Source organism: Sarcophilus harrisii, chromosome 4, assembly GCF_902635505.1.
Source record: "Sarcophilus harrisii chromosome 4, mSarHar1.11, whole genome shotgun sequence".
NCBI lineage: Eukaryota > Metazoa > Chordata > Mammalia > Dasyuromorphia > Dasyuridae > Sarcophilus > Sarcophilus harrisii.
This window is the reverse complement of record NC_045429.1, coordinates 365,980,725-366,269,082: the sequence shown is the minus strand read 5'-3', so window position 1 is coordinate 366,269,082 and position 288,358 is coordinate 365,980,725. Positions and strand designations below refer to the sequence as shown.

The 288,358-nt window shown below is 35.8% G+C and overlaps 5 protein-coding genes across 5 annotated transcripts; 1 reads left to right on the top strand and 4 right to left on the bottom strand.

Annotated features, from left to right (window-relative positions):
* Positions 1 to 69,277: 69,277 nt before the first annotated feature.
* On the bottom strand, positions 69,278 to 74,266 carry ACTA1 (actin alpha 1, skeletal muscle). The gene is made up of 7 exons (XM_003767824.3): positions 74,155 to 74,266; positions 72,760 to 72,900; positions 71,582 to 71,906; positions 70,703 to 70,864; positions 70,234 to 70,425; positions 69,896 to 70,077; positions 69,278 to 69,687 (listed from the first exon to the last, which is right to left on the bottom strand). The coding sequence occupies exons 2-7, from the start codon at positions 72,886 to 72,888 to the stop codon at positions 69,544 to 69,546; spliced, it is 1,134 nt and encodes a 377-aa protein (XP_003767872.1). The 5' UTR covers positions 72,889 to 72,900; positions 74,155 to 74,266; the 3' UTR covers positions 69,278 to 69,543.
* A 10,401-nt stretch (positions 74,267 to 84,667) lies between these two features.
* Positions 84,668 to 142,153, bottom strand: NUP133 (nucleoporin 133). Its single transcript, XM_031966896.1, has 26 exons — positions 141,840 to 142,153; positions 136,841 to 136,959; positions 133,269 to 133,372; positions 131,394 to 131,498; positions 129,337 to 129,474; positions 128,507 to 128,677; positions 127,599 to 127,754; positions 126,992 to 127,062; positions 123,654 to 123,801; positions 121,412 to 121,559; positions 120,389 to 120,546; positions 117,445 to 117,536; positions 115,238 to 115,401; positions 113,199 to 113,293; positions 110,691 to 110,915; positions 106,987 to 107,109; positions 104,716 to 104,815; positions 101,849 to 102,100; positions 101,291 to 101,424; positions 96,800 to 96,958; positions 96,042 to 96,177; positions 95,381 to 95,499; positions 94,410 to 94,490; positions 88,657 to 88,721; positions 87,249 to 87,337; positions 84,668 to 84,982 (listed from the first exon to the last, which is right to left on the bottom strand). Exons 1-26 carry the CDS (start codon positions 142,022 to 142,024, stop codon positions 84,846 to 84,848), a joined length of 3,474 nt encoding a protein of 1,157 aa, XP_031822756.1. The 5' UTR covers positions 142,025 to 142,153; the 3' UTR covers positions 84,668 to 84,845.
* A 5,336-nt stretch (positions 142,154 to 147,489) lies between these two features.
* Positions 147,490 to 186,922, bottom strand: ABCB10 (ATP binding cassette subfamily B member 10). Its single transcript, XM_031966895.1, has 13 exons — positions 186,392 to 186,922; positions 172,926 to 173,126; positions 170,200 to 170,402; positions 166,907 to 167,041; positions 165,407 to 165,553; positions 163,278 to 163,413; positions 160,289 to 160,384; positions 159,953 to 160,162; positions 157,277 to 157,356; positions 154,468 to 154,648; positions 151,799 to 151,842; positions 151,097 to 151,131; positions 147,490 to 149,698 (listed from the first exon to the last, which is right to left on the bottom strand). Exons 1-13 carry the CDS (start codon positions 186,837 to 186,839, stop codon positions 149,464 to 149,466), a joined length of 2,151 nt encoding a protein of 716 aa, XP_031822755.1. The 5' UTR covers positions 186,840 to 186,922; the 3' UTR covers positions 147,490 to 149,463.
* Positions 186,923 to 211,957: 25,035 nt separating this feature from the next.
* TAF5L (TATA-box binding protein associated factor 5 like) lies at positions 211,958 to 238,794 on the bottom strand. Its single transcript, XM_031966894.1, has 5 exons — positions 238,585 to 238,794; positions 225,512 to 225,656; positions 222,324 to 222,428; positions 218,959 to 219,683; positions 211,958 to 215,011 (listed from the first exon to the last, which is right to left on the bottom strand). The coding sequence occupies exons 2-5, from the start codon at positions 225,651 to 225,653 to the stop codon at positions 214,217 to 214,219; spliced, it is 1,767 nt and encodes a 588-aa protein (XP_031822754.1). The 5' UTR covers positions 225,654 to 225,656; positions 238,585 to 238,794; the 3' UTR covers positions 211,958 to 214,216.
* Positions 238,795 to 238,906: 112 nt separating this feature from the next.
* URB2 (URB2 ribosome biogenesis homolog) lies at positions 238,907 to 282,991 on the top strand. The gene is made up of 10 exons (XM_003767827.4): positions 238,907 to 239,064; positions 239,917 to 240,059; positions 242,770 to 242,946; positions 244,677 to 248,001; positions 253,535 to 253,689; positions 256,616 to 256,726; positions 259,475 to 259,717; positions 263,798 to 263,885; positions 268,518 to 268,657; positions 282,657 to 282,991. The coding sequence occupies exons 2-10, from the start codon at positions 239,934 to 239,936 to the stop codon at positions 282,852 to 282,854; spliced, it is 4,563 nt and encodes a 1,520-aa protein (XP_003767875.1). The 5' UTR covers positions 238,907 to 239,064; positions 239,917 to 239,933; the 3' UTR covers positions 282,855 to 282,991.
* Positions 282,992 to 288,358: the final 5,367 nt, after the last annotated feature.

Sequence of the window (288,358 nt, the reverse complement as noted above, 5' to 3'; positions counted from 1 at the left end):
AATGGTTCCCTAGCACTTACAGAATCAAACATAAAATCCTCTGTCATTTAACACCCTTCATAACTTAGTCCCACCTCTTACCTTTTTCATTTTTCCAACACATTACCCACTGCCATGTACTTTGTCATCCTGTCTTGCCTCCTTTATGCTCCTCAAACAAGTCTTTAGACTCTGGGCATTTCCTCTGACTCTCTCCCATGCATGGAATGCTCTCCCTTCTCAACTGTGTCTCCTAGCTCTTCTGGCTTCCTTCCAATCCTAGATAAAATCCTATCTTCTTTAAGAAGCTGGTCTGAATCACTTTTCATGTTAGTGCCTTCCCTCTATTGAAAGCTTCTAATCTATCCTGTCCATAGCTCATTGATATGTAGTTATTTGCCTATCATCCTTCCTATCCAAGGATAAGCTCCTCATAGGCTAAGTTTGTTTTTTGCCTGTTTTTTTTTTTTCTATTCCCAGTACTTAGCACAGTATCTGATACAAAGTAGAAAATAAATGTGTTGTTGAATTGAACTGGTCGTCATACTAGCAGTTCTTGGGGGCAGGTTACTGAGAGGTGCTTGAGTGGATTTTCAAATCCCTATTGAGAAACTCCTCTAAAGATACTGGAGGAATGGTTACTTTGTGCTGCTAACACACCTCCAGGAAAATCAAAAGAAGGGATGTTTTGAGAAACTGCCAGAAGACTCCCTCTTCCAAGACCTCCTCTCCTCTATCTTCCCCTTTCACTTTTCATGTGCTCCAATTCAGTTCTATATCACAATAAATCACATTCACAGAATCACAGCTAGTTCTACATTTACAGTCACAGACCATTCTTTTTTTTATTATTATTATTAAAGCTTTTCATTTTCAAAATATATACATGGATAATTTTTGACATTCACTCCTACAAAACCCCTGTATTCTAATTTTTCCCTTCCTTTCTCCTATCCCTTCCCCCAGTTGGCAAGTGATCCAATATATGTTAAAACTGTGTAATTCCACTATATGTATTTCCACAAATATCATGCTGCACAAGAAAAGTCAGGTCAAATGGGGGAGGGGGGCGAGAAGAATGAGAAAGAAAACAAAATGCAAGCAAACAACAACAAAAACAGTGAAAATACTATATTTTGGTCCACATTCAATTCCCACTGTCCTCTCTCTGGGTGTAGATGACTTTCTTCATCACAAGACCATTGGAACAAGACCTTGTTGATGAGAGCCACATTCATCAGAATTGGTCATCATAATCTTGTTGTTGCCATGTAAAATGATCTTCTGGTTCTGCTTATTTAACTTAGCATCAGTTCTTGTAAGTCTCTCCATGTCTCTCTGAAATCATTCTGCTGGAGCTGATTCAATATTTAAGAAAACTACTAGTATAATTGACTATATCAATAACCAAACTAACAAAAATCATATGATTATCTCAATAGATGTAGAAAAAGCATTTGATAAAATCTAACACTCATTTCTATTAGAAACACTAGAGAGTATATGAATAAATGGACTTTTCCTTAAAATGATCAGTAGCATCTATTTAAAACCATCAGCAAACATCATATGTAATGGAGACAAACTAGAACCATTCCTAATAAGATCAGGAGTGAAACAAGGTTGTCCACTATCACAACTACTATTCAATATTGTGTTAAAAATGTTAGCATTGGCAATAAGAAAAGAAAAAGAGATTAAAGGAATTAGAATAGGTATGAGGAAACCAAACTATCACTCTTTGCAGATGATATGATGGTATACTTAAAAAAACTCTAGAGAATCAACTAAAAACTACTAGAAACAATTCACAACTTTAACAAAGTTGCAGGACACAAAATAAATCCATGTAAAGTATCAGCATTTTTATATATTACCAACAAAGTCCAACAGCAAGAGATACAAAAAGAAATTCCATTCAAAATAACTGTCAGTACTATAAAATATTTGGGAATCTATCTGCCAAGGAAAAGTCAGGTCTAATAAAGTCAGATCTAATCAGTTGGAAAAATATCAAGCGCTCATGGGTAGGATGAGTAAATATAATTTTGATAAAAGCCTCATTTCTAAAATATAGAGAGAATTGACTGAAATTTATAAGAATTCAAGCCATTATTTTTTAACATGTATAACATGTTGGATTGCTTGCCATCTAGGAAAGGAGATGGGGGGAAGGAGGGGAAAATCTGATACACAAGGCTATGCAAGGGTCAATATTGAAAAATTATTTGTGCATATGTTTTAAAAAAAAGCTTTAAAAGAAAAAAGAAAGAAAGAAATCATCTTGCTGATCATTTCTTATAGAACAATAATATTCCACAACATTTATATACCACAACTTAGTCATTCTCCAACTGATGGGCATCCACTCAGTTTCCAGTTTCTTGCCACCACAAAAAGAGCTGCCACAAACATTTTTGCCTTCAAGGAGCCTACGATCTATTGAGAAAATGCAACATATACACAAATTAGAATTACATAGTAAAGATCAGGGAAGGTTTCACAGTCAAAACTAGCATTTATTAACCACTTACTATGTGTATTAGCTGCTGGGTGAAAAAGAAAAACCTAGTTTCTGCTCGCAAGGAGTTTACATTTTTATAGGGAGACAATCTATAAATAACTAAGTAATCAGAGAGTTTATACAAAGTATTCAGTGTAAATGGGAGTTAATCTGAGAGCAGAAGGCATTAGCAGCTAGGAAGATTAGGAAAAGTCTTCAGAAGAAGATGTAACTTGAACTGAGTCATGAAGGAAGCAGAAAAAGATAGAGGCAAAGGTAACGGGACAGTCAATGCAAAGGCATTGACATGGAAGATGGCGGGTGTGTTCCAGGAATAGCAAATTGGCCAGTGTAAGTTAGGTCCTAGATTACATGGAGGACAGTGCAATGTAAGAAGAGTAGAAAGTGAGAAAGGGACCAATTATGAAGAGCTTTTCTTGCCAAACAGAGATGTTTATATTTGATCTTGGAAGCAATAGGGAGCCACTGGAACTCATTGAGCAGGGGAGTGTGGCCCCACCTGAACTTTTAGAAAACTCATCTTTGGCAGGTAAATGGCAGATGGATAGAGTGGGGAGAGACTTGAAGCAGAGAGACTAATGAAATAGTGGAATGCCTGGCTCATAGTAAGTCCTTGATAAATGTTTATTGAGCCATTCATTAATAATCCAAGTGAGAAGTGATGAAAGTCTGAATTAAGGCTGTGGTTTTGTGAATAGGGGAAGGATATGAGAGAGAATTAAAATGTTTCAGAATTCTGTGATTAAATTAACGGAGGCAGAAGTGAAATACCCACCTTTACATATATTTACTCAACAATCAACAAACATTAAAGAGAGCCCACCTAGGGCCAAGCACTGTGGTAGGTGGAGAGGAAAACTGACAAGCAATTAAGTTCCACGCAATTACTGCTCACAATGAGCTTTTGATTTAATCAAGGATACAAGATATGTACAGAGAAGCAGCATTGCATAATGGGGAGTGTCAAACTGTGAGTTGTGAAGATGTGGGTTCAAATCCCAACTCTGTGATCACCAAAAAATCATTTCCCTTTTCAGTGTTTTGGGTAATTTTCCCATGAATTACATGATATAGAATTTCCTTGCTGGGAATTAAGTATAACAAATTAAAGATATATATTTAAAGTACATAAAATCAATTTAATAGAAAGTAGAATGTGATAGGTGCATATGTAAAATAGAAACAGAATTAAGAGAATGCTGAAAAGAAAACAAAGCCCTCCATTTAGGGGTAAATCTTGATTGAAAATTTATCCCTCTTAGTATTACCTAAGAATGAAAGGGTCTCAGCTGAACTCTATTGATGAGAGTGTCTTAGCTGAACTTTCATGTGATCTGAAACTTGAAAGGTAAGCTTAAAAATATAATTGGAGGTGAAGTGGGACTTCAGAATTGCCAAAACTCTTTCAGATGGAAGGGTGAAGTACTGACTGATTAAAATTGGAGAACAGAAGGCAAAAGACAATATAACCAAATGTGATTTCAACTCATGGAGAATAATGCAAAATCATTCTTTAGGTGCTTTTAACTCTGATCTCTGAGTGTTTGCATGCAGAGGTCAAGCTAGAGAAGGTGTTTTTTTTTTAAATTAATAAATGCTTAAAGGTGCTTTCCTTCAATCAAAAATGATAGATTAAATTGGTTCTATGAAAAAGCCAATAAAATAGATAAGCCTTTGGTAAATCTGATTAGAAAAAGGAGGGAGGAAAATGAAATTAGTAGTCTTAAAAATGAAAAGGGAGAACTTTCCACCAATGAAGAGGAAATTAGAGAAATAATAAGGAGTTATTTTGCTCAACTTTATGCCAATAAATTTGATAACCTAAGTGAAATGGATGACTACCTCCAAAAATATAGACTTCCCAGACTAACAGAGGAGGAAGTAAATTGCTTGAATAGTCCCATTTCAGAAAAAGAAATAGAACAGGCAATTAAACAACTCCCTAAGAAAAAATCCCCAGGACCAGATGGATTTACATGTGAATTTTACCAAACATTTAAAGAACAATTGGCCCCAATGCTATATAAATTATTTGATAAAATAGGGAATGAAGGAGTCCTACCAAATTCCTTCTATGACACAGACATGGTACTGATACCTAAACCAGGTAGGCTGAAAACAGAGAAAGAAAATTATAGACCAATCTCCCTAATGAATATTGATGCTAAAATCTTAAATAAGATATTAGCAAAAAGACTACAGAAAATCATCTCCAAGATAATACACTATGATCAAGTAGGATTTATACCAGGAATGCAGGGCTGGTTCAATATTAGGAAAACTATCAATATAATTGGCCATGTTAATAACCAAATTAACAAAAACCATATGATCATCTCAATAGATGCAGAAAAAGCATTTGATAAAATCCAACATCCATTCCTATTAAAAACACTTGAGAGTATAGGAATAAATGGACTTTTCCTTAAAATAATCAGCAGCATCTATTTAAAACCATCAGTAAGCATCATATGTAATGGAGACAAACTGCAACCATTCCCAATAAGATCTGGAGTGAAACAAGGTTGCCCACTATCACCGTTACTATTTAATATTGTATTAGAAACGCTAGCTTTAGCAATAAGAGCTGAGAAAGAGATTAAAGGAATAAGAATAGGCAATGAGGAAACCAAATTATCACTCTTTGCCGATGACATGATGGTATACTTAGAGAACCCCAGAGATTCTGCTAAAAAGTTATTAGAAATAATCCACAACTTTAGCAAAGTTGCTGGTTATAAAATAAACCCACATAAGTCATCAGCATTCTTATATATCACTAACAAAATCCAACAGTCAGAGTTACAAAGAGAAATTCCATTTAAAGTAACTACTGATAATATAAAATATTTAGGAATCTATCTGCCAAGGGAAAATCAGAAACTTTATGAGCAAAATTACAGACCACTTTTCACACAAATTAAGTCTGATCTAACCAATTGGAAAAATATTAAATGCTCTTGGATAGGGCGAGCAAATATAATAAAGATGACAATATTACCTAAACTAATCTATTTATTTAGCTATACCAATCAGAGTCCCAAAAACTATTTTAATGACCTAGAAAAATAACAACAAAGTTCATATGGAAAACAAAAGGTCAAGAATTTCAAGGGAATTAATGAAAAAAAATCAAATGAAGGTAGCTTAGCTGTACCAGATCTAAAATTATATTATAGAGCAGCAGTTACCAAAACTATTTGGTATTGGCTAAGGAATAGATTAGTTGATCAGTGGAATAGATTAGGTTCAAGGGATAAAACAGTCAACAAATATAGCAACTAGTCTTTGACAAACCCAAAGATCCCAGCTTTTGGGATAAGAACTTACTGTTTGATAAAAATTGCTGGGAAAATTGGAAACTAATATGGCAGAAACTAGGCATTGATCCATACTTAACGCCGACACCAAGATAAAGTCAAAATGGGTTCATGACCTAGGCATAAAGAATGAAATTATTAATAAATTAGAGGAACACAGGATAGTTTACCTCTCAGACCTGTGGAAGGGAAGGTCTTTATGACCAAAGCAGAACTAGAGATCATTACTGATCACAAAATAGAAAATTTCGATTATACCAAACTGAAAAGTTTTTGTACAAACAAAACTAATGCAGACAAGATTAGAAGGGAAGCAATAAACTGGGAAAATATTTTTACAGTCAAAGGTTCTGATAAAGGCCTCATTTCCAAAATATATAGAGAATTAACTCTAATTTATAAAAATCAAGCCATTCTCCAATTGAAAATGGTCAAAGGATATGAACAGACAATTCTCAGATGAAGAAATTGAAACTATTTCTAGTCATATGAAAAGATGCTCCAAGTCATTATTAATCAGAGAAATGCAAATTAAGACAACTCTAAGATACCACTACACACCTGTCAGATTGGCTAAGATGACAGGAAAAATAATGATGATTGTTGAGGGATGCGGGAAAACTGGGACATTGATGCATTGTTGGTGGAGTTGTGAACGAATCCAACCATTTTGGAGAGTAGTTTGAACTATGCTCAAAAGTTATCAAACTTGATACCCTTTGATCCAGCAGTGTTACTACTGGGATTATATCCCAAAGAGATTATAAAGAAGGGAAAGGGACCTGTATGTGCACGAATGTTTGTGGCAGCCCTTTTTGTAGTGGCTAAAAACTGGAAACTGAATTGTTGTCCATCAGTTGGAGAATGGCTGAATAAATTGTGGTATATGAATATTATGGAATATTACTGTTCTGTAAGAAATGACCAACAGGATAATTTCAGAAAGGCCTGGAGAGACTTACACGAACTGATGCTGAGTGAAATGAGCAGGACCAGGAGATCATTATATACTTCAACAACAATACTATATGATGACCAGTTCTGATGGACCAGGCCATCCTCAGCAACGAGATCAACCAAATCATTTCTAATGGAGCAGTAATGAACTGAACCAGCTATGCCCAGAAAAGAACTCTGGGAGATGACTAAAAACCATTACATTGAATTCCCAATCCCTATATTTATGCACACCTACATTTTTGATTTCCTTCACAAGCTAATTGTACAATATTTCAGAGTCTGATTCTTTTTGTACAGCAAAATAACGTTTTGGTCATGTATACTTATTATGTATCTAAGTTATATTTTAATATATTTAACATCTACTGGTCATCCTGCCATTTAGGGGAGGGGGTGGGGGGTAAGAGGTGAAAAATTGGAACAAGAGGTTTGGCAATTGTTAATGCTGTGAAGTTACCCATGTATATATCCTGTAAATAAAAGGCTATTAAATTAAAAAAAAAAAAAAAAAAAAAAAGAAAAATTGGAACAAGAGGTTTGGCAATTGTTAATGCTGTAAAGTTACCCATGCATATATCCTGTAAATAAAAGGCTATTAAATAAAAAAAAAATGACAGATTACTATATATGTACTAATTGGATATTCTGCTAATGAGCCAGAACCTTATAAAATAATGGGAAGCAAATTGGATGTATGATTAAAGTTTCCTTGAGGGATAACTTCTTTATCTCTCCCATCCTCATTATAAATTGAAGAATAAGTTACTATTTAGCCATGATCTTGTTAGATCTGATGCAATGACCCCTTCCCCCACCTCCATAGTTAATGACTGATTATTCAGTGGGGTACAGTAACAAGATCCCTCAGATCATGCAGTGATCAAACAAGTGATTTACCCACAGGCAGCATGCCTGAAGAAAGATAATGTCCTTTTCCTTAAAACAATAACACCTTTGACTAGCTTGTTGAAATCTGGTCAAGTGAGGTACTTTATCTTCGAGTACAAATATTGCTAAGAGGGGACTAATTAAACCTCGGCTTCAAGCTCTGTAGCTAGCCTCAAGAAAGTGCTTAATAGGCATTAAGTTAGCCCACTTGTGCTTTACACCAGAGTAGGAACCAGTTCAATTAGCCCTCTTACCTCTGTGACAGTTGCCCGAAGTCCGAAGGAGAACAAAGGAGGTGGGTTGGGGGGAGTTAGATTCACCTTATGGGCATAATAGTTCCAGCTGCTCTATCCCAATAGGAAACTTAGATGTTCACATAAAGGCCCAAATGAGCTCAATTATAGTTTGCTGTTGTTGTTCAGTCATTTTTCAGTCATTTCTGACTTTTTGTGACCCCCATTTGGGCTTTTCTTGGCAAAGATACTGGAGTAACTGGCTATTTCTTCCTCCAATTCATTTTATAGATAAGGCAATCTAGGCCAATAGAGCTGTGACTTATTCAGAGTCACACAACTAGTAAGGTGGGAAGCCAGATTTGAGCTCACTAAGATAAGACTTCCTGACTCCAGCTCCAAACTCTATCCACTTCACCACCTACTGCCCAAGTCTGAGGGTAAAGGAAATGTAAAAAGTGGAAGTGGAATTCAGAAAGAGAATATGGGAGGGTGTCAAATGTGAAGGTGATTTGATTTCACTTAGATCAATCTCTATCACTAAAGAAGAGAAGAACCACTTTTCCCTACCCTCCCAGAGCAAAATTTTGTCAGCTCTGACAGTACTTAGTGAAGAAATAGACACCCATCATATTACACTCCCATCACCTCCTATGTTGAGCCTGCATCCAACACCATCTGCCTTATCATAAAATCACCCATCCTTGTTTCCATGCAGTGGACATCCTTCTTTGTCCTGCTAATCTATGCTTACTGTTTTCCCTTTTTTTCTAAGTGTCCTTGCAGGTACTGTGAAAGTTTGTGTGTGGTGCAAGTTGGATGAGAATGTTCCTAAAGAGTCAGTGAAATGAACAATTTCCTCCCATCACTACCCACAATTCTGTTCCGTTTCATTTAGGCGTAAACTAAAAAGGGACCCTCCATCAACTATCCTTAATAAATTGCCTAACAGAGGGTGGGACATTGTGCTATTCAGGGCATACAGACATTAAAAAAAAAATTAAACTTTAAACCTTCAGGGTGTTATAATCTACTGGAGGGCTCAACATAATAAATACAGGCAAATACAGTATAAGGTAGTTAAATGTGAGGTTCTAATAGGATTCAGATGTTTTTGTTCAGAGGTACTTTGAAGGGAAACCTTGTAGAGAGAATCCAGATTATTCTGCATTTTGATGGATGTGAAGTTCTGGATATGTGATATCACCCATTATGCGAACTCCCAATGAAGGAAGGGACTACTTTCACCTGGGTGAGTCAGAAGATTCCCTGCAATTTAAGTCCTGGAGAGTTGGCTGAGGTACTGAGAGGTCAAACAACTTGCCCCTGGGTATGACAGAGTTGGGATTTGAACTCAGGTCTTCATGATTCTGACACTAACCTCTCCATTGTGTCAAACTGACTCTGGTAAATCCAGTGTGCCAAATGTGAGTCTCGACTTCTTCAGTAACTACTATGTGTCCACTCTGGGAGATGAAAATATAAGTAAGGCATAATCTCTGCCCACAGGGTGCTTACAGTCTAACAGATAAATTCAACACAGTATACAACTAAAAGGGAACTGGGCAGTTAAGTGATACAGTAGATAGAGAGCTGACCTTTCAGTCAGGACGTCCTGCATTCAAATGCAATTTTGGACACTTACTTTGGGCAAATACTATGTTTCTTAGGTTCCGCATCTGTCAAATGACCTGGAAAAGGAAATGGAAAACCCCAAATGGGGTCACAGAAATTTAGGCACAACTGAAATGACTCAACAACAAAATAAGTAAACCTTCCCTTCATTGTCCTGTCTATCTCCTGCCTCTTTTTTTAATCTTTCTCCTCAACACCCTCTCAGCACAGATAAGCCAGGTCCACAACCAACTAGTGAATCCACATACTAAAATTTCTCCTAATGTAAATTTCTATTTCTTCAGTGCCCCAATCTTAACACCTAGCAGTCAAGAAAAACTAAGCTTATATGTTGATTCATACAAATTTGTGAATGGCTTCCAATAGCATTTCTCTCTTCCTCCAAAGATATTTGCAATTTAAAAGAAGATACAAGTCCAAAGGAATAAAATCTTTCTTGGTAGAATATTGTGCAAATGATTAGAGAAATTTTGTTGTTGGTGGTAGTAGTTAGGTAGTAGAAGAGATACTTCGTTGTTGATCCTCAAATCATATGAAGTAGGTGCTATATAAAAGGTGCTATAAAAAGATGTAAAAGTAGTATCACACTTCTGATACTACTTATGTGATCTTGAAAAAATCACAACTTTTCTGGACCAGTTTCCTCCTCTGTAAAATGAGGGAATTCAACTAGATAGCTTCTGAATGGTTCAGTTCTATGATCTGATGGTAAGATAAATATTAAAAGGTTGAGAAGAAAACATCCTACACTTTGGATGTCTTTTATGGAAATTTTATAGAAGGACATGAAGGAGAATTGCAAAGAATTGTAGAAGAGTTTTTGATCCACTGATGAGATCATTCATTTTAGCAGGAGCATAGATTTAGAGATAGAAGGAACTCTCTAGGTTAAAGGTTCTTGCCTTGGGTTCATAGACCTCCAAAGAGTCTCAAGAGTTTAGGTACTTCCCACTAGTCTCTAACTGAAATTTAGTATCTACCCAGGAGACATAATAAAAGTCCTCCCAAAAGACTACATCCTTTGACTTTATTAGGTTGACTGGGATCTCTAGTTACACTCTCTAAAGATATTATTACTCTTTATAGTACAGAAATATCATAGAAGGCACTTCAAGATCATTTAATTATGAATGTACAATAGTGTATTATGGACAGTACCTGTGATTTTGTCATCAATGGTAATCATATATATTTTCTTTCTTTTTTTCTTAATGCATTTTATTTTATTTTCAAAAACTCTGAATTTAAATACCCCAACGAACACAAAAGCAGAACACAAAAGGAGGATTGTATATAAAACTGAGTCTCCATTTTATGCTGTTTGATTTTTTAAAGTGTATAATAAATTCTACATGTTACTTTCAATATGGTACTGCTTGTTTATGCTTTCTCCTTTTTTGTATTTTAAATTCAATTTTTAATTTTTGTTAATTATAAATATTTTCACATCACATTGCAGTTACTGCATATATTTCAAAATATCATTTACATTCATCACTAACTAGAGATTGCCAATTAGCAATTTCCTTCTCTAGCAGAAAACTTGCTCCTACTTATATTACTATGTCTTAAGTTTGTCTTCAATATCTTAAGATAACTGTTTTGATATAGTTCATTTTCTTTGCAATCCTATTATTTTATTTTTTGCATTTAAAAACATTCTTATATGGAGTTATGCCAGATTGTCTAAAGGGTTCATGAGAGAGAAAAAAATAAGAACCCCTGATATAATTCATATCCCTTCTTTTATGATTAAGAAAACTGAGATCCAAAGACATTGTGATTTGTCCAATGGCCAAGTTAAGATTTGAATTCAGTACCCCTCACTCCAGATCCAGTACTCTTTCTATTGTATAATGCTTTCTAAGAATCATTATTATTTTTATAATTTTTCTCAGTCCCATAAAATTTTAGGTCTGAATTAATCTGTAGAGATTTACACGGTTCTTTCAGACAAAACTTTAATGAAAGGTAAAACCAAAGACGTTCTGGGAGGGTAGAATTTCTCATCTGTCAGGAGACAAAGTGCTTTATTTTCTAATTACACCACTTTCTAGGGTTTCTGTAACCACCATGTGTGACTATCAAGGGAACTAGACCATCTGCTCAATAATTCACCATGGTGGGGTGGGGGTGGGTTTCTACCTGGAAAATAACTTGTCATTTCATTTTCTAGCACACAGGATTAAACGTGTACGGGATTAGTCTCACAGTTGAATGTCACACTGAACACTAGGACATGAGAGCTATATTCTATATTTAGCCTTAGTTCCCTGCAGATCTAAAAGCTGTGAATCTAGAAAAGTGGTAGCAATCAGAAATGATTGAAATTAACTTGGAAAGGTCATGAAATGCATAACCAACACCTACAGAGATTTATCCTTTGGCCCACCTGACGTTTTTTTCATAGGATGAAGTTTCAAGATTCCTATCATCAGTCCTAGGATCATCAGCTAAGATCACTGCATTCTCCATCTGCTTTCTCCCAGGTGGGGTTGTTATTATTTGTCTCCTGCCAGGAATAGAGTGTGTCCTTTCTGAAATAAAACAAGGTTATGGTAAGTTACTTGACTTCTCCCCAAAGAAATTGCTAACTACAATTCACCTCCAAATGCTTCCCAGGTTCTTTTTCATTGACAATGGTCCCCAAAAGGAACCCTTTTACAAAATTTTATGTTAGGTATGGCAGCAATGCCTGTAATCCCTGCTTCAGGGAAGGCTGAGATTGGCAGATCTTTTGAGTTCTAGCATTCTTAACTGAAGTGGGCTAAGCTGTTTGAATATCTGAACTAAAGCCAGCACTAATATGGTGAACTCCTAGGAAATATTCTGTTGCCCACAGAGGAGCAAATCCTCCTGGTTAAAAAAACAACAAACAACAATAACAACAACAACAACAACAACAACAGAGAGAAAGAAGAGATCAAATTGGCTCCTTTGATGATCAGTAATGGGATCTGACTTAGGGTGACCACTGGCTTTCAACCTGAGTGAGAGAGGGAGACTGAATCTCAAAACAAACAAATAAAAACAGAAAAGCCAAGATTTGCTAAGCTAAAACAATGGAACCGATCGTCCAAGCATTTTGCTAGGAATCCTGAGACCAAATCCTGGCTGTTGAGGGGTAGGTATAGGAGCAGCGGAATCCTAAAACAATATGAAGAGCCTAGTTCTATTAGGGGCATATTCACTTATTTATTGTTATCTAAAACCCAGCTATAGAACAGCGAGTGGCAGAGGAGGAGAAGTCATGAGTTATACCTCAACGGAACCTTCAAGAAGTATGAATTCGACTAAATGGCTTCTGAAGGTTTTTCATCTCTTAGTGAGGGGATAAGGAAGAAGGAGACAAGGGAAGGTTTTTTCCACCATTCATCACGAAATATGAGTCACAGGAGAAAAAAGCTTGAGGTTTCAAGGATTAATTTGTTTTGTAGCAGTTTGTTGAATGGAAGAGATAAGGAGTGGCTTCAATGTACCATCTTAAACATGAAGACTAATTTATAGGAACTGGAACACAAAGACATACCAGGGACTCTGGTATGTCTTTGTGTTCCAGTTCCTATAAATTATATATATATATATATATTCATATATATTCAAATATATATATTCATACACACACACACACACAGAGAGAGAGAGAGAGAGAGATCTAAAAGGAACATCAACAATTCCTGTTTGATTTCGCCTTTCTTCATTTCCAAATCAGTTTATTTTTTGTAAATGCATGGCTTCTTATCACTATAGTCCAGGGCTTCTTAAACTTTTTTCCACTCACAATCCCTTTTCGCTCTTCTGGCGTCTGTTCATTTAGTTCCTTGAAGAAGTCAGTCACATGAATATCCACACTGTTACCTCCAAGAAATTGGACTTGTATATTTTCTTTCTATTTACTGTCTCCTGTATTCTCAGCTTTCCAGTCTGTCATGGGTAACTCTGTGTCCATTTTTAAAGAACAAGTTCAAGGGTATGGTCATTGTCTATGTATGAATCAGTCATCGATCATCAAGCAATCCTTACAATTATAGTAACACTAGGATAAAAGTATATAGGACAAGTCAAGGTAATATACCTCATCAAAGAGACATCATCAATACCAGAAAAAAATTAATAGTGAAATAAGGATTTTATATCTTATTGAGGTGATTTCATTAATGCCAGAAATAAGTAGACAAGAAGTATCAAGGACAATGCTTGGGTAAATCTAACAAAAGAGAACACCTCTTCTTGGGAAGTCAGCAAAAATGTCATGGAAGTAGCATTGAATAGTAATCACATGGTCCAGTGGTTAGAGCACCTGCTCTGTTATCAGAAGGAAAAAGTTCACATCCAGCCTTAGACCCTTACAATTCCTACCTACGTGATGTTGTGTGATGTCTCCAATTGCCTGACAAAAAAAAGTTTTTAATCTGAGAGTAGCCTGGAGACTTAGGTCCATGTTTCAACTTTGCCACTTACTAGTTGTGAAACCTTGACATCTAGTAGCTGTGCAGTTGAGGGGCAAGTCATCTCACCTTTTTGGGACTCAATTTCCCAATCAATAAAAGGAGGAGTTTCTTTCAGGTCTGAACTACATAGACCATGCAATGCAGATGGCTTCAAGTAAACATTTCACTTCCAAGCCCTTCTCAAATGGCCCTTGCCCACCAGAATTTGTGAGAACAATGTAAATAAGAAAATCGAAAATATTTATTGAACGGTTGCTATATGTCAAGTACTGTTATAATTGTGAGCCTGGTCAGATTTGTTCATCAGAGATTTTCTCTCTGATTCCGCTCAATAGGGGAGAAGAGAAGAGGCTATTCTGTCTCCACATATAGGGCCATTTTGCAGGAGTAGGGCTCCTTCAGCCATCTTTTTACCACTACCTACTGCACAGATTTTGTGAATAAAGTGATTTGTAAAATAAAAAAGCAATGTGAAAATGTGAATCATCAGCATGCTAATTATGGTCATTATTATTATGCCAGGAACCACTGCCTCCCGATTGAAAGCTCCTTGTTCAGTAATGCATCATGCAAAAGCAATCTTCTGTCTCCCCTCATCCAGAAATCCCATGAGGTTTCTGAAAACCAGGACTAATTGTTCTTGAAATTTCTAAGTGTTGTAGACTACAGATCTACAACTCTGCTCCTGCAATCCTTAATTATAGAAACAGCAGATGATTGTTCCCCAAGATGAATAGCTTTTAGTGGCTGTCATCTCCCTGGGACAACTTTGTGCAGATAATTAGAGTTCCCATACTCCCTGGAATTCTTGAGAAAAATACCGAGATTCTGTTTTCTCAACCAGAGAGGAGCAGGGGAGGATTGGCAAAATTTCAAGACCCTATCTTGATTGACATTCTGTTGTGCTGGGATGGCTGTGAAAAGAGCCAACTCTTGGAATGGAGAAACCAAGCTGGGAAGAGTTATTCCCTTCTTCATTTCTGGCTCCAGGGCACAGAGCTGTTTTTAGTTAATAACCAGGGAGAGAGCATCTGTTTTCCCTTCCTCCATCCCCATGCAGGATCTGAAAGTCATGGGCCCTCAATAGCAATACAGCATCGATGCATTACCAGGTGGCTATTTATAACAGTTGTGAGAGGAGCTAAACAGTGCTCCTGAAGCATGTAGTTTCTGTATTCACGAAAGGCAAATACTCAGGTGACAGAATGGGAGTGAGCTGCCATGGGACAAATTACATGAAGAAAGAACATATATGAGTATGCATTGCATAAGTCTAAATACAGGGCAAATCCTTTGGAAGTATTGTAAGCGGCCATCTATGTGCTTCCATTTGAGTGCCCATATAGAAGCAATTTCCCTGCTGGCTTCCCATTGCTCCCCATCCTCCTCCTAATGCATCTGAAATCCTCTCCACGGGAGTCCTCTCACCTGGGTAGACAACATAGAGGGAGGCTGCAATATGAATATATTTCTTTTTTTATAGCTTTTTATTTACAAGATAAATGCATGGGTAATTTTACAGCATTGGCAATTGCAAAACCTTTTGTTCCAATTTTTCTCCTCCCTCCCCCATTCCCTCCCCCCAATGGCAGGTTGACCCATACATGTTAAATATGAAAGTATAAATTAAATACAATATAAGTATACATGTCCTAATAGTTATTTTGCTGTAAAAAAAAGAATCGGACTTTGAAATAGTGTACAATTATCCTGTGAAGGAAATCAAAAATGCAGGTGGACAAAAATAGAGGGATTGGGAATTTTATGTAGTGGTTCATAGTCATCTCCCAGAGTTCTTTCACTGGGAGTAGCTGGTTCAATTCATTTCTGCTCTATTGGAACTGATTTGGTTCATCTCATTGCTGAAGATAGCCACATCCATCACAATTGATCATCATATTGTATTGTTGAAGTATATAATGATCTCCTGGTCCTGCTCATTTGACTCAACATCAGTTTGTGTAAGTCTCTCCAGTCCTTTCTGAAATCATCCTGCTGGTCATTTCTTACAGAACAATAATATTCCATAACATTCATATACCACAATTTATTCAGCCATTCTCCAACTGAGGGGCATCTACTCAGTTTCCAGTTTCTGGCCACTACAGAGACCTGCCACAAACATTTGTGCACATACAGGTCCCTTTCCCTAATATGAATATAGTTCTGAGAAAGGAGGGTATAGCTTTAGTATTTGGGAGTGGGGGAAGGGGAAACTACATAGCTTCTCAATTATCCTGAAGGTCATTCCTTGGGGCTTCAATGCTTAGCTAATTGCAAAATCTGAGATGGATTCCACCTCTATAACTCTGGTGACTTGCTTCCCTGGCCTTTCACAGATCACAAGGTTGTAGCTATTTCTAATTTCCTTTAACTAAAACAAGAAAAAATAAACACAAAAGAAGCAAAGAATAGAAACTCATATTCATAGGTCACATATTAGCCTTTGCCCTTACAGGGGAGGGCCCAAGGCCTTTTATAGAATTAAATGTCTCACCAGAATTCAAGAAGGAAAGAAAGAATCTGATCAAGAAGTTGGCTCTTTCTGCTTAGTCCTTTAGTACCCCAGGTCTGTGATATACTTGTCTAAAGATCTGCTTCCTCATCACATGGTTAACAGAATGTCTAGATATGCTCAACTTGGGGAGTATTCCATTACATATTATAGTGCCTTTCTAGAACCAGGCCCTCCAACTTCTTCTAGCTGGGGGATTGTACCAGTCCTTCTATTGTAACAGAAAGATTTGTATTCCAAATGACAAAGGAGACCTGCTTCATGCATGTTGAACTGTAAGTCATTATAAGCTGAACTATGGACTTGAAAGCTATAAGATTCTTATTATCATCCTTTTTAGGAAAATAGTAAAAAGTGGCCTCAGAGAACTTGGCAGCTTTTCTCTCTCAGAGTCACTATGGTACTGAAAAAGATTCTCATTTCAGAGGCATATCTCTCTTTTGTGGAAAAACCTATAAGAATTATTCATCTAATTCCATAACTGAAGAACAGAAATATGGAACTTCTGACTGATTCAGTCAACTTTGTTTGATCCTTGAAAAGTTTCATAAAATTATATTGAATTTAATAAATATAGTCAAGAAATACATTATATGTAGAATGTTATAGTTAGAGGAGAAAATGTAGATAAGCCAGGATTTCTGCTCTTGTAAATCTTGTAAATTTGGGAGACAAAACTAGGTAACTATAATGCATGATAATTACATTAGAGAGATGTAAAATAAAGATTCATGTGAGGTCCAAAGTGGGGGAAGGTCTGAATAGTGGAGATTTGGGAAAACCTTGTGAAAAGGATGTATTTGTGTTGGACCCTGAAAGGGTATGAGTCAATGAAGGAAAAGAAGAGAAGACTTTCTAGGCATTAGGAAACGGCAAATACAGGGCATTGGGGTTGGAATGGGGGGGGGGGTAGGTAGGGAGCAAGGAGATACGAAAGTGAAGGACATGATCAGGAACTCCCCCCAAAAACCCTCCCCCACTAGATATCTCTTATCCTTTCAAATAAAACAAAACAAAAGAGTTCTATTATCTTCTTTCTTCCTTACCTTGACATTTACCTCCTCTGACCCTCAATTTCTCTATCAGTAAACTGAAAATAATAATTGTTGTATTATCTCCCACACATGGCTGTTGTGTACATTGAATCAGATAATTATGCAAAATCCTGCAAGATTAAAAGTTATATGTATCTGTTATTATTAGATAGAAAGGCTGGACTAGTATCTTATAGGGGAAGGTTTTTTTTTTTAACAATTTTTTATTAAAGCTTTTTATTTTCAAAACATATGCATGGATAATTTTTCAACATTGACCCTTGCAAAACCTTGTGTTACAATTTCCCCCCTTAATTCCCCTTTCCCTAGATGTCAAGTAATCCAATATATGTTAAACATGGAAAATATATATTTTATACAATTTTCTTGTTTTTATTTATACAATTATCTTGTTGCACAAGAAAAATCTGATCAAAAAGGGGGAAAAAAGAAAAAAGAAAATGCAAGCAAACAACAAAAAGAGTGAAAATGCTATGTTTTGATTCACACTCAGTTCCCACAATCTTTTCTCTGAGTTCAGATGCCTCTTTTCATTACAAGATCATTGGGATTGGCCTGAATTACCTCATTGTTGAAAAAAGCCACGTCCATCAGAATTGATTGTCATGTAATCTTGTTGCCATGTACAATGATCTCCTGGTTCTGCTCATTTCATTTAGCATAAGTTCATGTAAATCTCTCCAGGCCTCTCTGAAATCATCCTCATGATTGTTTCTCATAGAAAAATAATATTCCATAACATTCATATATCATAACTTGGTCAGCCATTCTCCAACTGATGGGCAACCACTCACTTTCCAGTTTCTTGCCACTACCAGAAAGGCTGCCACAAACATTTTTGTACATGTGGGTCCCTTTCTCCTCTTTTAAGATCTCTTTGGGATATAAGCCCACTGCTGGACCAAAGAACATGCATAGTTTGATAGCCCTTTGGGCATAGTTCCAAATTAATCTCCAGAATGGTTGAATCAATTCACAACTCCACCAACAATGCACCAGTGTTCCAGTTTTCCCACATCCCCTCCAACATTTGTCATTATCTTTTCCTGTCATCTTAATCAATCTGAAAGGTGTGTGGTGGTATCTCAGAGTTGTCTTAATTTGCATTTCTCTGATCAATAGTGATTTGGAGCACCTTTTCATATGACTAGAAATGGTTTCAATTTCTTCATCTGAAAATTGTCTGTTCAGATTCTTTGACTATTTATCAACTGGAGAATAGCTTAAATTCTTATAAATTTGAGTCAATTTTCTCTATATTTTAGAAGTGAGGCCTTTATCAGAACCCTTGAATATAAAAATGTTAGTCCAGTTTATTTTTTCCCTTCTAATCTTGTCTGCATTAGTTTTGTTTGTATAAAAACTTTTTAAGTTAATATAATCAAAGTTATCTATTTGATGTTCAAGGTCACAAATTCCTTCCTTTTCCACAGATATGAGAGGCAAACTATCTTTTGCTTGAGAGGGAAAGTTTTTATAGGCCTTTGCCTTTATGGATATAAGTCAAACTCTTTCTTCCTGCCCCTAGTCTGGGCTCCCATGAATGGGACTTTCATATCTTCTTCATGATTTGAGATGTTCTTTTTCTCTAGAGGCTTATTTTTATAGTACTTTTTTCTTTTTTTTTCTTCCTTTCTTCCCTCCCTCTATTCTTTCTTTCCTTCCTTCCTTCTTCCTTCCTTCCCTCTGTCTCTGTCTCTCTGTCTCTCTCTTTTTCTCTCTCTTTTTCTAATCTTTCCTTTCACAGATGATAGAGAGTCCCTCTTCCATCTTCTTAAATGTCTTCCTAACTATGCCTAAAGGGCTATCAGACTCTTTGTATGATACTGTATCTACTGGGTCTGGATCCCAAAGAGATCATAAAAAATGGAAAAGGACCCATATGTGCAAAAATGTTTGTGGAAGCCCTTTTTCTAGCAACAAGGAACTGGAAAATGAGTGAGTGCCTCTCAATTGGGGAACGGCTGAATAAGTTTGGTAAATGAATGCTATGGAATATTATTATTCTATAAGAAATGAGCAGCAGGATAATTTCAGAGAGGCCTGAAGAAATTTTCATGAACTGATGTTAAGTGAAGTGAGAACACTGTATACAGCAACAGCAAGATTATGTGATGATCAGCTGTGATGGACTTGGCTCTTTGAGGTGATTCCAACAAATTCCAATAGACTTGTGATGGACAGAGCTATGTGAATCCAGAAAGGAAAGTGTGAGGACTGAATGTGCATAATAGCAAAGTATTTTCACCTTTTTTGGTGATGTTTGCTTGCTTTTTGTTTTCTTTCTCATTTTTTTTCTTTTTGATCTGATTTTTCTTGTGCAGCATGATAACTGTGGAAATATGTATAGAAGTATTGTACATGTTTAACATATATTGGATTGCTTGATGTCTAGGGAAGGGGATGAGGAAAGAAAGGAGAAAATTTGGATCCAGTTCCTCGATACAGAATACTGAAAACTATCTGCATATATTTTGAAAATAAAAAGCTATTTTTTAAAGTTTTCCTAAATTATTACTAAGTCATCAGTGGAGAATCTAGTTGTAGAAGCCAGAAGTAGTAGCTAAAGGTGGCACAGCACTGGAGTAAAATGTGAAACTTGGAAAAATGATCTGTACCTATATATAAGAAGAGAAATGTGCTTTCCCTATACATAGAGAATGGGTAGGTATTTTTTTATTGTAACTTTTTATTGACAGAACATATTCCTGAGTATTTTTTTACATTATCCATTGCACTCACTTCTGTTCCGACTTTTCCCTTTCTTCCCTCCATCCCCTCCCCTAAATGGCAAGCAGTCTTATACGTGTTAAATATGTTGTTGTACAGGAAGAGTTGGATTCAGAAGGGAAAAATAACCTGGGAAGAAAAACAAAAATGCAAAGTTTACACTCATTTCCCAGTGTTCTTTCTTTGGGTGTAGCTGCCTCTGTCCATCACTGATCAACTGGAACTGAATTAAATCTTCTCTTTGTCAAAAGAAATCCACTTTCATCAGAATACATCCTCATATAGTATCGTTGTTGAAGTATATGATGATCTCCTGGTTCTGTTCATTTCACTTAGCATCAGCTCATGTAAGTCTCTCCAAACCTCTTTGTATTCATCCTGCTGGTTATTTCTTACAGAATTATAATATTCCATAATATTCATATACCACAATTTACAATGGGTAGGTATTTTAAAACTCTAGCAACTAATATTTATTAAGCATCAGCTATGGCCCCAGTATTTCTCAGACTTTAGCATGATGATTGAAGCTTGGACAGGGTTGGCTCCCCAAATCATTCCAATCCTTTTCCTCACCCTTAAGCCATGGGATTCAGGTGTGCTTTGTTTAATAGGTGTTTCTTCAATTGTAAATGTTACTTTATAAAATCCAAGGCTGATCTCTTATTCATCTGATTGAAACAATTTAATAACATCATGTGGCAGAAGCTCATCAGCTGGAAGACCCACTTGATGTATTAGAAAAACTATCTCTTCAAATGGCTGTGTAGCAATTCCCAAACAATAGTGGATTTGGGAATGGTGGCTCTAGGCCCCAGTGGCTGTCATGTACCTGGATCATTTGGATTATGGTCTTTTCACCATAAGCACATGAGTGATACCTGAAAAACACAGCAAGATCTGCAGGTTGAAGAGCAAAGTCCAGAAGTGAAGAATGTTGACCAGACAGTCACATGAGCCTAATTCTCCAAAACTTTCTTGATAAAAGTAATCTTCCCCCATCCGCATGAAATTCCTACCACCAGGCACATTTTAAGGACGAAGGTCTTAGGGATTAAGTCATTGTTGACTGAGAAAAGTTGCCCATTAGGTAGCTTAGTTATATTAGTTCAACTGATTAAATCTTTATCAACTAACATTGAGATTTACAGTTTGCAGGCTTTTCCCCACCATAGCCCTATGAGAAAGGTATTACATTTTAACAAAGTTTAATAGCCACCTATGACAAAAGACCTTTCAAGATCCCACTTTGCCCCCCAGCTGTGAGTGCTGTCTCTTCCAAAGTTACCTTATTTTCCCCACAAACCCAGGCACTATATAAAGACAATTAATTACAAAATGCTTCTCACGAAAATCAAGTCAGATCTAAACAATTGGAAAAATATCAATTGTTCATGGCGAGGCCGAGCTAATATTATAAAAATGACAATTCTGCCTAAATTGCTCTACTTGTTCAGTGTTATACCAATCAAACTGTCAAAAAATTATTTTGTAGAACTAGAAAAAAATAATAACAAAATTCATCCAGAAAAACAAATGGTCAAGAATATCAAGGGAATTCATGAAAAAAGTACAGATGAAGGTGGCTTAATGGTACCAGACCTAAAACTATATTATAAAGCAACAATCATCAAAACCATTTGGAACTGGCTAAGAAATAGAGTGGTAGATCACTGAAATAGATTAGATACATATGACACAATAATCAAGGTTTATAGTAATCTAGTATTTGATAACCCCTGAGTGGATACCATCAATTGGAGAATGGCTGAATAAGTTGTGGTATATAAAGGTAATGTGTAACACATAAAACAATGTGCATTTAAAATAAATTAATTAATTAAAAAAGAACCAGAAGTACTCTTTCAAGATCGTCATGTCCAACTCCTCATTTTATAGATGATGCAACTGAATCCATAGAGGTTAAATGATTTTCCCAAAGATATACTTGGCAGAAATAGGATTCAAATTCAGTCCAGGCTTCTCTATTGAGCCATTTGGCTTTCTTTTTCTGATATGTGTATGTGTATGTGTATGTGTGTGTGTGTGTGTGTGTGTGTGTGTGTTATTAAACACATATCTAAATAGGTAGAAAAAAAGAAGGAGAGAAGATAGATAGGTAGAAGAAAGAAAGATAGAGAGATATATAGATAGGTTGTTGTCCTTCTTTCTCAAAGAAGACCAAAATGACATCACTACATTAAAGTTGAGTTACAGTATGTCCAACTGTGGCTGATCAGACAATGGGAGCTTGAAATGCTCTGCCACAGGTCAGATACAAATAGACCCCACGAACATTGGGGTGGCTTCTCTAACTTTGTGCATCTCACATTTTTTTCTGAATTAATTCAATTCTGCTTTGGTACAGAGCACAGCACCTTTTCTGATGAGGGCATGCCATACTGGGCAGTCCTGTCCCAATGTCTCCCGTGTGATACAATCAGTTCTGAAATTCTTAAGAGAAACCTTGAGAATGTTTTTGTATCACTTTTTCTGACTACCTTGTCAACACTTGTCCTATGTGAGTTCTCCATAAAATATTCTTTTTTGGCTAGTATACATTTGGCATTCAAACAATGTGGCCAACCCAAGGGAGTTGTGCTCTCTGCAATGGAGTTTGACCACTTGGCAATTTAGTTTGAGAAAGGACTTCAATATCTGGTATCTTATTCTGCCAGATTATCTTCAGAATCTTTCTAAGACAATTCAAAGGGAAATGATTCAGTTTGCTGACATGGTACTGGTATACTGTCCATTTTCATAGGATAGATAGACAGACAGAACCAATTAAGTGCTTACTATTGTTATTGTACTTATTAAATGTTTTTATTGGTTATATACAAGGTATTGGGAATAAAAAGTTAATTCATAATTCTAGGATTTACATTTGATTCCAGAAGGAGAGGTGGATTACCAATCAGAAAGATCAGGAATGACCTCATATAAGAGGAGGCACCTGAGTATGCCTTAAAAGGAAGCTAGGTATTGCTGTTTCTCTTTTCTTCACAAAGAAGACTATTGATGTCACAAGAGTGATGTTTTGACTTGCTCCTAAATTGGATTTGAGTGAGGTAGAGTAACAAAAAGTCATCAGCCTCACTGTGTCCTGCAGAGTCATCAAATCCTGGGGAAAGACAAAAGTCAACATGACAAGTGATGACCTGGAATGCAGCATGCGACCTTCACCTTTTAAAAATTAAGACCTTTCTCAAATCTCAGTTTTTCTGAGGCAACTCTCATTCAATGACTAGAAAAAAGATAGCTTAATTTGCTACCCAAAATATATCAGTCTGGGAGGAAAAAATCCTCAAAGTTTCTGGCCAGAACATAAAACAATGACTATACTCATTCTAAATTTTCGAAACCTAAACAATGAGCCACTGAGACTTAGGATGGGAGACCATTATAAAGCCAGAGTGATTTGACTTTAAAGGTATAGTCAAGTAGCTCCATTTGAAAAACAATTGGCTTTTTAAAACCCTGATTTTTTCACAGCTTTTTTTCAAGAAATCATAAATAAAGGTGCACAGGACAAAAAAAAAATTGTCCCAGCTTTTTGAAAAAAATATATAATATAAATAAATAAAAGGTATTTTTTTTTAAAAAAAAATATGTGATCAAAATTATATTCTTATGGATAGAACACTCACATTTTAGGATATGGCACTCCAAGTGGAGAGAACACAAATGGTGAAGCAGGAAGGGAGAGGAGAAGGAGGAGAAAAAGGAAGAGGAGGAGACATAAGAAAAGCAGAAAGAAAAAGAGGAAATGGTGATGATAATGATGAAGAAAAAGAAGAACAGAAGAAATAGAAGAAGAAAAGAAGAAGAAGAAGAAAGAAGAAAGAAGAAGAAGAAGAAGAAAGAAGAAGAAGGAGGAGGAGGAGGAGGAGGAGGGGGGGAGGAGGAGGAGGAGGAGGAGGAAGAGGAGGAGGAGGAGGAGAAGAAGGGAAAGAAGGAGAAGAAGGGAAAGAAGGAGAAGAAGGAGGAGGAGCAGGAGGAGGAGGAGAATAAGGAGAAGGAGAAGAAGAAGAAGAAGAAGAAGAAGAAGAAGAAGAAGAAGAAGAAGAAGAAGAAGAAGAAGAAGAAGAAGAAGAAGAAGAAGAAGAAGAAGAAGAAGAAGAAAAGAAGAAGGAAGAAGAAGAAGAAGAAGGAAGAAGAAGAAGGAAGAAGAAGAAGAAGAAGAAGAAGAAGAAGTGTTATGCGGATTAAATTTCTAAAATTTAGCATCTGAGTGGGTAAAAGATGAGAAAGAAAGTAGAAAGTAGAGTCAATAATGACTCTCACTGTGGATTTGGATGACCAGAAGGATGGCAATGTATTATTTAGTGAAAATAGGGAAGTTTAAAAAATTAAGAAAAAAGAAAATAGGGAAGTTTGGAGAAAATATGATGTACCCCATTTTGAATATGTTGAAATTTAGAAGTCTACAGAACATTTGGTAGAGAAGTCTACCTAAGAAGAAAATGTGGGACTGGAATTTTGGAGAGAGGTTAGGACTGAATATACAAATTTAAGAGTCAGGAATCAAGATGGTAACTGTATCCATGGTGCGAGGGGGGAAAAGGCATCTGCTGAAATCATAAAATAAATAAATAAAAAGAGTATGAAGAAGATGAGCCTTAAAATAGAGCCTCAGGGAATTCTCTCACTTAATGGATTGGAGAATGATAATGAATCAAAAGAGAGCCGAGAAGGAATGGTAGAAAGAGAACTTTAAAAACCATATTGTAGAAGATATATGAGAGGGTAGAAAGTGCCCAAGAAGAGAGGATGGTTGACAGTTTCAAGAACTACAGAGAGGGCAAACAGGATGAGGAATGAGAAAAGGCCATTATATTTAGCATTTAAGAGAGCATTGGTAACCTTGGAGACAGTTTCAGATGAGCAATTGCAGGAGAAGGAACACTAAGAAGTTACAATGGGAATGAAGGTGGGTGGAAAGGGAGGAAATCAATGCCATGAGAGCTTCTTAGGAAATATGAAATGATAACTTCAGAGAATCTCTGGGTCAAGGGAAGGGTTTTTTAAGGATTGGGGGAACCCATAGGCATGTTTATAGGTGGCAGAAAAAGAGCTAGTAAGTTAGGAGGATGAATATGAGAGAAAGGGAATGATTAAGAAACAAGATCCTATAGGAGATGGGGATGATGGAAATTGAGAAGAAGGAAATAATCATTTGTATTGTGGCCACTGTGTGCTAGGCACTGTATTAAGCATTAATCTGATGGCTGTTCTTGCTAAGTGGCAATGACATGGCCATAGCTATAGACTAAGAATTCATCAAGTGGGCAATTTGCCACTGCCAGTCTTCTCCAGACTTAGGTAGGTTGTTTCTCAGAAAGCAGATGCAGTATGTCATTAGAACCTTAATCAATGCACTTCAAGCATAGTAGAAACTACTTGCCCTCTGCTGGCATAACCTTTGAGAATAGGTTCCCATTTATACCCAAATGAAGCAGACTTGGGTCTCCAGTCATATAGTGGAAAGAGAATTAGACTCAACTCAAGAAAGAAGCCTGAATTTGAATCTCAGGACCTACACTCAGTTATGTGACTTTGTGGATAATTTTGTAACAACTCTGAGCTTTACTTTCTCATTTTCTCATTCCTTGATATAGTCGGGGTCAAAATGAATTATTTCTCACATAGCTCAATTCTTTATTTTACAGAGAAGCAAATTAAGTTCCAGAGAAGTTGGGTCTTACTCATGGTCATAAAACAAGGTGAAACAGTCCAGGACTAGAATCCAGGTTTGCTAAATCTCTAGCTCTTTCCAACTTACAACTACCCTGATGCTTGGAAATTTGTCCTAGAAAATATTTGTCACCACTGACTTATCAAGCAGAAGTGTTACAAGGATTATTAAATACTATAAAGCATTTTTGTTATCTTTAATGGAAGATACTATGCAACAATATCCCATAATCCCCAATGACTTTCAAACAATTGCTGCATATTGATTGGTAATGTTTTTTATTCTTTTAAATATATTTCCACATTTCTCATGATGCCCTAAAAAAAATCAGATCAAAAAGGAGAAAAATGATGGGAAATAAACAAGCAAGAAAACAACAACAAAAAAAGTGAAAATACTATGTTGTAATCCATATTCAGTCCCTATAGTCCTCTCTCTGGATGCAGATGGCTCTCTCTAGATTGATAATTTTTTAAACTTTTTTTTCCTACTGAATTTTTTCCCTTAGCTGATCAGTGTGTAAGACATTAAAAAGCCGCTAAGAATCTCGATCTTTATTCCACACAAAGAATATGAGAGAATGTGTATGCATGTCTCATATATTTCTGTATCCAAGTCAATCTAATGGGTCTCAAAGAGCACTGTTCATCACTTTTTTGGGGGATTCTCTTGAATTATGTAAAAGCTTTTATGGACAAACATATATATGTATTCATATGTATATGTATCTACATGCAAGTAAATATCTATACACAGTGAACATGGATAGTATTTCCAAGTTGGACTCAGAGATCTAATATATAGCAATGTGACCTGGGTGACAAGGCAAAGAAAGTCAAAACTAGAAGTATTCTTTAGCATCTATTCTGTGCCAGCATGGGCTAAATGCAATATATAAAAACATAAAAAATAACTAGCACTCCCTGCTCTCAAGGTGCTCACAAGCAAACCCCCTAGGACTCATCTATGTCTATATATCTAAATAGATATAGACTTTTAGATATTAAATTTAACCTATCCTGGCCCATTTCATTATTATCTTACAATTCCTAAGTGAGCTCTTTAATCAGTCATGGTAAATTGAGATATATAACCACATAGATAGGAAAGACCAAATAAATGATGAATCTCTACTGTCCAGATTTTTCAGATTATTATACATCTGAATTAATACCATATAGAACTTATCCAACAGTCTATACATCTTGACCAGACATGGGACCATGGATCTAATTTATATTTTAATATATTTAACATCTACTGGTCATCCTGCCATCTGGGGGAGGGGGTGGGGGGTAAGAGGTGAAAAATCGGAACAAGAGGTTTGGCAATTATTAATGCTGTAAAGTTACCCATACATATAACCTGTAAATAAAAGGCTATTTAAAAAAAAAAAAGATATGTAACCATGGGCAGGGCTCAGCATTGAAAAGAACCAATAAATCTAGATGGATGCTTTCAGGAAACTTAAAGATAATCCCAAGATCCCCATAATATTTTCAATATATGGACTTCACCAGCATTAATATATGACAAAAATACTTAGGACAACACTGCTTACAAGAAAAAAACCTAAGATTATAATAGGGATGAGACCTAGATTTTAGGGATCTGTGGTGGGAGATAGAACTTATTCAAGAATATGAGAGAGGAAGAACCCAGTATTGTCATAAAGTTCCATATCAGAACCAAAGATGAAGACATGAATAAAAGGAGACACTGTGTGTGTAGAAGGACCTAAGAGAGCCCAGGTTGTCCAGACTTGCTGGGAGGAAGTGAGAAAATGTCCAACAGTCTTTTAGTTTTCCCTAACTAATACAGCCATTACTATTTTTATAGAAAAGAAAAATTGATACTGGGGAAAAGATTTGTTCCTGAATTCTCACTCAGTTATTTTTTTAATGTTGGATAAAGTAGACCTCAGGAGTTATTTCTCTTAGTCAAGGGAGTATAATAACACCTGAGAACAAAGATGGATTTCTAACAGGAGCTAGTTGACATTTGAACTGGTAGGGAAGACAATAAGAACAAACTTCAGAAGGAACACCCCCATGAAAATTGAAGAATTGATCAAAAAGTTCAAAGATCAGGAGAGTTCAGAGAATAAATCTGATCTTAGCTGGGACTCCTGTAGTTTTACAGACTTATTATTGTATTTGGAATTTTTTTTTAATGTTCTATTTTGACATTTAAAACCTTCAATGAACCTCAACTTCTGGCTAGGGGATATTGAGAAAGTTTAAAACCCAAATAAAGTTTAAAGAGAGATTTGAAAGAGAATGAGCTAAGGGGTCTCATCTATTGGGTCAGGGGAATTATGTCATCCTCAACAGTCAGCGAACTGACATCCAAACCCTCCTGAGTAATCAATCAATAAGCATTTATTAGCCACTTCTATATTCCAAACACTATGTTAACACCAGAGATACAAAAATAAGACAGTTCCTACTGTCAAGGGGCACAGTGGATAGAAGATTCCAGTCCAAATACAGCCTCAGACACTTATTCACTGTGTAATACTTAGGCAAATCACTTTACCTCATCTGTAAAATGAAATAGATAAGAAAATAGCAAACCACTTTAGTATTTTTTTGCCAAGAAAACCTCAAATAGGATTATGAAGACTTGGTCACAATAGGACATCATTTTTTCCCCAAGTAGCTAGGTGATACAGTGGATAATGCATCAGGCCTGGAATAGAGAAAGACTCATCAATCTGAGTTCAAATCTGGCTTTAGATACTTACTAACATGACATTTTCAGCCATGTTTCAATGAGGAAGACTATGGCATCAAAGTCACCTTACAGTACTTATGGCAAATTCTTCACCTTGGAAAGACTACAAGACAAACTAAAATGGAGGGAGTGTTGGTACACAATTTTTATTTGTGGATGATTGTGCATTCATTGAAACTGAGATGTAGCAAAGTGTGTGGATCAACTCTCTGCTGCTTGTGATAATTTTGGCCTAAAACAACAAGAAAACACAGGTTCTCCATCAGCTAGAACCTCACCTTGCATGTATAGGATCATTGGTTACAGCAAACGGAGAAGCTTTGAATGCCGGGCATATATTCACTCTCTTGGCAGTGTACTTTCCAGGGATGTCCACCTTGGCAATGAGGTCAACACATGCATTGCCAGAGCTGGCTCAGTGTTTGGGAAACTCCAAAAGAAAGTGCGGGACAGGAGAGGTGTTAGACTGAGCTACTAAGCTGGTCTACAGAGTCATTGTACGACCTGGATACTATACCAGCACCATACCCAAACTGATTGAAATTGGCCCTTTGAGTAATATGGATCTGGAAATAGACACTTGGAGGACACATTAAGAGGGCTCAGTGCAACACATGGGTAATTTGAAACTTTGTATGTCATTTTATTTTTGCAATTTCCAAGATACTTACGTCATAGGATTTAGGAAGGCATCTAATCCAAATGCTTTATCTTACGAATGAGGAAACCGAGACCAGTAACCTGACCTGATCGTCAAGTTGAAAGTTGCAATAGGAGGAAAGAAGAGAATGATGGATCCAAGATGACTCAAATAGTCCACATAATTACAGTTCCATCCCAAGTTCACCTCTCATAAAGCTAATGACCACCTGCCCCTTGTCACTCTGACAATACTTTTAGCTGATATAAAGTGGTTCCACTCCTGCTCAGAGGTGGGCCACCTTGAAAATGGCTGTAACTTTTCAGGATGCTCCATTTGTCAAGTAATCCTGTATTGTTGGGTTTTTTTTCCCCAATTATTCTTTTTTTATTATAACTTTTTTTTCATAATTATAACTTTTTATTGAGAGAACCCATAGCTGGGTAATTTTTTACATTATCCCTTGTACTCACTTCTCTTCTGACTTTTCCCCTCCCTCTCTTCACCCCCTCCCCCAGATGGTAAGGAGTCCTATACATGTTAAATATGTCACAGTATATCCTAGATACAATATATGTGTGCAGAACCGAACAGTTCTCTTGTTACACAGGAAGAATCGGTAATCCTGTGTTTTGTAGTTGTCTGGGATTGAGTCTTATCCAACTGTTGGATTGTAAGGCTCTGCAGTGCTTTGTATCTTTAACTGACTAGCACATGACAGAGCTTGGCACAGTAGGCACTAAAGAAATGTTTTGTTTAGCAAATGAATGATGGTGAAAAGTCCTCTGAATCTTAGCTTAGTGCTCCATTCAGGAGCTAAGATGAAATAAAAATCAGAGGGCTATACTCTAAATATGATTTAATAGAAACTAATATATCTTTTATGGCAGAAGGATTAAAGTTTCTCCATGACAAATACCATTTTGATATGGTTTAATATGGTTTTTAATGTTATTTATTAGTTATTACTCACATTTGTGTAGCAGGTTAAAGTTACAAAGCACTTTTCTCACAGCAGTTCTGTGAGATAGGTAATGTATGAATTCTAGCCCTAGATCTCAGTTTTCCCATCTACAAAATGCAAGGACTGAACCAGATAATTTCTGAAAATCTTTGCATCTCTAGAGCTGTGATTTTATTATCCTATGATCCAAAGGAACAAGGAGGTGAGAGAGGATTAAAGAGGGGATAAGGATAGAGTTGGATCATAATTCCTTGAGGGACAAGGATAAAATTTGGATATGGAGGGCACTACATACATAGGTTACAGGCCTTGAGTACAATTATTTTCTTTCATTTTAAATTTATTTTTCCCAATAGCGTTTTATTTTTCCAAATACATGTAAAGATAATTTTCAACATTCATTTTTGCAAAATTTTGTGTTCAAAAAATTTTTTGTTCTAAATTTTTCTCTGTGTCCCTTATCTCCTCCCTTTCCAAGACAGCAAGAAATCTGACATAAGTTAAATATGTGTGATCCTTTTAAACATTTTTCCATATTTGTCATATTGTACAAGAAAAATCAGACCAAAAGGAAAAAAATCCATAAGAAAGAAAACAAACAAAAAGGTGAAAGTACTATGCTTTGATTCACATTCAGTCTCTATAGTTTTCTCTTTGGATGAAGATAGCATTTTCCATTTTAAGTTTATTGGAATAGTCTTGAATCACTGCATTGCTGAGAAGAGCCATCCATCTCAGTTGATCATCGCATAATATTGTTATGATGTACAGTGTTCTCCTGGTTCTGCTCACTTCACTCAGTATTACTTCATGTAGGTCTTTCCAGGCTTTTCTGAAATCAGCCTACTCATCATTTCTTGTAGAACCATAATATTCATATACTATTCCATTCATATAATATTCCATTACATTCATATACCATAATTTTTTCAGCCATTCCCCAACTGATAGGTATCCACTCAGTTTGCAGTTTCTTGCCACTACAAAAAGAGCTGCTATAAACATCTTGTACATATGGGTCCGTTCCCCTTTTTAATTATCTCTTTCGGATACAGACCCAGTAGTGAGACTGCTGGATCAAAGAGTATGCAGAGTTTGATAGCCCTATTAGATATAGTTCCAAATTGCTTTCCAGAATGGATAGATCATTTGGGTGCAACAACTTTCAAGGGGAAGAGGAATGATGATCCAGCAAGGGGCCCCCTCCATATCTGACGAACCAGACTGTCTGGGCTTATCTGACTTAACTGACTCACTCCCTGATATCAAGGAAAGCCAGGTGTTTAAGGCTAAATACCTAGGCATCTCTAATTAGTTTTCATCCTCTGGTGTCACAGGCAGATAAGTACCAATTAGCTAGGAAGTACCAATTAACTAGAAGGAAAGTATCAGCAAAAGGAAGATTCTAAGTTTATGGCTTATAGAGAAAAAGGAGAGGGAAGACAGTTGAAGGAAGAAGAGAATATATCTATAGCAGATCTTGTCACAAAACAATAAAAATAAAAATAAAACTCCCAGAAAATCAGAGGTTTTTCTGGAATACCGTAACATCTAAAAAGGAACAGTATTTTCTTTAAAAATTCAAAATTAATAGAAGTCTTTCCAAGTTATACACAGTATTGTAATTTTTTGATATTATAATTCTCTATTTAATGCTTTCTTTTATCATCCTCTGTCCAAGAAAAATCAGCCTCACTTTCACTCTTGGAATTGAATCACCCCTCACCCCCCACTCCCCTGGAATCGGTAATTGTAAATAGAATTCATAACTAGAAATCTCCCATCTCACTTTTGGCAAATGTGGAGAAGTGGATACTCTATGAACTCTTCAAGCTGGGGAGCAGGTCTACTGAACAAGTTTAGGTGCTGTCTAATAAGGACAAGATCAGGGGTCAAGAGGGATATTGTGGGCTGGGTACTGAACATAGGAGAACAAATGTCGCGGTGGTGGATGGGTAAAATCTACCAAAATCTAGCTTGGTATCAGTTTCTTCATTTGCAAGTGAGAAGGTCAATTGAGCTAAACCCTAAAGTCCCTTCCAGCTCTGAAATTCTAAATCCTAAATTATTCATACTCTCCAGTAATCTGGATTGCCCAATAAGGTATCAGAATTTTGACAGGTGGAAAAGTAAACTCTGGGGAAACTGCTTTTCTAATTAAAAACTCCTAAAAAGGGGTGTGTGTGTGTGAGGTGAGGAACTATATTTGCCATTTTCTTTTTTTTCTTTTTTTGTAAATCTCTACAAAGTCTAGTACAATGTACAGGATCCATGAATGTTTACCAGCTGATTGATATAGTGAGTTTTGGCCCTTCAGCCACTGACCCTCCTCTTCTATCCATAGCATAGGCTGCTGATTATAGGATGTGATTTCAAAAACCTGGAGAGAACCATGGCTTCCTCCAGGCTTTCATCTTCACACACATCCTCCATCTTCTCACCGACACATAATTCCAATCTTAGAATTAGTTTCTCCATATGTATAAAGACTATTGCTTGTACTACTTAACTCATAGATACCTCCCAAGGTTGCCTCAGATGCTATAGAAAAGTGAGTTACTGTCATTTATTTGTTTGGCTAAAGGCTCCTTGTCAAGGATTAAAATGAAAATAATTGGTGGGGGTGAGGGGAACATGGGAAAGTGGGAGTGGAGAGAGAGAGAGAGAGAGAGAGAGAGAGAGAGAGAGAGAGAGAGAGAGAGAGAGAGAGAGAGAGAGGTAGTAGCACAATCACATGCCTCTTAATGGGAATGATTTGTCAGAACCTTTCCTGAGAATTGGTGAAAGTGGAGAAAAAGACCATGAGGATGTTGAGAAGTTGAGAAGCAGAGGGACCCAAGAGGAGAAAATGGCTTCTGGGGAACTCCCCTAACCAATCTTCACTCATATCATAATTCTTTCCAAGAACAATCCTGTTTCTCTCTTTAAAAAATAAAATAAATTTTACACCGTCCCTCCTTTTCTCACAAGTCCTATCTCTAATTAGAAAGAAGGACTCATTATTTTGAGCTTCCTATGAGAACAGTAACTTAGCTATTGATAAAGATAGCTGTTACTTTCCTATCCTAAGGCCTGAACCAGCTGTGAAACACAGAACAATAGATTTTTAATTAATTTTAGGAAGATTCAACTGGTCTATTTCTAGAGGGAACTGTGAAATACATATAGGCACACATACACATCATAACCATTTTAGGAAAGTTGACTCTTTTTGTATATATATACATACATGCATACATTTAGAGAGGAAATGTGTGAAAATAAATCTGCTGATAAATTATCTTCAGAATATTGTTGTCCTCATGACATTCAGAAAATGAAAAGGCTTTGAAAACCAATGACATATAATTACTCCCCTTTAAAGGAAAGAAATGAACAAGAAAAAATAATAAAAGTAAAGGAAAACTAACTTGCTTCCAAATCTATATAATACACAGGATCCCAGATCTAGAACTGCATAAGGAAGTTCAGAGGTCATATAGTCTAAATCTTCCCCTCCCCATTTTATATCTGAGGAATTGGGAAGCTAAGGGACTAGTTCAAAATCCCGAAGGCATTATGTATCAGGATTTTAATACTTCTAGAAAATAGATTTACTGCTAATATTAGGTGATGATAATAGAGATAATAAACTAGAATATAGATGTACAAAGCATTTTATATACATTATTTCATTCAGAATTTTGTGAAGTAAATGCAATTATAATCATTTTATAGATGAGGAAACTGAGGCCCAAGAATGTTATATGACTTGGCAGAATCACACAATTAGTAATAACTATCAAAACATTTTGGAGATGCCCTCTTTCCTAGGCTAAGGCCCAGCAAACAAGCTGTACCCTAAGTTTGTCATTACAATAATCCTTTGTGCTGCAGAATGATCTCACCCTCTGGCAAAATGTCACTAAGGAATTTAGTTCCCCTTATTTTCCAGGGCTGTTCATCACATGCTCACAATCTCTGTTCCTTGTCATGGACACATACTGAGTTCCTGTTCCCAACACAGAATTCTGATTCTGTGTCTTGCAGAGTGGAAACCCCAAATGACTTGAGACAATGAAATAGGACCCAAGAACACCTGTATTGTCTGCCCCCCTCCCAAAAAAAATGGTAACTATGAGAACTATCTAAAAATATAAGAACGATTGTGGACAAATCCTATTCATGTATATAAGTAGTCCCAGCCTTAGCAGCTTTAAGACCTCCTTGGGGGGTGGGGGTGGAGTGAGGGTAGTTTCTATTTGCAAATGTGGAGGGGGCACATTAATATCAAATCAAAAAACTTAGTAGACAGAATTCCAGAAGAATTGCTATGAACAAGCTGCTGATGACCCTCCCTAAGTCTAGTCTGGATATCAATAGGTCTGTGCTCAAACTTTTCCCCTTTATAAGGATCTGCAAGACCTTCCCCTTATAAAGATAATTTTCAACAACTCAGAATCATCTTCACACCACAATGAAACGTAGAGGTGGACCCTAGTGGAGAGAGACGGTAACACTCTTTAAATATTATAAGAGGAAGGGGAGAGGAACTGAAGATGAATCAGGAGGATGTCAGACTACTCTTACTCTAATTCTGGAGAAGGCAGCAAGTAGAGACCATCAAGAAAACCTGGGGATTGTTTAATCTGAACAACCTAACATTAAGTTGTTTCACAGAAATTTCTCTACTTAGAGGTCTGCCTTTACCTGTCTTCTACTGAACATTTCAAATGCTAGGGAAGGATAAAAGAAAGAAACTGATAGAGACCATTTTCTCTATATTAGGAGGCAGCCTACTTTGAGACAAATCAAGTCCCAATATAAATTATGTTATAGTGTAGTAATCATCAAAAATTTGTTTTTGTTGTTATATTTGATTTTATGATCCTGTTTGAGGTTTTCTTGGCAAAGATATTGGAATGATTTCCTATTTTCTTCAGCTCATTTTCAGATGATCAACTAAAGCAAACAGGGATGAGTGACTTGCGTAGGGTCATACAACTAGTAAGTATTTTAGGAAGGATTTGAATTCAGGTCTTCTTGAGTTCCACTGTGCCAACTACCTGCCCAAAAATCTATTTGATACTGGTTAAAAATACAATAGTATATTAGACAAGGAAAAATGAAAAAATAATTGAGCTCAGTAATTTAGTTCTGATAAACTGAAAAACATCAGTTACTTAGGAGAGAGCTCTTTTTTTGACAAGAATTACTGGGAAAACTGGGAAGCAGTATAATAGAAATTAAGTTTAGACCAACTATCTTATAGCACATGTTATATGTTCAAAATTGATCCATCATAGGAATATTAGAGATTATACCACAAAAAAAATCTTTATTAATATATTCTACCTCAACAAACCTCAGCCATTGCTATGGGAGCTTTGAAATTAAGAAGTGACTATTCAAAAATGAGCAAACAATTTTTCCTAGTACAGCACATTTTATTTTTTCCCAATTACATGTGAAAACACTTTTTAACATTTATTTTTAACATTTATTAATTTTGAGTTTCAAATTTTCTCTCTCCTGCCCCTCTCTAAGATGGTAAGCCATTTGATATATTATAGATGTGTACTCATGAAAAACATATATCCTTATTAGTCATGCTATGAAAGAAGAAACAGAACAAAAGGTAAAAACTAGGAAAAAGAATAAAGTGAATATAATATGCTTTTATCTATATTCAGACTCCATCAATTCTTTCTCTGGATGTGGATAACATTTCCCATCATGAGTCTTTTGAATTTATCTTGGATTATTATATTGTTAAGAAAAGTAAAGTCACTCACAGTTGATCATATCACAATGTTGCTGATACCATGTACAATGTTCTCCTGGTTCTGTTCGCTTCACTTTGCATCAGTGTATATAAGTCTTTCCAGGTTTTTATGAAATCCAAGTGTGAGCAGACATTTTTACCCAGGGTTCCCAAATGATGGTGACATTGGAGTCGAAGACACCAGCACAGTCATGGGCCCTAGGTTAAAAAACTTGCTGGATTCTCAAACTTGAATCTGCTTTGACAGTCAATCAAGGAACATAATAAGGAAAGAAGGGATCCTAAAACAGAATATTTATAGGCCTTAAAGAGAAGGAGTAGCTAGGAAAGGGGAAACCAGAGCCAAAGAGAGTGTGTGTCAACAAGCATTTATTAAGCCTTTTCTTAATATACCAGCACTGTGACTAGGAATATAAACACTAGTAAAAAGATAGTTTCTTTCCTCAAAAAAAGTTATATTTTAATGGAAAAGATGACACACAAAAGGGAGCTAAACAGCATAGAGTGGGGGATGGATCAAGAGGGAGAAATTCAGAGAAGTCAGAGGGGAAATGAAGAAATAGCTAGACTGGTCTCCCTCCTAAAAGGGAAGTTCAGGAGGAGATAACATTTATGCTCTCTTATTTTTCATGACTGACACTTGCATAATCTTTCAGAAAATATACAATCCCATTTTTGTCCCAGACCCACAAAGCGTGGGAATTGGCTCCAAGGTTACTAAACAGTATTGAGGCTGGCAAAGAAACTGAAAGTATGAGGCTGCCCTTAGTCTTGGCAGACCTGGAGATCCTTGGCACTTCCACCCCATGGGTCCCTTCTTCCCTGGGGATACTTGACACCCACTGTATCTAAGTAGTAATATAAATTAAAGCCCTTGACAAGCTGGCTCCAGCCTATCTTTCCAGGTTTATCACGCATTAATCTCCTTTTCACACTCCATGATCCAGCCAGATTGGACTACTTGTTGCTACTTGACAAGCCACAACTCCCCTGGTCTCTTTGCACAGTCTTTTCCTAATACCTGGAACTAGGGACACCTCATCCTTACTTCTGTGTTCAAAACTCAGTTCAGGTTCCACATCTGTACATGAATATCTTTATGAACCTCCCTATGATTCTTGAAAATCCCTAATAACTCTGTATTTACTTTTTAGATCTAACCACCAGGGGGAACACATGAGTAAAGGGAGGTCCTATGGTGATAATCCCAAAACATAATTGAAACTCTCTGCCTCAGCTGCCTTAAGAAGCAACTTTTATCTTCCCACTAAGTGCTGTTTTGGGCTTGCTCTTTCCAAAGTGGAAATATCTCAGACTTGTTACTCTTACTCTAAATTCAAGCCATGCACATGTTTTTGGTAGGAGAATTCCCCCCAGGCTTAAAAAAATAAAATAAAAAAGAACAGCAGCAACAATGTGGACAATATTTTGTAGCAATTCTCATCCTTCTCAGCCTCTTTGTAGCCTTTAACAGTACTGGTTACCTTCTTCTCCTTAGTGGTGCTCTTGACAGTAAAGAAGTTCAGAAAAGGGAAAGTTTTCAGCGCAAAGATGAGGAGTTCTATTTTCCCCTCAATAGTATTTTATTTTTCCAAATACACAAATAGTTTCCAGCTTTTTTTTTTCCTGAGGCAATTGAGGTTAAGTGACTTGCCCAGGAATTGTTAAGTGTCTGAGGTCAAATTTGAACTCATGTCCTCCTGACTTGAGGGCTGGTGTTCTATCCACTGACTACCTAGTTGCCTCTCAGCATTCATTTTTGCAAGACTTTATGTTTCAGAATTTTCTCCCTTCCTTCCTTATCTCCTGTGTCTCCAAGACAGCAACCAATTTAATATAGATTATTAAACATGTACAATTCTTTAAACATATTTCCGTATTTGTCATGTTATACAAGAAAAATCAGACCAAAAGGGGAAAAATACATGACAAAGGAAAAGCAAACAAACAAAAGTGAAAATATCATATTTCGATCCACATTCAGTCTCTATAGTTCTCTCTCTGCAGGTGAATGGCATTTCCCATCCCAAGACTATTGGGATTGTCTTGAAAAAAATCTGTTTTAAACATGTTGAATCTAAGATGTCTATGGGGCATCCAGTTAAAGATGTTCAATAGTCAGTTGAAGATGTGAGAGTAGAGGTCAGAGAAATCAGAGCTTGATAAACAGAATCATCCACATAGAGATGGTAATTAAATCCATGTTAGCTAATAGGATCTCTGAGCTAGATAGTATAAAGGGAAGAGAGAAGAGGGCCTATCTTGTGGGGATACCTATAGTTATCTGGAATGAAATGGATAAAGATTCAGCAAAGGAGTTTGAGCAGGAACAGTCAAGTTTGTAGGAGGAGAACTGAGACAGAGAGAGGAGAGGAGAGGAGGGTAATCAGTGGTTTCAAAGGCTTCTCTGAAGCCTGGAAGGATGAGAATTGCTACAAAATATTCTCCACATTGTTGCTGCTGTTCTTTTTTATTTTTTATTTTTTTAAGCCTGGGGAGGATTCGCCTACCAAAAACATGTGTATAACTTGAATTTAGAGTAAGAGTAACAAGGCACACTTGGGATACATGTGTGTCAAAGGCAACTCACAAATATTGTTGTTTCAAATCCTAGAAGTTCTTTATTATTAAATTCTCATACAGCTCCCTTTGGCTACAACTCTTCTTATGAAAATGTTTACTCAGCTATTCCCAAGATCTGCCTCTCCCTTTCCCTTTCCCCTCCCTCTCTCTTTCTCAATCTCTTTCCATTCCCCTGCCATTTATAGGCATTCAAATTTCATTTATTTTTAACCCTTTATTTTTAAAAATTAATCTATACCTTTTATGCTGAACAATTTTTTAAAAATAAAAACCCCTTAAAACATAGCTGTTAAACAAATTCCTACTTTATCCATATCTGAACACTTAAATCTCTTTCTCCATTTTAAGTCCTTCATTTCTGTTAGAAGGTGAATGGGATGTTTTATCTTCATTATTTTGGATTTAGGATTTATCATTGTTTATAAAATTCTTTATAAAATCATTATCACAATGGTCAAAGGATATGAACAGACAATTCTCAGATGAAGAAATTGAAACTATTTCTAACCATATGAAAAGATGCTCCAAGTCATTATTAATCAGAGAAATGCAAATTAAGACAACTCTGAGATACCACTACACACCTGTCAGACTGGCTAGAATGACAGGGAAAGATAATGCGGAATGTTGGAAGGGATGTGGGAAAACAGGGACACTAATACATTGTTGGTGGAACTGTGAATACATCCAACCATTCTGGAGAGCAATTTGGAACTATGCTCAAAAAGTTATCAAACTGTGCATACCCTTTGATCCAGCAGTGTTTCTACTGGGCTTTTATCCCAAAGAGATCATAAAAAAGAGAAAGGGACCTGTATGTGCACGAATGTTTGTGGCAGCCTTCTTTGTAGTGGCCAGAAACTGGAAACTGAGTGGATGCCCATCAATTGGAGAATGGCTGAATAAATTGTGGTATATGAATATTATGGAATATTATTGTTCTGTAAGAAATGACCAACAGGATGATTTCAGAAAGGCCTGGAGAGACTTACACGAACTGATGCTGAGTGAAACGAGCAGGGCCAAGAGATCATTATATACTTCAACAACAATACTATATGATGACCAATTCTGATGGACTTGGCCATCCTCAGCAATGAGATCAACCAAATCATTTCCAATGGAGCAGTAATGAACTGAACTAGCTACGCCCAGCGAAAGAACTCTGGGAGATGACTATGAACCACTACATAGAATTCCCAATCCCTCTATTTTTGCCCACCTGCATTTTTGATTTCCTTCACAAGCTAATTGTACAATATTTCAGAGTCTGATTCTTTTTGTACAGCAAAATAACGGTTTGGTCATGTATACTTATTGTGTATCTAATTTATATTTTAATATATTTAACATCTACTGGTCATCTTGCCATCTGGGGGAGGGGGGGGGGTAAGAGGTGAAAAATTGGAACAAGAGGTTTGGCAATTGTCAATGCTGTAAAGTTACCCATACATATAACCTGTAAATAAAAGGCTATTAAATTAAAAATAAAATAAAATAAATAATAATAAAGTAAAATCATTATCATTATTCTTCTATTGCTTACTTCACTCTGAATCAGTTTATAAAGGTCTTCTAGCTCCTTCTGAAACTGTCTGAAACTTCTTATGGCACAATAAGTAAACCAGTAGATAGTACAATGTCTACAATTCCAAGCCGAGAGTAAGGAAGACTCATCTTCCTGAGTTAAAATCTGGCCTCAGACACTAACTAACTATGTGAACCTGGACAAGTCACTTAATCTTCTTTGCCTCAATTACTTATCTATCAAATGAGCTGGAGAAGAAAATGGCAAATAACTCCAACATCTTTGCCAAGAAAACCCCAAAATGGAGTCACAAAGAGTTGAACAAGATTGAAAAATGACTGAGCAGCAACAAAACACTAAATACATTTAGTGCTCCCTGATAAAAGAGGAAAGGTAGCTGAAGAGAGTGTCACTAACTCTCTGAGGCCATTCTCTGAACTGGACTCTCCAACTTGGGCTTATGAGATCCCTAGTAGAACAGTTACCATTTACTCTTAAGGTTCTATTGGGTAACTCCAAGGGTATGAGGCTATCATTCATGAACCCCCATCTTGCCACTTGCCACTAATAATCAACAGGTCCTATCTATTAGCTTTTAGAAGAGGCATTTATTGAGATAATTTTAAATTAAGCCACACTCCCCCTTTGTACTCAGTTCTTCTGGTTCCAAAGTCAATCAGAAAACTACTAAGCCTTTACCTTCTCTAGTGCAGCCCACATATATTTATGTGTGTGAATATATATATATATATATATATATATATATATATATATATGTATGTATATAATTTCTCCCAATAGGATGCAAACTCCTTGAAGGCAAAAACTGAGCTTTCTTTCTTTGTATTTCTGGTGTCTAAGCAGGATGCTTGGTCCATGGGTAAACAAAACAAGCATTTTATGAATGTTTATTTATTAACAAGTGTTACTTTGTCTTTTGCTTGAGATGACAAAGCAATAAAATATTCATGTGCCTGGAAGAGCTTCAGGTTTAGAAAGCTTTTTTTGATTGACTTCAAAAAACTACAGAGAATAGTGGCAGAATTCATTTATTCCTTGAGCAATTTATTCTGCTTGGTTCTAATCTCACTGACTTTTCATTTGAATTTAATTCATGGGATGATCCTCTTATGTTAGACTTACAATAGAAAATGGACAAGAATAGCATAGAATAGGCAAGCAGAGTTGAAATGCAGCTTGCATTAATGGAGGGAGTCCTCACATTGGTGCAATCATGGATCCAGTGGAAAATCTGAGAGAATTAGAATCAATTATGAACTTCAACAGTATCTATCAGATTATTTGCAAAATGACAGATTTTCTCTTATGAACCATAATATATACATGGAGTGGGACTCTGAGAGGTCCAGATCCAGGAAATTCAACCAAAAATTGTAGTGGAGCTGGGCTTTGCAGATCTTGAGCATGTAATTGCAATATATAGCTAAGAACCCTAACCTCAATCCAATTATTCCTTAATGTTTCCTTGTTAAAATTCCTTGAACTTTTACTGAAGCTTTTAGTCTCTTTACCATCAGCATGAACGAGGTACAGTAGATTAGGGGCAGGAGAGATTTAAAACATTTTTTTCTATATTACATCTTTTGGGATTCTGGGAGATAATACCAGTGTGGTAGAAAGAACATTGTTCTGGAAATCTGGAAACCTGAAATTGAAACTTATTCCATATAATGATAGGAAAATCCTAACAATTCAGTGGACAACCGTTTTCTTATCTATGAAATGAGATCAGAATAGAAAACCTCTAAAACGATTCCCTTCTGTTTCTAAAGCTCTGTGATCTATCTATCCTTGGCAAACAGAGCTTCTCTTTCCATCTGTAGCCCCTAAACAATTACCTTCAGGATCTCATATTTAAAAGAACACGATGTAAAACCTTAACCCATTTTTTATGTTACTCTGAGTTGGACCAGAAACAGATCGCAGGTCTTCAGAACTGAAGCCTACAAGCCCAAACTACTGACCACCACAACCTCCTAAAAATAGTTCCTCAGAGCTAATAGACAATCACTTCGCTTGCCCCATAAGGCAAAGGCAGAGAACAAACCATAACTTTAAAGGCACTGTAGCCTTCAAACTGGGAGGGTCACAGCAGGCAAGAAAACAAATATAGCCTGAGCTGTATTGTCTGCGGAAGGTAGTATAAATAACCAGGGATGGCATTTTCCAATGTACGGTCATGGTCAGGTTACCCATCGAGGACAGACAGAATGACTAACAGCGGTAGGCAGTGGTTCATAGTCCCCGAACAAGGGATATCACCATGAGCTCTGCGGGAGGGTTGGTGTACAGTACAATGATCCCTGTGATTTCATCTGGGCAGACAATTAGCCTCCAGAACATTCTTTTCTCCTCCCCCAACTCTGGCTGGGAAGGCTGGTATTTGGTTACAACATCTAAAGTTGCAGAGGGGGATTGCTGGTTTGGATGAAAGGGAATTTGTTACTGTGGCAAAGAGCACAAGAAAACAGGGGGTGTGATCAGAGATAGAAGGGGAGAGAGAGCACAAATGGAGACCAATGCCTGCTACTCAGTCATCCTCTTCCAACCTGAGAGGGATCTGGCTAAAGAGTCATTATGGAATATGGGCTCATTGAACAGTATCTATCAGATATGGCAGATATATACAACCAGTAGCCTCAATAATCTCTTTTTTCTCTTTCTCTCTAAATATCTTTTTTTTTCTCTCTCTTTTCCTTCTTCCCCTTCTCTCTCTCTCTCTCTCTCTCTCTCTCTCTCTCTCTCTCTCTCTCTCTCTCTCTCCCCCCCCTTTCTGTTTTTGTCTCAATGTTTCAGTTCAATCCGTTCAAGGAATGAAAGAAAGCTGATATCCTAGGAGAATCTGTATCCATTGGTTTTAATCCCAGAATTCCAGGGTACCCAAACCAAAGGACTCAGAAACTCAGGCTTTGTCTTTCTGGAATTCTGTCTCTGTCTCTATCTCTGTCTCTCTGTCTCTGGTTCTTTCTTTCTCTCTGTCTCTGTTTTTCTCTCTTTCTCTGTTTCTTTCTTTCTTTATCTCTGACTCTCTCTTACTAGCTTCCATTAACTTAACCTAGCATATCTATGAAGGTTTGTGAAATTGAATTGAATTGTTCCTCTATATGTTGCCCTCCACTGTGGCATTTAATCCAAGTACTATATATATATATATATATATATATATATATATATATATATATATATCCTGAAATTAAGTGATGTGTCCAGAGTCACAGAAATAGTATCTGAGAAAGGGGGGTTTGAAATCCAATCTAACATTCTAGCTATCTACACCTCTTAGCTGCCTCAGAGTAGGTGCTATTATTATTCTCCATTTTATAGATGAGGAAAACGAGTAACCTAAGAACCTATAATTTGCATTTTATTTGATGGGGCAATTGGGGTCCAATTACTTGCCCAAAGTCACAGGACTAGTAAATGTCAGTGTCTGAGGTCTGATTTGAATATCAGGTCCTTCTGATTCCCGGGCCATGCTCTATCTACTGCACCACCTAGCTATCCCTATAGTTATATTTAACAAAATTTTTAGTCTCAGGGGCTGGTCACATAGCCAGAGTGAAGGATACCAGATAGGCAACATTCAAGGTATTCATTGAGTTCCATGTGTTGTTAAGAGAGCTAGAAGAAGGCCATTCCAGGGAAGCCATTGGGATGACAGATGTGGTGGAACAGTGTTAGAGGAAGAGGTTCATTGTCCCACAGTTTGTCAATATGGCTTGGAGGTTGCCATATTGGAGGACACTAAGGCATATGTATTCTTTTGTTCATTCAGAGACAACTGGGTGGTGCAGTGAACAGAAATCTGGATCTGGAGTCAGGAAGACACGGATTCAAATCATGTTTCAGATAGCTGTGTGATGCTGGACAAGTCATTTAATTTCTATCTACCTCAGTTTCCTCAGTTATAAAATGAAATTAATACTAGCATGTACCTCCCAAGATTGTTATGAGGATCAAATGAGCTAACTATTCATTGTAAAACCATTACCCCTGGTGCATGATAAGCACTTAATAAATGAATTATTCCCTCTCTCCCTTTAGCTGTAGTTATTTGCTCAGAGTCCAAATCCCTTAGTCTCTAATTAGAATTAAATTACACTCCCCACCCCTTCTATCCCTATGATGAGATTCCAGGACCCTTTCCCTTCCCCATGGAAAGAATTCAAGGCCCTTTCCATTGCTACTATAGCCAGACCCTGGCATTGGGAAGCTGCAAAACCAGCAAAAGAAGTAGTAGACAGGTTATCTAAGCCACCCCCATGAGATAGGTCATATAGGGTGCTCTAGCTTGATCCCATGGCATGTTTTCTTCTGACCTTATATCTGTCTGACCAGTTAACCTCCAGTTCTAGTCCTGACCCTAATCTCAAAGGGCCAGGAAGGGGGCCAATGGCGGCTGCCCCAGGGCTGAGACAGGCAGTGGGCACAGTAACTCCAGAGGCTTGCCAGCTGGCTTGGCTGAGTGGTTAGTCCTTCTAAGGTATTCGCTTTCGTGATTGGCAGGGCTGTGTGTCTAGGGGGTAAGGGACTAAAATTTTAATTCCTTTAAAAGACTCTAGGTTCATTCCAACCTATCTATGGTTATTGGGAAAGCTGGTCCTATCTTGGTACAGTAACTCCATATGTGCCTTTGGAGTCCCAAGAACCAGGACAACCTGACTTTCTGAACAATGCTAAACAAATAAGGCCATCTACTTACGCCCTTCTGAAAAGTGAGCAAGGAAAATAAGTAATATTTTTTATTGTTGTCATTTCCAACTCTTTATGGCTCTATTTGGGATTTTCATGACAAAGACACTGGACTAGTTTGCCATTTCCTTCCTCTTACAGATGAGGAAACAGGCAAACAGGAATAAATAACTTGCCCAGGATCACACAGGTGATAAGTATCTGAGGTTGGTCTTCCTGACTCCTGGCACAGCATTCTGTCCATTAATTGTCCTGAAATAATATAGATCCCCTTCCAATCCCATTGGATATATGAAGAGAATTCTTCAGTTTCCCACATCTTTTTAAAGAATAAAGAGATATATCCTACTTATCCAACATTAAAAATGAAATAACTACTTTTACTGAAAAAAAAATGATAAGATCTAAATTGCTTAATCAATCAATTCATCATCATTGACTACAACATTCAAGGAATATCAGAAAATAATAAAGAAACATAAGACACGACTCTTCATATCTGGCAATAAGGGGCCCAAGTCACAGCTTCAATTCTTTCCAGCTCTGTGACCATATGTCAGTCATTTAATCTCAGTTTCCTCAGTTGTAAAGTGAGAAAAATAAATAGCACTTGCCACACAGGTTTGTTGTGAGGATAAATTGAAATAATATTTCTAATATGTTTAGCATCTTAGCAGACACCTGGCATTTAGTAGGTAATTAATAAAGTTTTGTTCCCTTTCCTTCCCCCTTTAGTTCCACAAGTCTTTATTAAACATATACAATGTGCTGGGAACAATGCTAAGTTGCAAGACAAAATTAAAAAATCAAAAACAAACTAATCCCTGACCTCAAAGAATTAATTTTTTTTTTCCTTTAAGGAAGCTCACAGTAACAAGATGAGAAATAGCAAATGAAATGGTAGCTACCATATAGGGCAGTATATGAGCATGTGCAGTAGCGTCTTGGCCAAGGCATATGGATTACCAATGAGAAGACCCCCTCAGACCCTTCCCATGTGGAGTTGTAGCCTGACCTTGTCTTCATTACTTTGTCTCTCAGTCATGACTTTTCCACAAACACCTGAGGAATGAGTAGCAAACAGGAACTCAGATTTTTCATCATATTTCAATCCAAGTTTCTAAACACTTTCGGGCATTTCTGCAAGACCTAGCTACCACCCAAGCAACCCTTACCGCAAAGGTGTCAAAAACACAGCCTGAAAGCCACATGCATCCTACATCACTCCTGAGTACAACCTGAACCAGATTAAAATGTAATTATGAAATATTTATGGACAGTTAGGTAGTGTAGTGGATAGAGCACTGGACCTGGAGCCAAGAAAACCCCTCTTTCTGAGTTCAAATCTAGTCCCAAACACTTCCCAGCTGTGACAAGTTACTTAACCCTATTTGCCTCAGTTTCCTCATTTATAAAATGAGCTGGAGAAGGAAATGGCAAACCACTCTAGAATCTCTGTCAAGAAAACTCCAAATAGGATCATGCACAGTCAGACAAGACAACATGAAAAATATTTAACAAAACAATAAAATATAAATAGAATTAATATATGGCTTTCTAACATATGACATGTAGTGATCTTTCTTTCTTTTTTTAATAGTATTTTTTCCCAAATGCATATAATGATAGCTTTCAACATTCATTTTTGTAATGTGTTCCAGATTTGTCTCCTTGCCTCTACTACCTCCTCCTTCCCTAAACAATAAGCAATCTGATATAGGTTAAATATGCACAGTTCTTTTAAACATATTTCCCTATTTGTCATGTTATGCAAGAAAAATCAGACCAAAAGGGGAAAAAAACACCAGAGAAAAAGAAACAAACAAACAAAAAGACTGAAAAATACTATGCTTTCGTCCACATTCAATCTCTACAATTCTCTCTCTGTGGATGCAGATGACATTTTTCATCTTGAGTCTATTGGAATTGCTTGAATCACCTCATTGTTGAGAAAAACCAAGTTCAAACTATTGTGATCTTCATGTAGTGGGCCCTTTTTTATTTGGGTGTGACAGCATTATTCTACAGTATCTGGGGGCCATAAGAAAGGAACTGTCAGGAATATGATGGACAACATTGTTTTGAAGAATAATTGGTTAGCCCACATTTACTGAGCACGTCAAGGTATATAGGATTACATATTGGAGGAAAAAGAGAGAAGACACACTAAAGAATAAACATGATCTCTGTTCTCCAGAAGCTTATAATTAGCCAGTTAGATCATGGTACTAAGAATGCTAAGGGCATAGGTTAGAGCCCATGCTGTATGGGGTACTCTTGTTCTGTGAACACAAGCTCACTCCCCGGCTTCCAGTCAGATTGTTGGATGAGTATGGCCCTCTGCAATGTCCAGTATGGCAGAACACCATTAAGGGTTCCATCTGACCAGCTCTGGAGGGTTTCTAGAGATGGAGGAGGGGAGATTTAGGCTCTGCACAATGGACAGTTATAGTTTCTGGGCCCTCCTTATCTCTAGTTTACAAGAAGTCCTCATTAAAGACCTTGAAAGGCTTTGATATATCCTCTCCCTGGAAATTATCTGATATTTCCTTTTCTGTAAATGCATTAGGTAGTCATCATGGGACAGAAGACTAAATGGAAATTCTGGAATCAGAGGATGTGCTTGGGGTGAAATCCTGTCTCTGATGTATGTTAGCAAGACACTTAACCTGGATCTTCATTTCCTTCACTGTAAAATGAGGGGATTAGCCCAGATAGTCTCTGAATTCCCTTTTCTCTCTAGGTTTATGATGCTAAAATGTCCAGACTCTGCAATTCTCTGGAACCAAGCTCAGGTTTCTCCAAGAACAGAAACTGCCTGTTAATTTCCCTCCCCTTCTTTTTTGGGGTGGACAGCATGTGAATGTGAGAACAGCTGCCCTTACCCAGAGGATTTCCCAGAAAGGAGAGCTGTTTATTTTACAACCAGGTGGCTGCTGGCTCAGCTGTGACCCCAAGGTTTGGGTGGGAGGTGGGAAGGAAGCTCAGGAATTTGATGATAGGACAGAGAATCTCAACCCTCCTATACCCACCCACCCCAAACCGTAGTGATCAGTAAGAGCCAACATTCACCAGCCCTTAGTGAAATTTGACTGTGTGTTTTGAAGTCCCCAAATCCCTGGAGCTCCTCCCAGATAGTGGTGGCAGATAAGGAAAAAACACAACTCAAATTTAGAAGCCTTGAGTTTTTATCCAGACTCCTAGACATACTAGATGTAACCTTGATCATGTCCCTTTAGCTCTGTTTTTTTATTTGTAATTTTTTTTTTCCCTTGGCTTGGTCGTCTGATACATGGGTTTAAGGAACTTTCTATATGTAAACTTCTACCAGTGCAGGCCATCAATAACTCTGAAACATAGTCTTAAAAACTTGCCTGGGGCAAAGCTTCTTAAATTATGGGTCATTTCCCCTTCAGAATGTGGGGGTCTCAAAACTGTGATTTATTATCAGTAAATGTTTGACATATATATGTGTGTGTATATATATATATATATATATATATATATATATATATATATATATAAAATTTTTGGTTTTGTTTTTTTCCTACAAGGCAATCAGGGTTAATTGACTTGCCCAAGATCAGCTAGTAAGTATCAAATGTCTGAGGCTAAATTTGAACTCAGGTTCTCCTGGCTCTAGGACTGACGCTCTATCTACTGCACCATTTAGCTGCATATATATATATATGCGTTTTATATATATATATATATATACACACACACATACACACACACTCTGAAATTCTCTGGCAAAAAGAGGTCACAAAGGGAAAAAAATTTAAAAAGCCCTGGTCTAGGGTAATAAGAAATTAAATTACTCATCTGGGGTCACATTGACATATATATTTATATATCTGTGTATACATATATACATACATACCTATATCTATATCTGTCTATGTGTATATTTCTATATCCATTTATCTAGATAGAGAGCCATCTATCCACCCATCTATCTATCTTTCTATCTATTCCCCCTCCACCCATCTATCTATCCATCTATCGATCCATCCTTCTATCTATCCAACCATCTATCTATCTATCTATCTTTCTATCTATTCATCCATCTATCCTTCCATCCATCCATCCATCCATCCATCTATCCATCCATCCTTCTATCCACCCATTCATCTATCTATCTATCTATCTTTCTATCCATTCATCCATTTATCCTTCCATCCATCCATCCTTCTATCCACCCATTCATCTATCTATCTATCTGAGACAGAACTTAAGGCCAGATCCCTCTGATTATTATTTGAGGCCTCTATCCACTAGATCACATGCATGAAACCCTGCCTGTGATCTTCCCATAACACTCCACAGTATAGCCTGAACCAGATAGGAAATATAATTGGAAAATGTTTAATAAAGCAAATAAAAATACAAGACATTTATATTAATTATATTATATATAAATATTCATGAACATTAAAACATATATGAAATATTAATATTGCATTTAAAATCTAAGTCCAGCTGCAGCCTACAGGGATCTTTTTGGTACAATCCCTGTTTTTATTTGAGTGTGGAAATCATTACACCAAGTCATGATGCTTATCTGTAAAACTGGGGCAATAATTGCATTGCTGTCTCACAGGATGGTCATGAGGAAAGCAGATGAGTCATCTCAGACTTTTAGCCTTTCACTGCAGTTGAGATATATATATATAAAGCCTGATGATGTGCTCCTACCTTAAATAGTCAAGTAGAAGTTGTGAAAAGAGTTCTGGGTGTAGAGTCAAAGGACCTGAGTTCAGATCCTGGCTCTGTTCATATTTACTCTATGGGCCTCAATTTTCTCCTCAATAAAATGAAGGAGTTCAATTAGGTGACCAGGAAAGTCTGTTCTAGCTCCAAAGTTAGGATCCTCTGATTTAATCAACAAATCAGTAAACATTTATTAAGTACCTAATGTGTGCAAGGTACTGGGATAAATGCTGGGGCTACAAAAAATAATCCTTGCCTTCAAGGATTTCATAATCTAATACAGGTGATAATAAGCAAAAAAAAAAAAATATATATATATATATATATACACATACAAGCAAGTTATATGCAAGATAAAAAAAGCAATTTTAATTAAAAAGCAAAGGAGTTGGGAAAGGCTTCCTGTGGAAAGTATAATTTTAGTTGGGACTTAAAGGATTTAGATCATTTATTTCAGGTCAAAGAAGATTAAAAAAAAATTCACTCCTTTCTGATTTACTTGTCTCAGGACTCTGAAATATATCTGTGTTCTTTATGATTCACTTAACAGAACTAATAGTTTAAAAAAAAAAAAAAAGGAGGGGGGATTGTGCTGGCTAAGCAGTTTCTTTCCATCATTCCTCATGAAAGTCCATCCCCTATTCCCTGACCTGAGGAAGCTTCTCACTTCTCAGGCCATGAGTGACACTGTTTGCTGGGGGAAGGGCACAGGGTGGGAATCACCACCCCTAGCTCCTTTCAACTTTTACTATTTTTGAGCACCCTGAGTTCTATGAGGAAAAGAATTGCTGGTCATATACCATATGATGGAAGAAACTAAACAATCTATTCAAAGTATCTTTGTCACACCTGCCATGGAAACATGTTAAACTGAGAATAGAGATTTTAAGAATAAAATTTTGTTATTAAGATAAACTTGAAATATTTAAATTATTTTTTAAGATACACAATTTTTTGGCAGCTTCACGGTGCAGTAGATAGAATACCAACCGTGGAGTCCTCAGATAATAACTAACTATTTGACATTGGGCAAGTCACTTAACCCCAATTACTTCTCAAAAAAAGATCCATAATTTCATCCATATAGAGGTACTCTCTTAACCAATGTAAATAGCAGCTCCTCTGAACCTTTATGACAAAGGTTTTCACTAGCTTTCAGGACCAAAAAAAATTATGTGGTGTCTAACTTCTGGCAATGAGCTATAGCATAATGTAGAATGTGTCTGTTGCTTCTTAGTTTGTGTGTGTATCTACAAGGAAATGTCTAAATGTGGCTTGTGGTGAAAAATAAATAGCTAGTTCTTGAATCACACCTATTCCTCTCCAATGGACACTTTGATTCTTGCCAGGAAAGGAGCAGGAGATTGAGACAACAAAGCTAGCTGGTCTGCTTTCCCCAGATAGGTGGTAATGGAAAAAAAATTTATCTATTTAAATTTTTATATAAAATTTTATATTTAAATTTTAAATAAATTTTATTTATCTATTTAAATATCGCTAATCTAGGGGAAGTGGTTTTAGATTTAAATGTCTTCTCTGGTCACTACTTCTGATAGGGAAAGAGGTATAGCTGATACCTAAAGGTTTAGTTTCTTTCCATCAAATGCTAGTTACATAAAAAACTATTACAAATAGTGAATAAATTAATTTATTCAAGCACATAGTAAATACAAATCCAAGAAGTTTTACAGATATACTAGATTTACAGAATACACTAGATGATTCATAGAGTAAATGAGCTCTCCTATTCGTGCCCTCATTTTTGGAGAGGTTGATCTTAGTTCTTCTGCCAGCACTAATCCTAATACTTTCATTTATCCCTTCGATCCCATGTGCTTTTTAGCATCCCCATTAGAATGTCAGCTCATTGAGGTCAGGGATTGTCTTTCTTTTTGTTTGTATTTATATCCTAATATTTAACACAATGCCTGGCACATGTTTCTTGTCCTTCACTTTTGAAGAGGACAGTGAATCATGGGGTGATGTCTTGACTTGAGCATGAATTGGATTTAAGTGAAGCAGAGTTGCACAAAACCATCACCCTCACTCTCTCCTCCAGAGTTACTGAAGTCCAGTGGTAAGACAAAAGTCAAGATGACTTGTGATGGTTAGGATGCAGTGGATGGCCAGAGTGTTTTTAATGTATGATCAAGTCCTAAGCAATGCATGGTGCCTGCTTCAGCTGCCCTCATGGCATTGGAACAATTTGTTCTCATCCATTCATTCTGCCAGGGAAGGTCTTCACATTCTTGGGGTAGACACTCTCCTCTAATTCACTAATGGGTTTGAGGTGCACTGGTTACCTTCAACCTGCTTCAACCCATCTCCTGCTATGGCTTACTGAGACCCTCTTCAAAAGTGAAGGACGAGCAACATGTGCCAGCATCCACTGATATACTACACTCTATTATAGTTTCTTGGAGCCACAGGTAAGAGTTGAGAGTCAGATAGACACCAAAGGTGGATGAGCAATCCTGAAAATGGTCCAATAAGCCCTCACACCAGAAGTACTAGTCCTCCTTGTACAATACTTAATAGATGTTTCCTTCCTTCTTTTCTTTCTTCCTTGCTATCTTCCTTTTCCTCTCCTTCCTAACACATTGTAAGCGCCTAATAAGTCCTTGTTTCCCTTTCCTGCCTCCCTTTTTTCCTTCCTTCTCTCTCTCCTCCTTTTCTTGCTGAATTTGTATTTCCTCTTCTTCATCTTTATCTCTTCCTCTTCTTTTTCTTTCTTTCTTCTTCCTCTTCTTCTTTCTCCTCCTCCTCTTGTTGTTGTTGTTCTCTCTGTCTTTCCTTCTCTGTGTCTGTCTCTTTTTTTGTCTCTCTCCTCTTTGTCTCTCTGTCTCTCTCCATATTTTTGCTGAAACTGGCACACAAAATTAAATCAATTTTCTCCACCAATGAGGAGAATCACTTGCAAATGATCCAGGCTTATAAACCCAATGGTCATCATGATCATGATCATAGTCTTATATTATGTAAAGTGCAATGGAAAGAACAGTGGATTTGGAATCAGAGAATCTGCCTTCAAATCTTGACTTGCCACAGTTTGACTTTGAGTGTCAACTTCCTTGGGTCTCAATTTCCTCAGTTATAAAATGAAAGCTTGGACTAAATCACCCCTAGAAATCTCTTCCTTCTTGAAATCTATGATTCTATATATACTATTATTGTGTATTTAACATATTGATACAAAATATTAAATACCATATATTTCAAATACCTGTTAATGGGAATCAGCCCCTTTGTACTTAGGACTAGAGAGCTTGTTCTGATTCATTGTTTACTCCATCCTCAGAACATGTCTCTGATAGGAATGAAAAGACAATTCTTTTTTGCTTGAATACAGTGGTGACTTCAAATGCTTCCTTATCAAAAAGGTAAAGATCCCCATAGAAGAAGGCGGGATTGTTTTTATAATTCCTATTTAGGCTTCTAATTATTCCCTCTGTCCTCAGCCTCTGCCATCAGAATCTCATCCACAATGTGGAAGGCTTATTTAACAAGTCAGATATAGCCTGGCATGAATTTAAAAATAGAGAGAGACATGATGTGGGGAGCTGTGCAACGTGACTCAGAAGCCAGACTGCCAGGAGGGAAGCCAATCAGATGTTTGCTGGGGGTGTTCATTGAGCTGTGCTGAGCTCTTCCCAGCACGGTTCCTGAGGAGCAGATACCCACGGCAGTAAATCATGGTTATTTAAGGTGGATTTCTCTTAAGCACTTGAACATTCCTTCTTGTTGGTACATAAGTCAGGAGGGGGTAAAAAAACAAAACATTATTACAGAACTATTTGTTCTATTTTGATTTTAATCCTCTAGCAGTCTCCCCCCACTAAGAATTCTCTAGCCTGACAATTTCTTACAGGTTACTTGTTTCAAATAAAAAACAGGATCTTAGCTTGTCAAGATAAAAGGTAAATGTGTGGTATTTTTAAATATACACATTTTTATCTTTTACTTTTTATCTTAATGTCTGAGAAGAAACCAGCTCTAGAGTATGAAGACCTGAATTCAAATCCTGTCTCTGCCATACACTACTTGGGTGACCTCTGGAAAAGATCTTCAGAGGCAGCATGGGGTGGTGGATAGATTGTTATATCTGGAATCAAGAGCTAAATTCCAATCTGATTCAGATATATTGTAGTTGTATGGATTCTAGGAAAGTCACATCTTAACCTTCTTTTCTGCATTTGTGAAATGATATCATCTATCTCACAGGGTGATTATGATGTTCAAATGAAATCATGTGTGTTAAAGTGAATTATAAATAGCTGAATCTCCATTTCCTCACAAAAGAGAGGTTAGGGTGGATGAGCTCTGAGGTCCTGGGAATACATTCCAATGTGGACCAAGTCAATGCTCAATTCTTGGTTATTCTGAGATAAAAGTCCCTTAGCATTAATCAATTAATCAATGAAACCCACAATTAATCCCTGACCTCATTTTTGTTTTAGAATCAATTTCGTTCCCTTACCAAGCCTTTTATTAGAGCAACTAAACGATAGCCCAAATTACCGATAACTGATACTGATAATGCTTTAATGTTTATGTAGTAGAGATTGAATTGACCTACAGGACCATCCCAGGGAAATATATTCCCAAATTTTCCTAAAAACTTCTGGAAGGCTCCTGAGACAGAGCGATTAAATCCTTTGGGGATAATGAACTACCTACCTGCTTCCTTGGATGTATTTCCATGTGGTGTCACAGAAAACTGTGGGTGATGTCTTGACCTCCCTTCTTTTGCCTCCCCTCACTCAGTAGCAGGAGGTGGGAGAAAATAGGGGACTGTGCCAATTAAAAGGAAAAACATTCTCTAGTTCCTTCTCTCTTCCTTCATATTTCTATATATCACACAACTGAGATTTCCAGTGACATGTGGGGAACGGTCTGGCTGGTCCCCATCCCACCATAATGGCAACTATTCTCACTTGGCAGATAGAGTAGGATGATTCCATTAAGAGCTCACATATGGGCTTCCATCTTTCCCAATTTCAGATCCTTTTCCCGGGTAGGTAATTGGATATTAACCTTGATGCTGATTTATCCAGGCTTGAAGATGCCTTTGTAAGACTAAGAGGTTCTGAGGTCTATCGTGTCCATGAAGTGAAACTAATTAGTGAATGAAAAAAATGACCAGTTATAAAATGATGATGGGATTGTTTGAATGGTATAAAAGTGAAGTGAAATGTACTTAGTAAATGGCTTAATATTCCCACATCCTCGTGTTCTGATGAAGTTTGTCAGCCTAAAAAGAGATTTGTTTTTTTTCAATGACAACTTTTTTATTATTATTATTAATTTTGTTTGTGTATGAGACAATTGGGGGCAAGTGACTTGCCCAGGATCACACAGCTAGGAAGTCTAATAAGAGATTTTCAACAGTCAACCAGGATTCATTTAATGTCTACTTATTTTTATCTACTACAACATCTATTGTTTTTAATTAAAGATTTTTATTTTCAGGACATATGTTCCAAATTTTTTTTTCTCTTTCCCCACTCCTTCCCCTAGATGGCAAATAATCCAATATATGTTAAACATGTGCAATTCTATCCATAATTCCACAATTATCTTGCTGCACAAGAAAAATCAGAATAAAAAAATGAAAAAGAAAACAAAATGCAAGCAAATAACAATAAAAAAAGTGAAAATACTACGTTGTGATCCACACTCAATCCCCACAGTCCTTTCTCTGGGTGCAGATGGCTCTCTCCATCAAAAGACCTTTGGAACTGGTCTGAATCACCTCTGTGTTGAAAAGAGCCACGTCCATCAGAATTGATCATCATATAATTTTGCTGTTGCTGTTCTATAACATCTAGACATCCTAAATTTATATTGGAGATACTCAAAATAGGGTAGACACTAAGATTCAAGAGGACTGAAAAAGTCTTCTTGTAGAAAGTGGGATTGTAGCTGAGACCTGAAGAAAGGTAAGAAAGTCAGGAGATGGGAGATGAGGAGGGGGGAGATTGAAGGCATGAGAAACAGTGAAAATGTATATTCACAAAATATACATTCTATACATCTATATGTATATACTTAGGAATATATATACACACATACACACAATTTGAGTGACTAATAAGAGAGATGCAAGGCAGTAGAACCCAGTCAGTAGTTTTCTCACAGAGTACTTGGTAGCCTGGGCTCTTCCAGTTTTGTGACATGTCATTCCACTCTCTTGATCCTTTGTTACACCATCAATAATAATAATAATAATAAACCAATAACACAAAAACAAATGTGTTGATTTACTCACCAAGAAGTGATTTGAAAGAAACTGAATTTTGTTTTCTTTCACATTTTTTTCCTTTTTGATCTGATTTTTCTTGTGCAGCAATTGTATAAATATGTATATGTATTATATATGTGACTTAACATATATTTTTAACATGTTTAACGTATATTGAATTACTTGCCATCTAGGGGAGAGGGTGCGAGGAAGGAAGGGAAAATTTGGAATACAAGATTTTACAAGGTCAATGTTGAAAAATTATCCATGTATATGTTTTGAAAATAAAAAAATTTTAATAAGAAAAAAGAAAGAAATTTAAAAGCTGCCCTTCCCATCCCTCACCTCCAAAAATGTTTGAATTCTTTATGTGCCTGAACTTCCCACGAATTCCTATCTGTTAAATCTTAGTCCCACAAACTCCCTAGTAAAATCCAAACATGGTACTGTTAATCTCGTAGTTCTCTAGCTGAGAACTCATCCTTGAAGGAAGATAGAAAAGATAAATAAAACAGTCTGTGGTTAGGCTTAGAAGGAGGGCTTCATTGTTCAACTGTAAGAATTCTGCCTACAATCCTAGCACAGGATACCTTGCCCTTGCCTCTAGGGCAGCCCCTTGAGCTCACCACTCACTGTTTTATGTTTGAGGGGATTACAATTAGATCCACTTTCTCTGAATAGCCAGAGTTCAAAGGTAAAATTAGCTCCAAGTACAAGTCTTTTTTCTACATAAATCCCAAGAAGCTCACAGCAAAAGCATGGAGATTTTTATTTTTAAGTATTTTAAAATACTTTAAATTATTTTAAGTATTCATCTGCTAAAATATGCAAGAAAAGTAAATAGTCACAGGAAGTGTTCGTGAAGTCTGTGACAGGTGAGCACTTCAGACATTATGGCAAGTCTGTAGGGAATTGGGATAGGGCCAAGTCAATCATTTTCTCAGAGAAGCTTTCTAAAGCCTTTGGGATAGTAGGATCACAAATTTAGAGTTAGAAGAGATTTTAGAGTGTCTAAATATGGATAGAGCATTGGGCAAGACTTATCTGAGTTCAAAACTGGCCTCAGACATTTACTAGCTGTGTAGCCCTAAGTGAGTTACTAATAATCTTTAACTGCCTCATTTTCCTCAATTGCAAAAAAGGGATAATAAGAGCACAAATCTCCCATGATTTGTCTGAGGATCCAAGGAGATAGATATTTATAAAGTGATTAGCACAGGACCTAGCATATAGTAGGTGCTTAATATATATTATAATATATTATATATATATATATATATATATAACATTAGCAAATTAATAAATACTTATACAGAGCCTAGATATGCACTTAGGTCCTTTGACTTCTCACTACACTGTATTATAAAGTCCCTTCAGATTTTGAACTTCCCTTTAATTGTCAAGAACTCCTCCATTCTTCTGGTCACTAATTTTTAGTATCTTAGAGACATCCTTGACTGTTCACACAATCTCACCCACACATCCAATTAGCTGCCCGTCACATTCCTGCCCTCAACTCGGCTCACAGGAAGGACAACCATCTTGGTCCAGGCTCTTACTATCTCTCACTTGACTATTGGTCAAATAGGGTGATTTAGGGGTGACTAGAATCATTGCAACCAGATGGTACAGTGGAAAGAGCCCTGGGCCTGAAGTCAGGAAGGCCTCAGTTCAAATCCAACTTCAGAAACTTACTAGTTATGAGACCATGGACAAGGCATTTAACCCTGTTTACCTCAGTTTCCTCATCTGGAAAGTGAGCTGGAGAAGAAAAGAGTAAACCACTTCAGGATCTTTGCCAAGAAAATCTTTTAAGAACGAGGTCACAAAGAATCAGACATAATTGAAAAACAACTCAACAAAGAATTATAACACTAACCAGAATTCATCACCCTTTATTCTATTCTTTTTCATTTAATATGTGTATGTATGTGAATGGGAATGTGTGCAGTTCATTGATCATTTACCCAGAGGGAAACATGGGATCACAGCCAAAGTTATGCTATAGCACTTATCAATCAACTATTGACCTTGTGTCAAACTATACAAGCTGGATCAGTCCCTAAGGCTGGAATAGCATCCCAGGACTCTTTTCTAGAGTACAGAGCACAGAGATGAAAGGGGTAGGCTTGTCCAAAAGTCCCTTAGCATTTCACAGCCATGTTCTGAGCTTTCTGCTGTTCCAGGGACGTTGACTATGTCCCTAATCCCCTCCAGCTGTCTTATAAATGCATGCCTTTGATCACAAGCGATAGGGGTTTGAATAAAAAGGATCAGCTTCAGAATTAGGCCACAAGCCCAAGACTGAGGAAGGGAGAAAAGAGGGAGAGACCCCTAATGCCTTCCCTTTTTATCTTACTTTTTTCCATGTACTCTGTACTAAGTACATATTTTGTATGTACTCAGTTATTTATACATTTTCCCTTTAGAATGTAAGTTCTTGGAGGGCAAGAAAAAATTTTTGCCTTTCTTTTTTCCTCTTAATACTTAGTACAGTGAATGACACTTAGTAAGTGCCTAATTAATGTTTGTTGATTGAAAACATTGGCCCTGACCCAAGATAAAATAGTGAAGAACACATATCTTGCCTTTGGTGTCCAATTTCCACTTCCTTCTCTTTCAGTGTCTCTCTCTCTCTGGGCACCTCAATGTTTCTTGCTAAAGAATTAAGGTATTACTCCTTCCCAGAATTGTTTTTATAAGTCTCCTAAAGATCAGAAGACTTACTAGATACCAAAGAATTATATTCTTCAATTGCCTGATGGATTCTTCACTTCACAGATAAAGATTGTCCTCCTCACCAATGCAGATCAAAGTCATCCATGTCATTTGAAAAGAACAACAATTTTTATATTTAATTTTAATTTTATTTTTTCCAGATTACATGTAAACAAAACTTTTTAATATTCCATTTTTAAAACTTTTAAGTTCCTACATCCAAAGGGCTATCAACTTGTGTATACACTTTGATCTAGTAGTATCTGTACTGGGCCTGTATCCCAAAGAGATCATTAAAAAGGGAAAAAGACCAACATGTGCAAAAATGTTTGTAGCAGCCTTTTTTGGGGTGGCAAGGAATTAGAAACTGAGTGGATGCCCATCAGTTGGGGAATGTCTGAATAAGTTATGTTATATGAATGTTATAGAATATTATTGTTTTATAAGAAACCATTAGCAGGCTGATTTCAGAAAAACCTAGAGAGACTTACATGAACAGAATATTGTACACAGCAAAAAGAAGATTATATGATGATCAGTTCTGATGGATGAGGTGATTCAGGCCAGTTCCAATAATCTTGTGATAGAGAAAACTATCTGTACCCAGAGAGAAGACTGTGGGACTGAGTGTGGATCACAGCATAGTATTTTCACTTTTTTGTTGTTGTTTTGTTTTCTCTCTCTTTTTTATCTTTTTTGATCTGATTTCTCTTGTGCAGCCTGATAATTGTGAAAATATGTATAGAAGATAATTGTACATGTTTAACATATATTGGATTGCTTGCTGTCTAGGAGAGGGGGTGGGAGGAAGGGAGAGAGGAAAAAATTGAAACATAAGGTTTTGCAAGAGTGAATGCTGAAAGCTATCTATGTATATGTTTTGGAAACAAAAAGCTTTGTAAAAATGCAAAAAAAAAAAACCTTTTGAGTTCCATATTCTCTCTATCTCTCCCCTTTTCCCTCCTTGAGAAGGCAAGCAATTTCATATAGATTATGTATGTGCAGTCATGCAAAACATTTTCATATTAGCCATGTTGTAAAAAAATTCAAAGTAAAATAAAATAAACCCCAACACAAATAATAAAGAAAATTAAATATATATATGCTTCAATTTGTATTCATGTGTCATCAGTTCTTTCTCTGGAAGTGAATAGCATTTTTTGTCCTTGAGTCCTCTGGAATCATCTCTAGATCATTGTATTGCTGAAAATAGCTAAGTCATTCACAGGTGATCAATGTACAATATTGCTGTTACTCTGTACAATGTTCTGGTTCTGCTCGTTTCACTTTGTATCATTTCATGTAAGTCTTTCCAGGTTTTTTCTGAAAGCATCTTGCCTGACATTTCTTATAGCACAATAATATTCTCCAGTACAATCATATACCACAACTTGTTCAGCCATTCTTTTATTGACCAGAATCCTCTTGATTTCCAATCTTTGGCCACCACAAAAAGCTGCATGTGCATTTATTTTTCATATGTATTTATGTATATGTGTGTATATGTACATGTATATGTCTATATGTATGTATGTATATGTCCTTTACCTCTTTCTTTCACCTATTTGGGGTACAGACCTAGTAGTGATATCACTGGATTAAAGGATATGCACAGTTTTATAGCACCTTGGGCATAGCTCCAAGTTGTTTTCCAGAATGTTGGATCAATTCACAACTCCATCCTCAGTGCATTAATGCTCCTACTTTCATTTTACTTTCTGTAATATTAGCCAATCTGTTGCATCCATGCTGTTCTTATGCAATTGTTAGTAAAGTTCTTCCATAAATCCTTCATAGAAAATCTACTTGTGTATTGTGGGCTTTCTTCAAAGTCTTTTAATGATTATTTTATTGAAGTACAAAACTTAGTCAATAATCCATTGTTTATATTATTTCACCAGTATATTTTTTCTAGTTCTGTGTTTGTGATAATAATTTTTTTTTTCTCTTTCTTACATGGAATTCATCCATGGCACTATACCTAGACCAGTACAATCATCATGGAGCTTTGCATTGCCTTTTATGTACTTCTGGAATTACAAAGTTCCATAATTTCCAATATAATAGAGTAGTAATGGCTCCTGGAGGAAGATCTGAAAGGCAGTAGGTGGAATGGAATCATTAACATAGATAAAAGCATCAGTCTTAGTAAGGAGTAGAAATATCTCTTCTACAACTACAGTAAAAAAAGAAGAGAGAGGATCATGAAGGTGCGAAGCTTTGAGAAATGAAAGAGAAAGGCTCAAGAATGTCAAATGGACTAAATCTTCTTGGTGAATTAGGAGGGTGAACTATTGGCTATAATGAGGGAAGAAGCAGTGGTGAGAGGATTTGAGATAAAGACCAAGCAGAAGGATACATTCCCTCAGTTGTTAGTGCCTTCTTAATTCTCAAATATATTTGCCAAAACAAAGGGACATATATATATATATATATATATTTTTCCATTCTATGCCTTGAGAATGGTCAGATATGGGAAACAGGAATAGGCAATCTCTTATGGTATAACATATTAGGAAGGCACAAGGTATATTTGTTAATATTATCATAATTTCCCACCAGAAAATTGTGCTTTCCAGAGTCTATTTATTGAGTTTTATTTTGTGTAAGGCATACAGTTATGGTAAAGATTCAGTCTGTGGTGAGAGTGAATGGACACAGTCTTCAAATATAGGAAAGTACAACTTTTCAAACATTGTCTTAAATGCAAAAATATCTATTTCTGTCTGAGAAAAGAGAACCTGCATTTTCCAAACTTTCAAATGCTTCTCTTCACCATCTACCTGAAAGTCTTCATTATTAGATGAAACCACTAGGAAACTAAAGAAAAGAAAATCTAAGTAGCTGCTAACTCGGGGATGTGAAAAAGAAAAAGTGCTTATGAATTCCATGTCCATTTTTATAGGGGAGAGTCTGTTTTGGGATTTTGAGCATCACTTTGTTAACAAATTGTTATATTTGTTGCTTTTCCACAAAGACTGATTCATTAAGAAAGCTGAGTATTGTTGGCAATGTTCAAAAGGATGGACAATGATTTAGCATATTTAGAGAGAAGAAGAAAGAAGAGTAGGAGGAATATTGGTTATTTGTGTATCCTTAGGCAAGTATCTTAAATCTTTGTAGACCTAAATTTCCTCATCTGTAAAATGAATGGGGTTGGATTAAATGTTTTCTGAGGTTTCTTCAGGTTTAAATCTCTGAGCCTATAATCATAAGGAGATTAAGAAGTAGGAAAGATAGGAAGGAAAGAGGGCTGTAGAAGGGAGCGAAAATCATTTTTCATTAACTTGGCTGAAAGGAAAGGAATAAAAGGAAATATTTGGCATTTCAGAAAGCAGTGTGATCTTGTAGAAAAATCTCTTAAGGCATAAGGAGACTTGAAAATTGAACCCAATTCTACCATTGACTAAAGATTGTTTGCCATTACCGCCAGCCCAGCCTGTCCCCCATCCCCTCTATGAGCCTCTTTTGTGCTTAGTAAGTTAGCTTTGACAAAATGAAGATCCCTGCAGTTGTGGGAGGCAGTGCCACTCTCTGGGTTACACAAAACCAGAGCATTGGCCAGCCTTCCTGTACACAATGGGGGAATGTTCTCCTCAACAAGGAACAATATCTGGAGCTCATTCATCTACATTAGAAAAACAACATTTTATAATAGGAAAATTAGCCTTGTGATTTCTGGGGTTGGATGTGAGCTTTAGCTACAGAATCCACAAGCATTCAATTCTCCTTTGGTGCATTATTCCCTCTTGCTAGCAATCTTTTCACAGTGACAGACAAGGTACCGGAAGAGCTACTTAATGAAAACAGAAATGAGGACTGTGTAGCCATATTAGTAAGATCTTAACAGTGAGTTTTTGGAAGGAAGGGATCCTGTATTACTATTTTCTATAATTCCGCTAACATCTTGTATTTAGCAAATCTCCCATAATATGTAGTGTGTGAATGAATGACATCATGTTAATCCAAACATCTATAGTCCTTAATATATATAATTTGATGAAAAGGTTATCTTCTTTAAAAACATATACTGAAATGAATAGAACCAGCTACACCCGGCAAAAGATGTCTGGGAAATGAGTGTGAACCACTACATAGCATTTCCAATCCCTCTATTTTTGTCTGCCTGCATTTTTGATTTCCTTCACAGGTTAATTGTACATTATTTCAAAGTCTGATTCTTCTTGTACAGCAAAGTAACTATGGACATGTATACATATATTGTATTTAACATATACTTTAACATATTTAACATGTATTGGTCTACCTGCCATCTGGGGGAGAAGGTGGGTAAAAGGAGGGGGAAAATTGGAATAGAAAGTTTTGCAAAGGTCAATGCTGAAAAATTACCCATGCATATATCTTGTAAATAAAAAGCTATAATAAAGTTAATTTAAAAACATATACTGAGAAATAAGGAGAAAAATAGGAATGAAGGAGAGTTAGTTGTGACAGATCTCCAACTATACTACAAAATTGTATCAACCCAAAGTGTTAATTAAAACAATAGGCTCATCAGTGTACAAAATAGATAAAGAAGATCCAGAAGCAATTAAACATAGTAGCACAATGTTTGATAAACCTAAGGAGATCAATTACTAGAATAATTACTAAGGTAATTATTGTCTATTTATTAAAGGATTCTGGGAAAACTGGACATTTGCTTCATCCCAGACTAGCATCAGAAATAACTCAAAGCTAACCAGTTGTAATAACCAAGTTTGGCTTCAGAGAAAAGTTGAAGAAATGAACTTCCCTCCCTTCATTGCAAAGCTTGGGGCTGTTGTGGAATATTGTATATCATGGCATATACCACTGATATGTTGGTAGACAAAATTGCTTTTGTCCTTCTATGTTATAAAAGATAGCTTCTTAGGAGAAGAGGAGAAGTCATGTGTTCAAGAATAGGTGCAGCTATGTGACCCAGTGATATAAGAGCATCAGCCCTCCAAAAAAAGATAATTAAAAAAAAATGAAATGAAGTTTTATCTTTAATAAAGTTAATGGAAAATAAAGATAGCCTTAATTTTGTTATAGAAGTAAGCCATGCTCTCTCTCTCTCTCTCTTTAATGGCATTTCCATGTAACTAAGTGAGCTAATATGTGTGCTACTGAGACTTATCGGGGTATATACATAGTCCTTCTTTATTATGCCAAAGTTTCTTCATCCTCTCTGGGGCTTTTTAACAAGCAGCAGCAGGATAAAAATGCTAACCAGTGTCAAAATACTTGTCAAACATATTGGTATAGTCCTTTTTCCTCCCCCAGGAATATAGATATATTTGTCCCTACATTACAGATAAGAAAACAGTAGTTAAATGGAAGTCAGAAATCTGTGCAGAAGAATCAGACAGGACTTGAGTCTCCATATCAATCATCTATATCACCAAGTGCTATTCCAGCCCATTTGACTGAATTCCTGTCAGTTTGACAATGAAAAGACCACAATTAGCTCCCCAAATTAGAAAACTATGTTTAATAATTTCTCCAGAGCTATTGCTAAATTGATACCCTGTCTTCCTTTTCCATGTCTACTAATAAAAGAAATCACCCAATGATTTCTTTTTTCAAACTTCTGAGTTGTAATTCAGCTTTTGGATAAATTAAAGAAGTATTAATAAAATCTCTATTCCAGAGATGTCTGTTTATAGTCACTGGTTTTCTTGCCTTCTTTTTCTTTTTAAAACAAATTTTTTGGCTTTTTTTTCATTGCTAAAATCTCCTCATAGTGTGCCTCCTCCAGTGCCTGCTAGAGAGCCATCCCATATAGCAAGCAATATTTTAAAGAAAGAAGAAAAAAATTAGCTAAGCTAATCAATACATTTTAAAGTTTGAATCATGTTTAAAATACTATAGTTCCAGATCTCCTAGTTCTGAAAAGTGTAAAGAAGGGAACAAACATTTATTTATTATGTTCCGGGTGCTGTGCTAAGCCCTTTACAAATATCATCTCATTTGATCCTCTGCAAAGCAGTGGACAAGTATCTTTTCATATAAATTCTTTGGAACCAAGCTTGTTCTTTGTAATTTTGTAACACTTTTTTTTATTGTTTTGACACATTTGTTCTTTCAATTTACAATGTAGTAGCCATTATATATATATATAATTTTCTTGGCTCTGTTTACTTCACTTTGCATTAGTTCATATAAATCTTTCCATGTTTCCCTGTATTCACAATAAACATTATCCCTTATAATACCAGTGATATTCCATTATATCTGTATGAGAGCACTGGACTTGGAGTCACTTAGCTAGTGTCAGAAGCAAGATTCAAACTCATGAAGATGGGTCTTCCTGATTCCAAATTCAGTTCTCTATCCACTGCACCACCAAATTACCCTATTTGTTTATAAACTTCATTATTAATTTTTCCAATATGATTGGATATCAATAAATTAGCATCCCTTATACTCATGTCTGAATGAGCTATACAACGGGACTTGCCACTATTAGAAATCTTGCACATAAATTCCAAGAGAAGCTTATTTCAGCTTAAAAAGGAAAGTATAGTATGAATCACTTCTTGATCATCCCCACAGGGGACAGAAGCATTATCTTATAATAAACTATACTTTAATCCTAATTAATTAGGTTAGTGCTTCTGGTAGAAACTTGCTTAATTTAACAGGTTAGCTACCATTTGAAAAGCCATTGTTTTCCAGGCTACAGGTTATATTAATTATTCAGGTTGTGCAGTATATAAATGTATTCACATATGTGTATGGACTCCTAAATCTGCATGTAAGTTATCATGATTGCTTACATTTTTCTTCAAATATTTTAAAACTCAAAATAAGTCTAGTTCATTTGTAGTCTTCCCCTGACCTAGATAGAATATTGATTTATACTTGGCAGACATTTCTTTTATTCAGTTCTCATATTCTACTGAAAAATTTTCATGATACTTGGATTTGGCATTCTGATTCCCCTGAAAACTCAATAACATTTATATAGCACTTTAAGATTTTAAATTTTAAATCTTAACTAATCTCTTCTTTTCTTCCTCCTGCAAGCACCCTAATCTAGGTTTTCATTATCATCTGCCTGGATTATTGCAATAAAATAATTTCCTAAAAGGTCTTTCTCCCTTTCCTCTCTCCATATCCATCATCTTGTGGTAATAATAATCTTTCCTATGGATAGATGTAGCATATCACTCCAGATCAAAAAATCCTCAATGACTTTTTGTTGTCTATTGAGTAAAGTTCAAATTACTGTAACTGTCATTCAAGGCCCTCCACAATTACCATTCCAGATATATCTCATTTTTAACAACCTCACCCACAGAAATAATATATACTGTTACTGTGTCTTTAAGAAGAAATAAAATCTTGAAGTGACCATTAAACTGTCATTCTATGAACAATCTGTTAGAAGAGGGAGAGTTTAACTTTCATTCTGGAGTCTATGACCTGTAATGGTAAAAAACAAACAAACAAACAAAAAAATCTCATTGAGATACTGACAGAAGAGAATTCATTTTCTGAGAGAATTGTTTTAACTCTTATTTGAAAAATATAAATTATCAAGAGAATTCTTGAAAAAATTCTGGCTATTATTTTGAGAGAACTGAATGGGAGTATTCTGTTTCCAGAATTGAGAAGTCAATAGTTGGGCTTTAGCTACCATCTTTCTCACAGGATGGTAAAGTTGGTAATGCACTCATATTTCTCTTCATGTACCATATAATACAAAGAAATTAAACAACTCCCTCCAGACACATTCTGCCTTCTCATATTTCTGTCTTTGCTCGGTTGTTATTTTCATCTGGCATACTCTCCTCTTTTTTGTCTACTGAAGAATTACACATTGTTTAAATCTTAATGCAAATGTCACCTTTTCTACAAAGTCTTTCTTGATACCCTTAGTTGTCAATAAGCACCCCTCTCAAACTTAATATTGCACTTTGTTTTGTAATTCTTTTATACAATTATGTGATAATGCTAATATAATATTTTACACATAGTTGTTGTATTATTTATCATAGTTTTGAGTTGTCCTTAGGGTTAACTCCTTGAATATATTTTCTTTAAACTTTTAATTTCCCTAATAAGAAATATTATGGCAATTTTTCTCTGCCCACAGTAGACACTTAGTATCCCTCACATTTTGCAGATAAAGAAATGGAAATTCAGATATTAAAATGAATTATTGTGAGCCATACAACTATTAAGCACAAGAACTGGGAATTGAGCTCAGATCTCTTGATTTTAAGCTTAATGCTCAAAGAAAAATAGAATCTAAGTCTGGCTGCTAGTCATGTGCATGATAATCAGCTTTCTGGGAATTTGGCAGAAAACCCCCTATACTATTTTTGGTAAGTTATTTTCCTAATGGGAAATCCTGAATTTTCAAAGGGGAAAAAACATGCTTTTCTAGCTGTGCTGCAATATTCTGAATTTTATTGCTCCTGCTTCCATCCTCTCTCTTCATTCTCCTTTTTCTATCTCCAGTGCTCCATTTTTCTTCTCTATTTGCCCTCCCCTTTCTTCAGAGCTCAATTTATGTTCTATCTCTTCCATGCACTTTCACCAGCCTAGACAAGTCATTCCTCATCCTATGCCTCTGTGAATTCCTGTACTGCTACCAAGCACTTAACCCAAGTTACTTTAAATTAACATGCTTATTTCTGTACACATATCATCTGTTGTCTTAAACAAGTCCCCAGCTTCTATAATAACATAGTGGGCATGAGGTCAATGTTTCATGGTAATATTCAAGGAGTTCTTTGATTTTGAATATACAATGGACATTATACTTCCAAATTAAATTTGGAATATTAAAAACAGAAAGTAACCTTTAGCACTGTCATTTAAAAAATTTTTTAATAGTATTAAATACTATTGCAAATACATGCAAAGGCAGTTTTCAACATTCACAACCTTGGGTTCCAAATTTTTCTTCCTCTCCTTCCCTCTCCCTCCTTCCCAAGACAGCAAGCAATCTGATATAGGTTAAACATGTAGCACTATCATTTAATGCATTAAACCCTTGACCAAAAAAAAATTTAATTGCTATTCCAGCTGAAAGAGGTTTACAGGAGATGCTTCGTATTTGTCTTTATATACTTGATATCTGGTACACAGTGGGTGCTTAATATATCTTTACTGGAGGAGAGAATAAGGTAAATTGTAAATAAGATAGTTGTTTTATTGAGGAGAAGAAAATGTTAGCTGAATGCTGAATAAGTCTCAGTTCTGAAGCAGGTTGTGTAAATCATCCGGATGTTCTCATCAGTTTGCAGTTTACAGCACCATGGTCAGCGCCTGCGTAGGGGAAGTGCTTTCTCCTGTCTCTTTAGAAGATAAGGCTTGTTTCTTGACACATGTGCTGCTCATAAACAAGATTTATTTCAGAAATTATTTCAGTATTAAGTAGGGATAACCTCAGACCTGTTAGGATACAAGAAAGACCTATGTAAAGAACGTGATCCAGAGAGGAACACTATGAAGGGTGTGAAGGGGGATTGTCTTTACAGGATCACAGGATTAGAAGGGATCCAAGAGATCATAATAAAAATAACAGTTGCTGTCTTTTGCATATCAGTTTGAGGATTGCAAAGCACTTTATGTATATAATTTTACTTAATCCTTAAACCAATCCCATTTGATTACTACTAAAGGAATTATTAGTCTCAACAATTTAGTTAAATAACTTGTCTATGGTCACGCACCTAGTATTATCAGAGGTGAGAATTGAGGGCAGATCGCCCTAGCTGCAGCACTCAAGCCACCATCCCAAGCTGCTTCTATCCAAGCATACTTGAGAAATGGTCATTCAGCTTCTGCCAGAAGATTTTTTTTTTGTAAGAGGGATCCCATCTCTGCGGGCAATATAGCCCATTCTCCTTTGAGGTAGCTTTAACTGTGATTGCAAGTTTTTCTTTACTCTCAAATTAGTCAAGCAATCATCAAACATTTACTAAGTATTTTCCATGTGCCATCCCTAAGATTTAAGGAAAAGGCAAAAACAGCCTCTGCCCTAAGCAGTATGTATATTCTGATTGGGTTCAGTTACACACTGAATATCAACCTGTTTCTATGCAACTCCTATCCATAGTTCTTAGAATTGCTCTCGAAGGCATTTTTTCTTCCCATATTTCAGCCCTGAGAAACATAAGATAGATGTTGTATCACCTTATCCCCAAGTCTTTTCTAAGATAAAAACTTCCAGTTTCTTCAACTGATATTTATAAGAATGGTTTTTAGTCCCCTCACCATCTTGGACAATGTTCTCAGAAGTATTCTCAAAATTGAACACAATAGGGCTGATTTGGCCCGAGTACAGGGGTACAACTATAACCTTCCTCCTCCTTTTAAACTGTTCAGTGATAGGGAAGAAAGAATATGGAACGTGGAGTTAGGAGACTTTACTATGATGATTCCATAACTGTGAAGAGGTGTTGGGGAAGGGGAGGATGGGGGAGAGAAGGGTGAATCATTTAACTAATCTGAGTTAAATTTAGTTTCCTAATTTGTGAAATGGGAATGATGATATTGATATTATCTATGTCATATTTATTTTGATAAAACTGCTGTAAAAACTTTATTGCTCTAAAATTGGACATGATTATTCATCTGTGTGAAGTTTGTTAAAGCAAACACATGAGGCTGGTGTCCTGTCTGATGAAAGTGAAAGAACCTTATTCTCTTCCTCCAACCTCCCCCATAAATAAATAAAATGGCAAGTTTTATGGGACTTGACAGAATGACTGAATTTAATGCTTCTTGAAGTTTTCCATTTCTGCAGGATTTTGTTTTAAAAATAACAAAACAAAGTAAAATAAATTAATTTATGTACACTTTACAAACGTTGTTTCAATTGGGAGTTTGCAGCAACAGGAATAGACATGTTAATGCCATAATTATTTGGCTGTTGCAAGAGCTCAACCATCTGCAACTTAACAACATCCGTCATCCTGAGAATAGTGAGCACACTGATCTTGTAAACATGTTTAGAAGCATTTGCGGTGGACAATGGAGGGTCCAGCTTCGTCGTACTCCTGTTTGGTGATCCACATTTGTTGGAAGGTGGACAGAGAGGCCAGGATGGACCCACCGATCCAGACAGAATATTTCCTCTCAGGAGGGGCAATGATCTAGAAGAGAAAGATAACATTCCTAATGATCAGAAGGGGAGGGAGAAGCCCTGAGATGGGAAGGAGAAACTAGATGGATGAGAAGTGCTGAACTAAACAGTTTTTCCTTGTCTGAGATTAGAATCATTGCTCAGTGAATTTGGAGATTTAAAAATTAACTAAGAATGATGAAGTCTCTGCTACTTTCCTGCCCCCTTTAGGATCCTACCTTGATCTTCATTGTGCTAGGGGCCAGGGCTGTGATTTCTTTCTGCATCCGGTCAGCAATACCGGGGTACATGGTGGTCCCCCCAGACATGACATTGTTGGCGTACAGGTCCTTCCTGATGTCAATATCACACTTCATGATACTGTTGTAAGTGGTCTCATGAATACCGGCAGATTCCATACCTTGGGACCAAAGGGAAGACAGGAAAAGAAGGAGAAGGAATGGAAATAGGAAGGAGAGGAGAAGGAAAGCAGAAAGGAATTAGAAAAAAAAGAAGAAGAAACATCTTCTCGTGGGTTGGATTATAGACTCTGAAAAAGCCCCAAGCAGCCCCTTACCAATGAAGGAAGGCTGGAAGAGGGTCTCCGGGCAACGGAAGCGCTCATTGCCAATGGTGATGACCTGACCATCGGGCAGCTCGTAGCTTTTTTCCAGGGAGGAGGAGGAAGCAGCAGTGGCCATCTCGTTCTCGAAGTCCAGGGCCACGTAGCACAGCTTCTCCTTGATGTCTCTCACAATCTCACGCTCAGCTGTCAAGTGGAGAAAAAAACCAAGCCTGACAGTTAGTTGGGGAAAGTAGAACGTGGAAAGGCACAAAGGCCACCCGGGGATGGAGCAAGCCCATCCCAAAGGTTCTTTGCCTAAGAACCCCGGACCACTGGAGGTCGCAGATATGCGTGGGGGAGAAGTTAAGCTTGTCCCTTCGGGTAGTCGGGGGTGGAGGGGCTCTTGGGAGGCGGCGGCGGTGAAGAACCCGCCCTGTGAGCGCCTGGCTGGCCTCGGCCTCCGCCTTCCACTGCTTCTCACCAGTGGTCACGAAGGAGTAGCCACGCTCAGTGAGGATCTTCATCAGGTAGTCAGTGAGGTCCCGACCCGCCAAGTCCAAACGCATGATGGCGTGGGGCAGTGCGTAACCTTCATAGATGGGTACGTTGTGTGTGACACCGTCGCCCGAGTCCAGCACTATACCTAAGAGAGCGGGAAGATGACAGATAGAAGAGGGTTTGACACACCTGAGTTTAAAAAAAAAAAAAGTCATGGACTGACAACGCGTGCGCGCATACGCAAAGCAGCAGCAATATGGAAAGCTGTACTAACATTTTCCTTCGCGTCAGAGCTCAGGGTTTGCCTCAGGCTCTGCGAGGGCGGGGTTTGGTGGGGAAGGTGCTGAGTAGTTGGGTAGGATGTGTCCCTAAGTAAGCCAGTGATGCCGGTCTGGAATTTGGGGTGGGTTTGACAACTTCTGTAGGGGTGAAGGTTGCATTCTGGATCTGTAAAGTCACTTTACGTACTATTTTGCCCTTCTACGGAAGGGAGGAGCAAATAGTCTGATGATTTTAAATAGCATCCTGGTTCAGCCTGGAACTGGGGAGAGGGGGAGGGAGACAGGGCGAGGGAGAACTGCAAAATTAAGCAGGGGAAGTGCAAGAGGAACAGGGCAAGTAGTGGGTAAATGAGAGGTGGCAGTGTTGAGGGTCTGGAGGGGCCGTGATGGTGGGCCAGGGGGTGTTCCTTTGTAAAAGGGTGTTCCTTTCTGGGAGGAATGCAAGTAGGAAAAGGTGGACCTATTTAGTAAGGATGGCTAGTGTTTAGAGAATGAGCCCCGGGCAGAGGGCGGGAGGCCCAGTCGGTCTTAGGGAGGAGCCAAGCCTGCCCATTTCAGGCCGGGATAACTAGACCTCTTACCGGTGGTACGGCCGGAGGCGTAGAGGGACAGCACAGCCTGGATGGCCACATACATGGCGGGGACGTTGAAAGTCTCAAACATGATCTGGGTCATCTTCTCCCGGTTAGCCTTGGGGTTGAGGGGGGCTTCAGTGAGCAGGGTGGGGTGCTCCTCGGGGGCCACTCGGAGCTCGTTGTAAAAGGTGTGATGCCAGATCTTTTCCATGTCATCCCAGTTGGTGATGATACCGTGCTCGATGGGATATTTTAGGGTCAGGATACCTCTTTTGCTCTGAGCCTCGTCGCCTACGTAGGAATCTTTCTGACCCATACCCACCATGACGCCCTGGGTGAAGGAACAGAAGAAGAGAGGAAAGAGGGACAAAAGCATTAGGCTTAAAAAAAAAAAAAAAAGGAGCTCGGAGTGACAGCTATCCCGCGTGTCAGACATACTTGGAGATAGGGAAACTCCCACTAACTTTAAGCTATTTCTATGTAGTAGTCCTACAAAAGAACCCGAGGTTGAGCTGAGGAAGGTAACGGAAAGTAACGAAATTCACATTTACATGGCACTTTAAGGCTTTACAAAGCGTTGCCCAATTCTACTCTAAGAGGCATTTGGCAAGAGCATAATTGCTTCCTTTCCTTTCCATCCTCCATTTTTTGTTGTTGACTTGTGTCACTCGTGGCCAACCTGTCTGGGGTTTTCTCGGCCAAAAAAAAAAAAAAAAATGAAGTGGTTTGCCATTTTTTCCCCCTCCAGCTCATTTGACAGATGAGGAAACTGAAGCAAACAGGGTTAAGTGATTTGCCCAGAGTCACACAGCTAATAAGTGTCTGAAATCGAATTTGAACTCAGGTCTTCTCGATTCCAGGTCTGGCCCTCTATCCACTTCGTCACCTAGCTGCCCCACCTCTAGTTTACAAACAAGGAAACTGCAGCTCAACTCTTGCTCAAATCACTTAAGCGAATCAGTGCCAGAGTCGGGATTCGAACCCGTATCTCTTAAGTTTCCTCAGTACCAGATGTCCCTCTGGCTGAATGCCTCGTTGAATACAGGGCTGGTGCTTTCAGAGACATAGCGCCTCTGACACAAGGCTTGTAAAACGGAGCTGCTTCTGTTTTCCCACATAGGCTCCGCGCGCAAGCGCAAGGTGCGTTGGGGCTGAGGATAAGGGCTTGGGGAACTACATCTCACCTGATGACGGGGGCGGCCCACGATTGAGGGGAACACTGCTCGGGGGGCATCATCTCCGGCAAAGCCGGCTTTCACCAGGCCAGAGCCATTGTCGCACACGAGGGCGGTGGTCTCGTCTTCGTCGCACATGGTGTCTGTTTTCTGCAAAAGGAGGCCCCGTGTCAGTGTGCTGTGTTGTCACCCGCCTCCCATCAGCTTCCCTGGTCCCTGGTCCCATCCATCGACGCGGAGCTGGGAGCATGGACCCGCAGCCACCCGGGGAGCACAGGGCAGTGCGATTCAAAAAGCCCACTGTGCTCCTCGCGGGCGCTCGTTCGGTTCTGGTGTTCCGCGGCTTGCCTTCCAGTTAAGTCCGCTCCAGCTGCACACCTTAGCTGAATTACTTTGTGTCTCGCCAGTGTTGGCGGCCCAGGGGTGAGTAATTCATTGACCAAACTAGGATTGGGTTGAAGGATCCAGTAAAGTGGAGATTGTGCCCCTAATCCTTCTATTTAAGGCCTACGATCCAGGGTCAATAGGAATTCAATCTTTCTCCCCATCAAACTGAACGTGTCCAATGCCCTTTTTTATACACAGGGAGAGAGAGAAGCTTAGTTGTTCCGGAACCTTTCCAAGAGACTTCTTATCTCTGGTTCATAGCTATCTCAATCCCCTCATTTGCATCTGACTCATCTGACCCCAGGTAGAGACCAGGGGGGAAATCCCCTCTCCCCCCATTCCAAATCCCAATCATTCCAGGAAGTTCTCTGCTTAACTGTGCTGCCTGAAGCATTTCCCCCACCCGCGTTCCGTGCCGGCTGTCGCTGTTCTAGCAGCTGTGACTGAGTGGAGCTCCCTGTAACATCTCAGTCTCTAAATCCAAGAGGCTTGGATGTCAAGTAATCACTGTTCCCTCAGGGGTGCCGAGTGAAGGCTGATCTCTCTTTGAGAAAGACCACGTCCTTCCTTTTCCCTAGCCCAGAAGGCTTCCTTGGTTTGGACCTGGAGCTCAGTTTAGGGGGCGGAGGGTTAAGGGTGGGAAGGGTATCTATCAATCCTCTGCTTCCTAACTCTCTGAGGGATTTCAGGAGGACAGGGCGTCCTAGTCCCTGGAAAAGCTAGATTCTTTTTCAGCTAACTCTGGGATGGAAGGGACAGTGGAAGCTGGAGATGAAGAGGCTAAATTGGGGAGCGTTCCCTCGGGGGGTGTTGAGCACCCAGAGAAGTAGGGTATGGAGGGGGTTCGACGTGAGCAACGTGGGGAACCAGAGGCTCTGTGCGCTTGTCTGTCGGGAGGGCGGTGCTGAGCCGGTCTGACTGTTGCTCTCTCCACTAGAAACTGTTCCCTCTTTCCCTACTTCACACCCTGGCTCTCCTCCCCTTTCTTCCCTTCTTCTCCCTCCTCCCCTTTCCTACCTGTGTGGGTGGCTGCTGGTGCCTCTTAGCTCCGACTCCGGCCCGGGGATATGCCGCGGGAGGCGCCTCTCTTGGAGTTGTCCGGTGAGGTGGGTTTGCAGCCCCCCGGGCAGGTTTTTATATAGTCCGAGGACTCTCGGCTCCCCGCCCCCAGAACAGACCCGCAGGAATGTCTCTACCCTTCTGTAGCCATATTTGGGTGCTGGGCACTAAGAACCCCCTCCCCTCGAGTCCCTCGGCCTTGGCCCCCAACCCCCGAGCTCTGCCCAAAGAAGGAGAACCCTGGCCCTGACCCAGGTAACACGGGCCAGGCCGTATAAGGAGTGTCTCCCCGGGCTTGCAGCTCCTCCCCAATCCGCCCCTCCAGCTGGTCTGGGAAGTTAGGGGAGAGGGGTGTGCACGTGTGTACATGGGTATGCACGTATGTGCGCGTCCGCGTGGATGTACTGGTGTGCTTGCTATCCCTGATCCCTAAATGATTAGGAACATAAAACAGAAAGATGGGTTTAGTTGGTTGGGGTTATCGGAGGAAATACAGAGTGGACCCCTGCTTCCCAGGTGTAACCCCTACTTCTGAGCAGCCCCTTCCCCTCTCACACCCCACCAAGCCCTTATGACTGCTATCTCTCGGGAGCAGGGAGGCGGCGGCGTGTTAGGCGGTGGGGCTGTGAGGAGGGGAGGAACAACAGCTGCTGTCCCGGGATGCCTCCTGCAAGTTCATTGCCTGAGAGCAAGGGAACAAGTTCACTGCACTGGGCTTCCATCACCCACCCCAAGGGGAGAGACAGGCAATAGTAACCGTCCCGAGAAGGACAACTAATCAAAGGATCTGAGGAGACGTGGAGAGAAAGCGAGGGGGATCCCAAGGCCAGGGGCCGGGCAAGGCTCATACACACTCTTAGGGCAGGGACCCAGGCCAGCAAGGAGCTGTCCCCTTCACGCGAGTTACCAGAGCGGGGGAATTCCTCTTCCCCTAGTTTTCCCGTAGTCTAACTGTTATACCAGGACTCCTGGCACTGCCCCGACCCTAGGGATTCTATGGGTGGGCCGCTGAAAGTTTATTTGGAGATGGTCTGGGGCTATTAAGTTAGGTTCATTACTCCGGGACAGGTGGACACAAAGTGTGAAGCAGGGACAGTTTACTAGCGGGAAGAGGAAGGCAAGGATAAATGATCCGGGAAATGCTTCTCAATAGAATTTCGGTTTCTCTTTCCAACCCCATAGCCCATGCCATTAAGATGGCATATAATTATGACCCAGCAGGATTTTTATTTATTTTGTTTTGTTTTGGCCATTGCAAAAGTCTCTATAAAATCAGCTTTATATATAGAGGATGATTCCCATTCCTGTACAGCCCAGGCCACTTGCCATAAGAGAGTTACCATATACCGAGAGCTTGGAGCAATCGATTCTATTTATACCTCTAATAGGTTAGAATCTATTTTTTCCCCAATTTTCTAAATGGATTTGAATTTTAAGTTAAAATGGAGGTCTAGTATTAAATTGAGGTCAGTAGGATTTACATGCACAGTTGGTGACTGTCTCACTTTTGATAATTAGAGCAACAGTGGTAACCTGACTGAAGGAGATTTGAGTGTTTTATTCTCAAATTTCAGGGGTGGCTGTCGGTGGTTTTTCAGGGGTGGGTAAAAACTTTAGAATTACTTGTTTTTTCCAAGAGTAAAGTTTCTGGTTCATTATTGAAATAGCGGCATTTCACATTTGTCGGAGATCAACTATTGGAACAGGTGTGGCTTTTCTTAGGGCAGGATAGAAAAGCAAATGCTACACTCTCTTCTATTCAACAGCATCTATTCCTTTACTTGGTCAAGGGCAAAAGAAATCAGCTTAAAATAGAGATGAAGGAGCCCAAAGGAATATTGTTCTGAGGTTTGATTTCATAGAATGCTGTTATTTCCTCCCTTTCTTCAAGGAGTTTTCCTTTAAGCTTTCCAATTAATGTTGGTTAGATGGGTCAAGAAAATGAAGAAAGCTGAATTTTATTCTTAACCTTTTCCTATTCAATTCTATGGCAGGGTGATGGAAATATTCAGAAAAGGTCATCTGCCAGAAAAGTAGAATGCACCTTTTTAAGTTTGGGTTATAGGGGAATGGCAAGCACTTGCTTGCTTTCAAACAATAGCTATTAAAGTCTTCCTAGCTGACAAGGTCCATTTAGACTCAGCTTCAAAAGCACATTAATGTTGCTTATGAATAAAATATACAAAAGCTAATGGAAACCAGCTGTTGGAGACATAGCGATATATCACGGTGCTGAAAGGGAAAGAATACCTATTTGGGGATTTCCTTCTGCCTCACAGTTATTGAAGCTGGTTTAATTGGCATCTAATGGAGCCCAGTAGGGGATATACATGATTCCATTACAGACTTGCTAAATTCCCATTGGTTTAAAGGAACAGACTTGATGGATATTTTGGGGAGTTTCTCATCCATACATGTATGATTTTGAGAACAGATGACTGTTTGCTTATGGGTGAGATGGTGCTCTTCGGATTTGAGAAGAGATACTCTTTGAGAGTTTGAGAACTATTCCTCAATAAAGGTCAACAGGGCCTTTGTGGTGCAGTGGATAGAGCAGCAGCCCTGAAGTCAGGAGGACCCCCAGTTCAAATCTGGACCTGAGACACTTAACACTTCCTAGTTGTGTGAGCTAGTCACTTAAATCCAATTACCACAGTAATAAAATTAATTTTTTTTTAAAAAAAGTCAAACATATAGGGATATGCTTGACAGAGATTCTGTTTGGCACGGTTTCAAAAATTCCACATCATGATGCTCTCCAATAGAGCCCTTCCTGCTCCAACCTAGAGATTTCCCACCCCATCCTCTCTTCCATCCTACTTTCTCTCCTCATGCCTACCGAAGCTTTGGGGTTTCTTTTCCTACTTCATATTCTTTTTCTTTTTAAGGTCTGCTCTGTTTATATTCCAGTTACTTTCCAGACTCTCCTGTTCTTCCCATTCTTCCTATATGTAACTTTTAAGATCTAGTTCATAATCTTCAAGAAACTAACTTTACTAACTTAATTCTATTTGATCAATAAAGAACTAAGTTTATGTGTGGAAAGCCTTGGACATTGTGCTGGGACTAGGGAGAGGGGAGAGAGAGAAGAGATTCACCAAAATAATAGCTCATTCACTTTGTACTCTCATAGCAGTTGCATTTGGATTAGAATTTTATGGCTCAATTCAACAAATACATGTTTGCACTGCATAAATGCTTGCTGACAGTCTCCAGTTGTTTCATGTATTTGAATAATCCAAGAAGCTCTTTTCTTCTCAAGCTGCATTTTCTGCTTCTGTGAAAGTATTAAAATTTGGTCATGCAAATAGAAGAGTATGCTTTTCTTCTAGCTCCCTTTTTCACAGTATTTTATTTCTGATTATTTTCCTTAACCAAACAAAAACTTTTTTTAAAAGAGTAATGTCAAATTACTAGGATGACTTTATAAAAAATGAAATGTCAGTGATATAAATCAGAATTGATTAGCTATGCTTGGGGATGATTGAATCTGTATGTGGCACCTAGAAATTAGAGGGATTTTTAAATACCCTTTTAAAAAGTTTATGTCAAGCACCTCAATTAAGACACTTGGTGTTTAACTGGAAGACTTTTAAAGTGATATGTAGGAAATCCTCAAGGATTAAAATATCCAGGAAAAAGCAGGTGGGCTAAACCAATATTTTCACAGTGCTCAGTCACAACATAGACAAGGGTGTTAGATTTCAATAGGATAGTGTTTGATCTCCATGGTGGGGTGGATTTTACCTTTGCTCAAATTACTGGAGAAATTAGAGGCATCTAAAGCATTCTTTCACTAATTTCAAGATCAAAACCAAGTGTGCTAGCTTAGCTCTAACAAATAGCTCCTAATATTCATGGTAGATATAAATTCTTTAAGTATACTACATTCCAGATCCCAAATGTTAAACAAACACTAGTTTAGCATGACCAAATGATGACATTAAAAATCAGAAATATTCTATATTGAGGAAATGAATTTCAAAAAAGTTCTTTTACCTTACTTCTAAAACTGTTGCCCTAATCTTTAATACATTAATTACTGAATTTGAGTTCTTCATAACTTTTTAATCATCATTCTTTTCAATCCTCAGCCTTGTTCTTTGTGCTGAATTTGTGTTATTACCACACCACATTTTTCTTACTTATTGCCAAAGAAGTTTTGAATTTCTGGAAGCACCGAAGAATTCAAATAGATTCCCCAAATGATTACCTTTGAAGCTAGCAGAGCATTTTTTGGGGTAGAAATATCCATCTGTAACTGGACATTTACTGAATAGGATTATACTAAAAATGTTTTTCATAACTTCTAGAAGTAACTCATACAACTGAAGAGAATTCCTATACAAGCATTCCTTTTTAGCAGAAACCACCTAGGGTGTTATTTTATAGAAAATCATTATGTAATAATGGGTCTCAAGTGTTTTATAACTAAATTTAAATGTTTTACCACCAATGTTTAACATTTATTAAACATTTACCATGTGTTTACATTGTACTAAATGTTGGAGAAAAGAAAAAGTAAAAACTAAAGAAGAAATAAAAAATTTCTAATGTTGAAGTTGTGGAAGAAAGAATTGGTATGCAATTTTCTAGGGATAAAATATAATCTTATTGATCCAAGCAAATAACTTTAAAACCTGATTCATAAGGTACTATCCTGGTCTAATTTTTAGAAATTGAATAAATGTAAATACCTTTCTAAATTCCTGTATTTAAATCTAACTTGATTTTTAAAATTATCATTTTAAAATTTTTTATTAGGTAAAATAGTCAAGGGATAGTTCTTAAAATAGCAACTATTATTATTAGTAACTATATGAAAGAATGCCCTAAATCACTAATGAAAGAACTATAAATCAAAACAACTCTGGCTTTTTACCTTACTGCCTGAAAATTGATAAAAGTGTTTTATCTTTGGAAGGGCTCGTGTTAAGCAAGCAAATTGATGCATTGTTGATGGATTATTAGTGGTACCATTATGGGGAAAAATTGAAATATGATGTCCATACCTTTTAACTTAAGAAATTCTGGTGCTAGACATATACTCCAAAGAGATCACTGAAAAGTCTAAATACAACAACATTATATATATATATATATATATCACCTTTTGAGGTAGTAAAGAACAAAAAACGATGCCCATCAATTGAGAAATGACTAAGTAGACTGTGGCACATGAATGTTAATAGAATATTTTTGTGCTGTTAAAAAATGGAGAACATGATAAATAAAGAGAAACATGGAAAGACATCTACAAATTGATGCAAGCGAAGGAAGCAGAACTAGGGAAAAATATACATGACAAAAAAACAACAACAATGTAACTGAAAAGAACTACCACAAAATAATAGAAGATGAATGCTGTAAAATAATCAACTAAATTTGATCAAAAAGAAAACAACTGAGAAGATGCCTCCCCTTTACACCTTGGCAGAAGTCAAGAGTCCATTAGTGTACAACAGATGTTTTTCAAAGTGTTGATTGGTTTTGCTGAATTCTGGGGTAAAGACAAAAGAAAATGTAGATGATAGAAAAACAAAAGATATCAATAAAAATCAACTTTTAAAAAGACCAGAGGGGAATATTTATAGTTTAAAAAATTATTATTGGGATAGGAGTCACCATCACAGATCTTTTATCAGCCATGAGATCTGAAATTCCTCAATCCAAGGTGGCCAATAATGTCTTGATTACTAAATTCTCTTCATTTTTGTCCTTTTTTGCTGAATTTAACAAGTTTATGGCCATAACAAGTTATGGTCCTTAGCTTCTGGGAAACCACTCTTCCTGTTTCTCCTGTATGTCCTTCCCTCGGTCTCCTTTACTGTGTTTCTTTCCACTGTCCCCCAAAAGTGGTATCCCCAAGATTCTATCCTCTTTTCTCCACATTCCCACCTGCTCTAGTATCTTCAGGAATCCTTACCTCTACGCAGATGACTCCCAGATAAAATATGACAAGATTTCCTCCCAGATTTCAAGCATCAGTTATTTTGAACTCCACACAGCCCCAAACTGAACTCAACATCTTATTCCATTATTTCTGCCTTCTAGTTTCCTTAAGTCTGATAGAACGCAATGAGACTCAACATCTTTTAAGTTATTCTTCATTCTTCCGTCGCCCTCGAGGACCCAAGTTTATTGAGCAGATCCATGCTTCAAGAATTTAGGTTCCGAATTAGAGTTGTAGTCACATGAGCAGAGAAAAAGGTACAGATATAAGAGATGTGGAAAGAGCAGAGGTCAACCTGGCAAGTGACAGGACATGTGGCATAAGAGTGAGTGAAGATTCAAGGATGACCCTAATATTTCAAATAGGGTGACTGGAAAGATGGTGGTACCCTCAACAGAAATGGGGAAGTCTTCAAGAGCAATGGAGGGGAAATGGAAAAGGAGGGAAGAAAAATTTGTTTTGGATATGTTGAATTTGAGATGGTGATGTGGGATGGGAAATCAGAAGACTAAGGTTGGATATATGCAGTGTGGTTCATTTGTGTAGAGATAGACTGAACCCATACAAGATGATGTTGTCACCATCTTGTTAAGAGAGGATAGGATAGTCTTGGGGTAGATCCACACCTAGAGGTCAGAATATGGATGAGGATTCCTTCCCTGGGAGACGGCTGGAAAAAATACTTAGAGCAGAGATGGAGGATCTTATTCATGGAACAGACAGGAGGCCGGAACCACTGGATCAAAGAGCATGTGGAGAAGAATACGGTAAAAGGAGACTGGAAAGATAGTAGGGGTTGTTATAATGGGTTTTAAAGCCATAACATTTGGAGTTTGTTCCTGATGGCAATAGGAAAGTTAATGGAATTACTGAGTCAGGAGGAGAGGTAGGAAAGACTTGGGCCTGCGCTTTAAGGAAAATCACTCTAGTGGTTGAATGGAAAATGGATTGGAGTGGGAAAGATTCTTAAAGTAGATAGTCCCACTAATAGTCCATTTTAAAAAGGTGTGACATGATAAAAAGGCTACCCTAGTGTTGCAGTACAAGGGTGGGAAGGAAGTGTAGGAGATGGTGTAAAGGCGAAATCAGCAGGCCTTGGTAACAGATTATCCAGTCTGCTGAGGGGACAAGATAGTGAGGAGCCAAGAATGACTCCCAAGGGAGCCTGAGGGACTAGAGGGATGGTATTGTCTTCTATTTTAACAGGGAAGGATTTAGGGGGAAAGTTTTGGATATCTTAAACTAAAGATGTCCAAAACTTTCCCCCTAAGATATCTACTGGAAATTTAGCTTGAAGATTTCTGAAACACAATTGGAGATTGGAGGTCAGTAGAAGGGTAGGGGTAATCAAGGTAGTTGTCAGTATAAAGATGGTGATTAAATCCATGGGAATTGCTGAGATCACCAAATGTAGTACTATTGAGGAAGAAGAGCAGAGGACATGGGGGACACCTAGTTACTGGGTATGATCTGGATGAGGATCCAGAAAAGGATCTGATCACCAAGGAATGACAAGAGAGGTAACAGAACCAGGAGAGAGCCATGTCCTGAAAGCCCAAAGCACAGTCTCAAGGAGCAGAGGGCAACCAACAATGCCAAAAGCTGCAGGGAAGTTAATGAGGATGAGGACTGCGGACTAAGACACCATTGGTAAATGCAGAGAAAGCAGTTTCAATGGAATAAGGTCAGAAGTTGGAATACAAGGAATTAACAAAAATTAGGAGACACCACCGTAGACAGCTTTTTTTTTTTTTTTAAAGGAATTTAACTACAAAGGGTAAAAGAGATAATAGAACAATAGTGAGAATGAAGCATCAAGTGGAGAAGAGAAAACCCAATTCCATATTCTGACATTTAAAACCTTCCATAATGTAGATAATACACAAGGAAGCCTTTCCATGTTACTTTCATTAACTTACTCTATAGTTCAAACTGGACCAATTACTTTTCCGCCTTGTCTTGCCCTCTTAATCATCTTCATATATATAAAAGCTCTATTTCATGCCTAGAAACACATCCTCCATAATTCTATTTTTTGAGTTCTTTCTTTCAGGTCTAATTCAGGTGTTATCTCTTCCATAAAGCTTACCTCAATTGTTTTTGCTGAAAAAAATTATTCCCCTCACATTTTCTTAACAGCATTTTATGTCTGGTCTGATCCTTTTTGCCTTCTCATATTCGACCTTGCATGCTGTTTATTTGTGTAATTCATCCCCTATTAAACTGTAGTCAACTTGAGAACAGGAACTATGCTATTTTTCATCTTTGTATCCCCATAACCTTTAACTAAGGCTGAAGTCTGCCATTCTTTTGAGAATATCTGACAGTCCTATGTTGGGAACAGCTCATATGTTTTTCCATAGAATAAATCAATAAGCATTAGCAGTTACAAAGACTGATTATAACTTTTCTTTGCCAAGTTCCAAGAGATGCTACTAATTTCTGTTAGCATAATTAATAGTGGTTTGCTATGAATTCCTTTGACCAGAGGTTTTTAATTTTTTTTGTATCTGGGACCTTTCTGGCAATCTGATGAAGTTTATGGACACCTTTTCAGAATTATATTTTCAAATAAATAAAAGATTTTAAAATTAATTAAAATTATTTTTTTTTAATTTATGGACTATGGAAATATATGTATATATTGGATTTAACATGTGTTTTATAGTGTTTAATGTATATTGGATTACTTGGCATCTAGAGGAGGGGGTGGGGAAAGGGGGGGAAAAATTGGAGCACAAGGTTTTGCAAGTTATTGTTGAAAAATTATCCATGCATATGTTTTGAAAATAAAAATATTTAATTTAAAAAAATTCATGGACCCCATACCTGCTCTATATATATATATATATATATATATATATATATATATATATTTTTTTTTTTTTGGGGGGGGGGGTGGTGGTGGAAGTGAAATGAAGTCTATGGTTGTATTTTAATAGCATAGGGATTTTGGATAATAAAATTCCCTCATCAATGCCGACAACTGTTTTACAACTTAAGTCTTTAAAAGAATCATGGGGTTGGGGGTGGTATTGAGTGACAGAATTAAGTACTAATTTATAGTACTTTTATTTATATTTTATAGACAAATTTATAGACAAAAATTCAATGTACATTTTAGTACTGAACATTTAATAAGCCACATTCTCTTTTTTATCAAGTTATTGCTATCGTTCTCTTCCCAAGGCTTAAATATGCTTAATCTGAGGAATTCTAATATATGCCAAATTTTTATTTATGAGTTATGAACATGGAATAGAAGAATTAAATTGAAGGATAACTTTCTCTAGGTTGCTGATGCATTTTTTCCTTTGTTAATAATGACATTATCAATTTATTCTTCTAAACATTCAATATTCTAGTATATAAACATCTATTAATCAAGGTGACGAGAAAGAAAGATGATTGTATTTTACAGAAGTAAGAACCGATCTGTCTTCAACTAATTTAACTTATGACCTTTTCAGCTGTTGGATCAAGTTGTTTTAGCAGGCAGCTGGCCAGGGAACCACAAAGTATGGATATGGTAACAACTCCCTATCCAATATCTAGCTGTTAAACCATCTGTTAGACAAAGATTGTTTGATGACATTAATCAGAATAAAAAGTTCTTTAACTACTAGCTTCACCTTCTTGATTAAATTAAATTTAGACAAAAAAGGAAAATCAAGATCATCATCTTGGGCATTAACCATCATTTGGGCAATTTCATATTCAGTTTATAAAGAATGAAGCTGCATTAGATCTAAGGTGGATGCCATACTAAAAATGTAGTTTTTGAGAGCAGGATGTATTTATATCTTTTGGTTTAGGTTACTTTTTTTTTTTTTTAATTTAATTAATTAATTAATTTTTGCTGAGGCAATTTGGGGTTAAGTGACTTGCCCAGGTTACAAAGCTAGGAAGTGTTAAGTGTGTGAGACCAGATTTAAACACAGGTCCTCCTGATTTCAGGGCTGGTATTCTATCGACTGCACCACTTAGCTGTCCCTAGGTTATTCTTTTATTAAATAGAATTACATTTAATTCGAATATCCATCTCAAATATAATGAAAACCTACTTAAATATTTCTTAATTTGAACTATTAAGTGAAAAAGTTTGAAACACTTTCAATTTTGCCACCAATCCTATATAAACTAGGCCTTCCTTTGCTTAAATAAAAAAAAAAAAATAACACACAAAAAGTCTGTATGGGTTTTTACATCTGTGGATATTTCATCCTTAAAAGCATATGCCAAACACCTCAGATTGTCTTTAGGATGTATTACAACAGAATTTTAGAGTGGGAAGAAGTCTAGACTAATCTCTCATTTTAGAAATAAGGAAATGCAAAGACAGGATAAGAACCCAAGTTTTCCTGACTCACAAGCTGGTGTTTTAAAAAATATTAAAAACCAAAGTCAAAAACTATGACAATCAAACAACATTAAATTATATTTATAGAATGAATAAAGATTTCTCAGAGTGAAAAAAAAAAAAAAAAAGAAAAATAATGCAGGAACTGAAGACCAAAATTCTATAAAGGCATAAAGATTTTATGTCAGTTTCCAAACACAGTAACAAAAAAACAAAATAACAAAATCAAACTATTTAGTCATAAACTTTTAAACATTTTCAATACAACAAAGATCAAAAAGCTCCAAACTTTTACAATACAATTCGCTAAAAACACTTAATATTTCTGAAAAGAAATCACATCTGCCCCTGGACATAATGTTCATAATTTGCTTTCAAAACAAATTCAAAATAAGGATTATTCTTTAAGCTTCCAAGTTCTTCTGCTTGTAATAAGTCTTTCACTTCTGGTAAATATTCACTAAGCTGAACACCTGTAAACATAAAAATATATTAATAATTCCATAAAACTGTCTACACAGGAATGTCTCATTCTAATTTTGTTTCATTTTAAAAAGCACACTAGCAATTCTAACATAATATTCTTAAACAAAAATTTTATGGAACTGAATTAGTTTTCTTGTATTAGTTTAAATATATAGTTCCGAAATATTTATTTTTTACTATCACAATTACTTTACATTTTCACTTAACACAAACCTGTTACAATTAAGAATTATTTTTAAAAGTATTTTTTTTAAAAAACTGCTTAATTTTTTGTTTTATTGTGGCAAGGTGATATTTGTCATTTCAAAATTTTGGGCATATATAGGATTGATATCATAAGGCATTACAATTTTAACCCCTGACCCCCCAGATTTAAGGAATCATTTTATGTATCATTTATGGAAAACAACAACAACAAATAGCTGAACTGTTTATCTAAGCCCTAATGAGAGTAGAAAAATGACAAAGGTCCAAGTAAAAAAAAAACTTTTAATAGATTTTATTAATGATTGTAATACAAAAATGTGTATGTGGGGACAAATCCATTTTCATAAACAATTTCAAAAATAAATATATGCACTTTCTTCACTTACTAAATAAGATATATCTGTCAAGTTCAGGAAAAAAAAACTGAAAAAATTAAGTCACTTAAGATACCAGATTATGAGCTTCTCAAAATCAGAAACTATTATTATATCTTATTATTATATGCATAATATATAATAATGTGCATATTATTGTATATTATGCTTAAGGCTTTTATATGCAGTAAATGTTTTGGCTTGATTAATATTAAGAAAATAAATTTTTAACAATTTAATAAATTAAAACTTCAATAAACACAGAATCCTTAATTTCCTATGAATAAAATCATGCTAATCTTATTTGTGAAGTTATCATATTAATTTGTAAAACAGTAGATATATAACATAATTATGGACTTTCTTATTAAAAATATATGTTAACCCTAACATAAGATCATTATCACAGATTAAGTACTGGAAGGGATCTCAGAGGTCATTACTCCAAACCCCTCATAAGCAGTTTACATGGGGTCCTTAAGTACCTGAGTAGAAAGGAGACAAATCAATTCATGATACACTTATACCTAAAGATAATAAATGTCAACCTCAAGTATCTAGGCCATAGCCATGATGATGACAGTGTGAAGCAAAAAGAAGAAAAGACTGAGAATTCCAGGCTGAATTCTGATTCTGGCTCGTTACCCACTGCGATATTTGTCAAATGACTTGTACTCCCCAGACATTGGACTTCTATGAGTGAGAAGTTTGAATCTAAAGACTTCCAAGATCCTTTCCATCTCTAAATTGACGATTCCATGATTTTAGTTCATTCATATAATAAAAGTACAACATTTGTGATGTGATCTTCCCATACTGCCAAATCTTAAAATCTATGTTTTATAAAGTAGGTTCATTCTAGTCTTTCATCTGCGAGAGTATTACACTTGGGGCTCCAGAACACTGAACAGCCAAACCAATGTGACAACTTATATGAACATGGAGCACCAACTCTTTTGCAGATACTAACAGAATAGCATTAAGGAGTTTAGCCCAAGTATTTCCTGACTGTTCTAATAAAAAGACAAATGTGGAAAGTTAACTTTTGAAACAAATCGATAAAGAACCTATTCAATTCTAGCCTCCCCAACACTATTTGTACATAAAAGGCCTATCATTTATCTTGCTCTTGATAACTCTCACATACCCCATATCTTAGTAGATAGTTTTTACATGCTCTGGAAACTATCCTCCCTCTGTTTAATTAATTCTCTGACTTTTGAGATGTATACTGTATACATCTGTATAAGCTACAGTCTAACTACTTTAATAAGGCATTAAACTTATTTCTGAGTATAGCTGCTAAAATAACTGTTTAAGGGAAATGATGTGTATACTTATTGTGTAATCTAATTTATACTTTAATATATTTAACATCTACTGGTCATCTTGCCATCTAGGGGAGGGAGTGGGGGAAAGGAGGGACAAAAGATTTGGCAATTGTCAATGCTGTAAAATTACCCATGCATATAACTTGTAAATAAAAAGCTATTAAAAAAAAATAAAGGAAATGATGGTGAAATTCTAATTCCTAATTCAACATTTATTCATTCATTCAACAAATATTTTTTAAGCACTGAAAATGTGCAGAGCACTGTGTTAAACACTGGGGGAAATACAAAGGAAAATAAGACCATTTCTGCCCTTAAAGAACTTAGAACAAATTACTTACCGTCTTTTAAAAGTTTTTCTAAGATTTTCACAAATATACTATCTTTAGACACTTCAATTGGATCATCTTTACCATCTGAACTGGACCAACTAAAAAAACAAAAACAAAAAAAAAAAAATTAAAACCTTACAGATAACTTAACAATATGGTGTCTTAGGGATGGAGCAAAGACATAGAAGATTATGTATTTAAGACTAATTAAAGATTTTGGAATGTAAGAGATGCATACACTTAACATTTTCCTTAATATATTCTGACTTTAACAGACATCTAATCAGAGATGGACATGCTACATAAATAATTAACCAATAAATAGTTTAAAAAATATCACTTAAGTAACTTTTCCAAGGAAATGCTAAAGCCAATGCCAAAATGAGTTTTGCAACCTAAACCAAGATTTCCCAAAGAAAAGACAACAGCCATAATGCATTAACACAATTTTTTTTTTTTTTTAAATGCAAGTAAAATAGGTATTGTTCCTTGAACCTAAATAGGTTACACATATGAATATGGGAAAACTTTTGTTGTTTGAAGCACCTCGACATAAACCACAGGCCAATAAATCTACATAGTCAACTGCAATCCTATAATTCATAACATAGTACATCATCAATTAAAACAATAATTTAAGGGGGAAAAATAAGCAGCCAAGATGAGTAACTCTGCATGAGTAGGGTGGGGCATAGAAATCAAGTGAGAAGACTTGCTGGATGCTTTTGAGGATGGCTTCTGAGACTAAATTAACAACAATTTTAACTATCTGGGAGTGTTCAGAAGAGGGAGGAGGTGACTAAGTAAAAATAGCTCTATTCCCTCCAATAAGGACAATGGTGAGCAGGAGAAAAGTTTTTAGCAGTCAGGCTAGAACATCTTTAAAATTCTGCTGAGAAAGAAAACCATGCCCACAATAGACTGTCTTTAATCTTTTTCACATGGTCAGTTTTAAAGGAATCATTCCCATAGATGGAAATGAAGAATACCTAGAAAGAAAGCAAATACAAAGGAGAGGCTTGAAAATTTGGGCATTACAGCCTCAAATTTAAGAATTTTTAATCAAAATGAAATTGGTTTCTCTGACCTTAGCTTTGTAAAATGGAAAACAAAAATTAATTTCTATATTCTCCTTCTGCACCAGCTAATATAGAAAAATTGCTTGGTATTCTGGATTTCTATAAATTTTAAATTTCCATTTTTGAAATGTTCCATTTTTGCCCTTAAAAAAAAAATGAAGGTTTACATTGCTCTATTCCTAAATCAGGTTTTAAAATAAAGTCCTTACAGGTTTTTGTTTTTTTTTTTTTTTTAAATGGCTAAGGAATGTTCAACTACAAATAACATGAGAAAAAACATCAATGATGTCTAAAGAGTGATCCAAATGGAGAAAATACATTGTACTCAAAGGTCTTACTTGTCTCTTTGAAGAGCTTTGCAAAGGATTTCAAGTTTGAGATCATTTATGTTTGCATCTTCTTCCTTGATATAGGGATAAAAAAAAATGATTAAATCCTGATTTTAAAAGAATTATAAAGATCACTTATTTTTCTCTAAAATTTTACACCACATTCAGATTCAAGTAATGCCACTTCATAATTATGTACTCTTATTTTATTTTGGTTACTTGGTGATAAGAGATAATTATACTTCTTGTTCAATGGTAGAGCATAATTACAGTGGAGTCCCACTGCTATGCCCAGGTAGGGGCTTATGTTAAGTGCAAAGAAGAAGAAAGAAATGAGTCACATGTGCTGAGGGTACAAAAATTATATAAGCTCTAATTTGATTTTTGAATAAAGAAAATCATTTATCATAAATCCAAAGACACTCTTTTACTTTTCTTTGTTTTATGATGAATTATTTCTTTAGTTTTTATCTTTAAAAATACATATTCACAGGGGCAGCTAGATGAAGCAGTGGATAGAGTACCAACCCTGAAGTCAGGAGAACCTGAGTTCAAATCTGGTCTCAGACACTTAACACTTCCTAGCTGTGTAAGCCTGGGCAAGTCACTTAACCCCAACTGCTTCAGCAAAAAAAAAAAAAAACAAAAAAAAAAAAACAAAAAAAAACCACCCAACTGCTTCAGCAAAAATATATATATATATATATATATATATATATATATTCACGTTGTAAATTTTTTTATGTTAAAATTTTTCATCTTCTCTCCTCAAAACATAATCATTCCCTGAAAGGAATAACAATAACATTATCACTAAGAGAATCTTATATGAACTGATTTACTAGTATATGATATGACGACATGAGAACAGTAGAAATCTTACGAAGCAAGAAGTTTAACCTAAAATTGGATCTTGAAAATCATATGTAACTAGTGATTAAAATTTGTTCAATCTACTTCATATGCACAGAGACAAGTTTCAGAAAAAATAAATATAATTAAGAATTACTACCAAAAACCTCAGAAAAAAATCTAAGGTCCAATTTCTACGGGGAACAACTGAAAAAGACTAATTGCTAAAACTGATAAAAACAAAGTTCATATATGACTAATCAAGTATAAAACTAAAGAACTAATCCATGTTAACTTAAATAAATAAGAACCAATAGCCAACAGTCTTTTGAGTCCCTACCACTTTCAAATACTGAATATACTGGTTACTTAGCTTACAGAGAGCTAATAAAAACCAAATAAATAGATTATTATTATATCATCCAAAAAAATATCTTAGAACAATCATTCAATTCAGGAGCTTCTGAATTTATTTATTTATTTGCAACATAACTGAAAGAAGTCATTTAATTTTTCTTCAAAGGAAGCTGAAGGCTGCCTTCACCATTACTGAGGGTATTTAAACAAAGCTGGAGTGACTACATAGTTCTATCCATATCTCAAATTCACTAGGTCAAAAACAGAACTCTTTCCTTTGCTCCTGAATAAACCCACTCCACTTCCAAACTTCCCCACTATTGTCAAGGATACCATTAGATTTCTAATCACCCAAATTTGCAACCTCAATATTATTTCTGACTCCTCACTTTCATTTATCTGTTTATCCAGGTAAATTGCCAAATCTTTTGCATTTCTCTTCTCCATTCACATAGCTATTTGCTTCAGATCAAGCCTTCATCACTTTTCAGTTAGTCTACTGCAACAGCTTCCAATTTGTTCTCCCTTCCTTATCCTCTTCTTTTCTCCAATCCATACAGCACAAAGTCAACTAGGTGACTATCCTAATATCTAAGTCTGGATCAGACCACCCTCTTGTTCAAATACCACTAATGCCTACTGTCCCTAAAATTAAATACTCTTCTGACATTAAAATTTTTTCACTGATCTACTCCTATACTTCCAATCTTATCTTTTATTCCTATCCTCACACTTTGTAATTTCACCATACTGACTTAATGTGCTGGACATATATATGAACCTTTCTCTCCATGACTTTGTGATGGCTGTTCCCTGCGTCTAAATGTGCTCCCTCCTTACTAGTACTTCTAGGATCCCTGGTTTCCTACAAGACAGTTCAAAAGCTACTACCTACAGAAAGCCCTTCAGTGTACTTTTTTTCTGCTCACACATCTCTCTCTCTCAAAACTATTTTGTATATCTTCTGTATGTAACAAACAATTATACATAGTTTTTCTCATTAGCCTGTAAAGTCCTTAAGGGCATAGACTGTTTTATACTTGTCTTTGTACTCTAAGAACTTAGTAAAGTGATTGGCATTTAGTAATCATTTAATAAATGCTTATTTATTAACTGATTCATACATGTCTAACAATGGCTGTTGGTTGCAAACCAAAAATGACCACCAAATGGCCTACCGAGAAAAACATTTTTTTACTTCCACATTTACTCTTACAACCTCACCTATATAGGATCCCAAATGCTTCCTAGTACTGTGATCTTTGAATAACTAGTTCTTCTAGCTGAAAAGATGAACCTTTTTGGTAACATTTTAAAAATATATTGAAAAAGACTAACTTGTCACCAACACATTCAGCTCTGAGTCTTTCTGCCACTTAGTTTAAGATGAAGGGTGAAACTAGGTCATCTTTAAAGTATCTCTCAGCTATGAGAGTTCATGTTTTATGATCTGCATCTGCACCTTCAAAAGTTCATTTATACACGATTTTCTGAAACATAATTTAAAATATTAGATTAAAGTATATTTTAAAATGGAAAAAAATTTCCAAATTAGTTTCCAAAGTTTAGGATTGGAGTTGAATCAACAGAAATAGGCTTTCAACTATTTTTACTCCTGCTTATTCCTTATCTTCTAACCTCCAATCCCTGACTCCTTTATCCTATCACCAATCATAGCTTGTCAAACCCCAAATTTGGATTACTCTCAACACAAAATATTTCCTCCACTCCTAATACATGTGCTACTAACTGAAGCTAAAAGAAATCTAAACTGCTAACCGGATCCTTATTGTTCATATAGAAATTGCATCAGTTAATATGTGTCTCTAGGTTTCTTTGAAACCATTCTCTTTATTTCTTGGAGCACAAATGTATTCTAAAACATTTATATATCATAATTTTTTCATCTATTTCCCATTAATAAATATCTCCCTTAAATTCCTATTCTTTGCCATCTCAAAAAGAACTAAGTATTTTTGCATAGTCAAGATGATTTTGTTGAAGACTAACTCCTCACTTTATCCTACGTATAATTTTCCCTTCTCCCTGCTTCCTATTGAGTAAAATGTATTTCTGTATCCGACTGTATTTTTTCCTCCTTTGACTAGTTCAGATGAGAATAAAATACATGTACCTGCTATTTCTCCAAACCCTTTCTGTATTCATAGATGTCTACTTATACATCCTGATTATATGAAACCATTTTTACAGGCCTTCTTTTCCTTTCCCTAAGTGCATTTCTTTCTTTCTTTCTTTTTCCATTCTTCTCATCTCCACTCAGAGAGTGGAGAGATCTCCAATATCTCCCTATCTACTGACTTTTCTCTTGAAACCTATAAGATGCCTAAGCCTCATATTCAATAGATACTACCACTCCAACCAGTTTGTCTTCTATACTTATTTTCCCCCTTTCAGCTAAACTCACTGAAAAAGCCATGGGTATTTATTTCCACTTTCTCTTCTCTCACACTTCTTTTGATTTTGATTTTCTCCATCCCCAGAATTTCTACTAGTATCTCTTGTCGTCCCTCATCAGAGAGCCATTTCCGTATCATAAATAATACTTTTTAAAAAGAAAAAAGACTATCAATCAACATACTGCACACACACGTGTACACACACACAGTGGACTCCCTGGCTTTACAAAGAAGTGAGATGAAGGCACTCCTGAGGGCCTCTGTCCCATCTTTTCTAAACTTTCTGCAATTTGGATCTCGGTCTCACTATTCAACTTATACTCTCCAATATTAACAATTATCTTTTAATTGATAACTCTAAGGAGTTTTAGGAGGGGGTGGGGGAGAAAGGGAGACAATACTCATCTTTCGTGACCTCTGTGCAATGTTTGACATGTCTGATCACCCTCTCTTCCTGGATACTGTTGTCTCCCTGGGTTTTCATAATTAGCTCTCTCCTGGTTTTCCTCTTACTTATCTCATTGCTCATCTTCAAAGTCTTCTACTTTCTTTCTATTACTTGGTAGCCTTGAATCCCAATTCTAATTAACACCTTTATGGAGATGACTCCCAGATCTCTATATATCCCACCCTATTCTTTCTCTTGAGCTCCAGTTCTTCAGTAATTATCTGTTGGACAGTTCTAACTGGATGCTCCACAGTATCATAAATTCTACATATTCAAAAGATAGCTTTTTTCCTTCCAATGCCATCTTTTCTTCAAACTTTCTCAAGTTAGCCAAGGGCACTGCCTTATTCCTTCCAGTCATGTAGGTTTGCAACCTTAGAAGCATTCTGGACTCCTGTCTCACATTCCAACCCTCATAGCCAAACACTTGCCAAATCTTGTCATTTTATGTTCAACACATCTCTCCATTCTATCCCCTTAGCTACCTGAATATAGGCTCTCATTTCCTCTTTCCTGACTTCTTATAATCACTGAGTAAGTGATGTGTCTGCTTCAAGCTTTCCCCCCAAGCCACTTTCTACATAGTGTACTACACCCAGGAGCTCTCCATAAACTCAAAAATCAAGAATAAACTCTGCTATCTGGCACATAAGATCACCACAGTCTATCCCTTCTTAGTTTTCCATTCTTTTTTACACATTACTCCTTTCTACACATCCTCCCATCCAGGCAAGCTGGCCTAGCTGCTGTTCTTCACACACAAGCCCCATCTGGATTTCTAGGTAACTGCGCTGACCATATCCCATGCTGAGAATGCATTCCCTCCTCAAATCTCCTTTTATGGAAGCCCCGATTTCTTTCAAATTTCAGTTCTAATATCACCTTTTAAAGGAGAAATTTTCTGGGTCCCTCCAGCTATTAATATCACCCCACCTCAAGGTTATTTTATATATGTTTTCTATCAACCTATATTGGTGAGTATTGTCTTTCCTAATAGAATCCAAGTTCCTGGAAGAGGGGGGCTGTTTTATACTTTTGTTTCTGTGTCCTCAAAGCCTAACATGCAATAAACACATAGTAAATGCATGTTGATTGAGCAAATGATCAAGAAAATGAGGAGTTACGCTTTCTTTCTTAGAAACAACACAAAACAAATCTTGGTGAAAATACAGAGAAATTTTGAAATGAATGACAGGGGAATTGAAGAAATGTACATAGACTACCATGAGTATTAAGCGGATATTCTTAGGGTCTATTCAAAAGGATATTTTAGAGACTGGGCATATACCAAAGTTTAAGTTCTTAGACTAAGTTCTAGACAAGATACCTTGGTATCAGGCAGATGATGTTTCAAATGCAAGGATTTTTTTTAGAATATAGGAAAAAAAAATGAAATCTATGTAGGATAAAATAAGCATGGCAATTGGTTCCAATGAACAATTTTCCTGAAGGGTTAATACTAAATACTATTTTTTTTTTTAAACCTATGATTTATCATAGGCGTTAACATTCTAAAGAACCACCATCTAAATATTCCAATTTAACTCCCTAATTATTAGGTTCTCTTTTTCCCCTTTACATTTGTTCCCTTTTTCATTAAGTTAAGAAGTATGACATCTGACATGGTAAGAGATTTTAAAGGGATATTCATTTAAAAGGATCTTCTCAAATGATTTTCCTCAATTTACCTCATCAATGTATTCTAGCAAGTCTAGTGCTTTCTTGAAGTCATATTCATTGGCTCTTCTGTTTTCCTCACATATGTACAGCTATGGTTTAAAAAAAAAAAAAAAAAGAGAGGTTGAGGATTAATTTTTTCTTTTTTTTCTTCTCAACAGTATATTATTATCTTTCCAAATAAATGTAAAGATAGTTTTCAACACTCATTTTTGATAAGACGTTGTGTTCCATATTTTTTACCCTCCCTTCCCTCCCCAACACAGCAAGCAATCTCATGTTACATATGTGCAATCCTTTTAAACATATTTCTATATATTTTATGTTGGGCAAGAAAAATCAGATCAAAAAGGAAGAAATTGCAAGAAAGAAAAAACAAGCAAACAAAAAAAGGTGAAAGCACTGTCCTTTAATCCATATTCAGTGTTCACAGTTCTCTCTCTGGATGCAGATGGCATTTTCCAGAGGATTATTTTTAATAAGATTTAATAAGAGGGGGCAGTGAGTTAGTGTAATGGATAGAGCACCAGTCCCAAAGTCAGGAGAATCTGAGTTCAAATATGATCTCAGAAATTTAACACTTTCTGGCTGTGTGACCCTGGGCAAGTCACTTAACCCCAATTACCTCAGCCCAAAAAAAAAAAAAAAAAAAAAAGATAAAAGCACTTATTATCCCCAGAGCTTAGCATAGTGTTTGACAGAGTAGGTACTTAATAAATATTTACTAAACTGAATTAATTGCTTTTAAGAATTAGAAAGCTCCACAAAAGGTCATTTAGTCAAATCTCTTCATTTTACAGTTGAAAAATCCAGAAAAGTTAAATGATTTGCTCAACATGATTCAGGTAGAATGTTACAAAACTGACTGGAGTCTCTGACTCCAAATCCAGCATTGTTCTTACTATATCACAGCACTTCTCCACAGAGACTTCTGAGATAAGTGGTACAAAGAAATGGCTATAAAACTGTATAAAATACATACATTGATCAGTTGTGGTGCAGTCAGTACTGGCATTGTATTGAGGTTAAACTGTTTTTCAGCTAACAGCTGTTCAGGTAGGGTCTCCTGATGTAATAGAAAGTGTTCTTGTTCAGACATTTCTAGTATGCAAAGAAAAAAAGATTATCAATATAATTTCCAGATCTATTTTGTTGTAGCAAAAATTATGAATTTTTAAAAAAAAAGTTAGCTTAAAGACTCTCAGTTACTATATGATCTTAAGTATAATCTAATTAATACAAAAAGTGGACAAGAACCTGGGGAAATGATTTATTATTTGTAAAAGGTTCTTAATTTCTTCAGTTCTTTAAACCATATGTTATTCTCGTTTTCTGAGTAAATTTATATCCTAATACCAGCAGAAGGCCTCATTATATTAGGGACAGAGACAAGAATAGGCCTGTGATTTCACTGGCAGTGGAAGTTCCCTCTGCCAATGCAAAATGCCCAAAATGTCAAAACTTTTTAAGATCTTTGCAAAAGTCCCCTAGTCATTATGTGTAAGAGACAGGACTTGAACTCAGGTCTTCCTGGTTCTGTGGTCAGCTCACTCCCCAATATTCTTCAAGGCCTCTATTAATAAATTTTGGTTGAATAGAATTTAGTTTCTTCTGTCCTTCAAAATATTCAGTTCTTTTTTTACCTTCAATTTTTTCTTGAATTAAACCTTCCGAAAAATCTGAAGCTAAGGCAGCTAATTTACTCAGTCCAAGCAGGGTTTTCTTTTTTGCAAAGTAACGATTCTCCATATTTGCCAAGCCCAGAAGTGTTGTATGAGCCTAGAATAAACCAAAATATAAGAATACATTAACAGGTAATAAATTATTACTTTTAGGAAGCTGAAATAACGTATGATGAAAATTCGAATATACAATTTCTTTTTACTTTACATAGAATCTGTTTCAGCTCTGGAAGTAAACTTAGGAATAAAGTCCAACTTCTTCAATAGACGCAGAAACTTACATAATAAAAATATTCAACTACTTGTCCAGGACAAAAACAATACCTTTCTGAGGCAGGATGTGAATTTAGGTCTTCCTGACTTAAAAGTTCAGTGACTTAGTATTTTACTAATCCTTTCTGAATATAAACTGGGATAAAAGTCTAATAATAGTCACTATAAACCTGAGCAAAAAGGTTGTTTTCTTTAGGGTTTTGTATGACAACCACTTCTTCTCTTTGACTTTTGCAGTGAAGTTGTTAGTTGCCTAAGCAAGATTAGAAGCCAGTTCTCTTGAATCTTAATAGTGAATATCTGGTAACCAACACCAATAAATCAAAAAAGATGAGACACTACAGCTTCTCTGTGAAAGAAGGTATGTGTTAAGAGTTATTTATACTGACATTTTTTTAATAAGCAAAAATTGAAATTCTGTTTAAAAAAACAACAACTTTCTTTACCTTTTCAAAGTCCTGGCTATTGATTTCATGTAACCAGCAAAGGTGCTCATGGGCCTGCAAAAAATTTGTTAGCTGTCCATGCTGAGAAATTGGTTGTGATAATAGCTTGCCACGCTTTCCCTTCTCCAAATACCAACGGAAGAGGAAATCCGAAAAATTCTAATAGGAATAAAGACCAAGAACACATTAACATATTATAATAATATAAAACATACAATATGTACACTTTGATATGTTATAATGAAGTGTCACTTATTTTCAAGTCTTATTTAGTCTCCTAAATGGAAATGTTTTAAAAATCAATTTGAGCAATCTATCTATATGAAACCATACAATATGAGAGCTGGAAGTTACTTTTGCAGTGATCCTGGTTAATGTCTTCATTTGATAGAGGAGAAAACAAGGTCTTGAGCTAAAGAACTTGCCTAAGGCCACAAAGTTGGCAGCAATGCCAAGGTTCTGGGATTTCTGATTCTTTGTGTGCAGTTCTCTCTTCTAAATATCCTCCCGACTAACCAAAAATTTAAAATAATGACCACAGAAAACAAACAGAAAGGAAAAATTTCCTAGAAACTGTAGATTATTTTCCATAGTCAATGAAAGGAGACCTGTACCTTTCAAAGTGTGTCTTCCCTGTGTTAAGGAAAATGATTTTAAAAAGCACAATTGTCTTGTTTTGTACACAAACATGTTGTGATGGAGAGAAAATCAAAAACCAGTAAAACTAGGGTTTGAGTCCCAATTCTTTGTCAACCCTTTGTCACCTTCACTATGAAGTGAGCCTATTGCACACAGTGTCCTTGTCAAGGGAATTTCAACACCCAAGGGTTCCTGAGACCAGTGAAATCTATTACTTTATCTCTATGTCTGTACATCTGTGTAGTATGTATGCATAAAACCCACAAGTTCATAGATCTAAAATGGAAGGGTTCAGAAACTATTTAGTATAGGGATTACCCTTATTTTACAGAAGAGGAGACCGGAGGCTAAGCAGGGTAAGCAGTTTGCTCAGGACTACAGAGGAAGTAGGTTCTTCAAAAGAAGCCAGCTCCTCTATTACAGAGGGGAGCTCTTACCACTGTCAAATGTTTATTCATTTACTTGCTGTCTAGGGGAGGGATAAAGGGAAAGGAGGGAGAAAAATTTGGAACACAAGATTTTGCAAGGGTGATTACTGAAAACTATCTGCATATACTGTGAAAATAAAAAGCTATTATTTAAAAAAAATATATCCATTTGTATTAACTAAAAGGCTACCTGCTATTTCAGCCATTTGGGGGCTTGAGTCAATATATTCAAGCAAAAATCATGATCTCCTTTCCCTAAAAACCAACAATCTCCTACTTTTGCTAAGGGAATAACCATCCTTCTAGTAACTTAACTTTGCATCCATGAGAACCATCTTCCAATTTTTCTTTTTCCATATTTAGAAAATTGCCAATTTTTGGCAGTTTTACCACAAAATACCCAGCATCTGTCTCCTTTTTAACGCAGACATCACCAGAAGTCAACCCTTCATTACCTACTGATAGTTCTACTGTTACAACCGCCTTTCTTTTTCTTCTCTAATTCAAACTTCACAGTTTCCAAAAAATTTTCATAAGTCACATAAGTCACACCTTGCTCAAGAAAATTTAATTGCTCCCTATTGCTCCCAAGATAAAAATACAGTCTCATGGCATTTAAAGAAATTCTACCACTTCAAAATACTTTGCCAGGCTTATTTCAGGTTAAGTTCCCATCACTGTCTAGATTCCAGACAAAGTGTCCTACCTATGTGTTCTTTTCTTAATGCACAACTTCATCCTCCCACTTGTGCCTTTGCCCCTCATTCCTAGAAAGCACTTCCTCCTCACTTTTATGTCTCAGAATACACTGATACAGTCCAACCCAATCCAAACCAACAAATATTTGTTCAGCACCTTTTATCCATGAGACAAAGCTTTTTAAACTGTGGGTCATCACCCAATTTGGGAGTCATAACAATGTGAGAGTTGCAAAATTATGATTTGTTATCAGTAAATGTTTGATTGATATACCTATTTTATATACTTATATACCTGGGGTCGCATAAAAATTTCTTAGGCAAAACAAGGTTGTATGTAAGTAGTAAACATTTAAGAAACCCTAGAATAAAACATCAGCTCAGCACTGGGGAAACAAGAGAAAACATTCTTATTCAAAGAGCTTTCATTTCAACAAAAGATAACATATTAATATGCTTACTTCAAAATTCAACTATCCCACTACTTTTCCCAGAAAGCTTTCCCTTTATTCCTTTTTTATTTTTTGCTGAGGCAATTGGGGTTAAGTGACTTGCCCAGGCTCACAAGCTAGGAAGTGTTAAGTGTCTGAGACCAGATTTGAACTCAGGTCCTCCTGACTTCAGGGCTGGTGCTCTATCCACTGCGCCACCTAGTTGCCCCTATTCCTCTATTTATAAATGTTTTCTACCCTATCATATCTTAGTGTATGTGCTATATCTCTAAAAGCAGTTAGATGGCAAGGGAGCAAGATTTGAAACTAGAAGGCCTGAATTCAAATCCTGCCTCAGACATCAGTTGTATGGCCCTGGGCAAGTCCCTTAAATGCTGCATATCTCAATTTCCTCACTTGCAAAATTGAAATAATAATAACAAATATCTACTAAATTATTGAGGACAAATAAGATATCTGTAAAATACTTTGCAAATCCTAAAGTACTATATAAATGCTAGCTATTCTTGTTGTTTTTGTTATTACCCTCCTCCCCCCAAAAAAAAACACTGTGAGGGAAGGGATTACTTCTTATTTTGTTTTTACATCCTCAGACTAGCACAGTGTCTTGCAATAAGCTCCTAATACATGAATCATTTATTTAGGATAGCTGTATTTTCAAGTTGTTTTTCTAAATTTTTGGGGAGGAAAAAGAAAGAGTTCTCCCTTGTCTTTCTGTTACATTTCATGAAAAAATGGTTTTTTTCTCTTTCTGGTGGGAATTTAAAAAAAAAAAAAAAAAAAAAAAAAGGAAACAAAAAAAGGTGTCTACCTCTCTGCTACGTCCAAAATTAGGCTAAATATCCCAAAAACCTCAACAGATTTCAGCTATAGTTCCATTACAATGAAATGACCCATTTGATATATTTGATAATTCAAGTCCCTGTTAGCAAAATGATCATTTACAGCAATACAAGTAGCTACAGAGCTGTCCAAGCTGTCAGAGCCACAAAAACCCAGCAGCATCCTGGAGAAAAAAAGAACATTAGAGTCACCAGACCTGACTAGACCTCCTGGCCCTGTAACTATGGGCAAGATACTTAGTCTCTTAGCCTTGGCTTTTTTGCCTGTAAAAGGGGATGATATTTGTATTACAGAGCTCAACCACATCACTGGCAGGAAAGCATTTTGTCGATCTATACAATGAAAACCAATTTATTCTTGGGATCAGTTTTTCTGAGAGGAAGACGGGAAAGAAAACAAGCGTTGGCATTATTTATATAGAGCCCACTCTATGGCAAGCACTCTTCTAAGAACTTCACAAATATCTCATTTGATCCTCATAACTCTGGAAGATAGGTGGCATTATTATTATTCTCATTTTACAAATAGGGAAACTGAGGCAGTGTGGTTAAGTGCATAATCTGAGACTGGAATTGAATTTTCTGACTCCAGACTCTGTGCTCTGTCCACCGTATCACCAGCTGTCTGGTGCAATAGAAAAAGAACTTACATTGGAAAGATCATTTGAAATCAAAAGACCTGGGTTCAAAATCTGGCTTTTTCATTTACCGAATGACCTTGAGCACATCCCTGAGTTTCTCTAGGTCTCACTTTCCTCCACCATAATACAAAAGAGGAAAATTCCATCTAACAATTAACCAATGATATTATAAGTATCAAATTCATGGAGTTCCAATGAGATAATACAGATCAAGTCTAAAGTATCACACAAATGTAAACTACTATTATTATTCTCCTCTTTTAAGAGTAAAGAAGGCAAACACTAAATACAGATGCTGAGGTTTCTGAAAGAAGGTATACATTTTTATTTTAATTTTTATCTTCTTTATAGAAGGTATAATTTGCTAAACAAATTAAAAGACAATTGGAAAAATAGTATGGTTTTAAAATGAATAGGGAGACCTCATTTTAGGTAGAGGCAAAAAGATTAAAAGCTATTCCCTTTTTTAAAAATGAACTATCAAACTTTGAGTTTGGTACCAAAGATTAAGATAAGGAATATGAATATTGTTATATAACTGGGAACTTTAGGTTCTATGAACCAGTTAAATATAAGTAGGAGTTACAACAGGAAGTCTTTAAAAACATGGTCATATCTGAGGCAAGCAGGATCTAAATTTTCCCTTTTAATATCTTCTTATGCATGTATAGCTTCTTATATATGAAGCACAATTACTTTTGTTATAGCCATTTCTTGTCCAAACAATTATTATATTTAAAACATTGAGCTTATACTGTAAAGTTCTTTGCCTAAATATTAAACTATGTTACCTGATCAGCAAACTGAGTCATGTAACGTTGCAATCTAGTCTGGTTATCAGTCTGCTCACACATCTGAACCAAGATATCAAAGTCACAATATTTCTCTGCTAAAGAAGCAGCCCACTGGTGCTGTCCAAGAGAAACTATAGAAAACAAGAGGAGAAGAAAACATGTATTAAAAGCAGCTATTTAAGTTAACCCAAAGACTTGTTAGGTTTTTCTCTCTATTTAGATGGAAATATTTAAGTAATTTCATTACTTTCAGTGATTTCATCTTTGCAAAAACCTTATATGTAAGTCCATTTTTAATCTATTTTAAAAATAAAATGTTAATATGTTTAAATGAATTTAATTTCATGTAATGTACAAATTTATAACTCCATTTTATATATATATATATATTATATAAATTTATAACAAATATTCAACTCCAATTACATTTGGAAAACAGATTGGTGATTAATTTTAATTACAGATATTATATTAAGTTACTGATTTAACTAAAGAAGCTTTACCAAATATGTAGCTTTCTCTTTGTACTTTCTACAAATATATATAATTACTTACGAAGAGGAGACAACATATCTGCTCTTTTCTGAATGTACTCCATTTCCAGATTGTTGTATCTTTCTTGATCACTAGGTTTGTCCACAGATTTAAGTTGAGAAACATAACTATCCAGGTAGGAGTCAATCAGTGCTACAAGCTGCTCAGTTAGGATGTTTCTCAGATTGGTATCTACTTGAGGATAAACCATCTTCAGAACAATGCCATGTTGTCGCACTATTGCAGTTCGTATGCCAGCAGGTCCACTGGTTGCTATAAAAGAAAAACAAAAACAAATTTATTGTGTTAGATACAAAAACAACTATAATTATATAAACCACATCTAATATTTAAATAATTTGATTATCAATTCAAATAATTTACTTATCATTTCTGGAAATAATATCATTTCAAATAATATAATTCAAGGCCCAGCTTCTAACTATATCTAGAGGTGATCTGCAAATTCTTCATTGGTACTTTGTTTTCTGTGTTCAAAAATTCTGGACACTTGTTTTTTCAATAATATTTTATTTTGTTTGTGGAAGCCCTCTTTGTAGTGGCCAGAAACTGGAAACTAAGTGGATGCTCATCAATAGGAGAATGGCTGAATAAATTGTGGTATATGAATATTATGGAATATTATTGTTCTGCAAGAAATGAACAGCAGGATGATTTCAGAAAGGCCTGGAGAGACCTACATGAAGTGATGCTGAGTGAAATGAGCAGGACCAGTAGATCGTTATATACTTCAACAACAATACTACATGATGACCAATTCTGGTGGACGTGGCCCTCTTCAACAATGAGATGAACCAAATCAGTTCCAATAGAGCAGTAATGAACTGAACCAGCTACACTCAGCAAAAGATCTCTGGGAGATGAGTATGAATCACTACATAAAATTCCCAATCCCTTTATTTATATCCACCTGCATTTTTGATTTCCTTCACAGGCTAATTGTACACTATTTCAAAGTCCTATTCTTTTTGTACAACAAAATAACTGTCTGGACATGTAGAAATATATTTATTTAACTTATACTTTAACATATTTAACGTGTATTGATCAACCTGCCATCTGGGGGAAGGGGTGGGAGGAAGGAGGGAAAAGTTGGAACAAAAGGTTTTGCAATTGTCAATGCTGAAAAATTACCCATGCATATGTCTTGTAAATAAAAAGCTATAATAAAAAAAAAATAAAATTTAAAAAAATAATATTTTATTTTACCAAATACATGTAAAGATAGTTTTCCAACATTCATTTTTGTAAAACTTTGTGTTCTAAATTTTTCTCTCTCTCTCCCCCTTATCACCCCCACCCAAAAACAGCAAGCAATTTGAGAGGTTAAATGTGCACAATCTGAGCAGTTGTCTTGCAATACTTCTTGCTTTACTGCATTCAGGTTATTTTTATTTTTAGTGTTTTTCTTGGAAAGCCATAATTCTTACATCGTCTATGCACCCTTTCTTTGAGATCACTATATTTTATTTGTAAAAGTAGTTATCATGATTTAATACTAACTAGGGCTTTCTCTCCCTTTTTCTACAGCATGCTTCACTTGTGCATGGCTCCATTCCCAATCAATTATTTTTTCTTAGGTTTCTCTGATGAAACTTGACACTATAGTTTCAATTTTTTCAACAAACTAATAATTTCTGCTGTGTGGACCATAAATTCTGTGCTCACAATTCTTATATCTCTTTCAAATATTTCAAGATCTTATAAGTTCCATGCTTTCTAGGGAATCTATAGGATCCTATGTCTCATCAGGTGCTAATTCTTTTTTCTCCCAAGATTTAATAAAAGATGTCTGGAATCTTTTACCCAATTTGGAGGCCATATTCCCTTTTGTTATTAATATTTTCCCTGTTACGTGGCTCTCTTCAACAATGAGATGATTTAAATCAGTTCCACTTGCTCAATGATGAAGAGAGACATCTACATCCAGAAAGAGGAACATGGCAACTGAATGTGGAACACAGCATCATATTTTCACTCTTTCTGTTGTTGTTTGCTTGTATTTTGTTTTCTTTCGCAGTTTTTTTCCTTCCTTCTTGATCTGACTTTTCTTGTGCAGCAAGGTAACTGTATAAATATGTATACATATATTGGATTTAATATATATTTTAACATATTTAATGTATTGGATTACCTGACATCTAGGAAAGGGGGCAGGGGGAAGGAAGGGAAAATTTGGAACAGAAGGTTTTGCAAGGGTCAATGTTGAAAAATTACCCATGCATATGTTTAGTAAATAAAAAGCTTTATTAATTAATTATAAATAAATGAAAATTTTAAAAAGAAAAAGAAAAATTTCCCTGTTAACTAGTTTAATTAAAATCTTTTGAGTTTTCTTCAACCTGAGCTCTTTGGTGATCTCATTCTTTTCCTCTCATTTTCTCCTATTATTCATCTTCTGACTTCTTCCCCTTTGATGATGGTTTCCCCCTGGGGTGAATATTAAAGCCACATCTGCATTTGTTCATGTTGAGCAATATATGGCTTCCCAGTTTTGAGCTTTGCTCAAAGTGAATTATGCAGGGACAGAACTGGCCCCACTTGGATGCTAGGCTCTCTTTCTTAGGTTTAGAGGATCACATGTACCTTGCCCCAATTTCTTTGCTCCTCGGTTATCTCTAGCTGAGCTCTATATTCACACTTAGTGCTAATGTGATACTGTCCCAGTCTGAGCAAACATGTCTTGGGGGAAGCAGCAGAAGAAGCAAACATGTCTTGGGGGAAGCAGCAGTAGAATTTTGAATTTTTATTTACAAAACTAGCTTGTGGAAATAATATAAACTCATGGATACAAAAAAAACATTGAAATAAAATTTTTGAACAAGCAATAATAACACTACTTATGTACTTAATTTTTGGAAGCTTACCTGTCCAAGGAACATATTCAGGTTCTTTTTCTGGGAGTTCTTCCATTCTATATACAGCATTTCTGCTTTGACGATACTGACTGGCTGCTTGTAGCATATCCTGGGAAAACAAGAAATTACCTATTTCTGAAAATGGAAATTCAAAATATTTTTTAATTTAAACAAACAATAAAATCTAACTAGCTACTAATGCCTATTAAAGATGTGTACTTAAAAAAAATTCCCTAAGCTTTACATTTCTATTACCATAAATTACCATAAAGTGAATATCTAAAAATGGAAATGCAAGAATCTTACAAAGAAACTTAATTAAAAATTAAAGACAATATTTTAGTATATATGTTAGAATATTCTCAAATTGATGTGAGCTCATCAATGTGAATGTTCTTTCCAATGATGTTGATTGCAAGTCAGCATGTCTAACAAGCCTGTGTAGCTCTTATCCAACACCTTATATAAATTCATCAAAAATGATCTGCCCAGAATGTTGGAGACCTGCTGCACTTTCTCCTGCCAGCAGGATGGCAGTGGTGCAAACTTCTCATCATGGGGCAGCCTAAGCTGGGCAGTGGATAAAGCACTGTCCTGAATGATGAGGACCTGAGTTCAAATCCAGTCTAAGATACTTAACACTTTTTAGCTGGGCAACCCTGGGCAAGTCATGTAACAGCAAAAATCCCCCAAAAACCCAAACTCCTCAAAATGAGACTACTTCATCTTTTCTTCCTGTCTTATTGATATCATTTATTCCTACTCTTCAAAGTTCTTCATTGTTTTTGTGATGTAGCACACTCAAATCCAATATGCTGCCTTCTACATAATATTTTCAATTCTTTTAAAATTAAAATTAAGATGCTGCATATGTCTCTCAGTCTTCCATCAACTTTAAAATGTAAAGGAATATTACTATGGGTCCAAGGACTCTTAAGAACTGCCCTTGGTCAAATTTCATAAACTTGTATGGCATAAAAATTTATCTCAATATAATTGCTTTTATAACATTATATATTTTACAATAAAAACAATAGTCTGAAGGGTTCAAGGGCTTCCCTAGATCACGAAATGAATTCATGATGCAAAAAAGGCTAAGAACCCTTGTTATGAAATGGTAAAAGTTTACCTGTTTTCTTCTTAAAATCTTTCATTAAGGATGCTCTTAATTCATGTATAAATGAATCTCATAAATATTTTGTAGAGATAGTTAAGTAAGTACATTGGTTGATGTTGCTCAATTGTCCTTTTTGGGGGAATAAGCAACATGAAGTTTTTTCTACACTTTTACTATTTTCCTCTCCTTCAGATACAGTAAGAATGGATTCCTCAGTACTTTCATAATTAAATCACCTTCAGCATGAATTTCTTCTATATACACCAGGTACAGTCTGATTGTTTATCTTATCTTCAATTCTACTTAATGCCATTTTATCCAGGACTGTAATATTAGAGTGCAAATGAATATTAGACTTCAAAGTATTTAAAAAAATCTAAATGTAAATATTTAATCTATATTGGCCTTAAAAAGTTTGAAAATCTAGAAATTCTTTCCAAATAAAATAATATGCCCTGAAGAAATAATGTAACTTAGTCCAAACACCATATTTGTTGGTAGTATTATGAACATAGTAGGTGTTTAATAAATGTGTTAACTGGTTCATAATTATTCTTCTAATAAAGTCTTACTATGATACTTAATCTGAGGGGAAGTACCCAGCATTCTTGAAAGCCGAGTCAAATGCAGTATATAAGGAAAATAAAAGTCCTAACAATCTAAAAAAAAAAACACCTTCCAATATTGACCTCTAAGACTGTCTTGAGGGAAAGCCTGTGAACAGGATGGCAATCTGGCTTCTTGATGTCAGAAATGTTTGTTAAGCATATTATAATATGGAAGAATTATAATCTTCATTATGGAAAAAGGACCCACATAGTAGATATATAAACAGATCTTTTGAAGTATTAATGCATGCACAGCTATAACCATTTCTTGGTTTGTTAACCCATTATAATTAAGATATAGCTAAACCCACAAATTTCTGAAGTTACTAGAATGGAATATCTGGGATCCAACCTTTCAATTTCTTTCATTTCATTCATACTCACTGAACCCCAAACCTCAAATGCTTTCTTTCCTTACTTCTGCCCTCTTCGTTTCCTTTAGGCCTCAAGTCAAATAACACATTCTACAAACAAGGGTTCCTGATATTTTACTTTATTTAAATGTAGAATTTAAATTTATTCTTTAAGTGAGTGCACTATACTACATTTCAGTACCTTCAGGATGTTGTTCACATTGACTACCACCTGAGCCCATTCAACAGATTCCATTGGAGTATCTTTCAAAATTTGTTCTTCCTGTTCCAATAAACATTCAAATATGGTGTCTACCTGCGATACCTGTAAAAAGAAACAGAAAAGACTTTACTATATTGCATATATTTATGTTAAATGTCCTAAAAAGCACAGAAATAAAAAAGGTATTTTTTTATAAAACATATGCATGGGTAACTTTTCAACATTGACCCTTGCAAAACCTTCTGTTCCAACTTTTCCCTTCAAGGTTTAGTATGATTAAAAAAAAAATAAAAATATATATACATATATAAAAACAAGAAATAGATTTGCATTGGAGAATCACTGAAAATTTTCCCAGTACAAAAAGGGGTAAAGTGAAGATAATATCTCTCCCTACTACTACTGGTTGTCATAGTTCTAAAAATGCTAACTAAAAATCAGAGAAGAAAATTTTAAAATTTAAGGGAAAACATCAGCAAATATAAAAATTTCCCAAATTTCATATTACATGATGATTCATTACAAAAAAACCCTAGAGAGAAAGGGACCCATATGTGCAAAAATGTTTGTGGCAGCCCTTTTCTTAGTGGCTAGAAACTGAAAATTAAATGGATGCCCAACAACTGGAGAATGCCTGAGTAAATTGTGGTATATGAATGTTATGCAATATTATTGTTCTGTAAGAAATGGCAAGCAGGATGAATACAGAAAGGGTTGGAGATACTTACATGAACTGACACTAAGTGAAATGAGCAGAACCAGGAGATCATTATATACTTCAACAACAATACTATATGAGGATCAATTCTGATCAAGGTGGTTATCTTCAACAATAAGGATTCAAATCAATTCCAACTGATCAATAATAAACAGAACCAGATATACCCAGCAAAAAAACACCAGGAAATGAGTGTGGACCACAACACAGCATTTCCACTCTTTCTGTTATTGTTTGATTGCATTTTTGTTTTTCTTCTCAGGTTATATTTAACCTTCTTTCTAAATCCGATTTTTCTTGTGCAGCAAGAAAACTGTATAAATATGTATACATATATTGTATTTAACATATACTTTAACATATTTAACAAGTATGGGACTACCTGCCATCTAGGGGAGGGGATGGGGGGAAAGAAGGGAAAAGTTGGAACAGAAGGTTCTGCAATGGTCAATGTGGAAAAATTACCCATGTATATGTTTTGTATATAAAAAGCTATAATAAAAAATAAAATTAAAAAAAAGAAAACTAGAGAATTAATGAAGAAACTGAGATTACTAATAGCTTTATTAAAGTAACAAGAAACAAAGGTAAATTCATAAAAATCATTAACATTTCTAACATTATATAAGTTGCAAAGAAGTTTCCAATCTATATTTTTAGAGGAAGTTTCTTATCAGAAGTTCTCTACATCAAAGAACTCACATTCTGTGGTTTAAAAAAATTAACAATAACCAAGAAGAAATTATATTAGAAATTCAACTGAAAATAACAATAGCATTTATATAGTGCTTTGCGTTTTGCAAAGCAATTTACATTTTCTTCACTTGACTTTCACAATTACCTTGTGAGATAAGTGTAATTATTACATCCATTTTACAGATCAGGAAACTAAAGCTAGGAGAACTTAATTGGCTTGCTCAAAGTCATACAGCTAGTAAGTATTTAAGGCAAAATCTGAACTCTTAATTTTTCTGATTTCAATTCCAGCAGCCTGGCAACTATGCCATTTACCTACCCTATATACTATATAAAATAGAGGAGAATTTAACATCCTAAGACACTCCAGATATTGAATAGTTCATCTTTCCCTATGCTTTTTATAAACACCTAACCCATTCTCATTCCCATTCCCTCCACCCCTCATTCTTTTCTAGACTACCATCCTTGCACAGGATATACTATCCTCTTTTCTGTATCTTGATTCCTTGGTGAACTAATTCATGTTAATTTCTACTCTTGACCCTGTGTCCCATCATAATCACACCTTCCTAAAACTCATCTTCAGATTATTTCTACCAAATGTCTACTTTGCTCCTCCTATTCATGAACTACTCAATATAGCTGGAAAAAGTCATGAAACTTTCCCAAATGGGGCCATTACAAATTGAGCTCCATCTTCAGCAAGGATGTAATCGCTCTACTGTTTCCTAATCAATTTCACTATTTCACTCTTGATAGCTAATGCTCCAAATCATTTTATCTTTCCTCAAATTTTCACAGCAATTCTTCCCTCCAAATTCTGTCATGGAATTTGCCTCATAACTCGTCACAAAAAATGAGGCTCAACATGGTGACCTTATTTTTTATTATAGCTTTTTATATACAAAATACATGCATGGCTAATTTTTCAACACTGACCCTTGCAAAACCTTCTGTTCCAGCTTTTCCCCTCCTTTCCCCCATCCCCTCCCCTAGATGGCAGGTAGTCCCAGACATATTAAATATGTTAAAGACTATATATATGTATACACACACACACACACACACTTATACAGTTGTCTTGTTGCACAGAAAAGATAGGATTTAGAATGAAGGCAAAAATAACCTGAGAAGAAAAAAACAAAAATGCAAGCAAACAGTAACTGAAAGAGTGGAAATGTTATGTTATGGTCCATACTCATTTCCCAGTGTTCTTTCTCTGAGTGTATGTAGCTGGTTCTGTTCATTAAAGATCAATTGGAACTGCTTTGGCTTCACTGTCATTTTAAATGAAGAGGAACAGAGAAGGAGAGTCTCCTTCTCCTTGCCAAAGCCAATTCCTCTACATGCACACTCCATCCTATCCCCTTCTATCTTCTCCAAAAAATTGTCATCACTATCATTTATATTCTTTTCCTAATCTTCAATTTCTATTGGATCCTTTCCTATTGTCTATAAACATCCATCTCTTTCATCCTTAAAAATTCCTCAATTCATCCATCCCTACTGGCTGTTATCTCATTCCATGCCTCCCCTTCTTTGTTATATTCTTCACCTAGATGCCTCCAATTCCTCTCCTATCACTAGCTTCTAAATCCTGTGTAATCTTGTTTCCAACTCTGTCATTCAACTGAAAGTATCTTCTCCAAAATTACCAAATCTCTCTTAAACATTAAATTGAAAAGTCTTTTCTTAATCTTTAATATTCTTGACCTCTCTGCAGTTTCTGACTGTTTATTACCTCCTGATTTTCTCTCCTCTCTAGGCTTTCTTAATACTGTTTGCTCTTGGTTCTCTCCCTATTCATCTGTCTGCTTCTTCTCAGTGTTCTTTGCTGCCATGCCCACTCGCCAAGTGTGTCCCAGGCCTCATTTCTATTCCCTCTATACTATCACATATACATCTCATAAGCTCTCTGTTAAACTATTATTATGCAGATTACTCCTAGAATTTATTTATTCATTTCCAGCAAGAGTGTCTCTCCCGAGCTCCAGTCTTGCCTCATCAACTCCCTTTTATCATCTTGATTTGGATATTCTTCAGGTATGTCCAATTCAATATGTAAAAAACAGATTTTATTAGCTTTTTCTTCAAATTCTCCTTTCTTATTTATTCAAGTCATAAGCTTAATTTTTATATTAGATGTATACATATACACAAAACAGGTAGTGTGCTATTTTTACATATTTATATATTTAACCATAGCACATATATTTACATTATAACTTCACCAAATAGATAAATATTAAGAATGATGACATCTTACCTCTCTAAAAAAGACATCTGCAGGAGTAAGACTTGGTGGAACATCACAATCTCTTTTGTTTAAAGCATTTAAGATAGCAGTATTCACCAGATCAGAAAGTCTAGAATGATGGTTTTTGAGAACAATGGCAGCTGACAACTTTTCAGCATGTTCACAGAGCAACAGCCTTGTTGCCATTGGCATCCCTCTTACTGGAAAAGTGCCCAGACGGTCAAATAAGCCAACCTTGTAAAAAAGATAGACCACATACTCTTAGAAAGGATTATAACAACATTTAAAAAATCTGGTTAAATATTCATCTAGATTGAGTTTAAGAAACTCCCTTCAATTCTTCTAGTAGCTGACTCTTTTCTAGCAAGGTCAGGAAGCTCTTGTAATTATCTCTTCCCTATTCTATCAGAAGATAGATTTGTCTAAGGGCAAATTAAATCTAAGGAGTCTTTTCAATATTTCTTTTTGGATATACTCATTCCTATAACTTGTAGAGCTTTTTGATTCAATGACTCTTTGCCTTAATTTCAAACATCACAACTTATTTACCTTGTAGCAGTATACTTGGCAGTAAATTTTCAGGTATATCCTTGATTCAACAACAATTAATTACAAACATTTATTTATATGAAAGAAATTTTTTTTAAATATTGTAGCACTAAACAATTCTTATAATTAAAACTAACTCTGGACACATTAAGAAGTTAGATTAAACTGTATTATATTAGTATATTTATTATGTTACTGTATTTCCATATCCAGTTTAGACTTAACTCAATACATCTATTTAATGAAACAAACAAAATATTTATATTTAGATACTTTAACTTATGACATAAAGAAACATGTAACACAAAAGGATTAAAACGTGATATAGATATATGTAAATCCTTATGATTTACATATTCCTGTTTAAAGGAAGGAAATTAATGAGATGACATCTACAGTAAATAGAGCACTAAAGTTTTCTTGCCAGGATTAATAGAGTAAGCTCTAAATTAAAAGAATGTAAAATTTAAGACAGAAAGTCCATACCAGATCTTTAATGATAGATTAATAAAAACTAAAACCAAAACCACCTTATCCTATGTTAATGAATGAGTGTTTTTTCCTTTATAAGGCAATTGCTATTTCTTAAGGGAAGGTAATGAATGAATGTGGGACAATTATATTGAGCAACAAATATTCTTCCTAATCCATATTAAAAAAAAAAAAAAACCTCCAACAATCTGATGAAATAAATTATTTCTTTTTTTGATGGAGCTGGAGAACTAGGTTTAAGTGCTACCTCTGCCACTTATTAGCTATGTCACCTTGGGCAAATCTCCCTGAACTTGGGTCCTTCATACATAAAATAAGAATACTAATATTCATATCAACTAGATAAAGTTATTAGAAGAACATTTGGTAAACTTTAAAGCATCACATAAATGCAACTTTTATTATCTTCCTTAAAGAACCAATTTTTCTTACTCCTCCCCTCTTAAATTCCAAATTTGTCTTTATGTTAGAAAGTTCCTTCCCAAATTTCCAGAATTTTTTCTTCTTAAATATAGAAAATATAAGATATTCATCTATGATTACAGATCCACAATGGCAGTGCTCTCAATAAAATATATTAAAGGGACTAGATTTTCCATTGTTTTCATTATAGAGAATGGAAGAAGATTATAATACCTCACGACTGTTAAAGAGGCAAAAATGGTTAAAAAGCAAAACAAACAGAACAAAACAAAACACAGGACAATATTGGAGGAATAATTATAAGATGGGCACATTAGCACTACCAGTAGGGAGAGTTTTAAACAATTTGGAACTACATGTGAAAAGTCATTAAATTGATCATATGCTTTTGATTCAATAATTTCTATACTTTTGTGTGTGTGTGTGTGTGTGTGTGTGTGTGTGTGTGTGTATGTGTGTGTGTGTATACTCTATCTAGTACATACTCACAAGGAAATCAATGATAAACACACACACATAAACACACATTATTGAGAGCAGCACTCTGGTAGGAATAAATTAGAAATAATTAGATAAATAAAACTTGGCATTTAAATATAATTCAATATTATGCATAAAAAAATAATATGAAGAACTAAGAAACTTGAGAAGACTGAGACAGTAAATAGAACCAAGAGAACAACATACACAATGACAGAAAGAAACGTTCAAGGACATTAGAACTCAGAACAATGCATTGGTCTAGGAGACCAATGATGAAATGCACCTCTCTGCTCTTAACAGAATGGAGGTGGAACATTAGAATTGAATGAGGTATATGCTGTCAAACACTGTCAATATTATTCGTTTCTTTTAACTATTTCTTTGTTGCAAAAAAGAGATCTATCATAGGCTAAGGGAAAGGAGGGAGGAAAGATATTGGGAAATGATAGTATTGTGGGGGTTTTTAAAGTATTCATAAAATATTTGTTTAAAAACATGTGGTAAACCCACAGGTCACAAGAAGTGTTTTGGTCCAGGATGCCTAAAGTTCTCAACAATTTAGACTCTTACTTGATGAATAAAATCCATAAGGAAACAATGGGCTTTCATCTTGTCTTCTAATTGATGAAGAATAATAAGTGATGTATTACTGAATCCTGGTGCTTCTGTTAAAACATAATAATAAAATCTGAATAATGAGTATTCTAGTTTTATGTCATCACTAATAAAAATAAGGACAAAGAGAAAAAAATTAAGCATTAGGCACACTGAGAGACAACTGTTGGTAACATCATCTAAGAATTGTAAAATTTAAAGGAACATTTTTAAAACACAAATAATTACCATTTGGACTACTATTCTACATTTTAAAACAATACGGTTGCTATCAAGAGAGAGATCTTCTCTTCAATATTTTTGTATGATCATCTCACTAAAAAAAGTTTCATCATCTATAGCATTTAAAGACTTACAGCTACAGAGAAAATAAGCAATCAACTGAGAAGCAAGTATACTCAATTTTCTTAATTTTAGCAATGGAAACTACTCAAAAATAAAACACAATGCAAACTGTGGTAGTCTTTTATATTAGCTAATAGGGAATAAAGAAGAAGAGTCTGATACCAAGAATTGTCACTTCTAAGGTTATACATATGAATTATGATATTGAAAGTAATAATCATGTTAAATTCATTATATACTTCTTGATCATATATGCCAGATATTTGAAAATTATAGTTTAACAATCTACTTTAAGATGAAAAAAAAAATTTGATATAAATATACCAAGATCATAAGTTAGCAGATCTGAGAGTTGACTAGGAAAAATGATACTAGGCCCACTACAGTCCAGATATTCAAAGGAAATTCTATCAAACTTTTACAGTACAAAACTCTCCTAAATTAAGCTTATTTCAAAACATAGAATGAGATAGTAAGCTACCCGATTACTTCCATGAATAAATAAGATATTGTTCCCTAAACTGAAAACAAAGCTAAAAAAAAATCATATTCAGTGGCACTAATTTGTACTGACATAAAACACTATGTCATAAATATGTAGATATGTCAAAAATATCTACAATAGAGTATGTTAACAGTATATGTTAAAAAAACAAACAACTCCATTGGAGTGAAGTAGAACTAATAAATAGAATGCAAGGATGGTTTCACATCTGGAAATATCATAAATCTTAACACAAAGGAAAAAATAAAAATATGATCATATCTAGTGACACTGGCCTCTTTATCATTCATCAAAAAAGACACCCTATCTTACAGGAAACACACCTGAAGCAGGGAGATACATGCAGAATAAAGGTAAAAGGATGGAGCAAAATCTACTATGCTTCAGGTGAAGTCAAAAAAGCAGGGGTAGCCATCCTGATCTCAGATCAAGCAAAAACAAAAATTGATCTAATTAAAAGAGATAAGGAAGGGCCCTATATCTTGCTAAAGGGTAGCATAGATAATGAAGCAATATCAATATTAAACATATATGCACCAAGTGGTGTAGCATCTAAATTCTTAAAAGAGAAATTAAGAGAGCTGCAAGAAGAAATAGATAGCAAAACTATAATAGTGGGAGATCTCAACCTTGCACTCTCAGAATTAGATAAAAAAGACACCCTATCTCTTAGCTCTGGATATTTTCACTGGGCTATCCCTCCTAGAATGCTCTCCCTCATCATTTATTCCTCATGGCTTCCATAGCTGGCTCCCTGGAAATCAGAGCTAAAATGCCATCTTCTAAATAAAGTCTTTCCCAATCTCCACTCTAATGATTTCCCTCTGTTGATTATTTTCTACCCATCCTATATATAGTTTGTATGTGCACAGTAGTTTGCGTGATGTTTTCCCAATTAGATTGAGAACTCCTCAAGGGCAAAAACCTGTCTTCTGATCTCCCCCCCCGCCCCCCTTTTTGGTATTCCCAGGGCTTTGTACATAGTAAACAGGTATTTAATAAATGCTCAGACTATTATGTCTTGTGATTTCATGTACAATAGTGGTTACTACTGTATTTTTTTGTAAAAGAAAACCAAAATACTCCTTTTCCTTCTCAGAGTAAAATAAGACCAATCTTAAGTATTTATTTTTAATTTTCTTACCCTCAGGGACAGATTCAGCCCATCGTGGATCAGAAGCTGGATAGTCATCCACCAAGTCAACACTGATTTGGGTGACAGCTTTATCTAGCTGAATGTCAGAATCCGAATCAGAATGAGATGAGAACAGTTCATCAACCATAATTTGGGCATGAACTAGATCTTTTCTGCAATAAAAATTGGAAAAGGTTTTTAATTCCATAGGTATATAAATAACCACCCATTGAATTTCTTTCACTGAAGGAACAAATGTAGAAAGTAAACAGAGGCTTAATCTGATTAAGAGAATAATTCTGAAAGAAACTGAATTGATTCTATATTATTTTTTCATTCTATTCCAGAATTAATCAAGTTCCTTATTACTGCCTCATTTTGTAATGGTTACTCAAGGCACATTTGTTTATTTAACTATGAGTTAAAAATTGCTGCTAGTCCCTCATTTCCAATTTCCAACCAATCATATTGTCTTCTATGCCTTATCTCTGTAACTAATTACACTAATGACATCAAACTTCTTTAACCAATCATAACTTATTTTCCACCTATGTTCTTTGTTCTGAACTTTCCTAAAAAATAGGAAAAGGTAGCCATTCTCCATCAAAGGGTCCTACTCAAATCTCGAGACCCTGAAGTATACTGTAAAACATAAAGGGATGGACATGTCATAAGGATTATTCATTTATTCAACAGTGACTGCCTACTACATATAAAGCATAGTATTAAGTTATGTAAGGAATGCAAAAACTATTAAGATAGAGTTTTATTATGCCAACATAGGACATACACTGCTTCTGATATTGTTGCATTCTGGGGCATATAGAATTTATTATTTTGAAGGGATTTGAAACATTATTATCAGTGTACTCCAACAGAAAAGCATTCAATTGGGAATTAGAAGACATATCTTAGTCGCAATTAGGTCACTATTTAACCTTATGTCTTTTGGTAAAATTGCACCTCAAGTTTCCTCATGTGTAGAATAAAGAGGATTAAACTAGATCTTTAAGGTCCCTTTAAACGCTGAAATTCTGGGATCTCTTTCCATTGATCTGGACAATTGAAAATCTGCCAAACTTAATCACAGTGAAGTCACAACATTTTTATAGCACATATAGATGGCCAGATAAAGGAAAAACTAGGAACTATAGCTTAATGCTGGGTCTTTTAAAACAGAAAATGCTTGTCTCATTACCCCCTCTACTGACCAGAAGACTGAACACAACTATAAAAACGAAGATAAAGGATAAATATAAAAAAGCAAGTACTTTAGAAGGGTCAGTACATTAGAATGCTAATTCAAGGATTCCAAAAGTTGGGTTGTAGAGGGGAAAGAGAACAAATTTTCATTTTCTAGAAACTTTGAAATCATGAGAGTATGCGCTCAAACAACGATACATATTAATGTGAAAATCTCTGACCATCACAAAAAACGAGACAGCATTTACTATTGTATTCCCTCCCTCTTAAAAATCCCCTCATTCACTGAAAGAGGGACATAGAGCAAGGCATGATGATAGTAATTGGCTTAAGGAATTACCAACGTTTTCAGATCTAATATATCTGTAGTTCCTAACATATGGGCAACAAACCCTTAATCTAGCCCAGTCCCCTTATTTTACAGACAAAACCTAAACTGAGAGGCAAGATTTGCCCAAGGTCTTATATCTCACTAGTGAAAAAACCAGAATTAAAATCAAGAATCTGGTTTATTCACTTAAAAAAAGATTCAAATTATACTCTGATCATCATTATTTCATATTCATCCTTAAAGAAAAGTTGTTTTTTTCAATTTCACATCAAAATATGTTAATCTGCTGTGTTCACAGGCTGATTTTAAAATATGCATAAATAAGTCACTTTCAACCTCATAAAATCGAAAAACTCAGGCACAATTAAGTGTTATCAGCAAAACCTCCAACTCCTACAGACTCATAAGATTTAGAAGTGGAATAAATCTTGGCCTTTATCTATTTTAAAATTTTCTTATTTAATAATGAGACTGAGGTACAGAAAACAAAGCAACTTTTTCAGGTTCATACAAGTGATCTCTCAAGGCAGTATGGATCTGGGATGCCAACACAGGTCCTCTGAATTCCAAATTCATTACTTTCTTCTTCATTCTATCTTACCTCTCCAAAAAAAATTTTTTTTTCTTAAGTGACATACTGAAATAAAATTTATCCTTGGACTTCATTGCAAATATTTTATACCTGCAATACTGGAGAAAAGCAGCTTTTAGCAACCTTGTCTTGTCTTCTTGTGCTATGATATCCAGTTTGGTAGTGTTTTCAAAAACTGGACTCTGGAATAACAAATGATATTTTGGTGATGGAATAACCAGAACATTTAAAGTTGTTGAATAAACAGCTACACAGAGACTCACAATAAAAGTAATGTACAAATATGTGCAGAATAGAAATGAGTTATTTATAAAAGCAAACTAAGCAATACAAATCTTAATTTGATTCAATAATCATTTATTAAGAACTTACTATATGTCACGAAATTTTGTTAGCTGACAGAAATCCAAATATAAAAATGGCATTTGCTAATCTCAAAATGCTTGAATCTACCAGTGGGGATATATCGACTAAAAGAGTACTGGGACAAACTAGTGATAGATTTGCAGTTTCATGTGCAATCACCTTTTAAAAAAAAATTATACTATGTTATGGAAATGCTTGTTTTATTCCATAAATTAAAAGGAAAATAAATTATATCAAATCTAAAAGTTACACTATTATTCTCTAGATGGAGAACATCCAGAGGAAAGTAATCAGAATGGTGCAAGTGGACCATGAGTATCCAGTGAAAATAACTGAAGGAATTGAGAATGTTTTGCCTGGAGAAGAAATGATTTAGGGAGGATATGAAAACTATTCAATTATCTGAAGGGATATTACAAAGATTATATGTATGCTCTACATCTCAAGAAGGTAGAAAAATTGAAAGGTGCTCAGAAACAATTTTAGACTTGAGGTAAGAAAAAAAAACCCTAACATTTAGGAAAAAACAAAGGTGGAACTTGCTACCTTGTGACATGCATGGTTGGTTCTCCCACCATGAAAGGTTGAGAGTGGATTTCTATTTAGGTCTGGATATAAAGATTTGGAATTATCTGTGGAGAAGAAATAATTAAACCTGTAGAAGCAAATGAGAATATCAAGAGAATTCCAGGAAAGAAGAAATGATAAGGACAAAGGGCAGAGATAATTTGGGATTATATTCACTTAGGTGTACAGCACCAATTAAATTAAAATGTAACTGGGAAATATTTAACAAAATGTAATGAAAATATATTAAAGATGGTATTTTAAAACTAAAATAAATATATGGCCAGCAGAAATCCTTAAGGAGTTACTGGCTACTATTTCTACTTGAGTTTAACACCAATACTCTGTATAATAACTTGTCTTTTTTTTTCTTTTTTTTTACTGAGGTAACTGGGGTTAAGTGACTTGCCCAGGGTCACACAACTAGGAAGTGGTAAGTGTCTGAGACCAGATTTGAACTCAGGTCCTCCTGACTAGTGCTCTATCTACTGCACTACCTTGCTGCCCCCTGTATAGTAACTTGTAATTCAAAATCAATCAACAATGTGATATAAGAACCCACACAGATGTGATCTTAGGCTAAAAAAGATCCTGGGGTTCAAATTAGAAAACTGAGTCTCATTTTACACCATCCTAGTCAAAGCACACATTAGGAGTACCCAGTTCTGGGGACCATATTTTAGGAAAGACACTGATAAGCAAGAGAATATCCAGAGGAAAGTAATCAGAATGATGAAAGATAAGAGGACCATGAATATCTAGTGAGAATAACTGAAGGCCAATAATTGAGAATGTTTTTCCTGGAGATCAAGAGAGAATATGAAAGCTATGCTCTGTAATTCACGAGGGTAGAAAATAGTAAAAGTTGCTCAGAAGCAATTTTAGACTTGAAGTAAGGAAAATTCCTAACATTTAGGAAAAAATAAAGGTGGAATTTGATGCTTTGGGAGGCAGTTGGTTCCCTCATCATGAAAGGTTTGAGAGTGGGTTTCTGTTTAGGCACAGGTTCATCTAGTGGCTCCTACAGTTCCTTCAAGTTTTGAGATTATGTAATTCTGAGCCAACTTGTGATCTGAGAAAGTCAGGCATGTGATCAGAATCCTGTACTGAGAAGATTACTTTGAAAGTTATGTGAAGGTTGTACTGGGGAAATAAAAGACTAGAGACAGGGAGATCAGGCAGGCAAATAATGTTTTATTTAGCATAGATAGATGATGCAGACTTAAATCAGGGTAGTGATAGTATGAGTACTGTGGTATCAAGAGGAAAAAAAGGAAACTGGGAAGGAAGATAGATATAGGGAAAATGATAATGAATTTGGCTTTGGATGACTTGAGGTTATCAGAGGGAAAGAACAGCTGGAAATGTAGGTCTGAATTCCGGTCTCAATTAAGGGATAAAAGCTGAATATAAAAATTTAGGATTGTCTGTGGAGAGGAAATAATTAAACCTATAGGAACAAATGAGAATGTCAGAAGAATTCTGGGGTGGAAGAAATGATAAGGACATAAGGAAGAACTTTGGGATAACAGTCACTTAGGTGGCAAAAGGATGATGAATCAGCAAAGGAGACCAAAAAGGATCAGTCTTTTCAAAAAGATAAAAATACTATAAAAGAGATTCAGGCATTTCAAGGATAAAGGTTATATCTCACACCATTAGTTATACTCTTTTGTGGCAAACCAGAATAATTTTACAAACTACTAATTCACAACATAATTTTCTTTATATGTTTATCACAAACAATATTATAAGCAAAATAATTCATCATAGTTAATGTCACCATTGTCTTAAAGTTTTCTTTTTGTTGTGTGTGTATATATATGTATGTATAATACATTGTGTTCCATTGAATATCAAAAATTTTTATAATTTCTAAATTAAAAATACTATTAGCATCTCCAAAGGGAAAAATAAAATCCAAATGGGTCTACTTTACCAAATTAACTTTTAAATTCTAAACTGCTTAGATAATTCACATTACATAGGCATAGCTTTTGCTTATTTCACTTGAAGCATAAAAAATGGCGAACCAATTCAAGCCATTCATTATTTTCTTTTCATATAATATTGATAATTAGCTTGAAAGACTGTGTAATACCTCATTGTTTGGCCCAGCAACTGAAGATGCCAAGGAATCTTCCAGGTCCTCAGGTAATACAGACACATTTTCCCTAGAAACAAGTGCCACTAGTCCACTGTTCCTAGAGAAAAAAACTGGAAGACCAGCACAAGAACCAGCTCCTAAAATACTATCTCCTAAAAGAAAGAAAGGCATAATGATAAAAGATTATATAACAGGAAGGAAATATTTTTTCACAAAATATTTTATGTTTCAGGAACTTTCCTTAATCACAAATAAAACTTCATTTCCCAACCATGATCTAATAAATCATATGTAATATTAAGGATTAAACACAACTATAAGATATTAAAGGCTTTTAAAGATAATTCTATTTCAAAACTTATTTTTTTTCCTCTTTAGTATTTCTGCAAATCAATACTCAAGACCCTTGAGGCAATGGAGTGGAAAAGGGATATGTACTGCAAATTAGGAGGGACAGCGAGCTTACTAGTGCACATCTAGAATCCCTGCTATCTGGAGAGGTTGGGGGCACTCAATCTTTTGGGGTTGAAAGTTGTGAGACAGTGTGCGAAGTCAATTGCGTGGTTATGCTGTGTTGATAATCAAATATAGAAAGTCCCTAGAAGCAGAGTCATCACGCCTAGGGAGAGGAAAATGGATCCAGATCCAGAATAAAACAGGTCAAAACTTGCAGCCCAATCAGCAGTGGTATTTCCATGATTAACATTATATTTTCAACCTAGGCAAGAGGAGACCTGATCTTTATTTATATATATATATATATATATATATATATATATATATATATATATATATATCAGTTTTTTTCCTATTTGCTTTTTTCTAGAGAAAAATATTATTTTCTTCTTAACAGCATGAAAATTTTACCACATATTTTTCCTCCAGTAAAGGAGTGATGTCCAATATGGAAATAGGGAAAAGTGTCTTTTGAGAACATTCTATATAGAGAACCATTAGACTAGGGAATGGTAGAGGATTAAGAAGTATGAGGCATGCTTGGTATAATTTCTATTTTACCATGAGCACTGAAGATAATTTTCTCCTGAGGTAAAGAACATCTTCCAGTTCCTGTACAACAGGCAAAGACAGCATTTTCACCATAGAGATAAGCAGCCTGGTTTGCAAAATCAGGGACTAACAGTCGGGACATCATTAGTTCTTCAGCCTGAATGAATTCATTTAAGATTGAAAATTACTTTTTTTTTTTTTTTTTTGCTTAACTACCTATTTCATATTATATACAAATCTATACAAGAATAAAAACATTTTAAAACTTAAACCTAACTCTCAAGGACACTTATAATAAATGCACCATAAACAACTTCAAAAATAAGTTGACATAAGTGTATAGAAAAACAAACCATTTAACATAATCAGAAAATCTAAAAACAAATTCTATGTCAATAAATAATACTTAACAATCATAAAATGCCTGAATGTATATTGTGTTTTCCAAATATTACTTCATTTGATAACAAAAATCCTCTAAGGTAGGTTGCTATTATAATTACCAATTTACAAATGAGAAAACTGAAGCCAGGTCCAGAGCCACACAAGGAGTAAATGTCTGAGGCAGAATTTGAACTCTAGTCTTCCTGACTCCAAGTCTGGTACACCATGCATTGAATCACCTTGCTGCCTAATTCTAGATAGGAATTATAACCACTAGCCTAACAGTTTTACAGGTGACAAAAATGTCCCCTGAACTTCTCACTTCAAGTACCCTCAGCCCCCATTTTTTCCTCCAATTGGCTGGTCTCTCCCAGAGTGTTTCTGACTTCTGAGACCTTCTGTCACAACTTTCCTTAAAATCTGATTCTGCTCCTACTTATTTCATCACTTCTCATTCTCATGATGCCTGTTCTGGCCTTTCTAGCAAGATTCCTTCACAGCTTGGGATCCCCTGGGCTCTCTTTCCTTGCCTTTATACTCTCTTGTTTAGTGATTTCATCAGCTCCCACAGGGTTGGGCTGTCATCTCTACATACATGACAAATCTACATATATTTAGCCCCTTGCTCTCTCACCTGAACTCTAGGCCTGTATCATCAAGTGATGCCTGAATATAGCTATCCAAATGATCAATGAACATCTTAAACTGAATATGTCCAAAATAGAAATAAGTTTTTCCCCTAAATTGTTTTTTCATCTTTTATTGTTGTTGTTAAAGAATCCTTTGGCAGTCTGTTAAAGAGTCCTTCTCAAAATAATTTATTTCAGTACGTGAAAAATACATAGAGGAAACCATTTACACTGCAATACAGTTATTGAGGTTAAAAAACAAAACAAGTTTACAAATCCCAGGTTAAGAACTCCTGCCGTAAACTCACCCGTCTTCCTAATCTTTCTACTTCTACAGAGGGTATGACCATCCCTCCAGTCAATCAAGTTTTCAACTTCAGCCATTCTGACTCTTCCCTCTCTCAATTCCCATACTAAATCCATTGTTAAGTCTTGTGTTCCACTGACACATCCCTCTCTTTTCTTTACTCATAGCCACCACCACTGTAGTTCAATTTTTTATCACCTCTCATATGGACTATTGCAATAGCCTCTTAATTCAGTGTCCCACTTTTATTCTCTTCCTTCTCTAAGCTTTTCCCACTGAAAATCTCCAGGGCTTGTTCTAAAATTGAAATGAAATATAAACTCTATTTAGCATTTAAAGCTCTCCCTATCTTTCCAGTCTTTTTGCACCACTCTTCAACATACACTCTATGACTGTGTCACACTAGCCTACTTTTTCACTACAACATTTCATTTCCCATCTCCTATTTTGTATTTGCTGCCTCCTATGTCCACAATGCTCTACTCTCACACACATTTGATTTCTTCAAGCTTGCTTCAAGACTCAGCTTAAAATCCATTTTCTACAAAAGGTTCTTTCTTCCCTACCCTGCCAGCTTCAAGCACTTTCCCTTCTCAGATGATTTTGCATATAGTTTGTACATACTTGTTTACATGTTATTTGTCTGAATGTAATGTAAAATCCTAGATAGTAAGAGCTGCTTTTTGCTTTTTTTGTTTGTTTGTTTGTTTTTTTGCATCCCCAATGTTTAGCAGTATGATAAATGCTTTACTGACTGGGTCACCTCAGAAATCCCAACAAATTCCAAGATTCTGTGATATGGAAAAATAAAGATTTAAAACAATATGAGACAGTTTAGTGCAAGAATTTTTCACCACCATACAAAACAAAATCAATGTAATTGTGTAATTGGACAATGATGATTTAAATAAAATTACATACAATTTCTTACCTGAAAAGGTGGATTATACTGAGTAACTTCTACAGTAACTTCCCCAGAGAGTTGGTAGCCATTATCCTCTACTGTTATTAAAGAATAATACGCAAGACATGGACTATCTCCTGGATGCCATGCTGATGCTAAAATCACAAGGCCATCACTATTCAATGAAACAGAAAAATATCTTCAACATGGTATGTAATCAATCTTATAAATTCATTGATTACTACTTAGGAAAGAAAACAAAATATATAGCAATGTTGGTTATTTGTTCAAGTTTTAAAAGTCTTTACTTATAACTCTTTACCTTAGAAATTCAAGGTATTTTTAAAAATCAATTACACAAATTGTAAAGCTACTGATTTTCCAGGTCCAACACTGCCTTACTTAGCAAAATAATTTTATTTCTTGTTTTTCCATACTTAAAGTCTGTTTGAATCACTAACACTTCTATTCATTATGAAAAAAAAATGAAAACAAAAAACAATTTCCTACTGCTAAGATCAAAAAGCAAAAAACAAAAGCAAAACTATATCACACGCCATATAATAAACTAAGACGAAACTAATTCCAGTTTAAATGGACTTCAAATATAAGGATGAGTCAACAATTTTAACAAATGCAAGTTTTTTTTTTTCAAAATATTTTATATCAAAAATAAACACACAAAACTGTCAAAGTTACAAAAACTATCCTAAATATTCAAACAACAAAATAATGTAGAAATGTGTATATTTTATTTATTCCACTAGAATGTTCAAAAAGCTAAAAAAATAAAAATAGAGGCCTACTGGTCAAAATGAATAACTTATTGGTTATTGCAATATAATTATATATATATATATATATATATATATATATATATATATAATAATCAAATAATGATTTGCAAATATGATTTCTATACCTAAAGGTTTGAGAAGGGATCTAAGAAATTACGGACTAGTAATCCTCACCTCAATATAGAGATAAGCTGTAAAATCTATTAAAAAGGGCAGGATCATTAAACACAAGTAAAAATAATCCACTGGAATAAAGACAAAGTGGCTCCTGCAAAGAAAAATTACATACAACCCATACTGGGGTACAGTCCAGAGAGTGAGGAATACAACATGAATTGGAATGAAGATATGGTTGACCTTGGCACCCTTTTAAAATGGAGGTTCTGGGAGAGACCAGTCAATTGGAGAAAGAAACTGAGGAGGTCAAGGGTTCTTGAAGTGAGAAGTCCAGGGCTTCCTTCTGGTTTGTCATTTTATTATTCTAATTTAGCAAAGTATTCTCTTGTCACAGAAAATTGCCATGAGAAGGCATGGATGGTCTTCCTGATGTTAACTATAAAGTTTCTTAATAGTTAACTTCATAATCATATATTAGTCAGACCTTGAAAAACAAATTTATCAAAACATATGTTGTATACTATTATATGCTAAATATTTCAAGGATTAACAACAGTGAACAAGACTCTGTTCTAAAAAAATTTTATTAAACATCCTTTTATAGTTTGTTTTTATCACTTTCTGAAGCAATTACATAAGTCCATTATTTACTAGGTGAAGGATTACTTTGTCTTAAGATCAGCTTCAAGTTTTAGAGGATGCTCCCATCATTCTAATATTTTGGATTTTGTGAACAAGTTTGTGTTCATTTTCCCAACATTTTGATAGGTCCTACCTTTCCCCTGCCCATTTCTTTCCCTTCCCCTTTTCCCTCCCTTCATTTTTCAATTTTCTTTTATGTGTTGTTGTCTAATTAGAATGTAAGTTCTTGAAAGGCAGGGACTGTCTTTTCTTCTGCTTGAATTTATATTCTCCATGGTTAGCTCAGTACTTGGCACATAATAAGAACTTACTAAATAGTTGTAGACTTGAATAGACTTGTTAGAAAAAGAAACCAAAAAAGGGGAGAGTTGAGACATGACAATAAGTGAGAGAAAAAAATTCAAAAGCATCTACAGAACTATTTTGTGAATTACAGAATATTCAATGATTTTATAATCATTTTATAAATATGTATAGCATTCTATTTATGAAGCATTAATTCATTTCAGAAAATTTTCTATCAAAGATGGTTAAATTAACTACAAATTTTACATTAAAAGTGGTAAACAATGTATGTGGAAAATTCACTTAGAGAATATATCTCAATCTTCAATGATATCTAAAAATTGAAGCATTTCTATGGAAAAAAAAAACCTAAGGAATATCTAGTAGAATACCATGGCATGAATACCATAATAGAATACTTCAAAAGGTTTCTGAACTAGAATGTAATTTCTCAATTTTTACGTGCTTCTTTTTTGTACCTTTCCACTGGGAAGAAATAGCATAAATAGAAAAGGAAGAATTTACTTTTAAAAATAGCACTGAATTTGAAATAAGTGAAATGCCTGACAAAAGTATCTGACTGTCCTGGTAAACAAGTTCTGTGAGGTTTTTTAAAGCACATATTAAGACTATGAAGTCCTATTATATAGCTTAATTATAAGTCACAATAATCTAAATAAATAATCTAATATGATATATAATAACCACAATAATAACACTCTAAATAAATAAAATAAAATTTTCTAAACTATACAAAATACAGGCATTTTCCATATAAAATATGTACATTCTAAAAAACAGATTTATAAGTGAGCTATTTGGAACTTAGGAAATGTTTCCTATAAAAATAATATTATAAATGGTGGTTACCAGCAGAAAATCATATACCAAGAGTTGGAATGGATGTTAGAGATCATATAGGTAGTCTCTTTCTTTCTAGACAAAGTTTCAAGAAAAGTAAAGAATCTGAAGTTTATGCATGAAACAAAGAATATCAAGATCTGAGCCCAGGTTCTCTGATTGTATATCCTGATATACTATTGACTACTATAAATACACCATTTACCAGAAAGTGAGCCTCAGATCTATCTACAGAAGATAGTTTGGTTGAACTTTACTACTTGAGGATTACTTCTATGTGAAATGTCATTTTGAGTTTCATCTTGGAATACAATTGTATTTAACACCCCCCTTCCTCTTCCACATTAAGGGACAAGAGTAGGAGCAGCCCCGCTAAGGCTGCCAAATATTAGGAGATGTGAACGGGAAAAAGTCTCCAAATACCCCTAATGACAGTGGACAGGAGTAATGTATTGTATGACTAGGATATTTTTACAAAGTTGAATATTTTTAAGTCAAAGATTAACATTTCATAAAATGTGGAATCAAAAAGACCATCCACAGTTAGATAAAATGGTAAATAGTGGAAAGACAAAGGTAAAGAATGCTCATCATTTTATGATTGTAACAATAATTTTTACACTACTACTAGCCTTTCTTCCTTGTGAAAAATTGATTGCTTACCAGTTCTGCTGCAAATCCAAATATTCAACGTTGACACCCCCTTTGATTTCTTCATAATTACTTTCTGACCCCTAAAGAATAATAAACACAATTAATTTTTTAAAAAATGAATAAGTTAATCAATGATCTCAGAGTTCTTGGAATTTTGATAACTGAACATTATCCTTTGATTGTTGCAAAAGTTGGGGCAGTTAGGTGGTGCAGTAGATGGAATACCAGTCCTGAATTACTGCATGTGAAGTGCTCAAAGAAGTGCTCTATTCTCTTTAAAGATAAAGAGAGTCAAAATTAATTTTGTTTCGAGAATTTTGCAGATACTCTTTAAAATAACTGGAGGCAAACTCCTCTTGGGAAAGATGAAGGACTATCGGTAGAAAATGGTGCACACAGTGGCAAACGTAAGTACTATATAGATTGTTGACCCTTTTTCTTTATTACAAGGAAAAGGTTCAATGCTTGATGGGCAAAGGGTATTGGGATATCCAGAAATAACACTATGTAAAAAACAAAAGGTATCAAAAAAAATTTTTTTTAAAGATAAATAAAAGCAATGCAAAATGTCAAAAACCAAAGCTGAAGAAATCCACTGGAGAACAATTTCTCTTACCCAAATTGCATCTGTGATGTTTTCCTTAAGGGCTTTATTTATGTCCCAACTTTGGCCTTGTCTTTCAGAAGTATTGTCTATTTCCCATTTACTTAGTGTTGAACTTGTAAGGGTGTAATAACTTGCCTTCTCTTTGTCCCAGAGGACACTGGAAAGCTGCATGGGTGAGGAAAAATCATTTTTAAGTCAAGAGTTATAAGAACTACTATTTTTATCACAACCTTCAAACATATTATGTTTTTTTGCTATTTCACTTTATAATTCTAGCACCATCTTTTCTGATATAAGATCTTATAAAACTACAGCATTCAGAACCATATAGATTTACCTTAGTAATCTGAAATTTGATAATGTTAGCTAGTAACTTTGGCTATAATGTACTTAGAACAATAAAAGAATATATATTTGTAAAATAACTATTAGAATCTGTTAAAAAGGGACAACGAGTTGGTGTAGTAGATAAACCCTCAGTCCTGAAGTCAAGATCTAAATTCAAATATAGTCTCAGTCAGTCACTTTACACTTCCTGGCTATGTATTCCTGGGCAAGTCACTTAACTCTAAATGCCTCAGAAAAAAAAAAAAAGTTAAAAAACAGATTTCATTGTCAATTTTAAATATAATTTTATTAAAAGAACTTTATTTTAAAGTATATTATAAAGTAAATACATGGTTTTAAAGTTATACAAAATACTTTGTATATAACTTTCTTATTTTGATGGCTTATACAGATGACTCTTTAATAAATATTATTTGATTGCAATTCAGAATTGCACTTCTTGAATGAGTCTATAAGAATGTACTACTATTGAAGAGAAAAATACACTAAGTTATCAGAATATTAGATTTAAAGGGAAAACTGATGAAGTCCATTTTAAAGGTTCTTTTACCTTCATTTTTCAAACTTACTGTGTGGTCACTGCTGGGAGACAAAATTCCTAAAAGAGAAGAAACTCTTCGACCAATTCCTGAAAGCATGCCTTGACCCTGTGGAAGGACATGTTGATGAATCTTGTTCAAATTCTCAGGTATCAATCGAATTAGCTGGGTCCTTGAAGAGGCCAAAATAAAGCTTCCACCCTAAGAAAAAACAACACCACAAAGTAACTTCTCACATCGAACATTTAAAGAAAATGAACAATAATAACACAAAATGCTCACTCGAAGCAAAATCATTTATATGCATCCTAAATCTAATTTTAAAATATTAAAAATAAAAGTCCTGTTGTTTTTGTTAAAATATTTTTAGATAGCAGCCCACACAAATTTTGCAGGAAAAAATTTTTTTTCTGCATAAAAATCTCCAATTTCTCAAAGAACTCTATTTCATAGATTATTTAAATATAAATTCAACAAATCAGTGATTAACTTTAACGATGTCATTGATAAATACATTAATTTAATCACGAGAAAAAGTTATTCTTCACAATTTATACTGTGACTTCAAATTACCTAATAAAAACAGCCTATTTCTCTAAAACCTTGTTTAAAGCAATCACATCCTGTCACATTATTCTCATGCATTAGAAATCTATTAAAGCACTCAGTCCCCATATTGACAGGTCAAGATGTAGGTTTGAATTGAGGCCCTTTCCCAAACTATCTTATTGCTTTTTTTCCCTTCAGGTTTCCTAGTCTTATTTGGTCTGACCATTAGTTCCATTTTTCAACCATCCAACCTCTATCTCCCAGATGCCCCACATATATTCCCAAAACAAAAAGAAAAATGTGCACTATACCAGTACAGCTGTTAGAAAACTCCACATCTTGTCTGTACTTCCAAAGTCAACCGAAGTGTCTACATAGTTGTCTTCATGTGCAAGGCTGGGCCAGTATCGAACAGATCCTTCTCTAGTGGCAGCCATTACAGCCACAGACTTGAAATTAAATTTATTAAAACATACTTAGAAATGATAATATGTAGGATAACTTCTGATGATGTGATTTCATAATGCTGACAAATGTTAATTTATAATCTGAATACTGGAAAAGGTTAAATAAAAGCTATGTAACTATTGCTGCTTTTAATTCAGACTTGTGATTTCAAATGACTTTGGAGAGAATCCCTGTGAGGAAATTCCTTCCATCAAATATAATAAGTCTTAGAGGATCATCAGAAATACTTTGTCATTTTTTAAAATAACAATTTTTAACATTCTACTTTTAAAAATTTTGAATTCCAAATGTTCTTCCTCCCCTGTCTTCTCTTCCAAGATGATGATGAACAACTTGAAATGTCATATATGTATGAAATATATAGAGAATTGACTCAAATTTATAAGAATATAAGCCATTCTCCAATTAATAAATGGTCAAAGGATATGAACAATTTTCAGACGAAGAAATTAAAACAATTTCTAATCATATGAAAAAATTATCTTAATCACTATTGATCAAAAAATGCAAATTAAGACCTCTCTGAGGTACAACTATAGACTTCTTAGATTGGCTAAGATGACAGGAAAAGATAATGATAAATGCTGGAAGAGATGTGGGAACACTGGGATACTAATACATTGTTGGTGGAGTTGTGAAGTGATCCAAACATTCTGGAGAGCAATTTGGAACTATGGAATTTGAGGGCTATCAAATTGTATTCTTTGACCCAGCAAGGTTTCTACTGGGCTTATATCCTAAAGAGATCATAAAAAAGGAAAAAGAACCCATGCTTGCAAAATTGTTTGTGGCAGCCCTTTTTGTAGTGGTGAGGAACTGGAAACTGAGTGAAGGCCCATCAACTGGAGAATGGCTTAATAAATTATGGTATATGAATGTTATGGAATATTACTGTTCCATAAGAAATGATCAGCTGGATGATTTCAGAGAGGTCTGGAGAGACTTACATGAATTGATCTAAGTGAAATGAGCAGAACCAAGAGAATATTGTATGTGGCAACAAGATTATGTGATGATCAATTCTGATGGATATGGGTCTTTTCAACAATGAGGTGATTTAGGCCAATTCCAACAGACCTGTGATAGAGAGAACCATATATACCCAGAGAGAGGATTGTGGGGACTACAACATAGTATTTTCACCTTTTTTGTTGTTGTTTGCTCGATTTCTTTTTCCTGTTTGAGCCGATATTCTTTGTGCAGCATGATAAATGTGGAAATATGTATAGAAGAATTGCGCCTATTTAGCATGTATTGGATTACTTGCTATGTAGAGGAGGGTGTGGAAGGGAAGGAAAAAAGATTTGGAACACAAGGTTTTTAAAAGGATGAATGCTGAAAACTAAAAAAAAAAAAAAAAAAAGCTTTAATATGTATTCAAACTTCATCAGTTTTTCCTCTGGAGGTCAACAGTATTTTTCATCGAGTTCTTTGGGATTGTCTTGGATCCCTGAGAATATTTAAGTCATTCACAAGTGATCATCATACAATATTGTCACTACTGTGTACAATATTCTCTTCACTTCATTTTGTATCAGTTTAAGTCTTTTCAGGTTTTTCTGAAATCAGTCTGCTCATTATTCATCATATTCTACAATTTACTTAGCCATCCCAATTGATGAGCATCCCCTTCAAGTTCTAATTCTTTGCCACTACAAAAAGAGCTGCAATAAATATTTTTGTACAAATAGGTATTATTTTCCCTTTTTAAAAAAAATCTCTTTGGGATACACAGTAGTATTGCTGGATCAAAGGGTGTACACAATTTGATTGCCCTTTTGGCATAATTCCAAATTGTTCTGCAAAACAGATGGATCAGTTCCCAGCTCTACCAACATGCATTAGAAGAACACTTTGTTATTAAAGTTTGATTGATTTAATAAATGTTTAAGTTATTTACCTGAATAGAATGGACTTTATAGGTTGCAGGGTGGGAGAGGGCTACCAAATCAGCACTCCACTGAAAATCACTGGGTGGTAGCTGAAGTTCTTTGCAAACCGATAACTGTAAGAAGTACCAAAATATAAGACTCCTCTGAGGATTAAATACAGATGTACATAAGACTTTTCTTCTTATCTTCTGTTCTGATCTCTGACCCACTGCTCAAAATTGCTATACTACATATGTGCCAAGTCAATCAAACACTGTCACCACTTCTTACATTTTAAGGAAAAGTCAAAACCCCTTTGCCCCAGGGCCAGCAGCACCACTTAAGCCATCTCCACAGAGGTAACTTCTAGAGAGAAGTAACTCCTGGCTTGTCAACTCTGACTGAAGCAGTCATATATCTCCTAAAGACCTAGAAAAAGAAAGTTTTCCCCACAGTCCTTAGCTTTGTCACATGACTTGGCCTCAGAAACTACTAGGGTTTTTATTCACGAAAATGATGCTAAGGAAAAGGCATTCCCATCTGCTTTGCCACTGCCTCTTTCTAAAGCCCACTGAGCCCTTGCATCACACTTGCAGCAGCAATTGCCTCTATTAGACCAAGAGGAGGATCCTTGAGGGCAAGGCTGTTTTATTTTTTTTATTTGTATCCCTAGCACCTAACACAGTGCTTTGCATGGAGTATTTAACAAATTTTTTTTCATTCATTCATTCATTCTTTGAAGTTTGAATTAGGAAATAAAAAAAAAAAAACAAAAACAAATCAAACTTTCTTCTCACCATTATCCTTTTAAAACAAAGTAGCTCAAGGAAATGATTAAAGTATATTACCTATTATGACACTTGCTTGGCTAATCTAATTACTTCCTTTTCCTTTAAAAATTATCTGCAGTCTTCTCAATTGGTTTGTTTGACCGTTTACACATAAAGACAATTCTTAATTATTACTTAATTTAGTGTCTATAGTTATCTTTTTCCTGTCCCCTCCTAGGCACCAGGGATTCTTCCCAACGTTTTTAGTAGGATCCTTTGCCCAATGATATTATTTCACCTACAGTAAAAAAAGTATCTAACTTTGAAAGCAATGAGCAGGAAGAAATAAGCCTCATGAGTAACATGATAGGAGCCACAATAGTAAGTCAGGAGCTAAAAATATCTTTTACACTTAGACATATTTACTATGCTCCCTCTGCTATGGAAATGGCTTTAAATTACCTTTAAAATTGTATCAAGCATTGTACAGTATGTATAAGACATGGCTTCAATCCTATGTAAGGTTCTTTCTAGTTCTTACATAAGGTTTTAAAATCCTGGCTGAAAAACAATGTAATCATTCAACCCTCTTAAACCAATCTGCTATCATCAGTCTATCCTGCCCTATTTCCTACAAACTAATTTTGATACCACCAGCACTCAAAACTTTGGCTTTGGTCATTGATATCTTGCCCCCAGAAATGGCTCTCAATCCATCTCTAATTGCCTATTGTTTCTGACTTGATATTAAGCATTCCTGACCAATACACAGGAATAATTCCTATTTTATTCTTCTAGATATGACTGCTTTTCTGTGCCGTTTTAGCCAGATTTTTTTTTTTAAATCTGAAACACATTCATTAAAAATTTCCATCTCAACATAAATCTCAAGAATATGTTTGGAAATTCTAAAAGGCAAAAAGGGAGAAATAACTCATCTTGTTCTTTCGCAACATATCTGTATACATGCACAGTATCATACAGTTACTTTACAAAACTAATGAATAAATATGTTCATAAAAAGTGATAAAAGTATTCATAAAGAATAGTTTTTCTTATTTCTAGTCAATCTTTTTAAGGAAAAAATTTTTTTTAATTATTTGATTACTTAACTCTTCTTTACAAAGCTTTTACCTTAGCAACTGGTGACTGACCAATCCTCCAAATAATGAGTCTTTCTTTGAAGACCAGCCACGCCCATCCACTTTCATCTATCTGCACAGTCAAGGGATCATCAACTAGGAGAAAAGGGAAGGTTTAAAACTAGCCTTAAAATAGACCTTCAGGAACAGAGAAGCTACCTACTCACTTTTGGGTCAAAGTAAGCCCCTTTATAGTCTAGTGTGACTTTGACCCAAAAGATATCTTAACCTAATATGAAACTAATTAAAAAGAGAAACTATTCTTGGATAATTCAGTTATCACTCATTCCCCAAAATCATATCTTTGGAATTATTTTGAAAAAAGACTTTCCAATAAAATCTCTAAAAAGCATCTATTTCCTTATATGTTTTTTTAAAAAGTGAGTGTGTGTGGATGTGGGAGATAGGAGGATAATTCTTAATATTCAATAAGCTGACTTGAAAGCCCCTACTATTCTATTCTATATGAAACAGAACCCCCCAAATTATTTCATTAAACAAAATGTTAAGCATGCTTTTGGCAAAAATTTAACTAGCATACTAATATCACTATTTATATTGTGGCATACTAATATCATTCTTCATATTGTGACAACACTGATAGCAAGAACAAGTAAAATCTTTAATAATCTAAAAATTCTTAGTTTTCATTCATTTACAATTTTTCTACCTGCTAATATTTATAGAAATTTTATTGATCTGAATTTGTCTTTTCTCCTTTACATGTGATAAAGGTTAATGATATCAGAGGACAATAAGAAAAAACATATGGCAGGGACAAATCCAACAACAGAATGATCAAATGTTATCTTTACTAAAACTAAGTAACATTTTTGTCCTGGAACTTTTTCATACTTTGAATGGATTCCAATTTTAATTAAATGAAGTACAATAAATCAAAATCTAGTCTACAGAGACTACATTCCTTAAAGTTCTTAAATATCAATGCCACTTTGGGGGGACTCTGTGAGAAGCCAAAGGTGTGCTATGTAAAAATACACAGCCCAGTGTTTGAGCACCATCTTCTTTCTGTCCCCATACTTGAAGATCAACAAGTCTAATCTTATCAGTTTCATTTATTAATTCCGAGAAGAGGTAGAGAAGCTGGAATCTATACCAGGGAAGTATGAGTATAGTGCTGATGAGGTACCCTGGTGAGGTTATGGATGCCTGTAAATGTGGGAATCATTGGTGACTACAGACCATAGTGCACTCTTTTGATGATGGACCACTGAACTAATTTTGTTTTAAACTGATGGAATGCTCTATCCACCTCTGCCATATTGGAGGTGACTAGTCTATAAATGGAGATATGTACCCCTAAGGAGCAAACCTCCTCTCCTCCACTGAAGAAGGAGCTCATCTGAGTGAACTATGTATGATATTTGGGATAAGAGAACAGGAAGTCAAATATCAGGAAATGGTTCAGCAATTCACAAAGAAAACTTGTTCCAAACCTGTGAGCTTCAAAATAGTGAAGGTCCAGGAGATAAAGATAAGAATTAGATTTTAGAGGGAGCAATTGTTTAAAATTAGTTTATGGATGCAAGAGTGAACACGAACACACAAATACACACACACACATCATATATACATATTACACCATATATAGTTGCCAAATCTAAGAACCTTTTCTCAACCCTCATGCTTCTTTATTTCTTTAAAGCCTCTGACACTGTCTATCATTCTCTTCTCCTTTACACAATTTTCTCACTAGGTTTTCATGACATTGTTCTCTCCTAATTATCTTCCCACCTATTGAATTGATCCTTTTTAGTCTCCTTGGCTGGATCTTTATCCAGGTCATGTCAATAACTGCAGGTATTTCCCCAAGATTCAATTCTGGACTCTTCACTTCTTCCTCTATATTATTTCACCTGGTGATTTCATTAGCTCCCATGAATTCAATCATCATTTCTATGAAGATGATTTTTAGATTTATTTATCCAGCCATTACTTCTCTACTGACCTTCACATCTCTAACCGCCTACTGGACTGGGATATTAGCATCCCAGCTATCAAAATTGATCTTCAAATATGAAATCCTGTTTACCTTTTAAAGTCCTTCAGAACCTGGTCCCCCCATATCTTTCCAGTCCTATTACACCTTATGCCCTTTCATGTAGTATAATCATGTATACTCAAAGTTTAGCACACTGTCTGGCACATAGCAAGTATTTAATAAATGTCTATTAACTGACTACTCCTTGTACATGACACTCCATTTCCCAACTCCAGCATTTTCACTGGCAGGTAACCTATGCATGGAATTCCCTTCCTCATTTATCTCCTGGCTTCCCTAATTTCCTTCAAGATCCACCTAAAATTGTATTTTCTGCAAAATACCTTTCCTAATCCCTCTTATTCTTAGCAACTTCCCTGAGATTATTCTCCAATTTATCCTGTATATGGGGCAGCTAGATGGTGCAGTGAATAGAGCACCAACCCTGAAGTCTGGACTATCTCAGTTCAAATCTGGCCTCAGATTTAACTTAACACTTCCTAGCTGTGTGACCTTGGGCAAGTCACTTAACCCCAAATGCGTCAAAAAAAAATTATCCTGAATAAAATTTATTTATACACAGCTGTTTGCACATTGTCTCATTAGACTGTGAGGTGTAGGACTATTTTTTTGTCCCTCTTTTGTATCTCTAGTATTTAGCACAGACTATTTAAATATTTAATTCATGTAGAACAAAGTTAGAAATTTTGATGTTTGAAAATTATTGCTGAAATCCTTTACAAAATTCTAGAAAACCCGTGGGATACTATGATAACATTTGTGAATTAAAGTATAACTATTCCATTATTTAAGAAAAAACATCCAAACAAAGTCAGCATGCATTTATTAAGTATTCTCTACATGTTAGGAACTATGCTAAATGCTGGGAATTCAAAGAGAGGCAAAAAACCCTCAAGAAGCTCACAATCTAAGGCAATATACAAACAACTATGCACAAACAAGGCAACTAGAAAGAAAAAGGCACTCAGAGAAAAGGCACTAAAGTTAAAGACTGGGAAACATTTTTTCTAGAAGGTAGGATTTTGGCAGAGGCTTGAAAGAAAAAAAGGAAACTAAGAGATGAGGAAGAAGAAAGTTCTAAAGCAAAAGGACAGCCAGTAAAAATGCTCAGAGCTGAGAATATCATGTTCAAAGAATAGCAAGAAGGCCACTGTCAGAGTGTAGAATATAGGGGAAAGAACAGTCATTATTTAGAATTGAATTCTTAAATGAACAATGTAGCTAACCTTGAATCTTTACTTTCTCCATATTCTCTCTAGTCATTATTGATTAAAATATAGAAGTGTAATTTTTCCTGTGATTTTAGAATTTCTGTTAAAGCTTTCTCATTCTGGATGCAGAACCCTCTTTTAACATGTCAAAGACCTCAGTACAAACTGGTGTGAACAGACTCCCTTCACTAAGTTCAATCTAAAGATTATAGAATTGTGAGAAGCAAAGTCAAACATATACAAGATACAAATCATAAATTCTGTTCCTTTATTCTTAGTATAAGCTCTCATTTAAAATTTCTAAAATGGAAAAATAACCAAATTACCTACCTTCAGCCAGTGCTAGAGCTTCCATAACTTTAACAGGAAGAGAAGATCCAAAAGTTTTGACATCATAGTTGATAGTCTCACTGATGGACTGGTGCTGTACCATTCTTGTGGGTGTTCCGCTAAATAAAATACAGCTCATAACTTTTTTTGTAATTTAATTTTCTCCACCAACTTATTATTGACATAATTTTAGCTTAAAGAAAATCTAGTAACAGGGGACAGGACAAGGAAAAATGAGCTATTGTGGAAAAAATTATTTCTGGTAGTTAAAAAGCCTAGATGTTAATTCTAGCTCTGCTAGTAAATCACTGGCTGGACTTGAACAAATTATTTACCCTCAAATCCTCAGTAGAATATAACTGGACTTGATCCCTTAAAATTCTAAAACTATGAATTTATGTGAGATATATACTTACTTATGCTATTAAACAAGAAAATCAACGAATCAATTATCCACTAGTACAAAAGATTTTTTATTGCCACAATATTCTTTTCAGAAAATGATAAAATGGAAATATTTTCTTCTTCATTTTTAAAATTATTCAAAATGCAGTAAAATTCCCATTTTAACATTTACAAAGCATTTATGTAATACAAGACATTCTACAAAGCAAATAACAGTTATTGCTCTTAGGAATTTTATATTTTATAGGAAATAGTATCATCTTATTTCAAGAATCTTACTATTAAGTTCAAATATCTTTTTCATGAGCATAGTGCTCTCTTATTGAAGCATGAAAAAATTTTAAGTAGTTAAATGGGACAGTGCTGGATGTGGAATTGGGGAAAAAAATCAATTCAAATTGTGCCTCAAATACTGAGTGACCTTGAGCAAATTGTTTAATCTCTTAATCCTCAATTTCCTCATCTATAAAATGAGGATAACAATAGGGTGATAGTGAGAGTCAAATGAGATTAAATAAAAGCTCTTTGTGCGAAATAAAATAACTTGTTATGGAATTTTATATTATCTGAAAGATTGTTAATTCAACTGTTATCAGGTAAGGAACAAATAAAATGAAATTCAGTTCTTGTTCACTATAGATTTTCTTTAAAGCAACTACTAACACAGCAAAAACATTTTGCAGAGCATTTTATCCAAACTGGTTGTAACTTGGTCAAAATGTTTGCTTTCCCACTTCTAGAAGAAAAGCATTATAGCAAATTCTGTTCAAAGAAAATTTCTGAAAATAAAATTTTCTAAGATAAAATCTTTTAAGATAGGTTTCCTCAACCCCCTTCGGTTATGAAAGATACATAAAAGGGAAGAAAGCTAGATCCCCCAAATATCTAGCTCTGTCCCGAGCTCTCTTTACATTTTTCTTTATATCATCTCAAACAGTAATCTCAGTTCCCAAGGGTTCAATTAACACCTCTATGAACATGATCCCCGGAACTATTTATCCAGTCCTAGTCTCCCACTAGAACTAATCATGCAATTATCAAATGCATTTTGGATTTTTCAAACTTGATGTTCAATAAATATTTGAAACTCAAGCATGTCCAAAACAGTACTTTCCATTCGTCCCCTAATTGTTCCTTTTAATATCTTTATAGTTATGGGCGTCAATCTCTTTCTCAGAGAGACCTGAAACGTCACTGTTCAAGTCAAATTCTGTCACTTTTACCTTCACAGCTTATCTTATAGTATGTCCTTTTCTCTCTCTCTCCTCACATAGTCACTACCCTAATTCCAGCCTTTATCACTTCTCACCTGGACTACTGCTATAATCTTCTGATCCGCCCAATTTATGTCTGTCCCCTTCAATTCAATTTCCACTTAGCTGTCAAAATGTATTTTCCCAATTTTTAAACATTTTTATTTAAAGTTTTGAACTCCAAATTCTATTCCTCCCTCTCTCTTCCCTCTTCACTCCTGAGATGATAAGCAATCACATACATGTGCAAGTATGCAAAACATTTCCATTGGACAAAACTCAAAAGCATGCTTCAGTTTGTATTCAGTCATATCATTTCTTTCTTTGGAGATGCTTCATCATTAGTCCTTTGGGATTGTCTTGGGTGATCATTGTATTGCCAAGAATAATTAAATCATTCACAATTCTTCAAAGAACAATATTACTATTATTATATACAATGTTCTCATAGTTCTGTTCAATTCACAATACGTTCAGTTAAAAATTTCCAAGTTTTTCTGAAATCAGCTTGCTCATCATTTTTCATATTGTAATAGTCTTCCATTACTATCATCATGTACTCTAACTTATTTAGATATCTTCAATTGATGGACATCCCTTCAATTTTCAATTCTTCACCACCACAAAAAGAGCTGCTATAAATATTTTTACACAAAACAGGTCCTTTCCTCCTTTGGAACATGTCTTTGGGATATAGAGTTATTAACATTGCTGGATCAAAGGGTATGCAGTTTTATATAGCCCTTTAGTTCCAAATTGTTTCCAGAATAGTTGGATCGTTTACAACTCCATTAATGATGCACTGGGCTCTAGTTTTCCCACATCCCCCATATTTCCTTTTCTGTCATACTAGCCATTCTGATAGGTTTAATTAAGTAGTACTTCAGAGTTGTTTTAAATTGCAATTCTCTGATCAATAGTGATTCAAAGCTTTTAATTATTTTTTTTTTTTTACAAGACTAAAGCTTTGAATTTTTTGTCTGAAAAGTGCTTGTCCATGTAAACCGAGTGTGAATATAATGGAATATTATTCTTCTATAAGAAACGGTCAGCAGGATGATTTCCTCACTGCCTATTCTAATTCCTTTAATTTATTTTTCTTTCTTCTCTTATTACTATAGCTAATATTTCGTAAACATTAAATAATAGAGGTGAAATTGGCATCCTTACTTTATCCCTGATTGTACTGAGAAGCCTTCTAGCTTATTCCTATTACAGATAGTATTTATTGATAGTTTTTGATAAATACTACTTAGGATCTTCTGTAATGAAAGCTCTGTCAATGAATTTTTCTAAAATGTAAATCTGACCACACTTGTTATGTCTCTGCTCTGTGAACAATAATGGCATCCTATTATTGCCTTTGTTAACAGAGTTTTACTGTCTCGATCTCTAAACTGTGAATAGCTGGGAAGCCACAAAGCAGGCCTAAAGACAGGTTGAATTAATCACTTTCACAGTGAGAAAAATAGTTTGCAAAGTTCTTCTGAGTAGGAGACCTCTTCCTGTTGCAAGAAAGATAAGAGATTTTAGACACTAATTATGAGTGGGAAAGAAAGAGAAAGGTGAATTACAATACAATCATTTTCAGGGACAGAGTGGTTTCCCATGACAAGGCTATAAAAGAAGAACAATATGGGTGTTCTCCAGTCCTATGGGAACACTTTGAACAAGTGATTGTGTCAAATCATGGGAGTTGTTACTTGGTGGGGAACAAAACCAGTGTTCTGTGGAAAGAACAGATTCTGCTATCTTTGATTCACTTTACTTAACACATTCAGGAAAGTACTATTAAGAATTAATTGATCATTTCAAGCTGCATTGTAAGACTCTGATTCCCAAGACAGAAAAGGCAGCTCTGAGAGATCTAAATTATTAACATATTCATTAAACATACCTTAACAATTATGAAAATCAATCAAAAATGCGGAAATATGCTTAGAAGAATTTAACTACTTAGAAGAACAATCTTTCAGATAATATAAAATTCCATAGCAAGTTATTTTATATCGCACAAAGAGCGATATAATCTTTCTGTCTAGGGGAGAGAAATGGAGGAAAGGAAGGAGAAAAATTTGGAACACAAGGTTTTACAAGGGCGAATGTTAAAAACTATCTTTGCATGTATTTTGAAAATAAAAAGCTATTATTAAAATAAAATCACAATCAAAAATTTTCCAGACCTTCAGAACCAAATATAAAAACCTGTTTGGCATTTAAAGCTCTTCATAATTTAATTCTCTGACATTTCATTCCTCTCTATGACCTCTAAAACCAACGATGCGGGTTACTCGCAGTTCTATACACACACACAAACCCCATAACACAACACTCAATTTGTTGAGTGCCTGCCTTCCTCTCAGTGCTTTTGCACCGTTTTCCCCAAGCCTGAAAAGTTTCGCTCCCTTACCACTGCTTTTCCTTCGATTCATGCATTGTTACCTACTGTCTCTATCTTATAGGTATGTAGTTATTTGCATTGTCTCCCTCCCCTCCATTTCCCAACGCATGCTCCTTAAGGATTTTGCACAATATGTAGCACATTTTAAGCTCTTAGCTAATGATAGTTAATAACTTGTGGCCGTGGGATCAAATCACCTAAACTTGAGGGATGACGAACATTTCAGCTGTCACATCAGCCAATCACAACCTGAGACTCAGTTCCAGCATCAGTAAAAAAAAAAAAAAAAAAAAAAAAAAAAAAAAAAAAAGCCTATTTACACAGTGCACTTCTCAGGGTTTTACTTAATTGTAAGCCTTCAAAACCTCTGTCAATATGGGTCGGTGATTACAAGCGCCCGATAACAGCCGACATTTTCTGCGGCTGGTGTGAGAAAGTTATGGGGTGGTGTGGTAGAGGCGGGGAGGAGCCTCCCACAGCTGTGGGCCATAGCATCTGAAGGGGTTGCCCTTGCTGACACGGGTGGTGCGGGCTGGGGAGGAGATAAACTGTAGGCAGAGGGAAGAGGAGGGAGGTCAGAGAGCACCTCGGCCCCTCAGTCTCCTTGCGTCGCCCTCTCACAGGAGGAGGGCCATTCTGCAGGGCTGGGGTGGATCTCCAGCAGCCACTGCCAGGGGGCTCCCTCGGGTTCCAACAGGGAGGGGCGCTTTTCCAAGACAAGATTAAACCCAAAGCAACAAGCATTGGTTAAGGCGGGGCCAGGCCGGGCCGAGGGCGGGGGCGGGGCTCTGGGACACGGGCCGCGTCCCAGTCGGGCTATTCCAGGAGAAAGGATGAGCGCGAGGGGAGGTGACCCGCGCTGTCCCGCGGCTGTCACGAGACAGTCCGCGCGCGGACATGTAGAAGGCACGAGGGGGGGAGGAGGGGAGAAATCACTTACCGCGCGCTCAGGGAGCTCCGGCGGCTAACCGGCGAGAACAGTCCGGGAGAGCCCACGGCTGAGCCCAGCGCCAGGCCTTTCCTGCCCGCCGTGCGGGGCGTGGAGCCCGGCGTGGTACCTCCGAGAGGACCCCTGCGGACCCCGGGCCCAGGGGTCCGCGGGGAGGCGGAGGCGGCGGAAAACATGACGGGACCTGAGGAGCCCTGCCGCTCCAAAACACAAGCGCTAAAGGAAACGCGGGCCGGTTGAATATTCGGCGCGTTGATTTGACGTCACGACACCCGCGCCCGCCGATGCTTTCCGGCCGCGTGATTGGGTCTGGCGAGCGGATCGCGTTTGACGGGATGATGGCGGAAGTGGAACCGGAAATCCCGCCTTCGTCCCGGAAGTTGTGTGCGTCCTAGTTGTCGCTAGGCTGCAGAACTCGGTGGTTTTTGGACAAAGACCCTGAAACTACCCCTGAATTCCCACGAAGGGTCCCCAGGCTTCTTTATGTTTGATGGAGGCCCGCGAACAGGCGGGGCGGGAGATTGTAGAGAAGCATCAGGAGCTGCCCATGTATATGGACTAATATACTTGCTCGCCCGAGTTGAAATTCTGGCTCTGCTCCTTAGCCGGGACTTAATCTGACTTACATCTCCGCCTCAGTTTTCCCATCTGTAAGATGGGGACAAGAACAGCACCTTCCTCACGGGGTTGTGAGGGTCAAAAGAGACAACACGGAAAACAACAGAAAGCTGTAAAGCGTTTTGCAAACTTTTTTTTTTAATAGCTTTTTATTTACAAGTTACATGCATGGGTAATTTTTCAGCATTGACAATTGCCAAACCTTTTGTTCCTTCCCCCGCCCCCTCCCCCAGATGGCAGGATGACCAATACATGTTAAATATATTAAAATATAAATTAGATACACAATAAGTATACCTGACCAAAACGTCATTTTGCTGTACAAAAAGAATCAGACTCTGAATTATTGTACAATTAGCTTGTGAAGGAAATCAAAAATGCAGGTGGGCATCAATATAGGGATTGGGAATTCAATGAAATGATTTTTAGTCATCTCCCAGAGTTCTTTCTCTGGGCGTAGCTGGTTCAGTTCATTACTGCTCCATTGGAAATGATTTGGTTCATCTCATTGCTGAGGATAGCCAGGTCCATCAGAACTGGCCATCATATAGTATTGTTGTTGAAGTATATAATGATCTCCTGGTCCTGCTCATTTCACTCAGCATCAGTTCGTGTAAGTCTCTCCAGGCCTTTCTGAAATCATCCTGTTGGTCATTTCTTACAGAACAATAATATTCCATAATATTCATATACCACAATTTATTCAGCCATTCTCCAATTGATGGGCATCCATTCAGTTTCCAGTTTCTGGCCACTACAAAGAGGGCTGCCACAAACATTCGTGCACATACAGGTCCCTTTCCCTTCTTTAAGATTTCTTTGGGATATAAGCCCAGTAGTAACCGTGCTGGGTCAAAGGGTACGCACAGTTTGATAGCTTTTTGAGCATAGTTCCAAATGTTTTGCAAACTCTTAAAGCGATGTATAAATGCTAACAATGTCTGTTCCGGACCTTCTGAGGCAGCTGCAAAGATGCTGTAGAGACAGTACCAGAGTTCAAATGCAGACTGGTGTTGGGTACTTGCTGATCCTCTCGTTTCTGCCTTGGTTTTCCTTCTGTGCCCTTTCTCTGGCTTTACGACCCTTACCCCCACTGTGCAGGTCCTCCTCTCTCTCACTGTCATGTAGTGTCAAATAATTTCCCGACTCGTTGATTCTCTCTGTAACGTATCATGTTAGAACACAGTTATTTGCATTTGTCTCCATTCTACAATACATGCTTTGAAAGCAGAGGACATCTTTTGCCTTCCTTTATAACCTCCTGGGCTCAGGACAGGTCCCGGTATATAGTAGGGACCAAATAAATGCTAGTTGCCTTGGCAAGTCACTCTCCCAGGGCTTCTGTTTCCTGGTCTGTAAAATCAGGAGGTTGGACAGATTAACCTCTGAGTCCCTTCTAGCTATGATTGCATCCGTCAAAATTTCCACTTAAATAGTTGGTTACTTCATTCATCGAGTATTTATTGGGCACTTAAAGTTCAAAGCACTGTGATGAGCCCGTATGAATGAATAAATGGATAAGCATTTATTAAGGGACTTCTTAATATATATTAGTCTTTGACTTGGAAAAGACACAGCCCTTGACCCTAAATAACATATATTCTAATGGGGAGATAATGCACTCAGGAAAATGGGGTCTAATGAAGGGAGTTTTCCCTCTGGGAAGTTAGGAGAAGGGTGGTGGGTGGAGAGACAGAGTAATTGATTAGCTTGCTCTTTCCAGTAGATATGGCTGTATTGATTTGCTTAACTGTTCCTTATGTAGTTTAGAAGAGCAATTGCTGGTTCCAAATGATGTGTTTGGGATTCGGCACCAAATGTTGAGATTTTAGGAACCAAATGTTGGGGGTTTGTTCATGTGAAGAATTCATAATGGCTGTTCTCTTTGATAAAAGGTAGATTTATTTAGAAGAGGTAACAGACAAAATAAAGAGATACAATAGACATCAGAAGTGGTAAATATGAAATAGAGCATATAGTTAGGAAGGAAAGGAGTTTTAACAATTAATGATGGAAAAGACAACTCCTCAATGGAATTCACGATTAACCAGGAAAAAAGGGAAAACCCCATGAGGTTAGAATACGCCCTTAGCTGACAGGCTAAATCTATAGAATTTAGCACACTAGAAGAGTTAACCATAAGGAGGAATAATAGAGCCACAGTGGGGGAGACATCATGGGGATGAGAGACATCACATGGCATAGGGGAAGGGTGAGGAGAAAGATACCACCAGGCAGAGTGCTGTGGGCTATGACCCTAAGAGGGATTCCACAAAGAGGGTGTGAGCCATGGACAGACTTATAGGGAAACTTATCTTAAGGAGGTTGACATAACTTGGATTTCTGACCAGACATAGCAAGAGGGTGAGACTTCCACAGAGAGTGAGACCATGAGACTAAACTAATCCTCCTCAGTGCCCCTCCTTGCCTGCATCAGAGCAATATTTCATTCTTTCTTTGCCAACTACACTTGGTTACTCATAATCTCATCATTCCCAGTCAGTCAGTAAGCACTAATTAAACACCTACGATGTGTCAGGAACTGTATTAAGAACTGAAGCTTATACCAGAGCAAAAGATAAAAGAGGATAAAGTTAGAATCATAAGGTAGGGCTTCCTGAAGAGAAGAGAGATTGGCAAATATAGATGACGTAAAAATTGCAGATATCCAATGCCACAATGCATTAGCCCTGGAATCAGAAGAACCTGAGTTCAAATCCAGTCTCAGAGAACTACGTGACTTTAGATAAGTCACTCCTAGTTGTCTCCAAAAAAGAAAAATACATATATATCCATAAATATCTATATTAAGAAAAATTATGGTGATCTTCTAATGAAAGCATTATTGATCTTAGAACAAGTCAGAAGCCATATCATAAAGGAATGAGATTTGAGAGAGAGGTGAAGTAGATGAAAGAATATATCCAGCTTTTTCTGAGTTTCACTGAAAGAAAAGCATAGAGAACATTATCTTGAGGAAACTGAAAGATCTACTAGCTGTTTCTCATACACTCCCTAACTCTGCTCTGTTCCAAACTTTGGTTTGATAGTCAACTGGCATTTTTGTAAACATGCACTATGTACCAGGTAAGTTCTGGAGATCCAAAAGAAAGAAAAGCATAAAAAGTCCTCAAAGAGCTCACATTTAAGGGGGAGAGGGGAAGACCACAAATAATGAAGTAGATACATACAGGATGAATTAGAGATAATTCCAAGGGAAAGTACTAACCTTAGTAAGACCAGTAAAAGCTTCCAGAAGATGTGATTTTAGCTGAAAATTGACAACCAAAAGGGACAACTACCAAAAATGAAGATCTGGAGATGGAGGGAGAGTCTTGTATGAGAAACAGCTCAGACCAATGTCATTGGATTGTGGAGAGTGTGGAGGAGTTAAAAGTGGAAGATTGGAAAAGTAGGAAGGGACCAGATTATGGAGGACTTTAAAAGACAAAGGCTTTTGTATTTGAGCCAGGAGGTAACAAAAAATCATTGGAGTTTACTTTAGGAAGATCAGTGTATTAGAACTGCTGCCCTATCCAGGATGAGAGTAGATGGGGGAGTAACATTTAGAGCCTAGAGCTGAGTCTCTGACCCTGTGGGTGAAGGCTTGATAGCATTATTAGCTTACCTAGTTTATTGTGCATATTGACTAGTGGGAAACCTATCCCATAGAAAAATTAAAAGAATTTAGATTATGTGGATCATTTAAACAATTGTCAAGGATGATTTAGATTGGGATTCTTGTATTACTTTCTCAACCCATTTTGAGTTGCTAAACTACAAATCCTTCAACGTCCAAATGAATTGTCCCATTTAAAGTAAATCAAACCGTTATCTACACACTTCCATTTAAAGACATCTCATTTTCCATCTGGCTGCATTCATTTTGAACTTCTTTGGCTTCTCCACCATGCTTTCCTCTCCGGCTGTCAGTATCTTCACAGTTCCTCCCACACCTTTTCAGCTCTCTTTTGTGTGTAGACTTCTCCATTAGATTGTAAGCTTCTTTAGGACAGAAGCACTCCTTTTTGTACTTATATCCCAACTGCTTAGTGAAGTGTCTGACACATCAGTTAATGTTTGAATATTTTCAGTATCCCCATGTCAATACCACTTCTCTCTTTTTACTATTAGAAGACACTCTGAGCTTAGAATAACAATTCTTTGCCCTCACCCTCTGAAAGAACTCTGTTATAACAAAATCCCAGAATTGTTTCCCCACCAGCCACAGATGGCTCCTGAGCACAAAAACCTGCAGGAAGCGTGTTCCAGTCATGAAGCTCTGCTAGGAATCAAACTTATCTCATTGTTGTTAACCCTCTTTCTTGGTCATGGCTACAAGTTCATTGTCTAACCTCTGCTATAAGTATCAAGGTTGGTCCCACGAAAGCAAGTCTCCTGCTAGAGGAGGCTCTAGCACGTGTTTTAATCTCCCTCCTGCAACAGAATAAAGCTTTTTGCTTGTGACCATTGCTAACTCTTTATTTTTAATTTATTTTTCAGAGTTAACTATGGTTTTGATAACTTGATTCTTTTTTATTTTTAGAGTTAACAGTGATTACATAGCTGCTCTCACTCTTTGGTTATTTTATTTCTCAGAGCTAACAGATGGGACATTAGTTCTGGGAGTTCTCTGGTATTTTATTTTCCAGAGTTAGCAGCAATTGCATAATCTATGTGACTCTGCTTAGTTGTTTTTAGAGCCAATACTACTAACTTCAAAAGTTTTCAGAATTTGTAAATGGATGTACTGCCATGGCAATCAACTACCCTACATATAAACTTCAGGTGGCTGAACGATATTGTACATGATTTGTAAAAAACAAAAAATAATAATACAATCTATTTTAAAAGAAAAATAATCTAAATGATGAAGTATCAGAAGTGCTTTTTAATATAAAATAGAAGGAAATTTCAATTTTTAAAAAATTTGTATTGCAAAATTTTGTTTTTATGCTTGAATTTGCATACTTGAATGTGTAGTTGGTACCCCAATATACACTTAGATAAGAAACAACACTAATTAATACTTACAAATTTTAATCCATGATACAAAAGTTTATAGAAAAAAAAACTGAATAGGGCAATGCTAGAAAACAAAATATAATGATCACATTTGGAAATATCTCTATGGCATAAAGAGATTTCTCATGGATTTAGCTTTTTGGCTGTATTTAATTTTTTTTTCTTTTGCAGGACAACAGTAATGACACATAAAAAATAATGAATACAGGCAAATCTTATTAAAGTGATTGTCACAGATGCATTTTTTGTTGATTCAGAATATATGGCAATTTATTAATAAACTCCATTATGTGGAAATAAAATGTAGTATTTGAAGCTTTTTTTCTTTTGCTTACCCACAAACTCACTCTCTCACACACAGATACAGTCTTCTAATACAACCAATTAATGAAGAACTACCATGAAGGAAATTTTTCATTTTAAAAAATAACTTCCTATTTATCACCAACTTAAAATGAGTACAAAAAGCATAACTTTTGAGGCAACATGAAAATTTATGTTACTGATATGGAAAATAATAAGTCTTGTGGTTTTTAGCCTTGCTTTTAAGAATTTGAGATATAAGATTACTGCCATAAAAGAAAGAAAAATAGGCCATTTCAGTTTTACATTCAACAGAGTGATTAGTTTTTAATTGTAATGACTGTTTTTGTCTTATAAAAGACATTTATAATAAAAGATCTCCAAAATATTTCAAAATTGGAAATCTTAATGTCTCAGCCTTTAAATTCAAGGAAATTTAACTACCATATACAAAGTTGAACATTTTGGTTTGCCTGAGAAACTACCTAGTTTTAAGGTTATTTCACCAGGCCCTCAACTTATATGTAAGTAAAATTCATTGCATGATATCAAGTGGAGAACTGACAGCTAGGTGGAAGTTCTTTTCTTGTTTCCCAAAGCTTTTATACATATTAAGTAAAAGTATACAGAAAGAGTATTCCCTATTTTGAAGTTCTCCAAGATGTACAAGTGCAAAGTTGGAAACAACAAATATCACTTCTGCAGTTCTGTCCCATATATTTCCAAATAAATTCACAAACCCTTCAAATCGGAGAAAAATGTAGCTCAATATCAACTTACCCTTTACCTATTCAAAATTTTTAATTTTATATGCAGTTCTTAAAATTAGGTGATAAGGCTTAGCACATACAGTTAATATAATGACCACAGTAATGAAAAAGGGAAACAATACTGAAAGACATCAGAATCCTGGCTGATGTAAAGACTTTCCACAACTTCAAAGGAATCACAGTGATGTCTGCCTTCTGCAAAGGCTGACATTGACATCTTAATTAAAAAAAAAAAAAGGTGGAGGAAATTCTAAGTAAAAAAAATAATAATGAGATACATTTTATCAGTCATGGCCAATGAATTGATTTGTTTTGCTTAAATGTGCATTCTTATAAGACAAGGGGTCTACTGGAGGCCAGAAGCAAACAATGAGAATGAACATTTATATAAAAAGGAAAGAAAGAGAATCAATAAAGTATATGTTTTTAAAAGGACTGTATTCTTACTTTATGTAGTTTTCCCAAGAAAGCAATTGGGCCATGAAGCAAGAAGAACATTGCTTAGGGAATGAAACAAAAATTAAACTGGACTTTAATTTCCTTTTTTAAAAATTGCGTTTTGACAATATTTCCAATATATAAAACAAGAGGCAAAAGAAAATGATGGGTCACTACATTCTAGTATATACCAAGACAAAGAAATTACATAAAACCTTAAAATAATTTCAGTAGATTAGACATTTAGAAAGTTACAAGTTATTAAAACTCTGAATAAAAAGTTTTTGAACATAGTTAAGTTTCAAAATGGTATTTTGTCCACTTTGCAAAAATATATATATTTCAAACAACTTGAAGGTTAAATAATAGATTTTATACATGTCCTCCAAGTTTGTTGTATTTTTTATTTGCTACTTTAAAAAAAAAGTCTCTGGTACAGATTTACTGTATAGTGTACATTTTCAGTATGCTGACATAAAACTTTGCTTTTTCATTAATTTTCTATATAGACCATTTGGATTTGAAAGAAGTTCTTCATGTTTTCCACATTCAGTGATTTTCCCTTGATCAAGAACAGCAACTATGTTAGCATTTTTAATGGTAGAGAGGCGATGGGCAATAATCAACACTGTCCTTCCTTCCATTAATCGGTCGAGAGCTTCTTGTACAAGATACTCATTTTCAGCATCCAGTGCACTTTCAGAGGAAAAAAAAAACACAAAATAAAATGTTATTTGTAAAATTTAAGTGCCTATGCATAGTTTTTGTGTATGTGTGTATTTATTGTGAAGTACTACTCTTTCATTAATGCTGAATTTTCATGATACTCAAAACTGCTTTATGATTCTTGAATGATGTATGTTAAAATAATAAATATAATCTTGACAACTTTCTTACCTTCACAAAAGGACTAGTAAATAAAAGCATTTTGTAGAACAGGGTTCATGGGGAAAGAACATGCAATATAAACCCAGGAAACCTATAAGATTGAAACTTAGCTAAGTGATTTTGGACAAACTGTTCCTATTCTCAATACCTAAAAATACCTAATATTTATATTATCTAGCTCAAAAAGTTAGGAGGAAAGTGCTCCGTAAATCTTAAAACTTTTTAGAAATAAAAATGCATTGCAGGGAAAAAAAAAAATATTTTAAGTGAATTATTAGCAACTATTTGATGAGAAATAGAACAACAAATTAAATCTCTTCTGAGTATTGTTTTCTAACTGCTGCACAATTTTCTTTCTTTTTATTATTTTTTATTTATTTATTTATTTTTTATTTAATAGCCTTTTATTTACAGGATATATACATGGGTAACTTTACAGCATTAACAATTGCCAAACCTCTTGTTCCAATTTTTCACCTCTTACCCCCCCCCACCCCCTCCCCTAGATGGCAGGATGACCAGTAGATGTTAAATATTAAAATATAAATTAGATACACAATAAGTATACCTGACCAAAACGTTATTTGGCTGTAGAAAAAGAATCAGACTCTGAAATATTGTACAATTAGCTTGTGAAGGAAATCAAAGATGCAGGTGTGCATAAATATAGGGATTGGGAATTCAATGTAATGGTTTTTAGTCATCTCCCAGAGTTCTTTTTCTGGACATAGCTAGTTCAGTTCATTACTGCTCCATTAGAAATGATTTGGTTGATCTCGTTGCTGAGGATGGCCTGATCCATCAGAACTGGTCATCATATAGTATTGTTGTTGAAGTATATAATGATCTCCTGGTCCTGCTCATTTCACTCAGCATCAGTTCATGTAAGTCTCTCCAGGCCTTTCTGAAATTATCCTGTTGGTCATTTCTTACAAAATAGTAATATTCCATAATTTTCATATACCACAATTTATTCAGCCATTCTCCAACTGATGGACATCCATTCAGTTTCCAGTTTTTAGCCACTACAAAAAGGGCTGCCACAAACATTCGTGCTGCACAATTTTCAATAAAGATTAAATAAAATAAGATGGGGGGAAAATGGCATCTTTGTATATTTTCCCTTTGTGTGACAAAATTGAAAATATTTGCTGAGGCTGGAATATATTCTAACAAAAAATGTGTATGTTTTTCAATTATCCTCACCTTGTTGCTTCATCCAGTAAAAGAATTTTGGGATCCTGAAGAAAGGAAATATTTAATTAGGAGATAGGTACAATGCCAAACAATACATATAATATGGTATCACATAATTCTATTAAAAAACTGGAATATTTATTAAAAACTCTCACTTTCCTTTCTGATAAGAATTAATAAGAACTCAGTGTTTCATAGACTTAAAAATATAAATTACCTAGAAAGAACTACCTATTTGACAATAAAACCTGGGCAAACCAGAAAGCTATATAGCAGAAATTAAATTTAGACTAATATACTATTCTGAACAATAAATTTTAAATGTCTACATGATCTGATTAAAGATAACAAAAAAATAAAAGAAATAAAATCATACATATTTCTGTTTATCTCAGTTTCCTTATCTATAAAATGGGAATAATAATACTTACCTCCCAAGGTGGTTGTGAGGGTCAAATTAAATAATAATTGTAAGGCACTGTGGCACACAGTGAATGCTATATAAAAGTTAGCTATTATTATTTTATAAATGCTAATCCCTATTACCATTACAGTTACTACCATCACCACTATTAATGATTCTCTGACAAGAACCTTCAAAGTATTCTATATGTTTACCTTTTATCTTCACACCCATATTCTAAACTGTAAAACCTCTGAATTTATAGCTCCCCCTAATTATGCAGAACAGCAAAATGGTTTCAGGCTTACCTTCAGCAGAGCACGAGCAATTGCAATACGTTGTTTCTGTCCACCTGATGATGAAAATTGTTTTTATAAAATTAACCTTTAAATTTAAAAATTTTTCTTGCTCATCATAAATTAACAGCAATTTTGACCAAGTGGCAATTGAATAGTATTGCATGGGGACGTGACTTTTTCTGAACGGAAGGAGAAAAAGGATAATTCGCACATGCATATGTGTGCGCGCGCGCATGTATGTGTGTTTCTGAATACCTATCTACCCTATCATACTTTCCCTTCTCATTCTGTCCTAGTCTCTCTAAAAAGGTCAGAAGGTTCACAGGAGGTAGGAAACCAAACAAAAAACTACAAAATATTTCATTTCACAAGTTTTGTAGTGGAAAGAGTTTTAGGTTTAGAATTATGGAACTTGAATTAAAATTCAGTCTATTGCTACTTATGTGACTTTAGGAAATCAAATTATTTGGGTATAAGTTTCTATTTAAAAAATAAACAAAATAAGCTGGACTATATCATCTTTAAGACTTCTTTCAGCTCTAAATCCTACTAATTTCTTTCTTTCTCCTAAAATGGCTTAAAGCAAGAAAGCATGTTGGGGGAATGGGGAGGAGAGAGGGAGTTGGTGGAAACAGACAGAAAGCAGGACTGCTATCATCACCACCATTGTCATCCTACCCTTTCCTCATTCACCAGAAAGATCATAGGATCTCAAACTCAGAGTTGGCAGAAGACAAAGCACTAGTAGAATTAGTAATATAATAAATATGAAAGATATTTTAAAATGGTAAAGCAATATTTATATGTGCTCTTCAGGACCTCATTTGAGGTTTTCTTGACAAGGATTCTGAAGTAGTTTGCCATTTCCTTCTTCAGCTCATTTCACATATGGGGAACTGAGGTAAACACTGTTAAGTGATCTCCCTGGATCACAGTTAATAAGTTTCTGAAGCTAAATTGAACTTGGGTACTTTTTGACACCTGGCCTAGCATTCCATCCACTGTACTACCTTATACTAATACTACCATTATTCACATATAAAGTATTTAATGTTATTATTATTAGCAATTAAGAATGAAGATCCCCAACCTTATTATGGATACCTTAACATTAATTGATGATACTACAAACTTTCTGAACCATTATATATTGAGTTTTTTTTCCCCCAAAGATGATATATTGTCAAGTAGTAGACAACTACAAGCCTTCTGATAACATGGGAGGAACATTGGACCTTAACATCTGTCCTACCAAAAAAAAATACACACACACACACATACACACACACACACACACACACACACACACACACACTGTACACCCCTAGCACAGATAACTGACCTGCCAGCATACTCAGAAGACTCTTGGGCCTTGCTAATTCCTTTACTATAAAAAACTCAAGGCTTTTTCACCCACCCTACTGTGAATATTCCTTTGTATATTATTTCTCCTGATTAAAATATGAACTTCTTTGAAGCTGGATCTTCTTGCCTTTCTATTTGCATCTTTAGCTCTTAGCATAGTACTGAATAAATGCTGAAAAAGCATTGAATAATTGCTTTTTTAAAAATTTACACAATCTACTGTATAAAGCAAAACAAAATAAATCCAGTCTCTCTTCCACACAACAGCTCTTTTGCAAATTCCCTCAACCCCGGTCTTCCTATAAGGATAAGCATTCCTAATTCCTTCAGCTATTTTATATATGAAATTTTCCATACCACATGTTATCTATGCTTAAAGTGTGGCATCCGGAACAGAACATAGTAGTCAGGCAGTTTAGCATGGACCAGGTACTATGCTAAGTGTTGGGGATATCAAGAAAGTCAAAAAACAATCCCTGCTCTTAGGGACCTCACAGTCTAATAGAGGAGACAACATGCAAATAACTAGGTGCAAACAAGATATAAACAGGACAAATCAGAGATAATCTCAGGGACACCACCAAGATTAAGCGGCATTAAGAAAGGCATTCTGCATAAGGTGCAACTTTAGCAGGAATTTGAAGGTAGTTAGAGAAGCCAGGAGGCAGATGAGAAGGAAGAGAATTTTAGTCCTGGGTGACTGCCAGTTAAAAATGCCCTCAGGCAAGAGATGGCATTTCCTGTGAGAGAAACAGCAAGGAGATGGGTATCAGTGGATTGCAGAATACTTAGAGGGGAATGAGGTATAAAACGACTGAAAAGGCAGGGTGCAATCAGATTAGGAAGGGTTCTGAAAGTCAGAGGGTTTTATAGTTGATCTAGGAGATGGCAGTATTCCAGAAGCGATCTGGCACAGAGTATGATGGACTTTCTTAATCTATCAAGCCACCAAACTCAGTGAAGTAACACAAAGTTCGGAGAAGGGAAAATGCTGGATGCCAATTTTGCTTTTGATTCACTGTGTCTATCACTTTGAGCACAGTACTGCGTTTTAGGCTTTTCTCAAATTTTTGTCCTCACAGACTGTGTCACATTACAAAATACTTTTATCTTGAATCATAGTAACTATTTATGGTTCCTTTTGGGTTATTTTTGTTTGCCTATTTTTATGCCTACAACACATTCTCAAGGAAGTTTTGAGCATACTATAAAAGAAGTATAGTGATTCAAACCTATTTGTCAATAGAAAATCTTACAAAAAAGTACAATAATTTAATAACAATTTTTTGCTTCAAAATTAAACAAAGTCATACCTGAAAGCAGAACACCCTTTTCCCCAACCACAGTATCGAAGCCTTGGGGAAAACTGTTGATGAAAGTAGCAGCATTAGCTATGTCAGCAACTTTCTGGATCTCTTCAGGAGTCACCAGGGAAGGGTTGTCTGCCCCATAAGCAATGTTTTCAGCAATTGAGCAAGAGAAGAGAATTGGCTCCTGCAGATTCAAACATATCATTTACTGCAGATACAGCATCAAGCTCCAAATGTCTCTGCTAAATATAATGAAGCCTACACTTTCAAGTGCCTGGTATGCAATATTAAGTTTCTCAGGATATGTGGCAAAGAGTAGGAGAGGCAATGGAAAAGTAACCGACAGGTCTCAGTGGAACCTTAAACTAGTTTCAGATACCTACTGATGATGGGAACCATATGTGTGTCAACACTCTCACTCATTTCTAGGTTCCACACTTATCAGAGCCAAGAATATCAGCAGAGAAGCAACGGAGGAACTGAGATTGCTGTGTCCCTTTTCTATACTCAGAAACATGGCTTTTGTACGACCTTCCTACATCACTGAGCCCTTCACTGTGCCATAATTTCCCCCTTCTAACAGTGGGGCATAAGTATTCCCAATTCCATGTAGTGGGTTTCAGGCAATGTGGCAAGTCACTTTGTCCCAAAGAGATTCAGTTTCTTCCTGTGTAAAACAGGCATGAGGGCAGCTAAGTAGCACCATAGTGCACAGAGCTCCAGGTCTGGACTCCTTATCTTCCTGAGCTCAAATCCAGCCTTAGACACTTACTATTGATCCTGGGCAAGGAACTTTAACTCAGTTTGCCTCAGTTTCTTCCTCTGCCAAATGAGCTAGAGAAGAAAATGGCAAACCATTCCAGTAACTTTGCCAAGAAAACTCCAAATGGAGTCACAAAGAACTGGACACAACTGAAAGAATTCAACAACAAAAAGAAACCAGAAATTGAAATGCTGTGTTTCAATTTATCTCAGAAAATTATTGAGAGGATCTAAGAAGAATCTATAAATAGATAAATGTGCTATATGAACATCAAGTATTATGCAAATGCTGTCATCTTATTGTACATAACCAAGGCATGGAAATTGCTAACCAAATTTAATTCATTAAAAATAGTACATGTATCTCAAATCTTGGCAGATTGTTATTTGAAACTAAGTGAGCTTAAGTATTTAAACTTTTGTTTGAAATATATCATCATTAGTCAGCATGGCATGTTCAGCTCTTATTAAAGAAAACTAAGTCAATTTCACAAAGGAACTATAAAATGTTTTTATTTTTTCTTCTTTCTACTTCATAGTTCTCCATAAATTCACCTAGCTCATTTTATTTGAGAAATCCCAATTTAAACTACAGTAGAGTGCTGCACTTGAAATCAGAAAAAATGTGCATTTGAATCCAGTTTCAGACACTTATTAACATGTGATTCCTAGGCAAATCATTTAATTTCTAGGCTCAGTTTCCCTCACCAGTAAAATCAGAATAACAATAGCACCTCCACAAGACTGTGGTAAGGTTCAAATAAGATAAGATATGTGAAGCATTTTGCCAACTTTACAATACTATGTAGATGTTAGCTATTATTATTATTGAGAGGAAACATGGTGTCAAATTCAATTAGAAGCAGGGCCACTAATCCATACAAAAGGATCCTTATGAGTCTCATATTGACTTAGTTTTAAAATGTAATGTTATCGGGTTAATATGGAAATACATCTTACATGACTTCACATATATAATCAATATCATATAGCTTGTTTTCTCAAGTGGTAGAGTAAGGGTGGAAAGAAGGAAAAGAATTTGGAACTTGAAATTTTAAAAAATGAGTATTTAAATGTTTTAAAATGTAATTGGGAAATATTCAACAAAATAAAATACATTTAGAAATTAACATAAAATGAGAATAAAGAAATAGAATGTTATCCACATTTTTTTTTTTAATTCTTTTTGTGAAGTATTTCCAAGTTACATTTTAGTCTAGTTCAGATCACACTGGCAATCTGCAGGACTTAAGTTTGACATCTCTGCTGTAGTGGATTTAGAGGAGGCCCTAGAGACAGAAAGTCCATGATTCAGATTTTGCCTCTGACTCATAAAGACTGTCTGGCCAAGTGCTCTAGTCACTTTCTAAGATCATAAGTTGGAAAGAAGGCACTGTTGGACATTGGCAGAGGAACTTTCCTTATCTGGGAACTCCCTAAATAATAAATGAAATCATAGATCTGGTCATTCTTTCTACTGATATTATTTGCTCTTTTCTCATATAATTTTACCAACAGCCTTTTCAGCAATAGGGAGCTAGCAGATCTTGAGCCATTATAACAATTTTAGTTTACTGACAATGTATTTCCAAAATTGCATATTTTTGATCCAAAGCAGAAGGAAATGATAGAAAAGTGGTCACAACTTGAAATATACAGACCTGACAATGATAATCCCTATCTCTAATAAGATCCTTTTTTTTTTTTTTTTTTGCTGAGGCAATCAGGATTAAGTGACTTGCCCAGGGTCACAAAGCTAGGCAGTATTAAGTGTCCAAGGGTAGATTTGAACTTCAGGTCCTCCTGACTTCAGGACTGGTGCTCTATCCACTGCACCAACTAGCTGTTCCTGAGGGTATCCATTTTCTTACAAATCTTTGAAGCATTTTATCTAGAATTTGATCTGGTGACAGAGAAAGCAAATAAAAAGCAAAACTTCTATTCTTTCCTTACATGAAGGTGGCAAGCTAGATAAAAACAAATGATAGCAAAAGAACATAAATGAAAGAATACACAGGAAAACTGGAACACACTGTCATTGCTCTCATACCTGACTCACTGTTCCAATCTTAGATCTCAGCCAGACCGGATTTAACTGACGGACGTCCCAACCATCAACAGTAATAGTTCCTTTTACAAAGTCAGGGAGAGACAAGGAAAAAAATGCATCAGAAATAACTGAAGAATTTCTTGATCCTACCGATCAATCCAAAATACATATAAGAAGAATTCTGTGGAAGAAATCTCAAACTCAAGGAGAAAGGCCAAAGTCATATTCTCTCTTGTCCTCACTTGGGATGATGTAAACTCTGGATTTAAACTTTTAATTAACTGGCAACTTTTCTATATTCCTCAGTTTACTTCTTTCTTGTGACACACAGAAAAAAACAACAACCCAAGGGCTGCACAAGACACTGTACCAGCTGTTCACAATAATGAGCCCAAATTTGTATTCATATTACATTATAGAAACATCATCTGATCACAGCTTTATTATTTAAAGGGACCATTGAGCCCAACCCTCTCAATTTCAGATAAGGAAAATGAGCCCAGGAAAGTTAAATGAATTTCCAAAGTTACACAGGTAGCTAGAGACAAAGCCAGGATGCAGATCCTAGCCCTCTTGATATTATTATATCACTATTCCACTATATCAAACTGTCTCAAACTATTTGTTTCTCTTTGACAAAGAATCCTTGAAGTCAAAAATCTGTGATGGTTCTATAATAAAAAAAAGTCTCATGTGGTGTCCAGTGAAGCCCATAGCAGCACAACTTGTCGGTCAGTGGATTTGGACACACCAGAAGTCAACTAAGACATTATTTACTTAAATAGCCACAAAATGTACAAACAGATTAGGTCAACTCTGATAGTGTTGGTACAAATTTACCTCCTCTCCTGCAGGAGCCATTGGACACCTTTCCTCATTTGTAGGGAAGAAATAAGTACAGAGAAAACTGAATTTCACAGTTTACCAATAGGGTTGAATCAGTACAGCTTTAAGTCAGAAAGCTCCAGTTTGATTGTTTTCTCAGTCTAAAATAAAAGCAACGGACAATTCCTAGTTGTGTGACCCTAAGCAAATCACTTAAGTCTGTTTTTCTCAGTTTTTCATCTATAAAATGAGCTGGAGAAGAAAATGGCAAATCCATCTAGTATCTTTGTAAGAAAACCCCAAATGGAGACACAAAGAGTTATCTACACAGAATTTTAGCAATGTGTCTGAGAACAGGACTCAAATACATTTTTCCATCTCTAATTTCAAAGGATAACAAGTGCAGTTCATGAAAACAATTTCCAGACTTTCAGATTGGTGACAAGGATTTTAAAATCATATTGTGATCCATGTGCAAAAGTAAGTAGAATTTTTAGGAGGAGGAAAGTGAGCTAAATACTCTCAACCTTAAAGTAAAATAGCCTATTATATTTTTTGCTCTTTCTCTCAATAATCTTTTTCTTCTTTTTTTTTTTTCTTGGTTGAGGCAATTGGGGTTAAATGACTTGCCCAGGCTCACACAGCCAGAAAGTGTTAAGTGTCTGAGACCAGATTTGAAGTCAGGTCCTCCTGACTTCAGGACTGGTGCTCTATCCACTGCACTATCTAGCTGCCCCCTTTCCCAATAATCTTACTTTGAAGTTGGATAGCATGCCTGCTGTACCTTGTTAAAATTTAGAGTATACCTTAAAAATAACTTCCTGTCCAAGTTATGATAGGTTTTACACTAAAGAAGGGTGTAGACATCTTTTTTTTTTTCTTTTTTTGACTGTGGCAATCGGGGTTAAGTGACTTGCCCAGGGTTACACAGCTAGGAAGTGTTAAGTGTCTGAGGTCAAATTTGAACTCAGGTCCACCTGACTTCAGGGCTGGTGCTCTATCCACTGTGCCATCTAGCTGCCCAAACATATCTTTTTTGATCTGGACCTGTGTTTTCACAGGTATAAAGAACTGTGAAATACTCTCTAGAATTGCATATTTGACATTACTCTACAGCTTTTCAGTCAGAGTTGTCTGGGGGCAAAGAAGCAAAATTTTTTCTCTGAATAGACTGAGGAACATTTTCCCATAATGGCTAAAATGTATTTCTGTTTACAGGTGAGGAGATGAAGGAGAGGGCCTGAAGAGGGTACTCGTTATATTGACAGAAACATATACTTATGTTTCTTCCCAGGCAGGAAGTTCAAGTGAAAAAAGCTCAGACCTCCCCAAGGGACAATGATGAGGCCAGATTTGCAAAGACAAAACAGCAGAGTACAGTGGGTACACTAATTATCAGCTCCAAAACTCGTTACCTGTATGACACTGTTCATTTAGGTCATGGAAGCTGCTAGGGCCTCTGTTATCCAGTCTATATCAAAAATAAGGGAAGTGGATTGGATGAGCACTATGCTTCCTAAGCCATTCAAAATGTGAGGATGCAAAATACAGAGAGCTATATTATGCCTCCTGGGGAATTCTTGCACAAGACTGCCACCAGATTGTTTGGGCATGTGCCACCTGGAGCTTGATTCAGATTTAGAGAGGACAGAGTCCTCAACTGAAGAGTAAGAAAAATGGGTTCCGATGCCTCCTGTGACATCATCTCTGTAATAACTAGAAAAGTCATTTAAGTTCTCTGTGCTTCATTTTCCCCCCTTTGTATATCAAGGAGACTGGAATCAGTGGCCTCTAAGGTCTAACCATATATGATCCTATGGATCTTCTAAAGTCTCTACATGTATTACTCACCAGAGAGAGGATCATACAGCCTTAATAAAAGTGATACCACTGTGGACTTCCCTGAACCACTTGGGCCAACCAGTGCTGTAATAGATCCAGATGGAATTGAAAGACTAAAATCTTGGAAAATCTTCATCTCTGGGCGAGCTGGATAAGCAAAACTGACTCCTTTGAACTCTAGAGCACCCTGGAAGTTTTTTTCATCTAATAAAATACCCTCTGAAAGAGAAAGCAAGATACAAATCATTTAAAAAGAAAATCCAGCTAGAGACAAAAGTCACATCTGCCAAAAAATTCTTGAACCAACTCCATCTTAGACACCAATAGAATACAATGTAAACCCACCATTAAAAGGGAGTACTGGCTTTCTCTCAAGGAGCTCCCAGAGGCGTCCTGCAGCACCTAGGCCTTTCATTAGCTCTGAATAGAAAGAACTCAGGCCTGGGGAGAAAAATAAAAAATACAAACTTAGAAATATAATATCAAGAAATAATGATTTCCCAGAAACTTCCAGGAACATCTACAAGTTTCAACCCAAAATTTCATGCCCATAACGATTTACAGTTCTCATCCTATAATCCCATTTGCTTTTCAGAGAAGCTCTTTTTAAAGTTGTCATCAAGACATAAAAGAAAAGCTGCCCCAAAATCTAATTGCATTTGTGTGCATGTGTCTGTGATATGTATATTAATCCTGCACTTCTTATGAGAAGAGCTCATTTTACAACTGAGGAAATAGAAAAAAATTTTTTTTGCTTTTCTCATAGTTAAAAAATATGTAACATTTCCCAATATGCTTAAAAAGAAAATCAAGAAACCATTACGATCTCACTTCCATAGAGTAAGAACTAAAAGTGGGAGAAAAAAAAGGGGGGGACCATGTCATGAAGGTAAAAAGTCTCAGAGTAAAAAAGCTCAGAGTTCAAGTTAGGGGTAACTCTGGGTCAACTAGGGGGCCTCTGAAATTTTCAGGGGAGTTGCAAAACCTTTTTCATAATTTAATTTCAAATACAGTAAGTACAGATTGCTTTAACAAAAGCTCTCTGGGGAGACCGCAATAATATATTTTTAAAGAGTTTAACATAAAAAATGTTGAGAATCATTATACCGATGGAATTTACAAGTCTGTTTTATCCTGCTCAAAAAAAAAAAAAAGCCATTTTAAAAGAATAAATCTCAAAGCAACCTCTTCAGGAATTATCTTCCAAACATCATATAATTAGTGTTCAATTAAAAAAACAAAACAAAACACTAGAGGTCAGTGTTAACTAAGAAAACAAACATTTTACAATCTCCTTCAATAAAAGTATATTCTAATAAAAGGATATTTAAGCAAGACATAATAGACACAATCTAGTAAGCCTTAAGTAGGTCACTCTGTGAAAGCATTGATACATAAACATATTGTCCTTCATAGAATATTACTAACCTATTGTTAGCAGGATGTATGCTTGGGCTTATCTTTCCAACATGTGTATTTAGCTTTAAGCAATAATATTACTAGATTAGAAGTTTGGAGATCTGAGTGCAAGTCTTGGCTCTGCCACATGACATTTAAATATTCTTTCCATATGCATTTTTATGTACATATAACTAAGTGGCAGAGTACTTGCAGTTGAGTATTGAGTTTAAATTCAGCCTCAGCCATTTACTAGTTGTTTGACTCTGGACAAGTTACTTAATCTGTCCTTCTTTTCTCATATGTAAAATTGGAATAATATGTCTTTCAGGGTATAGTGAAGATAAAAAAGAAATAATATTTGCAAAATATTTTGGAAACCTTAATGTAATGCCACCTTATCATTATTGTATCTAATATATTTTTATAATTTTTTTTAAAAGTTTATAAATTTATAATTTATATAATAAATATTTTTAAAAGCAATAATGTTTTAAAATTTAAGCTCCAATAGCAAATCATTATTTAAAGGGTTTTTGTTTTACAGGCTTACCACAGGATTTTCTTAATTAAATGTCAAGCTTCCTTAAAACATTTAAAATAAAATTTGCCAAAATTAAATGCTTATATTTTTCAAGGATTATTGATTGCATAAAAGGAGACACACTTGTCTAAGTAAGACAGGAACCTTTGAAGATAATCAGATTCACATTTTTTATTTCCTCACTTGAAGAAACTGAAGTTCCATAGCTAGTAAACTGAATCATCAGGTCTTTTGTGTTATTGTGCTTTCCTATCAAACACACCCTCTTACCAAATACTTCTTATGATAAAATCAAGCCAAACTGCTGTAGATCAACTCCTTTCTATGACCTCCCCAAACATTCCCTTCTTACCACATCTATAGATACCTTTTCTCCCCCATTACAATTTAAGCTCCTTGAGAGAAAGGAGTGTCTACTTTTTTGGTTCATGTCTCTAACACCTAGCACAACACACAATAAATATTTAATAATGGTTTTTTCATGCATTCATTTATGACAAGGATACACATTTATAATGCTAGCTGGCCATGAGCTGAAATGAAGACAAATGAAGACTGTATAGGGCAATATGTTCTAACTTTCTGGCCTACGAACTACCAATGAATTTGCTAGGCTAAAATCTACAGTCAATATCCGAGACAATATTTGATAACTCTATCCAACCCTCTGTCTATCTACACTCATCCTCATATCATCACATTTACATATGTATACTCACAATATTAAAACTGAGTGATAAGGGAGCTGTTTTCCAATCAAATGCTTCTTTTTCAGAAAATATATAAACAGAATAAGAAATAGAGGACGGAGTGGATTGAGGGTCTAGAATGCTAAATTTTTAAAAAATCATTAAATTTAACTAAAATAGTATCAGAAAACAAAAAAATATATACATTTTGGAATCTTGGTACAAAAGAAAGAAGACAAGTCAAGGATTAAGTTAAGGTTACACTTTACTGTAACTTAGCTGCAGTAAAAACATAATCAGTCAATCATTCAACAATTGTTTATGATTTCTTGGTAGATCTTCCCAAGGTTTGCTAGTAGGGAAGAAGGTGTCAATGATACAGGAAAGCATGGGCATTCAGAAGTACACAGAGGCATCTCTAGTGAGGTTGAGGGAGAAAAAGGTCAGGAATGGAAACTTCCTTGATTTTATAATTTGGCCTAGGACTAGTCCTGTCTACTTTCAGTTAGGTGGGATTGATAGGTAAATTTTTTTCAGATAGCTACAAAAACAATTCTGATAAGACAGAGCAAAGTAAAAGTTAGATGGAAAGAAGTGATGGTGACAGAATCACTGGTTTTTATTTCATGTATTATTAAGTTTTCCCTTCCAAATCTAGTATTTGAGGGTTGAATTTTTTTCTTATCTTTTTGATATTACTTACCACTAATGCTTATTCCAACCCAGAAAGCATACATTAGGAAGGAAGAGAGTTCACCTACTGTCATGTAGGCACTGCCCATCAGCAATCCACCTTTGTAGAGGACAGAAAGTACAATCAGATTCCCAGAAAATCCTGTCTGCCAAAGAAAAAATATATGAAAATCAAGTCAAAACAAATGAATAATGACACCTTGAAGAATTCTGATTAGTCAACAACTATGAACCAAAAAAAAACCCCAAACAAAAACAAAAACAAAAAACTTTTCTCAAATGCTTCCTACAAGTAAATATTACTTCAAGAAGTAATCTTATCATCATCAAAATAAGAAGATAAGACTTAATTTGGTGGAAAGAACAAAAAACAAAAACCAAACTCTAATACTGAGTTTGGCCTTGGAATAGAATAGAGAAAACATATTCCTTTCCCTTCTTTACAGAGGTAGACTAGCAAATATTAAATATTTTGTCAGATACGACTAACAGATTGGTTGGTTTCACTGAAATGCTTTTATTCATTATTTTTATTTTTTTGATACAAGGGATAATCTTTTAGGGGAAACTTGTTGCTTCAAATTGTCTATATATTTATATGTAAGAGTGTTTGTATATATATGTGTTGGAATCCTAGTGTTAACTCAACTTGGAACAAGGTGATAACTCAAGGGAGATATCATATCCCAGTGTTAACTCATTGGAATTGATACAATGCTTGTGTTCAATCCTTTAGAGAGCTCATATAAGCAAGAAGTATTTAAGTACTCATTGGAGTTCACACATTTGGGAGATTTCAGGATTTAGTATGAGATATCTGAATTCATACCTCCCTTAATCCCTCCCTCGGAGAGGAGGAGTCAACCTTTGGGAAATGATATATAAGAAACCGACAGAGGTTCAGTAGGGAGTTGGAGGTGCAACCAGATTCCCTTCATCTCATACCACTGTGGTGGCTGGGCTCCTGCACTTCCCCCACTGAGACCAAGCTGGTCTGAAAGGCTCTCCAGAAAGCTGTCCAGCCCCAGGCAAGGAGGTGCTGGCTGGAGGCTGAAGAAAGCCAAGGCTTCTAGAAGCAAGGGACAATCTGCAAGAGCTCTTGGAACCAAGCAGAGAGAGGCCTCTGAGCTAACCGGGCCCAAGGAAAGAGATAAGAAATAAAGATCTGAACTTTTATCACCTGGCTGCGTTTGGAGTAATTATTACTTTTAACTGAAACTAAGGCTGCCTCCAGAAAACCTCCCCAAGAAACCTGCTCCCAGAGAGAACCATCTTATATTTTAAAGAAGAAAAACACCACATATATGCATTTATATGTGTTTATACACAAATAAATGGAGTAAGGAAATACATATACACATATACACGTGCATTTATGTCATGGAGAAAATATCTATATGAATGATGGAAATATACATACACATACCATACATATATAGGGATGGGATGGCATGGGATGGGGGAGAGACACATCCTCACATCCATACATATGCGAGATTGGTGTGTGTGTGTGTGTGTGTGTATGTATGTATGTATTTGAACTCAGGTTTTCCTGATCCCAGGTCCAGTACTAAATCTATTGTGTCATCTAGCTACTATCTATTTCTGTGTGTGTGTGTGTGTGTGTGTGTGTAACTGGATGAGGACTAGACTTGTGCTTTCAATTTATTGGGAACTTCTGGTGAAGAATTTCCTCTTCCAGCACAGACTGGTACCTCCTTCTTAACATTAGACTCTTTAAAAGCTATCTAAATCACTGAGAGGTTTAGTTACCTGTCTAATAGTGAGGAAGGATAGGGTAAGGGTAGGGCTTGAATGATGACCTTACTGGCTGCAAAATCAGATGTCTACTCACTTTGCTCTCTCAGATATATATATATATATATATGCTTAATATTAACATTGAATAACACTAGTTTGGTTGATTTAATAAGTAATTCTTACCTGTCTTATATCTCTCTTATATATACTTCCTAGTTTCCATCTGCTTTTTTTTTCTTCTCAGTTAAAGAGTTTAAATATAAGCATCTTCAATCCTGCCATGGTATGAAATGATCTTGTGCCAAAAGGTTGCATATTTCTACAGTAATTCTAATGTGATACCATCTCTTTACATTCTCCAAAAAGTGATTTACTTACTGCTCCAAAGAAGCCTGCCCGAGCAAATGCCTCTTTCTTTGCTAATTGCATCACATGATCCACTTTGCTGGTGTATTTCTCTATTTCATTCAGTTCTTTTCCAAAAGCTCGGACAGTTCTTATATTTCCAATCCGTTCTTCAGCTAGCTGGGAGGAACAACAAATATTTTGCTAGGGTCATATTCCAATTGTTTCTAGGATTAAAATTATAGCATGATTTTGCTAATCTTTAAAGACAATTTTGAGTCCTAATTGTTTTTTGAATTAAAAGTGGGAGAGTGGGAGAGAAGGCATTAGGGATATCTTCACATCCAAGTGAAAAAGAAACAAAAATTATCAATGCACATCTATTAAACATTAAAAGAGAAATTTTCAAAAAATTGTTTCCAAAACATCATTAAATGTTATGCTAGAAGAAATTAAGAATCCCATAGTTGGAATTTACCTTAAGAACATTATCACAAAAGAGGAAAAAACTGTCTATAATATCATTATTTATAATTATGAAAAACTGATAACAATTTAAATGTTCAACAGCCTGGTATATACTGAAAAATCTGTGGCACAAACACATAATGGAATATTTTACAAAGTATTCAATAATGACAAATATTAGATATGGTTCAAAATACAGAAAGACTTACTATGAACTAACAGGAAATTTAAAAAGCAGACAACTCTCCCCTCTCCACACACAAATTCATATCCTCATTGGCTATGGCTACATGAAAGGAAAATATTATCCACTAGTAAAATGAGTAATTGGTCTAGAAGACCCCAAAGTTCTGTAGACGTAGGATCTTGTAAACTTAAGCAGGTTCAAGGGAAGAAGTGGGAGGAAGAAGCAATACACGGACAAAAACAATAGTTGGGGATATAAGAGAAGGAAAAACAGACAAGTTTTTAATAACTAATTTTATATGGAAGACCAGATTTAGAGCTGGATAGGAACTCTGAGGTCATACAGTGCAACTCCCTCATTTTTTAATAAAGATGAGAAAATTAAGTGAATTGCTCATTGTCACTCACATACATAGACCTGAGATCAACACTCTAAGCCTAGGACCCCAAATCTAGTCATGGTTTTTCCACCAGAAGAGAATTGCTTCCTATCTTTGGAGGAAGTTTAAATTATTTTTCAAAATAAGCAATTTAAATAATAAAATATAATGTTTGGCAAATAACTCCTTCCCTCTGACCTCCTCTTTAAAAAAAAAAAAGGAATGGAGATAATATAGCGAAGTGAGAGAAGTCCATATGATTTTTTTTTTTTTCAAGTTGAATCTATTTTCAGCAGTGAATAGCAAGTGATCTAAGAGATGAATAGGGCTCTATTAGAAAGGAAGATAAGATACTTGAAGAATGCAAGCATCACCTCTTGTCCTGTTGTCAAGTGACCATACATAACACCTTTACCCTGTAGCTACTAAAGTCATACACAGTCCTTATTTTCTAAAGCCTTATTCATAAGAACTAAAAAGGATAGAATAAAAACTTTACCTGTGTGGCTTGTGCAAGGGAATCTTGAGTCCTTTTGGTTAATTTTCGTAGGTATCGTCCATAAATTATAGCTAGGATAGATAAAGGAGGTACCACACCCAAAACAAATGCAGCCAGATTGGGAGAAACAAAAAACTGCAGAGATAGAAAAAGAGGAACAATTTACAGTTTTGAAGAAAGTAGTCACTGTGTTAAGAAATACCAGATCAATTTTTCTTTATTTAAAAAAAAAAAAAAAAAATGTTTTTGGGAAAAAAAAAACACCTTTTGCATCTTCTTTTTATTTTAAAAATGGAGGAATAAAAGCATTGTTATATAGTGATCCTAAGATACAGTTTGTGTTGATTTTGTTTATTGTTTTTTTCTTTATTACAAAGGAAGACCTGTGGAAAGGAATTAGAAGGAGTCTATTACTAAATAACTGATGTTTTTAAAAAAGGCTTCAGTAAAACTTTAAGTAAAATAAAAATAAAATACATTTTTGGCAGGATAAAGAAAAAAAAGCAAAAAATATCTGCTTTTTTTTGGTTATTTTCTTTTTCTCCAAAAATTCTATAAAGTAGCCTCAAGCAAATACACAATATCACATAATTAAAACCATATTCACAATGGAGCTTTCATTTCTAAGATATTTAAAATGCTTTTTATTCAATTTTCCTATCTAGGAAACCCATTTAGTAATAATAATAATAACTAACATTTATATAGTTTTTACTATGTGCCGGCCATCAGGCTAAGCACTTTGCAAATATCATTTCATCTGTTCCTCACAACAACCCTAGGAGATGGGTACTATTATTATTCCCTTTTGCAGATGAAGAAACTAAGGCAAACAGATTAAGTAACTTGCTCAGAGTCACATAGCTAAAAGGTATCTGAGACTAGATGCAACTCAATGCTTCTGACTCCAGACTCAGCACTCTGTGCGTTATGGTACCACTGAGTTGCTATTTTCCTGTGAATTTTGTTACAGTTTTATCTAATTTGATAATATTGCCCAATTGATACTTGTGGAAAGCAAGATAAAGTCAAGAAGCTAGATGATAGCAATTGGATGGATTTCAAAATAACTGACCACATAGACCCAAAAGGAAATTAATTATTAATAGTTTAGTTTCAGCTTTGAGTAGTGTCTTGGAAGACTTGCCCCCAGGATCTTTCCTTGGCTCCATATTGTTTAATGTTCATAGAATGTTAAGTCTCTTGCAGGAAGTAACTGTCCCACTTTTTTATTTTTTACCTCAGTGACTAACAGAGTACTTGCCACATAGCAGATAGTTAATAAATGCTTATTGATTTAATTGATCATGAATGGCTTGAATAAAGGTATAGAGGGTACACCTGTCAAATTTGAAGCAAAACTGGAAGGAAAAGCTACCATACTTATTTAGAGTCAACATCTAAAATGATGTTAGCAGGCTAGAACATTGGGCCAGGTCAAAGAAGATAGTTTGGGAATTTTTTTAGGGAGGAAAGGCAAAGGAAGGGAAATGAGGAAGGGGAGGCTATATGTGATTTTACTGTCATAGGGAACTTCTCTTAAGGGAATTCCGAATAGCAATGCAGATCAGCATCTGTGCTGAAACTTAAAATTCTTGCACAGTTTACTGGGGACACAGAGAGGTTATGTGATTGCCCTGGGTCACATAGCCAGTGAGGAACTTGAGAACCCAGATTTTTTTTTTTCAATTTTATACAATAGCTATTGTATCCAGTGAGGCACTTTTATATCATTAAGAAAAAATTCTTTTATTCCTATTTTAAAAATGTTTTTATTTTTATCAAAAGTCTCTTTATATCTAGTCATTTGAGTTGTTTTTCTTATAGGTATAATTTATTACATTTTTTTCCTCTTCTAAATATTAAACTATCCTTGGATTATAGGTATAAATCCTACTTGGTCATAATACTTTTTTGATATAGTATCAAATATATTGATTTGTCAATATTTTATCAATATTTTATTTTTAGCACATATTTGTGAAAACTTTATCGTGCTTTGAATTGATACTTATTAATGATCTTGGCTTGTAATTTTCTTTTTCTAGCTCATTCCTAGCAGGTTTGTGAAACAAAACTCCATTTTCATTAAAGAAAGAACCTAGTAGAATGCCCTCTTTATAGAAAGAAATAATTAAATGCAATAAAAAGATCACTTCAAAACTTTGAGAGTTTGGTAGATGCCAAAATGTTTATGGAATGGAATGGACTAAAATTAACCAGTCCTTCCTTCTTTAAGCTGCCAGGAAATTTGGTTTTGCCCTTGAAGGCTACCTACAGCTAAAAAAAAAAAAAAAAAAAAAAAGCTAGAAAGTCAAGCTTTAAAAAAATTTTTTTGAAAAATAATTTACTAATAAAAGATTATAATCATCATAAATATAAAATGTAGAATGAAAACTTTCCTGTAAGATGAAGGGAAAAAAGTGAAAAGAGAAAGTGAAGTATTGTATACTGTAAAAAGGGTATAAAATATGCAAAGTATGAAATGTTTAAAAAGTTTGCAACTCAGTTTCTAAATTTTCAGATAAGCTTCTCAATTCAAAAGTAATTAGATTAGCTCAGGAAAAGTCCACTACATAAATGATCTAATCTTTGACTTTCATTGAAACTCTCTTTTCACTAAGATAGTCTAATTTGTATTACATTGTAATTATTTGTCCATGTCCTATCTCTTCAGCTGAATCCTAAATTCTTTGAAAGCAAAGACTGACTGTCTTGTGTGATCTTTGTGAATATTCCCAGGAGTTTAGCATTTAAATAATCATTTATATGGAATTGTACTGGAATTGGAGAGTTATAGACAGACAATATACTACCAATTTTTTTTCCTATGGGAAAAAAGAAAGAAAAGTGAAATTGTCACCATGTTACAAAATAGCAATGAAATGCTCCAAGGCTTTTGACTCTCAGTGAGATTAAGCTAACATTTGCCACTATGTGAAATGTTCCTTACCTTATTGCCCTTAAACCCTGGGTGCAGAGTCCTGGAAAATCCAATGTGCAGGGCATATGCCTGACCTCTTAGTCTTTTGAAGAAGAAAGAGCTGTATTTTCAGAAGAATTCAGGATTTAGAACTCCTTGAGAAAGAAAGACCTAGCAACTGAAGAAAATATGTAGTGGCAGTCTATCATGAGAACTTGGTTCTACCTGCAGTTTCCTGTGTAAAGAGTCTCAAGTTAGAACTATGGGCTAAATGCACACTTTCAAGATTTATCAGAAAGTCTTCAGTGAAACCTCTGGCCCAATAGGAGCCCTGGCCCTGAATGTACTATATGTGATTTCAAAAACATACCATCATTCCAATACCAACTGAGGCCTGAGCTCCAGCCCTTAGCCCATCGGAGAGATTTTCAGTTAAGGAGCGCCCCAAAAGTGCTGTATCTGAGGACAGGCGGTTGATCAGCTCTCCTGTCCGGGTCTTGTCAAAAAAGGCAACCTCTTGCTTTAGAACAGAGGAGAATAAATTTCCTCTCAATCTATTCACAATGCGCTGGCCTATTAAAAAAAAAGGGGGGGGGGTAGGGAACAGAAACATATCAGATACAACTATCATTCTCCCACTAAGATGTCCAATAACCAACTAATAATGAGCCTAAATTCATTGTGGTATTCAACTTGCCATGACAAAATCTGGAAGAGCAAGTTTTACTTGTTCATATGGTAAAAGAAAAATATCCCAATGTGCTAATCATCCTTGAAGCAGTATGACATAGAAAATAGAGTGTCCAAAGTAGACTCAAAAGTCCTGGGCTGCAGTCCACATTTATTACTGGCTGGCTGACCAAGAGCAAATTATAATCTCTTAGATTCCTAAGCAATTCTCTGAACTTATAAATTGGAGAAGAGTGATAGATATGCACTCATAGTAGTAACTGTTTCATCAGAGTTCTCTATATCAGGAAAATTACAGATCTAGAGCAAAAAACCAAAACAATTTAAAAAAAACTTGCTAAGTCATTGGAAATGAATATTGTTTTTCTTTTAATCACAATACAGTCTATGGAAGCTAAAAGAGGGCTATACTGCTTAAATATAAAATGAACTAATAAAGTTTTTATTCTGATTTGTGGGGCAGAATTACACATATAATTTTATAGCTGGAAAGAATCTTTGGGATCATTAGAACAATTCATTAAATCCTTACTTCGGTATCTTAGACAAAGTTGTCCAATCTATGCTTAAATACCTCCAGCAAAAGGAAATGTATCACACCTTCTCTATTTCATTTTGGGAATAGCTCTAAAAAACTCTAAGAAGCAGATGCTTTTCCTTAGAATGAGCTGAAACCTATTCATTGATAGAGATTATGAACTTGGAATTGAGAAGATCTGAGTTCATTTCCCATCTTAGACACTTCTAGGTGTGTATAACCATGGACAAGTACTGAACCTCCATTAGTCTACATTTTTTTCATCTTGAATAATATCATCCCTTCCCTCCTAAGACTATTAAGATGACTAAATAAAATAACAAACATTACTTGTAAATCTTAAAATGCTATCTAAATGCTTACTATTACTATTGTCCTGTCTTCCAGGTCCAGACAAAATAAATATAATTCTTCTTTTGTTTGACAACCTTCAAATATTTAAAGAAAGTGATCCTGCTTCCAGCATTCTTCTTGAGGCTAAATACCTTCAAGATTTGTTTGTTTGTTGTTGTTGTTGTTGTTGTTTTTAAACTGGGCATTACATGTAAATAGTTTTGATTTTTCTCAACATTCTAATTTGGTGATGGCGGGATATGTATGTGTAGGGGTGAGGGGGTGAGGCTTGGGGTGGAAGTTTGGAGGGGGGAAGGGTCATGGTGAATTCCAGCTTGTCAGTGCCTCTTCTAAAGTAGGGCACCTAAAACTGAACCAAAAACCAGAGGTGATCTGACAGGGGCTAAGTACAATAGAACTGGCACTCATTCAGGACACTATATTTCTTTTGAAGTTTCATATCAGCAGGGCCTTCTCGCTTCAAGCCCAAACTGGATCTTTTCAGTTATTTCCCGCTTTTTTTTCCCCACTAAGAAAAGGAGGAAGGAAGAAGAGAAGAAAGGAAGGAGGGAGAAAAGGAATTAGGGTGGGAAAGAAGGGAGGGAAGAAGAAAAGAGCATCATTAAAGCACTGAAAGATGAATAATAGGAAACACATAAGCAGGACAGCTTTGAAAGTTCCACGTTGAATTTGTTATATATTTTTTAAAAGAAAAGCAAGGTGCATATAATAAAGACTCATAATTTTATGTAGGGCCATCTTTTTTATGTTCTACTCTCTATGTGGAAATTTTTATATTATTTTGTGTCTCTTATATTTAGAGATTTTAAAAAAGACTTAAAAAACAAGGCTAAGTGTGTGTATTTGGGGTGGGGCAGCATTAGAAAGACTAGAAATACAAGGAAATAATGGTCATATAAGAAATAAAAATAAACATTAGTCAATACAATTAAATAAACAAAGACCAGTATTTATCCCTAATGTGCTTCATGTTCTAGGTTCTAAGAAATACTGATTAGAAAGCCATAGTCTGCAAAAGTAATAACAATAATAACTGCTAACATTTATATTGGCTTTGCAGTTAGTTATTTACACGATCTCATTTGAGAATGTAGACCTTTTCTTATCTCCCCTAGTTGTTATCATTCCTTTCTTCTTTAGGGGCAGAAAATGTTACTCTTTTGTCTTTGTATCCCAGGTAACTGGCAGAATACCTCATAAAGTAAGAGTATAAAATAATTGTTGAACTGAATTAAATCTTCACAACAGCCTAGTGAGACAGGTAGAACAACTATAACTCCCTTGATTTCACAGGGAAAAGGAAAACTGATGCTCAGATTAAGTAATCTGGCTAAGGTCACACAGGTAATAAGTAGAAAAGCTGGACTTAAACCCGAGACTTTTGCTCTGTTTCTAACTCAGAGCCCAGTCTCTTCCACTAAGCCAACCTTGCCAAAGTCTAGGTGAAGTGTGAAGGCCAAAACAAAGCCAACGATATTCAAGAGAAACATGGCTTTGGGGCTAGTTTGTGTTACCTGAAGTCTGCATGAGGTAGACACGAACCGAGTTAGCAGCAGCACCACACAAAAACACTCCACTCAGAAGGATGCAGAGGTGAGTTAGGTTGTTTACATAGTCCCCAGTAGGGTTTGTATAAATGACATCGATAATCTTTCCCAGGAAAAAAGGAGCCGACATGGTAACGACGCTGGACACTGTAAGGAATCCCACTGCAGCTAAAAAGAGGAAAAACAGAAACCCATCAGTGTCAGCAGCAAATTAGTTAAGAACACTGGCTTCTCTGCCCAGTTTTAGAAGTGAATATCAACTTTATGGACTGTCTTTATCCAGCAGAGACTCAGACTATAGTATTCAGGTGAGCAAGGCTGTACAGCACCTCTTATCTGTCTTCCCCCTCCTCCACAATTACTAGCTCATTTCCTAGATGAGTTTTCTGATGTGAACATTCTCATTAGAAAATGGTAAAAAGTGGGAATAAAACAAAAGTATTTTTTTATTATAATAACTTTTTATTGACAGATATAATAACTTTTTATTACTCATGCCAGGGTAATTTTTTACAACATTATCCCTTGCACTCACTTCTGTTCCAATTTTTCCCCTCTCTCCCTCTACCCCCTCCCCTAGATGGCAAGCAGTCCTATATATGTTAAATATGTCGCAATATATTCTAGATACAATATATGTGTGCAGAACTGAACAGTTCTCTTGTTGCACAGGGAGAATTGGATTCAGAAGGTAGAAATAACCCAGGAAGAAAAACAAAAATGCAAACAGTTTACATTCATTTCCTAGTGTTCTTTCTTTGGGTGTAGCTGCTTCTGTCCATCATTGATCAATTGAAACCAAAACAAAAGTATTTTACAGCTGCTCTTTTCATAATAGCTAAGAACTGGAGACTATAGGAATACTCATTAATTGGGGAATGGTGGTCTATATTCTCTGCTTTCATCTACTTCTCAACTCCTTTGCAATGTGGCTTTAGACCTCATCACTCAACTGAAACTGCTGCCATCTCATCCACATATCCATTAAGCTGCCAAATCTTACCATTTCCACAACATTTCTCTTCATATCTTGTCATCATTCACACAACCATCCCCTTTATTTCAGTTCCTCAGCATCTCTCCCCCAAACTACTGCAGGCTTCCTAAATGGTCTTCTTACCTCAGCTCATCCTTCAAACCACTGCCAAAGTAATTTTCCTTAAGTGTAGATCAGGCCACCTGAATCCCCCTATTCAACTTCACTTTCCTCTAAAATAAAAATTTCTCGTTTATCTTTTTAAGTTCCTCACAACCTGGTCCCAATATATCTTTCTAATCTCACTGGATATAAACCCCTTATCTGTCCAAGACTTGCAATCTATTATACAAACTGAATGTAGAGATTGCTTCATTCTTTGTCCTTGTAGTCCTAACACCTAGCACAGTGCCTGACATATACATAATAGACATTTTATAAATGTTTATTGATTGCTGATTGGAAGAAACCAAGAAAAATTTGCAATTAAAACTTTATTTAAGGAACCCACTTTACTTTGGATAATAATGATGGCTAATGGGGAAAAGTTGCTCTGATTAAAGATAGAGGCAACCTAAGAGTCTCAATGAAGACACAGTGAAAAAGATAAATTTAACAAGTATCATAGCACACTTTACTGAGCAGAGAAAGAAACTGAGATTTTGTGAGGGAAGAGACCAAAGTGATATTTAAGTTACAAACTTGAATAACTCTTAATGGCCCATGAAAACCAATGCACTGGAAAGTTTTGATTAAGCAATTAAATTTAAATAAATAGTGGAAACTTCACTTGTGATAAAGGACCACCTGATCTTGAGAGACAGTATGGCAAAAGAAGTAGAGGGCTGGCCTGGGAGACAGTATGACGTGGATCCCAGTCCCACCTTTTCACAAACTAGCTTATGCAACCAGGCAAGTCCTGAATGCCATTAAATTATAAATTGCTTAAACTGGGAAAATATTTTTACAGTCAAAGGTTCTGATAAAGGCCTCATTTCCAAAATATATAGAGAATTAACTCTAATTTATAAAAAATCAAGCCATTCTCCAATTGAAAAATGGTCAAAGGATATGAACAGACAATTCTCAGATGAAGAAATTGAAACTATTTCTAGTCATATGAAAAGATGCTCCAAGTCATTATTAATCAGAGAAATGCAAATTAAGACAACTCTAAGATACCACTACACACCTGTCAGATTGGCTAAGATGACAGGAAAAAATAATGATGATTGTTGGAGGGGATGCGGGAAAACTGGGACATTGATGCATTGTTGGTGGAGTTGTGAACGAATCCAACCATTTTGGAGAGTAGTTTGGAACTATGCTCAAAAAGTTATCAAACTGTGCATACCCTTTGATCCAGCAGTGTTACTACTGGGATTATATCCCAAAGAGATTATAAAGAAGGGAAAGGGACCTGTATGTGCACGAATGTTTGTGGCAGCCCTTTTTGTAGTGGCTAGAAACTGGAAACTGAATGGATGTCCATCAGTTGGAGAATGGCTGAATAAATTGTGGTATATGAAAATTATGGAATATTACTGTTCTGTAAGAAATGACCAACAGGATGATTTCAGAAAGGCCTGGAGAGACTTACACGAACTGATGCTGAGTGAAATGAGCAGGACCAGGAGATCATTATATACTTCAACAACAATACTAGATGATGACCAGTTCTGATGGATCAGGCCATCCTCAGCAACGAGATCAACCAAATCATTTCTAATGGAGCAGTAATGAACTGAACTAGCTATACCCAGAAAAAGAACTCTGGGAGATGACTAAAAACCATTACATTGAATTCCCAATCCCTATATTTATGCACACCTGCATTTTTGATTTCCTTCACAAGCTAATTGTACAATAATTCAGAGTCTAATTCTTTTTGTACAGCAAAATAATGTTTTGGTCATGTATACTTATTATGTATCTAAGTTATATTTTAATATATTTAACATCTACTGGTCATCCTGCCATTTAGGGGAGGGGGTGGGGGGGTAAGAGGTGAAAAATTGGAACAAGAGGTTTGGCAATTGTTAATGCTGTAAAGTTACCCATGTATATATCCTGTAAATAAAAGGCTATTAAATTTAAAAAAAAAAAATTATAAATTGCTAATCTGTACCAGTGATGAATTCCCTATACCAATGAAATTATAGGTCTGTGTTCCCCCAAAATGACAAATCTTCTTTGCAGCCAAACATCCAAAATGTCATACACAATGCCTTGCATGGGAGAAGAATTTAGGAGCTACAATGAACAGATGTTAACTTCAGGGCAAAGGAACACCATGAACACAGATTCAAGTGAACCAAAAGCTTTAATAAGTTTAAAAGATTTTCAGGAAATCCTATATATCTAATAGTATAAATAAACACACAGCTGTTTATCACAATGTAAACAGTACAATGAGAAGATAACATTACCAGCCCCACCCCCTTCCCTCCCACCCCCAAAATCTGGGAGAGCCAAGAGACAGAATGACTAACCACACAAATATTATTTCAATGGCTAAATTCCAATTCTGACACAAAACTCCTCTAAGGACTTTCATATAAGATTGGCAAACATTTTGTGAGCAATAATTATTCCTAACCTCTTCCAATTTGTGTTGTGACTTGCTAATATTTCAATTTAAGGTTCCACATTAATATAATCATCATAGATTAAATACAAATCATATGGCCAAATATGTACCAAATGGTTATTTAATAAAGATATCCAAAAATCCAAACTTCTGGAAAAATCTGAACCACTGCCTTGAACCCTAAATATACCAAGGGGACTGAGTCCTGGCCCTATGCTCTCAGGCATAGCTTTTTACTCCACTTGAATGAGAAATTATTTGACTCATGAAATTTGAATCAGAGAGGATAGTGGCCTAAATACTCAGTGATCAGAACCATGGTCCCGTGGATGTTGTAGAACCAGATACAAAGTCCATTTCAAGCCCCATTCCAGAGCTTGGAGTACTGTCTCCAAATCCTAAGTTAATAATGATAATGATAATGGAGACTCTAATTCAGTGTTCTGAACAGAACAGTACCACCACCAACAACAACAATAAAACCCCAAAATAATGCTTTCCTTGGTCCACAGGAGGAAAATAATAAATGCTTGCTACGTTGAATTAACAAATGGAGGGAGGAATAGTTTGATTAATTGAGGATCACCTCTTCTTGTGGAAATTTTCTAGGATACTTTGTTGCATTATTAGATACATCAAAACACCTAAATGTTTTTTTGAAGGATTTGGGATAATAATTATTATCATATTGTTTTCTAATCTATAAATACTTTATACACCTTATTTCATTTGATCATCACAACACTTGTGAGATAAATGCTGCAAGTATTATTCCCATTTTGAAGAGGACTCTTTGAGAGTCCTGAGGCTCTCAAAGTTGAGAGAGTCAAAGTAACTTGTTTACAAGTTATTGCTGAATTTGTCAAAGACAGGATTCAAAATCCTGATCTCCATCATTTTTTCATCCAACTTCCTCAAGATGGCAGTTATCAGCATAATTATGCATTAGTAGTGACACAGATGAAATAAGATACAGGAAATTGAATTGGATCGGTAAATCTTGGGACAATTCCTAGAAATTTTTTTTTTTATTAATTCAATATAGTAATGGATCTGTGAATTCCCCAATATGGCATTTTCCTTCATCTTCATATTATCTGCCTACAACTCAGTCATTGAGAGAGAGGGCCATCTGAGACTCATAAAAACCTAATTGATTTGCTGGTGGCCACACATCTGAATAATGTCCAAGAAGTATCTGAACCTTCCTGCCTCTAAATCCAGAGCTCCATCCACTATATTATGCTCTCTGTTCTTTCAATAATGTCTGATATTTGCTTATCAGCTTTTCTTGTATTCTGCTTCTTTTTTTCAAAAAGCAAATGCAAAGGAAAAAATTTACCAATTATTTTAGCTACTTTCCTATAAGTTCAAAGATGTCAGGATAGAAAGGACCTTATAAACAATCTTCTTTTGGAGGGGAAGTAATTGAGGTCTGGGGAAGTTAAATGATTGCCCATGGCCACATAGGTGGGTTAAGTGAAAGGTGTGAAATGAACTCAAGTTCTCTACCTCTAAAGCAAGTATTGTCAATATTTTCTGGGTCTAGGATCCCTTGTTTGGTGAAATCTATGAACTCCTCAGAAAAGTATTTTTAAATTAATAAAATAAAATACATAAGATTATAAAAGAAACCAATTATATTAAAATCCAGTTTTCAAAATATGTTATCATTTTAAATTTCATAGACACCAGGTTAAGAACTCTTGCCTGAAATCAAGATTTCTTAATCCAGCTCCTCTAGCTTTGGGATTTTTTTTTTTTTGTCTTGTTTTTTGTCACTTTATTCCTAGTACCTGGTGGCACAGGGTGGGTATTTAGTAAATACTTACTAAATTAATATGAATTGTTTTGCTCAAACCTCTCAGGTTCATTTAAGTTTGTAACTCAACTCTCTTTTCACCCTGAAGTTGTTAGATATTCTCAATAAAACCCCAATATTACCTAATCTTAGCTTAGCAACTTTTGCCCTAAAGTAATCATCATCCTTTTTTGATCTTTAAAGTGTGTTAAAATTCCTCTTACTTTGCTTTCCTGATATTTTTGCCAAAAGGGAAAGTAAAATATGAAGCTATGTTTCAGCCCTTTTCATAGTGGCTAGAATGGATGCCCATCAATTGGAGAATGGCTGAGTAAATTGTGGTATATCAATGTTATGGAATATTATTGTTCTATAAGAAATGACTAGCAGGATGAATACAGAGAGGCTTGGAGAGACTTACATGAACTGACGCTAAGGGAAATGAGCAGAAGAACCAGGAGAGCATTATACACTCCAACAACAATATTATATGAGGATTAATTCTGATGGAAGTGGCTCTCTTCAACAATGAGAGGACCCAAATCAGTTCCAATTGATCTGTAATGAATAGAACCAGCTACACCCAGCGAAAGAACATTGGGAATGAGTATGGACCACAACATAGCATTTCCACTCTTTCTGTTATTGTTTGCTTGCATTTTTGTTTTTCTTCTCAGGCTATTTTTACCTTCTTTCTAAATCTGATTTTTCTTGTGCAGCAAGATAACTGTATAAATATGTATACATATATTGTATTTAACATATACTTTAACATATTTAACATGTATGGGACTACCTGCCATCTAGGGGAGGGGGTGGAGGGAAGGAAAGGAAAAGTTGGAACAGAAATTTTTGCAAGAATCAGCGCTGAAAAATTACCCACGCATATGCTTTCTCAATAAAAAGCTATAATTTAAAAAAAAAAAAAAAAAAAAGGATCAACCATTCTGGAATTATACCCAAAAAATTATCAAACTGTGCATATCCTTTGATCCAGCAGTAATACTACTGGGCTTATATTCCAAAGAAATACTAAAGAAGGGAAAGGGAGCTGTATGTGCCAAAATGTTTGTGGCAGCCCTCTGTAGTGGCTAGAAACTGGAAACTGAATGAATGCCCACCAACTGGAGAATGGTTGGGTGAGTTGCAGTACATGAATGTTATGGAATATTATTGTTCTCTAAGAAATGACCAGCAGGATGATACAGAGAGGCTTGGAGAGACTTACATGAACTGATGCTGAGTGAAATGAGCAGAACTAGATCATTATACACTTCAACAATGATACTGTATGAGGATGTATTCTGATGGAAATGGATATCTTTGACAAAGAGAAGATCTAACTCAGTTCCAATTGATCAATGATGGGCAGAAGCAGCTACATCTAAAGAAGGAACACTGGGAAATGAGTGTAAACTATTTGTATTTTTGTTTTTCTTCCCAGGTTATCTTTACCTTCTGAATCCAATTCTCCCTGTGCAATAAGAGAACTGTTCGGTTCTGCACACACATATTGTATCCAGGATATACTATAACATATTTAACATGTATAAGACTGCTTGCCATCTAGGGGAGGGGTGGAGGGAGGGAAGGGAAAAGTCAGAACAGAAGTGAGTGCAAGGGATAATGTTGTAAAAATTTACCTATGCATATGTTCTGTCAATAAAAAGTTATAAAAAAAAATAGGATCATAAAAACTCTGGCTCATTTCAAGAACAAGGTCCCTGAGATGGCAATGGAAAGGCCATTGATGATCCACTGACTCCTCTCTTTGCTCTTTCCCTTCCTAATATGATATTGCTGGGGTCAATCAGTAAGTTCTTGGAACTTCACTAATACTTCCTTAGTTTTAACAAAACAACTTAAAAAGTGTTCAAAGAAGGCAAATAAGATTGAAATATAGTCCAAATAAAAGCCCGTACAACTTTTTATAAGGAACCTGAAAGGTATTCTAGCCCTCAAAAGATGCCTTAAATTAAAACAAGTGGCGTTAGATTTATTATTAATTGCCTGGAGGAGCCTGGGCGTGGAGGAAGGAAAACCCAAAAAGAAGAATCTTTTATAGCAGAACTAATGTTTACAGAGTACAAACATGATTGAAAAATGATTAAATTGAATATTTTCACACAAGTTATACAGTGTATGAGTTTTTTTTTTTTTTTTTTTTTTAATGTGGCTGAATGATTCAGCATTTGATGGTCCCTCCTATCAGTTAGATAACTAGAACATATGAGTAGCTCTTTCTTATCCCACTTGTCCCACCCTAGAGTTGAACAGCAAGCATCTGGAATTTAAGTCACCTTTTGGTTGATGAGATAAAGAACTATCAAGGAAAAAAAGCTACATACTTGCTATAAATTCTTATCCTAAAAGAAAAAAGTAGATAATGGTAGAAGTTAAGATTAGAAGACACTGAGCAGTTATTTCTTAGAATGACAATTAATTCTGAAAGCTATTTTTGGCACATGTTTATAAAAAATTCATATGATTGATTCTTTTTAAAAACTTTTCATACAAGTTTGTTTGAAGTTCAATTTTTGCAAACATCTTAACTGATTTGAAATAGCTGACACACTAAGGAAAAGGTCAAAAAGAAAAAAAAAGTCACTATTATAAATTAGATTTTATTTTTTCAAAAAGAATTTTATGAGTGCTTTATTTTCTGAAACACATATGTTTTATAAGTTTCATGGGCACAAATATAAAAACAACAACAACCATCATAAAATAATACAACTAATTTTTAACTCCAAACTTTGAAGGGTTGGTATGGAATTAATCATTACATAACTTAGTCTTTTAAAGATGGTAGTTCTCTTATAAGTAACTTTAACAATGACTATATGACTGATGAACCCGAGTTAGGTCTGAATCCTCAAGACCTTAATCAGTCTGAATGTATCCTATAATTCAATCAACTATTATGACTTTATGGAAATTCATCTTAATAATGCTGTGACATAAATGTAAAACTTAGCTTTCTTTTTCTCATGTTCTATTTACTTAATATATATTGCAGTATATCTTTTAAATGCAATTTTTTTATCTTGTTATTAAACTGTTCCTTTTAACTAACTCCAATAAATCTAAGCAAAATTTTAAAATTGCAAATATATAAGTACATAATCCAGCAAAACAAATTCCCAACTTAGCCACATATTATCTCTTTCTGCATTTTAATTCATTTTTTATTCCTTTGGACTTGAAATTTAATCAGTTCTAAAGTTTTTCAAAAATGCTTTTCTCTATAAAGTTATCATCATATGAATTGTATTCCTGGTTTTTCTCACTTTGCTCTGTGCTAGCTAACAAAAGTCTTCCTGGTTTCGTCTGAATTCACCCATTTCATAATTTTTTACTTCACAATGACATTATTTCCTTACTTTTATGTACCACTATTTGTTTTGCCATTCTCCAGTAGGACAGCCCTTTAGTTTCCAATATTTAATTACCACAAAAACTTATCACATTCTCTATGGAAAATCCAAATCCTTTTGTCCCTGACCTTATTTTTAGGAACACAAGTCATCAAATACATATATCAAAATATCAAACCATCTTACAGGAAAAGGAATTGCATGGGGCTTTTTGTTTAGATTTTGACAAATTGTATTTGTTAATGGTGAAAATATTCTAATATTCTATCAGATCTTTCAGTTTAAAACATGTCAAAGCAGAATGATAGCAGAATTTTAATTTAATTTAATTTTAATTTAAGACCGTCATTGGATTTATTTTATCAAAGTACCAGCATGGCTGAGTATAAATATATGCATTTGGGAGAGGAAAGGCAGATAAGGGTTAATATGATGACTTGATAGAAGAATTAATTTTTTTTTTAAAAAGAGAAAATTTAAAAAATCATTTTGTCCTTTGGTTACTAAAAATCGGCATAATTTTTCTGAGAGTATCCCTTATTAAAAATGTAGTACACATATTTAAAATGTTGTACTATATTTTCACTAAACTCAGATTTTATATTTTTAATTATCTAAATAGACAATAAGAACAAAGATAAAACAGTATATTTGTTTAACACTTTGTACTCGACAGTGTTTCCAAATACATTTGAGTCTCATAACACTATAGCTAAGACACGTATTACTGTTCCTTATTTAGGATGAGTAAAAGAAGACTGAGAAAGCTACTAAGCTTTCTAAATTCCTAGTAAAATACTTTTTTTGTGTGCTGTTTGTCTAGCCTATGGGTTCTTAATATGGACAGAGATCCCCTAAAAAGTTTGTCTAGATTTCAAAGGTTCCAAAAATGTAGATGGAAAAAAAAGTTACATCTGCATTTTCACTAACCACACCAGTCTGTCAAAAGGGTTCCATAGCCTAAAACTAAAAAAAAGGGTTAAGAACTCACCTTCCACACCTGTATTTTAATTAGAGTGGGGAATACCCAATGTGGAAACTTCAAAAATACCTTTAGGTAAGGCATCTAGAACTAATAGTCTCAGAATTGTATAGTGTGCAAGAAGTCATAGGAACACAGGTTTAGAATTAAAGTTCATCTAGTCCAACCACCTCATTTTGCAGATGAAGAAACTAAGGTCCAGAGATGCTAAATAACTTGTTTATCACCACAGAGATATCAGGGAAACTCCAAGCCAGAACAACATGCCTTGAGAGAAGAAACTGTCCCTTTTGGTTTCCCTAGTGCTTAGCACTGTGCTGTTGCACAGTAACCTCTTAATATATATATTGATTTGATGCTATCCAACTAAACACTAGTTATGTAAACAAAGGCAAATAAGTGTAGTGAGAACAATGGATTTTAAGTCTGAGGACCAAGGTTTGAATCACTTCTTATAGCTCTCATTTTCCTTATCTATATAATGAGGGGATTGAGGTTTGTCCCTCTCAGAATGAATATCCTATAACCCTATCAACCTATCTGAACTTGTTCTCCCATTTGCAAAATAGGTAATAAAAAATCCCATGTCTCAGGTTGGTTTTGAGGAAAAAGTTGGATACATAAATACTGGCGTATTAATAAAGGGGAAGGTAGGTAGCGCAATGGATTAAGTGGCAAGGCTGTAGTCAGGTAGAACTCTCTTCCTGAGATCAAATATGGCCTCAGACACTTAACTAGCTGTGTGACCCTGAACAAGTTACTTAACCCTGTTTGTATCAGTTTCCTCATCTATAAAATGAGCTGGAGAAAGAAATGGAAAACCACTCCAGTATTTACCAAGAAAATGCCAAATAGAGTTACAGAAGTCAGACAAAACAAAACGAAAAAATTGAATAACTATTTAATAAAAACACTAGGTTTGAAGAGAGAAGTCTTCCATACTCTTCTGCTCTTAAAAGATTCTCAACCAAATTGGGGAGTATCTAAAACCTTTCAAATAATTTAAAAGAAGGTGCTCTTAAGTTATAACTGACATCTTTTAAATTACCATTTTTCTTAGAAAGAGGGATGGCAACTAGACTTGTGATTTGTGGCTTAGGGAAATTCCAGGTTCTACAAATTCTACCATCAAAGCAGGTCAGCATTTCTCTGAACCTTAAGAATGTATATGACAATATGTTGTAGAGGCAGTCCTGGTTTTGAAGGGAGCTCTATCTGCTTGGCATAATTTCACATGATCCTAAATTAAGAGCTAGAAGGGACCTCAGAGATCATTTAATGCTCTAAACCTTCATTTAACAGAAATGAAAAATGAGCCCTAGAGAGATGAATAATGTGTCCAAGACCATATAGGGAATAAGTAGCAGAGTCAAGACTTGAAACCAAGTTTGATTATAGAGAACTAGCACCTTTTCTACTAAACCCTGCCTTATTCAGCAAGTGCTAGTGAGAAATTAATTCACAAAAATTTTCTTTTAATCATTTTAAATTATGATTTTTGGGAAAGCTATTAACACATACTTTGTTATTCATTTCTTTTAAGAAATTACTTATTTTTGCCCCAAACCAAAATCTGTAAGATTATAAATTGCAGATGAAATGATAGATGAAAGGAGTTTCTTCCCTGAAAGGTCCTACACTGAAGTCATAAGTTTGGAGAGGGGAAGAAAACCACATTTTTGGTTCTTTTTAGCGCTTCCAAGATTTAGCCCATTTCCTAAAGCTTTTTTGTTTCCAGATCCTTGACTCTAAATATATTAATTCCCCTGAAAAAAGTTTCAAGCTAATCCAAAGTGAAGCAAAAGAATTCAATTGATAGAAATGCTATTGAGTAAACAGAAAGTTGGAAGATTTTAATTTTCACCCCAAGAAAAAAGATTCATACATGATTCATGCATTTTCCTTGAGGAAATACCATAAAATGTATATAACAAAGACGTGTCTCTGTAGTTAAGGCTAATCAATGATTATTTGAAAGTTGGGTACTTTTCTCTTTTCATTATATAAAATCTTCTTTGGTAATCAAATTAGGTCCCATTGTTTCAATTACTATTTCTATAAAGATAATTCCCAGTTTCTTTCACACACATGCTCAAAATAAAACTTAATCTTTTTCTCTCAAATCTTCCCTTCCTCTGAACTTTCCTTTACTGAAGAAGAAAGTACTCATTTTCCCGGCTTCCCAGCTTCAGTGTCCTTCATCTTACTCATCTCATATAACCAAATTGTTTGCAGGTCTTATTGCTTCTACTTTTTCTTGTGTGTGTGTGTGTGTGTGTGTGTGTGTGTGTATATATATATACATATATATATATATATATATATATATCTCACAAAACCACCAATCTAATTCAAACTGTCATTGTCTACTTAGTCCTACTGCCTCAGATTTCTCCCCAATGGAGAGTTGCTAAAATTGACAAAATCGTAAAGGGCAGGTCTGATGACCACTTTGCTTTGCTTTTCTGTTTAAATAAAGTATAGTGGTTCCTATTGTTTCCAGAATCAAATATAATGTCTTTTCTTTAGCATTTCATGCTCTTCGAAACCTAACCCCTACCTGCCTTTCCAGACCCTAACTCATTATAACCCACATGCAGTTCTTCATACATGAGGATGTCCCATCTCCACGTCTTTCTATCAGCTATTCCTCCAGATCTATATAAAGGTCTTCCTCCTCACCTCCACCTCCTGACATCCCTGACTTCTTTTAAGACTCAAATCAAAAGCACCTTCTAGACTTCTCTGCCTCTACCCCCACATACTAAATTTAGGCTTTCTGTCATTGCATATCACACTCTTTATGTGTAGCTGCCCCCATTATTAACTAAGCTTTTTGGGGGCAGGGACTGTTTTCTGCCTTTCTCTGTATGCCTGCAGCTCAGCACCATGCTCAACACGGAGTCAATTCTTAGTAAATGCTTGATTGATTGAAAGTTCAACCCGTTTTGAAAAAGTAGTCAGGATCAACCAAGTTTCTAACTAAGTAATTCAGACGTACTGAGATGAAGATGCTCTACTTGCCTGTTCCTACAGACTATATGGGGATGTTTGTTGCACTGTGAAGAGCATGGTTTGGGGAGGGGGGAAAGCAGTCTAACTAATGTTAGGTAACTTCTTGTCCCCACAAGCTTGTGAAGCTCCAACTTTCACAGACAGTAATACAGAGTGGCCCTTACTTGAAGACACAGAACCAGAGGTGGCTGGAAGGGACTTAGAAAGAGACCCCAGAAATGCATCTCAGACCCCCTCCCCCTCTTTAAGATGAAGGACCCGAAGGCCAGACGTGGAATCTATTTGCATCATCACACAAGTACCAAGTGTCAGTGTCAGGATCCCGACCCAGTCCCGCTACGCCAAATGCAGCACACTTTTGTCGTTGAACCCCTCACTCAGAGGAGAAAACTGAAGCTCGGAACCGGGCAGTGGTTTTCCCCGGGACGTTGGAGCCGCGCTGGGATTGGAAATCACCCCGGTCCCCGAGCTCCAGATCTCGCGCTCCTCCTTCCTGCTCCATGCAAGAGACTTTTTTTAAGTGGGCAGGGGTGAGGGGGGCAGCGACGGTCACTCGATGGTCACTGTGGTCGGGGCCAGCACGGCCCACTCAGCGCGGCGACCCCAAGCACAAGCCCAGGGCCGCGACCGTGGGGGCTGGAAGTCAATTGGAGTCAGTGACGACGGTGGGGACAGAGCGGGGACGAGCCTACCTGTTAACCTCCAGCGTTCGGGATACGCCAAGCCCAGGAGCTTCCCGGCCTCCGAGCGGCCGACGGGCTGCGGGGGAGAGTTGTCGCGGACGCCGCCGCCGCCGCCGCCGCTTCCCGCCGCGACAGTCGCCGAGCCCTCGCCCCCGACCAGGGCAGCCGCGGCTCTCGGCGCTGGCCCGTCCCTCGCGCCGGTCGTCCTGCACCTGCGGCTGCCCGGGAGCGCGGCGCGGAGCCCCAGCAGCCGCGCGAGCCGCGCTGCCCGGCCCGGGGACGGCGGCGGCCCGGAGGCGGCGGCGGGAGCTCCGCTGCAGCAGCGCGGACGCCCCGGCAGCGGGCAGCGGGCCGCGGCCAGAGCCCACTGCGAGGAGCAGCCGCGAGCGCGCCGCAGCAGCAGCAGCAGCAGCGGCGGGGGGACGCCGCCGCCGCCACGGGCGGGGAAGCTAGCCATGGGGCCCGCCGAGCCCGGGAACCCCCGGGAATGCCGCGCGCGTCACCGGCGCTCCCGCCGCCCACTCCGTCGCTCCTGCTTTTCTGCCAAGGGCCGTTCCCCGCAGCCCAGGCTGGCCCCCGGGGCCCCGGGCCGCGCAGCAGGCTCGGAGCCCGTGCAAGGAGAGAGCGGCGGAGCAGCGGCCGGCCACTGAGCGCTCCCGGGCTTGGGGCTGGTGCGCCGCTCCTCCGGCCCCGCCCGCCGCCGTCGCCCGCCGTGTGGGCCCCAGATAACAAGGTTCCGAGTTTCTGCTATGTCATCCTCCCTTATCTGAGGCCGGGAGTCACTCCCTACAGCGAAGCCTTCTCAGGGGTCACCCGTCTCCTTCTCCCCCACCCTCCAAAGCCCACCTCGCAGACGATACCCGGCTCCCGTCCGTGCACTACTCGGGCCTGTGACCCAGCGTCCTTGGCCCCCAGCAGCCGAGCAATGGGCCCCCTCGCCCTCCGACTGCCCCCCGGCCTCCTTAACCTCGTGTCCCCGCTTAGGGCGCCTCATCCCCCACGTTCATCCCATCTCTTCTCCCCAACTTGGGAGTAACTTCTAACGCAGTCGGTTTCAACCGATAACCCCCGACATCCCCGTTTCGTGGGCCGGAACACGTGCTGGTCCGTGCGCTTCCCTCCGATCGCGTCTAGTCCCCTCGCGCCCTCTTCCCCATCCCCGGGGCTGAGGGCCCTTCAGGCCCTTCACCTACTCCCCCTCCCCCGAACCTAGGCCCTGTCAGCGAACGTGCCCGTAACAGCCGACACTTTGGGGCAGCCCTTTCCAGGTACCCGGCATCTTCCAGGTTCCCCGCTCCACCCCGACACAGTCCCTACAGCGTCCCCTGCTGTTTCCAACAGGGCTTCAGCCCTAGGTCAGACCGTCTATTCCACCCAGGCACCACCAGGGGGACAAAATTTAGGGCCCCGGGCCGGAGAGCAGAAAAGAAGCGCGGGGAAAGCTTGGGATTGAATTCTGCGGCTGCGCAGTACAAACTCTCGGGATCTTTTTCACTCTCATCACAAGCTTCATCACACTCCCGTGCAATCTGGAACCACGGGCGTGCCCTTTCTCACGCCGAAAGCCCAGAGCAATATGGACAGGCTCGATCAGACGATGCCAAGTCAAAGGATGAAGAGAAGTTGCTGCTAGGACTCGGGGAGGGGGAGCGCTGCCCTTAGGTTACGCCGCTGGACGGACAATGTCGTTTTCCCCTTAGTCAGCCCTGATTGATGCCGGGCGTTTAAAGTCCAGAACACCAGGCTAACGCCGGTGACCGTAGTAACAAACGCCTAACCTTTATGTAGCGTTTCACGTGTGTGACCACATGCACATTCTCTCATCTTACCCTCACGGGAACTCTGTGGGGCATAATGCAAGGAATCGTTATCCTGCTGTACCGGTATTGTTATCCCCATCTTAGAGACGGGAAAACTGAGGGTCGGAAACGGAACTCCGTGAAGTAGGCGCAGGCAGTATTCCCATTTTACAGATAAGCAAACCGAGACTTGGAAGGTCTAGGGGGCTTTTTCAGGCTCTCATTTCAGGCTGATAAAGTGACGGAGCTGAGAAGCAACCTCGGGTCTTCTGCTCGCAAATACACACTTCTTGATAGATATCACCTCTGCCTCCTGATCCTCCCTTCCCCATCTCCATCTAGTTTCCTAAAACAAAACAAAACAAAAAACAAACAAAACAAAACAAAAAACAAAACAAAACAAAATAAAACAAAACAAAACAAAACAAAAAACAAAGCAAAACAAAACAAAATAAAACAAAACAAAACAAAACAAAAAACAAAGCAAAACAAAATAAAACAAAACAAAACAAAACAAAAAACAAAGCAAAACAAAATGAAACAAAACAAATCAAAAAACAAAACAAAACAAAAAACAAAACAAAACACAAAACAAAAAAACGAAACAAAACAAAACACAAAATGAAACAAAACAAAAAACAAACAATACAAAACAAAACACACACACACACACAAAAACAAAACAAAACCCAGGCAGCCTATCACACTGTCTTTTTACCATCCCTTTTTCATTTTGTCACGTTTACATTGTTCTGCATTTTGAGGCAGAATAAGAATGACAGCAGCTAACTGGGATAATAAAGCTCTTTAAAGTTTATGAAGCTCTTTTACAAATATAATCTCATTTGATCCAGACAGCAACCTGGTGAGATGAGTCCTAGGGGTACTTTCACTATTAACGCATGAGGAAACAGAGGCTGAGAGTTTATATGGTTTGCTCAAGATCACACAGGATCTGTGTGCCGGAGGTAGGAGCCTAAATCCTGCTCCTTTCAAGATAGGAAAGCATAGCTATAGAAATCATGGTGGATGATTGTGAAGTCCCACCACAATTCTGCCAGATAGAAACCTGGTTTTAATATCCTGACTAATAACAGCGGGGTAACCTCTCTTACTGAGCCTCAGTTTCCTCATCTATAAAATAATGGTAAATAATCAAATGATATACTATTTGTAAAGTACCTGGTACTTTGAGCCTGGCTAGCTAATCTCGTTATTAATGCCAGCAGGAGTATCTACCTCAGAAGGGTGTTATGAAGATCAAATGAGACTTTATATAGAGTGCTTTGTAAAAGCTTGAATTGTGACTTGCCTCTATGGTTGGCTCTTCCTATTATGATTATTGTGACTTAAAAATCCAGCAATTCTTCTACACTGATTCCAGGAGAAATCCATTTATAAAGGCTGATTTAGGGGAAAGAGGGGGAGATGGGATGGAACCATCAAGGTTGAGAAGCAAATGGGATTGAATAGAAAGAGCCTGAAATTTGTACCTGAACTTGAATCAAAGATCTGTAGATTTCTAACTGGTTGAGCTTACACAAATCATGTCATCTCCTTAACCTCAGTTTTCTCATCTGTAAAATGGGCATGATAATTCTTGCACTAAAAAAACAAAAAACAACAACACTTGCCTTAGATTAAAAAAGACCTAAATACAAGACTTGTCTCTAACATTGCCCATAGATTGGCAAGTCACTTAAACTCCTGGTGTTCCAGAATAAGAAGGAAAGAAGGGTCTTTCTATACTGATGAAATAATAGATCTCAACCATCATTAATCATTACTTCTCAACATCATGCTTTCCCCAGGATAAACTCATCAACAAAAATCTCATCATCAGAGGTGACTGATTTCAGTTTTCAGCTTTGGTACTCAAAACTTCCTCAGTTCTTTCAGCTAATTATTCCCTCTAATTTGAGGGCAGACAAAAACAAAACAAAAACAAACTACAAACTAAAAATCTTCCCCCAAAGCCTCACTTGATAGAGGAGGGCTCAGAATTTTCCAGCCACTTCTCTGTTTCCTTCCCATCTGCTTCTTTGCCAAATCCACGAACTTCACGCCCCTAAGCTTTGTCCTTTCAGGTCTCCTCACTTTCAACTTCCTTTTGTGTATTGTCTTCCCCCAAATTTTAAGTACTCTAGTAACTGGGACTGTCTTTCTTCCCTTTATGTTATTTGAATACCCAGATCTTTGCATGGTGCCTGGAACTTAAGCGCTGAGTAAATGCTTTCTGACTACTGACACCACCAGACAGAAGAGTTGGCTTCCAACTAGTGGCTCTTTTGCTTTCCACACTCTTGCTAACAGGATACGATTCAAAAAATAGGAAAAGGGGAAGCTTCTAAAGCCCTTCCTTTTGTAGTGAGTGCAAGTGATTGCTGCTCCCCACGTGGAACAAGGGACTAGGCTGGGATATGTTTCCTTCCTTTAGCATTAACTTTGAAAGTTTCAACAGGCTTTGGATGGTCTGTGAGTGGGACAACAAATTTGCAGGTTCAGCAGCAGTGAGAGCAGAAGGAAAACATTGTCCTCAGAGAGAAAGCAAGCCCACTGGAAAAAAGATTCGATTGTATCCAGTAGAAGGGAAATGTAAATGACTAATTAACGAGCTTACAAAGAAATTGTGTACCTAAGAGGAGTGAATATTAGCTTTCCAACTGAAGTCGGTACTTTGATACTGATGTAATATCAATAAGTTATTGGATTCTATTCTAATCAATCTATGATTATTGCTTATTCGTAGTATCAACTTCATAAGAAAGCTGTGGGGCTCAAATGTTTCTCTGAATTCCTTATTTGTAATTTCATACAGCAAAATAATCTTCCACTTTTTTTTTTGTTTGTTTCTTTTTGGCCTGGATCTATAAATTTCATGTGTATAGTTTGCCACTGAGTGCTCAAAGTCACAAAGTCTATGGAATAAGAAGGACTTGAAGCTAGGTTTTCCATAAGCCAGCTCTCCAAAAGCTGTGCTAAGATGCTTCTCTTATATTTATAGATCATAATTTTTTGAGCCTCTACTCAATTTGTTTCTGGTTCTTTATGACTACAAAGAGTACTGCTGTGAATATTTTAGTATATATGAGAGCTTTACTTCTATCTTTTGACATTGTTAGGGTTATATGCCCAAAAGGGAGCTTGCTGGGGCCTTCTCTATCGTTCTCCTTTAATAAGACTTTGAGTAGAATCTTATGGGGCTAAGAAAATAATTCAGGTGTTTCACTTTTTGTGGCACTTCACTTCTCTTTAATTTTTATTAAACCTCTAAAAATTAGTCATTGTGAACTAAGTTGAAAGCAGTTTTCACTGATAAAATTTTATGCTCAAAAGCCCCCTCCCCACCAACATTATAAAAACAATAGTATAGACACAAGGAAGGCTCTTGCTTTGTAACTCAAAATTAAATGTCAGAGTCATCTTTAACTTTTTAAAAAATGTATTTTTATTCATATCTCTTGATTTTACACTACTTCCATTTCCAAATATTTTCCCCCTAACTCTCAGCAAATACTCTCTTGTGGTAAAAGTTGTAAAAGAGGGAAAAAAGCAGTGTAGCAAAACCAATCAACACATCAACTATCTGCCTTTATATTATTAATGCAACATTAAACTCATCTCTTCAAAAAGGGGAGAGAGGTACTTTTTTTTTTTCAGCTTTTTCAGGCCAGGCTTGATTATTATTACAGTTTTCATTTTGTTGTTTCTGATTCTTTCTATTTAGATTCTTTTCAAAAACAAATGCTATTGATATCTTTTTGTTTTACATCACCTACCTTTCCCAAAGTCCTCTCGTGCATTTACATTCTTATAAGAATGCATATTTTCTTGCTTCTGCTTCTTCCACTCTACATTATTTCACAGAAGCCTATGTGTAAATAGGAAGTATTAACAACATTCATAACTATGTATAACAACTTCTCTTAAGTCTTCAAATTTATTGTTTCTTAGAGCAAGATTCCATTTTTCCCACAAAATGTACTGAAAAGTAGAGAGAATACAAAATCCAATGATATTTCTTGATTTCTTGTCTTTTTCTTTTTTTTTTTTTTTGGCTGAGGCTTTTTGGCAGGGGTTAAATGACTTGCCCAGGGTCACACAGCTAGGAAGTGTTAAGTATCTGAGACTAAATTTGAATTCAGGTCCTCCTGACTTCAGGGCTCATTCTCTATCCACTGCACCACCTAAGCTGCCCCTTTTCTTGCTTATTTTTGCCTGGACAAGCTAATCAACCATTTGCAAAATTCAGGCTTAATAACTCAATTCCAACATGTAATCTTTCATGCATTAAGATCATACAAGATTCCCTTAACTGACGCAACTGATGCAACCAAATTACTGTAATCGACAACCTTCCATTTTTTCCTCTTTTAAAAAAATATTAAACAATTATTTTTCAGCTCTGAATTCTCTTCTTTCTTCTGGCCCTTCCTCCATACATTGAGTAGGCAAGAAATATGACATTCATTATACATATGAACCCATGCAAAATATATTTTCACTCTGGCCATGTTATGGGGGGGGGGCAAGAAAAATAAAGGGAGCTGAAGAAAATATGCTTCAGTCTGTATTGAGTTCATCATCTCTCTCTCTCTCTCTGGAGATGGATAGCATTTTTGATCATGAATCCTTTGGGCTTGTGGTAGATCATTGTTTTTATTAGAGCAGGTAATTCTTTCATAAATATTGTCATTACAATATTGTTATTATTATGTATAATATTCTCCTAATATTTTTCACTTCACTTGCATCAGCCCATATAAGTCTTCCCAAATTTCTCTGATACTATCCCCGTTGTCATTTTTATTAGATTTTTAAGAAGGTAGTCTGGTCAATGGAGAGAAGGGGCTGTCTTCGAATCATGTGCAGATATCCTCTATCTACTTTCAGTCTAAGCAACCATGTGGAAATCTGAGGAGAGCCAGTCACCAGACTGATTTTAAGTCTGATTGGCTGTGGAGCCTTAAAAAACTCATGATTTGGGAGCTTCTGAGCTGGAACTTCATGCATATATAAAAAAGGAGTGATCCATCCATAGCTAAATATGCTTTTTTCTTTGTGGTTATGAGAAGGAAGGACAGTTTAAAGCCAGTAAGTTGAGGAAAGGGCAACTTCCCTATTTCTTATTTGACAATGACAGCTGTGACTACACAGTCACATATCTCCTTCTGTTTGTTCTTTCCTTTATTAAATGAACAAATATTTAGAAGTGAGCTTGTTAAGCCACTGAGCTTCTGGATTCTAGAGATCTAGAGATCCCATCAGGGTCCCATTGATAACTAGAGTTCGTAGTAGAATACACTGAAGTCATTTAGCCACTATAAGCCAGAAGCTGATCAAGAAGCAATCTTGTGAGAACTTGCAAGGTCTGAATAAATTGTAGGTAAGTAGCTGAACAACCTGGCCCAGCAGCAGATCAACTAATCCAAAAGAGAAATCATAGTTGTGAGGCTCCAGTCCTCATCGAGGAACAGCCTGTCCCAGCATCAACACCACACCTTTCAGCAAACTTTATGAGAACATCACAAGGGGAGAAAAGGACATGGAGGACCAAGGGTCAGAGGGTACTCATTTACCACCCCATGGTCTATATGCTTATATTCTTCACAACCATTACATATTAAATCTGGCATGTCCTTTTCCTTGTTTATGCAAAGGAAAAATGCACCTCTAGATTCCTAGATTGAGAGGAACTGTTCTCAGAATATTTTCTCAGTAAATTGCTTTTTTTTTTTTTTTTTTTTTTTTTTTTTGCTGAGGCAATTGGGGTTAAGTGACTTTCCCGGGGTCACACAGCTAGAAAGTATTAAGCATCTGAGGCCAGATCTGAACTCAGATCCTCCTGACTTCAAGGCTAGTACTCTATCCACTGTACCAACTAACTGACTCATAAATTGCTTTTTATAAAAGCAAAATCAAGTCTACTGTCAAGGGGCAGCATAATGATAGAAGCTCATAAATATTAGGAATACAGTAAACCACAATATTACCCTTATAACCTCTGAAATAATAGTATTCCCTTTAGAGACTCAATCTATGCCAATGAATATTGAAGGAGTGAGTCCTAGAGGGGTATTACACATTAATTTGTTACAATTTATATAGCCATTTCCCATGTATTAAGTTTCTATTTTCCTTTTAATTCTTTGAAATCATAAAAGGTGCTGCTATGAAAATGTTTTGTGGCTCAGTGATAGAATACTAGATCTGAGTTTACACTTACTACCATATGACCCTGGGCAAGTCACTTTACTTCTGTTGGTCTCAGTTTTCTCATCTGTAAAATGGGGATGAGAATAGCATCTATCTCCCAGGGTTGTTGTAAGGATCAAAAAAGAAAATAATTGTAAAGCATTTGGTCTGGTGTCTTGGCATATGTACTATACAAATATTAGTTAATGCTTAACTTTTTTTTTTAGTGAGGCAATCAGAGTTAAATGACTTGTGAAAGGTCACACAGCTAGGAAGGGTTAAGTATCCAAAGTCAGATTTGAATTCAGTTCCTTCTGACTCCAGGGCCATGCTCTATCCACAACTTAAAAAAGTAAGCTTTTGTTTTTATATCACCTTTAATTTCTTATTTTTTCTTAATATTATTATATGATATTAATAATATATATTATATAAGAATAACATTAATATATAATTATATATAAATACTACATATTATGTAATATTAATATATAATATAGTAATAATTTCATCAGCAAATCTTTCCCTGAAATAAAGAAAAAAGAAAGGAAAAAAATTGACAGTTCATCAAAATTAACTAAGACATGATCAAGCTTGGTGATTAAAATTACACAATGGCCAGTTTTGGTTTTTGTTCTATTTAATGTTGTAAGCAATATAAATATTGTTTTCTTGTTTCTGCTTGTTCTACACTGTTTTAGTTTCCAATGCTTCTTTGAATTCTTCATATTTTATCATTTCTTATAGCCCAGCAATATTCCACTATATTTTAACTGCAATTTAGCAGTTCTTTGTAAACACGAAAAGCTACTGCTATGAATATTTTGGTGCATGTGGTTGTTGTTTAGTTGGTCAGTCAGGTCTGACTCTTCATAACTCCATTTGGAGGTTTTCTTGGCAAAGATATCGGAGTGATTTGCCATTTCTTTCTCTATCTCATTTAACAACTGAGAAAACTGGGGTAATCAGGGTTAGCGGTGACTTGCCCAGGATCACACGGCTGTAATCATCAGAGGTCACATTTGAATTCAGTCCCCTAGACTCTGGAGCTGGCACTCTATTTATTGTACTACCTAGCATTTGGGGGCCTTAATTTTTAAAAGAGTGATAATTGTGATTTGATGGGGAGGGCAATGGGATGGTGAAAGCACAAACAGAGCTATAGTTCTGTCCACAAAGTTCTTCCTCAAAGCTATATCATCTAGTCAGTGTTGAGAAGTAGAAATGGACCTTAAACCGTCTCCTTGAAATCTCTGGGATTTTCTTTCTCCAATTCTAAGTACGGATAATTAGCTTCTACCTACTTTGTTGACTGCAGATCAGGATAAAGTTCTCTGACTTCCTCTAAAAAAGGTAGCAAGAGCTGTTAAGGCTGTTGGTGAAAAGGAGCTCAAATGTGAAGATTAGAGGATTAGAAATCAGAGACACCAAAACTAGGACTATTTCTTAATTCAGACAATGCTGAGCAAAAGATTAAATCTTCCCTGGCGTTACAAAATGCCCTCTTGCTAGGGGGAGGGAAGCCTCCAAAGGGCAGGATCTATTAGTCTTTCTTGAATGAAGTCAATAGATTTAGTTGCAAACAGGTGTTAAATTCCAGAGAGAACTTTATTTGGCAGAAATTTGAACTTGAGTTGGTTTTAAAAGCAGCTCCACCTACTATTTATTGTACCTTTCAAAGGGGATGGGCAGGGGACTGATGGAGGCAGCAGGAGCTATGACATCCAGGAGTAAAGTAGGTAGCCAAAGAAAGCAAAACAAAAGCCTCTCAGCTGGCACAGTCTGAGGTTTGATGGGTGGTAATTTGATTCCAGTTAGTCCATTTCTTTTTCTCCTAACTGAAGCGTGCAGCTCATTCTGTAAAGGGCAGGGTAGTGGGATGAACCCCGAAGGTGGGGTATGCAGCTTGGTCACCGAAGCATGCAGGGGCGAAGGCTTCCACCGCAGTAGGGGCAGTGATGCTACAACTTTCTCAGAAGAGGGCAGGATTAGGGTTCTTTAATCATCTGGGTTGTGTCCTTTTTGCTGGTGCTAAATTTGTAATTTGATCTCTTTTGCAATATTGTTCCTTCAGGCTGGAAGTAGTACTTATGAAAACCTTACCCCCTTTGACTTTTATAGCCTCGGTGTTCGGTGCAGCCTCTTGCACAATATGGAAAAAAAAAAAAGAGGTGCCATTTTTGTTTTCTCCCAAGAGATCCTAGAGAAAGGAGACACGTTCCCTTTGCTGAATACAATACCTTACCGGAAATAGGTGCATAAAGAAGGTGCATTTGATTGGCAGATGTTTAGCACAGAATTACCAACATGAGCAACTGGGTTATTCAATCAACTACAACTACTGATGGGGCTGATCCTATCTGAGACGCCACCTCTTTTCTTTCTGACTTCACTCAACTCCAGGGCTTATCTAGATTTTAACATATATGCAGAACCTTGCATAGCTGGAAATACAGCTCAGGAATGTTTTACTGAAAGCTATGGGAATGACTAACTGGGGCTAATCCAACATTCTCTGCCTAGGCAAATGTCACTTTTTTTTTTTTTTTTTTTGGCTTGAAAAGAGCCAGAGGTTAAACCCAGAGCGTCTGAAAAATCTAGTCTATCCTATTTTAAAAATACCTTTCTAATTTCCTTTTATTCAAACATTTCCCCCCTCTTCCCCACCCGCAAGAGTTAAGAGACTGAAAATGATCTTGAAATGAAATTTGTAACTTAGACATCAGTGCTTAATTTGGCTTCAGGGAAGGCAGGAACCATCTTGGTCCTGAAATTATTCCATGACTTCCTACATGTCAAATCAACAAGCATTTTATTAAGTACTTAGTATGTGCCAGGCATTGTACTAAGTGTTGAAAATATAGATAGATGCCAGCACAAAGGATAAAGTTCCTGTTCTCAAAAGAGCTGACATTCTAATGAGGGAAGATCACATATAAAAGACAGCTGGAAAAAAAGGGGTGAGACAGGGAAGGTGAAGAGGGAGGAAAGGAAGAGACAAGGTCCCTGGGAAAATTAGGAAAGTCAGTAATAGATCCTGAAGGGGAATGAAAATGTGGTTGGCTTTTGTGTGTGTGTTTTTTTATTTTTTATTTTAAATAAAGCTATTCAATGATTGAACAACTTGTTCAATCCAGCCCATGCCTGTTCAGTCCTGTGTTTTTCCTTACCATTGTATTGGGTTGTCCTCCTCACCAGGAGACACAGACAGACACACACACACACACATACATACACACACAGAGAAGAGAAAGACAAAGAGATGAGACACAGAGACAGGGACAGACAGACAGAGACAGGGAGAGGAGAGAGAGAGAGACAAAGAGAGAGAAACACACACACAACGACAGAAAGAGAGACAGAGAGACAGACAGAGAAAGAGAGACAGAGACTGCAAATAGGTGAGAAAGTACGTCTTTGGGGAAATTAAATGCTTTGGAACTATCATTTTCTTTATATTACTTGAGTAAATGCCTTTGTTTAAAATATAGTCTACTAATTGTTAAGAGGAAGCACCCATATGTATGTGTGTGAGGGGGGGATGTTCATGAGTTAGAATAATCACCTACAGGCTTACTCCTAGAATCTTCTCAGAAAGTGCAGGCCCCAGCCTGGTAATAACCATCTTCAGCAGGGACTTATCAGGTGAGCTTCTTGGGTGCTTTGAGCTTAGGTTAGAAGGCATGAGAGGGGGTTTGTTGATGAGGCTGAAGGATCCTGGATGGGCCCAGAGCCCTTGGGCTTTGCGGGCAGTGCAGGGCCCCACCTGCTGGATGAACGGCTGCTGGTTACACTATCTGAGCTCTTGGTTTAGCTCCTCCACCTCCTGGGGCTGGGTTCTGGCCCATCCTGGCCAGGCTGCTCTCCAGTCTCTCACCCCTTAGGGCCTGGGTCTGCAGGTCCCTCTGGGGCTGGGCTACATAGCCCAGCCTGGGGCCTCCTGGGGCCTGGAGCTTCCTGCTATTGCTGCTGTCAGCTGATCTCCTCCTCTAGGGCTTGGGCTTGAGAGTCCAGCTCTGGAAAGTACCAGGTATATTCCTTAGTGCAATTCTTGTATATGTGGCCCTGGAACTGGAGCTCCTGCTCCAGTTCCTGCTTGAGCTCCTTTTCTCAGAAGCTCTCCAGCCCAGTTTATCCTCATTACTCTGGACAAGGTTCTTCAAGCCCTGCATCACTAGCCTTACATCTTCCTTTGGCGAGATGGAACTGCTTTCCAAGAGTGGGGAAGGGCCATCCCCTGTGGGGCTCATGGGGTGCAAGGGACTGAAGCCTGTAGTAAGACTGGCCCACACAAAGAAATAAATGCTCTGGGGGAAGACAGGGTTCCAAGGTGGGCCTTTCACAGGTCAGCTGTGCCCTGTGCCCTTAGGACAAACTGGACATTGTTGGCCAAGTGTTTACATGTGGCTTGGACCCCCATTGGGTACTTCTGGGGCAGTATATGTTGCTCCTTGTTTTGGAGCCATTAGATGAGCACATGGTGGCCAGTCTGTCTTAGGGCTTGAGCAAGGTACTTCCTGGCACCTGAATGACCTGGCTCTGAGATGTCACAAACCATGCTCTGGACTCCCATCCATCCACACTTTCAGCTCCATGAGGGCGGTAATGGGGCATCCCCAGCTTGATTTGGGGGAGGGCAGAAGGGAAGGACAGAAAGTTCAGGAAGCTAAGGACTCATTCAGGCTCTTTAAGGGTGAAGAGGGAAGGCAGAAAGTAGGGGGATAGAGCTAGGAGGATCCCCTTCCTGGACAACTCCTTAAGGAGAAGGGGTCTTCCTCCTTCTCCTCCATACTCATTTCTAAAAATGAGGATTAGCTAAGCCATTGACACATTAGCCCTAGTTTGGCAGAGAATACCTCATTCTGCCCTGGTAGTCAGTCCACCAACACTCTTTGAAGAGAAGGGAGGCTTATTTTACAGTCAGTGTTTTAAAGACACAACTTTACAGTTTTATTTTCCAGGGTAATTTTTTTCTTTTTCTTCTTATTTTTATTCTATATCCTGTTGATCACTCTCTTCTTGATACTTTTTACTCTTAAGTTTTCATGATAGCACTCTTCTCTGTTCCTCTTCTTATACAACTATTTCTCTTTAATCTCTTTTGTTGGATTCTCTTCCAGATCACATCCAATGATAGATATCCTACAGGATTCTGTCCCTTTTCCCTTCTCCCTCTATACTCTTCCATTTAATAATTTCATCAGCTCCCAAGGACTCAAGTTTTAGCTCTGCTAATGATTCTCAACTCTATTTATTCAGCCCTAACTTCTCTTTTGACTTTGTCCATCTTGACATCTTCAAGTGGCTATTTGACATCAGTAACTGGATGTCTTGTAGACAGTTCATATACAACATCCCTAAATTGAATCCATTAACTTCTCCCCAAACCTTGTTCTCTAACTTCCTTATTACAGTTGAGGTTATCACTATCCTCCCAGTCTTTCAAGCTTTCCATTTGGATGTCATTTTCAATTCCTTCTGCCTCTCAACTCCATATCTAATTAGTGGCCAAGATCCATCCATTTTCACCTGTTATGCTCTACTTCTCTCCTCTGATACTGCTACCACTCTGCTATAGGCCCTCATTAACTCATACCTAAATATTGCAATAACCTTGTTGGTCTGCTTGCCAAGCATTTTTCATTTAGCTCCCAAAGTGATCCTCCTAAAGTCAGGTCTGATCATATTCTCTGCAATCCTCCCCTGTCCCCAGTAAAATCAAGTGACTTTCTATCACCATTGGCATTGAATATAAAATTCTCTGTTGGGCATTCAAAACATTTTATCAGCTGTCCTTCTCCATTACCTTTCTAGTCTTCTTATATCTCTAACCAACTTCCCCCCCTTCCCCCGCCGCGCCCCATATATCCTGCTATCCAGTGATACAGGTTTCCTTGCTATTCCTCAAACAAGAAATGCAATTCTTGAGTCTGGACATTTTTGCTGGTTGTCCCCTCCTTGCTGGAATTCTTTTTCCTCATCTTTGTCTCTTGGCCTTGAGTCCTAGATAAAAATCTCAACTTCTACAGGAAACCTTTCCAGATCTCTTAATTCTAGTCCCTTTTCTTGTTGATTATCTCAAATTTATGCTACGTAAAGATTGTTTATACTTAATTGTTGCATTTTGTTTCCCTCATGAGATTGTGAGCTCTTTGAGACTAGGAACTGTACTTGGCCATTCTTTGTATCCAGAGCATTTGTTGTTTCGTCCTTTGTAAGAGGACCATGACATCAGGGAGTTGATGTCAGGCAAGTGAATTGGATTTAAGTGAAGGAGGGCTGTGCAAGGTCACTTGCCTCACCTTCCCCTCCAGAGCCATCTGGATCCAGTGATCAGATATAGATCAGGATGCATGGAGATGGTCCTGGAGGCAATAGGAGGCAATAAGGCAAATGGCTTTTCTAAGCAAAAGTCTTCAACAGGTCACTTGCATGTCATGGCATTACTTTCCTGATGTTGTGGCTCTTTTTGAGAATGAAAGACAAACAACCATCTCTGCCGCCCCACTGGGGTTCCAACAGGAATTAGGAAACTCCCTCCCTCCTTCCTTCCTTCCTTCCCCCAGTACCTAATATTTTACCCCCAGCATAGTACCTAATATTTAATAAGTAATTTATGGGCTGACTTGCTATACTTAACCTACAGTTAATTTGAGAATTTTTACAATGAAAAAAAGGGAGATCTATGCATTATTTCACATATGCTTTCAAGTTTTCCTGAATTGTTGTTCTTTCTTAAAGCATAATTATATCTCCGGACACAATTTATTCATTCATTTCTCCAATCAATTTGTTTCTAGTTCCTTGCTACCAAAGAGTGGTGCTACAATACATACTTTTGCATATATCTTCTTGAGGGTAGAGTTTATCTTTGTCTTTTTTATTCCTCACATTTGCCATAGATTTTGGAACACAGTAGGTATTTAAAAATGTTTGTTAATCAATATGGGATCTTTCCCTCTGTCTTTGACCTTCTTTGGCTACATGTCTAGTAGAAATATCACTCTAGCAAAAGGTATTAAAGCGTAATGACTTTTAGTGTCATCACAAATTATTTTCAGTTGTTAAATACATTTTTAAGTATATCAAGGATATATTAGAATGGCTATCTTGTCCTAGCCATTGCAACAATTGATCAGTGTTATTGTAGTTTGCCTATATCATACCAACTGGATTATTGTGTTTAATTTTAGGAACATCTTGTTCAGGAAAAACATTCTTAAAGTGAAAAATGTCCCAAGGATGTCAATTAGGACGCTGAAAGGCTGTGAGTTCATATTATTTGAAGATCACTTGGAGAAATTGCATATTTAGCTGCCTTCCTCATCTCTACCAGGGATAATCCTTAGCTTTCTTCCACAGTTGAGCTCAAGCACTTTTTCTTCTCTTCTTCCTCCTTTTTTTTTTCTTGATTTTAAAAACTTTAATGGTATTCTCCGCCCCCCCCCCCCCAATACATATAAAGACAATTTAACATTCATTTTCTGGAAGATTTTGAGTTTCAGATCTTTCTCCTTCCTGTTCCTCTTTCCTCCCTTACTGCACCAGGATGGCAAGCAATCTGATATAGGTCATATATGTGCAATGATGTCCAACATTTCACATATATTGTGAAAGAAGAAATAGAAAAAAAGGAAAAAAATCACAAAAACCCAACAACAAAAAAAGTGAAAATAGTATGCTTTAATCTGTATTCAGACTCCATCAGTTCTTTCTCTGAATGTGGACAGCATTTTCCATAATGAATCTTTGGGAATTGCTTTGGATAAGACAATTGTATTGCTAAGAAGAACTGTCAATGTTGGTTTTTTTTTTTTTTTTTTTTTTCCTTTTGTGAGGCAATTGAAGTTAGATGATTTGTCCACGGTCACACAGCTAGGAAGTGTTAAGTGTCTGAGAACTCAGGTCCTCCTGATTCTAAGGCCAGTGCTCTACCACTGCACCATCTAGCTGCCCCATTTTTTTTTTTTTAAGAGCTATCAATCATTTAGAGAATTGACTCTAATTTATAAGAAATCAAGCCATTCTCCACTTGATAAATGGTCAAAGGATATGAACAGACAATTTTAAGATGATGAAATTGAAACTATTACCACTCATATGAAAGAGTGTTCCAAATCACTATTGATCAGAGAAATGCAAATTAAGACAACTCTGAGATTCAGTTTCAATTGATCAATGATGGACAGACGCAGCTACACCCAAAGAAAGAACACTGGGAAATGAATGTAAACTGTTTGCATTTTTGTTTTTCTTCCCGGCTTATTTTTGCCTTCTGAATCCAATTCTTCCTGTGCAACAAGAGAATTGTTTGGTTCTGCACACATATATTGTATCTAGGATATACTGAGATATATTTAACATATATAGGACTGCTTGCCATCTGGGGGAGGAGGGGAAGGAAGGATGGGGTGGAGGGAAGGAGAGGAAAAATCGGGACAGAAGTGAGTACAAGGGATAATGTTGTAAAAAATTACCCTGGCATGGGTTCTGTCAATAAAAAGTTATAATAATAAGAAAAAAAGAGCTATCAATCTTAATTGATCACTGCAGTGTTACTATTTGTACAATGTTCTCCTGGTTCTGCTCATTTCTCTCAGCATCAGTCACTTGGTTTTTCTGAAATCTACCTGCTTATCATTTCTTATAGTACAAGTTGTGATATATGAATGTAATAGCATATCAAGCACTATCTCCTGAGAAAATTCTTCCTAGTTCTTTCTTAGCTACCAGTATCTGCCCCCTAAGGTGTCCTTACATCTCTTCTACATTGTAGCTTATATGAATGCTTTCATGTACATGTTGTACCTCCCATTAGAATGTAAGTATTTTGAAGGCAGGGACTTTTCCCTTTTTTTTTTTTTTGTAAGCTCAACACTTAGCACAGTACCCTAAAGTGTCTTATAAAGGCTTACTGATGAAAACATGATAGCTGTCTTCAAATATTTGAAAGGCTATCATTTGAAAGAGGAATCTGATTTATGTGTTTTGTTTGGTCCCAGAAGGTCAAGCCAAGAGAATGGATAAAAATCACAAAGAAGCAACTTAGATTTGATGTAAAGAACAATTTCCTAACACTTAGAGCTGACCAAAAGTGGAATGAGCTATCTAGAGAAAACAGTGGGTTCAGTCCCCTTGGTTGTCTTCAAGCAGAGGTTGGATGAACAATGGGAAGTGTGTTATAGTTGGGATTCTTTTTAGGCAAGGATTGGACTAGAAGGCTGCTAAGGTATTTTCTAATTCAAATTCTGTGATTCATCTTTGATCACCTTTCAGTATAGACTAACAGAGAGATCTTACAAACTAACAGTGCTAACATAATTTCTATCAACAACATGAGGGAGGTTTGTTTGTTCATAAGAATGCCCCCCCAAGAAGCTAGATATTGACATTTCTGGTAAATTTGCAATTTGAGTGGCTAATGCAGTGGAACATAAGGAGTCCTATTCCTCCACCTCTTGTAGAAATCTGGAAGTGAAGCAAGTAGACAGTATATGAAATGACTAGATGAAGCTAGGAGAGGGAAAAAGGCATCTTGAAAGAGACCAAAACCTTTTACAAAAAGTGCAAACCAGGATTTAAAAAAAAATTTTAATAAAAGAAGTTTTCCAATAATTGCATTGTTGAATTTTAGGAAATAATTCTAACCAAAGACCACGAAGTTCAGGTTTCTTTCATTTTACAAAATTGCTATGAATAGATAAGATATTCTTCAGAGAAGTTACATTTAACATTTGTTTATGCATTTTGAGAGTATACTTGGTCTTTGAATGGTTAAAAACAACAAAAAAAGAAAATTTATTTTAAGAAATTTCAGAATGCTTTTTTGCATTGAAAAATTTTGTCATAGTATGGGTAAAAAGTGAAGATATATGGGACACTAATACATTGTTGGTGAGTTGTGAATGGATCCAGCCATTCTGGAGAGCAATTTGGAACTATGCTCAAAAAGTTTTCAAACTGTGCATACCCTTTGACCCATCAGTGTTCCTTTTGGGTCTATATCCCAAAGAGATCTTAAAGGAAGGAATGTGCAAAAATGTTTGTGGCAGCCCCTTTTGCAAGTAACAAGAAACTGGAAACTGAGTGGATACTCATCAACTGAAAATGACTGAATAAATTATGGTATATGAATGTTATGGAATATTATTATTCTGTAAGAAACAACCAACAGGAAGATTTCAGAGATGCCTGGAGAGACCTACATGAACTGATGCTAAATGAAATGAGCAGAACCAGGAGATCATTATACATGACATCAATATTATATGGATCAATTCAATTATGATGAATGTGACTCTTTCCAACAATGAGATGATTGATGCTACTTCCAATGATCTTGTGATGACGGCAGCCATCTACCCCAGAGAGAGGATTGTGGGAACTGAATGTAGATCACAACATAACCTTCTCAGGTCTTTTTGTTGTTGTTCACTTGCATTTTGTTTTCTTACTCATTTACTTTCTTTTTTTGATCTGATTTCTCTTGTGCAGCAAGAAAATTATATAAATATGTTTATACGTATTAGATTTAACATGCATTTTATTTTAACATGTTTAACATAGATTGAATTGTTTGCCGTCTAGGGGAGGGGATGGGGAGGAAAAGAAAATCTGAAACACAAGGCTATGCTAAGTTGTCAAATCAACCATGCATATGTTTTGAAAATAAAAAGCTTTATTTAAAAAAAAAAAGTAAAGGTATATACAAAACTCTGTCTTTCTCTTGTTCAGGATGCTCCTTTTCATTAGCTAACACTACAGAGAAACAGAATATTAAAAATGTTTTCATCTTCAGCTCCTGCAGCCTTGAAACTGTGTCTATAAGGTCTGTATGTTCCTAAATTTTAGTTAACTCACTCTTATGTTGCATTTCAAGGCTTATATATGTTTTCCCTACAACAAGCTTATGGGGTAGCTTTGATAATCATATCCACAATGGTACTTCCTACAAAGATGTATGATACAATCTATTACTTTTCATCTTCTGTGACTTTCCTTCCCAGAAATTCTCTACAGGAGATTCACTCAGCATGCAGGAAACCGTCCTGAAAGCCTCATAACATTAAATCAATACCATTGCAACATTTAGATGATCTCATTTAACATATCCCTTGCTTTTACTAGATGGTCATATTTTGGATACCTTCTTGTGCAATGTTCTTACCATCATTTTGCAGATAAGGAAACTGAAGTTTAGAAGTGAATACTTCATGATCACATCAGAGTTTTCTGTGTGTAGGAATCTTAATTCATTATTTAGTCATAGAATTGTCAATGTAGAACCATTGAAGACCATAGTATAATCTTCACTTTATAGATGAGGAAACAGGCCCAAGGAATTGACTTGCTCAGGTGTATATAGTTTTTTTTTAGTATCATAGTTTGGATTGGGTTGTCCCAATCTCAGTTTATGTGCTGACTTTCAGCTGTGAAACAGATCTGTAAATAGACCTATGGTTGAGGCATCTCATATTCCTCTTACTTTTAAAAATAAGGAATTTATTACTTTGCCATTGCTGCAATGAACTCATAAAGAAGCAGAGAATATTAGCAAAAATAAAATATTCATTAACTGAACACATATTAAAGGTTCAATTTCAATAAACATTTATTAATGGGAAGAGCACAATTAGAGTAAACCATACCATACCAATTTGCCAGCTTTCTTTTTCCATTGAGGATATTTTCTCACAAAACCTAACTTGCAATATTACTTTAAGTGGCTCTTGACTTGGAAAGAAAATAAGTATACAAATCCAGGAAGTAGAACTCAGTCACCCTAGGTGCTGATTCACTGAACTGTCTATTGAAATGATTTTGGCAGCTGAACCATTGCCTCATTAAGTAAAATAAATCATCACATAAGACATAAGCCCCTTTTATTTCACAGTGAACTTACCTATGAGTTTGGACACATATGGAGTACACTTAGAAATTTTAGCCCTCTAAGAACAAACTTCAGAGACAGGTCCTTTTATTAAGTGAAAAATAGCTTTAAAGGAGCAAATCATAGAGCTACATTCAAGATTTTCAAGATGAGTCTGGCATCTTTATTTATCAAGTATTTATCAATTGCATTCTCTATAGCCCTTTGTTGCTAAATTTATAGAACGTTGGGCATGTCTCCTATACTGACATCTAGGGCCCAAATCATGAACATTAAAGCACTAGTTATAGCTAGGAGCTAAATTTGCATAAGAAACTGAGGGGAGAGGGGTTGTTTGAAAAAAAAATGAGGCATGGTGATACATATATATTCAAGTTTATAGATGAAATGCCTAACTGATGAGGTCACTCTTATATGTAGGTTTTCACACTTTACATAAGTTCTCCCTGATAAAAGATCTTAGTTTTATTGCTAATGATTAAACTGGTGGATGTTACCAAGTTTTCACAAATCTTATTGCTTTCAAGTTTTGCAGGTGTTTTTCAAATGAGCCAATGGAAGCAGTATAGTCTGGTACAGAGATGTCAAACTCGTAGCCAACAGTCCAAACCAGATTGAAATGCAATTTGGAAATATTTAACAAAATAGATAAAAACATAATATAACATAGATATTAATTTGTAATTTTCTACATCAACATGCAGCCCACAGTTCTCTATATCTATTTGAGTTTGTCACCACTGGGCTTAGATGGAGCTATGAAATCAATAGTTCTAGATGCTACTTCTGGCTCTGCAACTGTGACCTCAAACATGATCTAATTTTTATTTGATTCTCTCTCCTTATGTATCCATGAGGATAATAAAGTTGATATTATTTTTGTAAGAAATGAGAATATAAATGGAATTGAGTTCCATGATTATACCTTGTATGATATTTTTGGTGAGTACTCAATAGACAATGAAGAAACATACTCTATATACCAATTTTTGCAGATCTAAGGGGAAAAAAAAAAGCAAAAATAATCCACCACAAAATTCGTTCTCCACCCCCCCCCCAACTTAATAACAAGAGCTAGAGGTGGTATCACAACATCCAATACAAACACTGCCAAAAGCGCCAAAATGTTGTGGATTGGGTTTGCTACCTCTCTCACTCCCTGCTTCTTTTAAGCGATAAGAATCTAAACTGAGGTAATTTGAGGGTCTATCTGATGGAGAAAATTTCACTACTTTGGAGGTCCAGGGCAGTGATTCAAAAAGATAGTCACTGGATGAAGTAAGTGGCTATTTTACTTTATATGTGCAAGTGTGCATACCCACCCACTCACCAAGAGGTGTCCCTGAATGGAGTAAATCTTACAAAATTATTATTTTTTTGAAAAATTTTTAAAAAGCAGTTCTTGACTGTGTGACCCTAGGTAAGTCACTTAACCCCAATTGCCTCAGCTAAAAACAAAACAACAAAAAAAAAGACCAGTTCTTTGTATTTATTAAAAACATAAAAACTTTATATGATTACCAGTGATTTGTTTTAACCTACAATTTCAATTGATTGCCTTGCCTAGTGTACAATTTTCGATGCATATTGTTATGATGTAATAGGTGGCATTTTTGATAGCATGTTCGGTACAAAATGAGGTAAATTTAAGTGTTGGTTATTAATAGAATTTTGAAGATTTGCTAATACTAGGGTTTTGCTGAACCAATTCAAGAAACTAGGTTATACTATACCCAAACAGGAAACATTTAGACTAAAGTTGATTTTTCATACCTTGGTGGAAGGTGGGCATTAAGCTAACATTATGCATTAAGCACTTGTAATAATACTCTCAAATGAAATAATATATACAAAAGTGCTTTGTAAACCTTAAAACCTTATATAAATCCCAATTATTATTGCTCTTTCTCCTCCTCCTGACTATAAAGACCCTAGGATAAGACAGTTGCTATGGATAGACAAATAAAATGGTGAAAGATTCCTTTGAATTAGGAAATAATTCTGTTAAAATGTTAACAGTTATTGCCAATACTAATGCAAAGTTGATCTGGGAAATTTATACTTATGGGACTCCATGAATGAGAAAAAACTGAGAGAAAATAGAATTGTGTTTCCTGTTTTTCCTTTAGTGATTCACTTGTGGGCAATTACATAGTTTTAAGACCCAAGAAAGCAAAATAAAGCTTTAAGGACCTGTCAAAAGGCCATAATTCCCTGGGAGAATATGTAAAATGGAGAAAGGAATCATTTCTGGAATGCTTCCAATTTTCTTTAAACTGATTTGGAGCATAATAAAGCAGGACACGATAGACTTTGGAAGGACACATTGCTGCAATTAATTACAGTATCACAGGTGTCCCTGTATGAGTCAGTTTTAGATCCCCGTTCAAAGAAAGGCTCTCCAAACAAATAGAAGGCCATTTCAGGACTTTCCAGCTGCAGTCAGCAAGCCCTATGTATGTTTTGGCATCGGCAAGATTTCATGCTGCAGCTGGAGGGAAGCCTACAGTCATTTAGGCTGCCCTACAGCAGCCTCTCTGTCCCTTTATTGTTCACAGGATAACCATTAATAGAATTCATGGAGCACTCAGTTCTTTGGCATTTTGCCATGGAAAAGAAGGTATCTTTAGGGCACACACTAGGAGTGGCATGCAGATTGCAGTCTGAAACAGCTAAGGACCCTACAACGAGCAGTCCTAATACAAACCAATGAAGATTAATTGTTGTAATGTAGTTTTACTTTGTCAGAAGTATCGGATAGGTATATTTCTGATAAATTTAATAAATGATTTTTAGCTCATAAATTGGAGGCAAGAATTTGGGGCCTGACAGGGAGATAAAGATTGAAGGCAGAGAATCTCCAAACATTAAAGCTTAGAATACTAGAATTTGATGATTATATTCCCTTTCTGGGGAAAAAAAAAATTGCTTAACTAAAATGGTAAATGACTTAAATCTTCCGGCATTGCAAATGGATTGAAATTTGTTTTTCCATACTTTAATAGTTTATTGCAGGTACAAAGTAATTTTGGATTTTGTTACATGTCTTAATATAGCCCTTCTAATCATTTAGGTTAAGAAGATTATCATAGAATAGACAATGGTGTTCTTGTGAGGAGAGACTATTGCTATTGTTCAACAGTCAGATCTCAAAAGATTTCCCTTTTCTTTTTAATATTGGAACCTAATTATCCTGTTGATTTACATATTTTATTTTTATGTATATTTGTCCAGCACTTCTCTTTTTTAAGTCCAGAGCACTTCACAGGCATTAATTCAAATGTTTAGACACCCCTTGGCAGTGAAGAGGTTTTAAATGTTTTACAGATGAGGCTGCAATCCTAGAAACCCTAACAATCCAAGTAACAAATGGCAGTTAAAAACAGCATTTCTGACTCCTTTTAGGATTCTCCAGGAAAGGAACTCCCCTTACCCCCATTAAGAGAGTATTCAAAACAAATATATTTTACTAAGAAACTAGTCAGTCTATCTTGGGAATTATCTAGATAATTCAATGAAGTCTCTTGAACTCCATCAAGAATCCAGATCTTTATGTCATTTGTATGCTATGGAACAATCAGAGAAACAAAACAAAAAAATACAACTTACCTTATGATTATAAAACATTTTTTTCACCCTCCCCTATTTAAACTGTTGATTGCTTCACATTTTAGCATCCAGATTCTAACTCCACTAGTTTTCAGCACAGTCTGCTTAGTTGCTTTACAGTAAAAAACATATTTCACAAATGTCTGAAGATGGAATCATTGCTGATTTGTTTTTTCTCAAATGATAGTTAAAACTGAGGAATGGCTTCACCTTCAGTATCTCATTTTAACTGATAAATGACTTTCTTTCCCCTTCGATGAAAATCTACACATCAATTCTAATAATGTTTTATAGAACTTTATTGTTATTATCATTAGTACAAGGGATGTTGTGGATAGGGAGCTGGCCTTATTTCAGGAAGATGTGAGTTCAGGTCATACCGTTAATTCACATTGGCTATGAGACCATGGGAAAGACATAGACCTCTCAGTAGCTCCAGGTAACTTTTTTTTTCCCCCTGAGGCAATTGGGGTTAAGTAACTTGCCCAGGGTCACACAAGCTAGGAAGTGTTAAGTGTCTGAGACCAAATTTGAACTCAGGTCCTCTTGAATTCAGGACTGGTGCTTTGTTCACTGTACCACCTAGCTGTCCCTCCAAGTAACTCTAAGATTTAATGTTACAGAAGAACTGCTGAAATTGGTGAAAGGGGTTTCCATATCAGGCCTTCTCTGTATTGATGAAATTACAAGTCTGGACAAAATACCCCAAGTGTTAATATATATTGCATCTAGGCTGAAGTCCACTATCTTCTCTTCCTTTCTCTCCCCCACCCCAGAAGTATGAACAAGGTAATTTAAATGTAAAAAAAAAAAAAAAAAAATTAGTCATTGATAATAGCTAAAATAGTTTGGGGAGTCTTCACTATTGAAAGGGGATGGACTGTTCACTTGGACTGCAGGGAATTCAAGACTAAGAAGTTTCACAATTACAATAAATTTGCCCAGATAATTTCAGAAGCCTCAGTTGAGATGTGCCTAAGTTGTAGTTTGTTTTTTAAAAAGGATCAAGCATTTTGCTTGGTACCATTAATCTAGTATTTTTAAATCTTTAGACTACAAACCCTGATCAAAACCCCAACAAGGAAAATCAAACTCAGCTGTTCCCTGAAATAAAGGCAATACCACTAAGGAAAAGTCAGTTTTAACATAATTATCTTTTATGCTTATTACTTTCACAAAAGTTACTTCTTTGTCACAGGTAGGTGGGGAATTAGGTCAAGGACAAGAAGCCAAAAAACAAACATTTGCATTTCTTAAAAAAAATACAAACTGAACTTCTGCATGCTTCTGAGACAATGTACTAATAAATAAGGATTGGATGTACATATTGAGTACATAATGTAACTACAGTATCTTCTGCAATGTTGTACTTCGAAAGTGAAATCTGAGATCTGAAAATCTTTTAATACACATATACACCCACTGACTAGGAGCAACAACCAAGATCACAAGTCCAGCTGACTCCAAAGATCTTTTCCACATCCAAATTTAAATATATCGAACATAATTTAATGATATTAAAAATACTTGTATTCACTTAAATATTATTATAGAAGCGTAAAAAACCCAATTTGATGATGTTTATTTTACTCTCATTAGTGATATTCCTATAACGTGATTATCCCCCCACTTCCTTCTCAACCCTGCTATTTCTTGCTAAACCAACTTTAGATGGAATTTTTTTGTGGAAAAAATACATTATTACCCTTTTCCAGCCTAACTAACATCACAAGAATGATAGTGTGGATGGCAGTGAGTTACCAATATTCTAAAGAAGTAAAAAATGGAAAGACTTCTACTTTGATCAAAACAATGATCCAAATGATGAAAAATAATATCTCCAGAAAGAGAACGAATATCTATGTACAGATTGAAACATACTTTTCTAAACCTTATTTTTGTTTTTATTTCTGTTGTAACATGACTAATATGAAAAATTTGACATGATCTCACGTGTATAATTGAAATCAAAGTGATTGCTCTCTTAGAGGAGAGCTCAAAAATTTGGAAGTCAAAATTTTAAAAAATGACTGCTAAATTTTTTTTTTTACATTTCATTTGGAAATAGTTAATGAAATAAATAATAACAATTTTTAAAAAGTAATAAATTATCATTGTGGGTAATGAAAATCCCTGAGGAGTACTCATGCCATCCATTTCTGAAAGGATACAATTTTTTGAGAATGATTAACATTCCTTCTACTCTTCTTCAAAACCTGACAGGACAAGAGGAAAGAATTAAGAGCACATCCCAGTCCCAGACTTTAATAAAGATGAACTGGAAGGTAGTGATACTTTGTTCTAAGTTAACCACAAAATAAGAACTTTTGGATGAGTCCTTCCTACAAATCAGAGAAACTTCTTAAGCTTCATATTTTCATTACTTTGGAAAGGCAAATGATTTTTCTAAGTCATTTTTTTCAATGCATTGGAAACACTATGTGATGGAGAAATTATTCTTTTAAAATCCCCATCATTTTCTACCAAATAGGTTTATTAATAGAGAAGCTAGAATTTGTCCACTAACAAACATAACTATTTTAATTTCTAAACTAAAATAATATAATCAAATTATAATGGTGTGTGGGACCAGTGTTTTTTAAATGAGAAAATTCTTGACCTACAAAAGAATCATATAAACTTTACCCAAAGTTTACCAATAAAAGCTTCATTTTATCTAAATAACATATTGCAGTAAATTAGCTAAGTTGTGATAATGCGTATGAAGGGGAGGCCTAACTGAAAATTCCCAAAAGTAAACATTTGTAACAGCCTTAAGCTTTTACCATTTGTCTGAATGGACTTAAGACTATAAATGTTCTCAATTGCCAAGTCGAATACTGTCTGTAATCCTGATGCAAAATGTACTGAAGAACTTAAAATAGGTAGGAGATAAAAATTACCTGCACCAAATAAATCTATTGGGGCTAGTCTAGCCTTCTTAATTGATTATTACTTTAATGAGGGACAAGTTGCCCTACTGAAAATATTCTGTTTGGTTGCTAGCTCAGTCTGATGACCAAATAGCCTCCCCATCTTGCTCTCTAAATAAAACCACACATCCTCCTTTCCTCAAAGCCCCAAAAAAGGTATCAACACTTTTTTTTTAACTAAATGCTTTTTTTAATAGAAAACAAAATACAAAATAACTCTTTTCAGAAAACAGAAATATTTAATCCTTTTCTCCACAAACAAATTAGAACTTGCTTTATCCTCAAAGCATGGTTTCATCTAAGACTTGTTTCACAAAGTGTTCATAAAACTGGTATTGCAATGCAGGAGGTGGGAGCAAAGAGATTCGGGAAGGAAAAAAAACATTTTGCAAAAAAGCTACACCTCTGAACATATGATAATATGGGAATTCATTTTTTCCAATTTCAACTGATGACTTACCATTGCAAATTACTTGTATCCCCATGCAACAAATGTTCTTTTATGGAGAGGTGCAACTAGGAAGAGAATTCTCCCTTCCCACCATCACTGCAGGAGCCCAAAACTTTCTTAATCAAACCCACCCACCCATAACACCTCAGCCAGGGTGATTTAAGCACCACCCAGAAATTGCCCTTTTCTCCCAACACACTGTGCGACCAAATTCTCTAAGTCCCTGAACCTCAAAATTCCAAGTATCACAGCCAGTGCCAGGAGTCAAACCTGAAAGATAAAAGCAGAGATGGAACCCTCTGCCAGTGCTAGATTTCCTCTTCTCAATAATAATAATAATAATAATAATTATAACAATAATAAAAAAAAAATCCTGGTTCTTTGCAATTGCAGAAAATGAAAGACTTTCTGCCAGGATTACCCATCCTCCCTCCCAACCCCAACTCCCACCCTTGCATTCCTAAGCCAAAAGGATTTCCCTTCAACCAAAGTGAATGGTAATACTTAACACTTTTAGCACTGCTTATCTTCAAAGTGCTTTGCAAACATCATCCAATCAAAAGTCCCTACACCCTTAAGTGAGGGAATATTACTATTATCCCAATTTTGTGATTGGGAAAAGTGAGACAGAAATTAAGGTACTTGTTTAAGATCACAACAAGATCTCTATGAAATTCCATCTGATCTCAAAAGCAGCTTAACTTCTTGTCTCAAGTCTACACACCATCTTTCTTCAGCCTCTCCTTCCCCAACCTCAGTGTTTTAGGACATTTTTGGGCAGAGCAACAATATGGTATTTGCAATACCAAAGATCTGTCTGCCAATGGGAGAAAGGAAGAAGAGAAGGGGAGGAAGTCTCTTTCACAGTCAGTGATTTAATCTCAGTTTGTAGTAAGACTCTTATAATTGCAAAGCCTTCCACCACTATCCCAATTCATTAAAAAAAAAAAAAAAAAATTAATGTTCCTGATTTTCTTGTGTAATTCCAGTCACTAGAAGAAGGTTACAGGCCATAAACTGAACACTCAGTACATTACTCATCTGCCCAGTATATACACCAACAAGTTCACTGGAAGAACCATCTGCAGGAGCATTGCAATAAGTGTTCCGAATATCCCAAACCCGAACAGAGTTATCCATGGATGCAGAGGCAATCAAGCTACTATCTGGGCTGAAAGTAAGGCTGGTGATATTGTCCGTGTGGCCTCTCAATTCTTTGTAGAGGGTACCAGATGCCAAGTCCCACAGCTTCAACCGCTGATCCTCACCGGCAGAGGCCAAGTACTTACCATTTGGAGAAAATGCAAGTGAAAGCACAGGGCCCCGGTGACCAGTGAAGAGCCTCACAGAATTTCCTTGCTGAGTACTCCAAAGGCGAACAGTTTTATCAGTTGAGCCTGTAGCTAAGTAGTTTGAATTGGGGTGGAATTTTACACAGTCCACATCTGCTAGATGTCCTGCATATATTCGCAATGGGTACGTCCGATCAAATGACCAGAGTCTTGCAGTGCGGTCATGGGAACCACTTGCGAAGTATAGGCTGCACGGACTGATATCCAGATCCCAGACAGGATAGGCATGTCCTCGGTATAATACAGTATTGGTAAAACTTCCAAGGTCCCAGTATCTAATAGACATATCTTCGGAGCAAGATAGCAACCCTGAGCTGTCTGATAGGAACCTTGTACTATACACGGGCCCACAATGCCCTCGCAAGATCTTCATTTCTGTGCCCATGTCATCATCATCTTCCTAGAAAAACAGCAGAAAAGGAAAAAAAGAAAATCACACAAAAAGAAATACTGTTTGGTGGTATGATAACATTAAAAAGTTATATATATAGATGGAAAGAAATTTGCTTATGTGAAAAGGAGAGAAGGTATTCTGTAAATAATAACTGCCTTTCTTTTGAGTACCAAACATATATACATAATTCCTGGATTATATGCAATAGTTTTCAAAATCTCAAAAACTAAAGAAATACATGACTGTTTTGGAGTATTAATAAAAGGTTTACTAAGTGATCTAGATTAAGAAATGGACCAAGTTGAAAGCATCATTGCTAATTTTGGCATTATGGTGTCCTAGAAGACAATTTACATTAATACTTAATGTTCAAAAAACCCATTAACTTGATGTTCATATTCCTATTGCTTGTCTTAATCTGTCAGTTTCTAACTAACAAAGAAGACCAGATAGAATTTTCTTAAAAATTTAGCACTTTGACAAGATGGTTATCTGAATGGCAGCAGACTTACTCCAGCAAAAACCTAAAAACTGCACCAAACCAAATAATGATCAAGCAGTGTCTTCTTCTCCAAAAGATACTTATTCCAACAAAACCCTAAAAATCACACCAGATCAAATAACAATCAAGTAATCTACTGAGACACTATCATAAAAGACTTCCTCCGCTCCAGAACTGCCCAAAAAGTAGTCTAAAAGACCATGGGTCTTAATCTGTTCTAGCTGTCAGTTAGCACCAGCTCAAGCCAACAACTTGACAATCTCCTAATGAACTTTGAAATGGTTTAGAGACACCTGTATAATCTGCAAGGTTCTTTATCTAGAGCAATGGGCTCTTCCAAGAAATCCCTAGGGTGGAGCCTTGGAAATAGCAAGAAGCAATTGTGATTAGTATATTATGATGGCAACCCTTAGACCAAGTTACCCCAGACCCAGCACTCTGTGCTAAAGAAAAATTGAGAGCCCTGAAAAATCCAGTTGGGTCTAAATCTGGGAGTAAGAGGACTCCACAGGAACCCATGTTTTCTAGAATGACATCACACAGGGCACACCACCCCACACAATAGCACAGCAGGGGGTTGTAAAGGGCCTTTGCAGAAAAATTACTATTCAGGAACTAAGGCTGAAGAGATGAGTAAACAAAAAATAAAATGTCACGACTTAAGGGAAAGAAACTATAGTAATTTTAAGCACAGGAAAACTCCAGATTTTCCACAAGTACTATAATATATATATATATATATATATATATATATATATATATATCTAGAAGAAATTAAGCAGGAAGTAAAAGAAAAATAAATAAATAAAAACTCTGGACGAAATAATTAGATGGAGAAAAACAAAGAGGCAAAACTTCCTGAAAACTAGAATAGACCAAACAGAAATCAATGACTCCATGACAAAGCAAGAAATAGTAACAAAAACCACCAACAGATTTTTTTTTTTTTAAAATAGGAAAAAATAAGATATATAAAACACAACTGGCCTGGGAAGTAAGTCAAGGACAGATGATTTAAAAAAAAAAAAAAAAAAAAAAAAAAGCCTGGCTACTATATTTCAAGAATTCATAATAAAAACTGCCCAAATTCATTAAATCCAAAGGGGAAATAAAGAAAGAATCTATTAATCATCTCCTGAAAGACACCTTTACTCCCAAAGAAAAAGTTGCAGAAATGTCATAGCTAAAATCCAGAATTTTCATGCCTAAGAAAAATATGGCAAGCATCCAGAAAGAAGTCTGAATCACAGTCAGGATCACCTAAGACCTGGCAGTTTCTACTTAAATTGTATCTTGGAATACAATATTGTGAAAGAGATTGGTTTAGCTTACAATCAGCAAAAACTTACCCAGAAAAGCTAACTATAGTCTTATTGCAGAAAAATAAACTTTCAGGCATTTCTGATGAAAAGAGCAGAGAGCTGAATAGAAAATTTAAAATAAAAACAGTTCAGCAAAATTTAGAAAGGTAAATGTATTTATCAACTAAAAGGCATTGCACACTATTGTCATGCTACCATTCTAATAAAAGATACACATGTCCCTTCAGAACCTTAATGTCTTTAAAAGTCACACGAAAAGAGAGGACTAGGAAGGGTAGATTGATTCTATCTTAAGAGGAAAGGGATAAGAGGGCAAAAGGAATATATTAATGAAGAAAAGAAAAAAAGTGCAACATGCTATTTCTTATAATTGGACTATATGAGAAGAAAAGTATACAAACACAGAAGAAAGGGTGTGTACGGGGGGAAGGCATCAAGCAAACTTCATTTTAATTAGATAAAGGAGAATGTACACATAAGGTATCTGGTAGGAAAATATAAAATTCAACAAAGAAACAAATAGGGAGGATAATACTAGGGAGGGAATAATAAGTAGAACGAACTACTTGATCCAGAAGGAACTATATTAAAAGGAAAAAAGAAAAATGAAATTGGAATATAAGGGGGGAAATGACCATCACTTGGGGAATGGATGAACAAACTGGCACAAGAATGTAATGGAATAATATTGCTCTTTAAGAAATGACAAATGATGGGGCAGTTAGGTGACTCAGTGGATAGAGCACCAGCCCTGAAGTCAGGAGGACCTAAATTCAAATGTGGTCTCAGACACTTAACACTTCCTAGCTGTGTGACCCTGGGCAAAATCATTTAACCCCAATTGCCTCAGGAAAATAAAAAGACAAATGAGACAATTTCAGAGAATTCTAAATATGCAATGTAAAGTGAACAGGAACAGAAGAACAATTTATATAAGGCAACACTACAGAAAAACAACTCTGAAAAACTTAACTGATCAATGCAGTGATCATTATGGAGAAGAAGCCCACCTTTCTTACTAGTAGCAACAACAACTGATCTACTGCCAACAAGCAGACAGGCACAAGATCCCCGAAATTGGCAGTACCCCTCAAAATGACCAGTCCTTCTTCTAGACCATCTCTGACAACCATCATTTGGGAAGTAATTCCTGCTCAGAAAAGGGCAACCAAGGCAGGCAAGCTAGTCTTGCTGAAGCAGTGGGGCACCTTAAGGGAGAGACAGGAGGCAGCACATATCAGGAAAATCAATTCATTACTATCTCCTTTCAGACCTCAATAGAGATAGCCCAGGAGCTATCTCATAAATCCAGAGGCTCTGGGAATAATAATGTTTCCAACACAGTGCCTACAACCATTATAAGGGAAGGAACTCCTGCTGAGATGCAGCCTGGCAACTGCTTCTCCAGGTGCTACAACCCGGCTATTCAAGTCCCAGTAGAGAAAGTTCTTGCCACCAAAGTCCTGGTTAATGAATTACCTTCTATATATGCTGTCTCCTTCATTAAAATGTGAGCTCCTTGAAAGCAGGGCCTATTTTATTTTTCTGTCTTGCTTACTATTCAATTTCTATTTCCCTAACATTTAACAGTGCTTTCCTGACTCCAGGCCCAAAGCTCTATTCATTAGGCCCCCAGCTGTCCCCTCATTTCTTCATTCACTTATTCATTGATTAACCATATCTCTAGAGAATCTATGAGGGATCGATCATACTACCTATATCTCTTGATAGTGAGGTGATGTTCTCAAGGATCAGAGACATTTATTCTTGGACATAGCCACTGTATATACTAATTTTCAGTTTTAACATTAATAATAACAATAGCTAAAACAGTATTTAAATAGCACGCTAAGGTTTGCAAAGCATTTTACATGTGTTATATCTTATTTGATATAATCAGATATTTCTGGCTAATCGGCTAAAATTTTAACATCAATTTCCGAGAATAAGATCAAAGGAGAGTAGAGTTTTGTTGCTATCAATTAATTACATTGCTATCCCCAAAGTCAACACAAATAGTAGTACTATACCTACAAAATTTGGCTAGATTGTTACAGCTGATTCTAAGTAGCTAAATATCATCAAAATGTATCGAGAGAAGCAAAAGTTAAAACTAATGATACTCAGACCTCTTCATCCAGAACATCACAAGCCAAACGAATACGGGAGATGTCCACCTGATGGGGCTCTGATTTTAACTTCTTGGATCTCAAGCTCCAAAGTTTTACACAGGAATTATCAAACCCAGCAGCTAGCAACTTGTTGTCTGGGGAGATTTCTGCAGTATTCAGCAATTGCTCAGTGTTATAGAAGGCATAGAAACAAATTGTGGTAAGTGAAGGGGGTCCATCCTTAACTCGCTTAATGCTCTCTTGCAGGACATCCAGAGCAGCCTCATTCTGCAAAATAGATGTGGGCATATCTGCCGGCTCCAGTCCATTGCTCTCACTTCGTGAGGAGCTGCCACTGGCATATAGCTGGTAGTCTGTTCTCTTGGCAGGCTGCACATCAAGATGAATGTGTAAGGTGAGAACTTTGCACAGGGCACTGTTGTTGTCACTTTGGAGGTAGCGGATAAGGTAATTGTAGCTGTCCTCTTGGAGGCGGACCACATACTTGTTATCCAGGAATGCCCGGAGTTTGAAGTTGGACAGGATGTCTTGAATGGTCAGAGTGGTCTGTAGCTGCTCAATGACATCCTTCTGGCTGGCGTTCTGCAAAAACATTCCATGGAAGCGACTGTAAAAACTGTCCACTGTGCTCTTCAGGCCATTCTGGACCATGTTAAGATGGAGGTAGACAAAGAGAGGATATAGGAGAGGCATCACTTCATGGCTGTGCTGGGAATCAGAATCTATAATGAAAACAAAAGCAAATCTTTTCATAGAAATAATACTATTATCTTTGTAAAAAAATAAAACAAAATGACACTTGGAAGGCTATAATACCTTTTTTTTTTGGTAGAGGCTAATATATGTTTTGTTAAGTCAATTTTGAGTTCATTTGGGGTTTTCTTGGCAAAGTTCCTGGAGTGCTTTGTCCTTCTCCAGTTCATTTTTATAGGTGAGGAAACTGAGGTAAATAGGGTTAAGTGTCACACAGCCATTAAATGTCTGAATCTGAGTTTGAATTCAGGAAGAGGGATCTTGATTCCAGGCCTGGCACTCTATTCACTGTACTATCTTGCTGCCCTAATGTATATTTACTTGGATTCCTTTAAAAAAATCACAATTTTCCAACTTGAAGGAATTTTTCAACTTTTTTTTTTTTTTTAAACTTTTTCTAACTTAGAGAAGATGAAAACTAAGGTCTAGAAAATAGAAAACTATTACGATAGTTCAAGTTAAAAGTATTGAAGAGCTTAATTAGGATGGTGGTGTGAGACTAAGGAGATGGATGCAAAATATGTTTTGGAAGTAGAATAGATGAGCCATGGCAACAAATGACTCTTCCCTCTTTGCCCGACTACTCATAAGCAATGATTATGGATGTAAACTTAGATAAAAATGAACTTAGGTGACTGGGAGGATGGTGGTGTCTTTAATAAAAATAAGGAAGTTTTAAGGAAGAGTAGGTTTACAGGAGAAGATATGTTTTAAATATGTTGAGTGGGAGGCAGAACCAACAGAGAAGTGATGATGATGGACTGGAGTTTGGGAGAGGTTACAGATAGATATGTAGATCTGGAAGTTATATGCATATAGAAAATATTTAAGTCTTTAGGAATTTGTCACTATACTGGTAAACTTGGATCAGATCTTTAAGACAGAACATGCAGAGAAGAGTAGAGGACCCAGGATAGTGCCAGAAAACTCTTATATTAAGGATTTAGTTGATGGATTACGATGAGAAGAAATACAATTGGGAGAACTAGGAGAGAGCAGCATCACAGAAACCAAGACAGGACTGAATACCTAGGAATGAGATATGGTGAACAGTATCAGAAGCTACAGAGAGGTAAAGGAGAACATTGAAAAAAGTCCACAGAATTTGGGCCGGAAGAGGCTGCTTATAACCATGGAAAGGGCAATTTCAGATTGGTTCATGGAATCAGAAGCCAAATTTCAAGGGATTGAGAAGTAAATGGGTACTTATGCAGCAGAGAGAAGTCATTTTTTCCTAGGAATGTAAAAAGTGAAAAGATATGTAGAATAATAGCCTGAGCGAATAGCAAATTCATTTAAACTTTTGATTTGGCTACTATTAGCTATTTGGTGACTTTAGAATAGAATGTTCAGGGAAAAGCAGCTGTCAGCTGAAAAATCCTCAACAAAAAATAAAGCTATGAAAGCCTGGTATATAAAAGCATTTAATCACATCTAAGCTTCAGTGATAATGGGACTAAACCATGTTAATCTACCAAGAGCATCACCATGGTCATGAATACATTAGCAAAAAAACAAAATAAAACAAAAGCAGTGATGTACATCATTACAGTTAAATTCCTGCTTAAAATACTAAAGATGTAGTTGAACATGATGCTAAGGTACTTAAAAAGTCCAGTGTTACCTATAGTCGATTTACTATTAAAAAAAAAAGTCCTTATCTCTCTCTCTCTTTTTTTTTTTACTGTGATCTTTTTATTTGACAACAAAACAGCCATTTATTTTCCCTTTTTGAATAGGAAAATATAATTTTTTTTTATTTAATAGCCTTTTATTTACAGAAGTCCTTATCTCTTAAGACCTATAAATTTAATTAGCTGACCTATTTCTTTTTAGATTTTTTTTTTTTTTTTTTTTTTTAAACCACCCGGGTTACCTCTTTCTACCTGTTTTTCAGGTCCTGCGTGAACACTGAAACCTCAGGTTAGATGAAGACAGAATGGAGAGAGACAATTTAATTTGGGTTGGGAAGAAGCACTCTTCTGTTCCTTGTCCTTTACACCCATTTCCACATTTGGGATGACTACAACTACATTATGCTGGAGAAATGAATGCTTCTTTCTTTTAAGGAAAAGAGACAGTACAATCATCTTTCTAAGTCAAAGCAAGCAGTGAAGCACATTCTTAAAAATAAACCAATTTCTTTTCTTTTCTTTTTTTTTTTTTTGCTAAGGCAATTGGGGTTATGTGACTTGCCAGGGTCACACAGCCAGGATATGGCAAAAAAAAAAATGCAAACAAATACCTTGCTAAACTTCTTTAATATTATTATGTCCCCTGAATCTTTGGACTATGGGTGTACAGGACCAGGACTTAAGGCATACTGGGTTCAAGAAATGTTTTGGGCATGACCTTAGCCAAATCCTTTGACCTTTCTGGGGCTCAGGTCCTTCACAGGTAAATGATCATTATTTAAGCACCTTTCAATGGTAACACAAGGATATTGATTGGAAGAAGGATGATATTGTATAAACGATCTGGGCAACAACAAGCATAATGGAGAATTAGCTGTCACATTTCTACTAATGAATTCCAGCATCCTGCTTTTCAGGAACATGCCATATATACACTTTTGCATTAAAAAATAGTGACTCCAGACAAGTACTTACCAGTGAGAAAATTCCGTAATCGACCAAACTGTACTTCATATTGCTGAGGCTCAGCCTGGCAGGGGGCTGCAGACACTATATTGGCACAACCAGACTCTGATTGGACTAGAGAAGAAGACAAACATCCATCAGAATTAAGCACAGAATTAGAATTACTAACTATCTAAATATCTGATAGTGTAAAAAATTAACATGATCAAACCAGACAGGATCAGAAAGGTCAACGCATCACAGGTTTTTCACAGGGGTCCTCAAACTTTTTAAATAGGGGGCCAGTTCACTGTCCCTCAGACTGTTGGAGGGCCGGGCCGGACTATAGTAAAAACAAAAACTTTGTTTGTGGGCCTTTAAATAAAGAAGCTTCATAGCTCTGGGTGAGGGGGATAAATGTCTTCAGCTGCCGCATCTGGCCCACGGCCGTAGTTTGAGGACCCCTGTGGCAACTTGTAAAACTATGGACCATTTCACTATCTTTTATTAAAGATTTGTCCTTAACAGTTTCTCTTTTACTCTACAATATAACAAAACCATCAAGGTAAATAAAATAAAATAACATAATATTTAAAAAAAAAAAAAAAGATAATGGCTCTCTTCCAATAGTAATATACCTACTTTATCAATTCACCTGCTATTAACATTTCAAATATCTGAAGATGTTTAAAGACTTATGTGCCTGTTGCTCGACCTGCTTTAAAAATACTGTATATTAAGACATTACTTTAAATAAAAACAAAATTATGCCTATAAAAGCAGTGGTTTCTTACTGCACCTGTTCATTTGAAGTGAATCTATCTCCTTCTAAGAGGTCTGAGAAATATATTCTTTTTTTTTTTTAAATTATAGTTTTTTATCTGCAAATTATATGCATGGATAATTTTACAGCATTGACAATTGCCAAACTTTTTGTTCCAATTTTTCCCCTCCTTCCCCCCACCCCCTCCCTCAGATAGCAGGTTGACCAATACATGTTAAATATGTTAAAGTATAAATTGAATACAACATAAGTATACATGTCCAAACAGTTATTTTGCTGTACAAAAAGAATCAGACTTTGAAATAGTGTACAATTAGTCTGTGAAGGAAATCAAAAATGCGGACAGATAAAAATAGAGGGATTGGGAATTCTATGTAGTGGTTCATAGTCATCTTCCAGAGTTCTTTCGCTGAGTGTAGCTAGTTCAGTTCATTACTGCTCTATTGGAACTGATTTGGTTCATCTCATTGCTGAAGATGGCCACGTCCATCAGAATTGATCATCATATAGTGTTGTTGAAGTATATAATGATCTCCTGGTCCTGCTCATTTCACTTAGCATCAGTTCATGTAAGTCTCTCCAAGCCTTTATGAAATCGTCTTGCTGATCATTTCTTACAGAACAATAATATTCCATAATATTTATATAACAATTTATTCAGCCATTCTCCAATTGATGGGCATCCACTCAGTTTCTAGTTTCTGGCCACTACAAAGAGGGCTGCCACAAACATTCTTGCACATACAGGTCTTTTTCCCTTCTTTAAACTCTCTTTGGGATCTAAACCCAGTAGTAACACTGCTGGATCAAAGGGTATGCACAGTTTGATAACTTTTTAAGCATAGTTCCAAATTGCTCTCCAGAATGGCTGGATGGAATACCAATATATTCTTAACTTTAATTTAAATATTTCCATATTTCAAAATGAAGGGCAAAAGGAGTTACCTGGCTAAAACCAAGCTTTCTTTGGAATATGATTATTTTTCTAAATATGAAAATTTCTATCATAAAGACATTTATGAGAAATTAAGTCCCAGGATCTAAGTTTTGGTGCTAATTACATTTAGTAAACAAATAGTCGAATCTGTAGGAAGTGAAAACTAAGAAATAGGAAATTCATTCTATTGCTAAGTCACTGGTGAATTTATATCAGTAAGAATCCTTTGCTTTAGATGTGTACAAAATGATGATTCTATGTCCATTTGATCATGGCTCAAAGTAAATTTTTTTAGGCAGTTAACTGGCTCAATGGGTAGAGAATTGGGTCTGGAGTCAGAATGACCCAAGTTCAAAATCAGCCTTAGGCATTCACTGGCTGTGTGACCCTGGCAAGTTACATAACCTCTATTTGCCTTGATCCATGGGAGAAAGAAATGACAAACCACTCTAATATCTCTGCCAAGAAAACACAATAAAGATCATGAAGAGTTGGATATGACAATTTATACATGCTCACTAAAACCTGCATGATTCTTAGCAAGCTTTACCAGATCTTTTTCTGCAAAAGCACAAGAGGGTAGTACAAGAATAAAGGCCATTATTTTTTCCCCCATTGTTTGTTATGGCACATTATTAAGTGTCTTGTCTTTTGGTGAAGAATATCTTCACAATTAATTGGTCCTCAGAAAACAGACTCAGATTGCTGGAACCAAACCCGATGCCTTTACAAAAGGTTAGAGAACCTGGTAGAATTTATATTTCACTGACATATGCTCTAAGAATCCTGTGTCACCTCCAAGCCATCATGAAATAACAGAGTACTTTGTGAGAACAATGAAGGACATGGTATACAATTGAAACAACTCAATCCCGAACTCTTTAAATAAATGATTAATAACAAAAAAATGGGAAATGGACAACTGAAATGACATTCACACTAATTATAATTATACAGAAGTTTAACCACTGTAAAGTTTATGTCACAAGACCAAACCAGCTCAGAAAGTGCCTTAATGAACAAATATTTAATTTACTTGCAAGTGGCAGGAAATGATGATCAAAAGCAATATTAGTTTGGAATAGGTGATAGACAAGTCAACAACCTTTTAATAAGCTCCTATTATGTGCTAAATACATGATGGGCAATTAAGTCAACAGGCATTAAGAGCCTACTATGTTTGAGGCATTGTTAAAAATGTAAGTGCTGAGGAGTTTAAAAGCCATAGCTCTTCAGGAGCAGATATATCAATTTAAAGAAAGCTAGGCAAAAGATCCAATTAAGCCAAGTTATGCCAAGGGTATTTAAATGCAGAAATGGAATAATGATCAACAGAAGAAAAATGAAAAAGAGTTATAAAAATTACTTTTAAAATTATTTTAACAAATTTTTCATCACTAAGAGCAGGGAAACCATTCCATTAATAATGTAACATCACAATTCCACATGTGCTTTTAGGAGAGGTGAAGTAGCCAGACTGGATTATTAGACTATTACCTGTGAGATTAGCTGCCATCTCTTCAGGAGTCTGAGACAACCGCAATCCTTGTTTTAGAGGACCTTCTGAATCTACATATTGACGTCGTTTGAGGTAGCAGGACACTGCCATCTGAATCTGTTCTGTGCGTACTCGTTTCATGACCTCCAAAAGAAGAAATAAAGGTAATAAACCACATACAGTGCAAATCCCCATTTTAGCTTTAAAAAACCAAAACAAAACATAGCCAGTATCAATTATGAAGACCATGGATAGCATATAATTCCAAGATAACCATCAAATTTCACTTTTGACAAAAATTTCAATCTTCCCCACCAAGACTTTCATTAGAACTATTAACAAGGAATAACTATTACTGGTTTGAATTAAGCCTTTTATTTTTCCTGACTGGAACAGATTCTAATTAGCACTCAAATCATATACACACAAAATCCCTCCCAAAACCTAAAACTAGACAAGAGGTTATGAGGGGGAAAAAAAATAAAGAAATTATAAAAAGTGGTTTCTTAGAGTCTGAGTAAGAAAAAAATTTAGGCTTAGAAAAAGCAGTTTCTTAAAAATAAAAAGTAAAGGTAATTTTCAAACTTCCAAAAAGTAATTTTTTTTTTACATCTAATTATTGGATGATAAGCATATCTAGCATATATCATTTAGCTAGAGGTTACAAAGAAGCACAGAGCAGGATTACAATTAATGATAGTTGAATTTAGAATATATGTCATTTTCCTAAGCGTACATGCCAATTAAAACAGAAGGGACAAAATCTTTTTGTGAGGGGCTATTCTTTATATCGCTAAAGTTTTGTACCAAGGGAAAGAGAGACTAAGAATCAACATTGAACATAGAGCAGAAAGGAGCTGCTGTTTTTTCTCTTCCATTGTGGAAATTGTGGTAAAGGAGGACTAGAGGAAAAGGAAATGATCCTTCAGTAGCAGTATAAATAACATTAGACATCTACTAGAAGATCTTTGTGCTATAGTTGGAAAATCCTTGCTCACTTATGAAGAGTTATGATGATGGGTTCACAAAATCATAAATCTAGAGCTAGAAAGAACTTCAACGGAATCCAAGTAACTTTTCTAATGCCACAGCAAGCAACCAGAGCTCAGATCAGAAGTGGGATTTGAAGCTGGGTCACTATGACTCCAGAGACATAGCTTTTGCTATTGCAGAAACTAAACCCTAGTACATAGAGGAAAAGAAGTAGAATTTTGCAACTTCCTAATTAAGTATAGTCCCAAAACTCTTGGTCTGCTACCAATACCTCTTAACTGTTCTGAAAGGCTCACCTGTAAGCCCTCCTTGTACTCACTCAGTACTTTCAAGTCTGCAAAATAATCCCTTCTCATTCACTATCTCAGCTTTGCTAACACTTTTCCAGTTTCCCTGTTGCTAATTCAGGTCCAAACTCATTCTTGATTTAGAATAATAAACATTAGTGAACCCAAAGAGGATAGGGGATGATGGTAGACAGAGATGGACTTTTGGTCTTAGAATATAAGAATATAATTGTTTATCTCCTATATGGAATAGGATTTCCTATCTACAGCAGTCTGCACCATCTTTATGACCAATGATTACTACCCATTTGAAAACTTCTAGTTATGAGAAACCCACTATCTTTCAAAGACGACCAATTCACTTAAATACAGCTTTGTATGTGACAGTTTCTTTTTCTAACATTAGGAGTTAAAATATATGGAATTAAAATCTACTTTTCTACCCTTCTATCCATCGTTCCCAGTTCTATCTTTTGGAGTCAAGCAAATATATTTATCTTTTTAAAGATGAAGGAAAAATATGAAGAAAATTACTGGAGCAATAAAGCAGTAAAGAAGAGAAAACATGAGTCCAAGTCTCTGATCAATTCATTTTTACTTCCTCTGTTAAGGAAAACATCTCTTTCCCAAAAGGGGAAAATTTCTTTTTCTTTCCCTCTTTGTATTGCCACCTGTGACTGGAAGACTGGAAAGAGGCATGATAATGATGGCTACATGTAGCATGCAAAAAAGCAGAAAGCATTGATATTATCTTTTTGTTGATAGCCAAATGCTAATTAACCCCTAAAATGTATGCTGTTTTACTCTTCATGGCAGAAGAAAATTAGACCAGAGAAAACTAGAGATGTAAATAGTTCTAAATATAGGGAGGCCTATCTCCTTGTAAGATTCCACTCCATGACTTCCCCCCCCCTTTTTTTTTGGGGGGGGGAAGGGAGGAGAAACCTCTTCATAACTTTTAAAAAATTTATTCTTTAAATCTTAAATTATACAAAATAAGAAAAAATAAAACAAAAAGAGAAAAGAAAAAACTCAAAAACATTGTCATGTGTTCAGCAGAAAATCAGGGAAGATTTAAAAATATGTAATAAATTTCTATTTCAAGAAATCATATAATAATAAAAGACATTACATTCATGACTGTCTATCTTTTCTTTCTTGAAGTTATTTTTGTGCAGTTATTACTTTATTTTTTTTCCCCCTTTCATCTCCTCTCTACTTACTTCTCAAGTAAACTACAGTTATGCATGGAGATATATATATATATATATATATATATATATATATATATATATATATATAGACATCCATACACATACATATATCTATATACTTACGAACATACACTTACATACCTACGCAAATATATACACAAAATCCCTCCCTTATCTTCTCCCCTCTACCGTTTCCTTCCCTCTTTATCCATTTTCCCATTAATCTACATACCTTGTCTCACTGCCTCAATCTACACATTTTTTCTATACCCTACCCTATCCTATTCTCTTCCCCCCTCCCCCCCTTTTAAATAGATTTTGAAGGGTGCTATATTCTTCATGGCAAAATGAACAAATAAACAAAATAAATAAAATGTTTCCTATTCAACCTATCCCTGATGTGAGCAGGTTTTCAGAACTACCAGCCCTTCTACCCCATCCATTGCCTGTGTCTGTTCTTCCTCTGCACCTCATTTGTATCGCATTTTTACCTTTTCCTAGACAGTTTTGCTTTTTAGAGTCAGATCATACTCGGCTCTGCCCCAATATTTCTTTTGAATGCCCTATTACTGATATCAATCTTAAGACATATGGTTTACATTTCCCCATAACAACCAAAAGTTTTTCCTTGTTGAATTCCTTGAAATTAGTCTTTGAAGTTGGCTCTTATATGTTAAATTTTCTACTGAGTTCAGATTTGGTTGAGACAAAATCCTGAAAATTCTGTGGGTTCACTAAATGTCTCTTTTTTTCATTCAACATTATGCTAAGTTTTGCTGGAGATATTTTTGGTTGCAATCCTAGTTCCTTTGATCTTTGATATAAAATATTTTGGGACTTGTGCTTTTTTTTTTTTTATTGTGGCTGATGATAAATCCTGTACAATTCTAATTGTACCTATAGTATATTTGAAAATTTTTTTTTGTTTCTTACAAATTTTCTTTGTCAGGGGGTTTTGAAATGTAATACTAAGCTTATGTGTTTTGCTTGTAGGATCTCTTTGAGATGGTGATTGGTGGATTTTTTCCTAATTCTTCTTTTCCCCTCATGTTTTATCATTTCAGGACAATTTTCTTTGATTATTTCTTTTATTATTATCTCAAGGTTCTTTTAAAATCAGTTTTCAGCTAGTCCAATTGTTCTTATGTTTTCTCTTCTTGATTTGTTCTTCAGATCTTTGTTTTTCTTATGTTCACATTCTCATCTATTTTTTCATTTTAAAAATTTTGTTATTTCTATATCTCTTAGAGTTTCCGTGCCTTCCCCTTGATTTTCAAAGAATTAATTTTCTTCAAGACTCTGGATCTCCTTTTCTAGTGGCTGACTTTCTTTTCAAAATCTTGTTTTTCTTGGATGGTTCTTATTTTATTTATTTATTTTTTAGTTTTTTCCACAACCTCTTGTATTTGATTTTTAAAGTCATTTTTGGGTTCTATAAATTCTTTCTGGGCAGGGAGCCATTTAATGCTACTATTTGGGTAAAAGGAGAGGCTTTTACTTTAATGTCCTCATCTGAAGAGAATTTTCCCTATTCCTATAGTAAATTTCTATGGTTGGGTTCTTTCTTCTTTGTTTGCTCATTGTTTTTCAAAAAATGAGAATTTATAAGGCACCTCTAATCCTGTGATGAAGGGGATGGTGCCTCTCGCTTCACTTCAGCTCTCCCCTCTAACCTGGAACTCCAAATGAAAAACTCCACCATCATGCAAATGTCCACAGTCAGCAGCATCCCTGCTCCACTGTCTCTGCACTCACTGGGTGTGTGATAATCCTTCTTGTCCTAGGCCGGATCTCTGCAGCATAGCTGGGCCCTGGAGTTCCTTATCAGGAGAGGTTCCCTCAATGTTCCTGTTTCAGATTCTTGATTTCCCAGGCTATCCGGGAAGTAAAAGTCCCTGTGATTGCAGCTGAGGCTACCCCTAAACTCAATCAATCCCAAGTCTCCATGCTTGCTGTTTCTGTAGAACTAACCTAGAGTTTACACTTGGCACTAGTTAAACCTAGGTCTTACATTCTATCTTTGGTCTACTCTGGTCTTCTTAGGTTGTCCCAGGAGGACCCTTACTCTGTCCCAAGTCTTATTTATCATGAGTAACTTATGGCTGCCCAGAAGCACACTTTTTTTTCTTGTGGGGGAAATCTAGAGAGCTTGGAATTTTCTGACCCACTCTGCCACCTTCCTAGAATTTCCCCAAGCAAACAGATTTAATCCTCCTCCTACTTAACACAACTGCAAACGTGTAGATAGCTATCATGGTACACTAAATCTCCATTTGCCCAGACTATCCATAGTTTCTTTCAATTTTTTTATGGCATGGCTTCAAGTCCTTTCCTCCATTTAGTCATCTTAGAAGCAGTTGGTAGCACAGTTGACAGAGTACTGGACCTGAAGCCAGGAAGACTTGCTTATAAATCCAGCTTCAGACACTACCTGTATATGATCCTGGTCACAATTTCTGACAGTTTCCTCAATTGTAAAATGGGGTTCATAAAAACACTTACCTCTCAAGGTTATTGTGAGAATTAAAGAAGATATTTGTACACTGCTGCTGTGCCTGATATATAGTAGGCATTTAATAAATACAGTTACTCCCCTCCCTCATCTTCTGGAAATGGTCCCGGTAAACATTTTTTTCTAAAACATGATATCCAGAAATGAACACAATTTTCCAAATATAAACTGACTATGCCAAGAGTACAATGGGACTACGATCTCATTTTTATTAAGTAAAAAAATAACCTTTGCTTTTGTGACTCAGTCTTATTCTCTTGATTCTTCTAAGTGCTTGGAATCTATTAAAACTCCTAGATTTTTTTTCACATGAACTGCTAATCAAATTTTTGCTCCATGTACTTATGCAATTAAAACAAAGTCTTTGTTTCTTGAACAATTTGTCTTCTAACTAAGCATTTTCCTTAGTTGTCTCCCATAACTGAAGTGCTTTCCCTTCTCATTCCTGGCTTCCTTCAAGTCTCAGCTAAAGTCCTACCAAATCTAATGGCTTTTTTCTCTCAATTTTCATCCTTTCTGATCATTCTGAAGCTTTGACACTGCTGATCATCTTCATTTCCTTGTTATTTTAAGGTTTTGTAACACTTGTATTTTCCTGGTTCTCTTTATCTGTTTTGATTATTCCTTTTCTGAATCTTTTACTGAACTTTCATCCAGATTGTGTGCAGTAATTGTGCATATCCCCCAAGACTCTGTACTGGTGGTCCCTGTTCTCTTTCTTTCTATACCGTTTCATTTGGTGATCTCAGTAGCATCCATGATTTCAATTATAATCTCTAGGTAGATGACTGACTTTATCGACTTTATCGTCTAGCTTTTCCTACCTTCTACAAGAAGTCTTTTTCAGTTCTTCTTAATCTTAGTGTCTTTGCTCTGAGACTACTCCCAATTTATCCTGCATATATTTTTATGGTTATAATGTTTCTCTGCTATTAGATGGTAAGCTCCTTGAGTACAAGACTTTATTTTATTATTTATTTTAGTCCTTTTTTATCTCTCCTAGTATTCAGCAAAGTACCTGGCTATATTGTTGTTCAGTCATGACCCTTTTCCTGGCAAAGATAATGGAGTGGTTTGCCATTTCCTTTTCCAGCTCATTTTACAGATGAGGAACTAAGGCAAATAAGGTTAAATGACTTGTCTAGGACTACACAACTTGTAAGTATCTGAGGCCAGATTTGTAAGTAGGATCCAGGCTCTGTCTATTGTGCCATTTAGCTGCTCCACCTAACTAGCTATATAAAGCAGGTGCTTAATATATGTTAGTTAGCAAGACACCTGTGAAAAAAACCCTCTTTTGCTGCCTGCATATATCCTCCCTCTCTTTTTACCCTGGGAGAGAGGAAGTTTGCAGAGGCATGAGAAGGGGGCTGGATTCCTGACCAGAATAAAATTCTACATTTCCAGTACCCTTTCCTCAGAAATTCCCCAAAGTTCTTTCAGCTACAATAATGAACTGTTCACTGCTAGCTTTTCTCCTTTTCCTTTGAGAGAACAGGGAGAATTAGCACCTGCCTCTCCTTGTGAGGTGAAGAAGCTCAGAGGAATCACTGATGTGGAAAGGTAAGAAAAGCACCTACATAGGCAGACACTGAAGCAAACACATCCATGAAGAGGGTATTAATAGGGAACAAGCAGACTTTTGCAAGTGATAGTTGACAGTTAACTACATCTTTACCACTGACCAAAAGCTATAGATTTCACTGTTTCAGTAAAGATGAAGCCTTAAAGGTTTTCTTTCAAAAGGTTCCTATGAGATATGTCAAAATTGTAAGACTCAGTGGATGATGTAACAGAAATAACAGTATCTGATGACCTTCTAATTATCAGGTAAGGCATAAAAATGGAAGCATGCTTGCCAAAAGTTATTTTATCAGCACCATGTGGGAACTCCAGTGAAGAGTCAAAATTGAAAAGGGACTTTTTATACATGGAGCCCTCCAGATGCTTGTGTGCAGATGACACTGTGTTAGTTAGGGCAAACCCTAAAACACCATAGTGCCTCCTGCATAAGATCCTTAACTACTCGCAAGTATCCTACCAAGCTCCTCAGGAAAAGGTAAGAGGGTAAAAAATGCCTATCCTATAAACTATGCCATGAGATTAGATGGACAACTTTATCACTGTAAATGGAAAATGAATTGTATTTAGAATTAATAATGAAGGCCAGATTGCCCAGAAAAAAATTGCAGAATTCCATTAATGACCCCAAACTTCTCCTTTAGATGAAGGCCTCTTTTTGTTGCTTTAGTTTTTGTTGTTATTGTTTGCTATTATGTCACCTAGATTCCCTAATTCCTTTTCCTTATATCTACCAAAAAGCTATTTTTTATAATAAAAAGTAGAAAAAAAAGTTCAGGAAAAAGAATCCAAAAATAAAAAAAAATTAATGTTACCTGCAGTGTTCCATAGCTACCTCTGCAAAGAAGTAAAGGAGGTAGAAGGTCTATTAAAAAAAAAAAAAAGTACACCAATAGTCTACTGTTATTTCATGCTTGCAAGAAATTCACATTGAATGATATATAAAAAGTAAAGAATGGGCTCAGGCTGCAAGTAGGTTGCAACATAACAAATAAGGAATTACAAACAACTGGAGGAAAGGATGCTATCATCCTATTAAAAATAGGTTGATCCTATGATGAGAGTGAAGGATAATTGTTGGAGAGCTTTCCAGGGATATGCACATGTCAAAAGAAAATAAGATCTCATATATACTGGATAAATCTTTCCTGTGGTAAATTATGAGAGGACAGAGACAAAAGTTAAGATAGAATGTTATCCACATCTGCTCTTTCTGAATCTTTGGAATGAGTATTCACATGGTTGATTAAAAAGGTCACAGGATAAAAGTGTGCATGGACTAATACAAATCTATTGCTACTGCCAGAAAAAAAGCTAAGAGTTTCTTTCTTTCTTTCTTTTTTTTTTTGAGTTTTACCAAGAGATCAAGGGTCTGAAAATTGTATATTAATTTATTTTCTAGACAACTGCTGGGAGCTGGAGAAGAGGAGATAAATCAAATAGTAAGTTAAAAATTCAACTTAATTTGGGTTCAATATTTTATCTAATCATCTCAATATTAAACTGTTTTCAATTTAGAGTAATATAAATCTTCTATCTTAACATATACAAAACAACTTGGTTTCATCATGTTCTTTGATTCTTTTTCTGAATAGGAACAGAGATTATGCTAACAAACTAACATCACTTTGCTTCCTATGGCATTATGTATGCCATCTCTTAGTAACCATCTTTTGGAGCCAAGTATTAACTGTTTTTGGAGTACCCATTATTATACCAAAGAAGTTTGGTTGAAGGAGTATTATTAAGCAATCTTGAGTCCTATTTCTGTTGCTAACTAGCTGTGTGACCCTAAGCAAATCAATGACCTCATGTTTCCTCAACAATAAAAGGAGACAAATAATGGTTTTCAGTTTATTCTAGTTTAAAACAAATTCTACCTAAAGGATTTTCAGTACAGATGGCTCCTGAGCTACTGATATATTATCCTGTTTTTAAAAAATTTACTGAGTCTTATGTGTGCAAGGCATCATGCCAGAAATAGGGGCATAGACTGATAGAAATGACAGTCTTACTCCCAAGAAATTTATAATTTATGGGAGGAAGGATAGAGAGGGAAGAAAGAGAAGCAGACAAGGAAGAAACAAAGTCTTAAGGGCAAACTGAGACAAAATGACATAAGAAATTTAAGGAGATTCAAAAAAGATACATTTTCCCATTATGTTAACTAACTATAAAAGTAGAAAGTGACATGTGCTATTAGTTACAAATGAGCAATTATTAGCCGGTTTTACTTATATGTTTTGGACAATGTACTTTGCAGGGTTTTTTTTTTTTTTTTGTTGTTGTTGTTGAAAATATCTATGGTTATAACAATGTATCAGCCTATTACAACTTGTAAAATAGTCATAATAATTTATAGGGTGCTAGATGGCACAGTGAATGGAAGTTTGGGACCTGGTGTCAGAAGATTCATCTTGCCGAGTTCACATCTAACTTCAGACACTAGCTGAGTGATCCTGGCAAACCACTCCAATATCTTCGCCATGAAACCCTCAGATGAGGTCACAAAAAGGACTCAACAACAAAGGTATATACAAACAAAAGACATCTAAGAAAGAATAACTTTGAGGTGGATGTGAGGAGTGAGGTGGATGACAGAAGGCTTTTTTCAAGACACAGAAACATTTAAAAACTTTTAGGAAAGGCAAGGAAGGTTTAAATCAAAGAATATCTAAGTATTAGGGATAATATAAACAAAAGTAACAGAATTGAGAAAAGATTTGCACAGATTTTTCTGTAAGCCTAGAACACATTTTTCATATTAGGTTTTCTCAAGATCAATTGTTATATAATCCCCATTTCCTTGATTGAGAGGGGGAAAATCTCAATAAAAATGAATTTGTATATATTTTATCTACTTTATCTGATTTTCACGTTTGCATCTCTTGAATATATGCCCTTCTTTCCTCTTGATGTTGCCCAACTCTAGTGTCAGCCCTCATCACCCCACTCCTGAACTAATGGAATAATCTGCTGGTGGGGCTACCTGTTTCAAGACTTCCCTATTCCTATCCACTTTCCATTCAGCCACAAATGTGATTTTCCTAAAATGCTGGTCCAATCATGTTGTGCTTGTACTTAATAATAAACTCCACTGGCTTCCCATTGCCTTTAGGATTAAATAAGAAAGGTTCTGTTTAGTACTGGACATAAAGGATGTGAAGGGGAATAGAATGAGCTAATATTCCAGAAGGTGGATTGCAAGAGGACCCTGAAAACCAGGACAAGGAGTTTATATTTTATTGGTGGTAGGCAAAGCAGTGCCAAAAAAGAGTTGAGCAGAGAGCAGTGATGTGATTAGGTCTAAAGTGTCCTCATTTGTTGAACTACATGATCTCTATGGTCCTTTCTAGATTTGACATTCCGTGATTTCAGAGAGAATTACTGTTAGTGGATGAAAAGCAGACTGAGTGAGAGCAAAGAGATTGGTAGATAACAATTTAGGTGAGAACTAAAGCAACTAGAGTCAAAGTAGAAAGTAGGGGAAATATAAGAGGAAGAATGAGAGAGACTGCCAATTCCAAAGGATCTGCCAAATAGACAAATGGGCTACAGAAAGGGAAATGGAGTCAAAGATGATTGTAAGATCTCAAGGTATGGAGGATCAGCATGATGGTAATGTTATCCACAAAAATAAATGGGGGAAAAAGCATTATAAAAGGAAAGTTTTGAGTCACCATATAATGAGTCATTATTAATTAATAACTGACATTTATTAAATACTTATTAAGTGCTAGACACTGGCCTCTCTGGGATTCAAACCAAGATAAAAGTATAAACACAGTTCTTACCCTTAAGAAATTTACATATTTAACTGGGAAGACAATCTGTTAATGAAAAGACACTTATACAATACATACAGAGCAAAAAAGAAGTTACTTTAGAGGAAGATGGCTCAAGTGGCTGGGGGACAGAAAGGCCTCCTGAAGAGGATAGCATTTGAGCTGAATTTTGAAAGAAGTCAGAGATGTTAAAAGGTGGAGGTGAAGGGGGAAAACATTCTAGGAATGAGGCCAAAGGGCCAAAGTGGGAGGCGGGGGGGAAAAACAGCAAGTAGATGGTGTCACTGGACCACAGAATAGAGAGGAGTAAGACTGAAATAAATAGTAGGAAGGGGCTGGGTTATGAAGATCTTTAAATAACAAATCAAAGATAGTATTTGATCCAGGAGGTAGAAAGGAACCACCAATGCTTATTGAGTAAAGAAGTGACATGGTTAGACCTATGTGTTAGGAAAATCCCTTTGGCAGAGGTATGGTGATGAACCAGAGTGGGATGGATCAATCAGGTGGTTACTGCAATAGTCCAGACAAGAGGTTAAGAAGGTTTGAATTAGGATGAACCAGTGTAGAGCAGGAGCACAAAGGAGTCATATTACTAAATTAGAAATGACAAAATTTAGCAATCAGATTGTATATGTAGAGTGATGGATGAGAATGAGGCGTAGAGATGAATCTTGAAGTTGAGACTTTAGTAGATTGATAGTGGAGTTTTGGGGAAATGTTAATAAATTTTCTTTTGGACATGCCGAGTTCTAGAAATCAACGAGACATCCAGAATGAATATCTAGGACCACAATTCAGATAAGAAACTAAAGCAGGACTGAAGTTTTCAATCTTCATAATCATCATAAAGATGATAATTTAATCCATAGGAGTTGAGGAGATACAGACTATATAGAGCAAGAATAAGGGCCTTGGGGCACACTCACAGTTAAGTGTGACCTGGATGAGGATTCAGCAAAGTCTGAGAAACAACAAGAAATGTCAGAAAAACCCAAAAAAGCAAAAGCAAAATTTGACTACTTTATGAAAAAGAAACAAAACAAGGATTAAAAGTCATACATTTCACTTGTGAACTGATTCTTCAAGGGGAAAAAGCAAGCTCCCCTTCTTACTAGCAATCTAAAAAAAGATTTTATAAAGTACTAATCATTATTAAAGGATGCCAAATTGAAAAGCAAAAATAATCATACCAATTGCAGTCATCACTTAACCAGAATTTATTATGCCTCTACCTCATGCCAGGCACTGAGCTAAGAGCTGGGGATGCAAATATAAAAAAAGGAATGAATTAAAAAAAAAAAACAGATTAAGTGATTATTATTATGTGTGAAACACTTAAGTTACAAATAAAAAAAAAGCAGGCAATCTGTGCTAAAGAAGCTTATATTCTACTGTGCCATCAAAATTGAACACAAAATCAAAAAGGATTCCTTTTCAGGTTTCACCAATCTAGTAAGAAAAAAAAAATTAAAACTTCACAGAACGGGAGTTAAAGTTGTATCTGATCCGATGAATTCAATTTAGCTCCTCAGTTTCATTTTCTTGAGAAGCTGGACTAACCCCAGAGCCTGCGTTAATTAGCTCCCTGACCCCACCCAGTCACCACTTAGATTGGTATCTTCTAGCTCTGCAAGGCATCTAGCTTAGGGAAAATCACACTATTAACACTGTATCCCAAATAAAAGTTCCAACTTGGATGATCCTGCCGGGGTCAGACCCTGTAATTTACACGTCTGAGTAACTTAATGTGGAGGAGTTCTCAAGTCATAGGTACGAGATACAAATGAGGAGACTTAGGTTATAAAACGCTAGAACTGGTGAAAGGAAGCAAACTGCATAAAGCTTTACTGCACAGACTTCCGCTAACTTTAAAATGATAGCAATTCTCACAATCCACTCTTTTCGCAGATAAGTGTTATCTAACTTTTTAAAAAAACAGACTTTTGAGAGGGAAGCCCGTCCCCTAGACCCTACAACTTTTCAGCAGCGAAATCTGCCCAATAACAGAAACTCGTTTAGCCAGAAGTAGCAAAAAGTCTAGGAATCTAACTGCTATCCCTGAAAACGCCTGGTGTCACTCGCTGGTTAGAGAGTTTGCTCATGTGCCCACGCTGAAGAACGGCTCCATTTGACCTTGAATTTGGTTAAATGTAAGTGGGGGGAAATGTGTTTTTAAAGTTTACTCCGGGATCCCCCAGGCTGGTCTCTCGGGAGCTGTCCTTTACCCAACTCGGTCCCCATCCTGACTTAAAGCGAGTCCCCCTTCTTCCGGGCCGGCTCTGGATTCCCCCTCCGCGGTTCCTCGCGCTCCTCCGGCGTGGAGGATGTGTCGGCGTCCGCTGGAGAAGGAGATGGAGGCGGCAGCGGCCGGCAGATGAGCCACGGAAGGGGCAGCCGGAGAACCGCCTGCCTGCCTTCCTCCCGAACCAGGCCGGGCGCAGAGGGCGCGCAATGCCCTAGGAGCTGCCCGGCGCTGGGCGAGCTCTGGGGGCCGCGCCGCCGCCGCCGCCTCCCCCACCCCCACGCGGCCGGGAGCAGCAGCCGCAGCGCGTGCCCCGCGCTAGGCCTCACCCCCGCGCGCCGGCTCCAGAGAGAGGCGGGCGGCGGCGGCGCTGCCCCGCTCTCGGCCTGCGCGCGCTCAGGCTCGCGACCCCCCTCCTTCCCGCCCGCCCGCCCGCCCGCCAGCCCCACACTCACTGAACATCCCAGGCGGCTCCGGCTCCTCCTGCCGTCGCAGCCACCCGGAACCCGCCGCCTCTGCCCCCTTCGCCTCTGCGACACGTTCCCACTCGGACTGCCGATTCAGCCCGGTCCCCGGCACCCGGTCCCCGCCGCCGCCACTGCGGCTCGAGGCGGCCGCTCCATGACTGACTGACACGGAGCGGGCCGGCGGGGCTGGGCCGCTCAGACCCTCTAACGCGCAACTCCCTCCACCAATAGGCAAGCGAGCTCGGCAATTGGCTGGAAATGCCTGGCGTGCGTGACTCTCCACCCCTCCTCAGCCGGCCGGCGGCGTCTAGGCGGAAGGAACGTAGGCGGAGGCCCTGGGAACCTTCCCACGTGGTTAGCAACGTGGGATTCTGAGCTTCCCGGCTTTGGGAGGCTGCTGCCTCGCTCGGTCAGTCAGTCATCCTGCCTTTGGTCTCCGTTGCTCTTCCTCCGGGGTACCTCATCTGGGTAAGTGCAGACGCCGTTACGGTGAGCAGTCCGGAGGTGGTCGCTGTCCTTGCTCGGAACTCTTCCCCCTGACCCCGCCCCCTTCTTGCTATGCTGGAGTTAATTTCACCCATAACATGTTAATTGCATTTCAGCTAGGCTGATGGCACTTGGGCTCTCCTTTGGGGTACGCAGGAGTAGTTCCTTCCTTAATTTCTTCCCCCAATCCTTGCCGAGGGCCCGTGGGGACTCTGACTCAAGCAGCCAGTCGGCCAAACTGAATAATAATGGAAATGTTTGTTTTCTAAATTATGTTAAATTGGGTTCCTTTGTTTTTTTGTGAGCCATGGTAAGTGTCTTTACATTTAAAGAAGCAATTCTTTCCCCAATTAAGCTTTCCTTTTTTGAAGTGTGACGAATGTACTGTTGTCAAAGACGTATACAGAAATTCATCACGTAATTTTCTTCTACTCTGTAAAAGAAATGTGAAATGGAGGTATTTACGTAACTTTATTCATCATTTAGCTCTAACGGAAGTACAAATTTTGAGACTAGAGGAAAAGAAGTTGCAAAATAGAATAAATCTTGCAGCTCATTAAAACAATGTTTATGTGGATGCATATAGTGTAGTGCAGTGAATTTTTGTTAGGGTTTTCCTTGTAGTGCACGGAACTTAACAAAATCACAATATTTTTATGTTTATGTTTTATTATTTTAATCTACTTTTTTAAAAAATATGGTAACCAGATAGACTATTTAATAAACAAAATTAATAACATTGACTCTTATTAACTTTTTATTGCTTATTTAGATTAACTAAGTATTTTTCCCCCCCTGACTTTTTTTTTTTTTTTTTTTTTTTTATTATTACAGAGAGAATCCTTGTCATAATGGCTGCTATTTATTCTGGTATATCCCTAAAATTGAAAAGTAGTAAAACTGCCTGGGAAGACAAACTGAAATTGGCTCACTTTGCATGGATTTCCCATCAATGTTTTCTTCCAAATAAAGAACAAGTAAGCCTAAGCTGAGTTCTTTGAACAAATTTTTTTTTTGTCTTGTGTATCACTTGTGTCATTTGTTTATGGTATACCTTAACTTTGAATTGTTGCAAATCAATACTTGCTATCTAGAGTCTTAGAATTGCCTAGAACATTGAAAAATTAAATGATTTGTCAGGGATCACAGGTAGTATTCATCATTGAAAGGATTTGTATCCAGATCTCCCTGACTCAGTAACCAATTTTCTTATCTACATTTTCATGTTGACACTTGTGGTAATTAAGATGTAGTTTACTGGGTGTAGAAATAATTATCTTAAGGTCATATAGAGAAATTGATAATAGGTTACTTCTATTCAGGAACTTTTTCTACTATTCTTTGTTTTTCCTTAATAATGGTAATAGTAATAGTTTATTTGTATAGTACTTTAGAGTTTACAAAATATTTAAAATGATTTCATCCCTATTTTATGCTCATAAAGTATATGAGCATATACTAGTTATATGTTACATATATATAGTATATAGCATATTCTAGTTATATGTGACTGTTATAAAGTTGTGACTGTTCTTTGTGGAAAGAGAAAGCTCAGAGTTGTGAGTTCCTTAATAATGGTAATAGTAATAGTTTATTTGTATAGTACTTTAGAGTTTACAAAATATTTAAAATGATCTCATCCCTACTTTATGCTCATAAAGTATATGAGCATATTCTAATTATGTTATATATATATATATATATATAGTATATAGCATATGCTAGTTATATGTGACTGTTATAAAGTTGTGACTGTTCTTTGTGGAAAGAGAAAGCTCAGAGAAGTTGTGAGTTACTATAGAGAATAGGAATGGCATGAGACATTTTATTACTGTTAATTGCACTTAATTTTATGATCTTGAAAAGTCACTTAATTTTCCTGGGCCTAAGTTTTCTCATCTGTAAAATAGGGATAATAATAGCACCTCTTTTACAGGGTCATTGTGAGGATTAAAAAGTCCTTTGTAAAATTTAAAATGCTAAATAAATGTAGGCTCTTGCTATTATATTATGATGGAAATTGTTTTTTTTCTGTTTGCTGTATTTGGGTTGATCATCAATCTAGAATAAGGGCATTTCTCTTTTTGGTTTTTATATACTTCATTTAGAAAGTTATATTTATCATTAAATTCTTAGGAAACACTGAAGGTCTTCAGTTTAAGGGTTATACAATGTGTAACAACTTGGAAGTTTAATCAAAAGATAATTTTAACAAGAGAAAAATATTTATGGTGATCAGTTCTATTTTTTGAAGTTTTGAGCTGCTTAAAGTGAGGAGTCATATTGTGTAGTGACTAATAAAAATACTGCCATTGGTAAATAAATGATATTCCTTATCCACTATCATTTGCATACACATATTGAATTATTTTCTAGAAATGGTGATGGTTTTGTTATGAGCTAACTAAATCGCCTCTCCTTGTCCCCTTTGTGATCAAGGACATACATTTTTTAAGGTAAAGAAAGAACTAGGTCTAGGGGTGTGGTCCAAGAACAAAGCAGAACTTTGGCCCATTGGATTTGAACTGATTACCTTATGCTTATTAATACTATTAGTTAACTATCTGATATATTTACCCACAGATTAAATTGAAAGAATTCTATTTCTGGAGTATCTGGAGCAGCTGTTCTCAGCCTCTTTGGTTTCAGGACTTAAAAATTATTGAGGGGACTCCAAAGAACTTTTATGTGTATTTTATCTAGCAATGTTTACTTTTTTCAAAATTAAAACTGATAAATTTTAAAATATTTATGAATTCATTTAACATGATAATAAACCCACTACATGCTACTATGACTAACATTTTATACAAAATAAGTATTTTCTAAAACAAACAAAAATAATATGAAGAATGACAGTGTTTAATGCTGCCTAATTGAAGCCAGCAAGATGCTTATATCTGCTTTAGCATTCAATCTGTTGCAGTGTTCCATTAGTAAAATTCATATAGAAAACCTGGCCTCACACAGATATAGAGTTGGAAAAGGAAGGCACATGATAGATAAATAACATCTTAACATTAATAGTTTTGATGTTGTGGACACACTTTGAGAATCCTAATCTTAAGTAATGTTCATGCACATAGTCCTTTGTAGCAGCTATATGATAATTGCAATCTCTAATTCCTTTGCCTTAAGGAGAAAGGATGCCAAATAGGGATATACAAAGAATTGTACCCTGCTCCTGCAATGGTCTTTTTCAGCACCTATTTCAATCCATCTTATTCCTGACATTTATAATTCATTAGTAATATTCCTGCAGTTTTTTGTTAGTAGTGAATAAATCAGATTTTATAGGTGAAATTTGTTTTGCCTATATTTACTTTGCAACATGACAATTCTCTGGACCTACTGTTGTGCATTTGAAATGAAATGTAATTTCAAGATGAAAAATGTAAAGGTTTCAGCAGTATTTTTTTCTCTTTAGCTCTCAAAGGAGAAAAAAGTTCAAAGTAATTTTTTTCTTTTGATTGTTATTTAAAAAAAATTAAAGTATGTAATTATCTCTTGGTGCTCTTATTATCAAAGTTGAATTATGAAAGGTGCATTTTCTATCAATTTAACTAAAAGTCGATTTGGGAAAAAAAAAACCAATTACTTAAATTTTGTCATAATTACTATGTATCATTATTTTCTCCCCTAGTAAAATAGTATTCTTTTCATAAAATTAATTCCCTTCAAATGTAGGTATTACTTGACTGGGCAAGACACAGTCTGGTTACATATTACAAGAAAAAACTTGAACTGAAGGAGGACATTGTTGAAAGACTTTGGATCTATCTGGATAACATCCTGCACAGCAAAAAATTACAAAATCTCATCACGAATGGAAAGACAGTAAATCTCCATTTTTCACTAGCCAAGGTAATTTTGCTTATTCATATTATCCCACAAATGATTTGTATTTTCCCTAGTACCCACTTGCTGATGTTTTACTTCTCAAGATAATCAATTAGTAAGCATATATTAACTATTTAAAATGTTAGACACTCTGCTAAGTTCAGCTCTGGAGGTATAGAAAAAGGGGAAAAGGGCCCTTGTCCACAAGGAGTATTACATTCTAATGGGGGTAACAACTTGTTAAAAATAGATACATCCATGATACACAGTAGATAGGAGATAGAAGATGAAAGCTGAGAGTAAGACTCACTCAGTTATGATCATAGATAGAAGTTGAAGGAAGTTTAACATCTAGTTACCTCATTTTACAGAGAAGGAAACTGAAATTCATAGAGATGGCCACTCTAGTAGCCACTAGTGCATAGAGTGCCAGGCCTGGAGTCAGGATGACGTGAGTTCAAATGTAGTTTTGGACACTAGCAGTGTGATCTGGACAAGTCATATAACTTGCTTGCCTCAGTTTTCTTATATGTAAAATAGGGATTTTAGTAGCAACTACTTGCTAGACTTTTGTAAGGTTAAACTGAGGTAATAGTAAAACACTTTGCAAGCCATAAAGTGCTAAAAGAAATGCTATTTATTATTGTTGATAAGAAACACACTATTTAATGGCAAAACTGGGATTGTAACCCACCTATCTTAAGTACACATATATAGTACTTTATCCTACCACCATGCTTCCTTCCTTTTGATTCATTATTCAACTTCAGGCTTGAATATTCCATTTCTACCTGTATAATGAGCATGATACTTCTATTTACTACTATCAGAGACTTTGAGATTTGGTATAAACTTTTCCAGGTGATTAGAGATCCATTAAGATCCAAGTCCTTTCTTTTGTTGGACTCTGCCAAAGAGAGGTCAGTAATTAGGGAATTCTGTGGGTGGGTAGGTGGATGGGCAGGGTACTAGAGGCTCAAGTGAGAAGGAAAGTAGATCACTTTCTAAGCCTTGATGAAAAAAGAAGTTGGCAAAGGCCCAACTGTTCTATTAATATAGTGTCTGTGGAGTTTCTAAGGGACTGAGATAAATGAATTGAATCAATTGCCCATCAGAATTCAAAGTTGATGGAATATATACTAAAAGTTAGGAACCTGCAATGCAAAGAATGTAGAAATTATCATATTTTCAGACTAGCTGCTTCCTAGAAATTTCCTACTTACTCAACCATATCCTCCAATTCAGGGATTTATATACCTGGTATCAAAGGTTATTCAGTATTTCCAGGTGCAATTGGAATGGAAATATATTCCATTATATAATTTTAAAGTTGATTTTTATAGATAATTGCCTGAAATTTGGATATGGAAAGATATGATGTATTCATTTTCCAGAATTGGGGAATGTATAAGCTGAGGGCCCTTTTATGAACCAAAGCATGACCTTTTTGCTAACTGGCCAAAACAAATGCAAAATGAGCTGCAGTTTTGCTAACTTCAAAAACACAGATTGATTATGGGGATTCTTTGGAGTTGCTTGTGGGAATTGTGACAAGAAACTGTTCCTCACATATATTTTATACTTTGGTTTAACAACAATTTAGATATAATCTTAAAAAAACATTTTGAAGGTAAAGTCTAGTCCTCAGGGAGTTAAGTGGTTGTCAGGATGGCTTTATATCATCCTCATGTGGTATTTTTGTGCCATTGAGGGCAGTGCGACTGTTTTACTTTTATTATTCTTTTTCATTTCAGATCCTAAATGAAAGAATAGCTGAGTTCTCTACTCTTGTTGCTCAAAGAAATGTGTGTGCTGTGCTGAGCTGCTGCCAAGGCATTCTCTCAACGCCTGCTCTTGCCATCATTTACACAGCCAAGCATGAGCTGATGCTAGAATTATTAAATGAGCTGTGCTGGCTGGCATGTCGACATCCAGAAGGAACCTTTATATCCCAGTTGTTTGAAGTTCTTCATTTGGCCTTTAGTCAGTATCTCCTGATCCAGCGTCAGCAGGTCAACCCCAATCGTGTGTTTGGGGAAGTGATTGGACACTTATTCCAGCCATGCCTTGTCTTAAGGCACTTGCTTTCTGTTGGTACGTGGGCACAATGTGACCAAGGCCGTGTGCGGCAGTATCTGAGCAAGGAAGTTCGGAATCAGATAGAGTTAATCATTCGAAATGGAATCTTTCAGCCAGAATTGTTATCCTCTTACAAAGAGGAGCTTCTATTGAAAGAGCAGTCCAAGGACAAGAAGAAAGAGACTATTAAAAATATCCTGACACCAACCAATACCATGATCAACAGACTGGTTGATGTGGGCTCATGTGAACCTTCTCTCCATGTAACTGTTGTGGCTAACTCAGTATCTTTGCTATATAAACTCTTTTTAGATTCTTACTCTAAAGAAGAAAATCAACTCATATGTTTTCATTTACTCCCCAAACTTTTTGGCTGTCTGAGGATTTCATGCCTGTCAGATGAGCAAAGAGAGGCTCTTTCTCTATCAGAATGGACTAATGAACTTTTGGTTGTAGAACAGCTTCTGAACTTGGTGGCTAACAACAACATCTACAATGTGGCTGCTGACCGGATCCGGCACAAGGAGATCCAGTTCCAGTTTTATCGCCAACTTGCTGAGCTGCTGATAAAACATTCACAAGCCTCTGTGCCAGCATGGTTCCGATGTCTCAAGACTTTGATCTCCTTGAACCATCTGATAGTGGAGCCAGATCTGGATGACCTAGTTGCTTCAGCCTGGATTGATGCAGAAGTAACTGAACCTCGAACCAAGAAATCTCAGGAAGCCCTCATCAATGCAGTGTTTCAGACTTATGCCAAACTCAGACAGGTGCCTCGGTTGTTTGAAGAAGTTTTGGGTGTGATCTGTCGACCAGCTGCAGAGCATCTGAGGCAGCCTGTTTTGACTCTGAACCTGATGGTAGTGCTTCGGGATTGTCTCATGGAGTTGCCTCCAAATCAGATCTTGGATACTTGGTCCCTTGTGTTAGAGAAATGCCAGGCATTAGTGCTGCCTTATGTGAAGAATGATTCTGATATGGCCCTCAAGTTGCTATCTCTGAGTTTATTGCTGCATGGCATCTTGTTTAGCATGAGATGTTTGGATAGTGGTACTCCATTGCCTGTTGTCAAGTGCACTCAGCGGGTGATGGAGAAAATGCTTCAAGAGGTCATTCAACCTATGCTTGACCTTCTAAAACTATACCAGTTCCAGGCTTCAGAGCTTGATTTGTGGCTAGAGAAGGTCAGGGATTCTGCACTCCTACTGTCCTATACATGGGCAGAAATCGACACTATGCTTACTTTGAACTGCAGACAATATGTCCCTATAGTGGGGACTGTTACAGACATTTCTTCTGAGAGCTTGAGTCTCTCTTCATTCTTTTCAGGTATCAATATGAAACAGTGGGAAAAGGTACAAGAACTTACAAATCATTTTGCCTTTACTAGTAGGTATTGCTTAGAACTGTTATATATGCAGAAAATAAAAAGAACTTTAATGCAAATGAGCTTTCATTCTGATAGAGACCTCCAAACTTTAAGGGATGCTGCTGCCTTCATTATCCATTCTGGTAAAAAAAGCATGAGACAAGAAGAGGTAACTATGTGGAATCATCAAATAGGGTCATTGAGTGCTTCCTCTTACCCAGTTGCACACTGGCATTTAATTGTGTCAAATCTTACAATCCTTATTTCTTATCTCTCTTCAGATGATGTGAGCTATATAGCCAATGTACTGCTTAAGACTTTGCCCACCATTAAAACTCAGGAAGGTTCAGCAGAGGAAGAATCCTCTATCACAATTGGACAGGTGTCCCAAGCTTTGTTTCATAGTCCTCTTTTTCCAGAAATGCAATCCCTCCACTCTGCTTTCTTAAGCTGTGTAATTGAGAGATGCACTAGGATCCTGTTTTCTGGCAACCATAATGACAAGAAACTCCTAAACCAACAGCTACCTTGGCTTTTTGAAAAGGATCACATAATTATAACACAGTGGGAAATTAAATCTGAAAAAAATGGACCTGAACCTTTGGAATCAAAGGAAGAAGTTGCTCAGAACTTACTGACATTAGCAAAGGCAGACATCCCCATTATTTTGAAGGGAGACCAACTAGAAAGAATCATGGATATATTGGAATTTTTTTCTTTTTTAAAACTGGACTGTCTTCTGCCATCATACCATGTACATTGCTTTCTTCTGTTACTATCTACGGCAACCAATACCAAAGCTGATAGCTCTTGCCCCTCAAAAAGGAATCTCAAATTTCTAATGACTTGTTACCAGCTTCTTGGTTGTTTGCAAAGGGGCAAAAATGCCCGTTTGATGTTTAAGATCATGTATGCTAGTGATATATTTGAGGTCATATTGACTTCGCTGTTTAATGTGAGCAAAAGATTTCTCATTGATGTGGATACACCTTCTTGGTTAGAATTCCTTCAGTTAGTTGGGACTTTCTTAGAACAGTTTTTTGAGGCGACTATCCAGTTGAAGCTGAGTCTAGTCCTCAATTTTGAGAAAATCTTATCATTTCTTTCAAATTGCATCATATACAAGGAAACAACTTCAGGCAAGCAGGTAGAAAACCTAGACTTTGCAAGCAGCCAACTTCTTTTGGTGTCTTTAACTAAATTGTGCAAAATTTTGAGTTGTTATATTGAGCAAAAGAAGTTTTCAGGTAGACTGCCTGATTTGTTGCAGCAAGCCATTCACCACACCGCAGTATTTATACAGATTTGCTCAGAGAATAAAGACTTGCTCCTACCTTCAGTTTTCATTTCATCTGTTACTACACTACTTGAAGTTGAACTGAGCCATCAGTCTAGGGCCAGAGATGCAACATGTTCAAAAGCTAAAGACAGCATGCTTCTTTCCCATACTGCTTTGTATAGGAAAGTTTATTCTCGGGTATTGATAGAATTGCCCTGTTTGGCAGAAAATGACCAGTCATTCAAGTTAGCCTTACAATTCTTGATACTTTTCTCTTCAACTCTGGAGTTGCATCCTAGCGAAGATACAGTTTTTGTTTCCATATTTTATTCCATAAAAAGAGTACTTGCAGGTATGTTGCTTTTTTCTTCAGTTAATTTTGTATTATGTACTATGAATTATGGGGGAAAATGCTTTTGGGGCCTTTGCTTGTTTATAATTTAACTATTTATAATTTTAAAGTTTTTTTTTTCCCCTTCATAGCTAGTCACCCCATTCATCCACAATTAAACTGGATGGCTCAATTCCAGTTGTTCCATTTCATTAGTGATAATGACTCTTTCTTTTCTTAGACTCTCCTGAGAAAAGACTAAACTGTGTCAGATCTTTCCAATATAGGCATACTTTGTATAAGATTGGCCTAAGCAATGACCTTTTTGTAGAGAGACATCATTGTGTGTCAGAGAGAACTTTTAAGTTGGGATTAGGATTCCACACTTCCAGTTGAAGGTCTGACATGTACTAGATATGTGATCCTGAACTAGGTTTAGCTTCTCTTAGCTGCAATATTTTTGCCTGGAAAAATAGTCTGTTAATGCTTATTATATTATCTATTTGCATCGTCCTTGTGAAATAAGAATTTTTTTAAAACTAAAAACTATATAAATATAAACTTTTATTACTTACAACAAAACTAACCATAGTCATGAAACTCAATCATAATGTTATTTCGTCAGTCACCTATTTTTAATGTTATTCCTGGGGAATGACCTTTTCTTATTCTTAAACTAATGTCTGAATTGCATAAAATAAAGTACATAGGAGCTAATTATTGAAATGCAGTTATGAAAATATTTTTTAAAAGTTAATGAGCCCCAGGTTAATGATCCCTGAATTAGAAGTATTAAATAGGACGTGCCAGCTTTATCATTATTTTTGTTTAAGAACTGCTGTGCTGTTTAAAAAAAAAGTAACATGTCTTATAGGGTAGAAAAACTTCATAAGGAATTCTTAAGGTTTTTAGCTGTCTTGTTCTGTAGTGACTTATAGCTAATAATTGTTGACAGGAAGTAATTTATCTACAGACAAGGAATAAACAGTAACTTGTGTTTAGCTATTTACATCACTTAGAGTCCATGATTTTTTGAGATAGAGGGACTGATAAGTTCATTAATCTAAAGTAGCTCTTACAATAAAGGTACAGATTTCTTAGTCCCAGTTAACAAGCTCATAACCTGTGAGGAAATGATATATCTTTTCGGATTTATTTATTGATGTGTACAAGACTTTACTTCAGGTTCAAAGCAGGACTATATTAACAAGTGAATGTTACAGTCTGGAAAGTGAAGTCACCTGTACTGTCTGGGATTGAAGCCAGAGTTTGAGTTTTGTGCCCTGGATAGCACTGGTATTGTCTCAGTCTTCAAAAGCATCTCTGTATCTCTAGTTCAGTTGTAAGTTAATTTAAAAAGATATCTCTTTGCTGTATTCTTTTATATCAGTTACTCTAGAAGAGACATTCATCTTCTAATAGAGCTAAAATTTGGTCATTTGTTAAGGCCAATGATAGGGATCTGAAATGGATTGCCTGTTAGAGTAGTATCTGAAGTTCTGCTTCCTCTGCCCTTTGTTAAATGCAGAAGTTTATCCTTGCCATATTTTCAGCCTTAACTTCAGAGTTCCCTGGATTCTGGTACTAAAAACTTTTGATGCAATTGCTGAAAAAGCTAATGTAATCTTAAGCTCCATTAGTGTGTCTAGATCAAGGGAGATTATTGTTCCATTGAACTGTCTGCCATTTAAATCACGTATGGAGTATTTCATTTACTTCTGGGCACCATTTTTAAGTGGGCTGTTGATAAACTGGAATGTGTGTTCAAAGGATGTGGATAGGAAGGTGTCAGGCCTAGAAATCACATCAGGAGGAGATGCTTAGCTTGGACTAGAACTGAAATGTGAGCATTGTCTGTAAAGATTTGGAGTACCACTGTCTGAAAAAAAGAGTCTTATGCAGCTGCAGAGAATTGAATCACATGAATATAGACCTTAAGCTGGAAGGACCTCAGAACCTAACAAAGCAGCTTGTCCTTTACAAATAAGACCTTACAGACACACTAAGTAGCTTGCCCATGGCCACACAAGGAGTCCTCTGGCTTCTGAGTGTTCTTCCCATGGCATTGTGCCTCCTCAGATTATAAACTAATAGGAGACTGATTTCAGTTTGGTATAAAGAACTTCTTTAAAAAAACATTTAGGGTGGGGCAGTTAGGTGGAGCAGTGGATAGAGCACCAGCCCTGAAGTCAGGAAGACCTGAGTTCAAATGTGGTCTCAGACATTTAACACTTCTTAGCTGTGTGACCCTGGGCAAGTCACTTAATCCCATTTGCCTCAGGGGAAAAAAGAAACCTTTAGGGTAGTTAAAAATAGAATAGATTAACTTGTGAGAATTTTTCATTATTGGAATTGTGACTCTCAATAGAGAGTGAGTTCTTTTATATGTTTGTTGGGCAATTGAACTCAGCAATCTTTCAATTCCTTTCCCTAGTAAAGTTTCTAGGATTAATTTTGAATTTTAAAGCTATCAGCACTATTTTTTTTTTAAATTTTATTTTATTTATTTATTTTATTTTATTTTTTCTTTTAATAGCTTTTTATTTACAAGTTATATGCATGGGTAATTTTACAGCAATGACAATTGCCAAACCTTTTGTTCCAATTTTTCCTCTCCTTCCCCCCACCCCCTCCCCTAGATGGCAGGATGACCAATACATGTTAAATATATTAGAGTATAAATTACATACAAAATAAGTATACACATCCAAAACATTATTTTGCTGTACAAAAAGAATTGGACTCCGAAATATTGTACAGTTAGCCTATGAAGGAAATCAAAAATGCAGGTGGGCAAAAATATAGGGACTGGGAATTCAATGTCATGGTTCTTAGTCATCTCCCAGAGTTCTTTCCCTGGGTGTAGTATCAGCACTATTTTTAATGTCTTAAAATAGTTCCTGTCTTTAGAAGAAAATAACTACTTAAAAGGTGGTGAATAGTGTCAAGTCATATCTAGTATTAAAAAAAAAAGTCATACTATGAGTTTTCAGAAAATTATTGCTTTGTCTTTTCTTTTTTCCTTTTTTTTAAACAGAGGAAATCGTTTGATGTTGATTCTTAGTGTTTGTAAATGTGTGTGTGTGTGTGTGTGTGTGTATGTGTGTGTATGTTCGTGCATGTGCCACAAGCAAGAATACTATTAGTTTATGATTTGAGGAGTAACTGGAATATCTGGATGTGGTGTAGAGTTATTGAATTTATATATAGATATATGCATATATATATCTATATATCTATGTATATCTATATACCTGTGTGTGTGTATGTATATTAGTAGTGTGGATTGAATTTGTAGCACACACATATATATGTATGTATATGTATGTATTAGTAGTATGGATATCTTTCCAATCTGTGAAAATGTTTTTATTTTTTTATTTTTTATTTATTTAATAGCCTTTTATTTACAGGTTATATGTATGGGTAACTTTACAGCATTGACAATTGCCAAACCTCTTGCTCCAATTTTTCCCCTCTTTCCCCCCACCCACTCCCCCAGATGGCAGGATGACCAGTAGATGTTAAATATATTAAAATATAACTTAGATACACAATAAGTATACATGACCAAACTGTTACTTTGCTGTACAAAAAGAATCAGACTCTGAAATATTGTACAATTAGCCTGTGAAGGAAATCCAAAATGCAGGTGGGCAAAAATATAGGGATTGGAAATTCAATGTAATGGGTTTTAGTCATCTCCCAGAGTTCTTTTGCTGGGCGTAGCTGGTTCAGTTCATTACTGCTCCATTGGAAATGATTTGGTTGATCTCATTGCTGAGGATGGCCAGGTCCATCAGAATTGGTCATCATATAGTATTGTTGTTGAAGTATATAACAATCTGTGAAAATGTTAAGAATGTTTTGTTTTTTGAATTTTCTACAAAGTTGGTTCAAATATATTGTGAAAAAAAAATGAACAAGTAGGGTTCTTAAAAAAAAAAATTCCAGTGGATTATATCATAGATTGTATTCTGGTCCTTGTTAACTAGATCAGTTGTATAATTGTGAGCAAAGCATATGACCATCTGTATCTTAGTTCTCTTTCTTACAAAATGGAGGGAAGGAGGGAATGAATAAAATAATTTTAAAGATTCTTTCTTAATTAAAAGTCTGATCTGTTTCTCTCCAGTGCCCATGTTTGAGATGACTAGAGAATGCAGTGAGCCAGACGGTCTTGATTTCTCTATTACATTTCTGGTAGTCAATACTTTTCTGATCTAGTCCTACAAATGTTTCTAAGATGGCTGAGCCTATGGATTCAGGGGAGAATTGTCATGTGAATCTGGACCAATATTGACTCTGTAGGCTTCTTTAGACTGATATCAGTTGGTTCTTTAAACCAAAGGTCCAGTAGGCCCATCTTACTCTACTCTCCCAACTCTATTTCTAGAGAGGAATCTGTGTCAGACAAAGCAAAGGGTTTTTTGTTGTTGTTGAGTTGTTCCAGCTATGTCCAACTTTGTGTTCCCAATTGGGGTTTTCTTGGCAAAGATACTGGGATGGTTTGTCATTTCCTTCTCTGGCTCATTTTATGGATGAAGAAACTGAGGCAGAGTGAAGTGACTTGCCCAGGATACCATGACTAGTAAGTGTCTCAGACCTGATCTGGCATTCTGTCCACTGTATCATCTAGCTACCCAAAAAGTAGAGAGTAAAAATGCCAATTATTTCTCCATAGCAACTCTGGGAGATAGGTGCTGTTATTATCCCCATTTAACACATAAGGAAATTGAGGCAATCAGAGGTTAAGTGACTTGTTAGGGCATATAGCTAAAAAAATGTCTGAGTGAAGTTTGACCTAAGATCTTCTAATTCCAGGTCTGTGATTTTAGTCACTGTACCATCTAGCACCAGGCCCTGTCTTGTTCTCGTACTGTTGTAGGTCTGAAAGGCTGAATGGTTTTTGAAAATATTTCTGGCTATGGGTACATCAGTCCTTGTCTGGTCACATGGTCTTGGGCAAGTGGGCTAATCTCATTGTGATTCAGTTTCCTAATATCAGATGAGAGTTATGGAATAGGGGTCTCTTAAAGTCAATATAGCTTTAAGATTGGAGGTTTAATATGTGTAGAGCTAGGACATTCAAAATGGGGTTGTCCCTATTCTGTGATTTTAGGAGCTCCTGAAGGGGTCACCTGCTCCAAAGTATATTTTTTCTACCTGCTGATTAATCTTTGAAATTCCTTTATAGAGAACAGAGCCTTTAATTCGACTACTAGAGATAAAATTAAAGTGAAAAATAACCCTTGGAGAAGCAATTTTTAAATTCATATTGTTTTGAGAGGTTAATGGGGAATGAAGGTGAGAGCAATAGGGGATTGCACCTCTAAAGGGGCAGTGTGTGTCATATAAAAAGAGGATCTCTTGGGACTATATCATAATGTATTTAGGCTTATCCTAAATATAGTAATAGTTTTAGAGGAAAAAAAACCAGTTGTCTTTTTTCTGGATAGAAAAAAATCAGATTCAGATAAACTTTAAAATTATGGTAGTTTTTCTTCTGAATCAACATGACAAGTGATGGATTTTTCTTTTTTTTTGTTCACAGATCCTAGAATACACGTGAGTGAAGATGTGGAACCTCTTATGGTGGCTCTGTTTAATCAGCTGCTGGTTGAAGGCACAACTGTGGAGTTCCAGATGATAATGCAGCATATTCTCCAAGGACTAGAGATCAGTAATATTTGGAGACCAGATATAAATGTAAGTGATTCTCTTATCTGTTTCTAAGGTGTTTGGCTTGTTTATCTTTTCTGAGATACATATTTATTTATTACCTGATCTTTATACAAATGAGAAAACTTTTGAGATGTTATATTCTAGATTCATGTTTTGCCTTTGACACCTGTTGACTGTGTTATCCTGAGCAAGTCACTTACCCTTTCAATGCTTCAAGCAACTCTCTTGAGAATATAAGTTGTAGATCTTTATTGGTTTAAGCAGTTCCTTTTTGAGAGCTCCTTGTAATGATGAAATCACAGGTCTGATGAAAAAAAAGATAGTAATGAAATTGATCTATTTTATCTTTTGTGATCTCTTATTTTTTCTGGTTATGAATTCTTCTCAAACAACTGATCTGAAAGGAACATATTGCTTTCTGATTTTCCTAGCAGTTCTCATAAATCCTCAACAGTTTATATTGTTAGAGTTGTCTACTGGACTACTATATTTTACTGCTTTTGGATCCTGCTAATTTACTTTCTTTTATTGATTTTTAATATTTTTTGGCGAGTACCAATTTGCTTTCACATTACTTACATTTTCTATGGTACCTCTCCCTTCTGACTCCACCCAGAAAATCATTTCTTTATGAAAGAGTTTAAAAAAAAAAAAAAGAAAAAGAAAAAGGAAGTAAAAATTCTCCAAACTAACCAACATATCAAAAAGTCTTATGATATAGTCTTCCATAGTCATGGTTCCCCACTTCTGCAAAGAAATATTGCAAGGTATATTCTTATATCTTTTTGGAGAAGCCAGCATTCAGTTTTGATTATTTTCTTGTTAAATCTTCCATACACATTGTTATAGTCATTGTTGTTCTGCTTCCGTCATTCTGCATCAATTTCTATAAGTTTTATGTATAATGAACATAATACAAAGAACCATGGAAAAACTTATAGAAAGTTCCATGGTTCTTTATATTATGTTCATTATTTCTTACAACACAGTAATATTAATTCCATTGTATTAGTCTGCTATAATTTGTGTAGCCATTCTTCAGCTGATGAATCTACTTTTGTTTCCAGTTCTTTGTCACCACAAAAAGTGCTGCTGTAAATATTTTGGTATATATGTAATCATATTAAAAATTATTGACCTCCTTGGGACATATATCTACTAGTGTACTCTTTGGGTCAAAGAATAGAAATTCAGTCACTTTCTTTGCATATTTCCAAATTCCTTTTTCACACTGATTGTGTTAATTCATAGCTCTACAAATAGTGTTCTAATCTTTTTTTAAAAAATTTTTTTAAATTTTTAAAAATTTTAAAAATTTATTTATTTTTAATGCACATTGCTTTATGAATCATGTTGGGAGAGAAAAATCAGAATAAAAGGGAAAAATCATAGGAGAGAGAAAAAAAAACGGAAAAAAGAAGTGAACATAGGATGTGTTGATTTACATTCAATTTCCATGATTCTTTTTCTGGATGCAGATGGTATTTTCTATCAAAAGTCTATGGGGATTGCGTTGGAAGTGACCATCTTTTCACAGGCCATCCAATGTTGACTATTCTCATCTTTTATCATCTTTGCCAATTTATTGGATGTGAGGTGAAACTTCAGTATTGTTTTGACTTGCATTTCTCTTATTAGTGATTTAGAACATTCATACGGTTGTTAATAGTTTGTAATTCCTTTTTTGAAACCTGTTTATATCCTGTGACCATTTGTCTATTGGGATATAGCTTTTGACGTTAAATATTTCTGTAATTTATATATAATGGATCTCAGATCCTTAATCAGACATTAGATATATAAAGATTTTCCCCCCAGTGTGATGTCTTCCTTTTTTCTTAGTTGTATTATTTTGTTCAGACAAAAACCTTTTTAATTTTCATAAGTTCAAAATTATTTATCTTTTGTAATTTCCTCTTTTTCTTTGTCTGATTAAGAATTTGCTCCCTATCTTTAGCTATGAAAGATATCTAATTTTCTCTTTTTAAATATTATTTTCTTTAATATTTGGGGCACATTCCATTTTAAACTTATTGTGGAATGCTTTAAAGTGTTGGTCTAAACGTAATTTCATTCAGAATGCTTTAAAATTTTCTCAGCAATTCTTTTCACTGGTTTTATTTAGGTTTTCAGACATTCAATTGCATGGAATTATTATTTCTCTTTCTTCCTTATTTAATATATCTCACTGAGCTGCTTTTCTCTTTAATAGTCTCCAAATGGTTTGATGTTTGCTGCTTTATAATATAATTTGAAATCTGGTTGTACTATTTCCCCTCTTACCTTTCTTTTTTATTTCATTTGATAGTCTAGGGTTTTTGTTTCCCCAAATAAATATCATTGTTAGGCCTACCTTTATAAAGTATCTCTTTGGTAGTTTAATTTGACATAGCCTAAATGTATAGATTAACTTTGGTAGTATTTTTATTTTCATATATTAGAATGGCCAGAGCACGAACACCTTTTAATTTGTCTTCTTTTATTTCTGAAAAATATTTTGGAGTTGCTGAATATTCTATTGCAAATCACTGGTGGTAGCTTCCATTAAAGTATTAATGGCTTACGTAATATCTTAAAATTCCGAGACAAAATCGATTCTTTTTTGCCTTGTCCTATAACTTTTACTATTCCTTCTATTTCCTGGAATCTTTCATACACACACACACACACACACACATACACACACACGCCTCAATGGGATACTTATGGCAATATATTTGTTATAGTAAGATCTTTAAAAGTTTTGGTTATACTATTTGGTTATATTATGGCACTTACCTACTTAATGATATAAAGGACAACTTATTCACCAATACACAGAAACTGTGTGTTATCCATGTCCCTTGATGTCAGTATTATTTTGGAGTTTTATTAATATGACCTTCTTGCAATATTTCTTCTTAAGATGGATTCATTTCCTTCTTTTTTCTGCTTTTTTTTTGCCTCTTAGGGTATTTTGTCAGCTATTAAATTGATCAAATTGCTACTCAAATGTCCTTCAAATGGAGAGAAAATAAGATCTTTCTGGGTAGTTTGCCCTCAGATAATTTCAGCTTTAACTGTAAGTATCTTGTGTTTTGACACATTTGTTTAGTTCTTAAACCAGGGTTCTTAACATGGGAGTCTATTAGGATGGTGGGTTGTTTTTAATATTTTGATATCTTTAGTTCTACATAATTGTTTTCCTTTGTAATCCTATGCAATTTATTTTATACATTTAAAAACATTGTTTTGAGAAGGGACACAGAAAAGGTTAAGAATTCTTTCCTTAAATAATACCTTTCCTTTTTTGTATTTACCTACTTCTATGGGTTAAGATAAAAGAGAAAATATATATTTTATGTCTTTTGGATAATATTTATTCCTTGAAACCATGATATGAAGGAAATTAGCATAAGAGGAAATCCTTACTATGTATGTGCAATGTTCTGATGGTATAAAGTGCTGTTATATCCATTTGTTAGGATGTGATGGGTTGAATCCATAGCATTAATGAGTAAAGAGGGCAGGGGAAACAATCTTGATTTTTATTAGTTAACATTCAATGATCTGAAAGATAGATAGTATAGTATAGTATAGAGAGCTGTTCTTTGAGTTAGGAAGACTTCTGATAGATGTGAATCAATGCCTTTGGTCACTTCTTTGTTCCCTAGGTAACTTTCTAAATTTTTAAATCATAGATGAGCTGCTGGTCTGCCATCAGCCAAAGGCATTTCCGTATTTTGAATTAACATCAATGAAATCATAGTTCTATCCATGAAAAAAAAAGTGGTCAGAGTAGTAAAAATATATATACCAAAAAATGGAGATGGCTTGTCTTCTGTTGATGTTGCCAAACTCAGGATAACTGAGAAAGGATCTGAGGAACTCTGCTACTGTAGAAAAATTTGCTGGAATTAATAGAAGTTGAATCAGTAAAAATTTAGTGTGTGATAAGAAAGTAGATTTATTTAATGGACTTGGATGCTTTAGATGGGGAGTTATTGTTACATTCTTATGAAAATGTCATAGTTTGGCACCCTTGAGTACACTTAGCCAATCTGTAGAGATTCATAATGGATCACAACTTATTTTATAGCAAAATTACTATGTTTAGTTTGGGAATGAGAACTGTTCCTGCCTTCTAAAGATCCTAAAATTAATAGTTTCAGCCCAAGTTTATTGAGCAGTAATAAGAATTACCACCATTGGCTCCCTCTTAAATTCTTTAATACACAAGAGAACAGATTATCCCCATCATGAAAAAAATACATTATTAAGTACTTCTTCACTTATGTTAGGAGTTTTAGAGAGTAAGATTAAGAAATTTAATATATTTTCTTAGACTGTCCTAGTTTCATTCTGTTTAACTTCCATTAGAATATGAACTACTAATGTAATTTTTAAGTTTACCTGTCTTTGTTTTTTTTTGTTTTTTTTTTTTAATTTATTTAATAGCCTTTTATTTACAGGTTATATGCATGGGTAACTTTACAGCATTGACAATTGCCAAACCTCTTGTTCCAATTTTTCACCTCTTACCCCCCACCCCCTCCCCCAGATGGCAGGATGACCAGTAGATGTTAAATATATTAAAATATAAATTAGATACACAATAAGTATACATGACCAAACCGTTATTTTGCTGTACAAAAAGAATCAGACTCTGAAATATTGTACAATTAGCTTGTGAAGGAAATCCAAAATGCAGGTGGGCATAAATATAGGGATTGAGAATTCAATGTACTGGTTTTTATTCATCACCCAGAGTTCTTTCTCTGGGTGTAGCTGGTTCAGTTCATTACTGCTCCATTGGAAATGATTTGGTTGATCTCCTTGCTGAGGATGGCCAGGTCCATCAGAACTGGTCATCATATAGTATTGTTGTTGAAGTATATAATGATCTCCTGGTCCTGCTCATTTCACTCAGCATCAGTTTGTGGTTTACCTGTCTTTGGAAATCTCTGGAAACCCTAGACTCTTTAAGTGGTATAAAGGAATAGTACTAACAGATTTCACAGTAAGTTTACAATATGATTTTTTATTCCTGATGATTTTTGGAAGTTATTTCCAAAACTAAGTTATTTCACAGATTTTGAATTTCCATTTCAACCATAAGAATTGATCTGCCTAGTATTGGGTTGGAAGCAATTAAGCCATGACCTGCCAGGCAGTACCTGATCTTTTCAATATATGATCTGATTTCCAAAGTTATTAATTCACTGTCTCTCACCATCCATTCATCTCTAACAATGTAAAAAGTAAACTTAAACACCGTTATTTTTTATTTGTTGAAAATATAACTTGTTTTTTGTGTGCACTGAGACTAACTTTCTGGTTTCATGTTTTGAGATATTGACAAACTAATTCTTTTATCAGCAAAGGACTTCTCTTCAAGGTGAATGAACATAGTATATTGATAACAAAGAAGGCAAAGTTTATTTTATAGGCCCTAAAAATTTATTTACTAGTCTCCTCTATTTTTCTTTCTTTTTTTTTTTCTTTTATTTTATTTAATAGCCTTTTATTTACAGGTTATATGTATGGGTAACTTTAAATATAAATTAGATACACAATAAGTATACATGACCAAACTGTTATTTTGCTTTACAAAAAGAATCAGACTCTGAAATATTGTACAATTAGCTTGTGAAGGAAATCAAAAATGCAGGTAGGCATAAATATTCCTCTATTTTTCTTAATTGCCGGTTAGCCTATTCCAATTTGTTATATTGGTTTTCATTTTTCTCTTTACTATTTGCATTTTTATCTTTGTATTTTGTTTTCTGAAATGGAGTTTTCTTTTCTTTCTTTCTCTTTGTCTTTTCAGTTTCAAAACAAAGAGGCTTGTCAGGACCAGTCCTTGCTTCTCACTGTTGTTGTGCCCATTTTAGATACAGTGGCCTCTTTGCTTCGTCAAGGAGAAAGCATAATTAAAAACCCGCATCACGTCAGCCTGGCGTTCAGTATTCTTTTAGCAGTCCCTTTGGATCACCTGAAACCTCAGGAATATAGCAGCATCTTCCTAGGGATACATGAAGTCCTCTTTTCTATCCTGCAGTGTCACTCAAAGGTAAGAAGATGATATGGACCAGGACACTTTATTCATTGTTATTATTTTAGAGTTACAGAGTTTTAGAATTGGAAGAGACTAACTTAGTCACAAAGTACTAGATCTGGGACTAAGGCTTGCTTCTCCTGACTTCCAGTCCAGTGATATTTCCCCATATGCCATACTTTTTTTTTTTATTTAATTGTTTTAGTCACATTCTACACTTGTGACCCCTTTTCGGCTTTTCTTGGCAATGATACTTGAGTGGTTTTCCATTTCCTTCTCCAGTGTATCCATTTTGTCAGATAATCAAAGGTTAAGTGACTTGCCTAGTGTCATATAACTAGAAGATGTCTGAAGCTGAATTTGAACTCATATCTTTTTGACACCAGGCCTAGTGCTTTATCTACTGAGCCATCAGCTTTTTTTATGCCATACCTATTTAAAATTAATAAGAAACATTAACAAATAATAAAATTATGACAAAGCAAGCTTTTTGACACTTCTAGATACTTACTCTTATTTGTTCTTTTGGGGAATAAAAGGATACTGAAGTAACTGAAGCATCTCATGTATATATACTCTTTGAATTTTTGATGTAAGTGTAGAAATAATTGGTCTTGAGTTTTAGCCTTTAGAGTAAGAAATAAAATTGAGAGAACAAGTAGATGTGATTATTAAAAATGAAATTGGTATGTATAAAACATGAGATCGTAATTAGACCTCTTTCCTGCCATGTTGTTTCAAAAATCAACTTAAAGTTGAAGAATTGAAGGTGTTGTAGTCTTGAACTCAAGTGGTTTTCAAGTGAATTTGAATACTTTCTGCTTCCAATGCATTATGCTTGATAACAAAGATATTTAAAAATTATGCAGATACTGTTCTCAAGAAGTTCCAATCTATCAAGGATGGATATGACATGCATACAGATAACTCTGAGGAAATGTAGTGCTGTAAGGGCAAAGGGTGACTCTCAGGGCAGAGGGGGTGGAGGTCCTTCAACAGAAATCAGGGATGGTATGGACAAAGCTATAGAAATCGAATAATAGAGTGGCAGTGGAAGTAGACAGTGGTTAGTTTAGCTTGAATTTAGACTAAGTAATATTCTAGTTAGGTAGATAGATAAATTGTGAATAAATAATGAAAAAAAATTAAGTACTTGAAATGTACAATATCAGTCAATCAATGAACAATCATTAAATGCCTACTATTGCCAGGCAATGAACTGAGTATTGACAATACACAGAAAGGCAAAATACAGTCCATAAGAAGACAACATGTAAACAACTATATACAAACAAACTATGAATGGGGAAATCATCAACAGAAGAAATGCACTAAAATTAAGAGGCTTTGGGACAAGCTTCCTGTGGAAGGTGGAATTTTAGCTGGAACTTTAAGGAAGCCAAAAGGCATGAATGAAGAGGGAGAACATTTCACTCATGCATTTAAAAAGTCCTGGGCTAAGAGATGAATTATCTTGTTTGAGGAACAGCAAGGAAGTCAGTGTCATTGGAATGAAGTAGAATACATAGAGGAGAGATGTATTTTCATTGCACTGGAAAGGTAAAGGGAAGGCTAGATTATGGAAAACTTTTGAGTGCCAAATGGAATTTTATATTTGATTCTGGAAGAATAGGAAGCCACTGGAACTTCTTGATTAGGAATGTGTCATGGTTGGATTTTCACTTTAGGAAATTATTTTGGCAGATGAGGAGGATGATTTGGAGTGGAGAGACACTTGAGGCAGCAGACCCATTAGCAGAGCTGTTGTAGTAGACTAGCTGTGAGGTGATAAGGATCTGTACCAAGGTAGCAGCAATATCTGAGGAGGAAAGGGTTAAATTAAAGAGGTGTTGCAAAGATGAAATCAATAGGTTATAGCCACAGATTGGTTATGGAGAGTGAGAAATAGTGAAGAATTGCGGATGATACCTGGGGGAGTGGGAGGCTTGATAGTTACAGGAAATTTTGGAATGGGTTAGAGAAATTAGGGGTAAGATAATGAATTCAGTTTTGGACATGTTGACTTTAAGAAATCTATAGGACATTCAGTTCAAGATGTCTAGAAGGCAGTTGGAGACAGCCAAGAGATCAGGGCTGGATAAGTAGATTTGGGAATCATCAGTATAGTGAGGATAATTAAATCCATGGGAACTGATGATATTACCAAGAGAAGTAGTGTACAGGGAGAAGAGAAGAGAAGAAGAAGGCATAAGACAGAAACCCTTAAGACACATCTATATTGACAGTGTCAGAGAATGCATGCAGGTCAAGAAGGCTGAGAATTTGAATGAATAAATAAGACAGTTCCTCCTTTCAGGGAACTCATATTCCAGTGGGGATATTGCACATCAGATTTTAGATGCAAGTCAAGTGGAAAGGTGCAGTGGCAGAGTATGTCTTTTGTATGTCATTTAAATTTTTTTTCTTCCCTCCCTCCATTGACAAATTTTTTCCCCTTCTTCCTATTGTCTCCTTTCTCCCCAGGGGGTGGAGAGTGGAAACAAACCTTGTAATAAATATGCATAGTGAAGCAAGCCAAACTCCCATGTTGGTCATGTCCAAAACTTCATCTTATTCTACATATTTAGTGTCATTTTCATTGATAATTTCATATCAGGAAAGGCAAAGGGAACAAGTATTTATTAAGCACCTATGTATGCCAAATTAGGATAGCTAGATGGGCAGACAGCTAGGCCTGGAGGCAGGAAGATGAGTTCAAATGTGGCCTCAGACACTTACTAGATGTGTGGTGGCAGTAAGTCAGTCATTTTCTTCATCTGTAAAAGGAGCTGAAGAAAATGGCAAATCACTTCAGTCTCTTGGCCAAGAAAATCCCAAAGAAGTCATGAAGAATCGGCATGATGAAAAAATGACTAAACAACAAAACCATGTGCCAGCATCATCTTACGTAGTTACTGGACAACCCTCATCTTATTTGAGTCTTACAATAATTCCTTTTAGTTGAGGAAACTGAGACAGAGAGAAATTAAGCAGCTTGCTCAGGCTCACACAGCCAGGATGCATCTGAAGCCATATCTGAACTCGGGTTTTCCTGACTCCAGGCCCAGGGTACTCTCCATTATGTTGTCTAGCTGTCCATCCATTCCTCACATTCCACTCTTTGACAATGCCACATACTTTGTTGAAGAGAATCTTCTTTTCTGAGTTTTTGACAGCTGTGGTTGCATCATTTGTAAAAGCAATTACCACACATCTCCAAGGGGATTATTTTTCAGGATGTTGGCTTTAGAGATTGTTCTAAAAGTGGGACCAGTGGTGTGTGGGTGCTCCTATTCCCAGGACCCTTTGCTCATTGAAGACAACTGGTCATCAGTTGCTGTTGATAGTAGAACTTTTTCCATATTGATTTCTCCCCTTAATAATGGCTGGGATGCAGGCTGGAAGCAGGGTTGGTAGTATAGGGAGCATTGCTCTTCCCCAGGCTCTTGGGTTCAAGGTCTAGACTAGACTAGAGATCGTGGTGGTAGTGGTTTGAATTCTTGGCACATTCCCTCAGGGCTACCTTGCTGCTTTAAATTATATGTCATTGATTATATATGATATTTGAACTAATTCATTATTGCTGTAGTAAACCTGTTGAACATTGTCATTATTCCAGTTCTCTGATTCTCTTGATAAGACATCAAAATGTGATAAAAAGAGCTCTAAACCAGAAGTGATGAGATCCAACGTTTAGTCTTGGTTTTGTCACTAGCGACTTGTGTGACTTTGGGGAGATCATTTCATTGCTGTGGTTCAGTTTCCTCGTTTAAAAAAAAAAGCCAAACAGTTTTAAATTAGATGATCTCTTTATAAAATCTCTTCAGCTCAATAGAGAATAAAAGTATTTATTCTTGTTTTCCATTAATTAGGATATCCAGTTTTCTAACAAAATACTTCTAGCCCTACTTGAATGGAAATACTTTTAGGAATTAAAGATACTACAAAATTCTCTCATTCTCTGATTTCAGATGAGGGCAGTAGTACTTCATTTTGCATGTAGCATTATACTATTGAGTGGGTATATACTTTTTATTTAATAGATTTTAAATCAAATATGAGTTAATTTATAATCTTTCAACTGTTATTTTGCAGGTGATGCTGAAAGCCTTGCCTTCTTTTCTGAACAGTTTTCACAGACTAGTATTTTCAGTTATGCATGAAGGCCGTCAGAAAGACAAAGGTATTTCACATATATAATATTGGATGTATAGTTTTGTATAAAGATAAGACTTTTTAAATTTAAGTAATGTTAAAGGAGAGTTCTCAGGTAAGTGCTCATCAAATTTTATTTGGATCTAAAAGTCAGTTCTTGAATTTCAGGAACCAAATAAACTTTTCAGCTTTGGGAATAGATAAATAGTAAAAGGTTTTTGGGGAAAAACAGGCAGTGTTGCTCCAGGATAGGGCTTTTTAAAGTTTTTCCATTTGTGATCACTTTTCATCTGAGAAATTTTTATGTGACCTCAGGCATATAGGTATATGAAATTGGTATAGAAATCAAACATTTACTGATAATAAATCATAATTTTGTGCCTTCCACATAAGGGCCTTAGATGGAGACTGAAATTAGAATCCTGATGTAGAGGGGATCCATTGAAAGGTTTGAAGAATCTAGTGGGAATGTTCCAAAAGATAGCTGAACCTAAAGTACTATTTGGGCAGTTTGAGGATGAAACCAAAATGCCAGTGGCAGCAAAGTGGTTCTCATTCCTTTCTCTTGGCAAAGTCAAGGGGAACAGAGTGTTTATTCCAAACTGAAGTGTGTTTAGTAGCCCAGAAATCAGAGGAAATCTCAGATAGGTTCCCATTGCTGCTTGTACTAAGTGACACTTTCTATGAGTATATTTTTCTCTTGAAGATATTGTGGTTTAGTATATCTAAGTGAGAAAACTGAAGTATGCGTCTGTGATTTCAGGAAAGAAGGCACTGAAATACTAAGTATCATGATAGAATACTTGGATTTTTTGGAGTCCTCTAGATCCCAGCTTCTCAAACTGTGCTTTGTGACCTCATATGGAGTCTTGTAATTGAATGTGGAGGTTGTAAAATTATGATTTATTATCAATAAATATTTGATTTGTATACCTATTTTTATATACCTATATACTCAGGGTCATGTAAACATTTCTCGGATGAAAAGGGTCATGAGTGGAAAAAGTATAAGAAGCCCTGCTCTAGGTAACTGATAGAAAATGAATTCTCAAAATAAGGTTTTGCATTAAAACTTCACAGTTTCATGAGTTCATTATTAAACTGAGCTTGCATCAGTCATTAAGATTAATACTTGGTTGATAAGAATTCTGACAAATTTATGGGGAGCCCTACTATTGCCCATTTTAGTAGTTTTTATTATTTAAGATGTTATTTTAAACAATTAATTGCACATAATCAAGTCTTGATTATCTTTGCCAATGGAAGAGAGAAGAGAGTATAGATAGCTCAAATCATTGTCACCATATACTTTGGCGTTTTTATTCAGTCAACAATTTACTCTCTTCTGTGACTGCTCCTGACACCATCCAACTTAGTATTACTCTGTGAAATCTGGGATCTCTATGGGAAATAGGAAACTAATACTAAGGGCATCACAGATAATGAAGAGTTAATTGTACAAGCTTTCCTTACAAAGAGTTTTCAATTTCTTTGTTATCATGTACTCTATAGCATGTTAGATATGGTATTAGACTCTGGTTCTTTGTTCATTGTGCTTTAGTCTCATTATCATGGATTTACCAATTTAATTTTCTAAATTTTTTGAAATTATTGTATTGAGTAGATGTTTAGTTATATGAGACTTGTTCAAATGTATGCATTTGTCATATTAAAATGTTACATGCTAGCATTATAGTCATACGTGTACATATAATTATACTTAAGAAATTAAGGGGGAAATATTAGATAAGTGAGCTATTAGACTTGTTACTGAAGACTGTTAGAAATATCCAAATGCAACATTGAGAAGTTAGATTTTCTACATAGAACTCGAGTCTATAGGCTATAGAAAATTAGATTAATTAAAAAAAAAAACTTATATTAATTCTATATCCTCTTTCCCTAGCATCTGTCATTAATTTCTCACCTCTTATTTATCCCTTTACTTTATTCTTTCTAACCATTTTTTTGTCATGCTTGGAAAGTCTAGCTGCTACCCAATTTTCATTTTTAGAAGCATTTGATATTTTGTTATATAGTTTATGTATTTCTGTATGTGTATATGTAGAGTTTTCTGAATACAATTTAAAAAGATAAAGATTGTAAATGTGATGAAAACAATCCATGGGCAATCGAGTCTTTTTACCATTGATGTGGACTTCAGTTTCTGTTAGCATAGGACTTTTTACTTTTTATTTGATGAATGCAGCTTACACAGGTTGGAATAGAGTTGTCCTACTTGCTTCATGTTATGTATCTATAAATTCATCAATATGAATACCCCTTCAATTAATGCAAACAGCAATTGCTTCTTTGCCTTAAAAGATGATCTAAATGAATTGATGTGGCTGCAAAAATGCCACCTAGTGGCCAGTTTTCAATTTTTAAAAAAATTTATTTATTTATTTTTCTAATTACAGCTTTTTATTTTTATGCATGGGTAATTTTTCAGCATTGACAATTGCAAAACCTTTTGTTCCAATTTTTTCCCTCCTCCACCCTTCCACCCCAGATGGCAAGTAGACCAATACATGTTAAATATGTTAAAGTATATGTTAAATACAATAGATGTATACATGTCCATACAGTTATTTTGCTATAGGGGCTAGTTTTCTAGTGACGAATCTTCAAACTTGGCTAGGCTGCTTTTTGAATGTCAGTTAAACAGTTCTTCCCCAGACTTAAACTTAACAAGAATTTTTATGATGTTTAGGAAAAAAAGGAAAAGAATATTTTTTTTTAAAAAACCTTTATAATAGTTTTCTTTGTGGTGGCAAAAGAAACTGGAAATTGCAGGGATGCCCATCATTTGGGGACTAGCTGAACAAGTTGTTTTATATGATTGTACTATAATAACTGATGAGCTTAGAAAAACATGGATAGAGTTATACAAAGTAATGAAGAATGAAACGATCAGACCCAAGAAAATGCTGTGTACGGTAATACCAATATTGTTATAATAACAACTTTGAGTGAATAAGCCATTTCAACTATAATAAAACCTAAATTAACTACAAAGGACATATGAAGGAAGATGTTGTCTGCATCCATTGAAAAAGCCAATAGATAGAAATATGTATAGAATGATTTTACCTTTGTACACACCAATACACACATACAAACACATACATATAAACATACTTTTGTCTAACGGTAGCCAACTCTAGGACAAGGAAGGAAAAAGGGGGAAAAAGGAAATTTACATGATCATTTTATTATATACTTAAAAGGAATAGCAAGTTGAAAATAGTAAATTTGCAATTTCATGAGCAATCATCTATTTTATTATACTGTGTTATAGAAATTCTTGTTTTGTTTCATAAATTAAAAATAAAATCAATAAAACATTTTTAAAAAAGCATTTGGCTTGATAAGGTCCATCAGAACTTATGTTCTATTAGCATAACTTTTATAGGCCAACTTCACTTATGCAATGATGAGAAAGATTTGCTTATTTAAACTTGAAAATAGTCGTCTTTAAATTCCATTTATGGACTTTCAATCATATATAAATTTGACCTATTAAAATTTAAAAGTGTGTATATGTTTAATGAAAACTCCATGTGTTTCTCTCTGTTATATATGATTGTGTTTAGCATTTAAAAGGCTCAGGCAATTTGAGCAATGACTGGGCTTGGTAATAGCAGGAAGTCTCCTATAGTCATTTAGATCTTTGTAGGGAGAAAAAAGAAATTCAACAGAAACCTGGCACCTGTGTGAGATGTAATGCCATCCCTGGCATTTTTGGTGGGGTATGAAAAGTATTTCAAGAGTGGTAGTTTGTGCATCTCAGGATTTTGTAAAAAGGGATTCATACATTTGGCAAAGAGTTGGGCTAAGCGACTACTAACTTTTCTTCCAGTACTCTGATTTTAGAAGTATGAGCATCTTCTGTGAAGGTTAGGAGTCAGGCAGATAGCTGTCCATCTATACAAAGGAAAACCCTAAAAGAAAGAATTATAAAATAAAAATAGCAGGGAAAAATAAAGGTATATTAAAATATCTTATTAATTTAATAATCAACATACCAGTTTTTTTTTAAACTGTAATTTCCCAGAGCCAGTTTGTGGTTTAGTGGATAGAACATTGGATCTGTAGTCAGGAAGAATTGAGTTCAGATTTGACCACAGACATTTATTAGTTATGTGACCCTGGACAACTCACTTACCTTTTAGTTGCCTCAATTTCTTCAACTGTAAAATAAAAATGTGCTGTAATTATGTGGGTAGATAGTACCTACCTCACAGAGCTATGGTGAAGATCAATAAGGTAATATTTGTGGGGGGAAAAAAACTTGGCAAATTGTGGGTATTATATAAATGCCCGTTTCTTTCTCCTCCTCTTCCCCCATTGCTTTACATGTTAACATTTAAAGAAATTTTTTTTTAAAGGGAGATTGTATTTTTCCTTAGGAAGGTAGGCCATAGTCTTAAACATGTAGCCTTCAAAAGTCTTATTCATCTTTCATCACTTTCAAATAAAACCCATATTCTTTTGAACATTTTACTTTTCTTTATTCTTTTTTACTCTCCTAGCAGAAAATGGGCTGGGTAATCAGTCTAACAGTCCAATAATGAATATACAATACAAAGTTAGACAAGGATTCACTGATATGCAGAACTTTGCCCTAATTGGTTTTGTGATGTTTTAATGTTTCTAGGGAATACAGAAGATCTGACCATAGTACTGGAATGTGCACGCTTGGTAGAAAGAATGTACAGCCACATAGCAGCAAAGTCTGAAGACTTTACAATGTTTTCTTCTTTCATGGTAGCCCAGTATGTGAATGAACTGCAAAAGGTAAGACCAGATATCCAACCAGAGATTTCTTCTATGGTCTTCCATTGGATTCATTTGCAGAACACAAGAAGCTGAACCAGAATTTTGATTTGTGAAAGAGTAACAAGAATAACTGTTATTTATAGAATACTTTAAGGTTTGCAAAGTGCTTACAACAGTCTTATGAAGTTGCTTGTCATTGTTTGTCTTTTGTATTCTATTATCTGTTCACACTTCCATTCCCTTCTTTACTTTTTGCTCATCTCTCCACTGGCAGCATTCCATCATTAAACCTATATTCAAAATTTTAGTATATAAGAAACATGACAATTTTATTGAGTTCAAAACTCTGACTCAAGGAGATATCTATATATGTTTTACTTTGTGATTTATATAGTTTGAACATAATAGTAAGAGAGCATATAGTAGCTTCAGGTCATCAGGCCTAGGGGAGCTGTATCTGAGAGTACGAGTAGGGTTAGCAGGTGGGATTGCTAAGTCACAGTCATTGATCTTTGAAAGGTCATGGAAAGTGGAAGAGATGTTATAGGATTGGAGAAAGGCAGATATGCCATTTAAAAGCAAAATAAAAGATTACTATTTCAAATTAAATGCCAGTAAACTTGACTTCTAGTCCTGGCAAAATATTAGAATGTATTTTTCAAGGGAAATGATAGATGGTAAACATCTAGAAAAGGAAATGGTGATTATAAAGAATTAATAGAATTTCACCAAGAATAGACCATTCCAGACTGGCTCGTTTCCTTTTTGGACGCTTTTTAGTACATCAGAAATGTTGTGGATTTTTACAATGCATTTGACACAAGCTGTTCTGCTATTCTTCTGATTCAAATGGGAAGATAAAGGCTAGATAGCAGAATAACAAGGTAGATTTGAAACTGAAAAATGAATCTACTCAAAGAGTAGTTATTAATGGTTTAATATCCAACATGGAAGGGAGGTATCTAGTGAAGTTGCAAAGGGATCTGTGTTTGGGCCTGTGCTATTTAATATGCAACTTGGATAAAGGTATTGATGGAATCCTTATTAAATCTACAAATTACAAAAAACAGGAACAGAATCACTAAGAGATCTTGATTGGTTAGAATTTTGAGTCGGATTTAATAAGATAAAATTTAATAGAGATAATTGTAAATCCTTATACTTGGTTTCCAAAAATCAGCTTCACAGGTACATAATGAGGAGATGTGATTAAACAGTAGTTTGTCTGAAAAAGATCTGAATGGTGTTGGTTCAATATGGGGCAACATTGTGATATTATGTGACAACCAAAAAAACTGATGTGATTTTCGAATGTATTAAGAAAGGGATAACATGGTATAGTGAATAGAGCATTAAATTTGAAATTACAAACCATTCCCTGTCAGTTACTGTGTACCCATTTTCTGAGCTTCATTTTCCTCATCTGTAAAATATGGGTAACAGTTCATACATTATTTGCCTCTCAGGCTTGTGCTGAGAAATGTGCTTTGCAAAACTTTAAAGAAATATATAAATAGAAATGGATCATTATCATCATCATCATCATTATTTTTATTTCTGGCTGAGCAGATCATAGAAGACTTGATCTCATCTGGGTCTTGAAGGAAAGATAGGACTTGATGAGATGGAACTAGGAAGCAGGAATGAGGAAAGGATATTTTACCGATTAAAAATTATTTATTATTATTATTACTATTATTATTTTTGCTTTTTTTCATTTTATTGCCTTTTTTTTTTTTGCTTTGCATTACCTTAAGTTCAGAATTTATTTTTTCCCTCAGACATGTTTTGTAGCAACAACAAAATAAACTAGCCCATTAACTTTTTTCCCCCATTTTTGAGGCACTTGGGGTTAAATGACTTGCCCAGGGTCACACAGGAACTTTTAAGTATCTGAGGTTAGATTTGAACTCAGGTCCTCCCGACTCCAGGGCTGGTGCTCTATCCACTACATCATCTAGCTGCCCCGCCCTATGTATGACAGTATATGCAGTGTTCCATACCCAGAGCTTCTTTCTTCTTTACACACTGGAGGGAAATACCTTTTCTCATCTCCAGACTTGTGAATGAGCATTTATTCTAAGCAAAGGGAAGAATATGGGCAAAGGTATGGATAGAGGCAGGAAATCTCAAGATAAACTGTAATTAACAAAACAGTTTATCTTGTATAAGATAATGAATCTATTAAGAGAGATGGTGGGAGAAAATGCTGAAAAGATGAATTAGAGTATTTAATGCTAAGCTAACATCTTGACTGTTAATAGAAAAGGTAATGACAAATTTTCACCAAATTCCTTTTCTAATATTCTATCATGGTTTGGAAGTGACCCTATGTTTTCCAGTGCTTTGCCAACAAAGCATAGATCTGAAAGGTTATACCAGTTTGTAAAGGCTTCAGGTATAGTCCTAACGAGCGATTCTTTCTGCTATCTGAGGACTAGACAAACTTATTATGGAATTTGTCATCATCAGATTGGCTATTAGGTGATAGATTTCTTTGCTATGTCAAGCCATGAAATAGATAAGAATTAAAAATATTTCTCCTGGCTCGATGCATTCTTTTTTGCTTCCTTGATGCTGGTGGACTGTGTATAAATATTAATTTAACTGTTGCTATTCTATATATGAACTTTGTCCAACAATCTAATTAAACCAGATTCATATTGACAATTTAAGGTTAAATGAATAGTAATAGTGATAATATTAGCTAACATTTATATTACCATTCATGGGTTTTATTAAAACACTTTACATATATTATCTCATTTTATTCTTAAAACAACCTATGAAACAGGAACAAAAATGCAACTACATAGAAAAAGATGGTTTATAGGCTCTCTTCAGAGAATTGAATAAACGAATTGCTACAGTTGGTTTCATCACATGCCTGAGGAAAACAAATGTTATTTCTTGGGATGTTATGATAGCAATTATAGCTTTTCTGCCTTCCATATTTTTTTTAATCGAAGTTTTTTATTTTTAAAACATATACAAAGATAATTTTTCAACATTGACCCTTGAAAAACCTTGTGTTCCAATTTTTCTTCCCTTCCCCCTACCCTCTCCCCTAGGTGGCATGTAATCCAATATATGTTAAACATGGTAAAAATATATGTTAAATCCAATATAGGCATATATATTTATACAATTATCTTGCTGCACAAGAAAAATCAGATCAAAAAGTAAAAAAATGAGAAAGAAAATATAATTCAAGCAAACCACAACAAAAAGAGTAAAAATGTTATGTTGTGATCCACATAAATTCCCGTAGTCCTTTCTCTGGGTGTAGATGGCTCTCATCATCATAAGATTATTGGAACTGGCATCAATTATCTCACTGTTCAAAAGAGCCACGTCCATCGGAGTTGATCATTGTATAATCTTCTTGTTGCCATGGACAATGATTTTGTGGCTCTACTCATTTCACTTAGCATCAGTTAATGTAAATTTCTTCAGGCCTCTTTGAAATCATCCTGATGATCGTTTCTTATAGAGCAATAATATTCCATAACATTCATATACCATAACTTATTCAGGCATTCTCCACCTGATGGGCATCCACTCAGTTTTCAGTTTCTTGCCACTGCAAAAAGAGCTGCCACAAACATTTTTTGTGCTATCATCTATTATAAAAGATGAAGAATGAGAGAAATTTTTTTTGTCAAAAACTCATTTTAATTTCTTTTCTTTCTTATTTTTTTTTTTCCCTGAGGCAATGATTTGCTCAGGGTCACACAGTTAGGAAGTGTTAAGTGTCTGAGACCAGATTTGAACTCAGGTACTCCTGACTTCAGGGCTGGTGCTCTATTCGCTGTGCCACTTAGCTGCCCCTCATTTAGATTTCTAAACCAAGAGAATATATACTTAGCTTTTATACATTGTGAAGAAGGACACAAGGGAGGAGGTGAAATGTTAGAAAATATATTTCAAAATTGAGAAATGAAAGAAACCTAAGTTTTAGAAATGATTTATGAATTTTTTTATCAGGGAGAGGCAGAGGACCCAATACATTGTAATCTCAAACAACATGACAATAAATAAAATTGTTGTAATAGAGAAGTAATTTGAGAAGTCACTTCAACAAGCATTTATTTTAAGTGCTTGCTATGTGCCAAGTACTATACTAAATGCTTTGAATATAAATGTTAACAGAAAGAAAGGTGGTCCCTGCCTTCAAGTACCTTGCATTTTAATTGATGAAAATAATATAAAAGGACACTGAAAAACTGGAGGGATAGTATCTGGCAAAGTCTTGAGAGTCAGGGGAGGAGTTGGGAGAGAAATGAAAACATGGCCGACTTCAACATCCTTTTCAAAATGGAGGTTTTTAGAGAAACCATTCAGAGGAAGAGAAGCCAACAGTCAGAAGGTGCTTTCAGTTGTGAAGTCCAAGTATAGAGTGAACTTCCAGATTGAAGAGGTTTGTTTGGCATGGTAGGGTAAGTCTGGAGATTCAGGATCACTCTCAGAGTGGAATGAAGAGGATCAACTGTCAGCTTATGAGATGGATTTAAACAAGATGTTAACTGAAACATGTGAAATGGACAATGTTCCTGATTATCACTATTTGTTGTGACCTATAATTGCTTAACAATTGCCATAAGAAAGTGAAAAAATTTCAGGAAATGCATTTAGCCAGCACACACTTAATATTTTTCAAGCCAAAGGCAACTGCAGTTTAGAATATAAGCTTATTTACAAATTATTACAGTTACAAATATTATGTGATCAAAGAGTATGAGTAGTATCAATTCAAAAATAGCTAAAAGTAGTGGGAGAGAAAAAAAGATATAGATAATTTGTCTGAAGGACCTGATTAACCATTCTTAAAGCATTTTTAGAGGAAAGTAGGAGGGTAACAAATAGATGTTAAATTGAACTGCTCTGCCATTGATTATGTAGTGATCTTTTTAAATCATCAAAAAATGAGACCCACCATATTTGTACCTTTCATTATTAATGTGCAATGTGAGGAAATGGAAATAATGTCAGATAATGTGGCTGTATCTGACTAGATATTTGGGGTTTTAACATTTTTTTATGCGTATGTATTTATACAATTATCTTGCTGTACAAGAAAAATCTGATCAAACAGGAAAAAGAGAAAGAAAATAAAATGCCAGCAAACAACAACAAAAAGACGAAAATGCTATATTGTGAACCACACTCAGTTCCTACACTTTTCTCTCTGGGTGTAGATGGCTCTCTTCATCATAAGATCTGACTAAATATTTGGGGTAAAAAAAAAAAATCTCTGCTACCAATCACAATTTTGAAGATTTTTCAGGAATCACTTTTAGATGTCACAAAAGGAAAATTCTAAGAGCCTGGAAAAGATTGTGTAGACTGTATTGTTATTTTAAAAAAAATCTGAAAAGACATTAACTATGATCTTCCCATAATCTCATTTTATTGCTAGCAAATATTGGAATAATATCTTTAAATGTTAAGAGTATCTTAGATGAAAGTATGAGACAGGAACAGGTTTTTTAAGATGATTTTCTATAGCAATTTATATCTTCACAGTCACAGTAAAGAAGATAGGTATAGAGAATTATGAAAAGTATAGAGAGGAAAAGATCCAACAGTGTTTATTGTTGATTATAAAGAAACATTTAATGAATTCAATAGAGCAAAACTTAACTCTAAAGTCTTTCTTCCAATGATGTATCTGCTTTATTTATGCTAAAAATCATGAGATTTCAGGATAGATGCAATCAGAATCAGTCAATAAATATTTACTAAGCTCCTACTCTGTTCCAGGCACTGTGTTAAGCATTGAGGATTCAGAGAAAGGCATAAGCTGATTCCTGCTTTTAAGGAGCTCGCAGTCTAATGGAATAAGGCACCATGTTTAAAGAAAAGGGTGCCTTTTCTTTCTAAAAGAGGGTGAGGATGGCAAGAAAAAGATTTGATATCATTTTGCAGAGTGATGTAACCTCTGGAGATGATGGCTAGGAAGGCAGTTGGGTAGGAAATGTTGATAATTTCAACAAATGATGATAAATGTTTCTTTAATAATTTTTTATTTATATCCAGCAAGACATAAAGCATGGAAACATGTTCATTAAAGGTATTCTTCTCAACAAGTGGGAAAGTAAGGAAGGGAGGGAGAAAATTTGGAACTTAGAATTTTTTAAAAAAAAGTGTTAAAAATTGTCTTTTGTGTAATTGGGGAGAAAATAAAATATTACTTAAAAGTAAAAAAAGAAAATATGAAAATTGGTTCAGGAATCACAAAGAAAAGACAGGGATCACAAAAAAAGAATGGATTAATGTATTGTATGCATTTTTAAAAAATTAGAAAGCCACAAATAAGTCTAAAATAATCACAAAAGAGATGTTGAAAATTAGAAGGGAAATAGACAAACTGGAAATAAAAGCCCATAGAAATGATAAGTAATATTAGTTCTTTGAAAGAACTAATAAAATTGATAAACCCTTTACTAATTCAACTAAAAAGAAAAGACCAGAAAATCAAATCAATAAAACAGCAGTTTGAGCAACATCAAGTTCATAGCAAAACCAGAAGAAATAAAACAAATAATCAGAGCATATTATGCATAGTTAAATGCTAACAAAGGAAATAGAGCAATGCTCTATTGCTCAAAAAAGGAAATAGATCTAATTATAAGGGACCTACTAAAGAAAAAAGCTTCTGATCCTAATAGATTCATGAGAGAATTCTGTTGTCTTTTTTTTTTTTTTTGCTGAGGCATTTGTGGTTAAGTAACTTGCCCAGGGTCACACAACTAGGAAGTGTTAAGTGTCTGAGGCTAGATTTGAATTCAGATCCTCCTGACTTCAGGGCTGATGCTGTCTCCACTGCACCACCTTGCTGCCTCCTGTCAAGTCTTTAAAGAACAGTTTGTACCTGTATTTCAGAATTTTTTTTTTCAAAATCTGAAAAAGGAAGACCTTTACCAGTGGAATCATTTTATGAGACAAATATAGTCCTAATACCTCAACTGGGCAAAAATACAATTCAGGAAGAAAACCACAGGCCAATATACTTTAAGAACAATTCCTCAAAAATTTTAGACAGAAAACTAAGTAAATGCCCATTGATTGGGAGCTATGGTAGACTATTAATAAGCTTTAAGAAATGTGTGAGATGAATACAGTGAAGCATGGAAAGATCTGAACTGATACAAAGTGAAGGAAACCAAACCAAGAAAACGATATGTAACTACAACAACATAAATGGAAAGAACAATGACGTACATCAAATGGTCAAAAATAAATTAACAAAATTATAAAGATCAAGGAGAACTGGAATCAAAAAGTATGAGAAGATATCCCCAACATATCCCTTCTTGGTAATGGGAGTTTCACAAGTGTTACACATTGCACATATTTTCAGACTTCTTCAATGTGTTGACTTTACTCCCTAGATATCATTTGTTATATGAGATTGTCTGTCTTGGAAATGGAGGACAAAGGACACATGGGATATTTTGGTGATGAAAGAAACAGAAAATATCAATAAAAACTTGTTTTAAAGATACTTAACTTCTGCCTGATCCCCAACTTCTTGGCTACCTGTACAGCCTCGCAAAGAAGATGACTCTAGTATGAATGTTTGAGCTAGGTTTGAGGGGAATTGAAATGGCAGTGTAGATGAGGAAACTATATTTTTTCAATCTTATAAAACAGGGAAATGTGGCAGTAGCACAAACCAGTTTCTTAAAATTATTATTTCCATGATATCTGTGGCTATAATAAATAAAGTTTACCAAAAATTATTTTTCAGCATTTATTTAGCCCTAAATGTTTTTAAGTACTTGAGTCATTAATCCTCAAGCATCTTTTATAAGGAAAACTACTATTTTTTCTTTCTTTTTTATAGATGATGAAACCTAGTTACCTTAGATAATTTAATGAAGAAAAGCAAAATTTTGAATTTCTGAGTTGCTAACTCTTATTCTGGGATATATTTTGCATGAGAAGCCTATGATTTCTTGGCCTCATTCTTCATTTCTGACTTACACTCCTCAATTTGTTATCTAGGCTGCCAGAATGCCTTGGGAGTTATCAAAGCCTTCCGGCTCCCAGACCCCCTTGGCAGCACATTTCACATTTGGGCTTTAATTTGTTGTTTAATTTAGTAATGAAGAAAATTCCATATGCATTAGAGTCTTCTCCTTGAGAACCATAAATCTTTCCAGATGAATGTTGCTATATATGTAGACCATAAAACATTTATAAGTGTAATTAAAAACAAGACAGCAGTTGCAGCTGTTAAATCTTTCCTTTAATTTTCCTTTAAATTTTTTTTTGGGGGTGGAAAGTTGTTAGGGATGAGAGAATCAATCAGTACTCTGCTCAGTCCTGAGAAGTAGCAATGCATGACATACAGAATATTAAAATTTTAATGATCCTTCCATGCAGTAATGTTAGCAAGATAGTGAAATTATTGCCACTTTCAACTCCTTTCCCTCTAGTTCAACTTTATAGCTTCTGGTATAGATTATTAGTCTACAGAATAAATAATTTATACAGTTCTTTTAATCTAAGAATTTCTAAGCTATTTATAGACTTTTCATTACTTATCCAATGATTCAACAACAATTCAAACCAATTTTTAAAGAAACCACTCTGTCCAAGGTACTCACCTGCATTCTAGTTATGCAAAGGTGAAAAAATGACAGAAAATCTTTTCTAATTCTGAAGCAAAATTTCAGACCTTTTTCTTTTTTATCAGCTCTACTTCCTTTTTGGATTGGGCTGCTACAGAGGTAATCATTCACTTCAATCTCTGTATGGTATAGTGAAAAGAGTACCACTAGAAGCCCAGAGTTTTAACTAGGGACATGTCACTTATCAGTATCCTTGTCAAATGAGCACAATTCTTACATTGCCTATTATGAGGATCAAGTGAGATAATGTATGTAAAAGTGCTTTTTAAAAAGTTCTATTCATTATTTCATGTTCAGGTAAAAGTTGGCAGAGAAATGGAAAATGGTAAACTGAGACCAGTGTGTGTTAGCTTCCTGATATTTATGATTAGACTTCCTCTCTAATCCAGGCTGTATCTCTTGTCTCTTTCCCAGATCAGGGATTCAGGCAGTTTTAGACATAATCGAGATCGAGTTGGATATGGCTTCCTGTTGCTTCTAATTTAGAATTTCTAGGGCGGAGTAAGCAGTCTGGAGATATGTTTTTAGCTATGACCAGATGTCAACATAAGATTTCCCTTAATGCATGTTTTTCAATTTAATTTAATCAACATTATTTTATTTTTTGTAATTGCCCCCATCCTTTGGTTTAGAATTCATCTCTTATCTATAACTATGAAGATAAGTGGTCTGCTTATCTTCTCACTTTTTTTTTTTAGTGAAATGTAGCATTATGTGGTTAAGTTTTGTCCAGATTCTAAACATGTCCTTGCTATACATTTCCAATCACTAAGGGGTTAAAATTTCAAAAGCCAAATTCTCTAGTACCATCTTAACGTATTGATCAATAGATCAATCTGATAGAAGAAAGGGATTATAACTGGGGAGAATACAGGCTTTATAACCTGACAGAGCAGCAGTGTCCAGTGTGAGCAGTTCCAAGATAATCGCCAGGTAATGTGGAAAGATCCAGAAACTGGTGAATGGAAGGGACCAGATAGATTAACTGCCTGCGGGAGAGGGTTTGCTTCTCTCTCTACAGTTGGAGAAGGAATCAGATGGGTGCCAACAAGCCATATTCACCTTATCTATTGGAGAGACAAAAAAAGAGAAAAACCTTGAAACAAAGAAGAAAACTCAAGAAACATTGGGTGTTCCATCTCTGACTACCCATGCCACTGAAAAAGCATGATTGTTAACTCAATGTATATGGCAATTGACTCATGAACATCAAAAATTGTTGATAAGACTGTTACTAAACTTCAAAACCCACAAGAATCATTGGATTCTCTGAGGCATGATAAGACTTTTGGAGTATTAAATCAATCATACTTATCTTTTCATAGTTCCTGCCCTTTACACTTTCTGATCACTATATCTGTTAATTGACTGTAGGTTTTCTTCCCCAACTGGCTTTCATAACTTGGACATAATGCATTCTACATTCACTTTTTTTCTTTCCATATGGGTGGTTTAGCTGAATTCTTCAGTGCTTATGGAATTCATTTATAGCTGTTGCAGTATTCTGGGCATTAATGCTTGTCAGCACCTTATCATCCACAAATAGGAGCAGCTTGACATAACCAGCCATAGGCCAACAGAGGAGCCCTTCTTATATTTGAAATCTATACTGGCACTTCTCTCAAGCAGTGGCAAACAACTTTGTTGAGTATAAATACATCTTATACACAAGAATAATGGATTGAGCATTGACTTGAAGTCAGAAAGACCTAGATTTAAATCTTGTCTCAGGCACTGACTAGCTTTGTGACTCTTAGCAAGTCATTTGACTTCTTTTAAGTCCAGGTTCCTTATCTGTAAAATGGGAATAATAATTTCATTTACCTCATAGAGTTGTTCTGAGGGCTAAAGGACATAATATTTATACAGCACTTTGCAAATTTGTCAACAGTCAATAAACATTTATAAAGCACTAACTATATAATAGACCCTGTGCTAAGTGCTGCAAATACAAATACAAATAAAAGGAAATATAGTACTTCCCTTCAAGGAGCTTATAATCCAATGGGAGAAGACACATAAAGGAAACTTAAAATGTATTTATGGGGAGCAGGGGAAAAGTACCTGACTTGAGAGCATAAAAGAGAAATATAAAAGCAGTATAGCCATCTAAAAGGAAATGGGGAAAAGACTGCTCATCTGCCTCTTCCTTAAGTGGAGAACTTGAAGCCAATAGCCCTTCTTTTTACCTGGGGGGTCCAGTCTGAGGGGAGGAGGATTAAGGAAGAGGTGTGAGTTCTAAGACCAAATCAGTCTTACAGGACAATGAGATTTTCTAATAATGAATTTCCTGAGGAAGACATGATGAAGTTAAAAAAAAAAAAAAAGAAAAAAAGAAAAAAGCCCAAAAGTAGTATAGCTGATGGCAGAAAAGGAAAATAATAGCTAGCAATTGTTTTATGCTTCATTTGATATTAACTTTGAGTTATTAATGAAAGTTTCCTCTGTTATTTAAAGTAATCTTGTTTGAATTTATTAACATATGCATGGGAAATATTTTATTTAAGGAGCCCTTTAAAAGAAGATAGTGTTTTATTTTACCTAATGATTTTTTAAAAAAAATTTTGCTCATACTGATGAGGTTTAGATTTTGGGGTTCCCTTTAATAGGGAACTAAATGATAAGTCTAGATTTAGGGAACCAAAATGAAGGTAAGGTTTCTGGTGGTCAGGGAGTTAAATGATAAAGTCTAGTGGCAGGTTTGGGGTTCAGGGAACCATATGGAGAGGTTTGGCTCCCCTACACCTTTTGGGATTTGGCGCAAGGGTAGGGAGTTTTGGGAAACTCCCTTCTGGCGGCGCAAAGATTCTCTGTAAAGGAATTTACAGACCTGAAAACCTAGATTGATAAAAGAGCTTTATTATAGGGAAGGTTAGAAATCCTGACAGAGAGGCATAAAGTTGTCTAGTTAAGGAAATAGGTGAGGATAAAGAGAGGGTGGCACTGGAAAAGAATATTATTCCAGTAGGCAGAGGCTCCTTGGTATAGCATGGCATAGCCTAGCATGGCATGTTTGGAACCTCTGAAAAGAGAGGATTTTAGATTGTCACTTTTAATAATAGGAGCTTTGGCTACAATCTGAAGGGAGCTAGTGGGTGGAGTTCTACAAGATGAGTTTCACTTGGGCTGGAATTTAAATAGAATTCAATGAGTTTCAGGATTGAACCAACCCCACCTAGATAACAGAATGAAATTGTCTTGTTTGCTTTCCCTCAGGTGGGGTCCTTCACTAAGGCAGAGTTGAAGAGATTTCTCCTTTTTAGTCACACAACTGAAAGCCAATTATAGAAGATAATTCACAAGAGCCTGACTTCATTGGGGATATACCTTGATAAGTGTGTAGATTATTTAAAATGTTTTTGTGCAGCTTGTTTTTATGTTACAGCTAGCTCAATCATTGCCCACTTAAGTTCCACAGTTTTTGCCCTGTTTACTTTAATTGAGAGTCAGATTTGTGATTTTGGGTTGGAATAATGATCCTGTTCTGACTTTTCTTAAATTTCTTTAGATCTTTCTTAGAGTGGTTGGGTATGGCGGTAGGTGGAGACTAGGCTTCTGCCTCCCATTTTCTGCCTTCTTGACTGTTCTTTAAGTCTAGGATTGTAATGTCAAAGAGTTCAGATGTGGCCCCATTGTCAGTAATAAAGAAAATAGTTTGTTATAGAAATCTTGGCAGATTTTTTTTATTTCTCATGTATTATTTTCCCACTTTCTTCCTTAACTGTTTATTTTATAATCAGATTTAACTAGCTTTCCTTTTCAGCCACCCACCAGTTCTCATTCTGTTGTGATAATTTTACAGATGAATTCATATTCTAAACTAGTATTACTCTTCACTGCTATATATCTGTCAAGATAACATTTGCTGACTGCAGCAGTTTCTATGCTCTTTTTGTCTGATATTGGTGATTTAAGCTTCCTTAGGAAACAGTGACAGTCTGTTTTGATGTCTATTTCATTATCCTTTTTTTTTGGGTGTGGGGGTATCAATAGATTGTTTATATTATAGGACAGATTGAAACTGTTAAAATCGTTTTTCATAACTTCTTGTTTTTATTCTAGTTTGGTACTGATTTTGACCTTTGTTCTAACGAATTGATTATCTTACTTCACACAGAAATTTCATCAGGAGCTAGTTGCTTCCTAGATAAGATGTAGCTTTTCAGATGGTATTTGGGGCTTAACTTTGTGCAGCACTTCTCTTTTCTTGGAAAAAAATCACATTCACTATATGTAGGTGTACAATATTCACATAATCTACAAACCTTAGTTACTTTTCTTTATTCTGCAGCATGTTTTCCAACTTTTTTTTTCACTGTCCTCTTTGTCCTCCTTTGTATTGTAGCCACCAAGTATAAAAACATATGTTGATTTACTTTGGAGGGTCTTTATGAGTAGTTCATAGAACTTAATTCTTAATCCTGCATAAGATATATGTATCTAAGCTATAATTATCTTTGTGGTGGTCTTTTTGTTCATCATGGATGTTGCAGTTCAAAATGACTAAATGCTGTATGAAATGGCTTTTTAAAAAAATTACCCAAAGGCCCCAAATAAGGTCAACTCTACTAGTGTCCTTATTTTCACTTCTCCAGCATGAAATCTACATGTGTTATCCTCCTGTTTAACTTCATCTGTCCTTTTGTCTTCTGATTTCGTTTGTAGCATAAAATATCATTGATATAATAAGTTCATTCCTTTTGTAGTAGGCTAAGTCATTTTACTAGGCTTATAAATTACAATACTCTATTTAAAGAATTTCAGGGACCTGTTTCTGAGCTTGTATTTTCACAGTGGAACCCAAAAAGTGACTCATTTTGAATCAGGGCACATCCCCTCTCAGCCTGGTGTGTACATACCAAACAGCCCTTGGACTATTCAGTACTATTCAAATCAGCAATTATACATTGCAGTTTATTATTGCATTTATTATTTTCTAGTACATTTATTATTTTGTACTATTGTTTATTAAATTGTACCACAGTTGACTGAAAGAGTACAACTTATGTGGTGATTGGCAAAGTGGAAAACTTTAGATGAGTGTGCTTCTGGCTGTTAGAAATTATGATAATTTTTGCCACTGGTGAATATTTAAAAATCATTTTGTGATATCAGTTCAGGTCCTCTGAAAATTAATTCCACGTGGTTATTCTGTTGTCCTTTTTAAAACTCAGCCTAAATTTACAAAACCCCTTAAAAACATTAAAAAATTTAAAAACTATAAGCTGTATGCAAAGCTATACTTGGGGTTTTATTGTCTTTAGTAAATTTTCTCAATTTGTGGGAAGATATTGTTTTTCTTTTAAAATATAGGTTTATTTTGCATTGACTTTTCCCAGTTTTATATTTTGAAAAATAAGGAGTTTTTCTCTTTTTAGATGACTCTGTATCCAGCTGTGAAGAATCTCCTGAAGGAGGGGATTTATCTTATACTGGACCTCTGCATTGAACGGGACATCCATTTCCTAAGGACCTCATTACAACCTGGTGTGAGAGAAGTCTTTAAAGAACTATACAATGACTATACCAAATACCACAAGAATAAAAACAGAGGGGAAGAAAAATACACTGCTTAATACATTTTTGTAATAGGCTTACAAAACTGCTATTATTGATAATTTAAAATTGTATTGAACTTCTAAATTCAGGTACATCTTCTAATTTTATAATTTAAATGAATTAATGGAAAATCTCATTAATTTTATATATTATATTTTACTGTGTGTGTATATATATATATATATATATATATATATATGTTACTTTTGTATAATATTTTTTTTATGTCAGTTTTGCTACTAATTCTAAAGCTAGGATTTCTGGAAATAGAATATGAAACATTGTTATCTCAATAAAAAAAAATATTCCATGCACTCAATCTCATTTTCCCATGTGATTTTTGAGTGAGGTTTATTTTTTCTCTTGTGAGAATTTTCTCACAACCTATCTTGTTATTTATCAGGAAGCATCTTTGTGGCTGCTCTTGGCATTATGTGTTTTGTCCAAGCCTTGGGGCTTTTAATTGGTATCAAGGAGGAAAAATAACTCTTTGTATTTGAGGAGTTTATCTTTATCTGTTCTTGCTCTATGTCCACTGAACGGGAAACCTGGAGAGCTGCACATCTGTATCCTTGTTGAATGTTAGTATTTAGTGAAATGGTTAACTTTTTTTTTTTTTTTTTTTTTTGCCTTTTTGATCCAGTTTTTCCTAAGATCATGATTAGTGCCATAAGCACCATAAATTGATGCCAGCTTATGCCTGGCTTAAGAAAATGATAATTGGGATATTTTGGAATGGGACTTCACTGGACACTTGTCTTGCTCCTTCTCTCTCTCCCCTTCTCTCTCTCTGTCTTTCTCCCAGACTGGGATATTATTAAAGATAGACTTGGTCAAGGGTAGGAAATAGGGTCAAACAGAAATAGGGTCAAAACCAGAAAAATCCCTCTTTCTATGAGCATTTCTTGAGCATTGTGGTGTATTTTGTTGCATGTTTCTCTTTTTTCTTAGTCTTCAGCAAGCATTTATTAAGCATTAGGATGGTCTGGGCATTGGCAATACAAAGACAAAAATGAGATGGAGCCTGCCTTCAAAGATCTTATGTCAAGGAACAGCAAATGTGTACATCTATGTGTGTTTATGTGCATATATATGCACATGTGCATTTACATAATGCATACACAAAATAAATGCAAGATAATTGATGGAGAGGTAGGATTCATTGATAAAGCTTTTAACTTCAGTTTTATTTAATTGAATTAAGAAAAGGAGATTTTATTTCTCTATCTTAAGAAGTTAGAACAGTTTAGTGTTTCTCTAGATTATGGGGGTTAAGTTGATGGTAATCAAAGAGAGAGGGAGAGATTTTGAGAGGAGAAGCATTAGCTTTGAAAAGACAATGGTTTTACCAAAGAGGTTTTTTTCATAATGTTTACATATTCTGTGTTTCTTCTTGTTGACCTTGAAAATATGTTCAAAATACTTTTTGTATGTTCTATTTGAGCATATGTTCAGTTTGATCTGGGAAAATGAAACATGCATTATGAATCTTGACTCAGTCAACTAGATGAAATGGCCTAGCCAATGGAGTGGTGGAACAGTACTATTGTCCAGATGCTTTTTGGGTAAAAGTGCTAAAATTGTTGGTATGTTCTTTAAAAATTATTCAAAATCCCAGGGAGCAATGTCTTTCAGTTTTTTATGTGCTATTTATATATAAAGTTTTAGAATTTATTTTCACAATTTCTCCAGTTCCCCCTTTGTAAAATATTAAAAAAAAAAAAAAAAACCAAACCTGGAATTTGTATTTGAACATTTTAAATATTATATTCAAAGTTGCTGTCTATTTGACTATATATCTATTTACATGTCAAGTCTTGTTGATTCTCCTTTTAGATTCTACCTCTTTAGATTCATCCTTTTCTCTTTACTCTTATCTTGGTTCAGACTTAGACAATTATAATTGTTTCTTAATTGGCTTCTTTAACTCAAGTATCTTCCCTCTCCCATCTGTCCTCTACTTAGCTGCCAGAGTGACAGCACAGATCTGACCAGATCCTTCCCCTTCTCAGTAAAATCCAGTGGTTCCTCTTACCTCTAGGGTCAAATAGAGTGAAGTTTTTTACAATATGGCATCCACCTACCATTTTAGCCTTATACATGACTACTTTTCATATACTCTATAATCCAGTCCTTGCTATTCTTCACATGTCACTGCTATTTCTGTGCTGTTGGCTAAGCTGAAGTAGGAATAGTAGTAGAAATGAAAGCATTACCTTCTCCCCTTCAATTTGTAGAATCTCTTGTTTTCTTCCAGATTTATATTAAATGCCCTCTCTAAAAAGATGCCTTTCCTAATCTAATTACTTACCAGTGTCTCCCACAAGAAAATCTAAGAATAAGAATTTTTGTAGTTTTGTCTTTATATTCACTGTATAAATCACAATGCCTGCAATATAGTAGACATTTCTTAAATACCTATTAACTGATGTATTGGTAAGAGCAGTATGTAACATCCTAAGCTAGGTGATACAGGCCAGAGTTGAACTCAGAAGAAGTCTTCTTGACTCTAGGCCAACACTATTTCTTGAGCCATCTAAATGCCTCATTGGAAAATGTAGGTGATCAAGAAACAAAAGATTTCACTTTAAAAAAACCAAATAAATAAAAAATAACAACAATGTGTGATAAACAACAAATTCTAGAATCATTTGCCAATGTTTTACTGGTTAGTGATTGCTGAAGAGCAACTACTCCAAGAACTTTCCCCCTTTCTTTCTTTCTTTTTTTTTTTTACACCAAAAAGTAAATACACTTTATTTATTTTATGGTAACTTTTAATTGACAGAACATATGCCTGGGTAATTTTTTTACGACATTATCCCTTGCACTCACTTCTGTTCTGACTTCTCCCTTCCCTCCCTCCACCTCCTCCCCCAGATGGCAGGCAGTCTTATACATGTTAAATGTGTTATAGTATATTCTAGATACAATATATGTATGCAGAACCAAACATTTCTCTTGTTGCACAGGAAGAATTGGATTCAGAAGGTAAAAATTACCTGGAAGAAAAACAAAAATGCAAACTGTTTGCACTCATTTCCCAGTGTTCTTTCTTTGGGTGTAGCTACTTCTGCCCATCATTGATCAACTAGAACTGAATTGGATCTTCTCTTTGTCAAAGAAATCCACTTCCATTAGAATACATCCTCATACAGTATTGTTGTTGAAGTATATAATGATCTCCTGGTTCTGCTCATTTCACTTAGCATCAGTTCATGTAAGTCTCTCCAAGCTTCTCTGTATTCATCCTGCTGGTCATTTCTTTCTTTCTTTTTTTTTTTTTCTTTTAATTTAATAGCCTTTTATTTACAGGTTATATGCATGGGTAACTTTACAGCATTAACAATTGCCAAACCTCTTGTTCCAATTTTTCCCCTCTTTCCTCCACCCCCTCCCCTAGATGGCAGGATGACCAGTGGATGTTAAATATATTAAAATATAAATTAGATACACAATAAGTATACATGACCAAACCGTTATTTGGCTGTACAAAAAGAATCAGACTCTGAAATATTGTACAATTAGCTTGTGAAGGAAATCCAAAATGCAGGTGGGCATAAATATAGATTAGAATTCAATGTAATGGTTTAGTCATCTCCCAAAGTTCTTTCTCTGGGCGTGCTGGTTCAGTTCATTACTGCGCCATTGGAAATGATTTGGTTGATCTCATTGCTGAGGATGGCCAGGTCCATCAGAACTGGTCATCATATAATATTGTTGTTGAAGTATATAATGATCTCCTGGTCCTGCTCATTTCACTCAGCATCAGTTGTGTAAGTCTCTCCAGGCCTTTCTGAAATCATCCTGTTGGTCATTTCTTAAAGAACAATAATATTCCATAATATTCATATACCACAATTTATTCAGCCATTCTCAACTGATGGGCATCCATTCAGTTTCCAGTTTCTAGCCACTACAAAGGGCTGCCCAAACATTCAGTGCACATACAGGTCCCTTTCCCTTCTTTATAATCTCTTTGGGATATAAGCTTGAGTAACACTGCTGGATCAAAGGTATGCACAGTTTGATAACTTTTGAGCATAGTTCTAAACTCTCTCAGAATGGTTGGATTCATTCACAACTCCAACATGCATCAATGTCCCAGTTTTCCGCATCCCTCCAACAATCATCATTATTTTTCCTGTCATCTTAGCCAATCTGACAGGTGTGTAGTAGTATCTTAGAGTTGTCTTAATTTGCATTTCTCTGATTAATAATGACTTAGAGCATCTTTTCATATGACTAGAAATAGTTTCAATTTCTTCATCTGAGAATTGTCTGTTCATATCCTTTGACCATTTTCAATTGGAGAATGGCGATTTTTTATACTTAGGTTAATTCTCTATATATTTTGGAAATGAGGCCTTTATCAGAACCTTTGACTGTAAAATATTTTTCCCAGTTTATCGCTTCCCTTCTAATCTTGTCTGCATTAGTTTTGTTTGTACAAAAACTTTTCAGTTTGGTATAAACAAAATTTTCTATTGTGATCAGTAATGATCTCTAGTTCTTCTTTGTCATGTCCTTCCCTTCCACAGGTCTGGAGGTAAACTATCCTGTGTTCCTCTAATTATTAATAATTTCTTCTTTATCCTGGTCATGAACCCATTTTGACCTTATCTTGGTGTGCGGTGTTAAGTGTGGATCAATGCCTAGTTTCTGTATTAGTTTCCAATTTTCCCAGCAATTTTATCAAACAGTAATTCTTACCAAAAGCTGGGGTCTTTGGGTTTTCAAAGACTAGGTTCTTTATAGTTGTTGACTGTTTATCCCTTGAACCTAATCTATTCACTGATCAACTAATCTATTCCTTAGCCAATATCAAATAGTTTTGGTAACTGCTGCTCTATAATATAATTTTAGATCTGGTACAGCTAAGCCACCTTCATTTGATTTTTTTTCATTAATTCCTTGAAATTCTTGACCTTTTGTTTTCCATATTAATTTTTTTGTTATTTTCTAGTCATTAAAAATAGTTTTTGGAGTCTAATTGGTATAGCGCTAAATAAATAGATTAGTTTAGGTAATATTGTCATCTTTATTATATTTGCTCGCCTATCCAAGAGCATTTAATATTTTCAATTGGTTAGATCAGACTTAATTTGGTGAAAAGTGGTCTGTAATTTTGCTCATAAAGTTTCTGATTTTCCCTTGGCAGATAGATTCCTAAATATTTTATATTATCAGTAGTTCTTTAAATGGAATTTCTCTTTGTAACTCTGACTGTTGGATTTTGTTAGTGATATATAAGAATGCTGATGATTTATGTGGGTTTATTTTATAACCAGCAACTTTGCTAAAGTTGTGGATTATTTCTAATAACTTTTTAATAGAATCTCTGGGGTTCTCTAAGTATAACATCATGTCATTGGCAAAGAGTGATAATTTGGTTTCCTCATTGCCTATTCTTATTCCTTTAATCTCTTTCTCAGCTCTTATTGCCAAAGCTCTGCTGGTCATTTCTTACAGAACAATAATATTCCATAACATTCATATACCACAATTTACCCAACCATTC

What these genes read in the sequence shown, in the direction of transcription:
- TAF5L (XM_031966894.1), bottom strand. Translation starts at nt 225,653, where the DNA reads ATGAAACGAGTACGCACAGAACAGATTCAGATGGCAGTGTCCTGCTAC. An exon ending in ATTACGGAATTTTCTCACTG is followed by an intron (nt 219,684 to 222,323) that starts GTAAGTACTTGT and finishes TTTTCATTATAG; the next exon opens with ATTCTGATTCCCAGCACAGC. An exon ending in GTGATGTTCTGGATGAAGAG is followed by an intron (nt 215,012 to 218,958) that starts GTCTGAGTATCA and finishes CTGTTTTTCTAG; the next exon opens with GAAGATGATGATGACATGGG.
- ABCB10 (XM_031966895.1), bottom strand. Translation starts at nt 186,839, where the DNA reads ATGGCTAGCTTCCCCGCCCGTGGCGGCGGCGGCGTCCCCCCGCCGCTG. An exon ending in CGAACGCTGGAGGTTAACAG is followed by an intron (nt 173,127 to 186,391) that starts GTAGGCTCGTCC and finishes TCCTCTTTTTAG; the next exon opens with CTGCAGTGGGATTCCTTACA. An exon ending in AGATTGGAACAGTGAGTCAG is followed by an intron (nt 154,649 to 157,276) that starts GTATGAGAGCAA and finishes TTGAATCTGCAG; the next exon opens with GAGCCAATTCTCTTCTCTTG.
- URB2 (XM_003767827.4), top strand. Translation starts at nt 239,934, where the DNA reads ATGGCTGCTATTTATTCTGGTATATCCCTAAAATTGAAAAGTAGTAAA. An exon ending in TCCTGCAGTGTCACTCAAAG is followed by an intron (nt 259,718 to 263,797) that starts GTAAGAAGATGA and finishes GTTATTTTGCAG; the next exon opens with GTGATGCTGAAAGCCTTGCC. An exon ending in AGGCCGTCAGAAAGACAAAG is followed by an intron (nt 263,886 to 268,517) that starts GTATTTCACATA and finishes TAATGTTTCTAG; the next exon opens with GGAATACAGAAGATCTGACC.
- NUP133 (XM_031966896.1), bottom strand. Translation starts at nt 142,024, where the DNA reads ATGTTTTCCGCCGCCTCCGCCTCCCCGCGGACCCCTGGGCCCGGGGTC. An exon ending in TGACTCAGTTTGCTGATCAG is followed by an intron (nt 96,959 to 101,290) that starts GTAACATAGTTT and finishes TATTCCTATTAG; the next exon opens with AATTTTTCGGATTTCCTCTT. An exon ending in AAAGCTCTTCAAAGAGACAA is followed by an intron (nt 87,338 to 88,656) that starts GTAAGACCTTTG and finishes TTGTTTTTTTAG; the next exon opens with TTGGTCCAGTTCAGATGGTA.
- ACTA1 (XM_003767824.3), bottom strand. Translation starts at nt 72,888, where the DNA reads ATGTGCGACGAAGACGAGACCACCGCCCTCGTGTGCGACAATGGCTCT. An exon ending in CTACTCCTTCGTGACCACTG is followed by an intron (nt 70,426 to 70,702) that starts GTGAGAAGCAGT and finishes TCCACTTGACAG; the next exon opens with CTGAGCGTGAGATTGTGAGA. An exon ending in CTAGCACAATGAAGATCAAG is followed by an intron (nt 69,688 to 69,895) that starts GTAGGATCCTAA and finishes TTTCTCTTCTAG; the next exon opens with ATCATTGCCCCTCCTGAGAG.